Genomic DNA, 280735 nt, shown 5'->3' with positions numbered 1-280735 from the left:
TTTTTAAATGATGCCTAAGATAAAGTAAAGTTACCCAAGGAATTTTTTGTATTGATACAAGACTGGCGGTATAGCTACTGTACTACTTGGTAGTTAACAAAGATAAAGAATCTAGGCATTCATATTTATTCATTATTATGAAACAGCTGGCTTATAAACAGAAATAAATATGTTTAAATATATTAATGTCGATTAACTGGTCAGCTGTATAGTATAACGCACAACTCAACTTTGGAGGCAAATAAAGTAAATAAAATATCTGGCAGCTATTCTCTTAAGGGCTGATTTTTCAACCGTCGGATAACTTTTAACTGAAGAATAATTTTGGCACATTGACAGTTTTAATATGGGAAATATGTCAAAATGACAAGTTTATTCTTCCGTTAAAAGATATCTGACGATTGAAAAATTAGCCCTAAATCTTCCAGTATTTATAACAATGTTAATTTTACCATGCAGTCAGTAGGTAAGGATAAAGTAGCCTAATAAAAACATGGTCACATTTTACCTATAGTGAATACAATAATTTACTTAATGTCACAACCTGGTGTCAAATGCAATGTGTTCTTTTACAATTTATAGTAATTTAGTGGTCAATCTTTTACTCGTTTTATAGCTTATGTCTTTTGAAACGGATTTTTACTTCTAAATAGTGATCATTTGTGCTACTTAGAGAAGAATATTTCCGCCTACGAATCTAAATTATCCGTATTTTATCACATAATAATTAAATCCGTAGATACAGGTTAAGATCGTCAGTAGAAGTAGTGTTGTAAGAAACTCGAGTCTTGGAGTCCTATTTAACAAAACTTGAACTATTTTTGAAGACTCGAGTCGTATAAATAAAACTTAGCGCTCAAGTCCTTCAGAATTTTGAGTCTTTTAAAAAATACACATTTGAAAACAAAATCCCTGTTATGTGTCACTTAAAAAATAGGGATGGATGGTGAAAACGGGCACGAGACTTTAAAAGAACTCATGAATGAGTCCTCTAAATCCATGCTTGTAGTTTGAAGTAAATAAAAATAATTCCTAGAACTTAAAAGACTCGAAAGGGCTCAGAAGACTCAAAGGACTCTGACTCATGTGACTAACGAGTCCTAGTCTTAAAATAGGCTCAAGTCTCGAAATGAAGACTCGAGTTTCTTACAACTCTAGGTAGAAATGTAGATAATGCCATAACACTAATTAAATGAAACCTTGCCAGTTAGGATCTTGCCTTCCCTTGGACCACTTCGCCATATCCTATAAATAATATTTGAGTACCCTATCCTAAATAACTCCCTTGTTATACAATAGTCTTAACACCGTTTTACTAAGAAACTGCTTTGTCTCTTTTCATCTAATGCAATAAGGGCTATTTTATACTAAACATTGGTTCCCAAAGTGGGGAGCGCGCCCCCCAGGGGAGGTGCAAAGGCCTTTAAAGGGGGGTGCGGGCCCTCTGTGTATTTAAGTATAAAAAACCTGCGACCGCTGAGAGAATGCATTCCAGACTGCTCGATACTCGAGGAGGGGGGCACGGAATTTTTTGTATGGTCGAAATGGGGCGCGTCTCAAATAAGTTTGGGAACCAATGTACTAACAGTTGATACCACCATCCTGGTGAGTGCAAATGCAATAGTCCTCTTACCGGTTCAGTGATCAACAGTTGGCGCTACTGTCTTCGCCACTAGTAAGTGACAGTGACCTTATTTTACACTGGCGCCAACTGTTGAACGCTGAAACGATGGCCCTCACTACAACTGACGAAAAGTGACAAAGCATTTACTACATAAAAACGGTGTTCAAACTAACTTTTATGTAAAGATGTTTCTGCTATGCCTCTTAAGCAGAACATGTTTGTAAATCTTAAAATAACTAGGGATTGTTGCCCTATTATGTCGTAAATGATTGTTTGAAGTCGTTCCTATATATAAAACACTCACAATATCAATATTACAGCAGAGCTTCATAGATATAAGTTTCATATCACAACCCCATAAATTGGTCTGAATTGGTTTACAAAAAATATATTTATTGAGATTATTTTTAATACTATCCAGTGGTTGTAACGGATAAAGGTATCTATAAACCCTTTAAATATAGTATTTTTATAATATGTATTCGACAAATATTTTACATACTACTCCGTCAATATTATTTAAAACTAGCACTATTTTCGCATTAATTATGCTGTCTTTGACAGAGTAGTATCGCTGGATTGTGTTATTGTAAAATATTTAATATTTATAACTAAATTGTGCATTGAATTGAACCCAATGTGGTTATATTATTGTGATCTATTGTAGTTATTCAGAGGGGTTGTACCAGCTATCCCGTGAACCCTTAATCTCTGAGTAACATAGTGTAGAACTGTGGGCGTATGACGTCATTTGCACTGTGGAAGTGTCATTTTCACTTGACAAACGGCTTAAATTTGATAGAAATTTTAATAAAATAATAAGCTCACCTAAAACTCGGTAATCCTATTTATTGGGAAATATTGTTATTCAGACTTTATTTTGCTAAAGAGGTTACTATTTTCTATCTACTTTATTTATTAACTCCTAATAATTTATTAAGTATAAAAAACTGTGTTAAAATATGACACTGAACAGCTTTATGACGTCACAACCACAGGATATTGTATCTAAACCTGGTATTTGACACTACTGTCCGAGTCACATTGCTATGTTAGTACAATATACAATATTGTTAGTATTTACCAATGCAACGTGGGTACTTAACTATAAATAAAGTATTATTGCAAACGCAATGCAACAATGTTTATTACATATTAATTTAAGGTTGTTTTGTTATTTATTTCAATTATAATGTATATTTTCGTCGGTATTTAATACCTACGGCTATTGAACAGTAGTGTGAAAAACTGATATTTGATTGTAAAGAATAAATTCGTTTGTTTAAATCTATTTGGTGATTTTTATTTATTATTTCCTTTTAGGGCAATAAACTTGTGGTTATAGTGACCCATCGGGGTGTTCCTACTACAGGAACCTTCTCACGTTATGCGGCTCTTCTCACACACAAAAACTAATTTCAGTAAAATTTGTGCAGATTCGTAAGCGAATTTGAAACTACCAAAAGAAGTCCAGAGCAGACCAGGAACATAGCTAAAAGTAATATTACACCAAAAACATTTTCATTCTAAATGTTTCAAGACGAGACCGTGTGATCTTACACTGTAAAGAAGATATCAGATCTCATGTAGAGCCAAACATAACTACAATCCCACAAACTCGACACTATACCTTAGTCAAATTGTACTATAATTGACTTCATACATTTTCTATTAAAGTTAAACCAAAACATATTACCTACTTGTCTGTTTGGATAAGTATTTGTGCCATGATAAGAATAAATGTAGATAATCTTGTAGGTAAATAATAGATAAATAATAATACATAATATGACTTGCAAATTCACCCCTAAGCGCAGCTGTTAAACAATTAACTGGCTAAATGAAATTACTATAATCGCACCTACATAATTAAATTTTCAAAGACCTATTTTGTGTCATTGATTAGTTTCAAATGTAAATAATTAAAGTACTAATGTAGGTACGAGTAGATAACGGCTTTTGGGAAATTAACTTTTATAATAATTTAGAGCTTACTGCTGAATTAACTTTGAACTTAGGTACTGATCTTGCACGACTACCGTCACATGTTAAGTTACCCACATACTTAGTCAAAATATAGTAGAGTTTTGTTTAGTCTCTTAATTACATTTTCTAACTGAAACTTGTATACAAAATGGGGTAATATGGTACACAGGAACATTAAAAATAATATTCTGAATTTTTTAATAAAAAATACTCCAAATATTTCGCACAAAATTAAAAAAAATCGCATATTTTGAAGACCGCGCAATAAAACTTTACAATCTTCGAGCCTGTAGGCCAAAATGGGCCGTAGATTAAGGATTTGCTGTCAAAAAATTATTCAGGAATCGGGAAGTGATTGAAATCGGGTCCTTTTGGCCGATTATTTGTTATCTGAGAGACTCGTCACGAGCGTACGTCAAGTTATTAGTCGCCGCAGACGCGGCAAGGTTACGTCACGGAGCAACCACGCGCGTGCGTGTACGTCCCTCGCACACTAAACTGGATTGAGAATGAACACGTGCGCTGTGTGTGCGCGCTTTCCAACTATCAGACACTGTGATATCTGTAGAAGCATGCGGGTGGCTAAAAGTTATGTGAAGGCATTTGGTAGCCTATTATGACTTAAACCTATTAAGTACTTGACCTAGTTATTAAATTATATTTTATAAGTCCAAAAATCATCTAACTAATTTTGTTTGTCTTGTCAAAAATTATTCTAGTCCTGTTACTCCTAGTTTTTCCCTATTGAATGTAGAGCAGACATTTACTTAACTCTACAAGGGTAGGTGGTACCAACTTGTCCAACAAACTTAGCCGAGAAAGTAAAGACAGCATAGCTTCGTAAGAAAAAACCCTCAAATCAGACACAGTGCTTCGCGGTCCAACCGTCGAAAATCTGTGTTCGTAGCAGGAAAACGCTCTTTGGCACGCAGAGCTAAGTCAATGTCGCCGACAAACAAATACTGCGGTAGTGCTCGCCGGACCGCCACCAAAGTTCGACGTGTCGCGGCCCACTCTACACCTCGCGAGACGAAACACGCGGCCACCAAAACAAACCATACAACCACCAAGAAAAACCTGCATGATAAGATACGTCAGACAATTTTTCACCATGAAACCTCCAGTGAACGTGAGTAAATTTTTTTCATAAACTTTCTTGGAAATATTCTCGCTTTTACCTTACTGACGCAATTTGATCGTATGCTGGTATTAAATTAATTGGAACACCGAAATTATTATGCTGACAATGTTGGTATTTATGGAGTCTTGTTTTGTAAGTACCGGTAGAATTTATTTTTGCCACATATTTAAATTCAAGAGTAAATAATGTTTTAATTCAACGGTTGGAAAAGATATGACCTCGGTTTTCAAAGGATCTTTCCTGTAAGTCTAGCGTTAGTATTCAAAGTCAAATGTAAGTACCCAAGTGATTCATTATTTTTAAAGTATGTTTTTTACTTATTCTAAAATATTTACAGCAGGTTACAGTAAATTGCTGCTTGATAGAGTCCTCACGTCACTACAAATGACTGTACCTTACTGTTCATAATAGGTATGAAGGATATTTTTTTCTCTATACAGGATAATTTTCTTTCTTTACGTAAATCGATTAAGTTCTGAGGGATACTGATTGCAAAGTCACCCTGTATAATAATAGCATTTTAATACTTAGGTGTAATATTCCAAAAAACTTAACACTAACTATAAAAGTTTTTGGTTTTGTATATCATTACATTAGGTACTCGTATTGTCACCGAACGATGTTTGATACTTTTATGTCTTAACGGCATGCATCACAATGTAAGTAGGAACACCTGCTTGATTTTTTTGTTGCTAGGGTATCATGTTATTGGAAAAGGTAATTGAGGTCATAATGTACAGTTAACTGTGTGTCTAGGATGGAATTTTTTGCACGGTTCACTAACCTTTTTCTATAACCCAGAAAACCGCGTTTTATGACATACTGATCGACCTGATCTAAACCTTTATTTGTAGAAACTATTTATTAATAACTTTAATACATTTATTTGTTTAAAAAATATGTTTTAACTACGCCATGAGCCGGTGAATGAATTTTTATGAACTTTTAAAAATAGTAGAGTTAGTTGTTAGTTCTTTTGTTTTGCAAAAACACCAGCTCGTACATAAATACACTAAAGAATATGTAAATAAGATAATTTTGTCGTTTTTGTAATAAAAAGACCGCAAACGTCAATCATACATTCTTATAATTTTTGCACTACAATGAATAAAAGTGGAACGGTTTTCCACGGAAAATTCTATGTGTTTTCCTGCAACATAATATCCTTAAATTGTCTCTCTTACGCTACACATGCAATAATTTATGATTGTTGATCATTAGTGTCACGTTTTCAATGTAATTTAGCTAAGTCATATTGTAAATTACTAAATAAAAATACTGAGGTAAAGATACAGGTAGAGTTAGAGCTGCGAATTGACATTACCGTTTTCAATGTTTTCTACTCTACTGTACTGTATTTTTAAGATCGAATCTCTTTGCAGACCGAGCTCGACTAGATAATAAATAAAATTAAAGACTACTGACAACTAATGTAGAGCAGGAATTTTCTTTTGGAAATTGGGTATTAACTCTACCCTAAAACTCTACCACAAAATCATTGATTTGAGCACTACTTTTATTTAAAATCCCCATCATATTAATATTTTCAGTAGGAAAAAACACGTGTAACTTAGGAAAAAGTAGAAAAACAATTTCACAATGAATGCAAACAATAAATCTTAGACTTTTGTTGCTATAATACTATTAATAAATAAATAATTGCCTCAACGACCACAAGATTAAATGTCAACTCGCGTGGCCGTTTTCATTAGTATTTGATGAACGTTGATTGAACACACCTACTGGCTTTTTTGCTGCCGATTGTACAGTCAGTGACAAAATATACTTATGTATTTAGTTTTCAACTAAGAAAAATAGTAGGTATTATGGCCCTTATAAAACTGATAAAAGATCAGAGTATAAAATGTTTTGATTCTCTGGAGAGTCTTCAAAATATCATTACAATTTATAAATATTTCTCATGAAAATTGAAGACGCTTTTATTTATTTTTAGGTTTATTACGAGTAAAAAGGTGCTATTGTGTCCCATACCTAGTCGAGTGCAGCATTTATTGTCTAACTTTTACAATTGGCCATTTCAGGACACTATCTACTTTGTTATAACTTTTTACAATACGAGACACTTACATTTACTAATTTCTAGAGGTTTTTATGCTGTCTGTGTAGGACTTCGCACTGGAACTCAATAGGGATGCAGACAATTACGTCTTACTAAAGAATGTCTTTCAATGGAGGAGCAATTCACGTGCCGTTGCGGATGTTTATTTTATGTTAGCAATAAAACCTCTACAAATCACCGAGACAAAGTTATGTTAAGGTGTTTAACCTCCAACAGAAACAAATGAGGTATAATTCCGATAATGTAGAGTCAAATATATTTTATTTTATACGTTGGTATTATAAAATGTGCGTAGTAAAGTTTAAGTACGTCTACTGTAACGCAGTTTGACACGTGTTGAATCTCTTTGTTTATTTACGCTATGCACTTAATGTTTAGGTGTAGTTATGATTATTATTAATAGCGTAGCTATTATTAATTGGGCTATCATTATGTCATTAGGATTTATGAGCTATTTTAGTTATTGCTAAAGTTTGTTTTTGATTACAATGGGGATACCTCAAGGTATATTTCTGGCATGATCTTGATCACAATTTCACCCGAAGATTTTCGATTTCCAGTCGTATTCATTTAATTTTTGAATGATTCTCCCGAATGACTAGTCATTATTAAGCACTAAAATTTTTCTTTAGGTACCATTAGCTATTTGGCGAGTGGCAATTGTTGCCACCGAAGATCTATTTTAATAGTACCGCTAAAAATAGTCTGCTACTTAATTACTCGCGAAAATATTTAGAACGGCCTTTTTACTATAGGTCTCGCTTAACTCAGTCAGTGTTTGAGGTATGGGAGCGATACAGGAGGGGGGTAAGATTGACATCTATACTTATAATAAATCTGTAGAGAGGTCAATTCTGTACATGAAATATATTTTCAAAATAACTATCAANCGAGTGTATTTGAAAGAAAAGCATTAAAAGCAATCAATTTTTTTGACCCAACCTTCAATAATTTTTATTGGTATTTTAGTTTAAATCTAGCTTATATTGTTAAATATCTACTCGTTTAAATTCTTTATTTATTTACTCCCTAATAGGGATGTTTCCTGGGTAAAAAAGCAAGAGTTTTAATTAGTCCGTCAGTTAGCTAATCAAAAACTACTAGACACGTATTTTTCACTTTTTAAAAATAATGAAAATGTAAAGAGAAAAAGCGTGCCAAAGTTCTAAAGAAAAGGCCCGTGACGTCAGTGAGTGCGTAAAAGTGCAGCACTTTGTGACGTCGCGCGGAACTTCAACGCACTATAATTTTGTAATTATTTGTTTTATTGACAATAAAAAATATACGACGTGTCCAATATTTTTTATATTAAAATTGACGGACTAAAAATTTTTTTTAGGAAACTAGCCTATTCCTTATAAATCGTTGCATATGGAGAACTTAATGCCATTAGGCATTCTCTGCAAGAAATATCTCAAGAATATTTGAATCAGTAAAATTAGTCAATTTGAAGCTTTGAAAAAATCTTTGAATCTTCTAGTAAATATTTGAGTTTAGTTGAAGCTAATTCACTCAATTTTCAAACAAAATCTCAATCACCAAAACTAAAACAAATAAGTTTGCATAAAAAGTTATTGTTTAATCAATCTCACGAAACCGGCCGGCAACATCAAACAAAAGCCATTAAGTTACGATTATATTGACAGGCGTCCAAACAAAAAGTTTTTACCCATTAGCATCACAGACACCGGTGATTGGGGTAACGTTAACGTTACCTGACTGCAACCCGTTATTACGCAAACTTTTTGTCACAAATAACGTTATTTTTAACGGGAAATGCAACTGCTTTGTTGTTTTATTGCTGTCAATTGGTTTGTTAGTGATGTAACCGAACTGTTGAGTCAGATGGGATGTAGTTTTTTTTGTTTATTACGGTAAAATTAAATAGTGTAGAATCACAAAGGTGACCTTTGAGTCAACGTGTGAACATTTTTTTAGTTTTAATTAAAAGTTCATGTTTTATGATAAACATGAGTTTTCATTATTGGAAGTGATCATGTTTTTACTTTTTAATTAACATTGATACTCATTATTGACGCTATACACGTGACACGCGTGTGCTTGAATACTATAAAAACTTTATTATGTTAACTTTATTAAGTATAACAAAGTCAACAAGAACACAAGAAAAGGTTAGAAGTAGTTATGTTCAAAGTCAAACTGATTTAACTTAAAACCACGAAATTAAAAAAAAAAACATTTTAAAACTGATGAGAATGTGTGTTAAGATTATGTTTAAGCGGCTTTATTTTAAATTGCTTTCAGTAGAGTCGGTATTTTCCCCAATTCTTTGTAAAATCCAGGTGATTGTATTTTCTTTAAAATATTAGTATTTTTTATTACTTGTTACTTTTATGTAATATATTTTTTAATAACTGAAAAATATTTTTTTCCAATTTATTACTTACTTACACTTACCTAAGGAGTTAACGAGAAAAAAATACTAATTTGTACAAATTCTTTTTTTAAACAAAAAGGAATTCAAGAAAAGTGTTGTGCCCATTTATTGTCCTGAAGCAGTGGTAGGGTTAATACTGGGACGTGTAAAAGTGCTTTATAAAAGCCTACTTGCTTAACCGTAAAGTTCCTTAAAACTGGGATAAATCCAAAAGAATAACAGTCAAAACCGGTTCATCAAAGAGTATCCAATGTCATCCCAAATCCTGATAAGGGAGGAATGTTGAAAGGGTCCAGGACTAAGGACAGCTTAATATGATAGCGCCAGTTACGGCGTAGACGAAAGATAATGTCAGGATGGTTTGTCGGCTGTTGACATGAGAATAGGAGTTATACTTGAGTTGTGATTATCTGCAGTGGGTTAAATCCAAGATAAAGGACAAAAATGGATGTGTGTTTGGTATTGTGAGAATATTTTTACTAAGTAGTTACTACGGAAATTGACCCTGTACGAGTTTGCCCAGTGACAATATTGTAAATAATATTTCAATCGGGTTATATTGACTTTTATGGAGGCTGATTTTCTTTTCTTTGAATGTAATTTTCAGAATAACTTAGTAATATTATTAAAAATTTCGGCCGAATTATAAAATAGTCTTTTTTTTTTGTTTTTGAAGCGAGTCTTGCGATTTTAATTATTAGACCTTATTTATTTTATTACACGTTACAAGGTAGTCTGTTTTCCAATCCGTCTCTAGGTATGTAAAATTCACTTATATTGGTTCAGTAGAGTTACTAGTATTATGTTAACTGTAATTTCACCTTGAATTATTAGTGCGGACAAACTTCAAAAGGCAACTTTTAGCGAAAAGAGCAACGCGTCATTTACCAATTATTAAAAAAGGTCAATATTGACTTTCCCACGGACGCTGACTCTTTGCTTGACATGGACTGGTGACTATTCCTAATTAACTTAGAGCAGTTAGTAGACGCCAAGATGGCGGCGAAAAGACTGTGGTGACATAAGACATAACGCACGTCGTTGAGACCAGAATGTTGCTGTATGATGATACAAGTCGGTTAATACACATTTTTATCCCACTTCAAAAAAAGGAGGTGGTTATCAATGTGTATTTTTTTGGAGTCGGTTTTATTTTTTAGACGATAAATTTTTTTCTGCAATCGACAAAGTTTTATTTAAAAAGAATAAAAGAGAATCATTTATTTGGCACACGAAATATTTAAATAAAACGTTATCATTTGCTATGGATAATTAATATATTATGTTTGTATTGAATTGCTAGAGGGAAAGCCATTAAAAGTATGTTGTACCTATATTAATATAAGTTTATCAATATCTAGATTATCAAAATCAAAACAAATCAAATCAATTTAGTTTATTTGCGTGATCATATCGTATCAATTTTATTCATTTTATATTTATATCTATCTTATCACTAAAATTAAAATTAGTATCAAGTTTATTTGAAATCTCGCTTCATAACCACACTATGACTAGGACAAGTCAGTAAGATACCATCAAAGATAAAGAAGATATCGGAAGATTTCATAGATAAGATACAGTTATCGCTTGATTAAATATGCATTTTATCTATGGTTCAATTTAGTATTAGAGTTTACTTAGGCCCGATTCGACCACACTTTCGAGAATAACTCCTGTTATAACCGGCACATTGACAGTTTCAGTATGGGAAATATGTCAAAACTGACGATTTATTCTGAGATTAATATTTAATCTTGTTTGGCTGAATCCACCCTTAGATTTTTTTTTATAAAAATGTCAATCACACCTCAGTACAGCCTAATCATTTAACTAATTAATGTGTAATTTTGTGATTAGAAAGCTTAAGCTGTTTGAACGTTGGCCACAGACAAGTAAATATGTAACTAAAACAATTAACTCCCAACACTTTGACATGCATTCCAGGACATTAAATAATTTATTTAAAATGACAAACGTCAGCAAACTGATGTAAACATTTAATTAATAATAAATCATTAGTTAGCCTATATTCAACTGAACGGTTATAATAAACTCGAATTAACAACTTTTTTAATTATAAAATAACACGATTTGGTATTTGGATGAATTAAACAGAAGATATTATTGATTGGAACCAATTAGAATAAACCTTTCAAAAAATTTCGGACTGTTGTAAATTGTGACGTAACGTAACGTGATGTTTATAAATAGTAAAATAATAATGTTTCGATGAATCAAAAAGAAGACATATTGATTGGAACCAATTAGAATAAACCTTTCAAAAAATTTCGGACTTGTAAATTGTGACGTAGTTTCATAACGTAAATGTACACTTAACTACTTAAAAATAGTGATGAATTTACATATGACAGCACTCGAAGCTACACTATGATTAATCTATGTCATCATCATCATCATCTCAGCCATAGGACGTCCACTGCTGAACATAGGCCTCCCCCAATGTTTTCCATGTTGCCCGGTTGGTAGCGGCCTGCGTCCAGCGCCTTCCTGCTACTATTATGATGTCGTCGGTCCACCTTATGGGTGGACGTCACACGCTGCGTTTTCCGGCATTAATCTGGATGTATATCTGGGCTTTTTCCTACGAGACTAGGTACCCGTTTTTTGCAGGATCCCCTTTAGTAATAAGTATACCTACGTGTTTTAATACATATTAACGTTGACATGACCATTCCGTTTGCAGTGTCCCGCAATAAAACGATCCGTTCGAATTTGTAAGTATAATTTCAAATAGGTACATACATTATATTGTGTGTTCACACGACAGTCCAGTCCAGTAATGCAGGAACCCGCAAAACTGGATTGGTTGGATTGGTGAACTGGACTTAGGGTGGATTCGACCAAACAAGAGTAAAATATTAATCTCAGAATAAATCGACAGTTTTGACATTATTTCCCATACTGAACTGTCATTGTGCCAGTTATACCAGGAGTTATTTTCGGATAAAATTTTGTTCGAATCGGGCCTTAGTCGATCAAAGACTTACAGATAAAAAAGACATATAGCCGAAGTAACTTAAATGTATAACCTCCTCTTTTTTTTAAGTCGGTTAAAAAATTAACAATCCTGTTTGCTTTAGCCCACAATTTATTAAAACCAAATAAATAAGTTTTTTTATTTTAAAACACATTTTTCTGCACATAGTATTTACGTAATTCAAACATTAATTTAAATAAAGAAACAGCTCAAGCAGCTGTCAAAATAATCAACCATTTGACAGCAATATTTAACCGTTAGAGGATGTATAACTCCAGTTGCGTAGTGTTCAATGAAAAACAATTTTCCTGTACGAATATATTATTTAAATACGGGCATAATTTTGTATAATGAGTTAACTGAATAGTTAAGAATTTAACTAGCTTGTTGGGTAAGACTGAAGCAGCGCAATCACAACGATGTGACGATTTTTGACCGACTTAAAAAAAAGGGGAAGCTGGAACTCAAGTGATTTTTTGTATGTTTTCTTTTAAGGTGTAAGGTTTTGCAAAATCAGAACCGCGGATATTAGATTTATTTCGTTCGTTCGTTCGTTTCAGCCAAATGACGTCCACTGCTGGACAAAGGCCTCCTCCAAGGTTTTCCACAATGCACGGTCCTGCGCTGCCCGCATCCAGTCTCTTCCCGCGACCTTTACCAGATCGTCGGTCCACCTAGTAGGAGGCCTGCCCGATTTATGCCTGATTTATTTATTTAAGCTTTAATGGCATATAATTGGTACATAAGGCGAACTTAATGTTATTGGCCATTCTCTGCCAGATAATCTGTATTTTTGTAATTAAAAAAGTAAACTACTGAACCGATTTGGATACCATTTAAATGGCCCAGAATCATAATTAATTATTCTTCCATCATAAATGACGGAGTTATGAGGTAATAAATANATATTTTCAAAATAACTATCAAGGGGTGATTAGTGATCGATACTGATGCCAAAAATGCAATCAGTAAAATTTTTGTCTGTCTGTCCGTCTGTATGTTCCTTATAGAAACAAAAACTACTCGACGGATTTTAACGAAACTTGGTACAATTATTCTTCATACTCCTGGGCAGGTTATAGTATACTTAGGAATTCCCACGGGAACAGGAATTAGCGGGAAAATCCTTTTGTATGAAAAATCTAAACCGCTTAAGTTAGACGCTTGAAATTTGGCATGCAGGTACCTTAGTAAACTTAAAGCTTAGTTACAACAGGATATTGCAAAATTACCACAGGAAAGGGAGTTAGCGGAAAAAAACATTTGTATGAAAAAATCTAAACCGCGTAAGATAGATGAAGGGGGTAAAACGGGATCCACGCGTACGAAGTCGCGGGCGGCCGCTAGTTATGAATATTATGATGTGACAGAGCGTACAAATCTGAAGCACATCTGGGCCCCGATTACGCTAATTTTTAACGTCTCCAATACAGACGCGCTTCTTCGATTCTGCGATACGATACGAGCTGACGTCAGCTGTTTTGACCAATCCGTATCGCAGAATCGGAGAAATCGAAGAAGCGCGCCTGTATTGAAGACGTTAAAAATTAGCGTAATCGGGGCACTGGAAGTCTCACCGACGTTTGACGTTAAAAAACACTACCGTGCGGCTCCTATTCCTCAGGCATTGACTCAGTTAGACCTATAAATTACACAATGTTCCATAATTTATCTTGTCCCACGTGCATAGAGAATGTCCCCAGCGAACAATATGCGCCTTGTGGGTCCAGTTCCCTTAGATAACAAAAGCGGCGTAGAAGATTACAAAGCATCATTAATATTGACCTTTGGTCCTTGATAATGTTTTAATTAGAAGACATTCCTAAAGATCATGTTGCAGCTTATCGATCCATCGATATTTCGATTGTTCGGTGTCATTGTTCATTAAAACGTTATCGTGTATTGATATCGAGTAAAATACGTCTTAACTATTGCAGTTCCTGTTCAGATCTTCTTTGTTAGTTTTAGAAGTATAGTTTTTGTCTCCTCGGCAAATTAAATCAATTTCTTGAAGTCCAAACATGCTTCTCATTTGTTGGTGTCAGCTGTTTTATGACTCTACTATGTGTTTGAGCATACGTGCCGCGGCAATGCTAAAGAATTTCATAATAGGTACCTGTGCAGAAATTATGTGCGATAGAGATCAATATTGTAGAAAATCCTCGCAATAATATTATTGTAGGTAGAAACTAGGTAAAAAAAGGTAATAAAATCGCGTCAATTGCATTAAATGTTGCTTGAATGTGACATTGTCCTTGCTAAAGGGTATAAAAGACATAATAGGTGTAAAAAAAAAAATTTTATTGCTTTTAAGCTGGTGATCCTTTTATTAGGATTACCAGATAATCCTAAACTTATTGTTTTAGGTATTAGCGATGTCATTAAAATAAAATCCGCTCCATGTTGCATTAAGATTATTTACTTTGTACAACGACACTTGTAATGGAACGAGTCACTTAATAAGGTGCCAAGATTATGAAACATGTAAAGTTTGCCTGCACCGACTCCAAAAGTATCAATCATGGTATACCTACATAAATATTAATTCGTCCTAATAAATAAGTAGGTAATTAGTAATTATTTTTCTACTTTTTAGTGTAGGTTTTTTGGAGTCGGTTTTATTTTACTTATTTCTTACTTTTTAGTTAACTATAACTAATTATTACCTTGATGTTACCACTGAAGGTAGGCAGTACATTGAGACCATATTCTTCATGTCTAGTGTAAAATAATATTCCCTACAAAATACAGGTTACCATATAGGAAACCTAAAAAGACCTTAAACCGTCAGCCCTCCTTAAAAACATGAAAGAATACAACTGTTGGTCTATTTGTAAAACTGTTGGTCTAAATATAATATTTAAAGAATTATCCTCCAATTCCTAAGCATTAAGGAGTTGTACCTACCATGTCCAGTTCATCATGATGAGATGATGAATATCTGATTTAAACACTTGAATAACTTTAGAAACTATACTTATCTATAAAATTAAAAGAATTATCTTCCAACTCATAAGGNTCAAATATAAAGATGGATTGTTGGTGGATTATGCCATAAGGAAAGAAAAATTATTACTGGACATGAGAAACTCTATTGATACAGGTACCTTGATAGACCTCATTGCAGCGGGTTTACCAGAACACGTACTCAACAGGATTGATAGAGAGACATTGAAAGATACAGTTGATCTTTATAATGAAGTGAGAAAGTTGGAATATCTGATAAATAAGAGGAATAATTTAAACTACAGAAAGTATGGAAACCCAAGAGTAAGCAATGACAACAATAAAAATGATGATCAAAGAGCATGCAAGACTTGTGAAAGGTTAAATAAAGGAAGTCGCTACCACCCTGAATCTGCTTGCTGGTTTAAAACAAGAGCAGACGATAAATCAGTGGAGAAAAACATTAAACATGTAAATAATTCTGTAATTGAAGCTGAACTGAATGAAACTGAACAAAAAAACTGTTAGTGACACCATTAATATATGTTCCACTGCTTCTAAATGATACACTGAAAGTTAATGGAGTTTATGATTCCGGTTCAAATGTTTCTTTGATAAATTCAAAGCTGATAAAACTGAAAGGAAAAGGAAACAATTTGAATAAAGCAGATTTAGTGACAATTAATGGTGTCAAAAAGGCAAGTGGTTTAACACAACTAAAAATTAAAATCTTGGAAATTGAAACTAATGTTGAAGTTTACATCATCGATGAAGAAAATTTTAAGTATGATTTTCTGATCGGGCTAGACTTGATAAAGAAGTTCAGATTGATACAAGATGAGAATTTAAATATCACTCAGAAACAAGAAATCGTTGAAGAAAAAGAGGAGAAAGTTTCAACAAACTTAAAAGCTAATGCTGATGAAGAAATGAGAAATAATAATAATAAGGACAAATATACAATAAATTTCAACGAACATATTAAAGAAGAAGATTTTGAAGTAAAAATGGACTATTTAAATGAATATCAGAAATCAGAAATAAATAAACTCATAAATAAATATAATTCAATTTTTGCGAGAAATAAATATGACGTTGGAACTGTTAACGGATATGAAGCAAGAATAGACTTATTAGTAGACAAATACTGCAGTAAGAGACCTTACAGGTGCACTATGGAAGATAAGAAAGAAATAGAAGAACAGGTAGGAAAACTATTGGATAGTAAACTTATAGAAGAATCTTACAGTCCATTTGCTGCACCTGTCACACTGGCTTTTAAAAAAGAAGATAATAAAAAATCCAGATTATGTATAGACTTCAGAGATTTGAATAAAATAGTGGTACCAGAAGCACAACCATTCCCATTAATAGAAGACTTAGTGACCAAGGCCAAGAATTGCAAATATTATACAACTCTAGACATAAATTCTGCTTTTTGGTCTATTCCTTTAAGAATAGAAGATAGGAACAAGACAGGATTCGTAACACAGGATGGACATTTCCAATGGACTTGTCTTCCATTTGGACTGAAAACAGCATCAGCAATTTTTCAACGGATATTGAGTAACATAATAAGAAAATACAAACTCACAGATTTCGCCGTGAATTATATTGATGACATATTGATATTTTCAGAATCATTTGATCTTCATATTCATCACTTAACACAGCTGTTTGAAGCAATTAGTATAGAAGGATTTAGATTAAAATTTCAAAAGTGCACTTTTGCATCAAACTCAGTAAAATACCTGGGTCATATAATTGAAAACAATTCTATTAAACCTGTAAAAGATAATCTGATTTCAATCAGAAATTTTCCTACTCCAAAAACACAAAAGAATGTGAGACAGTTTTTAGGGAAAATTAATTTTTATAATAAATACATACAAAGCAGTGCGATAATATTAGATCCATTACATAACTTACTCAGGAAAAATCAACCGTTTATTTGGTCTGAAGAATGTCAAAAAGCATTTGAGAAAATAAAAAATCTTCTATGCTCTCAACCAGTTCTAGCTATTTTTGATAGAGATTTGCCAATTAATATTTACACAGATGCATCGATACATGGCATTGGAGCTATTTTGAAACAGACACAGCCCGATGGAAAGGAAAAACCAGTAGCTTACTTTTCAAAGAAGTTAAATGAGGCCCAGAAGAAAAAGAAAGCCATTTATTTGGAGTGTTTAGCCATCAAAGAAGCGGTGCAATACTGGCAGTATTGGCTAATGGGCAGATCATTTACAGTTTATTCAGATCATAAGCCTCTCGAAAGAATGAATGTGAAATCAAGAACCGATGAAGAATTGGGTGACTTGACTTACTACCTATCGCAATATAATTTCGAGATAAAATATGCACCAGGGAAACAAAATTTGGAAGCGGATTGTCTTAGTAGAAACCCTGTGTTGGATTCAAATGAAAATACAGATGAACAATTAAAGATAGTAAACTTTATTGACCTAGAAGATATTTTATTAGATCAGGATAAAAATGAAGAAATACGAAATAATAAAGAAAAAATGATTAATAAACAAAGCATATACTATAAAAAAATTAGAAATAAAGAAAAAATAATTTTGACAGAAGAATTCAGTATCGAATTTTTGAAAAATGTACACAAGAACCTATGTCACATTGGAATAAGGCAAATGCAGAAGACAATTGGTCCGCTATATACAGCAAGAAATTTGACAAGAAATATTAAAAGAATATGTGGGGAGTGTGAAATTTGCATTAGAAATAAATCAAGAGGACAGCACAAATTTGGATTTATGTCTCATTTGGGCCCAGCAACGAAACCGTTTGAAATAGTCTCCATAGACACAATTGGAGGTTTTGGAGGATCAAGATCTACAAAGAAATATTTGCATTTATTGGTAGATCACTTCACTAGGTATGCATTTATTTTAACTTCAAAAACTCAAAGTGCGAATGATTTTATCAAACTAGTGAGGAATGTATCCAGTACAGAGGACATCGGTATGCTGCTCACTGATCAATATCCAGGCATAAATTCGAAAGAATTCAAGAAGTTCTTAGAAGAAAAACAGATAACTATAATATTTACTGCAGTAAACGCACCTTTCTCGAATGGTTTAAATGAGAGGCTGAATCAGACTTTAGTAAACAAAATGAGGTGCAGGGTAAATGAAGATGAAAATAAGAAAGCCTGGACAACGATAGCTCATGAATGTGTGAACAAATATAATCAAACTGTACATTCAATAACTGGCTTCACACCAAGTTATCTTATGTATGGTACAGATGCTACGATTTTACCCAATGAATTAAAGCGAGACAAAACCTATAATGACTGGGTCAAAGATAAGATGGCGGCACTACAGAATACAATTAAGTCACATAACTACAACAAATCGCGGTTTGACAAAAATAGAAAATACTATGAACTTAACGTAGGAGATATGGTTTATGTAGAAAATGGTAACAGGCTAAATAGAAAAAAATTGGAAGAACTGAAAATTGGACCGTTTCAGATTGTTGAAAAGGTTTCAGAATCAATATATAGAATTGATACAAGACACAAGAAAACAGAGTCGAACCTTTTTCACATTACAAAACTTGTACCAGTATCCACAATACAAGGAGAAGAAGAGACAGAAAGTGAAGAGACAGAACATTAAAGAGAACTGATATTAAAGAAAATTTACTTCTGTAAATTTCTTTTTCAAAGGGGGGGAGATGTAAAGTAAATACTTTTTACTTTAAGGTCTATGATTTGTCTATGACTTAAAATGTCTGTCAAAAAATGTCATAGTGAAAAGTCATTGTGGAAAATATGAAGATATTTTAAGAGATATTAATAAACTTTAAATGTCGTTTCTTTTATTTTACAGGTTTGTGTTATAGCCAATGAATAAGGAATTTAGTTTATTTAAGTTTTACCTTCTATCATCAGCTCATCAATATGAGATGATGATTTCCAGGAGCAAATACTTGAATAACTTAAGAAAAAGTTTGAAAAACGATATACGTGCCTATAAAATTTGAGGGTTGCCCTCGATTTCCCTAGGATCCCATCATCAGATCCTAACTTGGTGACAATGGGACCACCTCAGAAGTGTACCCTACCGAACAAAAAAAGAATTTTGAAAATCGGTCCACAATTGACGGAGTAATCGATGAACATACATAGAAAAAAAAATACATACAGTCGAACATATAACCTCCTCCTTTTTTGAAGTCGGTTAAATACTTGCAAGCAGCATTTGCTTAGTCGACACTTAGGTAACTATCTAACGAATAATTTGAAGACAATCATCTATATTATAAAAGAAAGTCGTGTTAGTTACTCCACTTATAACTCAAGAACGGCTGAACCGATTTAGCTGAAAATTGTCAGGGTGGTAGTTTAGAGCCAGGAGAAGGACATAGGATAAGAAGGACTTTTTATCCCGTTATTTATTGCCATTAAGGCGGAACAAAGTTCGCCGGGTCAGCTAGTTCTTTATAAATATTTTATTTTAGACCTGAAAGACGCGTTAGTATTCAAATCAACAATTACTTAATTACTACGTTAGTCAGTATACAATACCATACTAAATCTTTAAAAGAATTGCGTTTTGATAGCTTTCATAAAATACCAGCATATTGATCTAAATCTACGGTATTCATCAGGAGAGGTCTGTCTATGGGCCGTAACATCCCAGACCTGACCATCAACAAAATAAGAAGAAAAAGAAGAAGATTCAAATCCAACAACTTTTCTAACATCTCCAGGCTGCCCTCCTCCATGATGTGGACATCCCTACCAAGAAGGCCACCTTCGGCATGGGCTGCTTCTGGTCCAACGATTCCCTTTTCGGCGCCACTCCTGGCGTCGTGAGGACACGCGTCGGGTACTCCGGAGGCACCACGAAGAGCCCTCATTATAGGAATATGTGAGTTGATTTATTTATTGTTTGAACAAGGATAATTTTGATCAAGGAGGTTAGGTACTTTTGGCATTAGGGCATAAGCTACTTCTGATCTCAACAAGGCTTACTTTGGGATGCTGCACCTAGAGTCGTGACATGTTTACTACAGTGGCAATTAAAAGAATCCGCTTTATAGAAACATGCGTGAATTGTCAACTGTAGAGAGCATGGGTACAGGTGATCCTCCGACTTCCTGCCAATAGTGACTGAATGAGGATTGGAATGAGGAGGTTTTAGTATGTAAACTTGGCCGTATGTGGCTGATTCCCACAGTTGCAAAGCATTTCCTCCCCGAAAAATAGGTTGTATTTTACTATACGTAAGAATGCTCAGAGGCACAATAGAGCTCGTTCTAATAACGATTTACAAGTAAAGTTCACAAAATACTATTTGCTTAGTAGTTGCATAGAATGCATTAGGAATTGTAGAGCAACCTTGTATTTCGTAGGTCAGATTGTTATCTATGTAGGTAATGTAGGCCTATCAGGCCATCAAGACCTCGAATTTAATTAACAAGATACGAATGTAATTAAGAAACTTATCAGAAAATTTGCGAACTCATTCTTGTACTATTGAAAAAGCCGTAAAAATTGTGATAATGATATTAATAAACATCGGATAAAAATTGCAAATAATAAAGAGCAAAGTTTGCTGGATTACACGTTTTTATCGTCATAGATATGATGATAGCAAATCATTTTGTTTTATTGTTAATCGTAAATAAACATATCGGAGTCTTTTGTTTTGTTGTTTCGTAGGTAAGTCATTACCGTAGGTAACCTTGGAAGGTACCTAATTATCATACAAGTTTGACTCTTGCAGCCACAAAAATCAACGACCTGTTTTTAGTTTTTGTGAAGTTTCGTCTGCGATGTTTTAATTTACTTTTTTCTCATGATAAACCTTTGCTTTGCAAAGCTGAGTAGAAGCGTTGCGTATGGGATTCTCAATTAATGCTATGCCAAAGATTTAAAACTTTCGCTTCTTCTACTAAAGTTTCTCAAGCTACTTTCAGATTGCCTTTCTATCAGATATCAATAACAATATTTTTATTAGATCCATTACCATTTCATCCAATCTTCGGCAAAGATTCGAAAAACAAACATAAGGTAAAACATTATGATCACCGTAACTTTGTAGCAATACTGAAGACCTTATTTTATAACCTCTTCACACGGCAAGCCTCTACCCTACTAGATATTCATTTTACAGGAGCTTTACCTCAACAATATTTTAGCTAACCAGCGTAGTCACGTCTATGCCATATTGTCAAGGAAAAAGCCCCGATCAATAAAGTGGTTAGTACACAGACGAACCATTGCAAGTTAGTGTGTGACTCTAAGCTGCTGAATTAAGTATTATTTAGGTTCTTTACTATATCAGTGGGTATTTTTGGGTTGCATGATGATATATTTTTTTTGTATGGTCATTCACACTGTTATCAATCATGTAGTCGTACTATCAATTTTCGATTGTAAATATTTAACTTATCTTGTCATTAGTGTTAAACGCACTCGCTGGGTGTCACGACTTCGATTTATCTTGCATGATTCTGCAAATCATTTATCGTCGGAAAACCGTCTTGCAAAAGTATTGTGCAACTATTCGCCGGTATAGGCACTTTAGCCTATATTATAGGCCCTATAAAACATTTTATGGCAAACACGATGATTTCAATACTCATGGGAATAAAAAAATATCTAATTCCTAATTATAATACCTACGTACTTAAAAGTTGTTTAACAATTTTGAATGGTAGAGTCAAGAACGGAATAAATATCACGCCTATTTACCTACCTAATGTAAGAACAAATCGTTTAAATTACTACAAGTACTCGTAGTGAATAAAGCAAAACAATATTTTGTAAGTTTCCTATTCTTATTAACCTCTTTGTAACAGTCTAACAGGTAAATCTAACATATAAAGTAAATAAATACGTAAGTTACCTACTTAACTAAATGAAGAAAACTACCTAATAAAAACCTACTAGCATAAAGTACTGAGACTTCAACTTTAGTTTACACAAAATATAATTTTGTAGTCGCAAAAAATAATTTTAGTCAATTAGTAGTGGTGGTGACACGTTCTACGAGTAACCTATTAATTATTTGGATTAGTGATGCTCTACGCAACGAAAGGCCAAGGCGATTAGATGCGTGCACGCATGTTATCGACTCATTGACTTCGCTAAAATTAGTGTCAGATGTGATCTGTAGTAATCTGGCATTGTACGTTACACGCGGAAGAATATAAAATCGCAATTTAGGACGCTAACACAGACGGCATTGAGTTAAAAAAGTTGTAAAATTATGAATTCGTGCCAAAATATTGATGTTCTACTGATTATGCCTATCCATTACAATTTAAGATTTTTAACTCTTGTCCGAATTGATTTTCAAAATGAGTAGAAATCCAAAATATTCGTTATCACTATTGCCTATCAGGCCATCAGTCTACTTATTATAATTACAATCCACTGATAAATACGAGTAGGTAATAGGCCTCCCCTTAGATATTTTTGGATTCATCCAGCTTTTTCATCAACTTTTCGCAAGTTGTCACTTTACTAGCTAACTGCCCGAAATATTTAGTTAATCCATAAGTTTTATTATAGCGTAAAAAACTCAAAGTCTGAGTAAGTAAGTAGGTAATACTTGCCTTTAACTGAAATTCAGATTCAAAATACCTATTCAAATAAACAAATCCAAACTGCTAAATCCGTTAAAATAAATACGTTGTTTTTGAAATATTAATGTGATGTGTTTCGTGTATTTCAGTGGCGACCACACAGAGGTGATCGAGCTGGACTTCGATCCCAAGACCGTGACGTTCGTGGAGCTCCTGGAGATGTTCTGGGCCAACCACGAGTACGGACTAACCACTAAGCTCAAGAGACAGGTAATACTAATAAAATGTATATTAACGCCCATATTCACAAACATTACTATGAGGTCTCACAGTGCGCGTGGACGCACAGGGTGACACATGACCCAATCGTAGAGCTCTATTCAACGCTGTGCTTTCGATTTGCTGTTTCACTTAAGCAAGCATCGTTTGTTAATACGGGCGTAAGATTTATCAATAAACCTGTAGCAAAACAGTAGTAGGTAAATGTAAACCGTCTCTTTGGTCTAACTCTAGACCACCTGCTTTAAACAAAGAGGTCACGGGGACAATTCTAACTGAAACTAAAGAAATGAAATGAAAGGATGCACGATTAATTAAAAATGTAAGTCTAGAAGAAAAAAAACCAATTAAAATTGAACTGAGAGGCAGTTCAGTTGTCATCTGGTTATTTGTGATGCCAATGACACCGATTTTCAGCAGTAAGCCTTTTGCATACCCTTTGGCATGGTCTCATTAAAAATAGAAGGATGGTATGGACACAAAACAAGTACCTATGGTGGAGCTGTTATGGTCCCCAATTTTTTTTCGCCTATTAAGTTGTAGTAAGTAACCTATAGTTACGTGGGTTAGGTACTCTGCGTTTGACCTCTGTGGGCAGCAAATTATAGATGCAACCTCAAAAAATTTCCTTCTCTCAATATACCCTATTGTTTCCCTCTCCACAGTACCAATCTATGATCCTGTACCACGACGAGGAGCAGCGAGCGGCGGCTGAAGCCTCGTACAAGGAGATGCTGGCTCGCGTGGGACAGTTGCGGACCGAGATCGCGCCTGCTGGGACCTTCTACCCTGCTGAGGAGTGAGTATCTTTGAACAAACGGTGTGATGGCAGAAATGACCAGCGCCGTGGCCTTCGTCACCGTAGGCCACGGCATATGCTGAGTGGGGTCCCATTGCAGTCGGCATCTTATTTGTGAATGGATGGCACTGCTCAGTTTACTCTTGTTGTTTATTTTTTCTTCCTTTATTATGTGCCACTGTCATGTCTATGTAATTGCTTGTATTTGTGTGATGTCCATTGTAATAAATGTATCTTGTAGGTTGACCCTCTCTAATTTATCAAAGGTACAATCAGTCAGAGCTGGACGTAAACCTATCCCAAAGAGCGCCACATATCACGATCCCCGCTTTTTTCATCAGAACATATTCGCTTTTCTCATTTTTTGAGAAAGTTATGAATAGTGTGCCATGTTGGGAGACCGTATGAATGAGACACGGGTTGTAGTTAGTCTCTGCTATTATGTCTGTTTATTAATGTGAACTGCGTGACTATTTATGCGATATAGATCAAAGGTAAATGACGTCACAGCATCAGCACTATACGTGATAAATGTGCTGACACTGTGAACGTGATCAAGATAAGATATGAAGAGATTAATTATTGTGCATACCGGCACAAATAGTAATCTCCATTGCAAATTATCAAATCATCAGCCTGAGTCCAATGCTGGACACAATATCCCTCCTCATAACCATGATGCATGCCACTGAGCTCTATCCTGATAATACACACCTAGTCCAGTCATTTAAGCTTAAATTAGGTAAGAATCTCGGAATTCGAGATACCCAGCTGTAAGTCTGTAAATACTTGTATATTGACACCCTAAAAGTGGTCTCAAAACCTACATATGGTAGGGTGTAAGCAACTATTAAATTTTAAGGTCAAAGGTCACAAAAATCGGTTTTTTGCGCTTTTTTTGGAAATATCTCATTTCCTATGGGTTTTTTGCTATTTGTATTTATTATCAATATTGTAGAATACTAAATTCTCTACAAATTTTGTTTAAAAAAAATTTTTATACGGTGAACCGTTTTCGAGATAGAGGGCGGAGAGCGCGCGGTCACTGCATCACTTCAGGTCAACTTAAGCGGTTTAGGTTTTTCATACAAAAGGATTTTCCCGCTAATTCCCGTGGGAATTTCGGTAATTACTTGTTGTAAATAAGCTTTAAGTTTACTAAGGTACCTACATGCCAAATTTCAAGCGTCTAACTTCCGTTAAGCGTTTAGATTTTTCATACAAAAGGATTTTCCCGCTAATTCCTGTTCCCGTGGGAATTCCTAAGTATACTATAACCTGCCCAGGTGTATGAAGAATAATTGTACCAAGTTTCGTTAAAATCCGTCGAGTAGTTTTTGTTTCTATAAGGAACATACAGACGGACAGACAGACACAAAAATTTTACTGATTGCATTTTTGGCATCAGTATCGATCACTAATCACCCCCTGATAGTTATTTTGAAAATATATTTCATGTATAGAATTCTGTCCGTCTGTATGTTCCTTATAGAAACAAAAACTACTCGACGGATTTTAACGAAACTTGGTACAATTATTCTTCATACACCTGGGCAGGTTATAGTATACTTAGGAATTCCCACGGGAACAGGAATTAGCGGGAAAATCCTTTTGTATGAAAAATCTAAACGCTTAACGGAAGTTAGACGCTTGAAATTTGGCATGTAGGTACCTTAGTAAACTCAAAGCTTAGTTACAACAAGGAATTCCCGAAATTCCCACAGGAATTAGCGGGAAAATCCTTTTGTGTGAAAAATCTAAACCGCTTAAGTAGACCTGAAGTGATGCAGTGACCGCGCGCTCTCCGCCCTCTATCTCGAAAACGGTTCACCGTATAAAAAAAGTTTTTAAACAAAATTTGTAAAGAATTTAGTATTCTACAATATTGATAATAAATACAAATAGCAAAAAACCCATAGGAAATGAGATATTTCTAAAAAAAGCGCAAAAAACCGATTTTTGTGACCGTTGACCTTGAAATTTAATACAGTGGAATCTCTATAACTCGAATCTCAAGGGAAATGCAAAAAAAATCGAGTTAACGAGTTTTCGACTTAACAAGAACTTCGAGATACAAGGACTTAACTGCTGAAATTTCGACTTGTAGAGGACGGACAAGCTTCGCTATAAGTAATCGTGTCCTGTGGCGACAAGGACAAACATCACGTTCACAGCTGTGTTACTTACAATGTTTCATTGATGTATTCTTTCATTGCACGTGTACAAGACAAAAACAATAGATTAGAAGCCCCGAACCCGAACATTCATTTTGGATTTTATTGCTATTATTTCGGGGAATTCCAAGTAAGACGTTATTATACATATTTTACTAACTACGACTTACGGAGTCCCCTTTTTTTTCGAGTTATAGAGTATAAATATGTATCATCAATACTTCGTAGGGAAATAACATTTTGTTCGAGTTACAAAGTCTAAATAATTCGAGATACCGCGTATTTAGGTGCTCAGCGGAAGGGAATGGCAATTTTTTTCGACTTACTGAGGATTTTGACTTAACGAGGTTCGAGTTATAGAGATTCCACTGTAGTTGCTTACACCCTACCATATGTAGGTTTTGAGACAACTTTTAGGGTGTCAATATACACGTATTTACAGACTTACAGCTGGGTATCTCCAATTCCGAGGTGAACTTACTATAATGACTGGACTAACCCTTGATACAGGGTGCAAACTAAAACCTATTCGGAATTCATCTTTATAAATTATTCCAACAAATAAAAATGTGACACACCTACTTGTACCATTATGAAATGCCTTATCATGACTCAAGTAAGCGTGATCCTGTCTCGAATGAAGTTGACCTCAAATCAATTATGCATTCATCAATTTTCCTATTACTTTAATGATAATGCATAAAATTCGACCTTAGTTTGCCATAAACGAAATGTTACAAGGTTTAAACGAACCCGCATTATGCACGGCGTTGCATCTTACTTTTGTGATTGTAATATGCGACTTTATAATAAGAATTTTAAGTCTGATGTGCTGGCGGTATCATGAATTACCTATGACAAAATTATAAACTGAATAGCTTCAGCACCGCCTGTAAACCTTATCTAATCCCACCCGGATGTTATAATTACGATTTTTCATTTTCATTTTTCATCCACTCCAACTTTACATTACTTAAATGTTGCATCCTTCCCCGAGCGAAAGGGCGTATTACTTATCCTTTTCTTACATACCTATACCAAACACCTACCTAATATTTATAGAGATAATTTTGCAACATATTGAGCATAAGGAATGTAAAACTGAATTGACTTACTGAGTTATTTTTAATCATCCACAGCTACCACCAGAAATATCGCCTGCAAGGCCACAAGGACCTCTGCCGCAGTCTCGGGCTGGACTCCACCAGGCTCCAGACTTCCCACCTGGCGGCCAGGCTTAATGGCTACCTGGTGGGGATGGGGGGAAAGGCCCAGTTTGAGGAGGAGGTGAAGAAGCTTGGTTTGGACGAGAAACAAGCTGACTACGTCAGGAAAGAGCTGGAGAGAAACGAGGGTGGCGGTCTGGCGTGCTAGGTTTAGATGCTGGAAGTTTGGGCAGTCGTCATGTTGATATTATTATATTATAGAAGATGTGTTGGAAGGTGGGTGCAAAGTTTCATGGCAATGATAAAAGAATACCTAGGGGTCGATCACTAAAACAGGCTGTTGTCATGTCAAATATTCGGTATGTGAAATAAAAATTGTTTCATACTAGCTCTAAAATTACCATGGCTGACTATGTTACTGAATCACCCTTGAAACTTTGTCCACCTCCAACCAAACACTCTATTTTTTCAGAGCATTGGTACCTTTAAATGTATAATTATAATTAAATATATTTTTTCAAGAAAATATTGAAGACGACTTACCAAAACGCAGCTAAGTAAGTAAGTAAGCATTTCAATTTAGTGAGAATTCCATCTCTAAGTTTGTCCTTTGAACTCCTTTGGTCAAACTTTTTGTTATATTTTAGCAAGTAAGTTTGTTTAATTGTTTATGACTTTTGTGTATGTTTATTAATACTTCAATTATCTGATTGAAATAGGTATTATTCTCATATTCAGATTTTGATTCGTTTATCATAGTTTTGATTATTATTTTTATTGTCGTAAGTAGAATACCCATAGCTTTATATTTTTGTTAGTATATAGAAAATATATGTATGTAACTATATACAGTATTATAACCACATGATTTAAAAGTTCCATTGTGTAAAACAAATCATGTAAAATAAAAATATTTTCCGAAATGTTATGTTTTTTGTATTTAGCGCCATCTATGATAGTCTGAGACAATGATTATTATGAGTAAGTAATAATAACTGTGTTCATACAAACTTCGATAGATGGCGGTATGAGGCTTTCAAAATGTGCATTACGCTATGCCTCCTGACTATTTTTACACTACATTATGCTGGGTTGCACCATTTTACATAAACTTTAACAAACGTCAAAAATTTGTCAAACTCCATACAAAAAACACGGGTTAACGTTATAGCTACGGTTAAAGTTAAGTGGTGCAACTTAGCCTTACAATAGGTAGGACTTACTTACTACTATTAGTGGTAGTACTTATTATTATTCTGTGCTATTAGGTAGGACAAAAAATCAAAATGGTAAATCTGAAAATGATATATTTTTTTGCTGAAATTCCTAAATATTTTAGGCCATTCTGATTTCTATGACAACGCAATAAGTCTTGTTTATCGAGTTTGTAGTATTTTGTTATTTACGCATTGTTTTTAAGCCTCATAACGATTTCATTAGCATACAGTCCACACTTGAATACAAAAGAATAATGGTCCGTTATTGTTTTACTAATCGAACTCCGCTGCGTAGTTTCTGGTGTTTGTTTGTTATACTTAAATAAATTAGAATTCAATAATATGCGCATACACAAAACCACCGGGTTTTTGAACAAACTCATTGATTTTTCGGGCATTGACCGTTAAATTTATTAGTTATTTTGAATAATAGCACTGAAAGTACTCGTAGACGACAGAAAATTTACATTTTCAGTTTTTTAACATTATTTTTAGAAGGTAAAAAGTAATCAATAGAGGCACCTACTTAGTAGGATAATGGCAAAATTATGCGTCTGATGATTATTTATCTAGTCTTATTTAAATTAATGATAACTTCGTATTAAATACTTTTGGCGATAGCACATTGCGAGAAATAATTTTATCGTAGGAAGTAGGTAGGTACTTTAGATATTATAATGATTGCGTAGATAAGTATTATGGTTGGCTAGTCTGCTTTTATACAGGGCTGAAACGATAAGTGATCTCACTCGATTATTTCTAAACTATACAAGATATCGAAAAACTGGTTACTGATCCTGAAAGTGATTCACGAGCTCTTTCAAACGGCACCAATAATAGGTTACGGAATAAACTGGAACTATCCGAAAATTAAATGTTTCCAGCTTCCATACATTTGGTAAAGTTACGTAATATTAAAAACTACACAAGATATCGCAGAACTAGTTACTGATCCTAAAAGTGCTTCACGAGCTCTATCCAACAGTTTCAACAATAGCTTACAGAATAAATTGGATCTATCCAAAAATTCAATGTTTCCATCTTCCATACATTTAGTACTATCTCAGTCATGGCACTCATATCTTGATAATATTATAGCAAGTAAAGCTTAAAACTAATGTTTTCCACAAATAATTTTAAATGAGATGCAAGTTACGAGTTCATTTAACTGACTTTTTAAGTTTATTATTTAACAAAAAATAAATTACACTTCTAATATTGTGTGGTTGGCATACATTTAGAACGGAAGCTGGAAACATTGAATTTTCGGATAGTTCCAGTTTATCCTGTAACCTATTATTGGTACCGTTCGAAAGAGCCTATGAAGCACTTTCAGGATCAGTAACCAGTTTTTCGATACCTTGTATAGTTTAGAAATAATCGAGTGAGATCACTTATCGTTTCCACCCTGTAGATGCTGTTTAGGCTTATCAAGATAAGCAGATATTCGACGGATTAGAGTCAGTGCATCTGTACTAAGTAGGTACAATGTATTGACGTGTTTTCTTTTCAGACCTTATAAAACTTTATTATAGGATTACTGCAATGCAGTTAGGTATGTAAGTACTTGAAATAATGACGTCTAAACTCAAATTGTTGATAAATCCTACGTGAGCAACATAAAAGAAATAGATATACATAGGTATTGTACTTAATATTATGTAGGTACTAAAAAAAAGGAATTTCGGAAATCTTTGCTTAGTGAAGCAGAGCTTGTTGGTAATATTTATGCGAGGATTTGGCTAAAATCTTGACACATCCTATAATTTTTTTTCAGTATGGTAATTTGTTACCAAAGCTAGTTAAAATTATAAGTGGATTTGACTTTCTTTTAGATAAGTCGGAAATTCATCTTAATCTGAAAAAAATTACCAGAACCGAAACTCTAACTTATACAGCACGTTGCCATTAAAATTTATGATATTCATTTATTCTCAATCTGTTGACTTTAAAATTATTTTACACGTCCCAAGCATCATATATTTTTTAAAACACGGGGAATTATACCCCAACCTTTAGGTACTTAGATACGGCATCAAACTGCCAGTTAGAGTGGTTGCTACCTACTTCGATTCCCGTCGTCCACTGGACTATTATCGTGAATCCACATTTACAACCTGGTCAAGTTAACTGCGCACCTGGCTGGAATGCTACTCTCCCTATCATTTACCTGCACACCTCCTATTTTCACCCCTTCCGTACTAGAGCGTCGATGTGACGTCAAGCCAGTCAGCCAAGTGCGCAATTAACTTGACCGGGTTGTAAGTGAGCCAGCCGATTATTTTGATGATAAAAAATCACTGTCACAACTATCTTTGTGTTATTAAGCACACTGTCGCATAAGACACACAATAGACATTCCTATGCGAGACTCATGTCACCCTGTTGACCTGAGGCTTAAAAGGCCTACGTTTATTTTAATTATAGGTAGAAAATCACTGTCTCAAACTCTTTTTGCGAGTTATTAAGCACCCAACCTCAGATCATTATGATCTGAGCACCCAATTCTGACCCAACCGTCTCTTATGACACACAATAGACGTTCCTAAGCGGGACTCATCTCCCGTTGACCTCAGGGTAACAGGCTGAGTGCACACACACTCGGTTCGCACCGGAAGGACTGCTTGCACTAACTGGATGATTGGTGCTGACTCATTCTTCGAGTCTCACGAAGCCTGTGGAGATATCAAAAATACTCCACTGTTAAAATTTTCACACGATTTTAATTAAAAACATTATCCATCATGTTAACTATTTATCTAATTCGATCAAGCTAGGTAATGCTAATTGTCTAGCGTTGAGACAAAATTTGCAAAAGTAATCTAGGTAAGTACCTAACAATATCGTCCGTATTCACAAACATTACTATGAGTCTCACAGTGCCCGTGGACGCACAGGATGACACATGAACCAATCACAGAGCTCTATTTCAACGCTGTGCGTTCGATTTGCTGCTTCACTTAAGCAAGCATCGTTTGTGAATACGGATGTCTTCCGGTCCGTCACTAGAGAACTTTTCTGCCCAACTGTGAACACTTCTAGCTATGTGAATGTTGCCACTTGAGTTGGGCAATTCATTAAAAAGGCATGTTTTTCATTACCGAACTTCTTTTAGGATCAATGGTACCACCGGGTAGGTACCAATAAACCTAACGTTGCTGAGGTCACTCGAGTGCGCGCACACCCGACTCGCACCGGAAAAGTAGCTGCACTCATAAATAACACTTTAACAATGGAATCAAATACAGTAGTCTCACTGGTGTCAGACTTCAGTGGAAGAAGCTTATTCTAAGGAAGGATTAGATTGGCGCCCAGTTTGATATAATTTCAGGAACTGCAATGTTGGTCGACCTGTCACTAAAATATATTGTTTTAAAAGTAATTTCTACAAATTATAAAAGAGGTTCATAATATTATCTGATTCCTGAATTCCTGATACGTTATCAGAGCTATCATCGCCTTATGTTACACAGAAACCTGAATTAAAATCATTTTTTTTCAAGTGGCAGTGTCAAGATGCACTCTACAGCTATTTGCTATAAGAAAGAACCAAACCGACGAATATCCACTGCCATTAGTGAGGCGAAACCACTCCCAAAGTTCCAAAGCCTGGAGTCTAATGAAAATTAATTCTTTTCATTAGGTAGTGTAGGTACTGAAAGAGAACCTTCCAGATCTTAGGGTAGATTCCTGGTTATGGAATTTCGATCTACCGCACATTCTTGTAATGTGATGCTAACGAGATAATTCGCGGTGGACACGCGATGCGTCGTCGCCAAGGGCACGGCTCGTGAAAGGTTAACTCTTTTATTGATTTACAAGGCATAGGCACGATTCATACTCAAAGTCAAATCGTCAAATATTTTGCTATTAAGTATCTATAGAAGTCTGAATGAGTGGAGTGGAATTCCGATTGACCAGCAGATCAAGCGCCGCAAATGGCACTGGATTGGCCACATTCTCCGAAGGGATCCCGATCACATCCCCAAGTAGGCTCTGGATTGGAACCCCCAAGGAAAACGCAAACGTGGTCGCCCCAAGCAAACTTGGCGGCGCACTGTGGCAGACGAGGCGAAGAAGATCGGCAAGACTTGGAGTGAGATCGAACGCCAAGTTCAAGACCGAACGCGATGGAGGACTGTTGTGGACGCCCTCTGCCCCATCTAGGGGACATAGGACCTTAAGTCAAGTAAGTCATAGGAGTCTCTACCTACATGCCTCATAATCATTTTACCCTACTAGCGCTTCGAGACCAACATTTGGCAAGTGGAAGAAGCGCCGCATTAAACTCAGTCACCAGTAAAATTAAATATAAATTACTATACTTTTCCTTGGTACACTGTCTTGTCATTTTTCCACGTTCTACGCCAACCTTCGTGGTATTGATTGAAAGCAATTTGCACGTACCAGTAAACACTCGCTCTGGTCGAGGTCTCGGCAAATTGATGATGATTTATTTAGAATCAGGATTATCACTAAGTAGAAGGATATTTTGCGTTAACACGAGAACATTGTTAACACTGTATTATCACATCAGCATTGGACATAACATACATTAAGAGCTAATGTGGTTTTCTTAATCTTAGTAACAGATCTGAATACTTAACTGAATTTCTAAATTAATATGAAACTAAAGACATTTAAATTCAATAACTTAACCACAGACTTTAGAATGAAACTAGTTTTCAGTCCTGAAATTTTGTAAAGCTCGTTTTCAGTAATTTCTTTTGGTTGTTTATGGAAGATACGCATATACAATTTTGGTTAAGTTTAAAGAAATATACCTAACTAAACACATTTCAATGTTTAATATGACTAATATCTTAGGCGGAAATATACATTAAACAAGGGAAATGTTGAGTCATAAATAAATCAAATTGTATGAACTTCCATGAGATGATGAAGGCATGAGTGACATCCTCCCACGACCGCAAAAACATTATTCTCTTGACGTTCGTGGGACGACCCTCTACCACGAGTGTACTGAAAATATATTTTTGAAAGAACAAGTATTTCAAGGGATTTCTATTTTGAAAACCTTTCAACATAAAAAAATAAAACGCTGGAATGTGTTACTAAGCTCAACACTGTTTTTCTCAATGAATAAAATAGATATATGAATCGTTCACATCCGAAGAAGTTTCATAAAGGTTATGAGCGTCCCTTTTTTATTCGAGCACTGCTCTAGCTAGACCTAGAGCAATGCAAATGTCGTGTGCCTACTATTGCTAGGTATAACTAGAGCGCTAACAGGTGTACCAATTATTATACGTGATTACATTATGGTTAAGTTTTATTTCTCATGAAAGTTAAGTTATATTTATCAATAATTAAAATAGAGCAACATTTTCCAATTTATTTCAGAAATTGGCGATCTAGTAATGGCTGCCCTAGACGTATCTAGGTTTGAGTGTGACCGCACGCGACATGGAGGCGCGACCTCTACGGGACATGCCAATTTATTTATAGTACACTAGCTTTCCGCCCGCGGCTTCGCCCGCGTGGAATTTTGTCTGTCACAGAAAAACTTTATCGCGCGCGTCCCTGTTTCAAAAACCGGGATAAAAACTATCCTATGTTCTTTCCCGGGACTCAAACTATCTCTATGCCAAATTTCATCAAAATCGGTTGCGAGGTTTAAGCGGGAAAGCGTAACAGACAGACAGACAGACAGACAGACAGACAGAGTTACTTTCGCATTTATAATATTAGTTGGGATTTTGTAGCTTTTCATTACGACAAGTGCTGCGGGCTGGAATGTGGGTAGATCTAATTAATGGGAACTCAGGTCAAGCTATAAACGAATGTTAGGTATTGAGCTATTTTTACCCGACTGCGCCAGAAGGAGGGTTATGTTTTTTACGCTTTATGTTTAGTCCACAAGTAATTAGGTACAATAAAAATAATTATTGTAGTTTAATCGCATTTATTGTTAAATCATTAATGCAATAACAAGCTAATTAGACAAAATCAAGAAACAAATAAGACGCCTCTTTGTTCAAGATCATAAAATACTAATAGGTAAACTTATAAGTACAAACACTTCTCCTTTTACCTACTATTTAAAATTACCTAGGTACTTAACAAAGATTGAGCACTACTTTAGTTTTTTAAGTCTAAGTGACTTGCTTAATTTTAAACTAGTGTTTAACTTTTTGTCAATGATAGTTGCTTTATCATTGAGAAACCTCTGCCTTAATGAAGTACCTAAAGATCTCAGTTACTTCGTATTCCATGTGACATTACGCAAATTTCCATGAATTTGATCGGCGATCAAGCGAACAAAAGGCAATTTNAAAGGCAAAAATTACAAACATGGCAAAATGATTAAAACTCTGTTCTCACGAGCGTTATGTAAATAAGCTGTGGGAGTATCGATTTCATTAATGGCGTTTTTCCGAATGAATGTACTCGTACATTGTCAATGAACCCATAGATAGTGTTTTAATGCGGGTGTGAAAAACGGTCAGACTTTATACAGGGTGTCTTAAAAATGACTGACACAGGATATAACCAGCTACTTACCGATCGTTTAGATAAAAAATACTCAAAATCTAAATATTTATTTTATTAGTTATAGTATGTAGTTGTAGGCCCTTTTCAGGATACTTAGGATTAGGATGTTTTTCATGATCTTCATGTAAAATTAAGAAGTAGATACCTATTAAAATACTTACACTTAAGTGTCAGTCTCGTAAGTTCGAGCTCCTTTATCACTCGTTAAAACATTAGTAAAAGTCACCGTTTAAAATCAAAATCAAAAATATTTATTCAGTTTAGACCACAAGTGGCACTTATGAACGTCAAAATATAGTAAGTTATAAAAAAAAGAAAAGAAATTCAATTAAAAAGTTTAATGTTATTTTTGATACAATGTCTTGGGATCAATTTTCATTTCAATGCATTTCTCTCGGAGTTCGAACCTCTTGATCAAGAGGTTCTGTATTCGATTCCCGGTGAAACAAAGTGAAAACTAAAACCGCATTCAATCAAGTGAACTTTTAGATTTACTTAAGTTGTATTGTAGCCTTTACTATTTCGATATACTTAACTAGTGAAAACTTCCTTTTATAATTCAAAACATGAAATTAGCTTCTATTGCCATCGATTGCACAATATTAAATATTAATTCGACTAATTAGGTACTAACCCTATCGTGCGTCACGACTTGCATGTATTCATAGGAACACGTTTCCCTTAATAATATTATTGATAGTTAATAAAACAATTTGCTTTATTGCCACTCTAATTATATTGGTGCAATATTGCGAATCCCATTATAATAATATTATGAGGAGGTTAAGATGTTTAACTTATACAAAATAATGTAAGAAGTTTATTGATGCGTATTTTTGGAATAAATATTTTGGGTTGAGTCTTAATGCTTTAAATCCCAAATAGGTACATACTTAAAAGAAACTTTTTCCTTAATAGACAAAAATAAATTCGCTCTACTTACCTACTTAATTTCTTTGATAAACTGTTTTCCACGGTAGCGTATCTGTATTAGTGATAAATGAACATTCGACCAATTCTTAGATATAAACTCAATCAACAAATATTAAAATACCCCAGCGGGTTATCGGAAATGAGCAGTTGCTGATATATTCCACGCAGTCTTTCCACATAACTTTTTAAGCCACGAGTAGGTACCAATTGCAATTTCTGTTTACCTTAATGGGACTTATCCCACCACACTTTCCCACTACTTAACTCCTACGCAACTCCTGTAGGATCTACAGCTTGGCCTCCAATGAAACCCAAACAGTGAAGTAGTCCCGGGAGATAGCTAACTATCTTGGAACCCGCAACGCATATAATCAGAAGAATACCTACCTACGTCTACTTTTGATCTATGTACCTAATCAGCATCTACAACTTTGACCACCTATATAGGTAACACTCAACCAATGAAGACCAAACTGGGCCCAGAAGGAGTCATTGAGTCACTCAGCCATTGTTCCCGCAGCAAAATTCAGAAGAGTCAGAATTTCGATCGACTCCGTTACAAAAAGGCGTCAACGGATGACCAATGTCATCAATACCTGTCAATACAGGTAATACAGGTATGTTAGAAGACGATATCTGCAAATAGCTTTTTCTAATAGGTCGACATAAGGGACAACCAGCATCTCTCTGCGCACATGCCTTAGGCCCGGTTTCCTTCAAAGCGGAGAAAAGAAGAGATGTGTATGAATAACCAGATTTCGTTATTTCCACATCTCCTTTCCTCTCAGCTACGGTCCGGAAAGCTGATTGTTAATGCAATCTCCGTTTTAGCGGTAACCGGGTGTTAAACTCGCGCTGTCTGAAAAATACTTTGATGGTCAAAAATTTTCCACTTGAGAAAATGTAACGTTGGATTGTAAACATAAAATTACCCGAACCCGACTCGTGTACAATAGCTAAGTGTTGTTGGAATGTGAACCGTACAGCTTAATACATTTACAAACAACGAATAGTTGGGATATGAGCACGTACGGCAAGGTTACTTGCGTCACTCGACTGACTCAATTTTGTATACCACAGACAGGGTACAATCGACAGTAAATAAAGCTATTAAACAGTACTGNATGAGGAGGTTAAGATGTTTAACTTATACAAAATAATGTTAGAACTATATTAACGATCCGTTATTTCAGGAATAAATATTTTGGATTGAGCTATACCTACCTATTGCTTCCAATCCCAAGTAAAAGAAGCTTTTTCCTTAAACAGAGAGAAATTCATTCTACTTTAATTTCTTTGATAAACTGTTTTCCACTGTAGCCTATCTCTATTAATGGTAGTTATGAACATTCGACCAATTCTTAGATAAGTATAAACTCAATCAAAACAAATATTAAAATACCCCAGCGGGTTATCGGAAATGAGTAGTTGCTCGTATATCGAGGTCTTTCCACGTATTTTTTTAAACCGAGAGAATAGATCAGTCGTATCTACCAATTGCAATTCCTGTGTACCTTAATGGGACTTATCCCACTGCAACTCAAAAAAACTCAAAACTAAAACATTTCATTTGCCATTAAGTAGGGTACAGGTACAGATGGAATACAGGAAAAAGCTCATTGTCCTACTCAGCCAATTACGTATTGCATGCAAATATCCTGAAGCAATTTCAATTTATACAATTAAGAACAGATTTTATATCGAGTGAAATATGTTATCTTGTAAGATCCACAGCTTGGCCTCCAACCAGTGAAGTAGTCCCGGGGGATAGCTACTTATCTTGGAACCCGCAACGAATATACCTAATCAGAAGAATACAGGAGTACGAAATACGTCTACTATTGATCTGTGTATCTAATCAGCATCTACAACTTTGACCATCTAACAATCTATAGGTACACTCAATCAATGAATACCAAACTGGGCCCAGAATTCCTTCTGCAACAATGACTCAATGACTCCTCATTGAGTCATTGTTCCCGCAGCAAAATTCAGAAGAGTCAGCCAGAATTCCGATCGATTCCGTTACAGAAAGGCGTCAACGGATGACATTTACAGGTAATACAGGTATGTGAGAAGACAATATCTGCAAATAGCTTTTTTCTTATAAGTCGGTATAAGGAGTGGTTCGGACAACCAGTATCTCTCTGCGCACATGTCTTAGGCCCGGTTTCCTTCAAAGCGGAGAAAAGAAGAGATGTCATGTGTATGAATAACCAGATTTCGTTATTTCCACATCACCTCTCCTCTCAGCTTCGGTCCGGAAAGCTGATTGTTTATGCAATCTCCGCTTTGGCGGTAACCGGGCGTTAAACTCGCGCTGTCTGAAAAATACTTTGATGGTCAAAAATTTTCCACTTGAGAAAATGTAGCGTTGGATTGTAAACATAAAATTACCCGAACCCGACTCGTGTACAATAGCTAAGTGTTGTTGGAATGTGAACCGTACAGCTTAATACATTTACAAACAACGAATAGTTGGGATATGAGCACGTACGGCAAGGTTACTTGCGTCACTCGACTGACTCAATTTTGTATACCACAGACATGGTACAATCGACAGTAAATAAAGCTATTTTTATTGGAAAATAGCAGGTATGATAACTACATAAGATGCCACAGTGTTAAACTTGATGTGATGTCGTCTGGCAATAAGTGTAGACCTGTAACCAAGCTTAATGGCCTTTTAAGTACCAACTTAAAAGTTCATTAAATTTTTGCTAAGTCCAATCCTCCAGATAGATTCTTTTTGAACCCTTGTAAAGATGCGATTTATTTTGATTCATCTACTGCAGAAGTTACACACCCAACTTTGAAGTGTGATTTCCAAGTGGATAGAGCTGTGGAGGTACTTACTCGTATTTATTTATTTATTAAAATTTAAAAACCATCTGCAATTCTCAATAAAAAAACACAGCATACAAATATTGTAGTTCAAATATGTTTGCAGCTCTACTTATTAAAATTGGCCTCTATGTCCCAGTAGCAGGAGTAAGACAACATGCTTTATACTATTAGAAAAAAATCCCCAGTTTAAGGCTGAGTTGCACCATCTTACTTTAACTCTGACATACATATGTCAAAAATCTGTTAAACTCCATACAAAAAGTACCGGGTATTGTTATTTCTACGGGTAAAATAATGTGGTCAACTCATCCTAAGTACCTAACATGTGTCATTATCCCAACTATAATATTATAAATGCGAAAGTAACTCTGTCTGTCTGTCTGTCTGTCTGTCTGTCTGTCTGTCTGTTACGCTTTCCCGCTTAAACCTCGCAACCGATTTTGATGAAATTTGGCATAGAGATAGTTTGAGTCCCGGGAAAGAACATAGGATAGTTTTTATCCCGGTTTTTGAAACAGGGACGCGCGCGATAAAGTTTTTCTGTGACAGACAAAATTCCACGCGGGCGAAGCCGCGGGCGGAAAGCTAGTATTTTATATATTTTAATGCGACATACTGATACCACTTTGGTAACGTTTAAAAATGGTTGCTTTGCAAATAGTTTACAAAACATTTTAAAAACATGATGTAATGTGAATCTTGCGATAAGTAATCATCTACTAAGTAATCCTAATAATATAAATGCAAAGGTTTGGATGTCTGAATGTTTGTTACTTCACGCAAAAACTACTGAACGGATTTTGATGAAACTTTACAGTATTATTGTTTATAACCCAAGTTTACAGGCTATAATTTATGACGATCTGTGACAAACTTAATTTCACGCGGGTGAAGCTGCGGGCAAAAGCTAGTAAGTAATAAGTGATAATGTCTCTCGTTGATTTCCATGCGCGTTACTCATTTGTTTTTATTATTTCTGCCATAGCTACTAGCTACCGGCCTTTTAGCAAATCGTTAATCATAGTTCGCACACCTCGATGACTGATGGAAAAATGGAAAGAACAATGTAATGGACTGAAAACATTTCAGGTTACAGTAAATAAAATGAAAATGTTTCTTTCAGAGTATAGGTAACTACAGTAATTACGGCCGTATTGATAGTAAACTATTGTTTTTTTTTTTTCAGTAATTGTACAGTGGCGATAGAAGTAAGTGGTTTAGGTATTGTTCTGTACAAACAATATTTTCTATTCGTTCACAATGATAGTACGCTGGGTAATTGCTATGACAGTTAAAACAATTTACTATTTACTAGTTTTGCCTGCGGAATCCACTGCCCTGTTACATAGACTAATACATAAAGATATTTCGTATTCCTTAACATAACATACAAATTTTGATCCGCATTTCATACTTTCAAGCTTATTTTGGGGAAAACTGTAGCTATTCCTCCCATTCGATCCAATCTTTGAATTACCAAAATTCATTCATGTTTGAAAGGAAACATGAAATTAGTTAACGTAAAAGACAGACTGATTTAATTAATTTTGCATTAAAATTTATATATTGTACCTACTCAATGGGAGAGTCCAATTTCTAAAGCTGGATTCTCTCCCGGACGCAAATCATACCTTACAATGTTAACACCATTCCCCAGCGCAGAGACCCATTTATTTCGGGATTCAAACTCTACCACGACACGTGCAAAAAGGTATCGTAGGCGTGTCGCAATAGTGACAATATGACCCATCACGACATCTAGCCACTGCCTTATCAGGAGCGACACGTACGGATCAAGGTAGCAGACATCACCTTTGTTTCAGCGCACATCGTCGCGTCAGTTATGTTTGTTCTCAAACAACCCTGTACTAGACAAGCGAGCTNAGCGAGCCACAACTAACTGACGTTCGTATCGAAGCATTGGGTTATGACGCGATACGCCAAGGTCCGTCAGTACAGGTGCACCGAAAACGAACTCGGGCTAGAGATCGCGGTGTTAATTCACACCGATTCATTTTAAATTAGCGTTGTAGATCAGAATTGGTGGTATCACTTCCGCGATTTAGAATTCAATGAGTTCAGCGGCTAGTGTGTTTGTTTGCTCATTCGTAAAGGTTTAGAGTTGATCTTTTTGGTAGGTTTTTGTTTTGTGTGGTAGGAAAATATAGTCGTTTCGATGCCTCTATGAGGAAAATACTATAGTTGTGTTTCGATACCTTCATGTCGTCAATATAAAATTTGTATTATAAACATTTTTAAATCCATAAAAGTTAAGCTATAATTGACCTATCTAGGAACACAAAATAAAGAGGATCTTTTACGCTCATAGTTCACGCCACTTAGAAAGTTAGAACTCTGGGAATAAATGAAAAAAAAATGAAATTCCAGGAAAATGAAGAGGCTTAGTCATAAAATAATGACTGTTTAAAAGGAATAAGAATGGTGTATAAGTAAACCATTAATGTGTTTACTTGTCTTGCAACATAATAAAGCAGGTATTCTTCGACTCTATCACCTACACGATCAAATTAAATTATAGGAGCTGCCTTATAAAGGAATGTCCAATGCGCAATATCTAGTACCTGCTAAAAGTAAATATTGTAATACATTCAAGCTACGCGAGTGTACGCATCATGCATTACAATACAACACAATGCACTTACTTGCTAGCATAAAAAATACTTTACGCTTTATTAACTTTCAGAGGTTGATAAAATCTTTACCTATAATAAACAATAAAATATGAAACTTTTAAAAATATGATGAACCCGTATTTCTTGAATTACATTATATGTAAATTAACATTATGTAGATACCTACTTTGCAATTTGCAACTGAAGTAGGTATTGGTGAGGACGAAGGGCGGGAAAAAGAACATGCGATTTTTTTTATTCCATTGTTTCTTTTTTCATTTGCCCTTTATAAATTACTAAATCATTATGTAGCTTTAACAATGGATTTTTTTTTCTTTAACTTAAAATTAGACCCAAACAAGGTCAAAAAAAGAGAAGAAAAAATATAAGTTGTGATAAGATAATAATATTAAAGCTACTTGACAGGCATTGTTTATATTCACCTACCAAACTGTGTTACTATAAATAAAGTAACTGCGACCTTGGTTTTAATTTTTGATCCTACTTATACTGGAGATCTTCACAACTTTTTCCTTGTTATTTTCAGGACTTTCAAAGACTTTTCGCACACTTAGAAGAGCTTCTATGAAAAACTATACTTTTATCTATTACGTTATTTTAACAACAACGAGGAAGATATAGGCCTGCAGCAAAGCTGATGGAAAGTGATGATCAGGTCGAAGGTGGAAGTGGATTTCACTCGGAACCCTCAACCACAGTAGAACTGGCTCTATATTTCCAAATGCTTTAACAATATCTAATGCTATTTGCTATAAACTGATAAGATAAAGACAGAGACCAGCTGAGCTAGAATGGGCGCTGCGATAAAATTTCTATGATTTCAGATGAAAAATGACTTATCGCGTAAAATAGGTGGACTTAGAAGTTTTTCAGCAGACAACAACGTCATACCACTAAAAAAAACTTGATTACTTCCAGATATTTTAAAAGTTTAAAAGTAATTCGCTCCAGGTGAACTGCATACTTGTATTATCACTTCCTACGTTCGTTTGCAGCCATGACGTCATTGAAGAAGAATGCCCCATCTGGCCACTGACTCGTGTCTGGCGCAGTTCTTAGATACTATAGCGATGTTTTTGTCCCCGTGGCCATTTATGGCGCAAATAATCGTAAATAACGCTCACCTTTTATTTCTTTAGGCACAATGACATAAATTAAATTACATTCGCAGTTTGCTGTTTTTAAATATAAATTATTATTTTTGTAGGCACAATAATGTTGTAAAGTTTTTGTAGCTTGTTGTTTAAATTAAAATGTAAGTATTGACTTTAAGGTGTAGGTTTTATCTTACTGAGGTGGGTATTGCCAGTTATTTTTACCTAATTAAGTAAATAATCTTTTCATGGTAATTTTATTTTCATTTCATAATCTGCAAACTAAGTATGCGTTATCTACTTATGTACGAATAATAAATCAATCAATGCGATAAATACGAAAGTCTGTCACGTTTTCACATTAATGGCTATTTTAATCCGTGTTTCGAAGAAAATTGCTCTACTGTTAACTAGAGCAATTTCTAATAAGGTTGTGGTACAAAATGTCATGTCTCTTCATAGAGATCGATTAAGTAGCACATTCTATGGCCAGACGACAGGCCAAACAAGGAAGCTTAACTATAACAACTTCAGGTAACCTCCTTACTTACTTTACTTCAGAGGGCAAAGGCCTCTCACCCCCTTTAAACTCCATGGACCGACTCTCGGTGATGTTTTTCAGACTTTTTCAGTTTTGAGGATTCCTATGTAGGTATACCAAGAGTAAAAATGCACTGACTAACGCAAGAAACATAGAGTAAAATGTAAAATAAAAAGTCAGTTACAAAAAAGTGATAGGTTTAAAACTAAACCACGGGGATTCCCTATTATTACCACAATTTACACTATTTGTTTCTGTTTTTCTAGAGTTCTAAGTATGTTATCTTAGCTCTATTTAATATCTATGTGTGATAAAGAAATTGCACTCGTGACTTCGCTTTACATACATAAATGCAATAATAATCGTTTGATTCGCCTTTGTCGAAGATATCAGATTAATCATAATTATTTTATTTATTAGCGTATTATTACCATACTTGTTTATAACGTAATATCATTATTGCTCATTTATTTCTAGTAATAGGGCATTTGGAGATAAGTTTGTTATGTCTATGATATATAGGATGATATAATCGTATGAAAAACAATTTCATGTTTACGTTATCGGACTTGCCATGTCATCAAAGAAACAATAAACACATGTGGATTATCTTATCTTATTTGTTAGCAGCATTAGAATAGAGAAAACAGATAAAATATCGGCTGACATCCAAAGTCCTTTGCGTTGAAAGTAAAAAGCTGAAATCGTTTAAAAGTAGGTAATAAGAAAGAGAATAATAAGAATCTTACATGCACACCAACTTAATTATTAATGTCCATTCGGTCCTATGATAGACGCCGAAAGAAAAAATACGAAACTTATGCTGGTTTATGACATTATTTCAATTAAAGAATGATTTAGTGCCGGCTGAAAAAATCAAAATTGCTAAATATCACTCCTATGTGTTATTGTACATAAGTTATACTTATAGAATGAAGTGCCATCTGCCGCTTATGACGCAAACGCATCACAACAAGTTTCACGACTTCGACCACTATTAAAATAATAATACCTTCTTTTATGTCCTTAAAACAAATAAAAACTTTAGAGGCGCCATTAAAATTGCATGCGCAAGAGACGAACTGATAACCGAAGAGTTTTATTTTTATTTTATTTTTGTGAGTTCATGGTCAAGTGATTCATTTCAAACAAACAAAATACCTGTGGTGACTTCACGTTGACCAATTTTGATAACGATAAGGTAGGATGTTACTTACTTACTTATTTAAAAGATCTTTTCAAGGAAGCACAGAACTGACTCAATACATACCTAGGTAATACCTATAAATTAATTTAAATATGACTAAGTCTGAAACTTTTAATGTGAAAATTGTGCATGAAAATTTAAAACGAATACAATTTACTTATTGGTTTGCTTGCTAATTTCAATTAGCATGCAATTTACAAAGTGCATGTTTTCGCCAACTACAATTTGACATTTGACATTCAATACTTATCAATAACATATTAACAATCACAAATATGACCAAAAATGCACACTATCAGTAAAAAATGTAGAGAATTTCGTGAAAGAGTTGTAAGAAACATTTTATACCTAACTCGTTTTAGTGAATCTTAATTCGTAGAGCAAGTCTGGATTCTTGTGCAAGTATAATTTTAGTTTACGACCACTTAGCGGTTTGGACGTGGATTGACGAAGATGCGTTGGAAATAGTTTATCGATGAATTTCTAAATAATATTCCACGCGGGTGAACTGTGTGTCCATAAATATTAATGGGAAAGTGACTGTGTCTGTCTGCCTTAACTTACGCATAAACCAGAGAAACAAAATTTCATGAGTTTTGTTTTGGAGATCGATGGGACCTAGAGTGCGTAGAAGTACCTTTTGTCGTCAAAGTAAAACTTTAAGGAGGTATTTTGTAAGGAAAACCCATTATTTGTCAAACTTGACATATGGCTAACTAGCCATATTAAAACATTTATGTTTATCAAAGTGTTGATCTGGGAAACGCATGCGAGAGATCGTTTGGACTTATAAGGGTGCCGGACACCTTTCGTTAAAAAATCTTCCTAGGTATTTCTGCGGAAAACCCGTTATTTCTCAAGTTAGCCATAAGAAAACTTTTTTATCGATGTTAGGTAATCTGGAAATCGCGTACGCGATAAGCCTGAAATCTTTCGGGGAAACCCGCAGGCAGAAGTTAGTTCTAAGATAAAATGACGTAAACAAAGTGTAGCCCGGCGGGCACCGCCTCGGCTTATAAATTTATTTTGGTACGAACAATGAGTGGAATAAAAATGTGTTTTGAACTCCTACGTTGTCGTACTTTGATGTTTTTAGTGTTTTTGCGATCTGAAATTATTTAGATTTAAAAGTGCCTCATTATATGTACCTAAATCCCTGTTTGATCCATGAAAACGTTGGAGACCTAATAGTAGTTCATTGACCTCTTCTTCTTACCATAAGTACACATCCAAGTCATACATAGGATAGGTAAATTCTTTTATAACCTAATTAATACCCAATGAAAACTTCCTCCTACATGGAAAAGTTTTAGGCAAACATCGCTTGATTCATCAACATCCTCAGAGCTTTCAACTGGTTCATTAGCACTGTATCGATATCGACTAAGCGAAGTATTATGTTCAGGCCGTCAATGGAATATTCTCTAACGAGTCTGTTGTCGTACAAAAACATGTGTTACTCAACAAAAATATTGATCCTGCATATTCTGTAGACTGGTATGCAAGAGTCAAGGCATAAAGAAATCAGACAGTTTTTATACTAATTTCAATATAAGACTTACCATTTAATTTCCTTCATGCTAAAAAAATCTAACATTTCTGGTAGATATGTCGCAGGCAAATTGTATGATTCCGCATTTTACAAACGGCGTCGTCAATTTACAAACGCTCGCTGTTCTATGAAATGCCGAAGGCAAATTGGCAACTCGTTCAATTGATAAAATTTCGACTATGATTGTTGCAATAGGGTGACCATCATAAAACACATGTTGGACCAATCAGACATAATTTCAGAAATCAGATAGGTATCCATTCAAGTAAGACAAACCTAAAATACTTCTACTCCTAAAGTAATTGAAATATTTTCGTAACAAAAACAACACTAGACTAATTTAAACTATTGACGTACCTATAGGTAGGTACATAAAAATATGACATTAAATAAGTTTCGATAGTCAGTCCTTTAGATAAGTCTTACATTTTAATTATACCAAGAAGTCTAGAAGACATAACACAATATTTTTTATACCAATATATTCCGCAGCAGTCCTCCGAGCACCAGATTCCATTGTCACCTTAGCGTGTTTTACGTGCCGGATAACCTCAAAAACTATTTTATTTTTCCATAGCTTTTTCACTGCTCCTATTTGTGAATCGTAAAATTTTCTTAACTCACTAAGTATAATAAATGTCTTTTTTTGTGAAAAGTCCTTTGAATACGTAGAATTTGCACTGTTTTCTGTATCACAACACCGCTATCCGACGCCATTTTTCTTGTTTTAATTAGCAGCACCTCGCGTGGTGAGAAAAAGAACTAAATACTTCAATTTGCCGCGGCATTTTGTAAACAGCGGTTGAATTGGCTATCAAGTGTTTTGGCATATTATAAAGTGCCAAGGCAATTTACATTTTGCCTTCGGCATTTCATAGAACAGCGAGCGTTTGTGAATTGACGACGCCGTTTGTAAAATGCGGAATCATACAATTTGCCTGCGACAGATACACGTCAAACTTGATGCGACCCTAGGTTACATTCATTGTTAATTTCGAAAAAACATAATCGTGTCTTTTACATGGATCACGTAAAACCTAGTTTAAAGTCTACTTTTGACGTTCATCAGGTTTACAAGAAACTATTAATAGTATTAGGTAAGAAATGAGAGATGTTACCCACCAACTAGTTTTTTTAACCAACAACTAGGAATCCCTTTGTCTGCATCTCACCTGATGGAAAGTGATGACCAGGCCGAAGGCGGAAGCGAACTTCAGCTAAAATCCTCAACCACTCAGGAACTGGTAATCTTATCTCTAACTACTGCACACTACAATGCTGTTAACATTGTTGTTAAGACGACAGACTTAGGTAAGATTGGTAGCTATCCAGGCGGATTTAGGATAAGCCCTACCACCAACCAAACCAAATAGATCTGCTCCCATTGGAAATCGAACCCGGGACCTCTGGCTCTGAAGCAGGTCGTCTTACAAGACCACAGAGGTGGTTAAATATAATGCCATAGTAACCATAGTAGCCACAGTAGGAATGAAAGATCCTTCAGACGAGTTATTCTTACATGAACTAATCCGCTTACACTAAAATTCACAAGCTGTCTGCTAAAATTATTTCATCGCTTACGTTACTGTCTGCTCATTCGTACTCGTAAGGTTTCATATTGTAGCCATGTTATGCAATGGGGTTTTTTTTGTTATAAGTAAGTTGTGTTGTGATTTTTAAATCAGTTTTTAAGCTAGTTTTGGCTGCTAGTTATTAAAATCTGAGTGGAAATTAACCGCACAGCAAGCTTCTTCCCAAAAAAAAACAAACCAACCTAAAATTACAATTAAAAAGTAATTGACTCTGGTAACAACAAATTACCAGATAAAAAAAAAAGAAAAACCCGCGAAAATGTATTACGTCAAAAAAGTCTCACGATCACAAAGTACCGTTGTCAAATCTGAAGCTGAAATCTATTAAACACTATCTTTTTAAGGTTGTTTTACGTCACTAATCTTTTAGATTCCTTTCAAAGTCCAATGTCCCATTTTCATTATTTCTTATTTATATTAAAGATTGGATAATTTTCCTGAAATTAAAAATTACTTACAATCTTGCCAGACATTAAAAAAAATAAATCAAAAATCTTACTTGATATTAAATACTGGTTTAGACTTTTCAATTAAGTATTTCAACTCTCGCACAAGCTCTATCCAATCAACGAGGCAGATTAAAAGGTCAAGTATGAAGCGATGTCTATTTATTATTTTAGCATTACGAAAATATTATGAATCATTATTACACAAAAACATGTTGCTCTAGTGATTTTGTTACATCATACGTACAATTTATTGGACGCTGCGGTACACCGATAGCCAGGAAGTAGTTAATAATTTCTTGAATATTCTAGTGTAACGCGACACATTTTGGTGACAGTTCTAGGCTAAAGACAAAACTGGCCTCAATTCTTACTTCTTCAAGTATTCTGTGTTACTGTGTTGATACAAAACGGGGTATTATCCAACTCTAATATTTAGTGGCTTTAATTATTACTGGAACTCTTTCTAGAACGTCTTAAAAGGGTAAGTAGGGCTTGATATCCAGAATTAATTTATCTCATCGATGGCAGGTCAGGGTCCAGGCCCCCTTGAAATTGATACACCCACTTTTATTATTAAAGGCTTCAGGCTTCAAATCGGTGTAGGTTTTTAATTTCACATAGTGATAAAATTGATTATAAATTACCTCAATGAAGAAAAACAAAAGAAAAACGTTTCACAATAAATACAGTCTTTGAAACAAATTACCTTAATGAGGAAAAACAAAAGAAAAACGTTTTCTTAGCGAAAAAAAAAACTTAAGTTTATAACAACTTACATTCGCATTTTTTTAGTTCATTATAAAGGTTCATTTCCACTCTATCTCGAAACCGAGTTTATAGATATGGAAGCGGAAGGGGCATTGACCGGCCCTTGAAAGCGACCTTCCCAGTATTCATACATCAGTCAGTATCATAGACTTTCATGAGGTGGCGATTGATATAACTCATACATATTGTAGTGTGCGCAATTTTAAAGTCAAAACAGATGTTTTTGATGCTAGAAAAATTGCGTGTCGACTTTTGTAACAAGTTGGGACGACTTCTGGCACATTAACGAAGGAATTCGCGTTAATAATGTTGTTAAATAAAATAACGACTGTTGTTTCAAAAATAACCTCATCATTACCTACTCGTAGTTATCATGATCTATCATCATTATCAAGTCTTTTGTTTTATTTTTGCTGTTCTAAAATTCTTTGCGAAAATGTTATCTTCTAAATCGGGCGCTATATTGAGGACACTGAGTAGGTATCAAGCTGAATTTCTGTTGAGTGCGGGTTTGATAGCTATTTTTAGAAAAATATGAACTCTTTTAGCTACAAAAGGCATATTGTATAAGAGAAGCAATGGTATTTTCAGGACTGAAGTCCTTAAAAGGGTCATTGATGACTTTTAGATCTCAAATACTAGTCGATGACTTTTAGATCTCAAATACTCGACGCACAGTTGAGCTACGGCTTTGGTGCCATAGTAACAAATGCTAAGGCAGACGTATTCTGTCAGAATACAGCACTTTTTTTTGTTGGCCGGCACTTTTGATTTTGGACCAAAAATATATGAAACGTGGATGATGTCCTTTATTTAAAAGTTATTTTTTGTTTGTAAATGTAGGTTTATTATCGTAATTTTTCAATTAATTTGGACTTGTGTTCTTTGGAAAGCAAGTGATTCAATTTGGAGCTCCAGATATTTATGGTTATTAATCCTTAAAGTACACGCGACTTTATGACTTTTGTTCCTTTAGTTAATTACTAAGTTATAATTATCCTACTAATATTATAAATGCGAAAGTTTGTGTGGATGTCTGGATGTTTGTTACTCTTTCACGCAAAAACTACTGAACGGATTTTGTTGAAACTTTACAGTATTATTGATTATAACCCAGACACATTATAACCCAGACACATTATAACATTAATAAAAACCCGTGTTTTTTATTAAATTTCAACCGATTTCAACAGTTTTAATTAAAAGACTCGAGACCCGAGAAAACTCGAGACTTTGGCCTCGAGAATTCCCGAAACTCGAGAAAAAAAATAAGTCGAGAAATCAGAAACCCTACCTAGGTACAAAGTGCATGTTTTCGCCAGCTACAATTGACATTCATTCAATACTTATCAATAACATTACTATTACTAAGAGACAAAATGTAGAGAATTTAGTTAAAGAGTTGTAAGGAATATTTTATACCTAACTCGTTTTAGTGAATCTAAATTCGTAGAGCAAGTCTGGATTCTTGTGCAAGTATAATTTTAGTTTACGACCACTTAGCGGTTTGGACGTGGATTGACGAAGATGCGTTGGAAATAGTTTATCGATGAATTTCTAAATAAGTATTCCACGCGGGTGAACTGTGTATCCATAAAATTAAATATTAATGGGAAAGTGACTGTGTCTGTCTGCCTTAACTTACGCATAAACCAGAGAAACAAAATTTCATGAGTTTTGTTTTAGAGATCGATGGGACCTAGAGTGCCTAGAAGTACCTTTTGTCGTCAAAGTAAATCTTTAAGGAGGTATTTTGTAAGGAAAACCCATTATTTGTCAAACTTGACATATGGCTAACTAGCCATATTAGAACACTTATTTATGTTTATCAAAGTGTTGACCTGGGAAACGCATGCGAGAGATCGTTTGGACTTATAAGGGTGCCGGACACCTTTCGTTAAAAAAATCTTCCTAGGTATTTCTGCGGAAAACCCGTTATTTCTCAAGTTAGCCATAAGAAAACTTTTTTATCGATGTTAGGTAATCTGGAAATCGCGTACGCGATAAGCCTGAAATCTTTCGGGAAAACCCGCAGGCAGAAGTTAGTTCTAAGATAAAATGACGTAAACAAAGTGTAGCCCGGCGGGCACCGCCTCGGCTTATAAATTTATTTTGGTACGAACAATGAGTGGAATAAAAATGTGTTTTGAAGTCCTACTCGTACGTTGTCGTACTTTGATGTTTTCAGTGTTTTTGCGATCTGAAATTATTTAGATTTAAAAGTGCCTCACTATAAATCCCTGTTTGATCAATGAAAACGTTGGAGACCTAATAGTTCACTGACCTCTTCTTATTTATAATAAAGTCGTTCTTTTTAACTGATTCATCCAAATCATAAATAGGATAGGTAAATTCTTTTATAACCTAATCAATACCCAATGAAAACTTCCTCCTACATGGAAAAGTTTTAGGCAAACATGGCTTGATTCGTCAACATCCTCAGAGCTTTCAACTGGTTCATTAGCACTGTATCGATATCGACTAAGCGAAGTATTATGTTCAGGCCGTCAATGGAATATTCTCTAACGAGACTGTTGTCGTACAAAAACATACATATGTTACTCAACAAAAATATTGATCCTACAAATTCTGTAGACTGCTATGCAAGAGCCAAGGCAGAAAGAAATCAGACAGTTTATACTAATTTCAATATAAGACTTATTTAATTTCCTTCATGCTAAAAAAAGTCGAACATTTCTGGTACACGTCAAACTTGATGTGACCCTAGGTTAAATTAATTGTTAATTTCGAAAAAACATCTCATTTCAATGAAAGATTAGATTATTTTCCTGAAATTAATAATAATAATCTTGCCAGACATAAAAAAAAATGAAAAATCTTACTTGATATTTTATGTATACTGGTTTAGACTTTTCAATTAAGTATTTCAACTCTCGCACAAGCTCTATCCAATCAACGAGGCAGATTAAAAGGTCAAGTATGAAGCGATGTCTATTTATTATTTTAAGCATTACGAAAATATTATGAATCATTATCACACAAAAACACGTTGCTCTAGTGATTTTGTTACATCATACGTACAATTTATTGGACGCTACGGTACACCGATAGCCAGGAAGTAATTAATAATTTCTTGAATATTCTAGTGTAACGCGACACATTTTGGTGACAGTTCTAGGCTAAAGACAAACCTGGCCTCAATTCTTACTTCTTCAAGTATTGTGTTACTGTGTTGATACAAAACGGGGTATTATCCAACTCTAATATTTAGTGACTTTAATTATTACTGGAACTCTTTCTAGAACGTCTGAAAAGTGTGTAAGTAGGGCTTGATATCCAGAATTAATTTATCTCATCGATGGCAGGTCAGGGTCCAGGCCCCCTTGAAATCGTTACACCCCTTTTATCATTAAATGCTTCAGGCTTCAAATCGGTGTAGGTTTTTAATTTCACATAGTGATAAATTGATTATAAATTACCTAAATGAAGAAAAACAAAAGAAAAACGTTTTACAATATTAAATAGATACGGTCTTTGAAACAAATTACCTTAATGAGGAAAAACAAAAGAAAAACGCTTTCTTAGCGAAAAAAAAACTTAAGTTTATAACAACTTACATTCGCATTTTTTTAGTTCATTATAAAGGTTCATTTCCACTCTATCTCGAAACCGAGTTTGTAGATATTATGGAAGCGGAAGGGGCATTGACCGGCCCTTGAAAGCGACCTTCCCAGTATTCATACATCAGTCAGTATCATAGACTTTCATGAGGTGGCGATTGATATAACTCATACATATTGTATTGTGCGCAATTTTAAAGTCAAAACAGATGTTTTTGATGCTAGAAAAATTGCGTGTCGACTTTTGTAACAAGTTGGGACGACTTCTGGCACATTAACGAAGGAATTCGCGTTAATAATGTTGTTAAATAAAATAACGACTGTTGTTTCAAAAATAACCTCATCATTACCTACTCGTAGTTTTCATGATCTATCATCATTATCAAGTCTTTTGTTTTATTTTTGCTGTTCTAAAATTCTTTGCGAAAATGTTATCTTCTAAATCGGGTGCTATATTGAGGACACTGAGTATCAAGCTGAATTTCTGTTGAGTGCGGGTTTGATAGCTATTTTTAGAAAAATATGAACTCTTTTAGCTACAAAAGGCATATTGTATAAGAGAAGCAAGGGTGTTTTCAGGACTGAAGTCCTTAAAAAGAGAATAAAAAACAAATTCCGCAATTATAAATGAATAAGAATATAGGTAGATCCCGACTGGCATTTATCTTCCACTATTGTTCCACTTTGTTAGAATCTAATTAACGTTCAAAATTATGCAGTCCATGACAATGATCGTATTTTAAAGATCTTTTATCCATTATAGTTTTAGGTTTTTTTTTATTTAATTAACGACTTACACTGCCAAATTACATTGTCATGATTCTTAATTGAGTACTATAATTAGCTGAACGTCTTTTTGTTTGTTTGCTACAATTCTTTTATTTACTTTACCTGGATTATCTTTTACAATGTTGGTACTTAGGTATTGTTAAGTGCTTTTGCCTCGTTTTTGTAAGTGGTTATTTCCACCACGTGATTTCTATTATCTACCACGAAATAGCAGTAATTTAATGGATTAATAGTTTCAAGTTTCCTATTAAAATACGTACTTAATCAAACAAGACACCTAAGTAGCACAGGAAACTGCTGATTCATAACTTGACTAGTCAAGTGTCAAGAATTTTATACTGCGTTGACCTTGTAAGGAAAATAATCCTTACTCACTAGTACCTAGGTAGCAGGTGTTCTTAACGACCACGATGGATCAATCAATGGTTGCTTGTGGAACTTAGCATTAATAAATTAATTGAAAAAGTTACCAACGTTTCGCCTTTTGATTATTGCATGTATACATATGGAGCGCTTGGTTATTTTCGTTCGAATCTGGTTAATGACCATAAAAGCTGATTGTAGGATTTGGAATTTGATTTGATTGTCCTGTGAAACATTTCAATAACAATGTTAGTTGCAAAGATATTATTAACAAAATCAAAATTCTGTGGAACTGAACTTTAAAATCGGTGTTGTTTAAGTACATAGACCGTGCATCTAGTTCATAAGTGATGTCATACATCGTTTAGTGACTAACTTAGTCTACATAACACCTACCTAACAATCATAAAATAAGAGGTTAATTAATTGTTATATTAAAATGTTCAACCAATTCTTACATTTTTGAATTCTGATCAATTTAAATAGCCTTATCTCACGGCGCAGTCCTCACATTCCGAGATACGGACAAAAAATATTCGATATCAACAACATCGTAAGCAAACTGAGTCATCTTTCGTCACTCGTCGGTACAAGCCGCGCNGCCCCCAGATTAGTTTTTTTAAAGGCCTTAATATAACTTTTTTGACTTAAAATAAAAGCCGTCATTATTATAAGCCATTTTATTGATGTTTACCTCAGAGATTAATATATTTCATTTTATTAATAGGAAATTGTCGTAGTTTTTTAATATCCGGTATCCGGCCGGATAGTGAGTTACTATCCGGTATCCGGCCGGATAGTAAATTTAGGCCGGATATCCGGCCTACCGGATAGTTACCGGATATCCGTTTCATCTCTATTTTTTGGAGTACCTGTCAGTGTTCAAGTAACATCTGGGAATCGAACCCATAGATTAACCCTGTTGCTGTTTGCTATACACTGTTTTAAAACGACATTTCCATACTAAACGTCACTTTAAAATATTGTTCAACGAGTGTTTAATTTTTATTTGTAAGGGGTGTAATAAGTAGTAAGTACTTATTCGTAATAACAAGCAAGATAATATGCGGAATGCAACATAAAAAACACCGTTTATTCAGGTACAGCGAAAACATGTTCAACGTTCCAGTGTAACCTACGGGTGAAAAAATCACCATAAATCATTTCAGGGAAAAAGACAAATGATTAGGTAAATAAATTTTAATATAAGTAAAATTTATTAACTCCATTACAGTATAAATCGAGACGATCACATTGTAAATGCAAGTTATTTTGTACAGACAAAAGATATATTGCCCGAACACCAATCTTGTACAAAATATGATGCTATTACGATCGAATCGTGCGCACCGAACGTTCATTCGAATTCGAATTTCGAATCTAGAATGCCATTCGTCTTTAAATTGTGTTCATTTGCGGGATGCGTTCGGAATCTATACAAATGTGTACTATAAAATAGGGATGTTTAGGATTACGGATGTAAGGTTTCGGATATTTTCCGGTTACTGATATGTGACATTTATACGTCATGTTGCATTTGAGATACATAATACAGAAAAAATCAGTGAAGCTAGCTACAACTTATTATGTTTGTTTTTTTTTCTCGTTCCCGCATCCATCTATACCAATTTCTTACCCAGACTAGTTTATTGGCTGAAAAAAATACTTTACTCTAGTTATTGTGCATCTAATAATATGACTAAGGCTCGGTTGCATCGTCATCTTACTTTATCTTTGAAAAACGTCAAAAATCTGTCAAACTCCATGCAAAAAACACCGGTTATCGTCAGTCACGGTCAAAGTTAGGTGGTGCAACTCAACCTAACTCTTAAACTAAATAATTATGACGTATCTATTCCCCTGATCTAAATTAATTCATTTTTTTAAAAGAAATAGTGTGGCTCCAGTCGTGGTTTAAAAAACTGGAGCGTCCCTGCTTTAAGATAGTATAAAACTAAATTAAGAAGCTTCCCACCCCATATCCCTGCAGAACAGGCAAGCAAAGGGAGAGGGCGGAGGCCTTTGTAAGTCAGACCTTTGACATATGCCCATGTTTAGGTCCTTTATGTGTATTCTTATACAGGTGATATGGAAATTTTTATAGCGTATAGAGCGGTTAAAACCCACCGCTTATAATCTCGAATGAGGAATAATTCATAAAGTAAGTAATATTTTTATTGCATTTTTAGAATATCCAATGTCTGTACAAAAATAAGAATGTAAAGTTGACTGGAGATAATATTTATTTTGCGACACATTTGATCCTCATAAGTTTTCTTTTCTCTTTCTGGGACACCCCGATATACCTTTTAGTTGAGATTATTTTCATGGAAAACGGTCGCGAAATTAAAAATGAGCCAAAAATATTTCCTTGATTTATCTTTATTCTTCCTACTAGCGGTCTTAGGCCCGGTTTTTTGATTCGTAGTTAAAATAACCAATAGTCAAATTTGACAGATGTCAAATGACAAGTGGTTAAATATCAGAAAAAAATGTTTTTTGAACAATGGTTAGCTTGACTTTTAGTACATTTTTTAACTATTAGTTAACATTTTGTTAATATTTAACCATTAGTAGCAAAATTTAACAATTTGTTATTTTAACTATGAATCAAAAAACTGGGCCAGGGACGTGTACGTGTTAATTCACCATTCCAGTGCAGCATTCCAAACAACAATATATTGTAGACTCGTTCGTTTTGAGTTTATTCTCATAGTTACCCATAACTTTTGAAGAGGTAAATACATCTCTACATAAATACCACCGTTTTTCCGCCAAATGAAGACGTCACAAAGAATAATAAGGCGTTTAAGATATAGATGGGTGCTCACAATGGGGGCTCTCACACGTCAAATTTCACGTTCTGAATGCCCCGGAATCTTTACAAATAGTTGGCTGAGCTTAATTCGATGGAAATCCATTCGGCTCCGCATACCGAGAACTCGGTGATTGTGAGAACTTAGTGAGTCGAAGACTGATTTAATTGAGCCCTCGATTATACGTAAGACGATTGATGGGGAGTTCTTTATTAGGTACAAATTTGAGGTAGCACGTGGAGTGCAAACGTATGATGTGGAGTGCATAGTGGGTGTTCCTGTACCTTAAAAAGGAAAGAAAAGATGTGATTATATTACTAACAAATTCGAATGTATCGTTTCTAGAAATAAGCATGTTTTCTTTTTGTCTTTATTTCTATTAGCAAACTCCTAATTATGTATTTTGCAATACCTACTCACATTATTATTCATAGGTACGTCATTTTTATCTGAAATCCAATGTATTGTGGTTGCAGGTAAACTGTTTACATTTTTTTTGTTTCAAAGTTCTATCATTCTCAGTAGTATCTATAGTATCTTTATTTACCTAATTAGATTTGGCTCATTGGGTAGGTCCATTTAAATAGACTACATTAGTACATTAATAGGTTCCTTTAAAATCCAACTGAAAAGATCGTTATGTAAATATGTTTTTAATATTTGTAGCTCTAAAATACTTTGTGCCACTCCAACGCTGGTAGCAAAATAGTAACTGAATATTTTTATTCAAATGTAAACAACATACTTAAGTTCTCTTCAAAGTAACAAGCACTTGAACGCTCGAACAGACACTAAGTACTACTAATTAAAACAAAGACTAGGGCTTTTGACGTGAGTGCTCCAATGATGGATACTCATGTAAGCGGGAAATGTTTTAAATATTTGGATTTTATATAGAGTTTCAACTTCGCTGCATCGCAACACGCTCTCTGTACGGTATTTCACCCTCGTTATGGTCTAACTAGTAAGAGAGTAGGAATATGCCTACTCAGAGGTCTTGGGTTCGATTCCCAGGTGAGCCATTTGTAAATGATGTAAAACACTGCATACGTATTTGTTGTTGATTCAAAATTAAGTGTGTATCTAATAAAAGTAACTTGCTTAGTTTATCTATTTGCCGTATATGCTGCTAGGTACATCCTTGGACATTTCACTTCTTTATTTCGTCCCAAATTAAATATATAGGTACCTACTATGGGTAAGACTTAAGTTATTCCTGATATCTTTTCAAGTATTTTCTTTATTTTAACCACGGCGCGGATGATCTTGATCCTTGACTTGATTTACAGCGGACCTTGTCATGAAAGTACCTTAAAATCAGGCCGAAGGTAAAGTAACTACTTAAGCATAGAAGTTACAGTATGACCAGCACTGGTGCTCGCACATTAGAAACGAGATATGTTCGCAGTAAATAAAGCTGAAAATTAGCTTGGGCTCTTTTGTGTCGGTTTTAGTGAACGAAACAGGATATTGTACGTACGGTGTACGCCGTCTGCCAACTTTATGAAATACGTCCGGTTTCGCTTTGTTATTGTGTTACATAGTTTCGTGTATTAAGCTGTATGTGTAGCTTTGGGTAGGGAGGAAATTAAAAATATGAAAACATTGTAGATGTAAAGATATTTGGTTTCAGATCGCCACAGACCTGACCCCCAGATACAAGTATCATTGTGATAGAAGTAAATTAAATTAAAACATTAGGTAAACTTAATGTAAAGATTTATTGATCGAATCGGACTTGTCTTAAGTCAAAAAGGCTATTACATAGATAAAATACTTTAATATAGCTGCAAAATACTTAACTCATTGTGACTTTTTGTTACATTTTCACGTCTAATCCACATAACCAATCTTAATGAACTTTGGTTTAAAGGGTGACTTTGTAACTAATACAAAATATCTTATAAGTAAATAGTTGACTTTTACCTGGACATATACTGACTAAATTGGTTGTAAATGACCTGTATAATATTTTTTACAAGAATATCACTAGTTACAAGTCACCCTGTATATGAATAAGTACTTAGAAAAAGATAAGAGCTGTGTTTAAAAAAATAGACATAAAATACGTTTTAGATAAAGCTAAAAGTTATCCCAGTCCTTTGTGGCGTTCTGCTAATGGAACAGGATATTGCGCCGTCTACCAACTTAACGAAGCGTTTTTAGTTTTGTTTTTAATTTATTTGTACCACAGGTAGTCCCGCCACCGCTCCTTGTTTTAAAGTTTCAATTTTCATAACGGGAAACAGCTCGTTACTTTCTATTTAGATTTTTCAGAACCTAGCCTGAATATTTTAATGCTTACACTTAGAGAAAGTAAAAGAAACAAGTACTACTAGGTAAAAACTTAAAAATACAATTTAGAGTATTTCTGTAGTTTTGTGCTTCGTTTAGACATGAATGTTATGAATAACTTTACTTTTCCATCAAAGATCAAATACAAAAATACCTAATCTATATTATAATAATATCTATGAAAGCGATAGGTTTATAGGACTGACTGACTGACTCACTTACTCATCACGAAATCTCAGAAACTACAAGTGTGCTAGGAGTCTCATATTTTGCATGGGGGTTCCTTTTAGAACGTAGGTGCTCACTAAGACGGGATTTTGCGAAATTCAACGGCCGCTATAGTACAAAAAAAAGTACTTATATTAATGTTAGACGTTAAACTTTATTTGTTAAAAATTGTCATGTTTTTATTTGTGCACAAAAAAACGTAGTACGCTACAATAAGGAATTAAAAAACTGAAGATTCTTGCCCCTGTTTTAGAACCCAAACTGTTAACAATTCATGATGCATTACAAATTAATCTACCACGAACGCCATCGCGTATAATTTACACGCACTAATCCGTACTTTACAGCGGACCTTATCAGGACAGTAATTTATAATGTGTGCTCGGCAAATAGTACACGATACAGTTTCATTACTTATTTTAATAGCCAATAAAGTTCGCCCAATTTATCGCTACTATTACGAGTAGGGCGTGTACTGAGACTGGGTAGAGAATGGAATATAGAGGAGAAGGCTCGCTGATTTTTCATCATCATCATCATCTCAGCCATAGGACGTCCACCACTGAACATAGGCCTCCCCCAATGCTTTCCATGTTACCCGGGTGGTAGCTGGTTTTTATCAGAACAATGAATCGTCCCGTCGTTATCAAATCAAATCAAATCATTTATTGCATTATGAGGTAAGATAGACAGGTAGAACTTTGCTCTTGGTCATATTTAACTGTATTGATAGGCCACGAGCAGCTTCTTGTTCCAATTCCTCACATCGAGAATGTGGATGTGTCTGAAGATGTCGCTCACCAATCTTGTCCAGCCTCCAGTAGCTGTCAGGGTTACTTAACTGTTTCTTATACAGCTGTAAATCAATGAAGTCTAAATCCTGCAATAGATATTTTTATTGTGGCTCGCTGTCACAAGTCGCTGTATCTTGCGACATCTGTCTGACTTTTTTAGGCATAGGCTAATCCTTGGACTTACCAGTGGAGTGAACCTACTGACTCTGGCCCTTAGTACAACCAAGCTCATGAATAATGGCCCCAGACCTCTAAACTTTAATAAGGTCCCAGCGTAACACGCTGTATGAGTAACGCGCCAATTTTATGATTTTCCCGTAGTTCTGCGGGCAGGGCCGGACTTTGGGGGAGATGTTACTGCAATTTTGTAAGTCCAGTGTCAAAATTTCTATAAAATTAAACAGTGCAGAAGGTTTACAAACATAGATAATTACTCTCTCTTTATTGTAGGTATTTACTTACCGCACAAATCAGCAAACACAATAAATTGAAACTAATTTGGGAGTTACAGACAGAGACACCATATTGTTTTTTTTAATTGGCTTACTTTAAAAAGGTAAAATCCTTTTAAAACCGCTGCTTAAACTTTTCCAATAAAAAGATTTCCCAGTCAAGATGGATGGACCCGGAAAATCATTCAGGGGTTTTCTTGAAACAAACCACTAAGAAAATTTTGATGACATTACCTAATTTTATCTTTATTTTTGTGTTTCAAGCCCGGAGCTGTGTCAAGATGTGTCAGCCGGACAAGTTGCAGTTTGAGCAGTTTTAAACTTGTTACGTATCGATGCAATTTATTAATCTAAAGTTGACTAAAACATTGGAAATACCTTATATCATTTTGGATTTTAGCGTGCTATATTTAATAATAGCTTGGTGTTTCTCTTAACAGCATTGATTAAGTATGTCTGATGTTCTTTATTAGGTAGTCCAATTCCATTATCCATTTGAGATAAGATGTTACTATTATGAGGACCAGAATACAAAAGTATGTAAATTATTATTTGTAAGTAGATTTACTATAGGTATGAACCTCTTTACTGTACTTATTGAACATTATTAAGTTCTCAATCTTCGTGAAAACAATTTTTTTTACAAATCCCACAAAATTGATGCGCTCTTGTTACTGGAACATAGTAAATTGATTATATCAATTTGCCGTATCTGACTGGTCGTTACATAAATGGCTGAAACACATCCGCGGGCAATAACAATAAACAAGCTAACAAAATCGTCACGAGGTTGTCTTGCCGTTATTTTTCCATCTTTAAGGGCGCTGATATGCGTAAGACTATAATCTGGTGTGGAAACATCTAACTTTGAACACATTTATTTTGATAAAAAAATTACGACTTCTAAGATTTGTTTGTCAACAAATTAAATTGTTATCGTGCAGAGTTTGAGTAGAAAACAAACTTTGATTTAAAGAACTAAATATTATATTCTCTCTAGCTTTTTTGGATCATACTTTTGATGATTAGAGTTTTATTTGTTTGTGTGATGATTTTAGTTACATGGTCTCTCTTACTCTTCTACTCTTTCCACTTTTATGAGTTTAGTTTTTCTACTTTTTTTAGTTATCAAATAGGACAAACATTTTTGTGAAAAAGATCTCGAATTGGGCAGTAGGTAAGCCTCCGTTCCATCATAAATTTTTATACAAAACGGTAGTCGTATGCGAATGAAATAAAAATCTGCTTACCAATATGTACCTACAACGAATGTTCCTAGAGTCACACCTACGTTAAAGATTATTCCCTAACATACGATACCCACTGTCCAACAGAGGGTCGTATGAAAATCGCATGTAACCACGTCAGATTAGTCGGGCGTGTGCGGTTTGCCTGAGTTATGTCGCTGCCGAGCGACAGATTGCCCACATTATAGTAACGAATTGCGCTAGACGCGGCCCTTAGGTGGATGAACCCTGAACAGTATGCACTTCCATCATTCATAGACTGGTCACAAGTTGGCCGTCTAGTCTTTCAGTTAAAGTTTGAGATGTTTGAGCAGTGTTCTTTGAGAACTTTGACATTAAAAATGTTGGTCAGTCTCTTCTAGAAATCGATAAGTTCATAGAAAGTCGAAGGAGGATCCAGATCTCAATGCGTCCATAATACATCGCGAATTACCTTACTGTTTTGTACGCGTAGTAGGTATATATTTAGTTTCTCATTAACAATCAATCACAATATAACGATGCCTTAGAGTAAATTGACCGAAATGCATAAAATGCATAAATGATAAAAAATGCATTTCATTTCGAATTATGCGATTTGTAATTGGAATATTTCAAAAATAAGACTTCTTTTTTTCTTTTTAATGTCAATCTATAAATAAAAATGAAATTCGCTTGTATCTAAACAAAAAAAAAGACTTCTTAACCAGCCAGTTACATCACGAACTTTGAAAACAACAAACTAAAACCTCGTCGCTTCTTGTCCCGATCAAAACCACAGATAAGCAATTAAACTAGCCAGCAATATTCTATGGAACTTCAATAAACATGCAATTTGCGAGGTTGACAGGCGATATTAAATTTAATTAATTGGAGTGCCGAGACGGTCAGCCTTACCGGAGATTATGCGAGTCCCCCTGAAGGGGCGATAGTGGGGGCAAATTGTGGCGAAGGAATAAGGACTCTTTAATTGTTTTGCTCGTTAATATAATAAAGAATAAATTTCTGGAAAAATAATGCGATATTATGACCTATATGAATAGTCAGTTGTTTAGACCAGCAGAGATGAAAAAATTCATTTGTAGAGTCCTTGTCTCTATGTATTTTTTTGTCAGTTTGTTAGAAAAATTACCTAAAAACCTAAAATATTTCAAATAATAAGTTGAACCTGAGGTGTAGACGACCTTTCACTGCACAAATGTTTAAATAACCTTCGAGTCCCTTTTCTACCAATTTTGTTTGGGTGAATTAAGTAAGTTATTGAAATCAGCAAAACTGAAAGTTAAAATAAGCTCAATTATAGTTCTAAATAAACATTTGCTATTCTAAAACCACTGGCGCAAACTGTCTAATTTGCGGTTTTACCGCCATCCACCAATTAAGTAGTTCGAAATATTGTTTGGAATACAACTTTATGTTCATGTAGGTACGTATTCGTTCTTCTCTTTGTAAAAACTAACATTTTTGTGTCACAAGGCACTAGGGATTTTAGGCTTTAGACAAACTAACATTTCATAAGTCAATAATTTCAATTACTCCTACAAACGGTCGAAACAAATAACTAAAATCAAGAAAATTTTACGACAAAGTCCACTATTTATTTATTTACTTAAACCACCAACATTGTACATTGGTCAGCATTCATAAAAAAATTGATCTACGACACATTGTTAAATGCAAACTTAATTAAAGGTGACGACTACATACATTATAGACTACAAAAGTATCAATTTAGGGCAAATAAAGGTATAGATATACATAATATCAATATTCACCATAATATAGCGCTTTTTACATACTAAGCTACCTGCGATATAGAATGAAAATACAAACAATACCGGTGGTCATCTGCGGGCGAAATTCAATAATTTCGGACTAGGGTGGCCCCCCCTGTCATGTGGAAACTTTTGAGTCGCCGTCCGCGTCCGAGGGGCATCCTTTTGTCCGACAAATTGCCTCATTTCGTGGACGTCGTCCATTATAAAGGCCACTATCAATTTGAAAATTGTAATTGAGTCTTTGTAGTCTTTGATGTTGAATATTGAAATGTTCTGCCAGTGTTGTGGTTTATTTTGCTATTGATATCGGTGACATTGTTCGCGTGTTTAGATAGTATCGGTAAACAAAACTATTGTGATACCAAAATATAAGATTGTTTTTTAAAGTTGGGGCTTTCTAGTTCAATTTCTTTGCTAAATTGGTTTACGTGGTTCAGCAGAGTAGAATAAATTTCATTAAAACACAATTTATCTAGAAAGAATTACGTCGTGGCGTTGAGTGCGCATAATAAATTAATGTTATAATTATACGCGTTCACTATTATGAAAGTATTAAGCAATAAATAGATACGAACTTTAGCTACATGGAAATATGGAATTATAAAAAATCACAATAATTAAAACTAAGAATCAGTACCTCAAGTACGAAAAACTTTCGAGTTCGTTTCGTTTGCGTATTCAAAGTGTCATAGAAAAATTTTGTATGAAAAATTAAACAGCGCCCCCTAGGGCGGCTATAATATAGGGGGCGCTGTTTAATTTTTCATACAAAATTTTTCGATGACACTTTGAATACGCAACGAAACGAACTCGAAAGTTTTTCCTACTAGAGGTACAGTAAATTTGAGTAGTAGCGACTACGAAGGAATAATGTACGCGGGCTCTCCTAGATGGCGCTACTAGTAACGCTTTTCACAGTGTTACATAAATGAAAAACTTTTTTCAGGATATTCAATTCCGTGATTGGATGTCACGAGTTGAAATTGTTATTTGATTTGAATTCCAAGGTAAAAAGATAATTCAGAATACTTGCAAGATCTTAAAACGATTGTATTTACAAGGAAGAATTTTATTGTCATTTTCTAAAACGATGCAGCTATATCAACTTAATAACGTGCCATTGTGTGATTGCCTCTCTCATCGTCTCCCGTGAGACTCCAAATGAGTGGCACTCTATCCTGAATCAAATATTTCGATTGTGGTCGGTATTATGCAAATCCGAGCCATTGGAATATTTATTGAGCGCATCGAATTTGTAATTAGATATCCGATGTCCTGAGGGAAATCGTTTGGCTGGATTGACGGCGACTCGGCATGAATTACCAAACGGGCCGCTCTTTGATATCTTGTTTTGATTAGGGTTGTGACATAGTCCATTAAGATATCGATAATTTTACGTGGTACCTTGTAAAAGTATTGGCAACACTACCTACATAGTTTTTAGATCGTGAAAAGTGTCTCTATTAGGTATAGCAGTGGCGGATTTACAAATTTGCCGCTAGTAGGCCATTCAATTTTTGCCGCCCCTACTGACNTACAAGCCGCGTTCGCGGTTAGCAGTTCGGTAATTCAGTTCGCGTGCACTGGCGTTGGTGAGCGGTCGGATCGTCGCGGGCATTACGCCAATAAACGAGTAATCGAGTACACATAAGTGAATAAGCCGGGAAACTGACGACACGCCACTCGATTGATTCCCGATTTGAATCGATTCGATTATCCCGATCCGCAACTGTTTTTTGTGACGAATGAGTGACTGTTCGCTATCCAAAACTTTCGTGGAACCACGCATCATGGAGAGCTGTTACAAGCTGTACACATGGATCAACCACACGGTGCTGATGCTCCTGTTCCAAATATTCTGGAAGATGAGCCAGATATCGGACTACTTCAGGGAAAAGTGAGTATCGAAGTTATTGGAAACGAAACATGGCCGGCGGTTATCAGTGATAACAGTGATAATGATTTTGTAACGCTATTCACTAATATTGATAACGGATTTGAATTTGAATAAAAGTAAAAGATTTTTGCTGTAAAGAAATACAAGTAATTTGATTTGATCAAACCTGTTTGTAGTAGCAATGATGATATTGCCCGATCAGTTCTAGTTTCAAATAATTTTACCTACTTTTATTTTCATAACATCCGTTAGAAATGGTATGGTTTCAAAACACTTCAAATAAACTTACTTCATATTATTTTGTACTGTGGCATTGATTTTAACTAGAATAGGGAAAAATCGTCCTTTAATTCGTAACCGTGCGATGTTTTGAATTGAATCAAACCTTCTGTTTCTATCTCATTCGTGGTGATATCACAGTGACTCTGTCCTTGTAAAGTGTCTCCTTTGTAATGAATATAAGTTAAGCTCAGAAACATTGTAGTATCTCCTGAATGGCACAATTCATTTGTCTGCCCGGCAACAACTTTGATTGGACTGATTCAATCAAAANGTACTGAATGTTCAGTGGCGGATTTACAAATTTGCCGCTAGTAGGCCATTCAATTTTTGCCGCCCCTACCTACTTACTGACTTTTGAAATTCAATACGTTAGTTTAATCCCGTTATTAGTATGATTGTGAACTTAATGATATTAAGCTTTTCTTGACTTAAAGTAGATCGTAGATAGTTTTTAACCCATTTTAAGCAAGAAAAGCTTCTCTCACCTGAACAATTTGTCACCGGTGTGCACAGAGCCATGCGAAGTGCTATATCCAGTATAATTAGCTAAGAACTACTTAAAGGTAAACAGAAATACCAAGGCTTGGTAATACAGGGTGGCCCAGAAGAAAATTCACTTTTGAAAATTCAAGGAAACGAAAACTGTACATTTTTATAGAACTTTAACTATTGCAATTTAAAGACAATTTAATGCAATTTATTTTTAAATTTACCTTTATTAAATTACATCGCCCAGGAGATTTCCTTGACGCTTACAGCATTCGATCAACCAACGTATACATCAAAATCTTGGAATGCGTTCGTCAGAATCACCTCGAAACCTATATTCAATTTTTTGCCGAATACTCAGCTTCTGTTGCTGCATGGTTGTTGGATTATAAAAGTATACTCTATTATTAATGCAACACCACAAAAAAAATTTCTGGAGTGAGATCAGGGCTCTCTGGTAGCCATTAGCCAGGAGATATCACCCCTGCCTGAAATTATTTTTTTGTGGGAACATGTCTCTTACCATCTAAATGCTCTCAGTTGAAGTGTGACACACAGCCCCATATTGATGAAATCAAGTGTTCCGGTCATAACCTTGCGAATCTTGCAGCTTTGAAATCAAAAAGCTTTATTCAGCTTACCAGTATAGCGCTCTGAAAAATTAATCATCCTTTCAATGCAATAAACCAATTAAGCAGGGGTGAAATCTCACTGCCTCTAAGAAGCGCTAATCTCATTCCAGCAGACTTCTTTTTGTGGGGTTACCTTATGAGCAGAGTATAGGTACTCTAATAATCCAAAAACTCTGCAGCATTCATCCATCCTGAATCCATTTTGAGGTAACTCTAAGGGCTCCTGCACACGACGCCGCCACCGCATAAGTCAAAGCATATTATCACGCGCGGCGCGGCGGCGGCGCGGCAGCGGTGTTCACGCGGCGCGTATAAACAATGCAAAGGCGCGGAGACGGCGCGGCGGCGGCGTGGTAGCGGCGTCGTGTGCAGGAGCGCTTACGAAAGTTTTCCAAAATTTTGATGAATGTTGACCGAATGTTGTAAACGTCAAGAGAATCACATGTACGATAAAATTTATAAAAGATAGTAAATTTTAAAATAAATTGCACTAAATTTCCTTTAAATTGCAATAGCTAAAGTTCTACAAAAATGTACAGTTTTCGTTTCCTTGAATTTCAAAAAGTGAATTTTCTTCTGGGCCACCCTGTAAGACAATATACACGAAGTTGTAGAGAGATGGTGCTCATGCTAGCGGTGCTAGGCTCCGAAGATCCTGTGTTACGAGTTTTTTATTTTATTTTTATTGAAACGCTATTGGAATATTTTAAAATTCATGATCACATAAGTACCTAAGTATATATTACAGTGCGTTTATTAATCGTTTATTTATGTATGGATTGTGTATACGTATAATTGTAATTTTTTTCCTGTAAAAAAAAATTGCTAAATTTGCCGCCCCTCTAAATCTGCCGCCCTAGGCACTGGCCTACTTGGCCTATTGGTAAATCCGCCACTGTGAATGTTACCAGCTGGCGATAAATACATATTTCGTGTTATTCATAATTCATTTGTTTTCTTTGCCAAATGAATGCGATACATAAAGATATTATTTTAAAAGATATGATTGATTGATAGTTTATATTTGCGTTCTTCGCAAAAATCAGATCTGCATTAATATTACTTACTAAACTATAAAATCTGACTGATAGACACCATTTATTATTAGCATCATTTTACCAAGCTCTTTAATCTCTTGTCTTACATTGGTGAACAATACAAAAAGCACGTGTTGACTATACGAATACAATCGTCACGATATGCCAAAGCATCGAAACATAAGATAGCCAATACCTAGGTCGTATTTTGAACTCTAAAATTAGCCTGTCAAAGTCGTGAAACGTCATTCGAATCGTTAACAAGGATCGGCACTGTGGCCTGTTTGTCGCGGTCGTGCGCAGGCGTCGCTTTCTTCAACTTTTCTGCCTTCGTCTTGGTCTGCGCTACGTTGTGTCGGTGCATCAGGTATAGCAGCAACATGAAACCCACCAGGAACCCGGCGAGGCCACCGGTCACTGTCAGCCAAGTCCTTCTGGAGGTTTTGATGCTCTGAAACTGGAAGGAAACGTTATTGCATTACAGTAATCTCAACAAAGGTTATAAGTACCTACCTATCTATAAAAGCGAAAGGTCACTGATTGACTGACTCACTCATCACTAAATCTCAGAAACTACTTACAAGTGCTAGGGGTCTCAAATTTTGCATGGGGGTTCCTTCCTTCTATAACTTAGGTGCTCACTAAGACGGGATTTTGCATAATTCTACTACGAAGGGTCACGACACGGGTAAAACGTGATCCACGCGTACGAAGTCACGGGCGGCCGCTAGTGTTTTTATATGAATAAGTATAACGACCTACCTATTTATCGAAGAGATCTATCTATTGAATGAATGCGGATTACAAATGTTTCACCATAGGATTTCAGTGATACAACAGTTTAGTAGCGATCGATCAATGTAAAATCCGATTATACCGAATTATGTATTCAATCATCATGTAAACACGCCTACTTATTAACTGGATGATAAATTTTACATCGTCGAAGCATGTTTATTAGGATTGATTATAGGGTTAACCTTGGAACCTGAAACTTCGTGGAATTTAAAAAGATATCACTACTTATTAAATTGGTGAAGGTACTAACCTCTAGGTATGCCGTTTTGCACACGTGATGTGTTATGTTGAGTGCGACGAAGTTCTGCGGCATATCATCGCATTTTTCAAACTCTGAAATTAAAAAATACAAAACTTTGTTACTCTATCTTTCATAGCTCCATTTTTCACGAACAGATTGTCAGGTACGGACCCGCCTCTTAAAAGTAAATAAGTATCATCAACAGCCCTTTACAGTCCACTGCTGGACTATGAGCCTCCTCCACTATAGTGGAGGGTTTTGCCATAATCTCCACGCTAGGCAGGCGGGTTGGAGATCGCAGTTTAAAAGATTGATGTTTTTCAGAGAGCGCTGCAAATAAGTATGTCAAATACATAATATTTATTACCTTTTGTGTTCAACTTTGAATAATCATCCAGCTGGAAATACACATTTTTATCTTGGAGCCAATTTATCGTCGGCTTTAAATCGCATAGCTTTATTTTGTCAAGGGACTTGGTCAAATCCACCTTTTCAAGTTTGCACATTGATGCAAAATGCTTCGCCTCAAGCGCAGTCAGGAGGTTGTAAGAGATATTGTAATGTGTCAAGTGAGGAAGAGTCCCCCAGTAAGGAAGTTTGTCTATTTTACAGTTTGATATGTCTAGGAGTTCTAAAGGCGCTTTTATTGGCGTATGAAGCTGGAGATTTGTAAAACTTAAATGCAACAAAGGATTGTCCTTTAGGTACAATTTCCGAAGTGAAGGTAGCTGAAATATCGACTCCGGAAGGTTTAGGATGACGTTATTAGAGAGGTCTAGAGTTTGTAGATAAGACAGTGGCGCGAATGCGTCTTTGTCTATGTTGTACATTTGATTCTCGGCTAAGTACAGGAACTTTATGCTTGTGTAACTAGAGAAGGTGTCCGCTTTCAGCTCTTGCAGACGGTTTTCGCTGAAGTCGAGAATCTGAAAGAAAAGCCTTAATTATTTGAACGTAGAAGGATTTGCATAATGAGGACTTCGAACGGTGGTCAAAACAATGTCATACTTATCAGAACTGTGACTGATCATAGAGATAGCTTAGAGATAAAATATCACAGAAAATTTACTGAAACTTAAATTTCACATTACTTACACTTGCGTACTTCGTTAATAATGCTATTACCTATTCGTGTAACGTGTAACTGTGGTGTAACGTCCGTTATCAAGTAAGTGTATAATTTGTTTAACTGGTATGAAAATAGACCCTGATTAAATGCCATTAAGAGTAGTTAATGAAATTTCATGATGGAGGTCATCATAATGATATCATTTGTGGTGGTTTGCAGTCCATGCGGTGAAAAAGGTACCTAATTAACGTTATTCAGAAAAGATGGCAATCAACTAGCTAATTAGGCAAAGAATTTAAAGGCAAATGAATTTTCAAAAATTAATTACTTTAATTCTGTTTCAGATAACAAACAAGATGCTGCTGTTGACGAAATTGCTCAATGGTAAGTTATTCTTTTACATTTTATCATTTGCTCTACATTTTAAACTAATAGTTTTTCTCAAACCTTTAATCATTTAATTCTCGCGAATATTAATTGGTGTTAGTAAAACTGCGTAATGGTGTTCACTTCAATTCACCACTTGCTCTACATTTCGGTCATTTCAGTCTATAACAAGCTTTCACAAACCTCTATCCCACTCTTTAGGCTGGGTATATGCTGAAGTCGAAGGCCGACGCAGTAGGCCCCGGACATGTCATACACGCGCTCGTGGCTACATCTCTTGGGTTTATTTTGGTCCGTCAGACCGTCCAGTTGCGTCATGCCCTCGGCCACTGCGCATGAAAAGCAGACGATGGCCAGGGCCAGGGATCCCCTAATTCTATAATAGAAACCAAAAAAATATACATATAAAAGTAATAAGTTAAAATTTCTTCTAACTGCCTAAGGCGGGAATCGAACCCACGACCTATCGCATGCGGGGCGACTGCTCTTCCATGTGAGCTACTTAGACACTGGATGAACCAGTCAGATCAAAGTAATATTTGTGATGTAAGTACCTAACCAGAACGTTCGTATCAAACATACTCGTAATATTAGGATTTAAATGATATAGACTTCAAAAACGACACACCGTCGATCTAAAATTTTCATATTAAAAGCTGAAAAAAAATATAGACAATAAGTAGTTAGTTAAAAATGTGGATTTAATTTTGTTCACATTTTTAATTTAAGTAGTACGTACCTGCTCGGTTTGCGTGTCTGACTCGTTACATATTAATTATATCTAGGTAAATATATTACTTCTACCTATTCTGTTTTGCCGATAAAATAAATTGCACATATCATGTATTTAAATAGATGGGTGTATTTATGTCCATTACTTTAATAAGCATCATGTGGTTGGTCCCGTGAATGCATGCGTTCATAGCCGGTACATAGGAACAGCGATCGCAGACGTTGTTAGGTCAAAGGTCGATCTGATAACTTTTTTCTTGGATGGGGTTATCTATAGGCAGCTCTGAGGAGACTATTGTACTTTACATTTACATACGAGCATTCTGCATTGTCATTGAAATCGTTCCCAATTCTTTATATCTGTTTTCCTAGCCCCGTGACATCAAAAATAAGATTTAGAGCTTATTGTTATTTTTATGATTATCTACAATGTTTTACCTATATTAAATACTGGAAATACGTACTTCTTGCACATTCACTTAACCGTGTAATTTATGGATGTTCCGTTATCGTGGTAAAGGTGAAAATTAGTCACAGACATGGAAAATAATAGAGATTTCACTGTCGTATATTTGACCGCAATTAAATCCTATTCTTTCTTAGGTATTTAGAACAATTTGCGTAATCTGCTGAAAATAAACCCGTTGAATAGTGAAATACTGAATAATCTACTTCTCATTATCTAAGATATCGCACGTTGACATCAACAATGTCGCATGCGTAAGTGATATGACCGTGTTTCAGTTTCGGTGTTACGAAAATTATTGTTCCACTCGTACCCTCATGATAAAGAATAGATACAGCCAATGAAGCAACTAAAAGATAACTTTGATCCTTATTGCTTACAAAATAAGAATATGGAAATATTTTATTCAGCTGTTGTTATGAACTAGCAACGTGTGAGTGTATGAACAGCTTGAAAACAATATCCACTTGTATGTTACGAAAGGAGGTAATCACCCGCTCCAGTGTTTTCTATCTAGGTTGAAGGATGATGAATGCTTTCTACCTACTTACGAGTAAATGGAATATATTTTGCTGTCATTGTTTTGATATTGTGATATTTTTTTAAATTAACAACTTGTAAAAATACTGAAAACGAATGGGCTAGCCTATATTAGTTTATACAGTTCTAGAAAATATCACTTCTTATCTTCAAAAACTTAGATAATTAAGCTATCAAATTGACACGATGTTGTAATATTGTGGCGACTCTACAATTTCAAAAGCTTTATGAGGCAATGAAGCTTCGTGATACAAGACGCTTCCAATAGCAGGGTCTTTGCCCTGCTGGATAGCAATAGTGTAGATTTGCACTACATACAGGGTGTCCCAAAATTTGCACGTCACCCTGACACTGGAGGTAGCTGAGTCTAAGACGCATCGAACAAGCTTATATGTCCATAGAAAAGTTTCATAAGTTTTAAGATTTATGACCAATTTTATTTATTCATTTCCATAGAAAAGTTTGATGAGTTTTGAAATCATCTCATCATCATCATCATCATCTCTCATCAAACTTTTCTTCTCTCTCTCTCTCTCTCTCTCTTTTCTATCTCATTAGTGATTTTTAAAAATGGACTTAGTATACTTGTTAGATAAGTCATAAGCTCATTTACCTCTGGTGTCAGTGTGACGTGCAAATTTTGGGACACCCTGTATGTATACTTAGGTTTTATTAGAGGGCACTTCAGGTGTTGTGTAGCTCGGAAAGAGTAAAGGTGNTGTTAATAGTAGAGTACCTAGAGCTAATCTGATAGTGTAGGTAGTTGTTTTGTCTTTCTTGATTTGTTCAACGGACGACAGGACATCAAGATAAGCACTAAGCACTATGGCATTTTTTATTGCCGTAATAAAAGTAATTTTGTAATGACAATGTATAGCTTTACTTATGTGCAGTCCATGTTCTGTCGAGTAGGCAGGTAACTTGAAAAACTATTGTGGAACAAAATGTAGGTATCTTTTGACTTGTACTAACTAGGAAAATTTATATATTTTCGTCTGTCGTCTATACATCTGAGTGTTCATTATGAATTCCAACAAATTATAGGCTTGAACTTAGATGAAAGAATGTAGGTAGATGACGAATTTGCGGAAATGTTCCCAGAAAAACATTATTACCTTCTACGCTCTGTCAACACCGCACCTATAATTTTCCTGCGTCATATTGTGGTCATATAGTGAGTGACATTGTAAAACAGCTTAGTTATTCTTGTGTCAGCAGAGATAATGAAAATAATGGACGCAAAATTAATATCAAATTAGAGGGTTTAAAGTAATGCAATAATAGTGTGGTGCAGTATAATGGGCCGTCCTCGCGTACTGACAATAATTTTAACTGTCTCTCTCACATGACATCAGCTTGAATGTGATGCAGTTAATTTGTAATCCTAGTGCGCTTTACTGAAAATGTTGATAATGTATTTATGATGTGGTGAATGCGAATTCACTCTGTAGGGTGATAACTAGTAAGAAATCTTCACTATCGTCAAGACCCAATTCCTACTAAGGGTTACGAGTATAGTAGGTGGTGCTCTAACCCCCTTAATAATAAAAGTTACACCCTAGTTGAACTCTGGCTTAAGTTGTCATTTAGTATGGAAATGTCATTTTAATCCAGTGTTCATCCTAGGTGTAACTTTTTATTAATAAGGGGGTATAAGTAGAGCAGAAGTTACTTGTAGGTAAAATAGCAATATTTTCAATAATAAACATTTTCAGGCCACCATCAATATTCAAAATAGGTACATAATTTTGAATATTGATAGTGGCCTGAAAATATTCGTTTATAAACTGCGGTACGACTACGCGACTGCTACGAGCATGCTACGGCTTATTTGGGCTACGGGTAATCGTATTTACGATTTTCTAGAAAATTGTGGCGTGGCAAAAATACTTAGGTATAATATCTTGAGATAATAGCGTGAATGGGTGTTTACTCAGATTAAAATGAGTTAAATATACTTGAAATACTTCAAGGTGAATATTTAACAACTGCACACCTTAACTGATAAGCATATCCCAATACGACCATGGCCCACATAACAATGTTAATATAATATAAATATTATATTTCTTTACATAAGCAAATACTTGTAGCCTTTAACAATATCATACGGCTGTTATTCCGAATGACGATTGCTCTGCGATAGCTATCGAGATTAAATATCGATGTGATTAGGAAGAGATAACATTTTCAAGGTAGATGATATTATAACATGTAATTATGGTATTGAATCAAGTGCGCATTGCGCATCGTTTTGAGATAAATTTTATACCGTTTTAATTCTAATCAAAGCAGGACCTTCTACTGAAAAGAAAATACAGCTCTTTTGTTAAAACTTTTGTTTTTGTTTTATCAGCTGCCAGAATTACGCGTTCTACGTCACGTTTAATAAAAATCATAGAAGCTGCATAAACTTATGTATTCATTTCTTATTGGTGTAGGTATTAATAACTTATTTAATACAAGTTACTGCATTTTAGATCTATTCCTCCTTTTTATTTTCAATTTAAAGCGAGAGACTGAAATATATTACGACGGTGTTTTTCCGCGAAAATTTTGTGTACCTACAGAGTATGATCAAATATGTTATAAATTGTTAGTTTAAAAATATCTTGAACTCGATGTGGTCACTTTGTCTTCTCAAGGGTCCGACTATCAACTGTCTTAATTGCTAAGGTCAAATTAATTCCCGTTAATTGTTGACTTACTTCACTCGGGTTCTTCGCAGAATACACTTCTCGAGCGAGTGAGTCATATTCGAAATGTATCATCTGATAGTGCGTAAGTAACTTTGAATGTTTTTTCATTTCTTATCGGGTAACAATGATAATTATCATGACAATACGCTGAAAGTATGATTTTGATGTTGAAGGAAGGAAATCACTGAAATCGATCGTGAATATTAGACGTGATAAACTGGGTTTTATTTGTTACTAGCTGACCCGGCGAACTTTGTTCCGCCTTAATGGCAATAAATAACGGGATAAAAAGTATCCTATGTCCTTCTCCTGGCTCTAAACTACCTCCCTGACAATTTTCAGCTAAATCAGTTCAGCCGTTCTTGAGTTATAAGTGGAGTAACTAACACGACTTTCTTTTATATAATAGATATATAGATTCTATTGTACAATTAGAGTAGGCGCACATCGTTGATTTTTAGTTGGCCGATAGTTGTGCCCGATTTTAATTTATATGAAGAATCGGCCAAATCGAATCGGCGTAGTGTGCGCCCATACTGATCAACTGCCCGACTAAACTATCGGCCGACAAAAAATCAACGGTGTGCGCCTACTTTTAAGCTGAACTGAGCACATCTCAAGAAACCTTATTGTGAAACTTATTTGTTGATCCAAATAAAGAAAAAAATCTCAATTAAAACAGTTGACGGACCTGATTTAGTAGGGTCGATTATTCTTGGGGTGTGCAATCACTGTATAAATTATATTTATCCAAGCTAAGCGTGTAAAAGATAATCCTACAAGTTAAAATTCCTAGTCGCACTGAAACTGGAGAAGCACACATTTAGGTTATCCTAATATCTATCCATCCGCCTATGCAGAGTCGATAGAATGCTGCGCGCGCGTCTTCTGTACTTTTGTTTATTAACTTACTAGCTTTCCGCCCGCGGCTTCGCCCGCGTGGAATTTTGTCTGTCACAGAAAAACTTTATCGCGCGCGTCCCTGTTTCAAAAACCCGGATAAAAACTATCCTATGTTCTTTCCCGGGACTCAAACTATCTCTATGCCAAATTTCATCAAAATCGGTTGCGAGGTTTAAGCGGGAAAGCGTAACAGACAGACAGACAGACAGACAGAGTTACTTTCGCATTTATAATATTAGTTGGGATTAAAAAATATAAACAGTAAGCGAATAATGATTGTTATTTTTCATTTTAGTGTTTTATTTGACTTTCAGTACGTTTACCGTTTTCAAAATCATTTGCGTTATGCGTATGCGTAGGTAGTACTATTCATTTGTAATGTTGCCATTCTGTAACTATCTGAAAAATTCCTTCTGTTCATATTGGAGAACAGACAACGGGTTCAACGGAAGCCGCACGCATTGTGAGGGACACTCCTACGCAGCGTGCGTGGCGGCCCCAATTGTCTGATTGATCTTTATGATCTGTCCACGCCCCAACAGATGCAGAACTAAACAAATGATACAGTTCATTATATTACTGGGTATTTTTGTAGGTATGTCAATTTTCTACAAAAAAGATTAAACATAAGACAAAATTAGCAAATCAACATGATGAAGATGTTTTAGATCCTGGTTAAGAACCAGATTCCAGACAAATCTTCGCTTTACAACATCCATTCGTCTCGATAGTTCATCTTTGGAACAGTAAGATAGAAGGGATATTTTGAAGCGACAAAATTTTAGCCGAATGGTTTAGGTGTCGGACTGGCTCATGATCCGAGGAACGCGGGTTCGATTCCTGCCACCGCTCGACTATTGTGGTGATGAACCTAGGCTAATCGTAATACAAGTATTTTAGCTTACCACAAGAGATCACTCTATAAGTTAGGTCATTTTTGAACGGACAAAAGTTAACATAGTTGGTATTTACAGACACTTTAAAACCACGTCTTCTCATTCAGTCAACAAACCTTACGATAGACGAACTGATTGGAACATAAGGATGTTTATTACTTACCTACTAAACAAAATTACAATCATTAGTGTTAATTGCATTATTATTTATCATTATAATCGGCTTTCTTACCGGAATTTATTTAGCTACGTCACAAAAGTGGACGAATTTTCTAATAATATCGTGATTGGTAATATTATTTATTGACTCATGAAAATTGATGTTTAGAATACCTATCACTCGGGTTATCCCTTTCTCTACATGTTTTTTATTATGCCTTGGTAGTTAATTGTTGTTGTGTTCTGGCACATACTATGATTATTTTGATTTCAGTCAAAGCAAAGCCAGTCTTCACTGGATCGTAGGTACCTAATTGGAAAAGTTATATTTTGTATGTTTCTTTTATTCACAACGAGGAAGCTCTTGACCTGTATCTCACCTGATGGTGAGTGATGATCAGGCCGAGGGTGGATGTTCGACCTTATAGTCATTCGAGATCGTCGCTCACATCTTTCTTTTTCTTTAATTAACCACCCATCTTCGAACGAAATCATGAAAATACTTTCTATTAGATCAATTCGGCACATCCCTTCATCTCCCTTCCTAATAATGCCACTTTAATTAGCGATAAAATTAGAAACTTGGAGATCTCCTTTGATAATACAGGATAATTTGTATGATAAACAAATGATATTGTATATTGTTTATTCTTCTCATTATTCCCTAATAGTGACATCGTTCTTATCAAATGAATACACTTCTATTGTTTATAATATCCCTTTCTTAGAGAAAGTAATTAAGAGGCAAACAAACGTTAATTGCTATGTGACATTCGTTAGATATCGAATAATTGGGTACATACGAGTATAACTAAATTAATAAGTAATTGTGAATAATGATGAATTTTAATTTCTGTGACGGGTCTGGGTGTAACTATGTATAATATTTATGTATTTAAAAAAAAAGTATATATACATATAAGTAGTATATCCGTTAAGCTAGCACCCATAACACAAGCATTAAGTTGCTTACTTTGGGGCTAGCTGGCGCTGTGTGAAATTGTCGAAAGATTTATTATTATCTCTTTATTCNCTGCCCCATGCATGAGCGTAAAAATTATTATTATTATTATTATATAAGTATACTCTGTCGAAAATATTTAAATTAGCCTTGTATCGAATTCTGTTTTAAGGACAGTTAAATCCCAGTAAGCCTAATCGAATAAAAACGGTTTTGAGTAGCAGACACAGGGTAGAGTATCTACCGCAATATTTGACTCTACATTATTTTTAGTCAGATTTTTTTGTAGTTGACCTAAATGTAGGTGATATGATTTCATTGTTCCTATTTCATCAAGCTATATTTCAGCGGCGTTATTAAATCTGGGATTATCACGTTACCAATTTAGACCTAGGTTCTACTAAGTTCGCTAATCCTAAGTCATTCGTTTTCTGGTCTTTGTCGACCAGTTTAAAATAATATGATTTTAAATGTCTATCTGTAAAATGAATCGTTTTTCTATGTTTAGGAACCCGAGGCAGTCGACTATGGAAGTCGAGATTTTTAGATATTAACCTATCTGTAATTACATCTCTATCTTTAGTAGTGGAGTATTTGCCCGAGAAACAACTCATAATAAGTAAGAGGCTATTCTTCAATGAGGGCTATCGTTTTAGCGCTCACCAGTTTGCGCCACTGTAGAGTAAGGTCCTGTCACTTGCTAGTAGCGAAGACAGTGGCACCAACTGGTGGGTGCTAAAGTGGTAAGGAGGAGGACTATCGCATTTGCACTCATCAAGATGGCGCCACTGTAGAGTAAGGTCCTGTCAATCGCCAGGGGTGCCAACTGTTAAGTATAAAAACGATAGCCCTCATTGAAAACTAGTGTTATTGACGACACCAATTTGGTCCTCATAAACGAGAGGTAATAATTTCAATAATTATCAATACGTTTGAAAATATTTGATGGTCATAATTATGAACGTTTAACTTTATAATGCAACAATTCACGAACGTAGAGCATCAGAAAAAAACCATCAAATACCCATTAATTAATACCTACTAATTTGTCTCTACACAAATTTTGTGGTCTCTACGTGTAGGAGGTTACCTACTAAAAGTAGTTAAGTATTATTTTATTGATAAGAAATAGGGTAATTAACTATTTTTCTTACGATAATTAATTAAACACAATTATCCCTAGAAATATTGTTTCGAATTAAGTTTAGTGTCATGTTATTTACATGTAGGCAGTTAGGGATTTTAATATAAGTGGTAGGTATCTGCTACCTACTTATGTAATTTAGCCTTAGCCATTTAATTTAGGGTGTTTTACTTTTTCGAAAATGTGTAAATAATTAGTTACCTAGTTAGATAATTGGCTATATTTAACAAAAGTAATCCAAATGATGTTAGTTATTAGGTAAATAATCTTTGTTGCTAATGCTTACCCTAAATTCTTCATTTAGTTCAAGCAAGTAGTAGCGATACTGACCTATACATGGTGAATCTGAAGAAAACTATACACTATAGCATCGCTGAAGCGATGTTGATCACAAGTCAAGGTGGGTCCACATCACAATCACAGAACACAATCGATTCCCCCGATCATCGGGTCCGTGCACGCGGGAGATTCACTCGCTGCAATCAGCGACGGAAGGCATTCGTTGATCCAATTAGCTGGTCGCCCACTGATTCGTGGCGAGATGGCTCCTTCCCCACTGGAGGATCAACTGAGACTGATGCGACCGTAATCTTTTATCACGTCCTTCCACGGAGCACCCCGTATCTGCTCACCGCTAGCGACTCCGAGACAATAACGACTCGATACGCTCATTTGGGCCAGATACGACTAATACTTATAATAGACGGTCATATCTAAACGCCCCGATTGGTGGTTCGACTGTTCATTATTATGTTTATTCTACGGTTCCTGTGTGTGACGAGCAAATTAACGCTATTGTTTGTATCAACAATGTGATAAGGAAAGGTACTGATTAATGAGTATTGACAAATTAATTTGGAAAAATAATTTATTATGCAAATCCAAGCACTGTTTTGATGTAATGTCTTCGTATATTCATATAGGTATATAGCATGGCACACAGACAGCTACTTAAGTGTCTTCAATTGGTTAAATGGGTGGGAATGGAGGTCCGTTGCTCTTCGAATGAAATGAGACTAAATTCGAATAAGAATTCGCGATCGCGATGCGCTAAACAAACTCTTATAGAAGCTTGTTTCTGGGTTCAATCAGTGTAGAGTATCAAGTCTTGCTGTTTTACAGAAGATGATGTCCAAAGAAGCCATCATTTTAACAAAAGCGTTGTCAAATTAAGTATAAACACTCCTAATTATCAGAAAATAGACCTAAACTTAAATTAAATATTTATCTTTTATCTTCCTGTTAACCCCACGAGGTTGCTGCGAAACATCCCTAGAGTAGATTATAAAAAATATTTGTAATAATTGTTGTGTAAGAACGTAAATGTTAATATGTAAAGGAATGAGGGGAGGAGATGTTGTGTATGTGGGTAGTTATATATTAACAAATGTATGTGACCACCACCCATGTTGTAGAAATAAACCAGTGTGTCTTTAGCAAGCAGTTGTTTCACTCGCGTCCCACGTCTCATATTTAACACTTCCCTAATCCCTCCCCACATAAAGGTTCTAATGCCCGTTTTCACCACCAATCCCTAATTTTTAAGTGACCCTATGAAAACAAAATTCCTGTTGTGTTACCATAGGGGTCATTTAAAAATTAGGGATTGATGGTGAAAGCGGGCATAATTCTACAAAATACGAAAGTTGAGAAGTCACAGTCTTATAGCTAGGAAGCGATCTCAGCCAGTCAACTCGGAAAGAGGACCAAACCTACTCTAAATTGAACTAAAATGGTACTCGTAAGTTGCTAAAAAAAGTAATAATAGTATTCCATTCATCCAGCATGATTATTACTGCATAATCAACATCAGATAACCAAAGGGTTGGATCCTGTGGCTCAGTTATAAGTTCGATCTAGGGTAGGTATGCCTATTAAACGATGTAAGGTCGGCAAGATACTTAGAGAATCTAATTCCTCTATGGCTAGATATAATGTCCTCTAAACCAAGTTGTGACTAGATTAAGTTACGATTGTATGAAAAGAAATGTATTATTGGCGCCATAACTTTAATGTTTCACACTCTGGTTTCACACCAAACGGTTGTGGCTCAAAACAACTACCTACCCGACAAAAGAAGATTATCATCAGCCAATATCAAGTCTACTGATGTACTGAGTTCATTAGCGATTTTAATATGATTTAATGTTTTGAATTCGTTTATTTTTACACATTAACATTAGAATACAGTTTGTTAACGTACTTACAGAAGTAAATCAATGCAGTGTCCCTTTATACCTATATGCTCGAAGAACTTTTTTTTAACTAGTTATTTTCTGTTTGATACCGTTAAATAACGTTATTTTGACTGTAATATCACAGGCTCGATGCCAGTACTTTAGTAAAAACACCAAATGTCATTGGGAAGCTTGACATTCGTTTTTTTGACACTTTCTTGACAGCTTTTGATTGACGTTTTGAAGAAACGTTTGCGGCTTTTTGGCTGTGTAATATTTTGGTGTAAACAATTTATTTACTCGTAAATGCCTGAGATAAAATTCCAAATATACTCATGAAGATGAATGCAACCAGTTTATATGTATCAACATGTCGTTTGATTATACTGGCCGACGCAGCAGATAAGTCTTCTTGGACAGATCTTTTTCGCTTGGTTCCTTACTTGCGCCAGTCTTTATCCTGTACAGTCTGCGGTAATTTATTGAAGGCACCCTACACTCCCACGGGCTCAGGATGCCAGCATCACGTGTGTAAAAAATGTAAAGGTGGTAGAAAAAAACTCAAGCCTTCTTGTAATTGGTGCAAAGACTACGAGAATTACGCTGAAAATTTGCAGTTACGAATACTTCTCCAGTGTTACAAGAAGCTATGTGAATATTTTATGGGTACTAATGTGTACAAAACGTTACTAGAGGAAGATGAAGTCGCGGCAGGAGTGAACGGCGGCACAGTGGCCAGCTCGGGCTTGATCGACTTGATTCAAGAGGGTGCTGGCTTCTCTGATGACTACAAAAGCACAGCAGGACTCTCCAAGTCTGCTTACAGTATATTGCCATGTGTGTATACAAATTCTGCATCGACACAGACACAAGGAGCTTCCTCGAGCACTACAGAAACAAGATCTTCTAGCAAGGACTCTCCAAATTCTAGAGCTGTATCAAATGGCTCACCACTTTATTCTGTAATGTATGCAGGCTCTGGCAATAAAATTACAATAAAAAGAAAAGCAGTAGATGATACTGAACCACCTCCTCAGGTTGAACCGCCACCAAGAGAAAGCAAGGTAACTTTGACCTTTGTGTTAATTATGTAAATCGGTAAAATTTACAATACCTTTCGTACTGCAATATACCCAAGTGTTAGTAGTTTTACACTGAAATGTAATTTTTTGATGCAAAGTAAATATCTGAATTACTTAATATGTGTTTGTTTTAATTCCCATAAACCTCCTTTTCATTCCAGTCCAGTTCAAGTTTTAAGAAACCGTCAAATAGATCTCGTAATTCGGCAAGCAGTAAACGCAAAGGTTGTCGGTGTGGCAACGCGACAGCTACACCTGGGAAATTAACTTGCTGTGGTCAAAGATGCCCATGCTACGTTGATAGCAAACCATGTACTGAATGTAAATGTAAAGGATGCAGAAATCCACATAGGCCAGACGGCATGAAGGTGAGTGTCTAAATAAAAGAGGCCATAATTTTTTTATAAATAAGAAATGCTGAGCTAATTAATGATTCAAAATTATATATCTATATTATATCATCTATCTTTTAGAAAATAAGTTAATTCTATAGCTAAAATGAGTTTGCATTTCACAATTTAATTTGCTAGTAAATAGATGACACAATAAATGATTAATTTATGTTAATCGTTCAGGCAGTTAGATCTATGTAACTCAATATTGATTTTTCAACTTCTAAATTGTTAAGTATATGCCACTTAATGTGTTTCTACCTAACTAAATGTGACAATAAAATACCTTTTCAGGTGAGACCACACATACCTCAGCTGGACACGCTGCAGCTGTCCCTCAACAGTGCTGACAGTTCACCATCGTGCTCCGGCTCCATGGACAGTCTTGACGATACACTAACCATAGAAGCTATGGAGGAATCTCTTAATTTTAGTGCAGATCTCAAATCATCTAATATTAAAGGTAAGATTTATGTAGTTATGTATTAACAAAATGTTTGCATTGCTCATCATAAGGCAATGAGTTGTCCTATTTTTGATACTGCATGACATGATGACGTTAAATTTGTCAGGAATAAATACAATTTAAAGGACATTGTCAGAAACCGCCTTAGATTCCTGGGCACAGCAGTAAAGTATCAAAATTAATCTCTTACTTTTTGAATACTTACATATTAANCATTGTCCTTTATTACTAATTAGAAAAACATGATTATTTATTTAAATCACTATTTTTACCATGTTTATTGTAAAATAAAAAGTTTGTATTCTAAACTTAGTTACCATTGCCGTTTCAGTATATTCAAGTCAATTACAAGAAGTATCCCCGTCGCTACCAGCTACGATAATGATGGATGAAGATTTAGCGGGCTCGCCAGACGACGAGCTAAGTTCGCCGCACGAACACGAATACGGCCCGTGTTCGCCGCAAGGATCGCACGACGACGGCGGCTCGTCGCACTCTACAGGACACGACCAAGACCAAGACAACGACGATCACGACGGCACTAGCGACATTGAGGTTGACGTATGACATCCACTCTCGAGCGCCAGTGACTAGTGGCCGAAGCCCGTTGAACACTTAACATGTCCGCTGCACTTCTCTCCGTCGAGTGTCCACTCCGCTAGTCACTTGTGTATTGAACTTGTGTTAGCCATAAGTTTTATTGTTTATTGTGCGGATATTGTTTCATTATTAAGTTTTGTTAATATACTGACTGCGGAATGTCTATCTGAATACTGTAATGTACTATAATTTGAAACCCCAATGTTACACTTTTGTATAAATTTATAACCTCTACTTAGGATTATGATTTTTATGTACTTATTAGCAATGCATTCTGTCTTACAATGTAAGACTATTATTTTCTGACAAAGGTTATAAATAAATAAATCATTTAATTGTAATACAATTTTATTCACTCAAGAATTAATGAAATTGTTATAGTCTTTGTAATTTTTTACTTACGTCTGTATTCCTAATTATTTTTAATTCAAACGAAAACTAGTTTTTATACCTCGTGTTGCGTAGCTGCTATGCAGTAGGTTTTAAGGTGTAACTTGGATATCTTAAATGAATTGTCTAAACCAATTGCATATTTTTTAATAGAACTTGTTTTTTATGTTCTCAAAACTAACGAATATTTTAAATGTTGCAGTTTATTTATTTCTTAGTTTTGTTACTTTGTAGATCAATGTAGTTTACAGAAAAAATATTAGACTCCGTTATATTTTTTAAGTTATGGGATGAACTTGGCGATCATCAAATGGACATGGTTTAGTGAGAAAGGCTGCACTTGTGGGTATGCGATATTGTGTAAGATGTTAAATGATGCCTCATGTAATGTATAATAATTTTATTATTAGTTTAATTTAGGCGCCCAGTTTTGTAAAATAGTTTCTACTATCATGATCAGGTCTTATAATGATATTTTTATAACAAGATTATTATTGAAAAATACGCTAGTTTACCACAGAAATGTACATGTAGATTTGATCATATTAATTTTAAAATCAATTTATTATTTTAAGGAATATTTTATCCTCAAAATACATGTTGCTTTAACAATCTAAAAAATTAAACAATTAATTTATTGAATACTTAGTGGATATTCTAAGCTGAATTTAGGGCAAAGCCCGAATACTTAAAATGCACACTTAATTTTTTCAATCATCAAATATGATTTGAGAATATAATTGATATTTAAAATGTTTTGATTCTTGATATTGAAATAATTTTCTATAAACTCGATATGCGTAAAGTGTCTAATGTGTTTATTAATCCTAAATGTGACTGCTAAAAGTGCATTCCTATTTCTGGTTCGAATACTGTCCTGCATAAAACTTTCCTCTTATGTATGTGACTGTCGATCTGTTGTAGTATGTAGTGAAGTCAAATCGTTAAATTATTATGATTTTGAAACACTCGACATTTTGTTTACTATTGTCGTTAAAACTGGCGATAATTATTTTNAAATTTTTCATAATAAGAAACGGTTCTTAATGTAACGGATTTTAACTTCATACTGGGCTAAGTTAAATTGACTGTATATTTTAATAGATTAATATTTAAAAATTTGTATGATAGCCAAATTTGTGTATTCGAGTGTTTCAGTATTCCCATCTTATTTATCAAGTGTGTTGTAGAAATCGTGATCCATGCCAGTAAAAATGTTTTATAGTAACCTATTGAAATAAATCATCAGTTTTATTGTTACAAAGAAATTCAAAAGAACTGTGATAAAGCATCACCAATGAAGTTGCATAGTTCTATACTGGCATGTTTGTTGTGAGTGTATTAGGCTAGAGCTCTCGAGTACAAATAAATTTAATGAGAATAAAATACAATTGATGTAATTTTTGCTTTAAATCACTAGACGAATGAAATAAAATCAAAATATTTTTGTTACAGACACACTTTTATTTAAAACCATTATTGTTAGTTAAATGATAAAAGAAAGCGGGTGAATCTAGCGGGTATCGTTGAGCATTAAGTCGGGCTTGCCTTCCTTGGCCCCGAAAACGTCCGGCGTGGAATTCCAGATTCTGTTGAATTCTCTTTGGAGGTTCGTCACCACTTCGGGTTGCGAGGTGAGCATCGTCATGTCCTTATTGCAGTTCACCCTCGCCGTCTCATAGTCCAGCGAGCCCATCACCGCCAGCCCATCAGAAGTCGCTTCACACGCATCGATCAACGCGAACTCATGTTCAATCCTCTCGGACTTGATCACCTTCACTTCGATGCCGTGCTGTGCCAACGACTTCAAGTTCCCAAACTGATCACTGTTGTGTATAGCAATTCTAACCTTCGCTTTGTTCTTTAGATGCACGTTTATCAGACATTTTGTGATGGTCTCGCTCTCAAGACTCGGCACGCACACGTCCACCGATCGGCAAGCGTTAGACAACACAAAGTTAATGCAGTAAAGATTGTTCAAGCCTGTTTTCTTGACTTTTTCCTCGTCGGCTGAATCCCCGTAGAATAACACTTCGTTGAATGAATAATCATATTTTCTATCAATTCTTTTCTTAATTAATTTGAACGCAAGGCCACACAACATTGGCCCGCTTATAAATAAACCGTTTTTCCAATTAATGTATTCCATTTTCTATTTATAAACTATAAATTATATTTACTGTTATTTACGGTGGTTATTCTACTTTTCGCTTGTTGAATGTATCGTATTTACTTTGGTACCGTGCCTTTAGATCTTGGCGTATAGTAGGGTAGTTGAAGAATTATTATTTTTTTTTTTCACCAAACAAATAGGAACTCTATACAAACACTTGTCACGATGATTAATTATGTTTGACACTTAAAAAAATAATTGTCAGAACAGTTGAAAGTGCGTATTTTGATGTTCCCTTTTGTATACCACATACATTTTTAATGATTTTTCCAGGGAGTTGGTGTTAATGCGACGCATCGCTGGTGTTGTGCTTGTGTTTACATGTTCGGGACGTTTTAATTTAGGCCAATGATGTCTCAGCAGCGGTCGAGAAAGGCCGCCGGGGCTGCCTTAGAGGCCCCCCGAGGCCGACAGTCGGTCGTCAAGGCCTCAGGCGACTCGGTTTCCTCGAACCTCCAGGCAAAGCAACCCACCGTCAGAAGTACGAGCAAAAGCAAAATACCGAAGAGCCTGCGATACGACTTGGAAAACGCACTCGTTGGTGTAAGTGCCTGTGACAATGTTTGAGCAAATATTTTCAGAGCGAAGTCAATAAAAGGTACCTCTTTTGTCTTCGATCCCTTGGATTGTTATGAAATTAAAGTCTAAAGTTTTCGGAAACCGAAGTCAAAGCACGTTGCTGTAACATGACGCCAACGCCACCTGGTGGCGTTGGACCTAGGACCAAGTGTCATGCCTACTCGACTATCTAACGACAGAGCTGCGCTAAGCCACTTAGCTAGGTGGCTTCATGAGAACTTGTAATAAAATTAATCCGATTTTTGATAAGTTACATGATTTCTGGAAGGCATACTAAGTCATCGGTCGGTTCACAATGCCCACCAGGGTAGTGATCTCAGCTGGCAACCCACTCGATAAAAGAAAAAAGTAATGCTGTTATTTTTTCTTTTCAGCTATGCGACGTGTGGTTCGAAGAGATCAAGCCGCACCTAGTCCGCAACAACATAAAGGTGCACGTGCACGGAGGCGGCCCGGCGAGCGGCGACCACCGGCGGCTGCCGCCCGGCGCGCCCGGCTGCTCTCACCTCGACCCAGGTGCTGCCCCCGATGTACGAGCCACACCGCTCTGACATCTCCCTAACGTCCACACAACGACATTGTCTTACAACTGAGGTCCTTGTTAAAACGACATTAAAGTGCACATTCACGGCGCTGGCCCGGCGAGCGGCGACCACCGGCGACTGCCGCCCGGCGCGCCCGGCTGCTCTCACCTCGACCCAGGTGCTGCCCCCGATGTACGAGCCACACCGCTCTGACATCTCCCTAACGTCCACACAACGACATTGTCTTACAACTGAGGTCCTTGTTAAAACGACATTAAAGTGCACATTCACGGCGCTGGCCCGGCGAGCGGCGACCACCGGCGACTGCCGCCCGGCGCGCCCGGCTGCTCTCACCTCGACCCAGGTGCTGCCCCCGATGTACGAGCCACACCGCTCTGACATTTCCTTAACGACCACAAACGACATTGTCTTACAACTGAGGTCCTTATTACAACGATATTAAGGTGCACATTCACGGCCCCGGCCCAGCGAACGGTGGCCATTGGTGGCTGCCGCCATAGAAAAAACATTTACTCTGCTGCCGCACGCTCGGACTGCTCACACCTTGAACTAACCACACGCATTATAAAGATTAAAACTTACTAAGATACTTAGTCGTACTATTGTTGATTGACTAGAGTACCTAAGTACCTACACAAGATTTCAGCATTTTGAACAATGAACAAGCCCTGGCCGAAATACACTGCAATGGTAGTTCTTAGTAACTTTAAAAAAGTGTCTACAATAATGAGTGTTGTCTTTTTGTATCCAGCCTTATCAGCGGGCGTGTGTGAGCTGTGCCGACTGCTCTTCAACGCGGCCAACAGCATCGAGAGCGCGGTGTCGCAGGCCGCCGCCGTCGGGCCGCCCGCCGGTCTCGTCGCCGGCGCAACTGCGGGCCTCCCTTCTGGTAAACTTTTAACTTTCGTTTCACCACCTTAATGTCCAAAGCTGGACAATGGCCTTAAAATATCTAACATCGTTTATCTAACTGATAGCGGCACATAGGTACAACTCATCAGCGATATATTAATTGCGGTTTTTTGTTCTTTTATATAAATTTATTTAATTCTACACGAGAGAATTGCCGACTTTTCCCATGAATTTCCCAAACATTTTCTTTTAAATAAAGCTTTTCCTGTAGTAATAATTACGAAAAATCGAGCCGTTCTATGAGACGATATGATTTATCTACCCCATCAACAAAAGCTGACTTGCTTTTTTTCTTTTTGTAGAATATTGCAAATACATAATGTAACTCATGAATTGGGCTATTTCTTCTGGGATAATAATAGGACAACAATAATAATATTTTATTTCCAGAATCCGTATCAAACCTATGAAGCGAAGTTGCCGAAGTCAAAAACGCGGCGTACGCCCCGGCCGCAACCACCACCGCCCACCTGGCGAACGCCCCGCTTGTGTCGCACCTACAGCATCATAACGCCCCGCTCCAAGCCGCCGGAACGTCGCTCGCACACTGCCGACCCTCGGAAGCACCGCGTAAGTGCATAATTATCGTATCGCTGTTCTTTCTTTTCTTTGAGACTGTCTTTGCGTGAATTGATGATTAACACATCTAAGAACAATGTTCAATCCAGAGTGTCTATACCTAATGTATTTTTTAACTAACTTATACATACGGATCACTACAAGGAAAAAAAAATCGTGCTGGATTTTAACATAAAACGCTGAGTTTAGCAAACTAGCACCACCTATGGATTTTCATACACGAGCATTATCTTTTAGATGGTCAATTCATAAAGAAAGAAAACAAAAAGTTTGAATGCGAATTTATTTATTTATTTATCTTTTTATTACCTTTACAGCACAACCAACCAAAACGTCGACCAAAGAAGATTTTCGTAGACAAGTCAACTCAAACGCCAGCATTACGGAGGCCGGAGATTCTGCCTACGTGGCAAGAGGAGCCTCCTAGTGTGGCACCAGTGTGTGATCTGTTCGGGCAGGAGCCGAGGCACAAAGCCACGACGCCGTCGTGTCTGCGATGCCCGGCCACAACTACCTTGCATACGCAGCGAGCTCGGAAGCATCTGGCGCCCGCTTCTCCTTTGTTCCAGGATGTAAGTACCTATGATATGTGATCCTGTATTGTTTATTTGCTAGAATGTGTACCTAATCTTGCGCATTTTAAACACACTCTCGAACTAGTCCATTCTGTTGTACTCTTTGGTACGTTCTATAGGGTATAATTACAAAACTATAAGGATCTGGAGCCCAAATATAATGTGACATTGATTTAAGGCATCAGTAAAATTACGACTTTAATCATTGCCGTAATATTTGTCAAGACTTGTAATATTTACAAGAGCCTGCTTTGATTATATTATAGTTCTGCTAGCCTATTCTTCGATATTATAAAAATGTTGACAGTCACTTTCTTTCCAGGACTTAATAAACATAATCGCCGAGAAGAACGACAAGCAACTGCGGGTCTTATTCAGGAGTCCCACTCGCTCAGACCACACGTCGACTCTCAACCTGGTGCAAACTCAGCCGGCTCGGCCCATGGGTGTCTCGAAGAAAGTGCCCTGGAGGTAAAACGCGAACTCATCCGTATACAGTATAAAGCCAGGCTAAAATTTAACTCATTACACTATGTAAAATTCATTTTACTGTGTATGTGCGAACTCACTTTTTTTGAGTCATGATATTTTTCGAATATTCCTTTGGCTATTTTTTAAAAGTCATGTAACTCAAGCATTGTATTTCAATATTCAGGCCTGTATTACGATACAGGGCTCGAAACTCGATGCAATCTCTATCATACTCTGGTGATATTGATATCAAAGGTTTCAGGTTCAACTGATTTGAATACTTGAGTTCAAAAAAATAATTTTTTTCTTCAGATATCTTTTCAGAATAGGACCCACCCAACTTGAGCAGGGTAATAAGCTAGCATGAATGGATCAAACAATTTTAGTCGAATAAATGAAAATTGGAACTCGGAAACATTTTATTCAAATGAGTCAGATTATTTAGATAAAGCCTCTTTTATGGAAGCTCTATCTATATTACGACCATAAGTTTGTTCGACATTTTTGATCCATAAATGCTATCAATCCATAAATGGGTCGTTATTTTGTCTTGCATTTTAAGAGCCCTATTCGTTAGTTGTATAAAAATGAGGAAATCAGTTGATTTCTAAACCAATTAATAATACAACCAAAGCAAACGTTGCTCTTAAAATGGACGAACTCGATACACAATTATAGCACAGTTTTACCTAGTTAGTCAATGCTTTTTCATTTTAACGAAATGTTGCTGTGATGAATCAAAATGAAAAATGATCTCGAACATTCTTCCCTACTCTAATAGGTAATTGTACTAAATCTTGGCCCATTTCTGCATAGGACCACTATTGTATTTATAAAAATTTACTTTATTTATTTCATACGCTTAAGTATTAGAATATTAGTAAGTAACTTTATTTAGTTCTAGGCTATGTATGTGGCAAGAGGAGCCTTCCAGTCTGGCACCAGTGTGGGATCTATTCGGCTAGGAAAGGCACTAAAGCCACGCGACGCCGTCGTGTCTGCGATGCCCGGCCACGACTACCTTGCACACGCAGCGAGCTCGGAAGCAGCCGGCGCCCGTTTCTCCTTTGTTCCAGGATGTAAGTAACTTTATTTAGTTCTAGGCTATGTATGTGGCAAGAGGAGCCTTCCAGTCTGGCACCAGTGTGGGATCTATTCGGCTAGGAAAGGCACTAAAGCCACGCGACGCCGTCGTGTCTGCGATGCCCGGCCACGACTACCTTGCACATGCAGCGAGCTCGGAAGCAGCCGTCGCCCGCTTCTCCTTTGTTCCAGGATGTAAGTAACTTTAACTGGTTCTAGGATATGTGATCCTATACGTGGCAAGAGGAGCCTCCTAGCTTAGGGACGGTTTGGGATCTATTTGGGCAGGAGCCGAGGCACAAAGCCACGACGCCGTCGTGTCTGCGATGCCCGGCCACGACTACCTTGCACACGCAGCGAGCTCGGAAGCAGCCGGCACCCGCTTCTCCTTTGTTCCAGGATGTAACGATGTAAGTAACTATATCTAATTCTAGAATAGATATGTGGCAGGAGGAACCTACCAGCGTGGCACCAGTGTGGAATCTATTCGGGCAGGAGCCGAGGCACAAAGCCACGACTCTTTTGTTTTAGGATGTAGGTGGTACCTATGTTATGTGTCCTGTATTTTTATTTACTAAAATGTATACTTACGTAGATTAGATAGTTCTAGATTACACTCTCGAACTATTTTACTCTTGCTACGAATTTTGCAGTTTTGTTACAAAACGAAAAAATATAAGGCATCAGTCAAATTATCTAAAGTACAATATTTACACCTCCATATTTAAAGAAATATTATCATTTCAATCGTTGCAATAATATTTGCCAAGACTTGTAATAAATATTTGATATTATAAGTCCCTACTTTGTTAGCCTATGCTTTGATAAACTTATTTATCTTGACAGTAACTTTGTTTACAGGACCTAATAAACATAATCGCCGAGAAGAACGACAAGCAACTACGGGTTCTATTCAGGAGTCCCACTCGCTCTGACCACACGTCGACTCTCAACCTGGTGCAAACTCAGCCGGCTCGGCCCATGGGTGCCTCGAAGAAAGTGCCCTGGAGGTAAAACGCGAACTCATCCGTATACAGTATAAAGCCAGGCTAAAATTCAACTCATTACACTATGTAAAATTCATTTTACTGTGCATGTGGGAAACTTACTCTTTATTGGTCATGATGATATTTTTCGAAAATTCTGTTGGCTATTTTTCTAAAAGAATGTCATGTAGCTCAAGCATTGCATTTCAATATTTAGGCCCGTATTTACGATACAATACTCGAAACTCGATGCAATCTCTATCATACTCTGGTGATATTGATATCAAAGGTTTCAGGTTCAACTGAGTTTTGAGCATCGTTGCGGAATATTAGCCTATTGAAATGAATCAATAGTCGAGTTCGCAAAAATCAATTTTATCTTCAGATATCTTTTCAGAATACGACCCAACTTGAGTAGGTAATAAGCTAGCATGAATGGATCAAACAATTTTAATCGAATAGATGAAAATTGGAACTCGGAAACATTTTATTCAAATAACTCAGATTATTTAGATAAATCCTCTTTTATGGAAGCTCTATCTATATTACGACCATAAGTTTGTTCGACATTTTTGATCCATAAATGCTGTCAATCCATAAATGGGTCGTTATTTTGTCTTGCATTTTAAGAGCCCTATTCGTTACTTGTATAAAAATGAGGAAATCAGTTGATTTCTAAACCAATTAATAATACAACCAAAGCAAACGTTGCTCTTAAAATGGACGAACTCGATACACAATTATAGCACAGTTTTAGTTAGTCAATGCTTTTTCATTTTTTACGAAATGTTGCTGTGATGAATCAAAATGAAATGATCTCGAACATTCTTCCCTACTCTAATAATTGTACTAAATCTTGGCCCATTTCTGCACAGGACCACTATTGTATTTATAAAAATTTACTTTATTTATTTCATACGCTTAAGTATTAGAATATTCTCTCTATAAATAAATTTAATTATACTAGTAATGAACTTGTTTCTTTCATTGACGCGTAGATTACATTTGTGTAATTAGCAACGATTAGCTACAAAGAGTGGCGCTAAGTCTCATGAACCATATTTCAACTAAAACGTGGGAGAATGCTCAGTGTTCTCTTGTTTGTTATAAATACATTTAGATCACGTCATTTAGAACAATGTCTTACGTTTCTCACACTTTTGCTTACCATACGCTGTTTCTTGTTTCCAAGATCTGATTGAAACTAAAGATGATTTACTTACGTCTCGGTTTGAGACGCTCGATGAAAGCGTTGAAATCTCTCGCTGCTTAATTGGGAAGAATTTATTATTATTGTGTTCAGGAAAAATAAACGAGACTTCACTCACGCGACACTTTTTAATTGGTATACAACTTCCTTACTTCTATTTCCTTACTTACGACTCTTTACAAAATTACAACAGACGTATCGACTATAAAGGCAGTACAGGGAGTGCTTTCCACACGAATAAAATAATTTACAAAACAACAGTCGAACATATACATCACGCTCACTAGAACTAAATAAATAACTCACATGTCACCGGGCTTCGATCGCGACCGCGACAGCGCCGCGCCGTCCGGCCGGGGCCGAAGCGCGCTCTTTGGATCCGAGAAGAGTTTATGGAACGTCCTGGCGTCACACTGCACGGCACTAGTTGGTGTGCTTCACGTAGTCGGTCTCGTAGTAGGCGGCGGCGCCGTGGCCCTTGCGGTCCAGCGCGCGCACGCGGACGAACAGGAAGGCCGCCACCAGCGACGCCACCACCAGCACCAGCAGCAGCATCACCAGCCCCGCCACGAACGACGGCACCGACATGCAGATCGTCTCCGGGTCCGACGCCGGCGACTGGATCACCACGGTCTCGTTGCCCGCGGCGTTGTTCAGCGCGAAGTTCACGTCGCCCGGCGCCACCACCTGGATGGTGCGACTCGTGTTCACGTCCGTCATCTCCTGCGCGTCGCGCTTGTAAATCCTCGTCGGCGTCGACGTTTCTCGTCGTCTCCTCACGCCCACCAATCTCTCTGGCAAGTCCTCCACTGACCGCGGGCGGCCGCCCAGCGTCGCTAGGTTCCCGTGGCCCTCGTCTTTCCTCTTGACGGTGTTGTAGACTCCGCGGCGGCCGGGCGGCGGTGGCGGCGGTAGGTTCACTTCGTCGTCCTCGCGCGCGGGCGCGGGCGATGAGGGACTAGGTGCGTTTGGCGTTGAGGACACTTGCGCTTGGGGTGGCGGCACGGCGTCGTCTCGCTTTTCCGAGAAAGCTCCCGTGGCGTCCGCGGGATGTCTCGGGTCTGGGAACGCAGGGGGCACGCCGTACTCTGAGTGTGGCGATTGTGGTGGCGGTCCATACTCAGCGTGAGGCGAGTTAGGTACGCCGTATTCTCCAGCGCTCAGTGAGTTGCCACCGAGCAGCGGCACTCCATAATCTGCTCCGAGGCCGCCGCATTTTGGCTCAGGACAATTATATCTGCAAACCTGGATGACACACTGGAAGTGCACATTCATTGAGTCGGGGAATTTGAAGGCTTGGAAGTAAGCAAATGATACAACAGAAGCAGAAGGACCGAAGTTCTTTATCTTCTGGAATTTGCTCATAATCTTTGGCCTGACCACACATCCGTATTGGTCGACCAATTGAATAGGTGCCCTTTTGCCGTCATGTGCTACGCAGTTTCGCACGAGCATGTCGAATTTGTTCTCGTCGTCCTTAATTGCGAGCACCATTGTCATAGTCTGTCCAATTTTGACAATACCAGACACTTCTGAGGCCCAGGGTCCTTTTCCGACTTGAATTTGCATCCAGCACTGCAGGTTGTCGCCAAGAAAGTTAGCCGTGACGGCATGCAGCATGTCCACCTGGAAGGGTCTGAATGTGACTGCCTTTTCGTAAAAGTCGTACCACGTGCATCGTAATTTTCGTGCCTGATCCCATACTTCTTGAACGTAAGGGTCGTATTGTACAATAATCGTGTTTTCCACGTAGGAGCCACTGGGCGTTGGGCTTCCGTAACTGGCTACGTTGTGGTTCGCAGAGCTCGACATACCACAGCTGTTGAGGAAGATTTCAAACGTCGCGCTCAGATGACCGGTACCAGGTTTTAAATGCATGCAGTGAGGGTCGCTGTAGAACCCTTTGGAGAATATCATGCCGTAGAATGGTCTGTCGAACTCTATATTGACCCGCATGTGGGTCTTCTCGCACTGAACTTGAAGGTGTTTTATCTTCGGACTGTCGGGCGTGGCGAGGGGCCAGGGGTCGTCTGTGTGGGCGGGAGGCAGCGGCGGGCCGTAGCCGCCGCCCGCTCGGTGTTCTAGGGGCAACGAAGCCGAATCCACAGGTGGCTCGCAAACTGCATCCTGTAATGAGACAAACGTAATTTTAGTTAGATTATTATAAGTCACCGCAATTGGCATCAATGAAACCTAAGCTGTGGAAAATTGTTATCGTTGGTGTTAATTCGAGGTTGGATAAATAGCGGATTGGACGTGTTTTGCTTTAATGATGAGTTATGTGTCCGTTTAGTGGTTTGTGTACAGAGCCGCGCATTCCTGCGTCTCAGTCTACTTCCCGCGCAGGCGCGTGCGCCGCGGGCCGCGATCTCGTAGCAGTGCGTTCTTTCCTACTTTCTACACTGATGGATAGCTCGCGCAAGCAATTATAATATTAATCAGCGCAATCATACAGCCGAGATGAGTTCCGCGGCTGCTTTCACGATAGTTTGTTACATTCTTACTAGAATTATTCAGCGGACAATTTAACAATTGAAATTATAACGATAATAACTTTATAATAGATGAAATTGTGTTAACGTGTCTTGAGTAAAATCAAGTTATTTTCACAAAAAAATCTACACAAATGCATTTCAAGAAATACATTTAAAATGAATATAGAGTCGCTTAGTAGGATGTACGTAATCACGTCTTGTTTTTGAGATAATTTAGATGCGATAATTTAATTTTGTTCAAACACGAAAGTAGGGAAAGCAGTATGTCCCTGTAAAACTTGAAACTCTGTATTTGGGTATTAATTGAATGAAGGTACGAGTATATGGGGCGAGAGCGACGACAGGTGGTCCATATATGTGGCCAAGAATAGGTGCAAGTGGTGGGTTGCATGTCTGTACATCATGTACAATACTCAAAGATCCCCTACTCTAAGCAAATCTAGCTTTTATCTCTGTAGCTTACGGGCTAAACTGCTACAGTGTTGCCTGGAGCTAACGTTTTCTAAACCGGTTAGAAATTACCCACTGATCGAGATTGTCAATTGCGGAAGAAAACACTGGACCTATAAACATGCACGCTTTGACAAATAGAGCTTTCTTTGACAACTCTCGCGAAGGTCGTTTAGCTCGATATTCTGGTAATCGATAAATATATTTAGATTTTCTTGAATGTTCTTGAAGTTCCATTTTCCTTCTGTCCGCCGATAGGTACTACTCCAAGAGGGAGTGTCTCCCGCGTCTTTATCATCCCCCTTGTGAGCATACCTACTCATGGTAAATGCTGAGCGTGGGAGAACTCCATTGTACTTAGTTGTCATATGGTAAATGTAAAGCATACTTTGTCAATAAAGTTTTTTCTATTTCTATTTTCTATTCCATAACAAAGCTCTACGTAATTTGGGGCTGGGTTATAATTTGATAGTCGGTACGAGTCATTATTACATAAATATTAAAAAGTATCATAAATTCACAATACCCGTGAGTGTATCATATTTTTTTTTTAGATTTAAATTGGATTACACTAACTAGGCTCTCACTGTAATTACGTACTATGACAGGATATTCCCATTTATCAGCTAAGATTGCATAGAATCTGCACCGTAATTGATAATGCTTGGAAGATGCGCGCGCGCCGCTATAATGTATCGGCAGGTGCGGCGCAGGTGAAAGTATCGCTTCACCGCATCCGTTTCCCCCCATACGCAAGGGATATTCCAAAAACCCCAAAATGTGCGTTTTTTATTCCCTTTTCCAACGTTTCTTTGCTAAAAATTTTTTTCAAATAAAATGAATTCAACGGTCACAGACAATCCAATTGAAAATGAAAATGAAATATTTTATTCAGCGACACAAAACAGCATCAAAAATATTTAACAAAAATAAAGAGAGTAGGTAATGTGCGTGTCACCGAAACGGTATCCACTCAGCATCATGTCGAGGTGTCGTAAGGGACACCACGACGCTGGTCTTCCGTGGATACTCGGAGGGCAAGAGGCACTGCTATAACACAGCAATACTACTCCGGTTGTAGTACAAGCAGGCCTCCGTCACTCGCCTATGGCGGCCGAGATAATTACCTACAGCGCGCGACAACTTCAAGTTGCAAATCAGTCAGGGCCGCCACGCGCCTGTGTACACACGCGTACCTATACTCGCTCGGTCGATCATCGTCGCAATCAAGGTTTATTGTTCCAACAGCACTGTTATCCTTCTTTAATGGAAAATCGTAATATTTAGGAATAATAATCAACTGTAGTAATTGAAATAATTAAAAAAAAAAACACACTTTTTAAATAATTTTGAAATACTTATGACAAAAGACTGTAGTAAAAAAAATATTTTAGTTAATAAAAACATTAACTTTATCATCAATAATAAAGACACTAAATCTTTTAAAACTGTTTGTACAATTTCGAATTATCGCAACACTTAAGTTTATTAATAGGTACTTTAGAATGGTACGATTATACAAACACCACAAGATTAAAGTTTACTAATCGTAAATACAATAAATGCTTCTTAAAATTAAGTTTTTATTTATTTTACTTTGCTTATACCTACAACCCTGACGCTTGAGCTGCGAGGTACATCAATTCTGAACACAAAAAAATTGCGCTCTTGTGAGCGTAGTAGTAAGGTGCGATTTCGAATGCAACATGTGCGTTGGATATTTTGCATTATTATTATTACCGTTAAAATGTCGGCATCTGATCCTACACAAAGGAGTGCAATTTCTGTTGCTACTATTATGTATTCTGTGGTACAAGTAACACAGTTATCACTAAAAAAACACACATTGCGCACTTTTATGTCTTTCACTAACTCGTAGCCCTATCCAAATCGATTCGATGCGATATGCACAATCGATCGTCACGTATTAGAAAAAATCTTAAGTCGTTATTTTGTTCTAAGACTACGACATCTAAGAAGGGAACGAAATAATTTAGTTAAGATTTAACTTAAGCGTAAAAAGGTGAACTGTTTAACTAGCTTTAGCTTTGTGGGTGTTTTATTCTTTTTGTCATACTGGGTGGGACATACATGGGAGGCTGGAGGTGTCATTTTACATTGTCTCAATCAACAGATCATTGCGCTAAATATGATTTCGCATTGAGTGGTACAATAATAAAGATTATCAAAAAGTTCATAATTATGTTTAAGCACACACACATCAATTTAAAACACACCAATTTAAAAAAAAACTACATAATAATTATCTTACGCGTTTGTTTAATTACCTCAAATTAAATAATATTTATCGCAATATGGTGTTGTGTCATCATCACTAAGTGCTCACTTTCCTTAGAGTTTATTGAAACAAATTATGTGAATAATTGTGGTATTTTATGTTAATAATTGTAGTATTGTTCTAGTTAACATTCCATTAAATGAACAATATTTATACACGTAGGTACTTAATCACGCACGGGACATTATATTATAAGACAGCGCAAAATCCTATTCCTAGAATTACCTACTAATAAATACTAATTATGTGTAGAAATCATGTGATGCAATAAATAAATGAATATGAATTTGAAATTCTGCATATACTATAGGTACATACTATCCTCAGGGATAGATTGTTATGTAAAGTAAGAAAAAATATATTTTCTCAAATTAAGCACTGGTTATGTCGGCCACATAAGAAGTTCAGCTAACATAAAAGTAATTCCTTTTTACCGGGCCTATCTGTAGAATTAATAGTCTAACCTTCAGTCATGTGAATAACAAGCGTAGCAAGACATTCTCACGGTTGATTCATAAAACAAGATTCAAACGAATTCGGTCCACATCATATTATAAGTAAAAGTGCGTGGTTACATAACCCATGAAATAAATGGCTTCTTTAAAGAAACCTGTCCACTTACACCTTATACCTACACTACGAAAATTGGTACAACGCAGATGAAAGTTGTTCATATGAACGTGAAATTGGTGGAACCGGATTTTTGTTTGCGTTCCAAGGTGTTTGCGAATCCTAACAAGGTCGAGGTTATTTATGTTTTTGATAATCTGCTGATTCAAAGGTCCTTTAGAAAATGGCTTGCCCGTTAGGAATTTTCGTTTCACTTCTATACACACAAATATTTATTAACTTCTTTGTACACTCAAGCTATTAATCTTGATAGCTCATCTAACAAGGCGCATGTAATCTTACTGTGCCGGATATACATAAAAAATCAAGATCCTACAAAAGATGTCACTGTCAAAATATTGAAAAAAAAGTTATTTGTAGGAAATTCTTGATATGACATCTTAATATCTCATAGCTTGAGGACTTCTACATAACAATCTTGATAGAAAAGACTTCAACGACTCAGTAAAAACTATTTATAAAATAGTTAGTCATTTTTACAATTTAAAAACTTGTGTCAGTAGTAAGATATGGTTATGACATTTTATTCGGATATCCAGATCATTTGCGGCTTTCCGCTTGACATCTGAGATGGTAATATTGCTACAAAATGGCGCCATCAATGTCATCGTCTCAGCATTCATAACAATAACTTCCGGGATGTGATCGGTGCACTTGGTTGCAGTATTCGAAACATGTCCCACAAGATGCGCACTATTGTTGCTGGCGGGACGTGGGAAGTGTGCCCGAGTGCGTGCATCGCGACCTGCATGCCTGCATCTGCTCTGATGCTCTTAATTGTGCTAAGAGCTTTCCTACGCAGTAACTAACCTGCCCCACATGCACTAATGACTGCTTTATGAAACGTGACAGTCATTTCAGATTTACAATCACGTTTCGAGATTTGCGATCATTGTTTGTAGTCATACAGACTCTAACTGCTAGCGAATTAGATAAAAAGTCTCGTTTACACGGTAGATTCTATCTTACATTGTTTATGTTTTTAGATTTTCTCATGTGCGATTTAAACTGGCCCTTATTCTAAAAATAGAGGGAATAGAGCAACTTAATTTGTGTTTTGAGTATACTTAACGTTTAAACGATTGTCTTACGTGGGAAAGCAAGTATTTAATGGTTAATGATGGTGATGCTGGTTAAAGTTATGGGCACGCTTTTGACAAATGGTCGAGACAAGTGAAAATCGGCATTAAAAATAATTACATGCGTTGAGCACGGGTCAGAATGCGCGGTAATCGGAACGTAATCGATCACTGGTTGGTACGGTACGTCGCGCGTTTATCTCGCGATCGGCGCATAGTCTTGAACTTGAACTGCGCGCGAAGGGCACGGTCGAACACTTTCCCTTGGGATGGGAAAGCATTGCATGACGTATGGGAGCTAGTTCAACTTTTGACCATTTGTGAGCACATGTTTATGAAGCCCTTACATAGTAACTATGTATATTTCCGTGTAAATCTAGAATAGCAATCGATCAAAGAGGATGTTTTTTCTCTGATTAATTATAATCTTTAATTCTATTATTTCGATTCGATTTAAAGTTTAGATTTTTTATGTTTTACTCTCTTTAACTATGTAAATTATTACTTAAACAATGATGAGAAGTTAATGAAACTTTTACTTGTATAAATTAACTATAACTGCTCATTCAGCGCCCATAGCTTGCAGAACAGATCGATTCTTCCGATTATCCGAGTAATTACAATAGAGTATCGACAACTCAAATGAAAGTGTCCGTTTACACTTTCTTTGACAATACAAGCACTTTCTAACACGAATTAGTGAAGTTGTGTCTTACTGATGAGTTAGTACAACTTCGACATTGCACCAGTTGATTTTGAACTGGAATTTGATAAATATTTGAATGCATAACGCAATGTTGTCACTGTTCGTTGAAAGTTTTGTTTGGTTTATGGACTCTATGCAGTGGTATAACTTTGTAAAGGTTTTGCAACGTAGGCTTCTCCATCTATCTTTCTTTGAACGGTTTATTTAGCTTGCCCTTTTTACTAACTACGGCTCTATCTTGCAGTGCACTGTGCAGTCTGCTGTACAATAAGTTCAATTAAAATCAGAGGTGGAATTGTGTAAAGCAATCTTAATCATTTGACAGTTCATAACGTACGATAAAGTCGGTTAAACAAAGCGTTTGACAGAATAATCGTACCTTATGAACTGTCAAATGATAACGATTGCTTTACACAATTCCACATCAGATGTTTCACTAACGCAAGTAATAAAATATTTCATTTTCATTTTTTTTTCAACCCGATACGTTTACCTTTATGTCTAAAAACGGCTTTAGTCATAATCGTGTTATCTTTCCGTCGATCATTTTTGAAACCCTTTTCTTGTTATTTATTTCTGGTAGAGTGACTTCTGCCCATGGCTGGCTGCGCTAATTGTGTGTAGAACAGAGAGCCTATTCACGCAGTCGCTCAAAAAACCAGTAAAATAAATCATCTCGATCCCGTAGTTACAGTAATAATCCTGTAAACTTATTATTAATACATACAGCTCACAATATTACATAGAAAGTGTCATCTCGTACGGTTCTTCTAATTATTAATTATGTTCGTTAGCAATCAGTCTAAATATAGGCAAGATAACTTATAAGTAGATATAACGAGTGCGAATAATCGCTAACGAGTCAGTCAGACGCTGACACTGATTGATTAAATTAACCGATGGTGATCTAATCGTGATGAATATCGACACGACTCTAACGTAATAGTGGTAAGAATCGAATGCCTTTATCGATAGCGAGCACAATGACGCGAATTCAATGGAAAGAGTTGGGCAGTACCAAAGTTACGACACTATTACGCTTTGTGTCTTCAATGAAAGTGTGCATTGTTGTTTATTGTAAAGATTTTTGTAAATAGATTCGCAGTTTTTTTGAAAATTATTGTAGAGTAATTTTACGCATCAACGTTTTACGCGTTTTATTGTGAACTATTTTTATTGCATGTTTCAGTCTGTCGATTACAATTTCATTTTATGTGACGCTTTTCTGAAGTTCACTTGTTTTTGATTTAATTATTTATCATGCTATAAGACTAGAGCCGTTTTAGGTCTCCTAATGATGCCTAACTTTGACATTTTGTTAAGTTGATATAGAATCTATGTTAGAACGTTTTTCAAATAATAAATTAATGATTAAATTAAAAGTTATTTCTAACAGTAATATTAAATATTATTGGAGAATTTCTAAGTGATGTCACTCAAGAAATTGGGCATGGCAATTGCGTCAGAGCGTGGAAAGATGCGAAACCATAGTGAAAGTGTTCTTGAAGGGTATTTCGACGGTCGACGACTCCGCGCCGCGAAACGAAACGTTTGGCTTATGCAAATTGTGTGTATCTCAGTTTCGTATCTTCGACCAAAAGATAACAAGGAAAGTTGACATTTTACATTTTCCATACAGTTTTGAAGATTATTAAAACCCAAAATTAGAATAAATGACATTTTTTTTTCATTTTTCATTTCGGGAGTTAAGAAAAGATAAGACGATTGAAACATAGGTTGTCATTTTAAACGATAGTAATGTATTTTACCACGATAAATAAAACTACAGTAAGCTCGGACGCTTTCGGTTACTTTTTTCAAAAGTTAAAACTTCTCCCATCGCGTTACGGCCAGCGTTCAGTACTTGCTCTATTTCCATTTAAAGAATTGATGTCTCTAGAAATTGGATAAATAAGCATACGCAGTTAGCCGCCGATAGTCCGGTGTTTTGTGGATGTGCTAACGGAATCATTAGCCTAGTTGCCGCGAACATGAGCGGAAAAAGCTGAATTATTCAAGAGCGAGCGGTGGGCTGCAGCGCACGCCACTGCATCTCCACACACCGATCTAATAACACCTCTATCACAAACACTGTGGGTTCTAATTTGTGTACAATAACAAGCTTACTCGGCCGTACAAATTACTCTCTGCATCATAAAACATCACTTATTTTCTGGAGGAACATACGCAGCCTTGTTTCAAAAGTTTAAGATACTGTTGTGTGTTGACGCTGAAATATGACTTGTTAATTCTTACACGGTATAATCACGTCTATGTTATTATTGGCTATGTAATATATGATTCTAAACTGATAAAACTAAATTGGACGCAGAGGAAATAGATGATACTTTTCACTTGATTAATTTTAATTCTGTAATTAAAACCAATTAAAATGAATTCCTATTTTATAAAATTCATTTATAAATGATCAATTCCGTTTCCGAATTTACAAGCAGTCGTGAAATTGGTCATGCGTGACAGTTAATTGTTAATATAATTACTGGTGATATGTTTTTAAATATTGTCTTTATGATTGTGGTTAATTTATCGAAAAGTGTTGTGTCATTCCGCTGGTCAGTTAGGGGCGCTATTACCCGTGGCCGCTGCGTCCGACTCGGAACGGTATCCCAACGCACGCAGCCCCACAAACCCGCGTTATGCCTATTATCATCATCATTGCTATGATTCAATCACTGCACGGAATACTGTTAAGTCACCACTTTACTATCGGAATTAAAGAAAAAAATTGTCCACATGCAAGCTGCAAAAAATGCTTTATTTGCTCTATTAGCAAAAAAAAATCTTGAGTCATCACTCGTCGTAATTAGAAAAAAATATTTGCACTACTCATTCAGTTTTAATTCAATAAGAATTTGATTGATCATTTTAAAAATAAAAAATAATTTAAAACCGAACCAACCTGTAACAGGAGCGTCGCGATCGCCAGCAGTATCCTGGTCCTCTTCATAGTCACAGTCCAATGTCAGTCAGCGGCCTGCAACCAAAACACGTATGTGAGCACTAGCATGGGCCCGGCGCGGGCGGTGGGTCATGGGCGCTAGAAGCGCGCGGGCGCGGACCCGACCATCTCAGCGGCTACCACGGGGGGCACTGCACACCGGCCCCCCCGCTCTGGGGGCCCCACCTGCGCGAGTGGGGCTGACCCACTGACCGAGTGCAGCGCCGGAACTGCACCGGCCGCATCTTTCACTGCACGCGCCGCTCCCGTTGCGTCGAGAGGAAACCGCGCGCGGCCTTCACCTTATTATGTGCAAGGTCGCCTTTATAAGTGCATTGCAAATTGAATACCATTATTGCAGTTGCGATTGAGGATATGTATTGTATTTAAATTATTTGGGTTAAACGGCTTTTTCGGAACGATTTGGGCCTTTAATAAAAATAATAGTCGATACCGTAAGATCTGCGGATTGTTTTTAATGGATCGAGGGTCTATTTTTAATGATTACTTAATTACATTATCAATACCGCGTCTACGGCTATAACACAGATAGCTTCTGATGCACAAGTTCATCGACGTTCTAGAAGTCTACGAACGAGTTATTTTTTTTACTTTCTTTACTTAGAAAAAGATTCGATTCATATTATGCGCGACGTGTGCACGCTATCGGCGCGGGCGCGGCGCTGGCGGCGAGGCTTCTGGCGATTTCACTCCAGACACTCGATCGCTCGCTGGTTAGAAAGCACGAACTCTCGTCTGTCGATGCAAGAATATGCTCGACTGTCTCAACACCGTTAGATATGATTCCACGTCTCATTCCGTAACAAAAATAATCGGCCGTGCGCTGCGTCCGCATCTCATTGAGACGATGTTCTAGTTTAATAACAATATTCATTCAATGGAACCATACTGTTACGAATAAATAAACCGTACCTTCATACGTTGAAATTAGAAATAGCTCGTATCAAGTCCAGATTGATTTTTTGTGAGCGGTCGCGGCCACCTGCCTGTAACTAGCCTGGTTGCCCGCAAGAAAGCGGGCCCTCGGGCATTTTCTATTTTCTGTAATCTGCGGCGATATTATAATAATAGACTGTAGTAGGTGCCGGCCGCGTTCAATTAAGCGCTCGCGAAGAAACGCGACGAATGTGGGACAACAGAGTGGCTCGATAAAATATATCCATAACCATAAACATTGTAACAGCTCAATGGGTGTTCCGCTAGCCCTTACAGCCTACAGCCTTCAGCCAAGTCGCGCCGCGCCCATAAAAAATCACTTTCGTTCGTCTTTGCTCATTAACTTATCAATATACATGTGCAACTGTTATTTAATGTATGTTTATTTAATCAATTGTACAGTTGCATTTGAATAACGCGGTGATTGCATTACCTATCCAATAACTGTAAATAAATGGCAGCGCGGGTTCTTACAGTTTAATCAAAATAAATCTATCTCTCATTTTCCTGGAATTTGCATATCTCTGACTCTGTATACTTTTCTATATTACTTTGGTAGGATAAAATTCATGAAGTCTTCAGATAGCATATCCTTTGTCTCGGAGGACTTAACATTCGTGGGTTTGACTTAACCTGGTTTATTTCCTAGTAAGTTTTAATTACTGTGACTAAGACTTACTTTCTTTTGGGAGGGCCTAGCTGTAATTAATATTTGTTAAAATCATTTGTTCTCGAGTTTTTAATTGTCCGTTAGGAAATAATTAAAATTGTTAGCCTCCATGATCGACGGGCTAGTACCAAGTTTGACGTCTCAATAACAAGTTTCGTCCTACACACTAACCAGCCCATTATTTGCGAGCTCTCGTTTAGTTTGTTAATTGCTCTGTCAAAATGCTCATCACTCGTTCCTCAGCTGAAGAATAGACGACATCATCAAATTAAGAGCTCATTGATCAACGTCCAGTGAAAGCAGCTCCAATTACTGATAATATAATAAATTTTTGCTCAGAAGTTTATTTAATCACTTTGCTGAAACAGCGAAAACATTTGTTATTGACCATCTAGAAAATCTACTAAAAATAATTTGACTGGCTTTCTCTCTTGAGTTTTTGACGTAGAAGTTAATCGGTAAACTCAGTTTCATTTTGTAGAAAGCTGTAGGGAGATACAAATTTTCCAATAATAAAATTATTGGTGAGATACTGCCTAATGCATTTACATGTAAAGAAAAACGTTGCGTCGATGTTGTAAAGAAATGTTTATTTACAACAGTTGAAGTATATTAAATTATTGTAAAAGTTGTGTTGAAAGCATTTTCGCATAATTCTGAAACTAAACAATGAACGAGAAATCTCTATTTAATTAACCGATGAGACATTCGCTGAGGGGCATTTACACCTAACGTGAATCCAATGCACCGATCGTGGGACTCTTTAAATCATTTAAAATTCATAAAAAGCCATGCACAGATTTCACACGAGATGATCGACAAAAACCAACGTGAGTTGTAACTTTGTTGAAAACTTTCGTTTTCTGTCTATCGCTAAACTACAATTTGCAAGTCAATGTGATCAATATTTAGAGGCTGACAGCGTTTTTGCAAGAATTATCTTGGGTGCATTTTTTGCAATTATTATCTGAGCCAAGATAGAAATTAGATCAGCTGTATAATGACATCTACTTAACTGTAACAAGCACAAGTAGCTATTATCTTCTCGGATACTTAATTAAGTTTAGGAATTCTTCCACGCAGACAGAGGAAAGTTGTGACTTAAACACTATGTATAACTATTGCAGTTTTTAGTGGGTATTTTTGATCCATTGGCAACTTCGCTCGTGATGGCATGTGTTTGAGTAATTATTTTATAATTTTCACTTTTGACTGAAATATTATAAACCTCTTATTGGTCCCGACAAGTCCATTACAGTTAAAATTAAGCAGTCGTTGACTTTACTAGGTATGATATTATCTGCATTACGTGGCTTTATGACTCTAGATAACTTTTATGCCAAAATAGTGACATTTCCGTATTTATATGTTTTCCACATCCCATTTTTCAGTATTTCGTTAGTCGAATCGTTTTCGTTTTTGTAAGTTGTTTTCCAGTTTTATCGTTACGTTCATTTAAGTTAGTAGGTACGTATTATTTTTAGCCGAGATTTTTTAACAACGTTATGATTTTAATTCTAACTTCTTCAAACTGAAATGATAATAGCAGAGACAATGTACACACATTTTATAATAAACGTGAGCCAACCTTGCATTTGGAGTGGAACGAGTATTAGTATGAAAATGAGATAACCATCAACGATCGTAGATGTAACCTAGATATAGTTTAATCAAGCCAGCCGCAAACGGCATTGCTTTGTGTACAGAAAACAACGAGCAAGAAAAAGTATCACGCAGATGATGCCCACAAGTCTTTCATTCTGAATATTACACGTGGTGAAGTGATGGGAATGGATGGCCACCTGCCCGGTGGTTTGCACACGACTACGATGCAAGATTTGATTTCGGCTTGAGTTTTGAAGAGGATCTTTTTCAACTATGGTAAGTACGTGTTTTTTTTTATATCAGAAGTCTTTTAAACAAGTATTTATTTAGGTACATATTTAAGGTAATATTTATCCGTTTCCTAGACTTTGCTATGTAGTTTCCTGTATAAGTATTTTGCATACCAGGTAAAAACTTTAAGTAAAGTTGCATGTAATGTACCTCCTCACCAATGTTCAATTATGAGCCGATGTTAATTTGAATTTACATGTATTTATGTAACATCCATACTTCCACATTTGCTCTTCTTTGAAAATTATTCCTGTTCCTTGAATATTAAACTGATATCGCCTTGATTAATAAAAAACAATCGTCACCCTTAATGGTGGTTTCATGAAAGGATCACATGCGCGCGTTCTATTACAAGTTATTGCAGAAGCGTATACAGGGTGGAAACGTTAAGTGATCTCACTCGATTATTTCTAAACTATACAAGATATCGAAAAACTGATTACTGATTCTGAAAGTGCTTTACGAGCTCTATCCAACGATATCAATAATAGGTTACAAAATAAACTGGATCCATTCGAAAATTCAATGTTTCCAGCTTCCATACATTTAGTACAGCCACAGTCATGGCACTCATGTCTTGTTAATATTATAGCAAGGAAAGCCTAAAACCAATGTTTTCCACGAATAGTTTTAAATAAGAATGCAATTTACGAGTTCATTTTAAGTGTTTATTATTTAATAAAAAAAATTAATACTTCTATTGTTTGGCTGGCATACATTTAGTATGGGAGCAATAAACATTAAATTTTCGGATAGATCCAGTTAATTCTGTAACCTAGTATTGGTACCGTTGGATAGAGCTTGTGAAGCACTTTCAGGATTAGTAACGAGTTTTTCGATATCTTGTATAGTTTAGAAATAATCGAATGAGATCACTTATCGTTTTAAGATTGCCTTAATAAGTCAAAATCCATTAAAGGCGTGGCAATCCAACAGAGTAACAAGACTTTCGGGGGGCGGGAACAGTGTCAGCGGAAGTGAGCTTTGCCTTCTAATGATCCTAAACCAAATGAGCGGATGGGTTTTTCTAGATAATTTGACTTCTTGCATAATGTTCAGTCCGGAAATAATAATGAGTTAAGTGAGGGTTGTCTTTTGTTAGTTCCTTTATTTTCAAGATTAATTGAAAACTAACTTCCAATGGAAGACAAAGACAAATGCAACTAGCTGTATCTTTCATCAGATGTGAATGGGTTATTAAAGTAATCTGGCTATTGTGCAATTCCTAAAGAAGACAATAATTTATCGTACAATAATTCAGCAATGCGAGCTTTAAATTAATCGGAGACGACGCGAAATGAGCCATTGAATACGTCTTAATAGCTTTCGTTCAGTAAATGAACAACGAATTTTATTGTTGTGCACGCGTTTTCACTTGTTGAATCAATAGAGCTGCCCCTCTCAGATTAGCAGAATTCCCATGCAATTATATCGCAAGTTAGCTATTAATAAACAATGTAATGGCTTCTTAAATTGATTTAATGTTAGTTTTGTTAAAGTGAAACTATATTCTTTAGCACATTTTCTTTTCGATCAACGATTGCCAGCAGTGTTTTGGCTTGGCAAATATTTTAGAAAACGAAGAATGCGAATGGAGGTGAATGGCCGATTGATCTGCTAACACCAACCAAATTCTTGATTCTACTTAAAATGTGCCGAATTTTCACCATTGTTTTTCACATCACGTACCGCACAAAGCTATCACATGTCGATAAAAGGATGCAGCTACTTTTGGCTGTTACATAGTGAGTTAGGCTATATCTTTTTATCTTAATGGTCACTAATTCTCACATTTATTTTGTAATTTCTTTTTTGTTCACATAATAATTATGTTAATAATTAAAACTGTCACTGTTAAACCACTCATCACTCCAATTCAAACAAGAGCCTCTATTAATAAGAAGTGATATAATAAGTGTAATATGAGGTCGCTGGCCATTAGCTTCCATATACAGAAGCACGTATATAAATTGTGCATACGTAATTATTAGGCGACTACCCGCTAATGTAATTGATTACGAGCGTACTCCTACACTTGCGTACTACATTGTGCAGTGACGTATCGATTAGGTGATTCGATGAAGAGCGACACAGGCTCAAGGTTACGCCACAACACTTTCTCTGCGCCCACAGTTCGTTGCTCTCCGAATTCTGCATCTCCGCATCAATGGCTACCCGCCCAAGTTCGCAGTACGAATCCATCATCAACACGCCGCAGCCAAATTGCGCCTAAATAACAAGACAATAACATCGAAATCCCATCGTCGTGGAACCAAAGATGCTATCCGTTGACGTTTACGTTCAATGCCCGTGTTAATGGTACCGAGAAACGTAACGTGGCCCACTTTCTCTTTTAAGCACACGTGGTCCCTCTTTTACATGTCCACTCCTAAGCCGCGAGAGCGAGATGACAGTATTAAAGATGCTTCGCTTGGAAGCTGGGCAGCTCGCTTTCTTCGCCGCACTTGGCATTGGAAGTGCACAAAATCCGGTAACTTTCGTTAGCGGCGTGCGATTGTCGCGCGGCCTGCGCGGCGCGGGCGCAGCCTTCGCGGTATAATTAGCCGATCGATCTTTCATTTTATTACATAACCGTTTTTTATCAGTTCGGTAACAGAAAGTTTTTTCGCTGATCAAACATTCGTTTAATTCTATTAATAGAGGTGTCGCAAATCAGTAAAGTTGCCGAAATAATAATTTATAGAAGTAGCTGTAACGCTATGTTCTCAAAAAATTTAAACTTACATAAGCTCTATTTAATTTTGTACTCAGCATAATATTATCTTACCCAGAAATCAAACTTTTCAAAAACTTATCAATGAAAGCTATCTCAATAATTCGCCGGCGCCGTATGACATCTGCACACATAATTCGAATAATTTCCATACAATTACCCTTTAATATTTTACAAATGCACGAGTCATCCGATGACAATCAATCGTCATTAATCAATAATTATATGTAATATTTCATTACTCGACCTTTGGAATTGGGTTCCGTTGCTTAAGAATTACCTATTCATTCATAAAACACACTAGGTAATTACGAGTGATTTGGTCAATGTATGATATTCTACAGCTTTTTTATTATTATTTTTAAAGCTTTTGCTCGTTTGATGCAGTAAAAGTCGTGAACTCTACTTACTCAACACTTTCATACTAAAGACATNAAAGACTTAAACGCGTCAGCTTAAAATAACAATAAAAACGAAACTCACACAATAAATAATATTCCTTAGCTCCATTATGGTCACAGATAGAAAGTGGAACTAATAAAACAGAGAGATAAGAGAACCCTTAGAGGTATAGATAGATATTTGATTTAAGCGTGAAGAAATTTCACAGGCGCCAGCTAATCAGTAAAACTAATCGAAATTAAATCTTAACACTAGTTTCTTAACATAGTAACTTGGTAACAGTTAACAGGAAGGTATATTTTCCGCGTCCACTTAATTCGCACTTATGGTGTGACATATCGCGTATCGACTCGTCACGGGCCAGGCTTTCCACACAGACGGGTTTACGGTCTCACGTCGCATCAACTTTTCCCCCTAATGATTGGTGCTACTGTGTCCTAAACCACTTGTCACAATAAGGCCCAGAACAGACGGTGAAATGCAACTGCAACGAAACTGCAACTGCTAGTTACTTTTGAGTTACATCTAAGTTTCTGCCATAGCGTCCGTTGATAGACCACACATGACGCGACCAGTTTGAAACCGGGTTGAAACGCGCGTCATGTGTGGTTTCTCAACGGACGCTATGGCAGAAACTTAGATGCAACTGAAAAGTAACTAGCAGTTGCAGTTTCGTTGCAGTTGCATTTCACCGTCTGTTCTGGGCCTTAGTCTACCCAACCGGTCCATATGTCCCATGTTCCGCTTTTTAATGGTAATCTTGGATGCCGAATAAGGCGCATAACAGCTTGTAATTGACTGAGGAAACGGAAATAAATACGTTCAGTGTTTATTTGATTGTAAAACAACATTTAATCATTCTAAATGTGCGTTTCAGTGAAAATGTAAAAGGAGCGTTAATTACTCACAGGAAACATAAAGATATTTATGATTAAACATAATCGGGCAGTTAAATCTTATCTTGTTAATGCGTCAAGCCTTAACGCTACCATGGTGTAAGTTTTAATGCTCTAATTTAGATAACTTTAACTTATGAAGTAATGTTATTACTCTGAAATATTAGTACACTGATGTAACTTAACATGTAATACAGGAATACTTGAATACTTTCTCCATAGTGGATAACTTTATTCCACGAAATATTTCCAAAACTACACATAGCACTTTTATTGAGATATCTTGACCTAATAAAAGTAGCGATCTTTCAATGTTATAGTTTACTTTGAAAGGTAATAACGTAGCCCGCGATTATCTTGTTTCATGGTATATTGCACGTAATTGCTTTTTTGTTGCGTTGTAATTTGAACTTGACGGAGGCGCAGTTCAGAGATAGTGTTGACCACGGCGCCGCCAGCGCTCCAGATACGTCACCCAGGCTAGTAGGCTTGACGTCAAGATGACAACCGAAAGTGGCCCAATGCTTCAAGTATTGCTTGCTATTAATATTAACCTTGTTAGGACGACCTATATTACAGACTACTTGTAAAAATTAACCGTCGTAATGGCATACAACTTTCTAAGAAACATTTAAAATTCCACGCTCTTTCAGCAAAAATATAAAACTGTCTACATTCATCGATAAACAAAAAATAACTTTGTACCAAAGTAATAATTAAGTTCGGATGAAAATACTTTACTGACGGATTGCAATTCATTAAAAGTAATTATTTCAAAAACATTAATTGTACATCACTATAAAATATGTTATTGCTAAAAATGTAACAAAATATCTTAACGCCAATTGCTTATTAATTTTTCTTCGCTAATCAAAATTCCTTGCCGAAAAAAGATGACAAATTTAGTCTGGGAGGTGCAAATGAAAGTAAATGTGATTTGTGAAGGCGCACATTTCATTCCACTACTATGAAAGCTCATAAATATCTGGTAATATTATGGTAAAGTGCGATAGGCTTGAAAGGAAAGTTAAAGATATACATTTTCGCCTTAAAGGTTTAAAATGCACAGTTAATTATACACTGCCATGGCTCGTTAGTTATGAAGCAAAAGGATATAGAAAAAGCTCGGGACTTTTGGAAAAGCTATTGTTAGTGTAAATTAAAGCGTAATAAAGGAAACACGCAGCATAGGGATTTTCTTTAAAACATGCTTTTGCTTGTAATCAGAAAAGTTTTTGAGAATAGTTTCAAAACACGATTCTCAATGCTTTAAAAGAAATGCGCTAATTTCTAGACCTCCACTCATGCCACATCGCCGTGCGTGAATGAATACTTATACAGTAAAATAATCCCATATGGGTTTATATTATTACTGCTTTCTATGTTCCAATAAAGCAAGCGTAAATAAACAGCAACTGAGCGTGACAAACCGACAGACATTTTCACTAGCTTAGTAATCCGATAGGACTGATAAATTATTCGGCCCAATAAACTTATCCAGCCACAATAGGAGTAGCGCAAACGTGCGTTTGCGGTCGCCATATTAGAATATCAAAAACAAAAATAACAAGTACGTTTGTATTTGAGATATAATCTGTAGGTCAATATTAGTCGCACCAATAAACAGAAAGTGTGAGCGATATAAGTTCAAATGTTTTATGGGTACGAAAGTTATTACCTACTTTGATATTCAAAATAGATACTGTGGTAGGTAAGGGGGCTTCACATTAGTCCGAAGTTCATAACGCATAAATATCAAAGTACCTAATAAAAGTAAAACCACAATATAAATATAAATGTCACCCTAACTTACGCTGGCGTTTCCGCGTGCCGTAGAAACCGGCCTAGTTTACTACGAAAATTGCCTTATTTGCATTCGCTGGGAAAATCACCCCATTGATTAGAACATAAAAGTTTATTAACTTAAATAATGAAATATTAATCTTTAGTCCACAGAGCTTAACAAATAACAATAAAGCTTCATTAAGGTGCAATATCGCTTGACTGAAAGTATCATTTTGAAATACATAAATAAATTAACTATCCGGAAGCTCCGCAAGATAAAAGACCCGATGAGCAAAAATAACTTAGTAGCCGGGCAACACCCACGCGTTTCCCGACATTTCCAACCCGTCGAGCCGGCAGCAGAGAGAGCCCGCACTTTTCACAGATATTGAAACTGGTATCTCGCAGCAGGCTATCGAATTACGACGCCGTTAACGCGAAGACTGCATTCACGATAATGAAAACATCCAATAGATGATGCGATTTGAATAAATTATCAATATAGTCTGAATGAAGATAGAGGTGACCTCAAATCAGCGACTTAGTTGATTGTTTGCCATTTAATTAAGCGTTTTGAGGTTGATTGATAATGTAGGTATTAAAAATTCATATGTCACGAGACATATTTTTGCGTGAGAAAGTTTTTTAAAAGAAAATTCTGCATATTCCTGAATGAGATTGTTATATCATATCGCGCTGAGCGGATGTGTGTCTCTGTGTCGCTTGCACTAATGTATGCGGTGACCTATCGCTGGCATGCGCGGCAGCATAAAATTACGTGTTTAGGTGAGCAGCATGTAAACTCGGCCTATCTACGCGGGGCGCATGCAGTTAAAGGCATGCCCGGCGACAATTTGCCGATCATTGCGATTATACAAGCAGTTAACTCTGTACCACTTATTGACGCATACTTGGTCAATGAGCTTTGATGGTAAAACCGTCGTCCTTATCGGCTTGTTGCTAGTCCACTTCTGGGGTGCATTTGTTATTAAGATCACGTGCTATTAGACCATAATTTGCATGTTAGTCTAGATTTTAAGAATTCACCAGCGATGCTCATTAGTTTCTGATTAAGTTATAAAGTTGTCGAAAGTTTAGATTTAAATCACAAAAGTGTAATAACTACGTAAAGCCATGCTTTATTTCTTTTGATGTTATCACGGCAACAAGAAATACAGAAACTAATTATCTCACGCTTTTTAGGCTACTCGGACTATTTCAAAGAAGTGTAACCGAAATTATGTCAATAGCTCTGCTACTAAAAAAACTCAATGGCGGCGTGATGGGTTTATCATTGCATGAAATCTTCACGGGCGTGGAGCGTAAAATGTGAGATACGCGAGGACGGCGCGGACGCACGGAAGAGAAAGTTACGGCTCAAGGACGAGGGCGTCGCTCCCGATATTGCGCAAGCGCGGGATAATTGATGGGGTCTGACCTCACATTGTGACCTTACTTTTTGCTTTACGGGGACAACGTTGTTCATAATGAATCTTGGGAACTAAAACTAACATTTGAAATGGCCCTAAGACAAATTATTGAGTATCCAATACGACGGTACTCGTATATCGAGTATATGAATTGGTACCTAAGTATTTATCTGGGAAAAAAAGTATTACCATATCATCGGATGTTGGATATTGGATTCAAGTCTAAGTATTATTCTACAAGACGGATCATAATTTAATTACTAATGCTCGATAAAAAGTTGTGCTTTTTAGATCGAACCTCAATCATTAATAATTTAATTTATACATGCATGCATGCTAAATAGTATTGTTTTGGATTGTATCTTGATATGCTATTTGTGAAAACTATGTAAGGCATTTTTGATCTTAACCGCCTCATCTATTAATAATACATATATGCTGTTTGTTTTCCATAAAATAAATAAATAAATATTTTGACTTCAAAACTGTCACAAGTCATGGTGACTCTACTCGCAATTGTTTCGAAACCAAAGCGCTTGGTCCGGGTTCACAAAGCGGATGCCGACTCAAGGACGATGACTCGACTCTACCATCATCACCAGCCTGCGGCAATCATGGCTTTCACTCCGATGAGGGCCAGCAAAGTTCAATGGCAACTGTCGGGCCTTTTTTGGAAACATCCCATGATTACGTTACGGGCATGAGCACGGTGCATTCAGTTTGACGAAAGCTCCAAAACATTGTTCGTATTACATTACAATCCATTTCAATCTTATAAGCCAGCATTTATTAGCACATTACAGTTTCGACAATGCGCTAAAACGGTATCAAAGTAGGTATAGTAGCATCCTTGAATAAAGGGGTACGATGAATTCTCACGTGTTACAGTTAGAAAGACTGCAGTCCCAACTTTAAGACATCAAAAATTACCACCAAATTCTGCGTTTTGGATCGTAATTTCGTCACGTTCTTATATTTTTGTTAGATACTCAAAAACAAAACAGCGAGGCCGGTCAAACGTGACCCTTCAGTACTTTCACTCGCAAGCTGCGCCCGCGCCACATACTCCAAATGCTCTTGTTACAGGAGTTACGTAACACAAGTTTCGGCAGCGTCTGCGAGTAATTACCGCAGAGAAAGCCGATACATTTCGCCGAGAATGATCGAGTGAGCACAAACTATAGCTCGTTTCCGTCTTTTAACGAGCTCACATTGCACAATTTGATACATGAGAATTGAAATTGCATAATGATAAGTGAAAATCTTAGAGCAGCCCAAAATTAATTGGTAGGCGATAAATTATAACGTGCAAGCCTTTCTAAATTAATGACGGAAAGTCTATCATTTGGGCTCGTTAAATTGCGTTTATGTTTATTTTTTTAAATTATTCGTCAATTTATTATTATTAAATTAAGGTCAGTATTTTGACTACATCTTGATTGGCATAAAAGACATGCAGCAGCGATAGATCTACTTCAATTATGATTTTCATTTTGTATTTGTACAAAGATTCAGTTTTCATCTGTCGCTGTTACATGTTCCACACATACAGTCTTTAATCTATACGTTACTTTGGATCGTTTTAGAAATGAACTTCCTATAGTGTACTTACCAAAACGTTATCTTGGTGACATATATTTGCAAGTTACTCGGATTTTGAAAACCTGCAACAAAAAGATAAACTTTATTACACAGTCCTTATCACTTAACTGCTAACATAGTTACATTACTAAAACACCCGCACAAATAGATATTACGACATGTTGAAAAGTGACTTCTACGGAAAATGTATCCTTAACTCAACCCTTCCTAAGGGGCGTCTCCCTTTTACGAAGTTCAATGTTATCTTTGACATTTTCACAAGATAAAAACATAAAGAAATAAAAGCAAAAGTTAGTAAAATCGAGGTTACAGAGACACGCCTCACCCAAATACCTGTATTAGTATGCTGGAAAACAATACGGCTCATTGGCACTAAGAAAACCAGCGTCCGCTGTTTTGGACATTTTTCACGAATGAGTCACGCGTACTACTTTGATCGGAACCGAGATTCAACAAAACATTTGATCAATGTCACGTCGACAACTATCACGATATTTTTCAATTTAAACGGTAAAAAATTACGCATAACTCAACTCAAATTAATTAACTTCACATGTTTTTCATCTAACATCATTTTAAATACTTACTCTGCTGGAATAATAACATATAACTTTCGTTAACTAACGTTAAAACCATATTTAAACATAAAAATGTTAATAATCATGACAGCCAGAACTAAAATTTTGGTTTTCTCTCAGCTACTCTAACTTTAAGATCAGCATAAATAAATCTCAATGTATTTTGATTATTTTGTTAACTACTTGATTATTTAAAGAATAAAATGACAAATTCAACAACTAGAATATACAAATCATAAAAGTTGTCTAAGTGTCTGGAAGCATCTTAATTGGCTTTTATGTGTATCTAATACGGATTCGTAGCACTACTTCGTAGTCGTTTGCTACGAAGTGACGTTTCGTAGTAACGTTCCTAACTACTATTACTTCAGTTATAGCGATTACCTATTAATCTTATTGAGGTTAATCACTTCATAAGTAAAGCCTAATCAGCCAAAAATTTGGCAACCACCAACCGTCCGGTCGTTACACCTGCATTTTGTTACGCGGTAAGGACTTCCGTATAAGGAGTGAGACATTACTATTGTGCCATTGTTTCCTTTTATGATGTCATAAACATAATAATTCTATTACCGAGTAAGCTATCTATGTCGTATACATACATTGTCGTGGTGAAATCGTCCTTGGAACAATGAGGTGGCGTACAATGGTCTATTTTCGCGATAAGTCATTCCCGTAGCGCGACTGGCGGAAACAGTAGAAAGTGAAAGCTATTTTGCTTTACCGCAGCTAATTTTAGTTTCTGTTACTATAATAGGGCGGTGTTAGGAGATCTGTTTAACGATAAGTATAATTAAACATCACTTACAACCGATGTAAAGACTAGAGCTCATTAAAGCGAAAAATTGGTGAAGATAATCACAGGCTCGTTATCTCTCATCTGGCTATACATATTTACATACATTAAAAACTATTAAAGCGCTATGAAAACTCAATTTACAATTCAAATGTCAATTAAGTTTTTATGGGAAAATATTATATGCCTTTTATAAACTCCCATCAGTTTTGTAAACGCAAACTATCACCATATCAAAATTTCTTCAGTAAAGGAGACAGACGACTGTAACGGATAACTTAATAATTATATAAATAATTCCAATTGCTTAGAAATACCTACCTCCTGGCCAATCTACTCAGGCAAACAGTAGGAACAAGTATTTCTAAGCACTTGTTCAAACACAAAAAATGACAAACGTTCCAAGGATGGAAGACCTGGCGTGTACAGTACATACTTGTAAATACGAGATGAAAGTGGTGAAATCTCAAGACCGCCCGCGAGAAATCGACGGCGTAATAAATAATGCACTACATCGATGCGAGCGAGCCCTTTAATCGTCTAACTGGTTCCATACACATATTTTGACAACATGTTAGATAGAACATCGGCGTCTTTTAAAACTAACAAGAGCAACTGAGCTGCGGTCTTGCCATACAATGTAATTACCATCCGCGAGATTTAAGCGATATTAATCTAAGCTATCCGACAATTAATCAGACAAATTAGTGGCTACGCAGATACGTTTTATCAAGCGGTAGCAAGCATCTAATTAGAGATTTCTATGCGTGACAGATTATGCATCACATATCATTATTGTGTCTCGTTTGAATTCGATCTATATGCTGCTAGTGTCTCTACATTATTACAACAATGGTCTGAAAATGAGTAAAGCTTAAAAGCTTGCCAGTAAATTTAAACCACGAATCCGGGTGCTAGTAAGCTATCAAGAGTCGAGGCGTTCTTATCTCATAACTTAAATTAAACTTGTCGTTTATCTCTGAACCACATCCGCCTCACCTCGGAGCGTGGAAGACATTTGCCTTAACTTCTAAACATCGCAACATAATTGGGGCACAATAATTTGAGTTACTTTCTCCAATTTAACGTTAAATATAATTCATAAAATGCATATAGGAATGCCCACAATATTCACTGTCCAATTAGCACTTTCCGTTTCTTTTGTGATATAAAACAATAGCGAGCTGCAAGCGAATATAATGATATTATGTAAACTACATGCACAGTTTCTGTCAGTCATTGCTTTCACATGAATAATAATGAGATTAACATTTCACAATTTGCAGTCTGTCGAGACTCGAGGTACGTTGCGAGGGTGAAAGATGAAATATAAGTTTATGTTCCATTTGCGGCATGCCATTAGATTGCGAGCAAATCTGCCAGCTGTCAAGGGAGAAACTTTCAAGTTAGTGTCTCCGATAGGAGTGCAGCAAAAGTGAAATCTAGCGAGTTTCCCCGCGGCCGCCCGGGAGTATGGGGGCTCTACCGCATGCGGGCTACTCATATGGAAATGCACTTGTTATCTATCACGATTTGTAATTACTTGTTGCTATGCAAGTAGATAAAAATACATATCAAATCAGTTACACAATGATACATGCTTGAACTGTCGCTAATAGGATGTTCTGACTTCGATTACTTGTGGAAAAAAAGTGTAATTTTAACAATCTAGTTAGGACATTGCTGGCTTGAACAATATATTTATTTCATACTGTTATAATTTTATGTTTCGCAAAATGGGCCCCGTTATGTTAGGGTCACCTCAGTTTTACAGCACACACGACGATATAAAAAGAACTCGCAAAGCTTAGCTTTTTATGTCAAAGAAGATGCTCTACAAATCTCAATGCGAACGTTTATGATCAGTATTTTCGAAAAGTTATTGCCATTNGAGTTTCCTCGCCGCCGCCCGGGAGCATGGGGGCTCTATCGCATGCGGGCTACTCATATGGAAATGAACTTGTTATCTATCACGATTTGTAATAACTTGTTTCTATGCAAGTAGATAAAAATACACATCAAATCAGTTACAGTGATAGGTACATGCATGAATTGTCGCTAATAGGAAGTTCTGACTTCGATTTCTAGTTGAGAAAAGTGTAATTTTAACAATCTAGTTAGGACAGCAGGCTTGAATCAATATAGGTGTTTCAAACTGTTATAATTTTATGTTTCCCAAAATGGGCCCCGTTATAGGGTCACCTCAGTTTTTACAGCACACACGATATAAAAAGAACTCGCAAAGCTTAGTTTTTTATGTCAAAGAAGATGCTCTACAAATCTCAATGCGAACGTTTATGATCAGTATTTTCGAAAAGTTATTGCCATCGAATTTTTTACTAACTACGCGCATTTACAATTTGCCAAATGTTACTTGCGGTGAAATTGATAACTGTTCGCAGCAATTTGAAAGTGAATGGATGTTATTTGTCGAAACTTAATTATTATTTTGCTCGCAATTAAAATAAGATGGGCGCTTCCAAAAATTAGGAGGCGTGAAAATGTTGTGGGATATAATGTGCATATCCATTAATTTGCCCGTAATAGCCTGAGCTTGAATCGCTTGAAGCGAGCGTTAAATCGTCGCCGCGAGCCATCGAATCGATCAAAACAATCGTTGGAAAGCTGTAGCTGACCACTGTTCGCATAACCGCATTCCTCGTCAGTTTCATCTGACGGTAAAAATAAAACACGTTACGTCAGCACATACATAAAAAAACTTTCAATAAGACCCACTTTGACACTCCCCATGACGAAGTATCCCCCTTTTATTTTAAGCAAATGCGATCCAACTCTTGCTAACAATGTGTGTGTGTAAAAAATGCACTTTTACACGGGTAATTAAATGAAGTTGTGTAATTCAGGGTGATTGTGTCAATTCTGACATCACAGCAATATCGAGTAGGTACCTACGGACGGGATGACACCTTATTTCCTTGCAATGACCCGAACATGACGACATGCCGTCATTGCCAAAACCTCCTCAAATAAGAGCATCTTTACCAAAAGTGTAACTCGACCGACAATGTCAAAACAATCTGCCACTTCCCGAAAATTATTATTTCTGGATTCAGAGTAGCATGCTACTTAATCGGCACTTTCTCGAGATAATACTAAAATTATTACCCTCAGATGTCCATAAAAGTGTTGCGGGGATAAAATCTGGTGCATTTAGTGCAAGTGCAATATTTTTCGCCGTGCCCATTGCATGCTCGGCGCGCAAATGCAATTAAGGCAGCGATGTTTATGCGACAGAACCGGCCGCGCTAACAACCGCTCCACCCAGCATAGATCCCGCCCTTCCTTCGAAGATCTAGTTTTTTGACCCGCAACTTTTACAACAGGTTGATCGGCCACATCACTGTCCCAGTTTTATTTATAACACTATCTCGATCTAATAGATGTCACTGCTGATTAATTTGTGCGCGGCGCCTGATTCAAATTAATTCCGAACGTAGCCAATAAATTAGATTTAGATGCAATATGTTTCAATGTTTAACACGGTTCGTTGTGGGGAAATCATATGATTCTTAATGAATCGAGACCCGAAAAAACACGTCAACGTGTGATGAACTGTATCTGCTATGCACGTTTTTCAATCTTATCTTCTTTTAAATGTGACCTTTAAACAGCATTTAGTAAACATACATTTGTCTTAAATGGTAACTTTACACAAGTTGCAACGTTGCAAACAAAAATGTGCCTAAAATTATATTAGGCTTTAGTTATGGAGAAAATTGCAGCGCATCCTAAAAGGAATTCCAATAATGTCCACCTTTTCTGTGTTTACATAATGAGTCATCATTTTCCGCGCATAGCTTTCGACACGCACAATACAATCTATTCGGGTCAGACAATCGGACATCGAATAATACCGCTTCAGTACTCGCAACAATATAATCGGTAGATGCGATAAAAACGTTTAACATCTTTCAAACAAACGAGCAGTGATAGTTCGCAGATAATTTATTGTGGCCTCAAAAGTGTGCCCGCTGACAAGTTAGATTGGATGAAACAGGCATGTAAGATTAAATGTTCATTAACTTTTTATAAACAGTGCTTTGTCAAAATAAATCATGGGGAATTGTGTGTTTGTTCTTTCAGTATTGAGACGACTATTTATGGGATTTTGATGCATCAAAGTACACGTGAATTGAAATGTAGTTAGTAAACTTTAGGTGCGGCAGCTTTCTTACAGTTTTGATTTGACGGGCTATTTGTATGTACCTTACTTCTTTGCATGCACTTTAACCTTTTTAACAATTAAGTACTTTCTCAAGTACATTGAGATAGAGTGTGGGGTGAGGAGCGCCTGGGACTGAGAACTGACACACTGACTCGCTTTCCAACCTGCGACTCGAGCCGTTGAGCTCGCTTACATCTCATCTGATACTCGCTCCACGCAATCGATTAAGGGAAAACGATCTAGCTTCACAAGTCATGCGAATAACTTTATACCTTGCTACTAAGTATGACATTTGATTAATTTACACGAGAAAATTGGCCACCAATAACTACATTGATGAATTTCAATTTTCAATGCAAAATGTCTCTAAAATGAGACCTAAAATCCAATTACTTTTTAATTAACTGCGTGATGTAAACTATCAAAAAAATATGTTAATTACAGACGAATAACAAGAAATGTGATTGACTCTACTATACGAGCCTTTCATGTAAACCTGAATAAACTTGTTCAGTGTTAACTAACTTAATAATTAAATTAACTCTATCGCTCATTTTCAGCACATAACCAATTAAGTTATATCAACTTGCGATTCGCGCAAATTTTATGAGATGTTTGTTTTCTTTTGAGCGTTCTCCAGTTTTTAGCCATCTTGACGGAAATTAAAAACTGGTAGCCCATTAACGCTTTCTCCAGTGTGTTTCCGTTACATTCAAGAATTAACCGGTAAACATGGGACTTACACACTGAGAGAGAAAGTGACAATTATTGATAAGTTGTAAGAAGCATTCATTTCCTACCGCGTTAACGAAAGTGTTCTAAGTGTTTATGATAATATCAACGTGTTTACGAGCGCTCACATCTTTTATATTAGATCTATAATATTATTTAAATATGCAAAATTTATTACGCGAATATTTTATACGCCGATTACCTAGATGACACTTTAAATTAAATTAAATAGCGATATTTTTTATCAATTTTTTATTATCATCGTACTGAAAAAGTAGGGGAATTCAACTTATATTTTTTAAACGTTCTAAAGCCTTTATTGAAGTTTATTTTAAGTATACGTAGTTAAAATATTTCATTAGTTAAAAAAGCTCGCATCAGTATTTTAGAGCTGGTTCACCCTAAGTAAATGTCCTTTTGCAACGCGTATTACCCAAGTCTGAAGACAATCTCTGGCGATGACCGAGCACCGTAACACACGTTACAAAACCCACATCTGAACAATACAATGGGAAGTCCTACTGTGTGTGGACGGATTTTGCAACAGTTTACCTACTTCGGTGCAGAACGCAAGTTCGCAATTACCATATCCGCAGAGATAAACGCAAAGAGTAACAAAAACAGCTAAAAAATAAACATGGCATTCTTACGGTTTTGCAATCGCGGGTTACCCACTGTCCTGAATTTTTTGCAATGTTTTAAATACAAGGACGTAACACTTCTGACCGTAATTGTTACCCATTACCTAATAACTTTTCTTTTCTAGACTTTTAGAGAAGCTCTCCTTTTGCCGTCTGTTTCTAATAATGTTTCTTATTTCTATCTCTAGAAATATTACTTCACGGTCTCATCGAGCGTATCCTTTACAAGGGTCTTTGTTCAAATCCAGAAAGGTTTCAGTCAATGTTCACCTGATATACCGGGAGATCTTAGTCCCATCTCAAACTCATTTTAACACGTCATTATTCTTGCAATCAAAGTGTAAGGTTACGTTTCAGATGGTAAAGGTAAAAAATAATTTAATTGCGTTCAGGCATTGCAGGCGTTAAGTATAAATATTCGTTTAATTTCGAGGTAAGGAGTACATGAGCAAAGATGCCAATACAATTATTTTCGTCAGTGAAACCGTTAACTACTTATACCCGAGTATCAACATTACAATCGTTAAATTGTTTAAAAAAGAATTTTGCAATTCACCTTATCGTGTAAGCTCTTAAAACCCTGGTGTGAAATGGTGATAAGCCACTGTATGCTTTTAAGCCAATTTGCACATTGCAGTTATCCAAAGGCCTATGTTTTTGTAACTGGGACTAAAATCATCCAACGCATGAAACAAGGTTTAACATTAATAATTGATGAAGTAAGGAATCCAACTTTAGGACACCGTGTTAGAAGTTCTAAAAACTAGATCTTGAAGTTGAATAATAATAATAATAATAATAATAAAATTTTTTATTCACCGAATGAAATTAAGGCTACCAATGTAAACTTTCAGTCAACATTTATACTCGAATGAACATAAGTGGCTCTCTCTCATCTTAATCTTAAACTCATATTGAGTCGATTTGTGACAAGAATCGAGCGACATTTGTCACGAATCAGTGACGATAAATGATGGATTACTGAGTACATTGTCGATCAACTAACTTATATCGACTATTTTTCTCGCAATAAAACACTTTCTTGCGATAACACTGAACAAACTAGTAGTTTTTATTCGAATTACAAATATCGATTTCTTTATTTTTTGTCTAATAACATCTATACAATGTACATAGCAGCAATTAACTTACTGAACGTTTGTTTTTATTAAAAAAATACATTTTTGGACAGAAAATTTGCTTTGAAAAGCGATCATAATGAATGTTGGATTGTTTTTAGTTAAAGTTACCAGATAGGTAACATACATATCTTATTTTAAAAGAAATGTATTAATATAAGGGTTTTTTATGACAATAGAAACTTGTGATAAGTTTGATAGGAACAGTAAGTTTTCACTGTACTTGAGAACTTTGAAGCAGTTAGAAGTTCTTCTAACCATTTTCTGAGTGCTGGTACTTTAAGCGCGCATAAGACCTAAAGAAGGAGACGCTAAGATATTTATCCGACCGGTTGACTTTATTACAACCTATTTACTACCATTTCACATATTAGCGTAAACGAGAAACCCCTCATACACCTATAAAATGCGAGCTCTGTGACGCGTGGCCCACTTTCCACACCGGCTACACCACATGTCGTTTGTAGAGATGTTCTAACTCTTATTACCATCTCAATAAAGTGCAGATTTCTAGGCAACATTAATTACTTTGTATTAAAAATCGTCAGCCGCGTGTAATAAAAAAATACGTGCATGTAAATGAGTATTTCAAATGTACGCGATATGCGAAAGATTAATTCGGCGGATGTACGCCAGTGAAAGTAAAATTATGCAACTTTCTACAGCTGGACAGTAATCATGATTGAGGTATATTTATAAGTACATTACATTTCGTTACTATAATTGATGGTTATATTATGCATATTATAATTATCTAGTTGCCGGGAAATAGGTGATTTTTTTACGACGTTACAGTTCTGAACTAAGCAAAGCCTATAGATAGGGTATCAAAAGTAATATAAACATCTTTACTTAAAATATTTTTTGGAAAATAAGAAACATATTTAATTATACATACAAAAGACCCATTTAAAATACTTTGGGTAGTTGTTATTTATGTTGTATTTCACATCCGTTATCATAATAAAATTAATGTCAAATAGTGTCATTAATTATGTATGTGATACATCATTATTATCTACAATCTATCAGTAGCATAGCATCCTGCTCAAGCGTTCATATTTAAAAATCATAAGCTATACATTGCATATTAATTTCATAGAAGTTTTAATGTAGTGTAGCTATGCTCATGCTAATACTCTCATGTTTAGCTCTAGTTTAGTAGATTGATAAGTAGACCTATTAAAATGAAACTTTTGATTACTACTCTGAATAAAATATCCGACTGTGTAATTTCCCTTACAAATACGAGTTTAAGGGTCGCTGGGACCTCGTAGCAGGTGTCACAGCACAACAGCGTCCAGTAATCCAACCACAAGCACACAAGCCTTGTACCTTCACAGGCGTTTTCAGGTCCAGCAACAGTCACGGGATATCACAGCTTCGAGCACTGCTCCAGAGTTCACAATCACAAGTCACAGTCTGGTTCGATCACCTGTCACTTTCGTTTTCACGTGGTCCGCGCGCATGCCCGTGCGCCGTGGTTCGTATACGTCGAGCGCACTGGCCGCGCCCGCGGCGCCCGCACCGTTTTATACGCGTGAAAGTTCTGCCGGCACCGCCGCCGCCTCTATCCCGGATCGACAAGAGGATTCGGATTTTGAAATCCTTTGATGACGTTATGATGAGCTAAGAATGCGCGTGGGCTGTCACCTTTTTTGTTACCCAATGTTTTTCTCGGGTGAGCCTGTGTACCTCATATGGATTTATGAATGACGCGCACGCCAAGTTCACCTGCCAGTTTGCTCGTAAAGTTGGTAACCATTCGGTTAATTGAAAATTATATTTAAAAGGTAATTTTATTACGATCTAGAGCCATAATGGTCACGATTTAGGTTGTCTATTTTGTAGGTACATTTAGGCCATCATTATTACTAATTTTCATATTTTCAGGACTCATCCCTTTCAAGGTTATTTGATATAGGTACGAGTAATGTTGGTGAAATTACTCCTAAAGGTACTAAATATTAAAAATAACTCAGGATTGTGTTGTCATTATTCATTATAGGTTGATCCTTTCCTCAGTTTCCGCTACGAGCGCTACGACTACGAGATCTCGTAGCAGCGTTCTATATACTCCATGAACACGTGTTATTTTCCGCCCAATATTTTTGTACGATTTCAGGTTTCAGTGTCAATAGAGACTATAGTAATATACTTCAAAAACTCTTCAAAAAGTTTTTTTGGTTCTTCTTTATGTGTCAATATTTCGTGTTTCCTAGCGTAATCCGACTTCAATTTCATTTGATATGTTAAATTATTATTCATACATTCTAAGTTCCGATCAATAAGTAGTTTAATCGTTATTAAATCTAAATATATAACTCAAAGGTGACTAACTGACTGACTGGCTGACATAGTGATCTATCAACGCACAGCCCAAACCACTGGACGGATCGGGCTGAAATTTCGTAGGCATCCGCTAAGAAAGGATTTTATGAAACTCCACCCCTAAGGGGGTAAAACGGGATCCACGCGTATGAAGTCGCGGGCGGTCTCTATCTAAATATATACTCGTAACTCAAAAGTGACTGACTGACTGACTGACTCCGCTTCTAGGCATCCGCTAAGAAAGGATTTTACAAAACCCATTAGAGGTGGTATGGGGGTAAAACGGGATCAACGCGTACGAAGTCGCAGGTGGCCGCTAGTTGTAAGTATGTATAAAACGTGAACATTATTATATTTATTAGTTCCGATTAATTAGCTTTAATCGTATTTTTAATTGCTGCGTTGAAGTTAACCTCACCAGTTATAGATAAAAGCATCGAACACGTAAACTAAATAAAATAGCCTTTCCAAGTCTAACAATGTAATAAATTATAGTCACCTGCAGTAAAAGTACTAGAGCCTAGAATCTAGACTCTACATTATAGGTATTATCTCAGAAGCCAATGCAAAGCACAAAGCGTGAAATTTCAATCTCAGATTCAACCGAAAGCGAAAAAAACTCAAAGTAAATTCTTTATAATAAGGGAGAGCTCATAAAATAGATTGAAATTATGATAAAACTAGCTTTCCGCCCGCGGCTTCGCCCGCGTGGAATTTTGTCTGTCACAGAAAAACTTTATCGCGCGCGTCCCTGTTTCAAAAACCGGGATAAAAACTATCCTATGTTCTTTCCCGGGACTCAAACTATCTCTATGCCAAATTTCATCAAAATCGGTTGCGAGGTTTAAGCGGGATAAGCGTAACAGACAGACAGACAGAGTTACTTTCGCATTTATAATATTAGTTGGGATGTTCTTTTATCTGTTCCAAAATAGTAACTAAATCATCCGTCTGCTTAATCTTTGTTCGTAGCTTCATGCCTCTTTACGACATTTGAATTAATTAAATATAGTGATAGTTTAAACTTTGGGCGCATTATGTTCCGACAGACTTTCAGATACGTAATGGACTTTCATTGTTTGTGGTTACAATTTAATAGAAATTGGATCTTTGTAATTTATGGTTTTGGAATTATGCCTTATTATAAATTAACATCTTTGTGACTGTTTAAATCCTATTTAGAACTTTATTAAGTTCTTAGATATTAATTGCTTCAGCTATTATCTAATGTGTTTTATGATGTTTATAAATTAAGCAGAATTTATTTTCGTTAATGTTGGTACTGAAATATTACACAAACGTTCGAAAATTGAGAATTTTCCTTCAAAATTTTCCTCGTTTTCATCTTATACTCGTAGAAGCATGGTTTAAACGTACTGTTAGGCTGAGTTGCACCACCAAACTTTGACCGTAACCATAACCGGTGGTTTTTGTATGGAGTTTGACAGATTTTTGACGTTTGTTACAGTCAAAGTAAGATGGTGCAACCCAGCCTTAAAATTTTTAATAAATTAGCCAACTCCTTGTTTATTATAAATACCGTTTAGACCGATCCAAATTATTTGTGCATTTGTCATGCAATACATTTGTTTTTTAATGTTATTTGTAATGACGTATTGCCAATTAGGCGTTTATAAGTAGCATAAACTCGGCTCTACGCCAGTCCGCGGCAAGGTGGGCACCCAAATAAATATGAAATTGTGAAAAGAGTGAAATCGAATAAATTGCCCATTGTGTTCGCAAGGTGCACGAATTTGGTAAGTAATACTTTCATCTGACGTGTGCGGCGCGAGCGCATGACTGATCCGAGTTAAGTGTGATGCGCTGTTAGCGGCGACACTGCCATCATTTTGTGGTTGGGTTATGCAATGCTTCATTCATCATTTGCTGTTTCTTTTGTTATTTTTAACAAACATCTCTTATGTAGGTAAGGTTAAAGTGACTGCACTCTAAATATTTCAGCAAATATTTAAATGTCGATGTTGCATAACATGTTTATGTACCTACGTTAGCGGGGAAACTGCATTATGCATACTAATGCTGTAGAGAAGAGAAGGGGCAATTTATGTGGGACTCCTTTATAGAGAAACAGGGATTATCAGGGATATTCGCTGCATAGTCATAGTATTGGTTATAAGTACTCACCACCTAAAAAGATCCGCATATTCACTAAACATTCACAAAAAAAAGCATGAGATGGCTTTTGGCTTGTTCTCTGATATGCAAAACATGTTGTGTCGAACCCAGTGACCCCTCATCATGACTTAGGAATGAGACATCGTTGCATTCGCCTTCAAACAATACAATAATTTTATTTAAAGAAAGTTACACAACGTTACTTATTAACGAATACTCAGTATCAAGAGAAAACCGTGTTCCTAACTAGTTACATATAATTGTGTCAAACGGGTCTCAGCGCGGATCAATATGTGGTTTGTCAAATGTAACATAATCGATGTTACAGTCAAGAAAGAAATTATTGCATACCAACTTACAACTTTCTTAAAGACAGAAGTGAATAAGCACTTTCTGAGCCGGTAGTTTCTCCATCTTTCTCTGCAGAAACTGAATTTATAGTTTGTATTATTTACAAACTGGTTGATTTTGATATTGCCTTATAGAAATCAAATAGGGATACTTACCTAAGTATTGCATGGTGCCTACATATTATTAATATAATTAAATTGAATAATTTTAGTTAATTTAACCATCGGTTCAGTAATCATAATTCATGCATCTTTTAACGAGGTATAAGCTATAAATATTTATTTTATTTAGATTTGTGTTTACATTTCATTATCATAACTGAATTAAAATATTTATAGGAGAATCCTTAATTTATAGATTTTATGATGTTACTATAAGACTTGAAACACCCGAATTCGGGACTACACTCCTTAATTTCAAGGCGAGAGTGAATAGGCACTTACAGGGCAGATATTTTATGTACCATCCTAGACTGCATCTCACTTAACACCAGGTGCGATTTCGGTCAAATACCTGCCTTGTTACGCATAAAAAAGTACATGCATCATACATCAAAAAAGGTAACACCAATTCAGTGTATTCGTATTATTACAAAAGCCTTTGTTTTACCAATTAGCATTATTAGCAAATAAATTCAATTAACATTTTCTAAAATTTCACTAAACCCGCATTGTTTATCGCACGCCCAATTTATTATTGTCGTAATAATACGACAGACATGTAACTTGTTACATATGTCTACTACACTGTAATATGTATAATGTCTGCCATGTTTTGTAATTAGACACATTAATGTTGAATCATATCGGTGGCCTAATTGTACGGACCTATTTACTTCCATTAGATATTAGTAAACGAATAATTAAATTGAAAAAATATTAGTAGGCAAGTTTCTTTTCAATTTTACAAAACTAAAAGGACACATAAATTCTTAAACCTTCGCGTTCCATTTCAATTAAAATAGATCATTTTAACTAAAAGTACACTTCGGTATTTTCAACCTTTAACCTAAACTATCTGAACCCGCGACTAGATTTTCTAGTCAAGAAAGATGTTTGTTTATCTTCCAGTTATTGTTAATATTCTATTAATAAATGAACTCTAGAAATTCATTAAAGCTTTTCTCCTAATAGGTACTTTGTGCCCGAAATTTCCAGTAGCATTGTAAGTGTAGGTAAGCCAATCAATCGACATGTGGCTCGCCACAGCGTATATGCTACATACAATACTTACAATGCAGGACAAACAAAGAATTTTGTACTGCCAATAGTATCCGTTTTGCATAACAAAGGCGTGTCACTTTCTTAAACGGAACACAGAATTTGTGTCAGTTAGTCACCGTAGTCACTACGAATTTACATAATACCCGTAGCATTATGGAGTATTATAATTATTATTGCAAATGTGACGATGTATTGGATGCAAGTGAAAGTACTTTATTGTATTCGTACTTATAATTTAGATTCAACACTAAGCTGGTTGTAATACCTACTCGTCGGTTCTGTTAGGTTTATGATAATGTATTATAGTATTTATTAGTACTCTAACTTAAGTATTTTTATCAGTGTGTCAATTTCTTTACCATTTTACACGAAAGATTTGCCAACTACTGTCATAATACCTAATTATTTACTGTAACTTAGTTATTGTTAAAGATTCTGAAAATACCTAGTTAATTTTATTTTATTAGGGATAACAAACAATGGTATAAACAAATTTAACAAAATGTTAAGCTATATTTACTTTATCTTCAGTATTATCTGGAGCCGGATATGCCCAGGAGATCCATCCTTATTCATAAAGCTCATTTACATTTTCACTCATCCTTAAGCTTAATTCTTACGACACCAATAACGTAATAGGCTTAAAGGATAATATGCGCAGTGCCATTTCTTTTCCATTGACGTCACCGCCGCGGCGTGCAAGACGCCGTCTGTCGGGCTTGCTTAACAGCTGCATGACAAATGCCACCCTCCCGGAACTGCGAATCAGCAGTTCTGTCCACTCTAGGGCTGACAAAAATCTTGCAAAATATGTATTACCATTGAAAAGGATTTCTGCTTTTGCAGTGCATTTATTTTTTAACGTGGGAAAAAGTGGACGCGTGTCTTCATTAATGCAATAAAGTTTTTCTTCCTTCCTTGGACATGTCTGTGACAGAAACACACTTATGGGTCTGGGTGTGACTATGTATAATATTTATGTATTTAAAAAAAAAAGTATATAAGTAGTATATCCGTTAAGCTAGCACCCATAACACAAGCATTAAGTTGCTTACTTTGGGGCTAGCTGGCGCTGTGTGAAATTGTCCAAAGATTATTTATTTATTTATTCATTTATTTATTTATTTATTTATTTATAACAGTGCTTATTCATTCATTTACAACTTCATATCTCCTACTGAACTGATCACATTTCTTGCATATTTAATAAAGTAAAACTGTTTTTTAGATTTATGTTCACCTCAAAACATTCAAGAGGCAGCCCTTTCACTCAGGTTCAGTTCACTTACGATCCGAATTGCGGCTGGCATTGACCCCCGTCCAAAATATTGTCTTATGCAAGCGCGCGGGGCTAGAATGGGCCGGTGATTCAACGCGGACGCGCGAGGAATGGGGCAGTACGCATTTCATAACCGAAACCTGGTCAGCATGAATGACGAACTCAATAGGAAACACCCTAGTTAAATACTAGGTAAGTAGGTAGATGAGTTATTTTTACGCGAAACGTCATCACTAAAGTCTGAAAGACCAGGGCTGAATGAAACTGAAATTCTAAACCAGGTTATCTCAGGGACGGACATTACTTATGGCTTAAATTGCAGACTAGAGAACACCATTTTCAATGCCCTAATAGACCGATAACTTCCATGGGCGGTCTCTTATTATACTTGAACTTAATTTGATCGTCAATTGATAACCTTTCTTTCCCAGCAATATAGTTTGTTCTCCTTGTGACGTGCCTTGCCTCTCTTCGTTGTCAGATTACTTTATTTATTTAATTAAAATGCAAGTGAGCTTACACATAGACCCAAAGCGCTCACATTGCCAATTTCAAATTTCATTTAATGTTAGTAAGTATCTACTTAAACTACTTATTTATGGTTAGTAGAGAAAAACATTCTTAATTTAATTACAAAATCACATGTATCAACTCATGCTGTTTATTTTCTTAATAAAGAAAAAGAAAAATAAAATAAAATACTCCAAGGAGTTGGCAAAGATGTCGACGTCTTGGACGGTTTGCGTAAACATTTTTCTTCTAATTAAACACCGAAAGTTACTACTAATCTTCTGCCATCCATTTTATCTTGTTCTTACAAACAAATCGTTTCTATTTCTGACTAATTGGCTGTCATTGTCTAATTAATTTTAATTTCACTGCTTATTTCAGTTTTTGGCTTGAACTACTATTTTAAACCTTAATAAATATTCGATTTATAATTCAACTAAAGCACTATTGCCTCGATAATTGAAAACTACATTTACTGTTTGTTACGAGAACCCCAACAGCAGTAAGAGCTAAAGAAAGTTAGAGCTTTTGAGGAACGATAGGAAATCCTGAACTATCTATCTGCATTTGTGTCTATTTAACGATTGTACAAACTCTCCTTAAATTAAACCACATAAAACGAAACTATAAACTGTCATCTAGTACCTAATGATTAAGTCCTAATAAACGTTAAATAAGATATTCTCAATTTAAAGTGCAAAACATTTCAAGTTATTGCGTAAGACCGCTATACTTTTTACCATTGCGACACCGGGCACTTCACGACACTTTTTATTATGCCTAACATTCATTCATACTCAAAGAAACTTTCATTTTCACCATTTACAACCATAATAAGTTATGGTAATAGTATCATTTATCAACCGTAAGATATTATTATGTACTGAGAATNACCGTGAGATATTATTATGTACTGAGAATGTTTTTTTATATTTAATATGATTTTATTGTGCAAATATTTTAATAGTTATTCTCAAGCATTGTCAAAGTTAGGTAAAGCTTGCCTCATCTTGAATTTCACTTGGATAATCGGTGATTCTATTCCATGAAATGCATTTTCACATACGAAATGTATTGCTTTCGCCCGCCCAAGAATGCATGTATGGAGTGGCAAAATGATCTCTGCGATTGTGTGTAGATGAGTCGCTGCTATGGCGGAGTGATCCATTGTTTGTACGTAATGCACGCGAATGTGAAGTTGTGTGAACTGCTCTGCATTGTTGCTTGGATGAATACAACTAATTTGTGGAAACAGTGCTTGTCAAACCGTAGATTCAGCTTTGGAAGAGCTCTAAAACCATACACTTGCCTTTTGATTGTCAAAAATATAACCTTCATTTAGAAATTGAGTTACTTATGGAAAGGCATTTTTCTATTGCTTCGAGTTACTTGTGGAAAGGCATTTTTCTTTTTATATTGCTTCTAGGTAAGCGTATATTTCTGTTTAGTATGTTAATCAATAAAGTATATCGATTAATGTTGCAGTTGTAGAAGGAAACTAGAATAGCTTACCTATTGCATTCTATTCTTCCCTTGCGGTCATATCAGTAATGTCCACAACAGTTTTAGTTAGTACCTACTATTGTAGAGACTTATGTACGAAAGATTGAGAACCGCTACAGTTCTCGTCGAGCCACCAACGAGAGTTCGTTCGGGTGGCGCTAATTGTTACGAAAGTGATGTTTTGGCAGCGCCACCTGAGAAAGCTGATCTAAATACAAATATTACGTACTCTGCTGGCCGGTGAGAATCTGCTAATAAGCGACTCTCTTGAAATAATACTTTTGTTCTTGTAAATCACTAGGTACATTGATTTAAATAACTACCTTCGTAGTAATAGGCTTTGATTAATTACTGATGAACATTAATTGGCTTGCATTTTTCGCTTTTAACAACCTAATAAATACTGGCAAAAAGTATACCGCATGTTAAGGGCTCTTACACACTTGTATTTCAAATGTCCATGTAAATGTTCTTTAATTGATTGACGAATAATTCTAAATAGTGGATACTTAGGCTAATATTTTAATCTGCTTGTAATGCCTGAAGTGTTTAGAAAACTGTGAAAGTAATGCAAATGATTTGCTAGGAAAACGAACAGTAGAGGACCAATACTAATCATTTATCTTCATACAATCTGCATACCAAATAAGGGGATACCTTTGATGTTTACTTTCGTCTATGATCTCAGATAGTCATGCATTTTCATTCTTCTAGCATGAATCTCACATTTTTTAAATATTTCTCTCTGTATTACATCGAGCGCAGTAATATGATGGCAGGCCATGTTTTCGATTATAACTACCATGTTACTGCTTAACGATAATAACAGTCATATCAACATATTTATCTCGATAATGGTCGAAATTGCTATGCTATAAAGAAAGGCTGAACCAACAGTCCCGCCTACATTGCATCACCGATGCGGTATAAATACCGAAGTCCGCTAATAAATCTAGCTATGCCGGCGCCTCCTCTGTATTTAACTGCATTTCTGAGCGCTTTCTTTTTCAATAACGACGGCGAAACTTTTATTAGATTCCTAATATGTCTAATATTTGGGCCTGGTGGATGAGTCATTAGCCTTATGCTTGTTAGCGAGGAACGTCTGTTACGCAATGTGTCGCCACTTCGCCAGCCATAACAATAAAGTCCTGCGCACGTAACTGGCATGATTCAGACCGAAAGTGAAAGTAGCACATTTCGAGCGAAGCCCTATCTGTGGTACCTACTTATGCTTGTAATAACTAACGCTGTAATAGGTACCTATACTTCATACTTTGGTTATAAGTATGTATTCCTACAAGATTGTTTTTGAAGATTGTGAGATCAGAGATGTCTTTCATTTAATGAAATTAAAGTTGAACATATTTATTGTCTCTTTAGAATAAAAAAGCAACTGGATTTTTAACTCCTTTGAATTAATTTTCACGTAAGATTTTACCTTTCAGAACGCGTGCGTAAGTTAAAGGACGACGTTTTATTACGCAAAGATTAAATACTACCGGAGTAAACTTTATGCATGTATGAGCTTAGTACAAAAATCTGCCTGCAAATTAACAAGACAATTACATCGATCAACAATAGGTCATCACATAAACTCTTGTTAACTCCTATTTTCTACTCGCCATATCAAAAACCTGACACCATACAATTTATTTTTAGTAATTCTGCAACTAACAGTTAACAATACGTATATAAATTGCAGACAAACGAATTGATTGCAATTATTCAGTTAATTAGCCTTGTCATGCTAGCTCGAATCAATAATGTTGAAGCTTAAAAGTTATGACAAGTTGACATGTAAATATGACTGTAATTTATGCTAATATTAATATGTAAAGTTAACAACACTGTCAATTTCTGGAATTATAATAATTAAGTTACCTAATGCAATAAATATTTCTACATAAGACGCCTTAAATCAGAACTGAGCAATAATTGTATTACTACCTTTGGCTACACTATAACGATGTCGAGTTCAAAGGAGTCTGCTCTGAACTGACAAATCGTCACGGAACGCCTATTGGAAAATATGTAGCAATGTAAATGTATTTTAGTAAACTAAGGATGTATTTTAGTAAAATTATGGTATATTTTGTTCTCAAACATATGGTATATTTGTTAGGTACTATTATATAAAAAGGATCTGTGGGTTTGGTTAGATCATAACTTGATGATCATGATCAGTATTTAATTCCAGAAAAGTTACAATTTTACATCATTTAAAGTATTTTATTTTCTATTTTTGTACTTAGTTCATGATGATAGCATAAACAGTACATAAATGGAATATTGCAGAGTGAAAAGAGTGAAAACTATTAATAATTTTCATTTTCCAGAATAAATTAATCTCGAGCTCGCACACAACTTCGCTCATTGTCAAAAATCTAACCTGATAATCCAATTTCATGAGTCATATTGTTAATTCATTCAAATAATCCGCATTATGCTAATTGGTAATATGTAAAGTTAACAACACTGTCAGTTTCTGGAATTATGATAATTACGTTACCTAATGCAATAAATATTTCTACATAAGTAAGACGCCTTAAATCAGAACTGAGCAATAATTGTGTTACTACCTTTGGCTACACTATAACGATGTCGAGTTCAAAGGAGTCTGCTCTGAACTGACAAATCGTCACTGAACGCCTATTGGAAAACATGTAGCAATACAATTGTATTTTAGTAAACTTATGGATGTATTTTAGTAAAATTATGGTAGGTATATTTTGCTCTCAAACATATGGTATATTTGTTAGGTATTATGTCTGTGGGTTTAGTTAGATCTTGACTTGATGATCATTATCAGTATTTGTTCCCAGAAAAGTTTTAATTTTACATCATTTCATTTTTTTATATTTTTGTACTTATTTGATAGCATAAAGTTTACGCCATGTGTATGCCATAAACAGTACATATTAAATGGAATATTACAGACTGAAAATAGATGAAAAACTATTAAGTGTAATTTAAATTTTCATTTTCCAGAATAAATCAATCTCGAGCTCGCACATAACTTTGCTCATTGTCAATAATCTAACCTGATAATCCAATTTCATGAGTCATATTGTTAATTCATTCAAATAATCCGCATGCAGCCCTACAAGAAACGCGACCACATCCGCAGCGGTGCGCCCGCGCCGATCCAATGTGCTCGGCTTGTACGTACTACACTTTCACTGGCTGGAAATAGGCTTCGCTGCAATTGTTTACGTCTTAATGCGCCTTTTAAGCCGTTTCTAGATGTATCCGGCTGATGTGGCGGTCGTTGACTCCTTTTCTAATACAACTTATGTCAACTCATTATTCTGATTATCTTTACGTAATTAGCCGTGTAAGGGTAAGCTATTAAACACAACATGAATGTTGACACTTTAGTTAAAGCAGGGATTTGGAGAAATGAAAAACAAACTTCATTGATTTATCACAACTTTACTTTTAGCAAAATATTGTCAAGGAAAAGAGCTTTCTAATTTCATAACACCACTTTAGTCCTGTCGGTCAGTAATCACCATAGTCAGGGATACCTTAAATAAATCAGCCTTGTTTCACAGCTTGGCTGTAGCTGTATGGCCTGATGGGGCTGCCCTTGCCCTGACTGTCGTAGAAGTTGACCAGCTGCTTCACGCTGCCAGGTCCAGGGGTCGAGACGGGGTTGGAAACGGGGGCAGGGTTGACTGGCACGGGTTTGATTTGGTTGGGGGTCTGAGGGACCACTTTTGGTGATGACGGCGCAGCGGGCTTGGGTACCGCTGGTGTGGGTGATACTGGCTTCGGAGTTGGAACGACTGCTGGCTTAGCCGTCACTGGGAGGTTGACTGGCGCAACAGGCGCCTTGGCTGGTGGAGAAGCAGGTGGCGAAGGTGCCCTGGCAGGCAAAGTTTGAGGTTGGCTCCCGGGTCTGGTACCACCACCGCCTTCCATGTTGATGAAGGCCAAATTCGCATTTTTGTCGATAGGTGGATATGTTTTTCGACCTGTAATAAAGAGTATTAATTTTACGCAAGATAGAAAATAATAACTTTAAAGTAGTTGAGATAATAATATTTATACAACAATATTACTTCTGTATGTCCTAAGTATCCATTAAATTTTCACGTGGTGGAAATCATGGCTAATGACATCGTTCAAACAAATTTTGTGACGGTCATTACCGGTCATCATTCTATCAACATAATAGGCATTCCACTGCCATTACTCCTCTGACATAAGTGCAGTTAGATGTGCGGTTTAGTAGATGTTAAGTAACAGTTAAATACTACGATTTCCCCGCTTCAAATAAAAAAACAGAGTTGCCATAAATATCTCGCGTAAACACATGCTTCTAAACGGTTATAATTTTTACGACCGATTGCGATTCTGTAGCATCGTCAACCGGCAAGAATTGTAAACAAGTTTTCTTATTGCAAGTAATAATAACAAAATAATTGCTTTTAAATACTCACAATGCACGTAGCAGAATGCGAAGAGTAATATCACAAGGGTCTTCATATTAACAGGAAAATATTGCGCTACACAAGCTTCCTCTACACGAGTAGTTTCAAGTTTAAGAAGGATTTTTGGTTGAGGTAAGAAACTCGGTATCGCGAGAGTATAGCCGGGGTCAAGCGAAGCACTGGCAAGCGGGCGGCCGCCAACTCGACCTCCGATAGCCGACTGCTGACCTCATCGATAACAAACTTCGCTAGAATTCATATTAGCAGATTTATTTTTTCTAGATATCTTTCATTTCTTGTTTTGTTATGTACCTACAGGTCGAACTTCTTGAGGAAAAAGAATAACTATTTACAGATTTTAGCTTTGAACACGCACATTCGGTGAAACAAAGTAGCCAAAAAATATGTATAAACCAGATATTGTTGAAATACATTATTTCTATTTTAAGAGACTATTGCCATGCCCAGAGCAACATCATTAACAACAACATAACTTAAGGTAAATAAGTACTAAAAATTAAATCCTTGATAACTTCATGCAAATATTTTAATCACAACAGTGTTTTTCCTCAGAGCAAGCTCGTTGTTGTGTTTAGTCACAGTGTGTGTAGGAACATGTGGGTTTGATCTAAAACTGCAGCATCCGCATGCAAAACGAAGATAATGTAGACCATTCGTCTCGTATGTCGTACTCGCGCGCTCGATTATCTTCAATAATCACGTTTGCTTTAATGTGGTATTGCAAATACTCGGTAGTTTCATCAAAGTATTCAGTCTCCTATAAATAACAAGGAATGCATTAGCATTAGTATCTGTTTTTGTTTAGCAAGCAACTCATAATTAGAGGAGATAATTATGAAATTTTTAAAATTTGTATATTTTAGTTCAAAAGACATCAACGAACGCAAAATGATTTAAATATTTTGTATTGAAAGAAATGGCGTATTTAGTTCAGAAGTAAGTAGTATTCGTAATTGCAAAATAGGAATCAAGTCATAATAACCTTTAGTATTAAATACCTATGTTATGTTAGGTAATACTATGTATAGTATTACCGTGACGTTGTTGACGAGTAGAGAGTTTAATATGACATGAGTACCTGTTTAATACACAATTTATTAGGTAAATAGCTAAACAATAACAATTGTTACAATTAGGTAGTAGTTAACCACAAAACATAAGCAGAACTTTGAGAGCAGAAGTTATAGTGCTAATGGAGATTCAAACAAAGCTCAGTAAGAAAATTTAATTACAGCATATAATATTCCTAAAAGTAGGTACAGTAAATATATTAATATATGTTGAATAAGAAATGGAACTGGAATCTGAATTGTTTGTAAGATTAGCAAAAAATCACTTATTTCCAATAACGCAATCGCATCTCCCATAACTATTGAGTGTTCTTTGAACGGATCTGATGTTTAATACATGAAGTAAAACACGATTTTCCCGCAGTGCGCACGCGACTGTTGCATTGCAGGGGCTCGCTCGCCTGCGACCGCTCGTGGTAATGTCTCTTTTCAGTGACTTTCTTTTATTCATCCCGAAGATTGTACTTATCTTAGGTATACTTACAATATCTTCCTATTTGACCATACTACTATTATAATGCTGCTGCACCCGGCTGCGGGTGTCTATGGGCGGCGGTAATCACTTACCAACAGGTGATTCGTATGCCTCATGTCCCATAAAATAATTCAGAAGGATTCAAATTAACATAAATAATTTATAACTTACCACAGTATGTATACCTTCCTATTTGAACATCCTGCTATTCAATATTAAACTTTTTGTCACATTTGTGTAAACACGAATGCGTGTGATCAAATTATTAGTTCGTTAATTACAAAACAAATATTATCGGACAATATGTGAATATTTTATAAGAATCATCATAATATTGCTGTATTATGCAAATAATGCACAATGAAATTTTATTGCTGTACAGACAACTGAGACAACATTTTGTGACATTACTCTCGAGGCAATTTATGTGTTTTAAAAGGTGCGATTTTGCGACAAAAATATAGTCAAAGTCAAAATTTCTTTATTTGTTTAGACTAATAAATAGTTCAATCACAAATCGTCATTTTGCTCTTAAGGAGCCTCTACATGTCTCATAATCTTTTTACCCTACCAGCGCTTCGAGACCAACATTTGGCAAGTGCTGAGAAGAAGCGCCGCAACAAACTCAGTCACCACTGTCTGCCGGTTAATATAAATAAATAGAAATAGTAGTAGTAGGTACATTCGATTCAGGAGCAGTTCACTGAATTTACCATGCATTCTATAGATCCTGATGTGCTGTGCACTGCTGACAACTTACACATTGTAGAGCAAGTAAATAATTTAGTAAAATTATAACAAAGAATGCATGTCCGTACACATTCGTGCATATCTAATCGCTTTAATGAAAATTTATTGGCCGCCTGGAAACCAATAACCTGGATATTTGAGTTTTACAAATATTTTTCCGATTTTTCGAAAATAAAATTAATTATTCCGATTTATTGATGATAAAACACTAATTGCAAAACCAACTTGTTAGGTAAACACAAAAGGTAATTTAAGTATAATGCGTTTACGTAGGTAGTACTACGTTTGCTGTTTTTAATAAGAAAATATGTCATGTTAAACTTTATTCAATTAAAAACTCAATAAAAAACAAGTTTTCCACATGATTAGAATTTTTTAATCTTCAAACTCGACTGACGAGAAATATCTCCATTGTCCATTGACCTCTCCCTAACTTCATCATAGGTGCTTTTTAATTGAGTGCCTGTCCAAGTTAAACGTGTAAATTAAAATTGGAAGATTAATGGCCGCTATACATAACAAAAAATTTACACTACGAACATCACGATCGAATTGTTTTCATGAAATTACTCGTTACTTATAAACTACTAGCTGACCCGGCGAACTTCGTACCGCCTTAGCGTAGAGATTTTCTTAATATTTTTTTCCGTAAGAACCATCCTTGGACTTCCACAAACATTAAAAAAAAAGAATTATCGAAATCGGTTCAGCCGTTCACACGTGATGCCGTGACAACGCGAAACGGGTTTCATTTTTATATATATAGACGAGCATTTTATACAGGCAAAACACAACTCCATTATCGCCTCGCTACTTGACTAGGCCCGGATACGCAGATGTTGTCAAAGGCCACTGAAGGTCGTTTTTGTTTACTTCCAAGGTGTGTCGTGTAATATTACCTATTCGGGGCAATCACCGCGCGGCGCAAAAACTGGAAGACCGCGCGGGTTCAATCCGAGCATGCCATACCTATAGTTGTGTATCTACACACGAGTAGATGGACATGACGTCATCCAGAGGTCGTGCAGTATCGCTGTCGACACGGCCCGGAGATCACTACTGCGCCGCAATCGCGATACAGTAAACGTCTAGCGTCTCCCAACATGAGGGTCCTTACAGTTCTTATGCTGTGCCTCGCAGCTTCCCGGGGTGACGATATAGCGCATGCAGCAGGACAAATTTTCAACAGCATCCTTCCCAACCTGATCAGCAACTCGGTGACTGGACAACAGGGAAACACTGCCACCAACACCCTCTCACAAATCGGCACCGTCGTCGGCGGAGTGGTAGACTATGCCAAGAAGAAGAGCTACGAGGACCTGCTTCGCCAAATCCAGGACAGCACCACCGACGAAGACCTGCTCCGCGTCGGGGAAGAGATGATCAACGCGGATATCAACAACGCTTTCAACTACATTCAGGTCAATTTGCAAGGCAAAACCAGTTCCATGTCGAAGAACGACGAAGCGCAATCTAAGTAAGTCTGTCACTTGGAATTTTCATTAACTCTAATCCACCCGTTTGACTAACGTTAACGATCCATTCCCCATTAATGCTCCCTAGAATCTAGATAGATGGCGAGTTTCACTGCTCTCATAGCAGTAAATAAACATTTATCTACTGGGTACCTATACAGGCCTGATTTTAGACAGGCTTTATTTATATTACTTGTGAAGTTAAATGATGATGCATACGCTTACGTCATGCGCAAGTAACAAAGTTAATTAAAACCTTGAATTAAACTTGCTTGTTTTTCAGCCTCCTCAATGTGCCTGAGAACGTATGGAATGGACCCACAATCAGACCCTTCGTGGCCTTATTCGATAACTACCACAAAAACATAATCAGGCCCGAATTCGTAACTCCTAACGTAAGTTTCATATTTTCCTTCTCGCCTATTACCTCCATAGAGTATGTTGTTTAGTTTGGTACTTTGGGAAACATAGTAGACGTATATTCGAAACTAGGTATGCCCTCGACTTCGTAAGCGTGAAAATTGTTTAAATATTATTTCCTGTTTTTGCAACAAACATTTTCCTCTACTGCTCCGCCCCTATTGACTGTAAGGTGATGTTATACAGGGTGGAAACGATAAGTGATCTCACTCGATTATTTCTAAACTACACAAGATATCGAAAAACTGGTTACTGATCCTGAAAGTGCTTCACGAGCTCTTTCTAACGGTATCAGTAATAGATTACAGAACTATCTGGATCTATCCGATAATTCAATGTCTTCAGCCTCCATACTAAATGTATGCCAGCCACACAATATTAAGTGTTAATTTTTTTACTAAATAATAAACACTTAAAATTAACTCATAAATTGCATTCTTATTTAAAATTATTCATGGAAAACATTGGTTCTACGCTTTACTTGCTATAATATTATCAAGACATGAGTGCCATGACTGTGGCAGTACCTACTAAGTAAATGTATGGAAGCTGGAAACATTGAATTTTCGGTTAGATCAAGTTTATTTTGTAACTTATTATTGGTACTATTGGATAGAGCTCGTGAATCACTTTCAGGATCAGTAATCAGTTTTTGGATATCTTGTATAGTTTTTAATATTAAGAGGTTTTACTAAATGTATGGAAGCTGGAAATATTGAATTTTCGGATAGATCCAGTTTATTTTGTAACATATTATTGGTACCGTTGGATAGATCTTGTGAAGCACTTTCAGGATCAGTAACCAGTTTTTCGAGTGAGATCACTTATCGTTTCCACCCTGTATAGCCTTAATGAACTATCCAAAACAAAAAGTTTTTTCAAATTGGACCAGTAGTTCCTGAGATCAGTGCAAGTGCAAACAAACAAACTCTTCAGCTTTATAGTGTTAGTAGGTAATGTTTCTGCACACCACCTGGCCGCATTTGGCCACTAACGTGCGGTGATGTCATTGCAGGAGGAGACCGAACAAACAACTTATATCAACACGATCCTTGCCACGGGCCCTATCAGGAGCCTTGTGTCGTTCCTCGTGAACAAAGGTATGCCATACAAACGCTTTTATCAAAATTCTTCTCACGGCTGAGCTGAGTCACAATCGAATTAACTAAACATATTTTATCTTGACTACGACATTACGTGTTCCATTATTCACATATCTAAGCAGGCAGGTATGAAAATATTTTCTGATCGTTTATTACAAGTAATAAGTGTAGATTGGCATAGTTCTAATGCTTTGAGCAGAGCAATGCAACTGTTATGTCAGTCTCAATAGTCAGACTTTTTTTTAACATCTACACTCGACATCAAATAAATCGCACGTCCCGCGACAAGCATTTTCAAACGTATGCTTCCCCACTTCCCACCAATATTGGCACCATTTGAAAGCCTAGTTCTAACCTTAATTTCATTAAAGGAAAGGAAACCCAAAAATGTGTCTTTAGAAGGATCCAGAGTCACTTCTTCAAAAAATAGGTAGTTACGCTAGAGCCAACTTTTATGGCTATAAAACTGTTAAGTTAGGATTAATCGCTATCCATCTGTTAAAGAGGACACGTGAGATCATTATTTGGTTTTATAACCATAAAAAATGGTCTAATTGATCCCATAGGTGGGCCCAAACTGAGGTATTTTTTCAAGTCACATTTATGGTATATGTTAATCATTTATTAAGAAATTAAATGCGTTTTTCGTTAAGGATATTTATTGGGCTTTCAAATAACACCAATATTGTTGGGGCACCATGATTGTGTCAGAAGAAAATCGTTAAAGTTCGCGTCGCGGAAGGTGCGGTTTATTTGATGTTGAGTATATTAGCTAGGTACTTGTTTTTGGATATTCTAAGAGCGAAATAAATTAATATTAGAAAAATTAAACTTATTGGCTAACTACATTACCAACATACCTCCGATCGTCTCGTAGTTCTCTACAATCAATTAAAATGAAGCTGCAGGGAAATATAATATCTAAAAAATATTAAAATAAAAGTTATGTAAAAAATCAAACTGCTTTCGAGTTTGGACCAGTATTTATGTTTTCAATCACAATTGAAGTCCTGTAAATCCCATAATGAGAGGAACTTTCAACTTTGTGCAAAAGAACGTAGCTTTTAGGCTGAACGTAAATCTACGCATCTTTCACTTAATAAACTTGGCAGGTCTGACCCAACTGAACGAGTACAACGAGCAGGTGGACCTGCTAAGGAAGATCTGGTTCACAAAGTACGCGCGCCACTGGTCCGGCCTTTGCAAGTGCAGCTGCGCCTTCGAAAACGTCTTCATGGCTGAACTCAAGTCCGACGAGGTGCTTGGTAAGTCGAAGAAATAAGGTATCTACTTAGTTACTTCATACATTTCAGCCGACGTCCACTGCTAGACAAAGGCTTCTTCCAAGGATTTCCACGACCGTTACTTACTTACAAATTAAATAATGAGAAATATTACTGCCCCAGAGTTCCTATGAATATTGGCACCTTTGCCTTTAAGATTCTAAGACGTTCCACAGCTTTGGTTACCATTGTAATCATTTGAGAAAAGATAAGTTTGAGTGAAGTGAAGCCTATCTTACTGGTTCATTAAAAGTTTCATTTGTATTTTAGATAGGTAGGTAATATTTTTTAAACTGACGTCTTAAATATTTGTGTCTAGGTCTCCACAGCTGGCTGTTCTTCGCCAAGCGCGAGCTGGACCACAAGGCCAACTACCTGGGATACATCGACAAACTAGACCTTCCTGGAGTAAGATCTATTTCATTTCATAACTAACCTATTGGAGTTTCAGGAGTCACAAAAATTTCTATTCTATTCCCGAGCCGAGATAATATGTACTGAAAATTCGTTCCTAACAAACAGCAACAACTCTACTGCAAAGTTTTCGTATAAAAAGATTAATAACTAAGTAAATATCTCTAAAACATGATTAGTATCTAAAAAATATAGATAGGACGCGAACTCACGACTTTTCATTTCGATTTCCGTCGATACCTTACCTATCTGAAAAATCATTCTATAACTTACGAGCAAAAGTATGGAATCACCCCTTTGTGTTCCGAGCGGTCTTAAGAACTGAATGACTATGTATTGTATGTATCTATGGTATCAATTTAAAGTTTATAATATCACCTTTAAAATGGTGCCATTTTTATTGATCTTCTATTAGTCATTTAGTTCTTATGATCGCTCGGAATAAATAGGGTGATTCCATATTTTTGCTCGCGAGTGTACATCAAATTTTCTCATTACCAACTTGTCCCATTACAGAAAGGCATGATCCTCAAGCAGCATTCAGTCCTCAGCAACACCAAAGACGCGCCCGAGGTGACCATGTTCGTCGGGACTTCCCCCGAGCTAGAGACCGCGCTATATACGCTCTGCTTCATGGCGCGCCCCGACCGGCCCTGCAAGCTGCGATTCAACAACATCCCCTTCACTATCCAAACCAAAACCATTAGGGCTGACAACTTACCGGTTATCGATACCGCGTACCCCACTTATTAAATCGATTAAGTCTTAATCGTTACAATATTCACCATCTTTTTTACATTTTAATCAGTCAGTTGTGTATAGTTACTTACAATAAGTTTGCAGAGTTTATACAGACAATAAGAAGCTAACGGATGTGTAAGTAACTATTATTGCCAGACTAATCAAGATTGCGCGCTCAGTGTAACTGACGACGTGTTATCAAAATTTAAAAGAGCGTAGCTAGTTAAGAAATCTGATAACATAGTTAAATTAGCAAGAAATGGATTAATAAGTTTGGAAGTCAGAAATTTCATTATCGTCTCACAATGTAAGTTAGGTTTAAACAAATGTCAATAACTTGTCAGGATCGTAAATAATATCAGACTGTCCAGTGTCCTCCCATTTACTAACATATTTAATTGCCATGTATTTAAATGATATATTTATTTACCATAAAATTGCTCTCTGCTTTACTTTCTAAGTTGCGAGTACAAATTATAATATGCAATAATAAATTATCAAATTAACTTGTTTGTTTAACTCAAATTAAGGAATATAGTGATAACAACAAAACGGATTTATCACAAGCTACTATTTCAGGTCGCGGCCCCGAAGATAACAATATTATTGCACATCACAAATTAAACAGGATTTATTGCCAAACAACGATAAAAACAACTGNAGTCTCAACACATGAGCCAAATTTCAAGTGTTAATGCACAGTAGTTTTTGAGTGATGAGGATTCAAAAGTGGCTCAAAGTGATTCATCTAAATATACCCACGGTGCAGTCCCCTCGCTGGAACTAGGCTTAACATGCTCCCGCATGTCTAGAATGATTGCTCAATGTTGATTTAGTCGATTTTCTCCTAATGGGAACATGTAAGACAAAAATAAAATTTCCAATATTACAGACCTTCTAGAGCAGATGCCGCGAAAACTATACAATTTATAGAAAAACTTGTCTATCTCATCTGTAGCAAATTGAATATGCTTTTTTTGGTTCAAAGTAGTCATGTCACTAGGATGCATAGCTTCCGAGGATTAAGCGAAAAACCGAAAAGTGGCACCCTTAAACCCCCCTCTCCCCGCCGGCTCAAGGGCTAAGGGCGGGGACTTTTGCTATGTTCACCTCCTAACTAGTCTAAATAAAGTCCTGAAGTCAGAAATTGTGTTCTACAGTTTTCCATCTATAATGCTTTATTGACTGGACTAGTAAACGAACAAATACACGATATCTTAATGTATATTAAAATGAAAACTTTATAAACTGTAGGTACGACGATGATACTTGATTTGGGTCGAGTTATTGTCTTTTTGGATAGGCAGTACATTGCAATGTCATTTAATTCACTAATCGTATTTATCGGGTAAATATTAAATCGTGTTGCTTGAAAATTCATTAATGCAGTACGAATACTTTATTACTATACAACTATTGTAAAATATTAAAATACTTCGTTAAATTCGTAAACTAATGCTGTAATGTCATAAAAAATGTATACAACAATCCTTATCAAAAGTTGTTGTGAAACCACACGATTTAAAATTTACCCGTTATGTATAATTATTACATCCAATTAGATACTCCTATGTACCTACTCTTATATACATAGAAGACAAAATAATGTCGAATATTTTTCTAAAATCTATGACTACTTCAAAATATGGCTAAAGGATCTTTCGCTTTACAAAGACTGACTTTCAAAATGACTACTTTAAGGCCTGTGTTATGAAACGACATTTATCTTGACTCGAGGTAATATTCAAGCATAAAATTGGTGTTAATAAATATTGAAATTCAACCAAGGCCAGGTTAATTCGTTTTATAATACAGACCTAATGCCCGTTTTCACTATCAATCCCTAATTTTTAAGTGACCCCAATGTAAACAAAATTCCTGTTTTGTGTTACTATAGGGGTCACTTAAAAATTAGGGATTGATGATGAAAACGGGCATAAGTCTCCAATTCTCTAAACTACTACTAAGGATAGCTTATTAACGGTGATAAAAAACAACTGAGCAAATAATAAATCTTATCAAAAATGAAATGCTTCAGAATATCAACATCAACAAAGCACAAGATGATTTCATATTAATAATTTTATAAAACTAAGATCGTAATCAAGTGATTGCTTCTAGCTTTTACTTTATAAAAATATATCTGTCTTCGTAATTACTTATCGTATTAATTAGCAAACAAGATTGATGTTATGTGCCACTCATATGTAACTATATCAATCAATCAAAAATTATGAAGCGTATTATATAGCCTTGTCACAAATAGATCAAGTTATTGGAGTTACATACATTTTAATCACAAAATCAACGTTAAAAACGTGTATCAGTAGTGGAAATTCAATTAGAAACACATATTTGAAGAAATAAATGAAGATTAGCGGCAAGATCACTTTTTAAAGCAAATTCCAAAGAGTTTCATTACGTTCGTATAGATGCAACGTATAATTATTAAATCTACAACAAAGAAATTATAATAAAACTTGGGAAAGTATTGCAATAACATCAAATTACAAACGAAGAGGAGACACATAAAAAAGCCTATTTAGGATATTAATATAGCAAACATATTGACGATAAAATTAAATAATTAATAAGTTGTTTCACTTGCTGCATTCATCTCGAGTTAAATTACAAAAAATAACAGATTATTTCAAATTAACTAACCACCACTGGTCTGTATTATCTAGCAATTGGTAATGAAATTGACCATCTCATCTTACAATAATGTTGATCAAAACTTAAAAATAACATTATTAAAGATACTTAAATACTTTTAAGATAATAGAAAAGTTAATTATATTAAAATTCATGCATTTTAAATTGACTACGTCTTCGTAAATAATAAATAAATAGTAAAGGTATATTAGTATACTTTTTCAATCGAAAATATTGCACAAATAAACTGCTAATAATAAAAATAATGATTTTATCAACAATATGCACCTTATAACATTTTTAAAATACCAAGGTGGTAACGTTAATAATTAATATACTATGGTACTATTTACAGATATTAACAATATAATAACTGATTGTTATTTGAAATGAAAATATGGTTTTCGAACTTCACTAATTGAGTGTGTAGGTAAATTAAGTATTTGTCTTAAATCATAATTATTTTATTGCAAACCAATCTAGATGTTTACTTAGACATGGAAGTTTGAATTATATGAAGATATTATAAGATATTTCATTCATCAGATCCACGGAACGTAAGCAGTTTTCGTCAGATGCTAAGTAAACAGTTTTCTTGCAAGAATCTGACTAAAGGCTCTCATCAATCGGGAGGATGACCGTCCGATGTAACAGTGTTGCACGCTCAAAATACAATTTGGCATTGGTTACATTACACGAGTATACTCTCGATGAATGAGCACCTTAATATCGTATGATATAAATAATATTACATTGCAACTCTACATAGTATTTCATAACTTAAAGACATAATATACTGACTTTAAAAAATTAACAATGATTTATGTATTTAAAAGCTTTAATTAAATCGATTTATGAGACAGTATTAAATACTTTTGACTAGAAAACAGTTGGCTGAATACTTATCTATATCTACTTTTTCGCTTTTCCATTAAATATAATAAACTAAATACTATCCAAATATGATATGTATAAATAAAGAAAATACGCAGTTATACATCCTAGATCATATCAAAGGAACATGTTACAGAATATTCAAAATATTCATAATACCATTTTTGTGAGTAACTTATCATAAAAGGGATGTATAAATATGTATAACAGACCTAAAAGGATTCTAAACGAGTTATATATCTGATTGCTTAATACTGTTCTTAAAATAACATTATTCAATTGAACTTAAATAGCAACAAAATCAGTGAAAGTTTATCTTTCTTACATTAAAATAAACATAATTGCCACGATACTTTCAGCTTAAAACTAGACGAAATAGGAGCCGTATTCGTGTGGCATCACTCCCCGCCGTGGGTAGAAAGTGTGAGTGAGGGAGTAGTTGAGAAGATTCGTGATATTTGAGGTGTAAATGTCGGCGAATCTGAACAACCTCCTAGAGAAGTATGTGGGGTTGTGGTAGGTCCGGAACACGCTACCGAACTGGGGGTTAAACACCGCCTTTATTTCGTTCCTGGAAGCGAGATAAGAACTCCTACAATGCGTCGGCATGAAAAGCAAACACAGGCGATTATTTATTTACAGCCAATCAGTCAATTTGTACGAAGAGCTTGCAATCAATCACAGCCATAAAAGGCAATGTATTTCAAATTATTTAATTCACATTTACGTGCGGGAATAGTCCCTAGTAGCATTCCCTAATGTTTCCAACATCCAGTGCTATCAAAAATAGTAAAAACAATATCTTTTTCTAACTTACTTAAAAATGGATATCAACTGTTCTGAAAATACCTTTTGGCAGTGATTCATTGCATTCCACACTCGTACTTGTATATAATTTTGTTCATCAAATGCGCAATAGCATACGACACAAGTTTACGAAAAACAATTCCAATAATAGCATGTTTACCGTTTACACACACGCGAGTAAATACGAGTGAGCCATATCTATAAACACTAGCAATCCCTTGTCAATTGTTTTATAAATAAAAATAATTCCTGATGTGTTCAATTAAATAGGCATTGTTTGAAATTAGTTTTTAAATTAACATCCTGAATTATAATTATTGAACCACGGACAAAAAATGTTTGTTCATATTTCATAATTGCAAATTAGCATCGCTTTCGCCTTTCGATTTATTAAAAACAAGAGTTCGACGAACTAATATCAACACATAATCCATATTATGTAATTAAAGTTAAAAAAAACTGATAAATTAAGAAAACTGACACAAAACTCTACACCTCTGTAACACAATCTGTAGTGTTAATGGTTAAAAATAAAACTCTCTCGATGAGGTACCGGATTCGATTCCCCGTTGGGTTACACGTGTCAAATCTCTGTGTTTCCAGTTTTTTAAGGAAAGGACATTGCACACGCGATTGTCTGAAAATAATTCGCGCGATCTGATTGAACAACCGAACGCGATGGAGGACTGTTGTGGACGCCCTTTACCCCATCTAGGAGACATAAGATCTTATGTCAAAGTAAGTCAAGTGATTGAACAACCTAATATAACAGACTGTAAATACACCAGTCTGATAAAGTTATGACCTCCGTTTTTACAACATAGACAAAGAAGAATAATTTTGTCTATACTCGACGCAAAAACTCGCAGCAGGTGGGGGCCATAAGTAATTTTTGATGATGATGCACACTGGCTAATATTTTTTATTAATTATTACGTATTTTAAACAACACTATGCCTGCCTCTGTATTACGTCACCCAAAACCATTGTGAGTGCGAGAGAAAACGTGATATGCACTGTTTTAATATTACACTGCCTGCCACAAGTCTTTGCTCCGAGTAAGCGCTCTTTTAGCGAAAATCATTCTGTTATTGAATGCTCATTTATCATAAAACTCGTCTCAAGTACCGAATAGCGGTTTAATATGAAACTTTACTGACCTAAGATAGTCCCGCTCAGCCATCCACTGGCCGATGACCTCGACGGCCTCCGGTTCCTTATAGTCTTGGTGGTCCTCGATAAGCTGGGTCAGCATCTGAAGCCAGTTCGCATTCTCCTTGAAAGACTGCGTGTTGAGGGTCTTGATCTCGTGCTGAGAACAAATTAATACATAGGTACATTCGTTTGAGAGGATATTTTTTTATTTGTTTGTTTTAATTTTAAATAGTTAAAGTTAATTAAAATTATTGGTTAACAGTTGACTCATTATAATACCAGCTTTAAAAATAATAAAGTCCATACGAGTACACCGACAATAAGTATGAAAAAGAGTCCAGCCTATGATTGGTCCTAGTAATCAATCAATCAATCACGAAGTGTGAATTCAGTTATATTGTCTGAAAATCTAGTGATAATGTCGACCGTAGACGGTTAGTTGATTGATCACAATAGATTAACCAATAGATTAGTTTGTTTGCTTCATAGATAATAGAATTTCTTCACCTGTTAAATTAATGTGTCTGATTATTATAACCGATTGCAAAAACATCTATTGCATTTATTATATCAAATGAAATGGATTAAGAGTATTAAAATCGAGATGCCCGACATTGTGGGCGTGGCCAAAGGTGGGTCGCTGAACTGTATGACGTCACAGGTCGCTGCAGAGTGGTCCCAATATTAAGCGAGATGGCTGACAATATGGAGGTTGCCTAATGAAGGTGTGTTACTGAACTGTAATCTCGTTGATGATGGCGCCGGTCCGCCAGCCGTGCTCGAGCGTGACGTCAGCCAGGTCACTGTAGGGGTGGTCTCCGAAGTACAACACCTGGTGCCCGCTCCAGCCCGTCAGGTCTTGCAGCTGCTTCACTGTGCCCTGGAGACAATTGAGAACATTTGAGGTGACAATAGACCAACGGTTACCCAGTACGAACTCCTTCGATTGATGAATTAATAATAAATAATAATAATGAATATCCTTGGACATTTTACTCTGTGCCTCTAGTCCCAAACTAAGCAAAGCTTGTACTATATGTACTAGACAACGGATGTAAACATACTGAAATACTTTTTTTGTAAATACATACATATTATACCTACACAGAAAAGACAGCGAATTATTGTGGTGAATCCTAACACGAGCATCTTACTTGGAGTGGTTAGCGGGAAAATTAGTCATAAAATCTTCGCTTAAATAGGTTAGTATGTAAGTACTATGTAATGTTTTTAAAAAGATATTGTGTAAAAGAGATACATGAGGCACCGTTTATTATCTGTTGTTCGCTTTGCACTGGAAGAATCTTCAAATTGTTTTGTTTGGTCAATATCATATCCAAATAATACGCACAGCTTCCATAGCGTCCACGATCCATAGCGTCATAATACGCACAGCATGTCCTCACCTCATAATAAATGATCCCCTTCTCCAAAGACGTGACCTTCTCCCAGATGTGCGTATTGGCGTTCTTATCAAACACCCTGATTGGGCGAGACACTTCAGTGAAGAACTTGGGCTTGTTCGCGTTTACGATCACCACGTCGAAGAAGTCCCGCCAGTCGTGACCAACTAGCATCTCCATGCCCGCATTGCTGGAATTAAATGAAATATACAGGGTGTAAAAATGCATGATAAAGCTTTTTTTTATCTGTTTTTATTTAAAACATGGTCCGTCCCATCGAATCTTAATACATTAAGATTTATTAATTAGAAAGAGGTTTCCTCTTGCGAAACCATATCCACTACAAATCTTGCAGCTTTGTTGGATCAGCTAAAAAACATTTTTTTCTAAATTGTAGTACACATTCTTGTGAAACTTTCACAAAATTAAATGACGAAGCTTAAAACTATGCATTCTAAACATACAACCATGTTACCTAAATGATTATTAGAGGACAATACAAACTGTTATTTTTATTTTTGAGCTGAGACAAATTTTTAGCGTTTTCCTTAAAATTTGTGGTCTGGCCGGTCTGAAAACCGGCCGGTCGGTGTCGGTAGTAATAAAGGAAAAAAAAAGAGTGGAAGGCCTTCGTACGTCACGTCTACCGATGCGTGGCCGCCACTCGATGCAGTAGGTATTATTACTATATTATGTATGACTATCAGACTATTTGGACCAATATTTTGGTCCACTTCTAATCAGTACGAAGAATCGGCCGATACCAAATCAGTGTAATACATGTTCGTTCATACTCATTAATATCCCAATTAAAACTATCGGCCGACAAAAAATCTGCAGTCTACAGGCACTTTTTCACTTACACAAAATGATAAGGGCTGTTGGTCACCAGAAACAAGTTCTTTTCAGATTCTTGTAACATTTGGAAATATTTTCTTAGGTCTGGATTGGGCCTGATGTACTCTTCGACATTCTGAGCAACAATCTTGTGCATTATCGGATGGCAGCTTTGTACAGAGTTCTGGAATATAGTAAAAAATAAAACTGGATGAAATCTATCACCTCACATCTCATAATTAAGGTATTACTATTGCCCATTTTCATTATCAATCCCTAATTTTTAAGTGACCCCTATGAAAACAAAATGCCTGTTTTGTGCTACCATAGGGGTCACTTGAAAAGTTAAAAATTAGGGATTGATGGTGAAAATGAGCATAGGTCTACTTTTTTAACTGAAGTAAACTCTACCCAGATTTTAAGTTTGTTCATCTGCTATCAAACAGTGTAAATAAAGTAAAAAAAGACCTTGACACAATAATTTATTTTCTCTAGTATATGGACAGAACTACATTTTATCAGAGAAACTGAATTCTTGGCTTAAGCCTCAAATCTCTAATTAAAAGTAATATAAATATTTCTTACCTTAACATCCAAAAACAAGATTTCTGGATGATAATCAATATGGTTCTTTATGAAATACTCTGCTACATTACACAGCAGGCCCATCTCAGGTACTGAGAACAANACTGAAGAGTATTTCAAATAATTATTATGACTGGATAAAAAGGCTGGTACCCAGAGCCATAAAACATCACAGATTAATAAGAACTAGGCCACGCCCACTAGGTTTATTCCACTTGCACCTGTAGAAAGTGCGAGACAAAATTGGTTTATTCCAATTTGTACTGCAAAACCAAATTTACTAAAAACTCAGTGTACTTTCTTTATGGGAGACTCTTGTTTATCTTAAATAACAGGTATTGGTCCCTACTTTTATCTCTGTGAATATGGCAAGAATGCAAAGTAACACGGTGTATATAGGGTGTAAAAATGCATTATAAAGCTTTTTTTTTTATCTGTTTTTATTTAAAACATGGTCCGTCCCATCGAATCTTAATACATTAAGATTTATTAATTAGAAAGAGGCTTCCTCTTGCGAAACCATATCCACTACAAATCTTGCAGCTTTGTTGGATCAGCTAAAAAACATTTTTTTCTAAATTGTAGTACAGATTCTTGTGAAACTTTCACAAAATTAAATGACGAAGCTTAAAACTATGCATTCTGAACATACAACCATGTTACCTAAATATGACTATTAGAGAACAATACAAACTGTTATTTTTATTTTTGAGCTGAGACAAATTTTTGGCGTTTTCCTTAACATTAGTGGTCTGGTCGGTCCAAAAACCGGTTGGTCGGTGTCGGTAGTAATAGAATAAAGGAAAAAAAAGAGTGGAAGACCTTCCTACGTCACGTCTAGCGGTGCGTGGCCGGCACTCGATGCAGTAGGTATTATTACTATGTGAATGAGTCTCGCAGACTAGACTATTTAGACCGGTAGTTTGGTCAGCTTCTAATCAGTACGAAGAATCGGCCGATACCAAATCGTATAATACATGTTCATACTTATTAATGTCCCAATTAAAACTATCGTCCGAAAAAAATCTGCAGTCTACACGCACTTTTTCACTTACACAAAATGATAAGGGCTGTTGGTCACCAGAAACAAGTTCTTTTCAGATTCTTGCAACATTTGGAAATATTTTCTTAGGTCTGGATTGGGCCTGATGTACTCTTCGACATTCTGAGCAACTATCTTGTGCATTATCGGATGGCAGCTTTGTACAGAGTTCTGGAATATAGTAAAAATTAAACTGGAAGAAATGAAGAAATCTATCACCTCACATCTCATAATTAATGTCTACTTTTTTAACTGAAGTAAACTCTACCCAGATTTTAAGTTTGTTCATCTGCTATCAAACAGTGTAGGTAAATAAAATAAAGAAGAGATGACCTTGACACAATTATTTATTTTCTCTGGTATTTACACAGAACTATATTTTATCAAAGAAATTGAATTTTTAGCTTAAGCCTCAAATCTCTAATTAAAAAGTACCAAATATAAATATTTCTTACCTTAACATCCAAAAACAAGATCTCTGGGTGATAATCAATATGGTTCTTTATGAAATACTCTGCTACATTACACAGCAGTCCCATCTCAGGTACTGAGAACAGATCCGCCAAATGCACCATCTTTGCGCGATTTGCCTGAAATGTTAACCAGAAGTACATTTGAAACAAACTGGTCTTAAATATTTTAAGTTTTAATTTTTAAAGATAGATAAGAGCATTACATCTAATTCTTGTTTCAATTTACATAAGATATTCTTACATACATAGTTAACTATCATAACATGCAGGAAATAATTTTAAGTACCAATATTTCAGTAACTGATCTGTGACATTGTTTATTTCCATATTACCATAACATGCGCTGCAGAACTGCTAGTAAATAATAACATCATGTCATAAAACATACAATATAATTTGCTAACCTACATCTGTATAAATAATATAGCTCTAGTACAGTCAGTACATTATTTACAATTGCACATCAGTGTCATGTCACATGGGCCTTGTATCAACACAAGACGTAGGGGAGTGGACAAATGAATGATTGCTTACAAGTGCTGTTGATTACTAACACATGTCGCTATAACTGGCCGTAATACATTGAATAGTCGTAAATCGCATGCAGTTACTAGACTGATCTTTTGCATATGCTCTGACGAGATGCTGGATAAAAGATTATGAGAACAAGTTTCAGGTAAACAGATGTATTTGGTTATTTTCTTAGTAAGTCTATGTTATTATGTTGTTTGACTTACCTTACCTTTCCGCTGTGCAAAAAATTGCATGCAAGTTTATTTACAAAGAATTAAAAACACCACTAAATTAATGAACTTCTAGTGCCTACAATTAAATTGATTTCAGTGTTTCTTTCAAATTGTAAAGAGATCAGTTGAAATAGTTCAACAATATTACCTTATGGGCTCTAGTGTCACCTTCCACGTAGGCAATAGGAATTATTCTGTTCTTGTAGATTTTTAGCACTTCCTCTGTAGAGACAGGTGTGAGGCCTCTATAGACGGCACCAAACTGGATTTGTAGGAACGAGTCCAGTTTCAGCAGCAACCCTTTTTCAATGTCATAGTGAAGACCTCTTACAGCAAAGTTTGGCTTGTACTCCAAATTTAAAATTTCCGGTGGATACTAAAAATGTAGAAGAAAGGGACGTTAAAATTATAAGTCTATAATAATGTTGTTAGTATAATAAAAAATTCTAAATGTATCGTCAACTTACATTGTATTTTTCCAACAAGACTTCTCTGCCAAGATTATACAACAGGTGCTCCAGAGAGGGTTTGTAGTGGGCCAGAGTGTAATCATAGTCGAACCCATAAACTTTAACTTCAGATAAGTCCAACTCATTGCAGGCAAACACACCTCGAGGGTTCACATCTTGCGGTAGCTTTTTTGCTAGAAAAAGTATATAAAAAAGGAATGATATACAAACTTGATATTATATTATTATTTATGTATTATGTAGTCTTAAAAAATTTAAGAGAATTTGAAGCTATATTTACCTACATCAATAGACAATAAAGCAGGTGAATAACAGGTTCAGGAAGGTTTAAGGAAGGGGGCGAATAAGCGATAACTATTCTTGATTATAACATATTAAATACATTGTATGTACTTACAACGACATTTTAATTTAGTGCGACAGTATGCTTCTTTCAGCAATTCGCGTGTCGAATACTTCTTAGCAAGTAAAACATGGCACGTATCGATTTTCTTCGTTAGATTACGGTTCAGATATTTGATTCCACCAACTAAAGTGTTGCACAGGCTCATATTTGGAGAGATATTGGAAATTATGCAGAAGTAAAAATACACTTACAAAAGTGAAGAAACAGGTGCGTTATCGACAATCAAATAGGAGGAAGTTTATGAACATTTACGTTCAATTTATTTAAAAAAGGTGTTAATTAACATTCTCTTAATACAAACATTCGAACATCGTTGCATAATTCAAAACCTAATCGAAGACACAACCACGATACTCGACTCTTTTCAGCAACTTAAAAAAAATCACTGATGATGATTGACAAGACAAATCCTGTCAGTTGTCTCATGTGTCACTGTCAGTAGTGTCAGTCATCACACATGACATACAGTGTTGTATGTGTGAATTTAATCATAATCAATATTAACGAATCTTAGCTTCGAGCTATAAAATTGCAAAAGGGAGAAGTGACATCACTGACATCCGAGCCTTTAACCTATAAGTGTCAGGTAGGTACAAACTTTTGTTTGGTGTGCTATTTGATACACGATATACATGTACTACAAAAATATTATGTTGTCCCGAAAAGATAATAATTATTTAAGATGTATGTAAATGGTGTCTTAACTAAATATATTTTTAACGACGGCTTGGCCTAATAGTTCGCCTGTCGGGCTAACTTGCCAAAAGTCGTAAGTTCTATTGTTGTCTAGTAAGAAACTAATAGTACAAGCTTTACTAAGTTTAAGACTAGATAGCGGCGAAGTGTTCAAATCTTCAAGGTTACATTATACCTTTAGGTGCCTTTATTATTTTATAGGTTCTAGATGGCTGGAAAATCAAAAAGTAGGTACCTAGATTACTTGTCTTGTTTAAGTACCTCCATTTTGAAACTGTCCCGTTGAAAACTAGGAGTTTCGATAGTTTTAGTCCAGCTGAAAAGCTTTTAATATTTAATATCATTTTTGTGCTAGCTCTTAATGTGATAATATATTATGGAAATACAAAATAAAACTAATGTTAAAATTATAAAAATATATTTATAAATATTTTTAAACAATAAAAACACAATAATATAATAGATAGTAGTATTAGTAAGCAGGATTCCGCGCAAAAACTAAACGTGATCTATCGAAATTGACACGAGGAAGCTGCAAGCGGAAGTTATACAAAAACTTATATTTGGGGATAGGCACTTCCGATATAATTTTTACTGCGATAACGGAAGTTATGAGTCATCACTTTCACGTCTTTGCCAGCAAGTTTTACATTGCAGTCATCATCAACACGAGTTAGAAAACAAACTGTGTAAAGCGCCATTTCCAATTCAGGTGATGTTCCAATAAATAAACTGTCGACAGGTTTATCCACTCCTTGTTGATTAAAATGCAATTTTATGATCGCTCCTTTCTGTAAAGCAACAAAATTCATAGTAACATAATGTGTTTTGAAATTAATAGAAGGATTTAATTAATCAGGATATTTTTAGCGCATTATTTTGAATTTATTGTAGGTTAAAAGATGTAGTTTTAATAGTTTTCTTACTTACATCATTTAATTGCGTATATTTTAAATATCCCAGGTAATTAAGACGATTTGCTTGTTCTTCTTTTGAAAAGTAAATCCAGTTATGCAATCCTAAAACAGAAAATAATAGTTTTAAATAACTCAATAGATAGATAACGTGACCGGTCAATTCAATAGATAGTTTTTGTAGAATGAGGATAATCGACGTACTCACTAGTAGGTACTTAATCAATATCATCTGTAAGACACACATCAGATTTTTATTTTACCCTAAATGGCTCTTATTATAGCTACTTATGGTTGCTGTTTAGCTTAACATGCCAAAAAAATTTTTTACAAAATAATGATGTGCAATTTCCCATAAAATATTACTTAATATATAAAATTTCAAATGAACAGGTACTTAGTCATCTACTAACCTGACACTTGGCCATTTTTAAGTTCTGACACAAAGCTATGTTCGAAACCAGAACTGCTTAATTTTCCTTTGCCTCTGGAGTATAAACCAAACCATAATTGTTTCAGAAAATCTCGCTGTTGTCGAGGATCAGGGGAAACATAGCCTGTAAATAAAATAATAATAAAATTTCATAATGCTTACTTAGTAAAGAATACGCTTAACTTTTATAAAGCAACACGACTAAACAATGTCTAGGTATTTTTATCTGATATTTATTATTAGGTATCTTTACCTTTGTCTTTTAAGAAATTCATCAAATGGCGAATAACAGATGTAGCCATTATTGCATCCATAAAGGCATTTTCTTCGTTTCTTTCCTGTAATTATTAATGTTTAATAATATTGTTTACCTTTGTTAATGAGTAATAATATTTTTGTAATTGCCAGCTTCCTGATAAATTATACATGAAGTATCTTTGACTATGGTGAAGTTAACTGTAGGTGCTCGTATGTGCTAATGTGATACTAAATGTACAAATTGCTTATGGTGTTACATTAATTGGCCGATACCTGAGGGGTGACATGCTCGTTGACTAGCGTGTCCCTTTCATAATTGTCTAATAATGGTACGAATTTTTGTATTGTCGGAATATTCCATGCTTCAGGTGCCACCGTGAGTAATCTGAAAGGAAAGACGGTATCATGTAAGCTAATATTTTGATACTAATCAATCAAGGTTAAATAAACATATTTGATAAATTTATCTTATTAGTCATAATAATTATCTTGATTAAGACCATTCCCTACAATGAAAAAAAAACTTTTACTTGACTTTTACTTGCGAAGTCAATGTACGAAGTAAAACTATTTTTATTAACAACTTAAAAAATAATACTCACGGAAGAGGCGCCTTATCATCTGTCGACTGCGAAGTTGTTTTTTCTTGATAATTAACAGTTACATATTTAGCTGCATTATTAACATCGCGTTTTAGAAGCTCCTCAGTAAGAGTTTGAAGCTCGGTGTCTGTAGGTTTACTTCCACTACTTCCTTGATTGTTATTATTTGCTAGAGTGCTAGGTAATACAGCTGGGCGATTTGAAGCTTGATTATTACCAGGCTTTGATTGGGTATTTATTATACCCATCGTTGAAGGTCTATTTGTTGTACTAGATGAAACTGCAGCAGGGCGATTAGACCCAGCAACAACACTGCTAAAACTTAATGGTTTAGGAGTTTGAGTTGGTATCATTTTCGGGGTAGACTGGGTAACAGGAAGAACTTTAGCTGTGCTACCAGAATTTGGATTATTTCCTTGTTGTAAAATTGAACTGTAACTTGGCACTTTTTGAGGACCATTTTGAGGAGTACTTTTACTGTCATAAAAATTTACTAGGTCCTTAACTTTACCAGTTCCTGATTGTGCATTTGTTGAGGAAGAAAGAGGTGGAAAGTTGGGAGCTACATAGTCTCGCCTGTTGTTTGACTGTGTCACTCTATTAGGAATCGGGCTGGTCAGAGTGCGCATAGTAGTTTGTGTGAATGATGTAGTTCCCAAAGATGGAAAATCATCCCGTTTTTTAGTAGTAGTTGATAAAGATGGATTGTTGGGAGCTACATAATCTCGTTTGCCTGACGACTGTGTTACCCTGGTAGATAATGTACTAGGCAAACTACGCGCAGTCGTTACTGTCGTTTGAGTATGAGTAGTAGATCCCAAAGGTGGAAAATCTTCTTTTTTTGTCGAAGGATTACGCACGGGTGCTACATAGTCTCTTTTAGGAACTGTCGGACTTCCTTGAACTGTTCCTGCTTCATGTAATAGGAAATCCGTATTTGTGTTGTATCGTTGCTTATTATATTCCAGGGCTGAAACATAATTATAATGATAAGCATCAGGACCTATGTTTTTGAAAGTAATTTTCTAATCCACATTGATCCGTTTGGCAATAAAATTTAACGTATATACTCGTAACAATTTATGAATGTCTTGGATTTATTAGTAATATTTTATAGCATTTATTTTGTACTAGGTACTTATGGCTTAACTATTAGTATTAAAACTTTCTTTATTTTAATTTATTTATTTATTGCTGTTTACATCATGTATAACATTCAAAGTGTAAGTATTAAGCATCAGACTGATATTAAGTAGTATAAAACAAAATATCCATTTGAATTTGCCGCGTTCGTTCCAAAAGAAATCTGACTTAAGTTTCAAAAACAGAACATTTATTATTTAAACTCAAACACAGTATAATAATAGGATTTGTTTTAATATATTAATAATTTAATCAAAAAATAACAAAGATATCGAGAAGTTAATGCGCAAATAAAAAAAGAAATCAGGCCATGATGTCTACTTCTACTTACCATTTTGTTGTTGAATCAATAAAAGTATCACAATATAATATCCACGTCTACACATAATTTTAAATCTATCATAACACAAAACTAGAGTATTAAACTAATAATCACAAGATTGTTGACTGAATTTTCGACTAGATATAACTTGACCTTTATGTTAGGGTCAAATAAGCATAGTACTTATTATTATTACTACAACCTTCGGAGCGAATCACTCCGAGCGCACGTAAGTAGTAGACTGATATAAGATGAATAAAGTCAAGGAACGTACCTACTCGCTGTTTTAAAAACTTGCGTACACTAAGAGTTCGTTCATCACAGATTATTTCCCGCTTATTGCTGGGCAGTGCAGTTGTCAGTCTTGTTTTGGACCATAATAATAATTATGTAGCTTAGTTACTACATATTATAATAACACAATCATTTTAAGTACGTAGGTCACTTGGGAATATGTAGTATGTTTATGTACCTACACCAATATATTGTTTACTGTAAAAGAAAGCTCCTAATTTAAACGCGTTATAAAATTATTTTAAAATTTTATTAATAAGTATTTTTTCTTTAATTAAGACCGTAACCACTGAAGTTTATCACACAGAAGATCATTTGACTAGATCGTCAGTTGCAGGTTCACTTGGGGCACAACTTGGGGTAACTGACAAAATCCGGTTTTTGAGTTAAATATACAGTCTTTCTTAGTTTTTACTGCTCTTTCGAATGGTATACCATACGTATACGTAAAAATTTATCTTTAAAATTACGATTACATGGACATTTTTGGGGTGTGAACTTTTCAGATTTCCTTCACAATGGAGAAGTTTCGTGATGTTGAAAACATTAGATTTCACTGAATGGGATTAAAATATACAGGGTGTTAGGTAAATGGGTATATTATCATGAGCTGACTCTGGCCCATGTTAAAATGGGCATATAAATGGTATGGTGAAGTCAGAAAATTGATATCTTTATTTTAATTATTTTAATTTTCATACAAATCGGATTTTATAAAATTTATTATGTAAAAAAAAATGTAAAGATTACATTATTATTACACCAGCAGTATCAGTTAAAGAAGTTAAATTTAGCTCAAACCAAAAAATATTGAAATTGAGCAAATTATCTTCCAGCCAACTTAAAGTAAATAGGCGTCACTATGTTACTATTACTAACATTACCCTGTTGAATTACTCATGACGTTAATTCGACATTGCTATGAAGAGGTGGGAAATTATATTCATTTTGTTTTGTTTCAAGTTTTGGTTAAAGTTGCCCCGTAGAGCTAAATATGGTAAATTATTGGTAAGTCAAAGTTTAAAAAAATATTCGAATTACTAAGTTTCACAGTATTACTTAATAGATATTATTTCAATATTTCTTTCTTTAAAAAAATACATTTCGAACGATACGAACTGCAACTGATGTTCATGATTAGGGCAATTAATGTCATAGCTCAGAGTGAGAGAGTACTATCATCATCGGTTATTTTTATGACGTTATAGCAGTACTTATTATTTTTTCTGATAACCAATTAATTTCTAATTACCACACAGTCAGAATCGATTATCGATTCACGCACACACTGCCACTCACTAGCACAAAGCTGAAGGCACTGAGCTGACATTCATTGTGCTGTCATAGTGACATTTTAGAAGATGTTTTTGTAAACATTGCGACGAAATTTTAAATTTTAATTAACATGAAAATTTAAATCATATCATGTAGATTTGTTTTATATATAAAATGTGTGTAATTTGTATTGAAAAAAATATTTTGTCTAAATTCTAATCATATAAATCTTTAACATGAAGAGCAAATTATCGTATCTTGAACTTTTATTATACTTTTTTGTTTGGATTTCTGCAAACTGTTATTGTTTGTACAAATTATTTATTGCACAAAGTGGTAAGTATTAAATTCCTTCACTTTTTAATTCATAGCGAGTGTAATATATTTTATATCACAGTTCATGACAAAGACAAGTTTTAACTCATTTATTTCTTCGACTTTCAGACTTATACAATAATAACTATGATTTCCTACATTCTTTGGGAGAACTGAAGCCAGGATGGAGGCTTTTAAACAGACTTCAAGATATTTCTGATATTGAATGGAGCAGTTGGAAGTATTTTATAAGAATATCTTGGTCCTACTTATTGATACAATTCATTGTGTCTGAAATCATACGCAAAACACAATTGCGGCTTTTGAAATATTGGTACATTTTATCAAGTATGATTTTTATAGTGTCATACATGGGCTACAGACAGTTGATAATTATTATGGCTCAGCCCATTCTTTATGCTTCAGTAATTCTTTTTGGTGGAAAGAAAATGAGTCTGTGGATCATGAGTTTATCACTCCTCATCAGCTATAATTCTCTAAAATACAAATACTTTTTCTGGTATTATTTAGATAGAGAAGACTTGAATGATGAGGAGGTTTATTTAATCTTATTTACAATAGCATGGATCAAGTTGAGGTGCATTAGTTATTCCATTGACCACATTGACATGAAAGAGAAGAGTGCAAAAAGTAAAGAAAAGATTCCATCGACAGTTGAAACATTGGTGAACATGTTCAGTTATGTGTTGTACACTCCATTGCTTTACATTGGACCGATTATTCCATATGAAGATTTTGAGAAAAGCTTTCTAGCTCAGAGTGAGAAGTTGGCCAGTCGCCTTAGAAGATTTATCTGTGATATGTTTTTGTTTACTTCATACACTTTCTTGCTGGACTGTGCATTCCATTACATATATTTCCTTGCAATGCAAAGTGATGTAGAGGTGTGTATCAAGTGAGTTCTTCAGTAATTTAGTAATAATATGATTTTCTAACTTAATGTTTTAATTTGTTCTAGACTATCAGAAAGCTGCCTACTATTGCCTTGTGTGGTGGAGGCCTGTGGATGGGACTGGAGTTCCATCTGAAGTATGTGATATCTTATGGCACCACCACAGCATTTGCTAGATTAGACAACATGGATCCACCACCAACACCTCGATGCATAGCTAGAGTCCATGTGTATTCTCAAATGTGGAGATACTTTGATGTTGGCTTGTACAAATTTTTAGTCAAGTAAGTTTACGAAAGAAGTAATATGTCTTTGAAGCCCAGTTATTTCTGTATTATAATTCATTTTTCAAGTGTATCCTAAAATTACTTATCTGTACTAATCTTGCTTTTTGTTTTCAGGTACATTTACAAACCATTTCTAAGACTGATTACCAAGAACTTCAATATACCCAAGATAATAAGCAAGCTAACAGCATCTTTTGCTACATTTGTCTTCATATTCATGTGGCATGGAACTGTATGGAATATATTTGTGTGGTCCATATTGAACTATTTAGGAATTACTTTAGAACACTTTGGCAAAGTAATTTCAGAAAGTAATAATTATAAGCTATTCAAAGAAAAGGTGTTGAAGACAGATGCAATGGAGACTCGTTTCATTGCTGCCCTTTGCACACCATTGCTGGCTTTGTCAGCAATATCTAATTTCTACCTTTTTGCTGGCAGTAAGGTTGGCAATGTTTATTTCGAATGTTTTATTAATCCATCTTTCTTCAACTCAATGCTAGTGTGCCTTTCCTTATATGGTTGCTGCCATGTATCCATAGCTTTACAAGATGTATCCTCAAGAAGGGATTCCAAACCATCAAAAATAAAGAGCAATTAGCACAATGCAGCAGTTTATTTTACTATGATATTTAAAATGCTATGTCAATAAGCTAGTTCAATTTCGAAAATCATCCCCATCATTATTTTACTTTGCCAAATTAATGTAAATGTTACATTTAACAAATACTTCAGCCAAGGTTTTTATCATCCATATCCATTTAGTAATTATTATTATTGCTGCACAAAACTGTGATATAAATATACGCTTAAATTGTTGGTATGAATCAATCAACATAGTTATGTGCTATGTAGTGTGCTTTACGATCAAACTATGATGAGTGCAAATAAAGTGCCTTATTTGTTACTTATGGTATTTATTATATTTCATTTTCCTTGTGCATCATATGTATGATAAGGTGAGAAATGAGAACCACATGTTTGTAACTAAAATATTATTATATTCAACAAGTAAATAATCACATTAAATCTTATAAGCCTATAAGTTGGTATGTATTAGAACTCTTGAGGAGTAGATAGCAATGTGTGTGCATTGCCTCAATCAGCTCTCCTGCATCACCCGGTACACCGGCCGCCTTGTGGATTTGTATTAACTCTTGCCTTGTAAAAACATCTTTTCCTAGTTGATGAGCTCTTCTTGTGAGGACGTCCAAAAATTTCTTTAGCTGTGAAGAGAAAAACAACATTAGCTTCTCTCTTAAAAATAGGATGATTTGTGAGTTTTCAAAACTTTAAAATACTTGCTTAGATTTTCAATAGTAAAAAATTGCGTAGGTATTATGGTAGAAGAGGGATTAGTGAACTTACTTTACTTCTAGAGCTGACTCCTGAACCGTTGATGGATCTTGACAACTGAATATTCCCAAATTCGTCGCTAAATGTGTCCATCAAACTGTGTTTCATGAGACTTATGACGTCGTTCGCGTCTTTTACAGTAGCTTCTTCTCTTAGGTCTACTCTTGCACGCGCCTAAAAAGTGGTAAAAAAGTACTAAATATTTTGCCATTTTAAGTTGTGGTTTTAAATCATGAAGCAGTTTTCGAGTAAAATAAGTATGGAGACGTGCAATAGCGCTTTTAGGAGTAATCACAAAACGGGATTAAATTATTTTATAAATTTTTTCACTAGAGCCAAAAGCTTCAGTTGACGTTGTTTCTATAAAAGCAGTTTTAAAGATATTTTTTTTGTAAAGATTTAAGTTACCTGTGTAAGCCTAATGCAAGCTTCTAATTGCCTTGTAGTGATGGGCGTCCCATCTTGAGAACCACCTTGATGGTTGTGACGGAGTTCCAAGTAGAATTCTTGCAACGCATTTGCTGCTTCGGTACTCAGCTTCGGATGGACATACCTCCTGGCATAAGCTATGTACTTTCGAAGCAGAACTAATGGTAAAGTATCGATAACTTCACCAGGTTTCAGCCGTAATCGTGTGCTGCAAATTGAAATGGTAAGTGTTAAAATCGATTAGGAATTGTTAATTGGCGAACATTTGTTTGTAATTAAAAAATTGAAAATTGACTGCTTTTATTTAGTGACCTTCTAATTGGTAAAGCTTTCTGCATTATAAGCGAAGCGAAGTTGCGTTTAAACATTTTAGTTTTTATTAATTTATCAAATATTGTACATTTATTTTACCTTAGCGACGCATCACTGTCGTATTGGCTAGTATTTATGCTAACGTTTAGAGCCTTTGAAGAACTTTTTCTCTTTTGACCACTATGCAATGCTAAGACGTGTTCCGATAACATCGCGTCGATTTTCTGAAATCAAACACTTTATTGGTATTTAAATAATGTACAGGTTGAATGTATAAGAGCAGTTTTGTACACAATAAGATTGATATTATAGGCTTAATTTTTTTCATGGTCAAATTGCAAAATATGTTACGTTTATTCTTCCATACAAACCTCATCTGGTTGATCCAACAGGATGAAAACCAAGTCGAATCGGGACAGCAAAGCTGAGTTTATTTTCAAATTTTCTACCACAGTCTTTGCCCTGAAAATCATCAAAATATCATTGAATTCAATATTATACTTATTATGTAGTAATCATGAATTATTTATTACACACATAACAAACGTTTAAATGAATTCAGTAGGTACAGATTGAATAATTTATGGTTCTCTGTTATTTTTTTATCTCGAGGAAAAATATAACTATTATGGAAACCAATTAAACAAACAGACCATCATAACAACTGATTAAGCTTTCCTGTTCATTATTTACACTAAGGATGCAATTATTAATTAACTAGCTTTCCGCCCGCGGCTTCGCCCGTGTGGAATTTTGTCTGTCACAGAAAAACTTTATCGCGTGCGTCCCTGTTTCAAAAACCGGGATAAAAATTATCCTATGTCCTTTCCCGAGACTCTATGCCAAATTTCATCAAAATCGGTTCAGTGGTTTAGGCGTGAAAGAGAGACAGACAGACAGTTACTTTCGCATTTATAATATTAGTATAGATAATTCAGTATGTAAATATCATAGTGTTTTTGTGCATGCTTGCTTAACGCATTTATGCGTGAGTCTATGTGCGGTAAGAATTTGTACGCTCACTAAACCACACTTGCACAAGCCCATGCATGACTGTATCCATAATCATTATCCGGCTGCAGACCACACACCCTTGGTAATACTCCCGTACGTGTGGGTCACGGTGACTTGAAGCACGTGTGGGTCATGGGCGCGTTTGGGTCACGGTGACACTGGCCTATTTCACGTATTTTAACAGTCAAGATCTCGCTGTTCAAAAGTTGTCCCATTGAAAAACAGTTCTAAATCCGTATTCATAAGGGTCATTTTGATAGAAAGATTACTCGATTCCTATAGAGTATGCAATCCTTCGCAACTCAGCGATTTGTTGTCATTGAAGTTTTGTTACATCGCCCCATTGAAAAACAGTTCTAAGTCCGTATTCACAAGGGTCATTTTGATAAAACGATTACTTGATAGGATCGCAACTCAGTGTTTTATTGTCGTTGAAGTTTTGTTATGCTTGCTTAAGTGAAGCAGAAAATTGAATGCACAGGGTTAAATAGAGCTCTGTGATTGTTTTTTTTTTTTGAAGAGACGCGTGCTGGTAGCTTGAGGAGCTTTTCCAGCTTCACCGGGCAGAGTGGCGAGTACAGAAGGTACTCTAGCCGTTTGGCGATCGTCGGTCGTCGTCGACCGACGTTCGCGATCGGGCCGTATCGAGCGCATAAGGCGCCCGATCAGTGGCGAACCCAACTAGAGGGTTGCCCACCGCGGTGTTGGACCGAAGTCCAGCCTACGGCGGGCTCACTCTAGTGGGCCCGATCGAGGGGACTACGGACGCGGCCTGAGGACGCCACGGTAGGCTCGGACCTCGGCTCAGGCCGTCGCCGATTGGTTCGTGTGTCACCCTGTGTGTCCACGCGCACTGTGAGACCTCATAGTAATATTTGTGAATACGGGCGTAAGGCTAGGTGTCACGCACCTATTATAGCTGCCGTGGTGCGGGTTGGCGGCGGCGAGCACGGTGGCTCGCGCGGCGAGACTGCACACTACTCCGCCTTTGGCCACGCTCACGCGACGCTGCTCCATCGCTTCTAGTAGACTGCTGTGGTGGGCTGACATCTGTTGAGTACCACCAGAATAAATACAAATGAGTAGGTCATCTTCATAGAAACGCACCGAGCGCGGTTTGTATGTAAGCGCGCCAATACGTATGCGGCGCGCACGCACACACTGAAAAAATTTAACGTGGATCAGCGGGGAGTTGCGCCGAATTACAAACCGCGCTCGGTGCGTTTCTATGAAGGTGACCTACTCATTTGTATTTACTCTGGTACCACTACTTATTAGAAACTACTCTTAGTCTTAAAGTGACACATCTTTTTAGGAGTCACGAGATAACACTAAAAACAAAATACTGGAAAACACAAAATAAACAATAAAAACTGTGAACATCTGGATATGACCCGGAGGGAGATCAAAGAAAGTAACCTCACATGAAATCTGGACATAAGACTTAATAACTATCAGGAAATGACCATAGAATCAAATCTAGTTAGTCACAGTAAAAGAGGGCTTTCGGCATTTGAAAATAGTAAAAAAAAATTTCTCCAGCTGATTCATGACTAACGCCCGTATTCACAAACGATAGGTACTTGCTTAAGTGAAGCAGCAAATCGAACGCACAGCGTTGAATAGAGCTCTGTGATTGGTTCGTGTCACCCTGTGCGTCCACGCGCACTGTGAGACCTCATGGTAATTTTTGTGAATACGGGCGTAAATCTGAAGCAATCTAAAGACTGGTCCGTGAGCACGTAGAATCCCGTCCAATGAACCCAAGCTGCCCATCCTTGTCGCTCGCACGTAATTATGTTGCTGTCGCGCTCGTACACTCACTGCGGGCGCGCATCACACAGTCGCGACAGCAATATAATTACGCGCGAGCGATAAGGATGGGTAGCTTAGGGTCATTGGACGGGATTCTACGTGCTCACGGGTCCGTGCCGTGTTACTAAAGCCTGGTCAGGCTTTAGTACATTCCTCACCTTATCAAGCTCGTCCACGCAGCACACTCCCTGATCAGCTAGTACCAAGGCTCCCGCTTCAAGGGCGAAGTCTCCGCCCGCCTCGCGGCCTAAGGCCACTGTGAGCCCGCCAGCCGATGCTGACGCGCCGCAAACGTACACCCCTTGAAGAAATATTTTGTTTAGGGTCATCAGGTTTGATATCGCCAGCCCTTGATGAGTGTAATGTAGAGGACTTCAGCGTCCCATTTTCATATGAGTTAAGTACTACATCGTGCTAAGTTCTGATGCCACTTGTCATATGGAACCTAAAGCGACCGCTATTCACACTCTACTAGGAGTCTGGAGTAGCACTGATTTATCAATATAATCTTAGCTGATTACAGTCTAATGCTGGATGTAACCTACCCCAAAGTAATCTTTATTTCAGCCTAGATTGCTGTCCCTTGCTGGACTAAAGCCTTCAATAGAACAATCTTCCCCTTTTTTTATCGATCCTATACCACTTGAAGTTGTCGGCCTATCAACTGGAGTGCGACAACAGTGATTTGTAACAATGACGTCAGCACAGTTGTCACTTTAAAAAAATCAAGGTACCTCTAGGTGCCGCATGGGCCGCTGCCTGCAGCAACTGAGACTTTCCCAAACCCGGGTCTCCAACCACTAACACATGGGGGTTAGACCTCGTCCCGTTGTCAATTTCCGTGCCCCCTATCAGGCCCAGGATCAGACCAGCCTTCACTGCTTCGTGCCCGAATATAGTGGGGCATAAGGAGTGCACTAGCAATCTGAATACATCTTCTGACGCGTGGATTTCCTGAAAACAGAAGTATTTTGAGCTGACAAATGAAATTAGCTGTGCCCTTATAGTGCTACAGTTACGCCACTGTGCGCTTGCCACGCCTTTATTAGTTTTCATATAATTTATAGATGCGCAGTCGCAGCGTCACTAATACCGTGACAAACGAGACGTGCGTTGCACTTCTAGATATTGTATGAAAACTAGTAGTATAGCGCTTCCTCAAGCATCTAATTTGAAGGCGCCCCACCAATTTGAAAACAAAATGAATAAAGCCTCAACTTTCAATATGGAAAATAAAGAAGTCCTGTACATATTGTGCTTATTACCTGTATTGCATAGTAATCCTTCAGCGTGAAAGACAGTGTAGGGTTGCTGAGATTTCTCTGGCTGTGTATCGATACCGCCTCTATGTACAGCTGTAGAAGTCTCGCGGCTCTTTTGCCGTCTTCGCCGCCTTTACTCTCTCCGCGAACCTGGTGAATTATATCGAATTGAGACCTTATTGCATCAAATTAAAGTAGGTTTTTTAAAAGACCTAAAGGCAAGTATTGCCAGATTGTGGTCAAGTATTGCAAAGAAAAAATAATAACTTTTTTTTTATACTTTGTCTTGATTTTTAACTAGAATTTACCTGAACAATACCAGTGACTGACAAAACATCTCCAGGACACGCAGTGCCGACCAAATCGCCTTGCAATTCAATTTCAACACTTCTAGGAATGGTCCCAGAAATACCCTGAAATAATAATTATCTAATTCATTACTTTAACAAAGATAGTGCTACTGAATAGGTCTATTTGATCACCTAGGTGATCAAAGTGAACTTCTTATCCGCGGGTGATCAAAGGACACCAAAGTGTCGCCTGAAGTCCACCTTGATCACCTGGGTGATCAAATCCAGGTGATCAAAGTGGAATAGACCAGAATAATGTGGTCGAAACTGGATTGAAACTCAAACATAGATTTAAGAGAGCCATAGGCTTAAATTTTGGATGAATATTTTAAGCCTTACTTGTGATTGAATTTCTTGGATCTTAGCCACCTGCCAGTCAGTGGTATTTGTGAAGGGTGACGATTGTATGGGATCAAACCTAGATCCTCCACGGCAGCTTTGGCATACAGTAGGTGCTGGAAATAATAAAAATATTCAATACTTTAAGTGCTGTTTTATTCCTTATTTATTTTAGAAATTAAATACTTGTTTAGCCACAAATCACTATCCTTTCTTTCAATATTACAATAGGTACCCCCAAATTGGAAAATAAATAGCAATTTCTTTTCTTGTATAGAATTTTAAAGCACTGCCAAGTTATTTCTTTCTATTCAGCACAAAGATTACCTGACAGAAAATAGGTACCTTATGGCATTAAGTTCGCCTTATCTAAAGTTTTATCTGGCATTAAAGAATAAATAAATAAAATCTTTTACCTGTAAATACACCTTGTGGTTGAACCACAGCTTGGATGTTATGGCAACTGGAGCATTCAAAGGCCATGGAAGTGCATATTAGACCGACGCTGCCCACACGGATGACCGTACCTTTGATCGTTACTAATTTACCTATAACACGAAGAAAAAATAATTGGAACAAGACAAAACATTAATACAACTGGTGAATATTGAATGGATTTTCTCTTAGGTACACAATATCGGTTTTAGTATTATTTTTTAAGCATAATATCTAGAATAAGAAAAAAATTACGCCGAAATAACTGCATTCAAAACTTACCAAAATAATTAACTTTTAAGTTAGACAATGGAATAACCGGCTGGTGATTTAACACTCTAACTTTAATCTTGGATTCACATTTCAAACTCTGCAACAATGTGGAAATAAGTTAATAATATAACATAGAGCTTATTTGTTAAGTTTGAATTATTGTAAAACCAACACACCTGATGCAAACAATACTCTAACAATCTTAGTGTAACTTCTGGTTTTTCAAATAAATCCGTGCTAAATGTAGGCCAGTTGGAATTGAAATCAGCATCGTTAACAAGACTTTGTACATCTAATGGTACGCTCCGTGTTTGATCTATCTTCTCCAGATCAAATAAACTTCGGTTCTTTTCAATGAAAGTTTTAAAACAATTTATGTGTTCTGATAACTCTGGGTTCGGTGGATACTCTGAAAATAATCAACTAGGAGTAAGGATCAAGGTAACAGTAATCAGGTAAATTATGATATGTTATTTAAGTCGTAGTTAAGCAGTTAGAAATATCAACAAACAGCTATGTTGTTATTGATTACCTTCTGAAGGGAAATATAATCGCCACAAACTATTCTCATTGTTAGGTGATATGAAAATGGGCAGTTGGTTTGCAGGAGCACGCGAGGAGCTAGCAGCACTGGATATTTGAGCTGAAGATGACGAATTGTTCAGGCTTCTATTGTCAGCGCCGGCAGAACTGTTTGGCCTGTTCTGTCTGTACCAGTTGTTTCTATAACGACCTCTCCAGTTACGGCGCATTGTTAGGAGGCAATTATTCCAGCAGTTATGTATTTAATGGTAAAAAAGTAAATAAAACGTTTATTTTTTTCGCGGCAGAATTTTTGTTTTGACAGCATCAGTGCTTGTGTCAAAGTGACAGATAATCAGGAATACCAGCACAAATACATAATTTTCCCTACCATGTTTATAATAATTAAGTTTTGGACTGATTTTTTGTATTATAAAGAAAGGCAAGAAGAAATGATAATCATAAATTGAGTATTAAAGAAAGAAATGAACAAGTAACCACATTCACATTTTACACCTAGCCCTTATTATTAGACAGTAAATTAATTTTGTGACGAAAATTATTATAAATTATTTTAAAATATTTAAAAAATTAAAGCCAAAGTAAACATATTAAATCATGAAAACATTAAAATAACAAAAAACAAATAAGAGTTTTGACCAAAAACCAATCCTAGTTTGTTTTACCCTAGTAAGTGGCAAAAACTCATTAACTGGCAACCCTACAATTGTCTTTTTTTTTCTTAAATAATTTTACCGCTCGGAACTCAGGAAGTTTGCCACCTAGTGCTGTACCAATTCGATTAAGTATTGTTAAATCGATTTTATAAATCATTGCTGTCTATTTAATTACTGGAAGTTTTTTTATAGGAATAATACATTGAGATAGGTATAATACTATAATTAAAAGCGTAGTTTATATTGGTTGAGTGAGAGTTGATAAGTTCAACCTTATTCGTAATTCCAAATATTTTGGCGAAATATCCCAGTCCCGATTCTGAAAAAAGTTTGAAGTAATAAGTTTTACTCATTGGTTTGAAGTTTTTTTCGCGGGAAACAGTTTGCAATGCAGTTTGTTTGTTGTTAGCCAAGTTTGTATGTAAATAATAATCTATACATAGCTGGTGGTATAATAACTATTACTAAAACTAGTTGGTCGTTTTAACCATTTACTGTTTTGTAGTAAAACAACATGAAATAATCACAACAAAAAGTTTTTGAGTGGTTTGTTCTAAAATTAAAATCATTTAAATTTCATTGATTTTGTTTTGCTTCGGAGTGTCAAATCTTGACAATCGATCAATGACCTCCGTGAAAGCTGTTGCGTGTGGTTTGTTGAATTGAAAAAATTNTTAAAGATGTTTTTTTTGTATTTAAGTTACCTGTGTCAGCCTAATGCAAGCTTCTAGCTGCCTTGTAGTGATGGGCGTCCCATCTTGAGAACCACCTTGATGGTTATGACGGAGTTCCAAGTAGAATTCTTGCAACGCATTTGCTGCTTCGGTACTGAGCTTCGGATGGACATACCTCCTAGCATACGCTATGTACTTTCGAAGCAGAACTAATGGCAAGGTATCGATAACTTCACCAGGTTTCAGCCGTAATCGTGTACTGCAAATTGAAATGGTAAGTGTTAAAATCGATTAGGAATTGTTAATTGGCTGATTTGTGAACATTTGTTTGTTATAAGAAAATTGTGACTTAGGTATAGATTGGTTGCTTTTACTGGCCTTCAAATTAGTAAAGCTTGATCTGAAAATTGAAGGCTCTGAAGTTTTTATAAATATCACAGTGTGGCAAATAAAACTAGAATTTTACCTTAGCGACGCATCACTGTCGTATTGGCTTGTGTTTATGCTAACGTTTAGAGCCTTTGAAGAACTTTTTCTCTTTTGACCACTATGCAATGCTAAGACGTGTTCCGATAACATCGCGTCGATTTTCTGAAATCAAACACTTTATTGGTATTGAAATAATGTACAGGTTGAACGTATAAGAGCAGTTTTGTATACAATAAGATTGATATTATAGGCTTAATTTTTTTCATGGTCAAATTGCAAAATATGTTATGTATGACGTTTATTCTTCCATACAAACCTCATCTGGTTGATCCAACAGGATGAAAACCAAGTCGAATCGGGACAGCAAAGCAGAGTTTATTTTCAAATTTTCTACCACGGTCTTTGCCCTGAAAATCATCAAAACATCATTGAATTCCATATTATACTTATTATGTAGTATCATGAATTATACACCCAACAGAAGTATACATTAATTCAGTAGGTACCTACAGATTAAATAATTTATAGTTCCCTGTTATTTTTTATCTTAAGGAAAAATATAACTATTAATATGGAAAACAAACAGACCTTCATAACAACTGATAAAGCGTAATGATTTACATTATGGATGCAATAAATTAATAAATTATTGAGTATGTCAATATGCCTCGTAGTGTTTTTGTGCATGCATGCTTAACGCATCGCATTTATGCGTGAGTCTATGTGCGGTAAGAATTTGTATAGATGACCCACGCTGAACCACGGTGCTGAGCTGTTCCAACAAACTCAATGACAGGGGGGCGCTACCATCGTTCAATTATATGGTTTCCAACATGGCAAAAATCGAAACCAGCGATTCGGTATTGACGGTGGCGCCCCACTGTCAATGTCATGGATTCATTTTTTGGAACAGTTCAGTATTTTGGAACTATACGCTCGCTAAACCACACTTGCATAAGAACATGCATGACTGTATCCATCATCATTATCCGGCTGCAGACCACACACCCTTGGTAAAAAATAAGGGTCACGGTGACTTGAAGCACGTGTGGGTCATGGGCGCGTTTGGGTCACGGTGACCCTGTGGCTTAATTCATGTATTTTGACAGTCAAGATCTCGCTGTTCAAAAGTCGTCCCATTGAAAAACAGTTCTAATTCCGTATTCATAAGGGTCATTTTGATAGAAAGATTACTCGATTCCTATAGAGTATAGAGTATACAATCCTTCGCAACTCAGCGATTTGTTGTCATTGAAGTTTTGTTACATCGCCCCATTGAAAAACAGTTCTACATCCGTATTCACAAGGGTCATTTTGATAAAACGATTACTTGATAGGATCGCAACTCAGTGTTTTATTGTCGTTGAAGTTTTGTTACGTGAATAACGCTCATATTCCAAAACGATGCTTGCTTAAGTGAAGCAGAAAATTGAACGCACAGCGTTAAATAGAGCTCTGTGATTGGTTCGTGTGTCACCCTGTGCGTCCACGCGCACTGTGAGACCTCATAGTATTATTTGTGAATACGGGCTTAAGGCTACTGGTGTCACCATAGAATAATAATAAGTACTACGTACAGAAGTTTTACTTCGCGAAGGTATTTAAAAAAATGTATGCTCAATGTCATTAACAATATGGTGTAATTTAGCTTGTCTCAAGAGTCAAGCACCATTTTGTTGACAAACGTCAGTGATCGGTACTGCGCCGAAGCTATAGGGCCGACTTCGGTAAAATGATGTGACGTGAGGTGCCAAACTGCGGAAAATGGCGGAGGAAATACATGATTTAGCATGAATTATCAAGAATACGCGTTCGTGAGTCAATGCTCCCTCGTATGTGAGGCCTTGTCGAATAGTAATCCTGTAGGGGGCCATCGTGCGTGTTTTGTTTTCGGTGTAAACTCGCGGAGATGAACAGGCCTGGTAATATTTGTGAATACGGGCGTAAGGCTACTGGTGTCACGCACCTATTATAGCTGCCGTGGTGCGGGTTGGCGGCGGCGAGCACGGTGGCTCGCGCGGCGAGACTGCACACTACTCCGCCTTTGGCCACGCTCACGCGACGCTGCTCCATCGCTTCTAGTAGACTGCTGTGGTGGGCTGACATCTGTTGAGTACCACCAGAATAAATACAAATGAGTAGGTCATCTTCATAGAAACGCACCGAGCGCGGTTTGTATGTAAGCGCGCCAATACGTATGCGGCGCGCACGCACACACTGAAAAAATTTAACGTGGATCAGCGGGGAGTTGCGCCGAATTACAAACCGCGCTCGGTGCATTTCTATGAAGATAACTTACTCATTTGTATTTTCTCTGGTACCACTACTTATTAGAAACTACTCTTAGTCTTAAAGTGACACATCTTTTTAGGAGTCACGAGATAACACTAAAAACAAAATACTGGAAAACACAAAATAAACAATAAAAGCTGTGAACACCTGGATATGTCCCGGAGGGAGACCAAAGAAAGTAACCTCACATGAAATCTGGACATAAGAAAAAAAATTTTCTCTAGCTGATTCATGACTAACGCCCGTATTCACAAACGATACTTGCTTAAGTGAAGCAGCAAATCGAACGCACAGCGTTGAATAGAGCTCTGTGATTGGTTCGTGTGACACACTGTACATCCACGCGCACTGTGAGACCTCATAGTAATGTTTGTGAATACGGGCGTAAATCTGAAGCAATCTAAAGCCTGGTCCGTGAGCACGTAGAATCCCGTCCAATGAACCCAAGCTGCCCATCCTTGTCGCTCGCACGTAATTATGTTGCTGTCGCGCTCGTACACTCACTGCGGGCGCGCATCACACAGTCGCGACAGCAATATAATTACGCGCGAGCGATAAGGATGGGTAGCTAGGGGTCATTGGACGGGATTCTACGTGCTCACGGACCAGGCTTTAGTAAATTCCCCACCTTATCAAGCTCGTCCACGCAGCACACTCCCTGATCGGCTAGTACCAAGGCGCCTGCTTCGAGCGCGAAGTCTCCGCCCGCCTCGCGGCCTAAGGCCACTGTGAGCCCGCCGGCCGATGCTGAAGCGCCGCATACGTACACCCCTGAAGAAATATAAATGGCAATGCCAGATTTTGTATGGAAGGTGGCGTCTTTTCTTTTTCGCGCGGCCAATCTTTGTTTTTTTATTACAAAATAGTGTAATAAACCAAACTTACTATGACATGTATACCTCTAAACTCAGTCTGAACTGAGTTACGAGCGTTAGAAGTTTGATGATTTTACATACTAGATTTGCTTTTTGCGCGCAAGTTTTGTAAGAAATTGCAACAAAATATTGCGCTATTTTTTTATTGCGCTGATTCTACTCCACACTGATGTCTGGATCCTTTAATGGATGGTATTGTTTGTTTACACATACAATGTCACAATTTTGTTACAATTTCTTACAAAACTTGCGCGCAAAAAGCAAATCTATATGTAAATCATCAAACTTCTAATGCTCGTAACTCAGTTCAGACTGAGTTTAGAGGTATACATGTCATAGTATGTTTGGTTTATTACACTATTTTGTATCTAAAAAACATGGTTTGGTCGATGGCCGCGCGAAAAAAAAAGACGCCAATTTCCGGCAGTCTTTTGTTTAGGGTCATTAGGTATCTGCTAATAGCAGCGCCGCGCCAGCCTTTAATCAATATAGGGTTGACTTATTTGTAGAGGTCTTTCAGTGTCCCATTTTCATACAAGTTATTACATAGTGCGAAATTCTAATGCAACTTTCATCTATACTGACATAGTGATCTATCAACGCACAGCCCAAACCACTGGACGGATCGGGCTGAAATTTGGCATGCACTTAGATGTTATGACGTAGGCATCCGCTAAGAAAGGACTTTACGAAACTTTACCCCTAAGGGGGTAAAACGGGATCCACGCGTACGAAGTCGCGGGCGGCCGCTAGTCTATACTATTATAATATGTGTCATCACTATTCTCACTCTGCTAGAAGTCTGGACTAACACTGATTTATCATCAACACCATTTCAGCCCACAGCTGGGTGTAACCCCCAAAGTAGTTTGCTGTCCCATGCTGGACTAAAGCCTCCAAGAGAACAATTTCCCGCTTTTTCATCGAGCCTATACCACTTGCAGTTGTCAGCCTATCGACTGTGCATAGTGACGTCAGCACAATTGTCACTATAAAAAAATCAAAGTACCTCTAGGTGCCGCATGGGCCGCTGCTTGCAGCAACTGAGACTTCCCCAAACCCGGGTCTCCAACCACTAACACATGGGGGTTAGACCTCGTCCCGTTGTCAATTTCCGTGCCGCCTATCAGGCCCAGGATCAGACCAGCCTTCACTGCTTCGTGCCCGAATATAGTGGGGCATAGGGAATGCACTAGCAATCTGAATACATCTTCTGACGCGTGGATTTCCTGAAAACAGAAGTATTTTGAGCTGACAAATGAAATTATAGCTGTGCCCTTATAGCGCTACAGTTATGCCACTGTGGCGCGCTTGCCACGCCTTTATTAGTTTTTATATAATTTCTAGATGCGCAGTCGCAGCGCCACTACCGTTACAAACGACACGTGCGTTCACTTCTAGAAATTGTATGGAAACTAAAGCCTGGTCCGTGAGCACGTAGAATCCCGTCCAATGACCCCAAGCTACCCATCCTTATCGCTCGCGCGTAATTATATTGCTGTCGCGACTGTTCGACGCGCGCCCGCAGTGAGTGTGCGAGCGCGACAGCAACATAATTACGTGCGAGCGACAAGGATGGGCAGCTTGGGGTCATTGGACGGGATTCTACGTGCTCATGGACCAGGCTTTAGTAGTACTATAGTGTGTGTGCCACAGTGGCGCCACTGCAGCGCTTCCTCAAGCTTCTAATTTGAAGGGCCCTACCAATTTGAAAACTAAAACCTCAACTTTCAATATGGAAAATAGAGAAGTCCTGTGGTACATATTGAGCTTATTACCTGTATTGCATAGTAATCCTTCAGCGTGAAAGACAGTGTAGGATTGCTGAGATTCCTCTGGCTGTGTATCGATACTGCCTCTATGTACAGCTGTAGAAGTCTCGCGGCTCTTTTGCCGTCTTCGCCGCCTTTACTCTCTCCGCGAACCTGGTGAATTATTTCGAATTGAGACCTTATTGCATCAAATTAAAGTAGGTTTTTTAAAAGACCTAAAGGCAAGTATTGCCAGATTGTGGTCAAGTATTGCAAAGAAAAAATAATAACTTTTTTTTTATACTTTGTCTTGATTTTTAACTAGAATTTACCTGAACAATACCAGTGACTGACAAAACATCTCCAGGACACGCAGTGCCGACCAAATCGCCTTGCAATTCAATTTCGACACTTCTAGGAATGGTTCCAGAAATACCCTGAAAGAATAATTACCTAATTAATTATTTTAACAAAAATTGTGCTACAGAATAGGTCTATATATGATCACCTAGGTGGACTTCTTAACCGCGGGTGATCAAAGGACACCAAAGTGCCTGGAGTCCACCTTAATCACCTGGGTGATAAAATCCAGGTGATCAAAGTGGAATAGACCACAGCCACAGAATAATGTGATAGGCTCTCATCACCCTAATATGGAATTCAGCTAAACTGATTCAAGTCGAAACTGTATTGAAACTCAAGCATAGATTTAAGAGCCATAGGCTTCAATTTGTTTTAGAATTTGGATGAATATTTTAATCCTTACTTGTGATTGAATTTCTTGGATTTTAGCCACCTGCCAGTCAGTGGTGTTTGTGAAGGGTGAAGATTGTATGGGATCAAACCTAGATCCTCCACGGCAGCTTTGGCATACAGTAGGTGCTGGAAATAATAAAAATATTGAATACTTTAAGTACTGTTTTATTCTTTATTTATTTCAGAAATTAAATACTTATTTTAGCCACAAATCACTATCCTTTCTTTCAATATTACAATAGGTACCCCCAAATTGGAAAATAAATAGCATTTTTGTTTCTTGTATAGAATTTTAAAGCACTGCCAAGTTATTTCTTCTATTCAGCACAAAGGTTAGCTGACAGAGAATACTTTATGGCATTAAGTTTTGTGGCATTAGACTAAGTAAATAAATAAAATACTATCTTGTACCTGTAAAAACACCTTGTGGTTGCACCACAGCTTGGATGTTATGGCAATTGGAGCATTCAAAGGCCATGGAAGTGCATATTAGACCGACGCTGCCCACACGGATGACCGTACCTTTGATTGTTACTAATTTACCTATAACACGAAGAAAAAAATATTGGAAAAAGTCAAAACAATAATACAACTGGTACAATATTGAATGGATTTTCTCTTAGGTATACAATATTGCTAATTAGTAATCAGTGTAACTTTTTGGAGCAAAATAAAAATGGACAACAAAGTAACTGCTTTCAAAACTTACCAAAATAATTCACTTTTAAGTTATTCAGTGGAATAACCGGCTGGTGATTTAACACTCTAACTTTAATCTTGGATTCACATTTTAAGCTCTGTAACAATGTGAAAATAAGTTATTATTAAAATACAAAACTTAATTATTAAGTATGAATTGTAAAACCAACACACCTGATGCAAACAATACTCTAACAACCTTAGTGTAACTTCCGGTTTTTCAAATAAATCCGTGCTAAATGTAGGCCAGTTGGAATTGAAATCAGCATCGTTAACAAGACTTTGTACATCTAAAGGTACGCTCCGTGTTTGATCTATCTTCTCCAGATCAAATAAACTTCGGTTCTTTTCAATGAAAGTTTTAAAACATTTTATGTGTTCTGATAACTCTGGGTTCGGTGGATACTCTGAAAATAATCAACTAGGAGTAAGGATCAAAGCAACAGTAGTCAGTTAAATGAAGATATGCAATTTTAGTCGTAGTTATGCAGTTAGAAATATCAACAAACAGCTATGTTGTTATTGATTACCTTCTGAAGGGAAATATAATCGCCACAAACTATTCTCATTGTTAGGTGATATGAAAATGGGCAGCTGATTTGCAGGAGCACGCGAGGAGCTAGCAGCACTGGATATTTGAGCTGAAGATGACGAATTGTTCAGGCTTCTATTGTCAGCGCCGGCAGAACTGTTTGGCCTGTTCTGTCTGTACCAGTTGTTTCTATAACGACCTCTCCAGTTACGGCGCATAGTTAGGAGGCAATTATTCCAGCAGTTAAGTTTTTAATGGTAAAAGTAAATAAAAAGTTTATTTTTTTCGCGGCAGAATTTTTTGTTTTGACAGCATCTTGCATGTGTCAAATTGACAGATAATCAGGAATACCAGCACAAATATTATAATTTTCCCTAGCATGTTTATAATAATTAAGTTTTAGACTGATTTTTTTATAATATAAAGAAAGTCAGGAAGAAATGATAATCATAAATTGAGTATTAACAAGAAACCACATTCACATTTTACAAATAGCCCTTATTATTAGACAGTAAATTAATATTGTACCAAAAATTATTGTAAATTATTTGAAAAAAAAAAAAGAAAAAGTAAAGCCAAAGTAAACATTATCAAATCATGAAAACATTATAACAAAGAAAAATAAACAAGACTTTTCAAAAATCCATCCTAGTTTCTTTTACCCTAGTAAGTGGGAAAAACTCATTAACTGGCAACCTTACAACTGTCTTTTTTTTTCTTAAATAATTTTACAGCTCGTAACTCAGGAAGTTTGCCACCTAGTGATGTACTAGTTCGATTAGGTATTGTTAAATCGATTTATAAATTATTGCAGTCTATTTAATTACTGGAAGTTTTTTTATACGAATAATACATTGAGATAGGTATAAAACTATAATTAAAAGCGTAGTTTATATTGGTTGAGTGAGAGTTGAGAAGTTCAACCTTATTCGTGATTCCAAATATTTTGGCGAAATATCCCAGTCCCGATTCTGAAAAAAGTTTGAAGTAATAAGTTTTACTCTTTGGTTTGAAGTTTTCTTCGCGGGAAACAGTTTGCAATGCAGTTTGTTTGTTGTTAGCCAAGTTTGTATGTAAATAATAATCTATACATAGCTGCTGCTATAATAACTATTACTAAAACTAGTTGGTCGTTTTAACCATTTACTGTTTTGTAGTACAACAACATGAAATAATCACTACAAAAAGTTTTTGAGTGGTTTGTTCTAAAATTAAAATCATTTAAATTTCATTGATTTTGTTTTGCTTCGGAGTGTCAAATCTTGACAATCGATCAATGACCTCCGTGAAAGCTGTTGCGTGTGGTTTGTTGAATTGAAAAAAATAATTGAAAGTTTGCTGTGATGTCTACTGAAGGTGGCGAGGCGCCGCCTGAGCCGCCGCCCGAGGCTGCAGGTGAAGCGGCAGAAGTGGCAGAAGGCGATGAGGAGCATGGAGAGGATACTGGAAAGAGCACCGTGAAGATGGATCTGTCCAGGAGAATGTCAAGGAAAAGCACTATGCATAGACCTGCTGCTTCCTTGAGTCAAGTTCGGGTCGACGTGGATCGGACTGCGCTAGAGGCCATTTTGGACGTCGGATCCCGCTTGCAAGACATCCAGAAGAAGAGCAAAGTCTCCATGAGCGCGCTGGCCTTTGCTCACGACTCGTACAAAGATAAGCAAGTAAATAAAGTTGACAACTAAATATTTTAATCGTTTTACTGTAGCTACAGTTCCCTTCTTAATTCTTTACCGTTTTCTAGGCAAAAGCCAAAGAAGCGCGTAACAACCGAATGGGCGGATTGAAGACGCAAACTAGGTTTTTGCTAGAGAATGCGGCTTCAATATTGAATAAGACGATCGAATATGTACTGGTGAGAGCTAGTTTATTAATGTACACTAATGTTATGTGGAGGTATGCATGCATGCATGAGTATATTTAATAATATCTAGGCGTTTTACAAATTAATTTCATTGTAGGAAGGAGTTTATGACGCAGATATTCACATAGACTTACTAGACAGCGCTGTAGCTGAAGGTGGTAGGAACTGCATTGTTCTTTGCGATGCAAAGTTACCACCAGTCAAAATGGGTAAACCTCCTTCTTTCTATTCAGTCGCTTAAAGATCCTGGGATAAGCGCAAAAGGCTGAATTCGTAAAACTATTTTACAGAGACCGGCCGTTTTGTGCCAAATCAGAAAGCGTGGATGGACAGAACTTATATTTCGGATGGTTCATCGATATGTACAGAAGGCAGATGTGTCGCTATGTACAGAATAAAGAACAAACTTATTGACTCCAAGAATGTTGCCGAAGTAAGTTTATAATTTAAAATAACGTGAACCTATTTTAAATATCTGGTGCATGTATGGTAGTTTGTGTTGTACATGAGAAAGTGCTTGGCTGGTTTCTTCTTCTATGCTATTTTTGCTTCTTCATTCTTACAATAAATAAGGGTCTCTAATCTCTGGATGTACCTACTAGACTGTAGAAAAAAAATTGACAGAAGTTAATAAAGCACGTTATACATTTTTCAGGATTATTATTTGGTTTACTTCGACATGAGCCAAGATACAGAGAATGTGGTATCTGGAATCTACAACACGATGAGTCGCGTTTACATTCCTGCACTCCAATGCTGCAAGGCGTGGGGTGACATCAACCCCCCAAATCCTAGGAGTGAAGATATCATCAAGTCTTATATTTCCAAGATAATGCTGTTCATTGATTATCTTGCAAGTGAGACTTTTTCCCCAATTTTATATTTAGATCCTATTTTGTGTTAAAGATTACGCCTACATTATGCGAAGCTAAATAGGTAGAGGCAACATGACAATTTTTACTCTCTTTTTATACTTACTTGTTACAATATTTTCTCTCCTAGAAACCAAGGTCGATTTAGACTGCTGTACAAAGTTCAAAATAAACTTGGCGCTCTATGAAGAAGAGCTGTCGGATCAAGAGAAAATGAAAGCAGCTATAACTAAGACCCACGTTTTGGAAGAAATCTGTACGTACGTGAAGCAGTGGATGAAGCAAATAACTATGGTAAAGCCTTTTGAGCTTTTTGTGTTGTGTATTTGATCCGTTTTACATCAAATGTACAGACGACAGCATACACATTTTTATTGGAAAATTGCCGCTATTACATAAGAAGAAAAGCCATTATGTTTAGCTTGACGCGCTGTCGTCTTTAGCTACCATCCAAATAAGTAATACGCAATTGTACGTATGTACACCACAATTATGTTTTGTCTTCTTTACCATTAGAGTTGTAACTGAAGTCATAAACCCTGATTCTTTACCAGCTGACGTGCTCTTTGTATTTTGTCTTTGAGTTTGAAACTACGGACTTTTTTTGGACAGTCAGTTTGATGAAAGCTGCACAGGGATAATGCAATGTTTTTTCAATTTGTGTGCCTCCAATTTTGTTTTCACCTTCTTCTCGATCAGGTATTAGTGCAAAGTCAGCAACTGAGACGCGAGCCGTCCAACATTGGTCCTCTGGCTGAACTGGATCACTGGCGACGACAGCTCACGACTTTTACTTCTATAATCGAACACATCAAGAGCGACGCTTGTCAGATGTATATTCACACGCTCATTCGAGCCAAGTCTAGACTTATTAAAGTGAGTAGTATTCCTTTTGTAGATTAGAGCCCTTGGTCTTTCCCTACAAATGATTGTTCTTATATTTCAGAAATGGAGAATGCTTGATAACCAAGTTACAGATTATTTCAATGAGGCCTATGATAACGTGAAGTATTTGTATGCTCTGGAAAAATACTGTGAGCCCCTTTACAGGTACATCATCTACTGTCTTATTGTCTTCATCAAGTTCTTATATGACGTCTACTGCTGGACAAATGCCTCCCCCGAGGATTTCCATAACGTCCTTACTTTTTATTATTTTGTCATTGCTTGCATTGGTGCAATAGCTTATCGATTGTTGTTTTTTCAAAGATGTGATCCACTCACTATGCAGCAGTATATACCAGGCCTACTTTACACGGTGCGCATGATATTTGCTACGTCTCGATATTATAACACGACCAAACAGATATCAACGCTTCTAGTCAAAGTGACCAACCAAATCCTCAACATGTGCATGGACTTTTTGACAAACCAAGGAAGAAAAACCATTTGGAATCAGGACAAATGGAACTTTATCAAGAAAACTAAGGTGAGGATTTCTTGGAGAGATAGGTATCTAAGTAAAAAGTTTTCATAAATATGATACGTTCTCATACGTCTATGAGAAAAATTGTATCTTTACAGCAATGCCTAAGTCTCTACAGCTTCTACCGCGAATGCTATAGCGAAACTCAAAAAGAAATGATGGAAGCAGCTGACGAAAGGCCATTTGATTGCTCTGAAATGTATATCTTTGGTAAATTCGAAACTTTCAGAAAGAGAGTGACAAAGGTAACTGATAGAAACATAAGTATGATTATTAAAACAACAATAAGAAGACAGGCACTAGTATAAACCTGAAAACATTTCAGATAATGGATCTATTCGAAACCTACATCACATATTACGTGCTCAATAAAACTACCTTGGAAGGCATAGAAGAATATGCGGCCAACTTCAATAAGTTGTTCAAACAGATATCATCCAAGACGTATGATGCAATGGATCACCGCAGGCCCGATTTTGACAAAGATTACAAAATTTACAAGGACGGTGTAGCAACTCAAGAGTTGCTTCTAGAAAACTTTATGATTACTGTTAATATTGAGTTGTAGTTACATATTTTATGCAGTAATATTTAGATTTCTTTTAGGCTCTATAATAACACAATACATGTTGTATTTTTTGTAGAGTGTCAACAAGTGCCCTACTACTGAGATAGCCTTGCATCTTCTACTTCGTTTTGAGAAACTCAAGTTGGATTGCCTTTACCTGGAAGATCAGTATTATGATTTGATAAGCAATTACACTGCTGAAATTGAGTCTATTAGGGACAGGTAAGATGGAAATTCTGTGATTTTTATATTGCGACTTGATTACGAGCGAATATGGATTAAAAATTTCTCTGGCACACCATAACACCATATAGTAAAAAATTCTCTTTAAAGACTCAATTGGCGCCCAACGTGTTGTTATTTTTCAGGTACAATGAAGAGCGTGAGAATCCAGAACTTCCTAGGAACATGCCACCAGTTGCTGGTAGAGTAATGTGGATAAGGTTTTACGACAAGAACATCAAAGGACCTATGGAAGAATTTAAGAAGCACCACGAAGTTATTACTCACATGGTATGGTAATCATATTTTTCTAGTGACATCATTATTAGTAGTATTCGGAGTTTATAATGAGATTTTATTCATTGCAGAACACGCAAAGGTGTATAAAACTGTACAACGTAATGAGTATAGTTTTTACAGAGTTTGAGTTGATTTATCACGACGCTTGGGCCGAAAATGTCGGTCAGGTATGGTAATCAGCTCTTATACTATCTCTATAAACTTGTAAATTTTCAGGTGTGCTCAATATTGTATTATAATTATTTTAGGTACGCCTCGGTCTTATAGCACCGCTTCTTATAAGACATCCAGCGACTAACATGTACATAGTTAATTTCAACCTTTACATACCTGAATGCATTAGAGAAGTCGAATACATGTGGCAGTTGGGTTTGAGTAAGTTGTAGAGCATTGGCACATGTAATGGGATATAACATGTAAGAAGCTATGATTTATTACATTACTTACGTTACTAGGTGTTCCTGATGGCGCCCAAATTGTGGCTTTTTGCAAAGACAAAATATTGGGAAATTTTGAGAGGATGAAATCATTAGTTGATCGAAATAATCAAATACGAAGGTATATTGACTTTTAAGTAATAATAGTAAATACTAGTAAAAGTTTCAGCTCTGAATACTAATAAAAATTTCAGGAGCATGCCTAAACTATATCTGCCATTACTAAGGGCACAACTAATAAAACTTGAGAAAGCCTTCCAGCCTGGATTGTCGACTATTACATGGACATCTCTAGAAATACCCGCTTACACTGATAACATCGAAAGGATATTGGATGAAGTGGATCTTTTTGTAAAGGAGGTATAAAATTATCTTACAATCTTATTCTGCAGAATAAATGACTAAAGCCTGGTCCGTAAGCACGTATAATTTTGTCCAATGACCCCAAGTTACCCATCCTTATCACTCGCGTGTAATTATGGATGGGTAGCTTGGGGTCATTGGACAAAATTCTACGTGCTCACGGACCAGGCTTTAGTACTCAATGCTATTGTGGTAAATAATTCTTGCATTTGTATCGTATACGAGTTATTTTTCAGGTGGTTGACATGAAGGAGGCTCGGATTGATACTATACTGGGATCAATAACCAAAACTTTACTCGTTTATTTGCCTGAGCAAGCAGTAGATCCCGCTATTTTCTATGAAGAAAATTTAGTCAGGCGTGATGAAATTGGTACGTTCAATAAATTAAGTAGGTNATTAAGTCGGTAAATCATTTCAAATTATGACGTCTATAATATGCAATTTTTCCACTAGCTGCGGATTTGCAACAGAAGTCTTGGAACGCCGAAGTAGCTGTAATAGAGTTGATCAACAAGTTCTTGGGAAGTGTACCAGCTAAACACATTCAAGATCTCAGAGATAACTGGTTCAGTACATTTTTTTCAATTTTAAGTATTGATGAATGGAATAAAAATTCTAACGATATTTTATTTCGTTTTCAGGCTTGATATTGAAAAAGCTCTAAAACAAGTCACTTCAGCTACACGAGTGTTTCCTGAAGACGCTGGTAATCAAAATATTCTACGTATTAAAATTAATTTGCTTTGCATATTAGGTACTTATTTTTGCACTTTTTAGCCTTTATGGAGATTGAAAATCCAGAGCGTTTCGATGTATTGCCCACATTGAACGAATGCAATGAACTCTTTGCATATTTTGCTACAAAGTGTTTAGAATCCCTTATAAAGTGTACCAGACAGAGCTTAGACCTTTTGAGGAGACGAGCTTCCGTTTCAAGGTATTTTATTTATTGTGATTTGCTGTCATTGACTCTAACTGGCTATTAATTATTGTTTTTAAATCTTTATTACAGTTTCCTAACTATGACAATTGATCCCGAGGAACAAAAGAAATTGAAGCCTCTAATGTTGACAAATATGTATTTACAAATACCTAGAATATTAATAAAGCCCACTTTGGAAGAAATTCAAACATCATTCTCACAGGTATTGCCCAATTTCCAACAGATTACACAATAAAGAAGTAATAAATTAGTCAATAAAGAACTAATACCGATCGTGTATTTTGCCAGGTGGTGCTGAATTGCATCATGGATATTCATCGAAATGTCTTCATGTGGGGACAACAAGAGGCAATGAAGAATCAAAAAATGACAGGAGCATCATTAACTGCTACTAGAAGCGTTAGTGGTATGTTGGTTTATGGGGTTTATGCAGTTAAAAACTTTTTATTCTGAGTTGTAGTGATTTTTGAAGATAAAATAAAACCTTTTTTGTTCAATAGCTGGATCAAGATCAGGTTCAAACATAGTTGGGATTAGAAACTACTTTAGGATGGTATCAGAGCATAAGGATATTGTAAGATCTGTTATGGCCTTGCAAGGAATGATGTACATGTACAAACCTGACATTGAAAAGTTATTGAAGGTAACTGTTTTCTAATAAATAAATAAAAATCGCAATACTATTATAACGATTCTGCAATGAAACATATTCTCAGGGTTATGGAAGATTCGCTCATCTATGGGCTGAAGACAGAGTGCAACAAGTACAAGATTTTGTGGATTCGAATCCTTTGAACGTCATTATTAGAGACATGCTTAAAAAGTATGAAAATCAGACTGAAGAGGTACTCAATTTACCAGAAAGACACATTATAGGATCAATAGAAATCAATATGGGTAAGAAAACTAAATAAAGATGAAGTAAATGATACCTACTGGTAAACTATTTAGGATGTGTCTCATGGTGATAATTGTATTGTAGATAACGTAAAATTGGGTCTACATGTAGAGTCGATAGAATGGAAAAGAATCCTAGGTAAGCTGCTCAGTCAAGCGTACAAAGAGCGTGTGATCAAAATGATGCAGTTCATCAATGATCGAATGAAGACTATGAGTAAGAAGATAAAGGATTTGGATGACGTCAAGTTTGCTATGCTATGTCTGGAAATGATTCGAGAGGAATTCATTGGGTATGGTACCATTTTAGTCATTTTGATAAGATCGGAGAGAATGATAATACGAATCACGTTGATTAATGTTTGCATTGTAGAATGGACATGGAATTAGATCTCATTGAAGAGAGCTATGCAACGTTTTATCAATTCAATATTGAAATTCCCAAAGACGACGCGGATATGGTGTACGGACTGCGATATGCATTCCAAAATATGCTTTTGACGGTGTGTGTCTCTTCTCTATATCACATGTTTTAACATAATATCAGCTTTAAGTAGATACTCTTAATAAAATTTATTGTTGGTGCAGTCACAACAAGTGCAGCAGAAGATTGTCGATATGCAAGGCCCGCTTCAGAAAGAGTTGACCGAGGGTGTGTCGACGTTCAATGCCGATGTATTGAAGTTCGATGCGGATTACGATGCGTTCGGTCCACTAACTCCTGGACTAAGCGCCAGAGAAGCTTCAGACAGGTTAGAAATTATATACCAGGAATAATCCTTTTTTTTTTTGAAAATTATAAATAACTTGAAAAAATCGAACTGCCTAAGGCGGGAATTGAACCCACGATTTGCGGGATTCGTGGGTTCAATTCCCGCCTTAGGCAGTTCGATTTTTTCAAGTTATTTATAATTTTCAAATTAGTTTGAGATGCGACTCTTAACGCTAAAAATTTAATAATCCATTTTTGTTTGTATATTTTTTACATTTTTTTTGTTTACATCTTTAAAAAAATAGGGTCTAACTAAAGTGGTAGAGTTTTTATTTCGACAACTAGCATGTTTCACTGTAACTGATTATCTAAATACAGGGTGATAATGTTCCAAGCAAGATTCGATGAGCTATGGCGAAGATTTGAAATGTATTCTAATGGTGAGAAATTGTTTGGTATGGAAGTAAAAGACTATCCCATCTTACATCAGAAGAAGAAGGAGTTCAACTTACTCAGCAAACTGTAAGCCCTGAAAATATAAACTTATTAAAATAATCTGAAATTAACACGATCATTGATGATTGAAATATTGCATTTTTTTTACAGATATTCCTTATATCTGTCGGTAATGAATACAATCGACGGTTACTTTGAAACGCCGTGGGTTGAAATTGACATCGAGACGATTGTGGCACAGTTGGCTGATTTCGATCTCAGGTAAATTGCTTTTTTTTAAATTAAATTAAGAAATGTCACTAAACAAAAATTAAAAAGTGTTTACCTAGCAAATAACAAGTATAACAATTTCCTTATTTTGTAATTTAGGTGCCGAAAGTTGCCAAGAGGAATGAAGGATTGGCCTGCATTTATTGAATTGAAAACTAAGATCGACGACTTTAATCAGACTTGTCCGCTGTTAGAGTTGATGGCTGATAAGTCCATGAAGGACAGGCACTGGAGAAGGCTGGAAAAATGCATGAGTGAGTATTTTTGTTATAGAATAAGATTAATTATGGTTTAATAAAAATAATTTTATTTTGGGAAATGTTATTAATATGTACCTAACTACCCCTTTTGCTTTTCAGATTGCGTGCTTGATGTGGAGTCAGAATCATTCACGTTAGCCAATGTTATGGAGGCACCACTGTTGAAATTCAAGGAAGAAGTAGAGGTATTTTCTTAGATATTGATTGTTTCTAAATAAGTTTTAATTTGTGTGCTTTATCTTCTGATTTGTGATTATTACTTGCTTAGGATATTTGCATTAGTGCCGTGAAAGAAAAGGACATTGAGGCTAAGCTGAAGCAAGTTATCGCAGACTGGGCGGTAGTAGACCTGACTTTTGCACCATTTAAGAATCGCGGAGAATTGCTCATCAAACCTCAGGAGACGCTGGATATTATCACTATGTTAGAAGACTCGTTGATGATACTCAACTCTTTGGCTTCAAACAGGTAACTAAAGTCATATTGGTTGATAGCAAAACATCTAAAGCCTGGTCCGTGAGCACGTAGAATTTTGTCCAATGACCCCAAGCTACCCATCCTTATCGCTCGCGCGTAATTATGTTGCTCTCTGGCTCGCACACTCACTGCGGGCGCCCGTCGTACAGTCGCGACAGCAATATAATTACGCGCGAGCGATAAGGATGGGTAGCTTGGGGTCATTGGACAAAATTCTACGTGTTCACGGACCAGGCTTTAACTTATAATGAGACTTTAAAAAAATACCCATTTTCTATCAAAACAGATACAATGCACCATTTAAGAAGGATATTATACTGTGGATCAATAAGCTAGTCGGTACGAGCGAGATCTTGGAAAAGTGGTTGCAAGTGCAGAACTTGTGGATGTATCTAGAAGCTGTGTTTGTTGGGGGTGACATCGCCAAACAGCTGCCGGCTGAAGCTAAGAGATTTGGAGTACGTTATTTTTTAGATTAGGTTGATATCAAATTTCGTACTCCATTAGGTGTTATTATTTCATCTAATATATATTTTTCACATGACAGACAATCGATAAGACCTACGTAAAGATTATGTATCGCGCTCGAGACATCATCAACTGCGTTGAGACGTGTACTTCTGATGATACATTAAAACAACTACTACCTCATCTATTTGAACAACTAGAAGCGTGTCAGAAGTCACTCACTGGGTATTTGGAGACGAAGCGCTTGATTTTCCCAAGATTCTTCTTCGTATCAGATCCAGTGTTGCTGGAAATTTTGGGACAAGCGTCCGATCCACATTCGATTCAGGTAAGATTCAGAAAAGTTATATTACACCTTTTATAGCGCATATTAATGACTATCGAAAGAAACACAGGCAGATCTCATTCACCCACGGATTAAAAACTCATATTTTTTTCACAGCCACATCTGCCAAGTATTTTCGATGCGATGTATACGGTCGACTTCGATGATAAGGAGAGGATCATAAACATGAACTCTGATAACGGGGAAACTATTCCATTGGATCGTCCAGTGACTTGCATTGGAGGTGTAGAGGTATCTGATCTTTCGGATGTCTTGTAAGCAGGTTTACATTAGTTCAAGATTCTAAATCTCTGGTGTTTTTAGATTTGGCTGAATGTTTTATTGGACACAATGAAGGATACAGTCAGAAATATGATCGCTAGTATTTCTCAGACAATGGCTGGAGACCCTGAGTTTGAATTTTTATCCGGTTTTTGGCACTTCCCAGGACAGGTAAAGATTTCAATAAAATTTGAGAGTAACTGGGTGTATCTTCATATAAATTTATGACATTTACATAAGAATCTTTGTTTAGGCTGGTTTATTAGGAATGCAAATCTTGTGGACGAGCGATGCTGAGTACGCTCTGAAGAAAGCGAGGGTAGATAAGTTTATCATGAGGTTGACTAACCAGAAGAATCTAGACTTACTGAACGGACTTATTGATCAGACCGTAACAGATTTGGCTCCATTGGATAGAACAAGAGTGGAGACTATGATTACTATTCACGTACATCAAAGGTTAGTAAGTCATTATAGTAGTTTATTTAGGGATATTTTTTCAATATGTTATCCTAAAGGTTATTGTTATTATACGCAGAGATATCTTCGATGACCTAGTAAGAATGAGAATCAAGTCTCCAATAGACTTCGAATGGCAGAAACAAGCTCGCTTCTATTACTTTGAAGACAGTGATGACTGTATAGTATCAATTACTGATGTCGATTTCTTATATCAAGTAAGTAGTTATATCTTAATGCTCCGTGTGTTTAGTTATTTGTTACCTCATTATGAAAATTGCTTTTCTTCAACAGAATGAGTACTTGGGTATCACAGAGCGTCTTGTAATCACGCCGTTGACTGATCGCTGCTACATCACGCTGTCCCAAGCCATCGGCATGAGTATGGGCGGTGCACCCGCCGGGCCTGCGGGTACTGGCAAGACTGAGACTACGAAGGACATGGCACGAACCTTAGGGAAGCTTGTTATTGTATTCAACTGCTCGGATCAGATGGACTTCAGAGGTTGTTATAATACCAAATAAAAGAATATCTTTCGTCTACATTCTTGGTCTCTTCCTATACTTTGATGACGCTTTTAGGTTTGGGCCGTATCTACAAAGGCTTGGCTCAATCCGGAACATGGGGCTGTTTCGATGAGTTCAATAGAATTGAACTACCCGTATTATCTGTGGCTGCTCAGCAAATTTACATTTGCTTGACAGCTAGGAGGGAGAAGAAAGACTTCTTTATATTCAGGTATGAGTATGTTTAATACATTTTAATGGCCGTATAGGATATCTTATAACATAATTTATTCTTTCATTCTTTTTTCAGCGATGGCGATGTAGTGAGCTTAAATCCAGAGTTCGCTTTCATCATCACCATGAATCCGGGTTATGCCGGACGTCAGGAGTTGCCAGAAAATCTGAAGATCCAGTTCCGTTCTGTAGCCATGATGGTACCAGACAGACAGATCATCATCCGAGTAAAACTGGCTAGCTGCGGTTTCAAAGAGAACATTTTGCTAGGTATTATTGTTAGCTCTTCCGTTATAACTTACTATGTACTCAAAAAATATGTATAACCATTTTAAATGTTATGTTTCAGCCCGTAAATTCTTCACACTATACAAGTTGTGCGAGGAGCAACTGTCCAAACAGGTGCATTACGATTTCGGTCTTCGTAATATCTTGTCAGTGTTGAGAACCATGGGGGCACAGAAACGAGCCAACCCTGAAAGTACTGAGGAGAACATTATGATGAGAGTATTGAAGTAAGACATTTCTTAAGACATTCTTAAAATTAATTCTATTTATAAAACGTTACTTATTAACAATTCTTATTCGTACGATATCTTCCAGAGAAATGAATGTATCGAAACTAGTCGATGAAGATGAACCCTTATTCGTGTCCCTGATAGAAGATTTGTTCCCTGGTATTAAACTTACTCAAACTGTCCAAAGGTAAAGCATAACTTGAATAGGTATACGGTTAATATTTGCTATGAATTTGGATATCAAGTTGAAAAAAACAAAATAATTTAAAATCTTAGGGAGATGCAGCGAGCGATCACTGTGGTGACAGATCGAACGGGTCTCGTAAACCATCCTAACTGGAATCTGAAGATTATTCAGCTATTCGAGACGTCTCTAGTACGACACGGCTTGATGACCATGGGCCCCACAGGTTCTGGCAAAACAACCTGTATTCACACGCTGATGGCAGCGCTCACTGAAGTTGGTAGGCCGCATAAGGAAATGAGAATGAATCCTAAGGTAACATGGTTTTGTTATGCAATTATTTACATTATTGTTTTTTTATTTTTAATGACCAAATTGTTTAGGCCATAACAGCCCCACAAATGTTCGGACGTTTGGACGTAGCGACCAACGACTGGACTGATGGAATATTCTCTACTCTCTGGAGAAGAGCACTAAAAGTCAAGAAAAGTGACACTACGTGGATTGTGTTAGGTTTGAAAATTGTTTGCACACTTTGAGCCACCTAAATTACTTTTGAAGTGACCAAATTGTAAAGTGTAACTATTGTTTCTATAGATGGCCCAGTAGATGCTGTGTGGATCGAGAATTTAAATTCTGTACTGGATGATAACAAGACGCTAACATTGGCCAATGGAGATCGTATCACAATGGCTCAGAATAGCAAGCTGGTGTTTGAACCAGACAACGTGGACAATGCTTCTCCAGCCACCGTTAGTCGGATGGGCATGGTGTTCTTATCTTCTTCAGTGCTCAGTTGGCCACCTATTTTAGAGGCAAGTCTAGTTTGGATGGAAGAATTTAGAACGACCAAAAATTTATTTTACTCAACTTTTTAATAATTGCAGGGATGGTTGAAGAAACGATCACAGAAAGAATCGGATTCATTGCGTAATGCTTTCAATAAAGTGTATGATGATGTTCACTCATTCGTGCAGCAAAAGTTGCCTGCTAAAATGAAGTTGCTGGAAGCCATTTATGTTCGGTAAGTATAATAATACTTTTTATAAATATTAGTACAATCCCACGAATTTTTAAATGAATTGTTTATGAATAAAGTTTTCAGTGAGTGTAGTCATCACAATAACTTATTGGGTTTTCAGGCAGGCCATAGATGTGTTGATTGGACTTCTACAAATTGAAATACCAGGTGGAAGTAAGTAATAAGTTTGACTCCATAAGACATGAGTCTCATTTTTAAGATCCCATAAGTTCTAATTCTTGGGTTATTTTCTAGAAATGCATACAGACCGACACCTGGAACGTCTTTTCATATTCGCTATGATGTGGTCTTTGGGCGCTGTTCTCGAGTTAGACGCTCGTACGCGAATGGCTGAGTATATGACCAAGTTGCCAGTTAAAATGGACTGGCCAGGAGCCAAGTCTAAGGAGTGGATTATGCCTTTTGAGTTTATGGTCACTGAAACTGGCGTTTGGCAGCATTGGTCTGTTTAATATCTCTATTTTTTTACCTAAATCTATGTTGTCATTCATTTGACATTAAGTAGTTAGATTACAAAAAAAATCAAATCAAATATTTCATGCATACCGAAATGCATAATATTATGTGAGAATTTCGTCTTTGGTCTCAGGTCTGAAAGCGTAGAAGCCTACTTATACCCAACTGACAGCGTACCAGAATATGCGTCTATACTGGTCCCAAATATCGACAACGTGTGCATATCGTTCCTGATCGATACGATCGCGAAGCAGAATAAGGCGGTACTGCTGATCGGTGAGCAAGGGACAGCAAAGACTGTGATGTTGAAGAGCTACATGGCAAAGTACGACAACGAGGTCAAGTTGTTCAAGATGATTAACTTCTCGTCTGCTACTACGCCTAACATGTTCCAGGTACTTTTGATTAATGAATGAATACTTTTGATTGAATTTGAAATGTAGAGAATAAATTCAAAATAATCATATCCGAAGTTCTACATTTCAATCTCGAGTATTTGAAATAACTGATATCTTTCCTGTAGAGAATTTTAGAATCGTATGTGGAGAAGCGAGTGGGTATGACATACGGTCCGCCTGGTGGACGATCGATGACTGTGTTCGTAGATGACATTAACATGCCCGTAGTAAATGAATGGGGTGATCAGGTAATTTAATTAAAATTTTAAATGAATTGAAAAACAAAGCATTTTGCTCGAATATTAATAATTTAATTGATGATTTAAGGTCACCAATGAAATTGTAAGACAAATGATGGAGTGCCGTGGTTTCTATTCTTTGGAGAAGCCTGGAGAGTTTATCATTGTTGCTGACATTCAAATGTTTGGTGCAATGATTCATCCGGGTAACTTTCCACATGATCCAAATTCACATAATTTGTCATTCAGGCAATGTTAATGCTTGCTATTCGCTGTACCTACTTGCGGATTGCATGAAGTGAAGAAATTGAAGTCATAATCAAATACATTAATTAATTATCTTTCTGTGCAGGTGGTGGTAGAAACGACATTCCTCCTCGTTTGAAGAGGCAGTTTAATATTTTCAATTGCACATTGCCTAGCACAATTTCAATGGACAAAATCTTTGGTTGGTAATCGTGTGATTTATTAAGTACATCAATTTTTTATGCATGCACAACACACAAAACAACATTAAACTGATATATTTCAGAAACTATAAGCGCTGGTTATTTCTGTAAAACTCGCTTTGATAAGAAAATTGTAGACTTCATGCCAAGACTTGTGCCTGTCACTCGTATCATTTGGCAGCAAACAAAGGTACGCAGTAGAACAAAATAGTTTATTTTGGAGTGAGTACATCATTATCTAATCTAAACGCTTAATTTTCACCAGGTTAAAATGTTGCCTACGCCTGCAAAGTTCCACTATGTGTTCAATCTTCGAGATCTTTCTCGGATTTGGGAAGGTATCCTATTCATTAAGAGGGATGAGCTGCAGTCCGTCACCACTGCATTAAAACTATGGTTCCACGAATGTTTGAGAGTAATATCTGACAGGTATATGGTTTTTTAAAAGTCTATGTTCTTGCATGTATTGGGCTTGACCTCAGATCATGGGCTTCACTGTATTGTATGCATTACCATTATTTAGATTCACAACATTTGACGACAAAGATTGGTTTGTGGCCAACTTTTGGAGCACAGCTGCCCAGGAACTGCCGGACTTAGTTAATGACTTCCCCAAGGAAGAAACCTTCTTTGTGAACTTCTTGAGAGAACCGGTCGATCCGACTGGGGACGAAGAAGAAGACTTCAGCACTGAGGCACCCAAAATTTATGAAGAGTTGCCTTCGTAAGTTAATTAACAACACAACTCCTTCAGTTAGAACGTAACTTATGATAATAGATTACGAGATGATCTGTTATCAGTCTGATAGGTATGAAACAATTAGTTTTATCTGTTCTCCAGATGGGACTTCGTATTGATGAAGTTAGGTCAGTTCCAAGAACAATTCAATGAGCAAATCAGAGGAGCACACTTGGACTTGGTATTCTTCCACGATGCCATGGTGCATCTTTTTATTATATCCAGGATCATCAATACTCCACGGTCAGTGATTTGACATGATGAACATTTTTCTTAATAGGATTTTGTAGAATATTTATTTGGAAGCATGGTTCTTCATTACAGTGGTAACGCTCTATTAGTGGGTGTCGGTGGTTCCGGTAAACAGAGTTTGACGAAATTGGCTTCTTACATCGCCAACTTTTCGTTTTATCAGATAACTTTAACCAGGTAAGTTATGCTTACTTTCAATTATATGTCGGTCTAATTGACGGTTTTCCGCTGTACTAAAATATAAATTTTATTGTAGAACCTATAACGTGAATAATTTCATGGATGACATCAAACTGTTGTATCGAGTGGCAGGATTGCAAGGGCGTGGTATAACATTTATTTTTACTGACAATGACATAAAAGATGAACAGTTCCTGGAGTTCCTGAACAACATTCTCAGCTCGGGTGAAATCGCCAATCTCTTTGCGAAGGATGAAATGGGTAAATTATTACATAACACTTTGTTACGGCAAAATCCACGCTTTGTTGTAATTACAAATCATTCATAGATTTTATTAATATTTCTAGACGAAATCTTGAATGAGTTAACGCCAATAATGAAGAAATATGCGCCTCGCAGAATTCCAGTGCCTGACGTATTGTACGAGTACTTTATCATGCGATCTAGAGCTAACTTACACGTGGTATTATGTTTCTCGCCGGTAAGTCTTTGATTCGGTTTATAAATAAATTGCTAAGGAAAAAATTACGGTATTACCAGATTATTAATTTATGATTTCTTATAAATACAGGTGGGTGAGAAATTCAGAAGCAGAGCGTTGAAATTCCCTGGTCTCATATCTGGATCAACGATGGACTGGTTCCAGAAGTGGCCAAGGATGGCGCTGATTGAAGTAGCGTTCCATTTCTTGAATGAATTCCAAGTAAGGCATTGCAGACTTCTTTTTCTGAAAAACCATGATAAGTAGCTTTCGAATTTTCAATATAACTTTACACCTAAAATTAATATAACTCGTTTTAGGTGGTGTGTTCTGCAGAAACAAAGACCCAGCTGATTGAGATTATGGGCATGGTACAGGACAATGTGGCTGACACCTGCTCTACCTATTATGACAGATTTAGGAGACAGACACACGTCACTCCTAAATCTTACTTATCCTTTTTGGAGGGATACAAAGTATTGTACAAAGAAAAGCACGTGAACATCGCGGAAATGGCTAGAAGGTAAAGTAGAAAAGACTAAAATGAGAGTGCAATAAGGGCACCCGCTTGACTCGGCTCAATATACAGGCTGTTAGGTAAATGGGTATATGGACCGACACTAGCCCATGTTAACATGTATGGTGAAGTCAGAAAATTGATATCTTCATTTTAATTACTTTAATTTTCATACAAATCGGATTGAATAAAATTTATTTTGTATGAAAATTTAAAAAATTAAAATGATGATATCACTGACTTCACCATAGCATTTATATGACCATGTTAACATGGGCTAGTGTCGGCTCATATACCCATTTACCTAACACCCTGTATAGTATAGACTACTTAAGTAGATAGTTTTTCGGCAGAGGAGAGGCGTTGTTTAGAAATAATTACTACACTCTGTTAATTTAATTTGCAGAATGACAACTGGTTTAGACAAACTGGTAGAAGCAGCAGCAAGTGTGGATATATTGAAGAAAGAGTTGGAGCTAAAGGACATTGAAATTAAAGAGGCTACAGCGAAGGCTGAAGAGGTTTGATAGACTTCATGTCATGCTCAAGTTCTCAATATTTCTATCGATATTACGATGATCGATTGTTTCTTCATAGGTATTAGCAGCTGTAGCAGAATCTCAAGCTGCTGCCGAAGTGGTGAAAACCGAGGTGTTGGAAGTGAAGGACCGCGCTGTGAAGCTTGTGAGCGTCATCGCCGCGGAGACTGCGATCGCTGAGGAGAAACTGGCAGCAGCCAAGCCGGCGCTTGACGCCGCTGAAGCCGCTTTACAGGTAAAATGGAACTTAAAGTACGGCCAATGAGAAGCGATACCAAATGTAAACAAACAAAATGTCACGGTCATTAGGAATAGCAGGGGTGCATAACTTTTTAATAGTTAGTTTACATATTTTTGTAGATAACTAGTTTAAAAAAATCTTAAGTATACTAAAACGGATGCCCGAATGTTGACGAGCCCGTCCCGAATTTGACAATTATTTTGGCGGGAGAACGACATTACGACAATAATACACAAGATGGGAAGAGATAGAATAGATTTTCAACTCGACGGTAAAAGATCTTTCGTATCGCTGCTAGTTGGCCGTACTTTATATTTTATGCTTTATTTTATTGTGTGCCAAATTGTGAAAAAAAAAGATATCTAGTTAAGGTAACTTATTATTAGATCTCAAATACTCAAGGTTATTGATACACAGTGCCAGAAGATTATAATTATGTTTTGTTAAAAAATATTCATACGACAATTTAATTAACGTAACAACAGGCACATGAGTAATATCAATAATGCCATAGTTAATATTCCGGGTGATAAAATTAAATTATCGCGATATAATTAACATTAATGAATATTGATAAATTCCACAGTTTTACATTAATCTAACTAACTAATACAATGTAAGAACTCCGTTTCGCAGAAGTTTTAACAGGATCAGTAGGTACAGACCTTAAGCTTATTAATTTCGCAACTCTCCGCACAGCCCGGATAGCTCAGTCGGTAGAGCATTGGACTTTTAATCCAAGGGTCCAGGGTTCAAGTCCCTGTTCGGGCGGCATCATTTTTAATTTTTAAAGAGCATTTTGTTTTTATTTACTTTAGTTTGCTAGGTATTACATTTAAAACAGTAGAGTTAAATATTTTTTTTTTGTAAATTAAGACTATAATTATTACTTTGTGTGACTTTTTGCATTACGATAGTAATCAAATAGCTAGGTATTAGTTAATACGAGTATCAATTTATTTATAGATTTGAAAAATCTTAAACGAGGTGCAAACTCCAATCAACTGTAGCTATATTATTTAACAAATTAGTTACTTCTACCAGACTATCAACGCCGCTGATATTGCGACAGTGAGGAAGCTGGGCAAACCGCCGTACCTTATCACCCTCATCATGGACGCTGTGATCCTGCTCTTCAGGAAAAAGATCGACCCTATCAAACCTGACCTTGAGAGGAATTTCCTTACTGCCTCGTGGGCCGAGTCCTTAAAGGTATTCAAACTATTCAACGTCCGAAATGATTACTTATTCAAAGTACAGACCAATTTGGTATTTAACCAACATACTCGTAGGTAAATAAAAAAGAAAGTAGTTAAAAATGTGTTCAGGTTTTTACCTGCTCTTGTTTAGTTAGGTCTGAAGTTTTATACTAGTTTTTTCAGACACATTATGTAAAACTTGCGTAACATAATGAATCACGGTAATCGAATTGGTAAATAGCTTATAAATAAACATTTACATGTTCAGAAATAGAAAACCGTTACATTGCGTGAGTATCAAGTTATTTCTAAAAATATTTTGTTACACACAAGGTTATGGCGGACTCAAGGTTCCTGAATAACTTAAAATTCTATCCTAAAGATGAAATCAATGCGGAGATGCTGGATCTACTGGCACCTTATTTTAACTTTCCGTAAGTAAAGAAGACTTTCTTAATCCCTATTTGACAATGACATCAATTATGTAGTAACTAGTAAGTAAATGGTTGTAATTTTTTTTGCCGTTTCTAGACAATACACATTCGAAGCGGCTAAGGTTGCTTGCGGCAATGTTGCCGGTCTGATCTCATGGACCATTGCCATGGCGCAATTCTATTCTGTAAACAAAGACGTGTTGCCTTTGAAGGCAAACTTGGCTGTCATGCAGGGCAAGTACCAAGCCGCCAAAAGGGAGTTGGATGCGGCTGAGGCACTTTTGGCGGCGAAAGAAGTGAGTTGAATCATTTTTATAATGTACAGTACAAGTGTACAGAAATACTTCTTCATCAATTAATGAGAGCGTTTTTGTCTTAACAGCGTGAGTTGGCAGGAGTGCAAAGGCAGTTTGACGAGGCCATGTCTCTGAAGCAAGCCGTGTTAGATGATGCTGCAAAGTGTCAACAGAAGATGGACGCAGCCACTGCGCTGATCAATGGACTCAGTGGTGAAAGAGTCCGATGGACAGAACAGTCTGCGTTGTTCAAGTCAGAGATTGAACGACTGGTGGGGGATATATTACTACTTACAGGGTAAGATCCTAGCAGTGGAAAATGTATAAGGACTATTTAGCACTGTCCGGTATCACTCGCATCTTCTTACTGCATTTTCAATTTCTTTGAAGGTTCTTGTCATACTCTGGTCCGTTCAATCAAGAGTTCCGTAACCATCTCATCAGCTGTTGGCTTGCCGAGCTTTTGAGAAGAAAAATACCAGTTTCGATGAATTTGAATATTACGGAACAGCTTACTGACACAGCTACGGTATGTATATCCTTTTTTCACTAAAATGGGGGATAGGTACAGACTACAGTATTGTAATAATGGAATTAATATTACCTATTTCGTGCAAACAGATCGGCGACTGGAATTTATGCGGTTTGCCGACGGATGATTTGTCTATCCAGAACGGAATCATCGTCACGAAGGCATCTCGCTTTCCCTTGTTGATTGATCCACAGACACAAGGCAAGATATGGATAAAAAATATGGAGAAATTCAATGAACTTATAGTTACCACGCTAAACCATAAGTACTTCAGGTAAGTTGATTGATGATACAGGTATACGTTGACGATACTATGACAGATTTGCAGAGCATAATATTCTTGTACGGTCTTCAATGTTTTTACAGAAATCATATAGAAGATTGTGTGTCACTGGGTAGACCGTTGCTAATTGAGGATGTGGCTGAAGAATTAGATCCTGCTTTAGATAATATTTTAGAGAGAAATTACATCAAGATTGGTTCGTCTTACAAAGTATGCTTTTTATGTTGTGTGTATTATAAAGTCAAGAGTATTTTATACAAATACACCTACTTATTTAGTACTTTTCCTACCCTCTTTGTAGGTGAAACTGGGAGACAAAGAAATTGATGTTACTGCCGGACATAAAATATACATAACCACGAAACTACCAAATCCCGCTTACACTCCCGAGATTTCAGCTAGAACTTCTATTATTGACTTCACTGTCACCATGCAAGGTAATACAGAGGACCACTTATCAAATATCTTATATCTTATGTCTGGCAAACTTTTAAATATAAACATTATAATGCAGGTTTGGAAGATCAGCTGCTAGGTCGAGTGATCTTGACGGAAAAGGCAGAGATGGAAGCCGAAAGAACCCAACTCATTATGGATGTTACGGCTAACAGACGTAAGATGCAAGAACTAGAGGCCAATTTGTTGCATAAATTGACCACCATTCAAGGATCACTAGTCGAAGACGTATCGCTTATCCAAGTGCTGAATATTACGAAAGCTACTGCTACAGAGGTAAACATTGATTTTTACGTAATTTTCGTTCTGATTCCGATTCATTACCGTATTGGATTGTACATTGGATTTCTACTAGGTGAGAGAAAAACTGGACATAGCTAAGGAAACAGAAATCAAGATCAACTTGGCTCGAGAGGAGTTCCGTCCAGTAGCCACGCGTGGCTCCGTCCTGTACTTCTTAATTTGCAATATGTCCCTTGTGTGTAATATGTACCAGACCTCATTGGCGCAATTCCTGGAACGTTTCGATATTTCCATGGAGAGGTCTCCACAGAGTCCTATTACATCAAGGAGGATTGGCTTCATCATTGATTATTTGGTAAGTGCTTCTTTGAAATCATCTTTGCTTTGTAACTTGGTGAAAAGCAGATGGCAGTTATTTAGTTTAATATTTCCAGACCTTTGACGTCTTCAAATACATAAGCAGAGGCTTCTATGAAAAACACAAGTATTTGTTCACGTTACTGTTGACGTTGAAAATTGATATGCAGAAGGAATTTGTAACATACGAAGAGTTCCAGACACTAATCAAAGGTAAATTTTGTCGTTTAGATACAATAATAAAGAAGTTTAGACATACCCATGGAATTACTTATTATCACTATGGTGTGTTATAACAAATTATTTTTGTCTTAGGTGGTGCTGCGTTGGATCTAAATGCATGCCCGCCAAAACCATTCAAATGGGTTACGGATATGTCCTGGTTGAATTTGGTCAATTTGTCTGGTCTGCGGCAATTCACTAACATCCTCAACCAGGTTTCAAATAACGAGAAGGGTTGGAAGTCATGGTTGGAATGTTTTCCCAATATTATGTGGATGACATGAGAAAATATAAATACTACATAAATAAATTCATTCTTGATTCAGGTTTGACAAAGAAGCCCCGGAAGATGAACCTCTACCAGATGGCTACAACAGCTTGGATGTCTTTAGGAAACTGCTTATTGTAAGGTCTTGGTGTCCAGATAGGACTATTGCGCAAAGTTTGTAAGTACCTCTTTTTGGAATGAACCAGGGAATAAAATAATAACAGTGTATAATTTTACATGTACTTTTTCAGAAAATACGTAATGTATTCCATGGGCTCGAGATTTTCTGAAGCAGTTATTGTAAACTATGAGGTAATTTTCTTTATTACAACAGTATGCACTTGCTTTAAGGCTGCGTTTAAAGGATTTCACTTATTTATACATTTATTGTTTTTTTAGCAAATGGTGCTTGAATCTCGACCGTTAGTGCCGTTGATCGGCTTTTTAGCCATGGGATCAGATCCGACACCGTCCATAGAAGTAACTGCTAAGCGATTGGAATGTCTCTGTTCTTCCATTTCTATGGGACAGGGTCAAGAAATTCACGCGAGAAAACTTATTGATCGTGCTCTTAAAGAGGTGAATAAATAGCTAAGGCCTAGTTGGTAATTTGATTGTTCATTTCAACAAATAATTTTATTTCTGTGATAATTATACAGGGTATGTGGGTTCTACTTCAAAACTGTCACTTGGGTTTAGAGTATATGGTGGAGATTATTGAACAATTTGCAGAGTTGGAAAAGGAACCAGAAAAGGTTCATGATATCTTCAGGTTAGTGAAACTTATTCTTAAAATTGGCACATTGCGAATGGTTTTAATATTGTATTTTATTACAGGTTATGGATAACTACGGAACCACATCCCAAGTTCCCGATTACTTTATTACAAATGTCTATCAAGTACACTTGTGAGCCTCCATCGGGTAAGTAACGAGTAATAGACATTTAAAGAGGCAACTCATGGTTACTGATTTATAGATTTTTCATTAATCCACTTCAATTTCATTTTCAGGTATTAAAGCCGGCCTCATGAGAACTTACGACTCAATGAGTCAGGACTTCCTAGATTATAGTGACAGTCCGTTTTATCTGCCAATGATATATACGCTCTCTTTCTTGCACACGGTCGTGCAAGAGAGAAGGAAGTTTGGCCCTCTTGGATGGAACATTCCATACGAGTTCAACTCTGCCGATTGGCTGGCTTCATGCATGTTTGTTCAGAATCACTTGGACGGTTTAGAACCTGGGCAGGGAATTAGTTGGACTACTGTGAGGTAAGAAGAATGATAAAAAAGAAAGATGATAGAAAATTGTGAATGTTCACGATATTTAAGACCTCTTTACTTCCCAGGTATATGGTATCTGCCGTACAGTATGGAGGTCGCGTGACGGATGACTATGACAATCGACTGTTAGTTACATTCACCAGAGTATGGTTTTCTGATCAGCTATTCACAGAGGATTTCCAGTTCTACAAGGGATACGGGATTATGAAGTTTAAGAATATCCCCGAGTATTTAGAAGAGATTGATAAGATGAAAACTGTAGATCCGCCGCAGGCTTATGGATTGCATACCAATGCTGATATCACGTAAGTTTACCTATATTTTTGTTAATAGTTGTTTTGTTAATAGGCTAAGGATCTGGATCCCGGAGAATCCCGAAGAATACTTATTACACGAATGCTCAAACGCTATAGCTACCTTCTTCCTTTTTAATCTAATAGATACCAGCGTAGTATTACACAAGATTTACTGGATACTATTCTGTCAATTCAACCAAAAGAGTCAAGTTCGGGAGGTGGTGAAACCCGAGAGGCGTCTGTGTACAGACAGTCAAAGGAGATGTTGGATAAAGTGCCACCTAACTTTGATCCTCATGAAGTTAAAGAAAGGTATGATTTAACATAATATCAAATTGGTGCAATAACAGTGAGCATGATCTAATATTATTATTTAACGTTGTTTTTTGATTGTAGATTACGATACTACGGAATGTTGAATTCTATGGTCATTTTCTTGCGACAAGAAATAGATCGTATGCAAAAAGTCATTTCACTAGTGAGGGTAACACTCAAAGATTTACTCCTTGCTATTGATGGTACCATTATTATGAATGAGGTGAGCTTTTCTTGTAATACGCTCATCAATACCTACCTAGTAAATTTATAGTATAAAAACAAAGTGAATAATAAACAATTTTACAGGCACTTCGTGATTCCCTTGACAACATCTACGATGCGAAAGTGCCAAAGATCTGGTTGAAAAGCTCGTGGTCGTCTTCAACTCTCGGCTTTTGGTTCACCGAGTTTTTGGAGAGGAATATCCAGTTTTCGAGTTGGTGCTTCCAAGCTAGGCCTCTCTCGTTCTGGATGACGGGATTCTTCAATCCACAAGGTGCGATCAGAATTAGACTTTCACGTGGTTGTCTTGATACTTGCGTTGTCGATTAATTAAATTTCTTAATAAAAAAATAGGTTTTCTGACGGCGATGCGACAAGAAGTGACTCGAGCTCACAAGGGCTGGGCATTGGACATGGTGTCACTTCATAACGAAGTTACAAAATATTTTTACGAAGAAATTAAAGCACCACCGCCGGTAACCAACTTTGATTCTAGTCATTTACTTAAAGTATAATATAAAACAAGATCTTCATAGTAAATTATGATTTGCCAATTTATCATATCATAATTATCTAAAGCTTTAGTTATAATTTGTCATATCTAAAATTGCTTTCTTCTCTTTTGTTCATAATTACGGACAGCATTATTTATGCGTGTAGTTATTGTATTCTATAATAATCTCTCTTTAGGAAGGAGTATACGTCCATGGAGTGTTCTTGGATGGTGCAGGGTGGGACAGGCGTAACATTCGCCTCTGCGAGTCTACCCTCAAAGTGCTGTATACGGCGCTGCCAGTCATTCACGTCTACGCTATCAACTCCACTGCACCGAAGGACCCAAAGCTTTATCAGGTATTTGTTATGCTACTTAAGTAAGACTATTAATTTTATTGCAATACTTATCGCTATTAGCAGAGTAAATACAAATGAGTAGGTCATCTTCATGAAGATGACCTACTCATTTGTATTTACTCTGCTATTAGTCTAGGCGCAGACCACCGATTTTTTGTCGGCCGAACGTTTAGTTGGGCACTTAATCAGTATGGGCATGTATGGAAATGCGCACATTACACCGATTTGATTTTCATACAAATTAAAATCGGGTCCAACTATCGTAAAAATACAAGTTGGTCTTCTGCGCCTAGGTTGTGGCCTAGGCTTATGGAACAGTGTCTAGCTTGGTTTTGGTCTTTGTTTGTCATATTTAAAGCTATGTGATAGGCTATAAATCTATTTATTATGTAGTAGAGATATAAATTACCGTATAGTACTGCTTATGCTATGCACTAATATTTGCTTGTATTGAATTTAAAAACAGCTATAATGGTTTGGTGATTTGTTGTTTGTATATTGTAGTGTCCCGTATACAAGAAGCCAGTCCGTACCGGGTTGACTTTCATCACCCCGCTTTGGCTGCCCACGATCAAGAACCCCGATCACTGGATCTTGAGAGGCGTCGCCATCTTGTGTGACATCAAGTAAACTAATTGACCAACACGCAGTTTTCACTCGGTCATTGATTTTATAGATTAATTTTAAAGGTAATATATTTAATCAGAGCTTAATCATAATATACAATACGCTCATGCCTTGTGCTATCCAAAGGTACTCTATCTTACCTACTAGTCATAGTTTGTTATTTATTTTTTGTAGTTTATTTTGTTATCTTTTTCGTGAAATAAATCAGATTTCAGGTTTAAATAAGTTTATTATTTGCGAAATGATACGAACATGTCGAGGTATTCACTCGTAAATGGATTTACGTTCAATAATTATTTACAAAACATGTCAAACGTAACTTACGATATATTGTGGATGGGTAATATATACATTTTTAAGAGACAGTGGCAATACACAATATGGATGGTGTCGAGTATATTTCATATTTATTTAATGATTATAATGAGTATTGGGAGCTCGTTATAATCATTAAAAATTGAATATACTATCAAACAACGGCTGTAACAATCTTACTGGACGGAGCGGATTCGCTGTTGCAAAAGTAGTCATCACAATACTTGGAAGCGTTATTTGATATTCATTCACGATTATTTTAAACATATTTTAAAAACGAAGCAGTGTTTATAATACATAACTATATTCATTACATGCAGATAAATACTGTACGAGTAATATAAATACATATTTAGTTATATCAAAAATTTCAATGGACAAATTTATTGTGACGATATGTGATAGTAAATATGGCATACATTTCTATTTTTATTATTTCATTGAAGTCATTTTTAAATTTTAAAATTTATACTTCTAAAGCTTTGGCAGTGTTAGGTATTCCAGTGTGTAATGGAAATACTTCAGTCTATAACGATTCAGTTTCCATTGGATTAATAATATTTATATTCGTTAGAATAGCTGATCATGTTATTTACATTAACGAGATCTATAGTTTGTAGTGAAATATCGTAACAATATCATTGAGTAACAGGCTAAAACAATATTTTAAATCATAGCTTAGTAATTATAGTACACAATACAGTCTTATCGTAATAACAATATACAATGCTAACAAATATTTTAGCATAACATGACTAATACATAGCATTTATGCTGTACCATATAACATTCACCATGCAAAATAATGGATAACGTTAATAATACCCAATAATCCGTCTTCAAAAAACCATATGCATAATACATTAAGCATTTTATAATAATACAAGACACTACGCTGTAACAACGTGGTGTCGTATAAAATTTAACATTTATAATAATTGATGTACATAATAATTAAGGTCTACCAGAATTCGCCTTTGGCTACAAATGATTAAGTAGAATGAAAGTTATTGCACTCAAATAATGTTTGTCTCTTTGGAGTTAGAGTTTGCAAAAGTTACTCTCTTTTGCCGTCGCCGCGGAAGTTGCCAAGAGGCTCCACCGATCTGGACCTAGGTGCTCTGAAATTTAAAAAAATAGAACGTTATTATTTTTCACGTGTAAATGAATGGATAAGTAGGATTGACATTAAAACTATAATTATAGTGAAAACTATCAAAAATATGTTTAAACACTTTACACAACACATGGTTCGTTCGTTCGTTTCAGCCAAATGACGTTGACTGCTGGACAAAAGCCTCCCCCAAGGTTTTCCGCAATGGTTCACATTATGTAAAAATATTATTGTTAAAATTACCTTCTTCTTGAAAGCGTCAATTCAATCTTTCCTTCTTTAACTTGTTTGAAAAGAGAAATTGCCCCAGCATGGCTCAGACCACGTGTTGGCATATTGTTCACTGACAATATCTCATCACCTGTAATGAAAAAAATCAATTAATGAAGACCTTATTTTATAAAATAATATTGATTAGCACAGCACATATTTTCATTTTAATATTATATTTACCTTCAAAAATAGTACCCTTATCAGCAGCTTGGCCGTTTGGAAAAACGGTCTTCACAAATATACCCATTTGTCCTTTCGGCGAGTCTGTTCCTCCAACAATACTAAATCCGAGACTCTTATGGCCTGGCCCTTTCCAAAATTCCACTCTGTGTATGGAATTATGTGAGTAATGACCCCCATGCTGACCTTCTTGGTGAATATAAGCATTATATTCCTGTTGTCTTGATACGTGGGAGCTGTGATTTGGAGAACATCGTTGTGATCCAACTCTGCTGAAAAATCTACTGCGGCTACTATTTCTTAGCTGTTCTGGTATACTCTCAAACGATCTGTTTTGATACAATCGTGGAACATGTTTTATGTAATGGGAAGAGTTCTCTTTTACATCATTAGACGCGTTATCATTGCTAACTGGATATCCAATAATTGGTTGTGGCCTAGGATGGTGCAACGATATTGGCCTATAGTTGGCATTTGGGTTTCTAGGCGCTGGTGACGATCGCATAGAAATTTCAATGTTGGTTATGTTTTGCAAAGATGTTGTAGATTGTGTGTAGCAATTTCTCTCCTGTAATTTTTCATCGTCACTTTTTTGACTTGGCTGTCTTAGCCCATTGTTAACTTGCACACCCATTTCGTATTTTCTGTGCAATTGTTGTTGCTTCTGTTGGTTATTTTCATGAAAACTTTGTCCAATATTTTTCGTGGAATAATACTGACTATCACTTGGGAAATGAGTTTCAATTGTTATCTGATTTGATGAAGAAGGCTTATGAACTGTTTGTGAAATTATATCAGGAGGCACGTTTGATGGAGAGGGTGCTACAGTTTTTTGTTCACATGTTTGGCTATTTATAATTCGACTTAACGTAATAGGTGTTATTTCATCATGCGCCATTACAAGATCAACTTGATATCTTTGAAATAACGCGCCATCTTCAACAGCAGCTTCAGTTGAACATGAATTGACAATGTGTTGAACTTCTTTCAGAGATGATAAGCCACGCAAAACTCTGCCATTAACATTTACTATTTCATCACCAATGCGTAGTCTACCATCTCTGTGTGCTATTCCATCAAAATCTAGTTTTACCACTATGTACCGAATTTCATAATTTGATCCAGTACTATCAAAATCAACTCTGTGCTGTGCTAAATAAACCCCTAAACTTTCATCCAATCGAGATTTCAGAAGTCTAATTTTTCTAAACCGTTTGGTGCATGGACCTCTACCCAAAATATCAATTTCAGAGGTTTGTTGTGCAATTGGCGGATTTTCATTCACTATTGAGTTTGTAGAAGACGTATTTTCGACTGGTATTAACTGCGAGTTCAAAAATTTAATTTTTCTTGTTTGCACCCGTTCATCCAATGTGATGGTTTTGTAAATATATGGTGCTTTTTTATTTATTGTTTTCTTTGGTAGTGGAGGAGGTTTGCCATCGCTATGATCTAGTATGTTATGAGAGTTTAAATTATGAATTGTGTATTTATTTATATTTTCTCTGTTTTCAGTTTCATATTCGTTCGTTGAAGATTTTTCAATGGGAAATAATGCGCAAGGCGTTGAACTTCGACGCATTGGTATTTGAACTCTGCTAACATTAATTTTGTGGTTTAAACTAAATTGTCTTGAAAAAGTACCATGATTAGCTTCAGGGTTTTGATCGTTATCTACTCTGATAGAACCAGATGACAAGTGACAGGAGTAACCTGGTGGTGAATGGTTACTATGTTCATCAGTCGGTCGTCCATCACTATCATATCCAGATTCATTTGAGCTAACATAGTTACTGAGACGATGTGCTTGAAGTACTTCGGAAGTTTCTGGCCCATGATGGTGTATACTCTGTGTTGAGGATGCTAATTCGGTTTTTAAATCTCGCACAGACCCAAACATCGAATTATATTCATACACCGGTAGACTATTTCTATTCCTTGGAATAAGCATGGGATCATAGTCTATTGGACCTCTCTGTGAAATCATAGATGATCTCCTAGGTACATCATCATTGCGCCGCATTGAATACATGGTACCATCAATTTCATTAATGCTCCTCATAGAACTCCTTGAAAAGTCATAATCGTTTCTTAGTGCTGAATTTAGTAGCATGTTATCTTCGTGGATAGATATACTATCACTACTTTGGTATCTTTCTTCTGACCTGGAATTATTTAGGTACAATCTTTCTCGGCGGAATTTAGGTGATTTTCTATCTATTCGTTCTGAAAAGCTTTGCCTCACCACATTGACTCTTTGTTGTGAATTAATACTATTTTCTTCAGGTAGCACAGACAACTTCGATCTTAAAAAAGCATACGGAAAGTTAGGTTTCTTACAAGTTCCATTATTTCCTTGACCTTCTAGATTTGGAATGTTATCGCAACTGATAGCTTTAGTTGATGCTGTTACTAATGTATCTTCAGAGAGTACATTATTTTGTTTTGTGGGAGAACTTTTATTCTCATTATCAGCGTTTTGTAAATCAATGTCGTCCGAAGGATCGTCGGCTTTTACATAGGTCGATAGATGTGAAGTAGAACAACTTCGATAAAGTGAGGGTCCGTTAGCGACTGGATAATTTTCATTAGTCTTATGTGCATTTAGTGATTGTGACTTTGATGAATTCAACATTCCTGTTGAGCCCATTCTATGAAAAAATGTTTTAAATGGACTAGGTGACCTGTCTCTAGAGTTGCTTTTAATAGAATCAGTGTCGTTGTCTTTTTTTAAAGACGTGGAGTCAGAGCTGCTCCTGCCCATTTTCCAGTGTTGTTTCTTCTTAAATTGGCTCGCTAAATTCGTGGGAGAGTCTTCATTGAATCCTCCGTTAGAGGATGTTTCAGGGTCAGTAGTTTCTTTTGCATCAGTTTTTTTCAGCATGTCTAACTTTTTTCCCATTCGACGACCCCACGTAGCGAACACTGAAAAAAGGAAAATCAAGTATATAATTTAAATTTATCACTGTAAGTAAGCAAACGTTTTATTTTGAGTGTTCTTGGCCATAAATGTACCTTTCTTCATCTCCTTCACGTCGTCCTCCATGACCATGGCTGGAAGAGCGGTGACGATAGCGAAATCGTGTGCAGCATTCGCGTGCGAGGTGTGCGTGGCGTTAGCTGCGTGCGCAGCGGCGCTGGCGGCGGCGTCTCGGCGCGGAGACGGCGTCGCGACGGCCCGCGGCGCGGTCACTTCCCTGCGCTTCGGCCCGCGGAAGAGGCGCATGATGACCACTCACGCAACCATCGCGCCACACCGCACGCACCGGCTCTGGAACGAGACGTGTTTATGTTAATCGTAAATTACAGTCACTTTGAGGGGCTTGGTATTGGGTAATTTTTACACGATATGAAGCAAAACGAAAGGTATCTGATTAGAACTTGACGACACTTCATCTCGTTAGACATTGTTTATGTACCATTTCACCATGAAGTACCTAACAAACACCTTCCATTATTCAGTAGCTAGAAATGCCAACAAAAACTTATGGAACAAGATAATAACACCACTCATGTGTAAACAAGGTAATGTATAAAAATGATACGTCGCAAAACAAGTTCATTATCCCTTCTCAAGCGGAGAGATGTTTGACGTGGAGCAAGCAAACCGCAGGACAGTTTAGAGTCGCGGACCGTCCGTGGCTATCATTACATCTGCATGATTGACGCGCGCACCGCCATAAAATAAGATGCGTCTTAGCGTGCACGCTAATACGTTCAAGTGACTCATCATGGAGCACAGCCAAGGTAGTCGTTAGACTAAACCGCCGGAAATCCAAGCGGCTCCGCGACGCCAGCGTTGTCTAATAACTGGCTATCCCAACCTGTTCTGGATCACATGCTCACATCTACAGGTTTATTTTTCACTTAAACGAACGCGACATCAAGTAATAGCTTTACCTTTAGGAAACGCTCAATCTAATTTTAATGGACAGTCCGTTACAGGAAATGTTAATGGATTAAACACGACTCGTCTCGATCGAAGTAGCGGCTGGGATGGATTTTATTTATTATAACTCCAGTGCGTCCGTATCCACGCGGTATAATTTCAGGGCGGGTGTGTTTTCAGATGGTTTTGAAGATTACATGGATTATCTCTACGCAATTTCATTTCGCTATCAGAAAGGAGGGTGGTTATTACCACTATTACTGTGTATCTTGGTTTGCAGCATTTACTTACATTTACTGGGAGCTGGTATGACTTCTAAGTAGCGTTTGTGCAAGACATGAGAAGGTGTAATGATGGGCATTCATATGAGAGTGATAGCAATGATGATGATAACGTAGGCTAGTTTTCATGATTGTTCCGCGCTTGCAGAAAATGTGTGCTTTATTTATTTTCAGGTTAACAATTTAATGTGATGTAGGGTAAACCGTATAGCTATTGCCCACTTAAAGATTTCAAACACATGAAGATGAAAAATTAAAGAAAGTATTTTAATTATTGACCATTTATGACTTTTTTCTTATAACTCAATAAACTGTTAAACAGAATATTAACAGTTTTTAGTTAAAACTTACGTAACTTAGAAAATATTGAAATAAATTTAAAATCCTCCAAAAAGTACAGTCATTGCCCATTACTTACACTAATTGCCCACATCAAAGCACAGTAATTGCCCAGTTTCTTAAAACAAAATAATCAATTTTAAAATGACAAAATAGGCTTTAAATAAACAAAACAAAACATTAAACTTAAATTCTAGTAGTACAGTCTTCAAAATTTCAAAATAAATTGCGTTTGGCCTTATATTATCAAATATTTCTTGAGCTGATGTTGATGACTCAGAATCGGTAGAGATAGAATCATCTACTTCAAAATATAGACGACGCAAAAATTTGAATTTTATATGTATTTATTTTTTATCTTCTTTGATATCAGTTCAAGTGGTTGCTCAGAATGTTCAATTAGCTGTTGGTTATTCTTCCCTAAAGTTGTATCTATTTCCTTACAATTAACATTTTCACTAGTAGATTTAACGTAGGATTTTCATTTTTTGTATTTGCGTTTGAATTTTTATCAATTTTTTCAAGCCAAACCATATTTTTCAGCAATTTATCTTGTAGATAAATTGTTGGATACATCTTGTACAGCTTCGATCGCTTTTTGCAAATTTTCTATGCTATATTGAACTTTTGGAGTCTTTGGCATACTGAAAATGAAACATTAAAAGCCATTTCAATATTTATGCCTGTAAATTGCAAAACAAGTCTAGCAATGAGCAACTTAAACACTGCTACTGCATGGTGGCAACACTCTAATAATAATTGCCCTGGGCAATAACTATACATTAACATATGGCAATAACTGAAATGATGGTGGGCAATAACTAAAAATATACAGATTTACGTGCAGTGATTACCCACCGTTAAAATGACCGTTAGAAATCAAATTTTATCAGTTATTTTCATTGACTATAGAGGAAACACTTATAATTTCATCATGACTATACACCATTACTTGAATATTAAATAACTTGCAAAAAAAATTTAACCTCAAAGCAAGTAATTCCTTAGTAAAATTGTTAAAGTCTTTACCTGTTTGAGTAACATTTTCACCCGTCTTGACAAAATCCGTCATAACTGTTTTTTTTTAGTGTTTTCCTATTGTAAATTTTAAATCTACTGTACATTGATCTCGGAGCCATCTACTTAGTAAATTCAAATCTAACTAGAGTGATTCAAAGTCAGCTCCTGACAATATTATTCTTAAAGCGGGCAATCACTACCAGTGGGCAATCACTCTCTGGTTTACCCTATAAATACTTGTTCTAATATTTAGTTTCATTAATTAAAAACAAATGATTTCATCAATTTCTCTGTGGATAATCCGCACTTTAAAAGCAAAAATAAAATAAGACTAATCGTTTTCTCTTGCGTTTTTAATAATAACTCTACCGTTGCGTTTAAAAACTTGCACGCACTTTTTTCTTTCTTGCGATTATTACAAAACGTGTACGTAACTTTGTGCAATAGACATTTTGGAGCGGTTCCACGGTGGTGTGTGTAACGCATCATTACGCTGGCAATTATCTAGTAAGTGCATAATTCGCCACATTCCTAGCAAACCACGCCTTGACGAGCGCAACGAATCTTACCTGCGCCAGGATAATGGCTTAAATATCCTCTGATTGCCACCCAGTTAAGATTCCTAGCGGGCACAGAAATGCCTCGCAGGCCATTCTTGGTTCTGATTTGTTTAGTATAGCCTGACCAGGAACATAAAAACCCTGGCACAGAGGCGCGTCAATTGCANCGCTGCTTAAAATTCCATAGCAATAAACTAGCTAACACATTGAAAGTGTTGTGAGAACTATAACATTAAGTTATTTAATTTATTGCGCCCCGCGCGCCGACATATATATTTTTAACGCGCTCACTAGTGAGAACGTTTGATGTAAACTTACACCAAGCCCTTAGGTTATAAGTAACTTCTATTTAGGCAGGAAGTCAGCGTCTCTAACAGCTTAGGTATAACGTGACTTACTTATTCCCTTTTACTGTGGCTTTGCATTCACACGACATCGACATTGTAGAATTCTAGAATGTTCAGGGTCTCTGTGGTGTCGAATGACTAACTTTGACATTTCCTTTTATCACAAAGTGCTTTGAGCTTCCCAATACGATTGAAAACAAAGCCGTAGCTCTTTATTGAAAGAATATCATTTTATATTTAACAATCTATAGCAAAGAACTAAAAGGGATCAATATAATAGATTTTGTGCCCTTTTAAAGATAGAGTCTTGCAATTAAATGTTCCGTCACGAACGAAGTTTTAGGACAATATCTTTATAGAAATATTTCATCCCTAGTTCAGTCCCTAGTCGGGTCCGCTTAGAAAACAATATTAGTTTCGCATAATAGTGACTGAGTTTCTTGCGCTGCTTCTTCTCAGCACTGGCCCATTTATTGTCCCCAAGCAGTGGTAAGGTTAAAATAATACTGGGACGTGTAAAAGTGCTTTTAAAAGTCTTTTTGCACAAAACAAATAACTATTATAATACTCAGCTGTGGAAATAGCTTTCCCCTATTAAGTCCCAGGTAGAATCAATTTAGAAAACTATGTTTTTATTATTAGTCTAGCACAATACAGGAAACGCTCAGGGCAAAAATGTTGATGTCTGCTATTTACGTAATTCCTTATTTTGAGTTAGCTCTAAAGATGGAGGAAATAATTCACAGTTAGACCGTAAACAATAGCAAAAGGTAGCGTTTGCGTTCAAAGGCTGGTATTTGGCAAACGGGGAATGTGTTCAGAGCGAAATAATGATGAAATCCCAAGTTCCTGTTCATTTCCAGTGTGGGGCATACAAATGAAAATTCATTTCCAGATGGTCCAAAAGGGATATTTCCGAGTTTCGTAGTAACACAATGAGCCATCGCGGCATCGCTCTGAATGAGCTAATATTTCAGACTCAAATGGCGACAAAAGAAAGAATGACAAACACCACTGTAATCACTAGTATAATAACTAATCCAATCCTCTCCTACTAATATTATAAAATGTGAAAGTTTGTCCAGATGGATGGATGGATGGATGTTTATTACTCTTTGACGCAAAAATTGACAATATGACTAAAATCCCACTTAGCTACAATAACCCTAGGTTAAAAAACTATTAAAACCAAAACGTCACTCAGCCTTTTACCACAATAGAGGAAGGGGACTATTCCCACCTCTCGTTCCCACCGCTGCAACTCCTGTGTAGCCAGGATCTACAGCTTGACCACCAATAAAAACCCAACCAGTAAAGGTCGAGTTTGTCCCGGCGGAAAGTTAACTGTCATTGGACCCGCAAAGATAGAACATAGAGAAAGTCGGGTTAATTCTGTCATCATCATCATCAACAGCCCTTTACAGTCCACAGCTGGACTATGAGCCTTCTCCACTATAGTGGGGGGTTTTGCCATAATCCCCACGTTTGGCAGACGAGTTGGAGATCGCAGTTTAAAACATTGATGTTTATTTATTTATTTATTTGTTTTTCAGAGAGTGCTGCTGTCCGATCTCTGTTTGATGTGTAGTACCTAAGTCGCCTCTTACGACACCCGTGGAAGGAGTAGGGGTTGGTGACAAATGTATTCTACTCTACCTTCACCACAATATAGAGAAAGGGGAAACTAATCCTAATTATTACTTGATGCGTTTGCGCAGCTCATTGCATTGTTTTAAAAGGATTAACTACGTCGTTAGAGGCTGCCATTGTTCCGACAATAGACAACTTATAGGCTAGAGTGGGAGGATATTGTTTTTGTTTGTGCAATGGGCGATCACGCCGGGTCTATGGTTTGGCCAGAGACAAGCGGTAGCGGGAGCGGGCTAGGTAATAAAAGTTGCGCTTTGATAACTATGCCAGAAGCGTTAAATAATTTTAAAACACTATAGGATTACTGCAGTGCTCTCACAAAAGCACCAAAGAGACTTCAAATGTTTATTCAGCCTCTGCCAATTTTCATCTTAAAATTGTCGGTAACGGTTCATCGATCAGGGGAAATATATGACATGAGCCTAAAGGTAAGCTAGGTACACTTTGTTATATCTTATCAAAGTAATGAATAGACATAGAACAGCCAGTAAAATAGAAATGGGCTGCGATATGTGTCAGAAAACAGGAAGATCAAAGGAGTTCAGAAGGGAAAATTTAGTTCCTGGAGTCTGTCATTGGCTAAAATGTTAATACATTATGAAACAAAAATGCATAAGAAGTAATAAGAACTATTTAAAAAATTAAAGTATTTCCCCATACACGCGCCGCGTAGTTGCGTATACTATGTGTTGTAAAATCGCCTATAAGCTGAGATTTCGCTCGTGTTCGGCCAAGCCTCAACCGATTGCAGGATCAATTAATGGCGATTAAGCCTGTCCCACGCTTTCGGGTCATCAGGCATCAGGCAGTTTATTGTTAATTAGAATAAGAAAACTAACTACAAACCGTTACGTAGGCGGAATGATAGTTACACTTCACTTCCCTGTTATCCGTTAAAGTTGATGTTATGTAACTAAATAATATATGACTGTGTTTTATAAAAGCCACAGGTTCTCTCGTAAGCTTGAACACTAGAAAATATGTATTACCCAAAGATTTTTTATAATAAATAAAAGCGTGGGGACTATGGCAAAACCCTCCACTATAGTGGAGGAGGCTCATAGTCCAGCAGTGGGCTGTAAGGGGCTGTTGATTATGACGATGAAATAAAAGGTAAACTTCATCAAGATGGAGCTTAAGGAAAAAGTTGCATTTTAGTAAAGAACTTACAAACTACATTCAGTTCATAAATAATTTGGCGCAGTGGTTAAAACTTGGCTATGTGCCAAAGCTCGCAAGTTCGATTGCTACATCATACACAAAAATATTATACATGTACTGGTTAAAAACAACTATTTTATTCGTGGTCTAGTACCTTCATTAAGTTTAGATTCGTAAACAATTACATGGGAAAGCAAAGCGAAAGTAAGCAAGCTTGGGCTTACTTGGCCATAAATACATCCCACTGCAGAGCCCAACTGTGGGGTGGCTCAGGCGATACTCTTACAAGCTTCGTCAACACGCGGGCCCAGGAGAGATTGGATGACAAATGAATGGCTAAGAGTAAAATGTATTAAGTACTTTAACTTGATATTTCGACTTTTTTTGGTAGCAAAATATTACATAACAACACTTCTCCCCATACTAATATTAGCATCGGAACAAAATGCGTCAATATTTTCCGTTTAATTGTTTTCCCATAAGGTCTACATTCCCGTAGCAAGCCACGAGCGATCCAATGGCCAAACCGCACGACCGCAGAACTGCAGTACAACCGAAACCCACATCCGATGGGGTCGGATACTGATACTCGATAGCTTTGAACCCTGGACCCTGGTTATGTACGGACGCCTGCACTTGAAAGTAGGTACTTTTGTTGGAAATCGTACCTATTATAATCACAGAAGATGCCACAGTTTCAATGTCAATGTTACCTATTTTTAACCGACTTCAAAAAAGGCGGAGGTTCTATTATGTTCGGTAGTGTTTTTTTTTCATTTTACACACGAGTACCAACTATCCGTTCCTAAAACAATGAAATATCCAATTATCCATACCACCAGGCCTGTTCATCTCCGCGAGTTTACATCGAAAACAAAACACGCACGATGGCCCATCTACAGGATACTATTCGAGAAGGNGCACGCGTATTCTTGTGTATGATGGAAGAAAATAAAGAAAATGGTGTACTAAATACTGTGCAGTATTTAACTGCCTAAATAATAATAAAAACACAGAATGTACTTTTTTAAGTTGCCTCAAGACACTGAGAGGTAAATAAGTAGTTAATATTATTCATGATAATTCATGCTAAATCATGTATTTCCTCCGCCATTTTCCGCAGTTTGGCACCTCACGTCACATCATTTTACCGAAGTCGGCCCTATAGCTTCGGCGCAGTGCCAATCACTGACGTTTGTCAACAAAATGGTGCTTGACTCTTGAGACAGGCTAAATTACACCATATTGTTAATGACATTGAGCATACATTTTTTTAAATACCTTCGCGAAGTAAAACTTCTGTACGTAGTTTTTATTATTATTCTGTGATACCACTTACTCGTAGCATAACGTTCCTTTGCCTTTTTGCATGCCATAAATATTTAAAAAAAGAACCCTAAAAACTGGCCATAAACAAATGATGTATTTATAAAGAAAATTTAAAGAATAAAATGTTTTAAATGCAGACTTATAACATTTTATTTTTTTAATACTAGAGTCAAATAAGACGGATTTACCATCGTCGAATAACTTTTAACTGAAGAAAAAACTTTCCCATACTGAAACTGTCAATGTGCCAAACTTATTCTTCAGTTATCTGACGATGGTAAAATCAGCCCTTAGACATTTTTAGGTACCTACTCAAATAAAATAAAACTCTTTTCATACTGCTATGCTGTACCATAAAGGTGCTCAACCATCTCTGAGCAAACAACACTGACCGACGACCGTCTCATTAGTAATTTAGCGAGGGTAGGACCTTCAACTATGCAGAACTGTAAACGAGTGCGGTTCGTAAGTGGGTCGTATGCTCGTGAAGGGCAGTTTTTATTTCCCGCGGTTCCTGATAAAGTTTCAGTTTGCTATCTGACAGATAAAGGTATCATTGAAGACTTAACCAGATTATACTTAAGACATGTGAAATTAAAAGTTTTAGCACAGAATACATAATAGTAGCAACAGAAATTGCACTCCTTTGTGTAGGATCAGATGCCGACATTTTAACGGTAATAATAATAATGCGAAATATCCAACGCACATGGTGCATTCGAAATCGCACCTTACTACTACGCTCACAAGAGCGCATTTTTTTGTGTTTAGANTCAATAAACAGTGGTAATAATTGATAGGTTTAACACCTTTTTAGTGTTTGCCGACATAGCAAAGACTTGAAAGAGATGTACGGTAAAATATTGCTCAATTGTAGAGTCAGGCACATGATATAAACTCTACGATAAGTATTGTCTTTTACATCGTCTAGCATTTTGAAAGATGGTGTTTTCGGCTAGTTTGCTCAGAATATCAAAACAAAAAATGACTACAGCCCAGCCTCGCAACAAACCTTAGTGCAAACATTACAGTTTGTTTGAGAATAGTACCGAGGTAATTAAGCATAGCTCGTGGAACACTGTTTGCTGTTTAATAAGTTGCGTACGGTCGGCTTTGCGCATACCTCAATGGTGAGGCCTTATGAGGTTGTTTTAAGGGCTAGATTTGAATGGGAATGTGTTTCTGTCTGTGGCCCAGTGTTATGCTAGGCCCGCGTTTGACGGGCATTGACATCAAGTCGCGAGGCAGGTGTGCGACTAACTAATAGCACGCTCACGAGTGCCTTCGCGATAATATGGCGTGTCGCACGTTTTAAAGACGTACGCTCCTGTCTTGTATCGAGGAAGATATAAAAATAACCCTTTATAGCTTAGATGCCGGTCATTTTATACATTCTACGAAAGAAGATTTGCTATGTCTAGTTAAGTGTCTAGTCTATATTTAACTGAAGATGATGAAGTTTCCTAAGCTGAAAGTGCTGTGATTTTGTAAAGCATGTGATCTTATGAGTAATATTGTGATTATTGGCTCCCATACATCAAAGCGTGTGCTTTATAAAATTAAATTTTCCTTCGCCCCAGTTATCTCCGCACCGTTCAACGCCCGCTTCATCTGAATGGGATAAGTTGAATCGTTTGTTGAACTTAGCTTAACCGAAAGCTCTAAAAGTATCTGTGAATGCAATGCGGGTGTAAACAGTTTATATGCGTGGCATGACTCACCTCTGGGCAGCGCACATGGTGCTAACTGCGCGGATCGGCCGCGCGCGTGCCACTCTGAAATAACATACCGGCTAGATGAACAAATTTGGAAAAAATGCCAATAATAACAGTCGGGATTGTACGGTTTTATTCGTCATTATTAGATTGGTAAAAAAACGATTTCAAATTGTATAACTTTTTCATGTTTTCGTTAGAAGAAGAATTCAATCTTATGTTCTAGCTTAGGCGGCTTCATCACGTTAAGAAATCTCAATTATATAATTTAGAAATGAATCAATTTCAATACTTTTGTTCAATGTAATCTAATCGCGTTTTATTTTCAGGATTTCCAGCAAGTGGAATCTTTTCTTTCGCCACTTTTCCGTTTCTTATCAATCAATCCATCGATGTAAAGTGTTTTTGCATAAACACACTTTCATGATAGGTATTATGTAAACTGTCTGTTACAAAATTACAATAATACATTAATATGCAAAAATGCTTCGTAGTTGCTTCAGCTTTTCCGCGTTATTTTTTAAGATACGTTTAGTTATTATGGCTCTCTTTCAATAGAAAACAATTTGAAAAACGCAGATAAAATTATCATTTGTCATAGTAACGTATGGGTTTTGGCCTTAAGGTTACCTGGAGAAGAATGCTGAATGGCATTAAGTTTGCCTTATGTACTATGATTTAATTGCATATAAGTTTTATAAAAATAAATAACGATAGTAAAATGTAGTTAACTCAATATTGATTGGCACATGATTGCTTATTGGTTCGGGCATGTCGATAACCCTAAGTAAGGAATGCGCGACCTTGTGGTAAGCCAATCTCAAACCACGGGATAGCTACACTATCCACTCAGATATTAGGTTTCTGATGCGCTTTTTTACTTGTAGCTATCGTAATAGCGAACAGGATTATCAATCTTCTTATAATTAATCATAACAATACCTAAAGACATTATTTGTGATTATCTTGTGTTCCTAGAAAACTGCGTAAGCCTCAGTTCCATCCATTCTATTTAGACTTCATTATCTATCAACCAAAATTCTGAACGCAGCATTACAAGATTAATTCAGTTTCACTTAGGGAGCTTGGTTAAGACGCAATTTGAAGATTGAATTATTTCGGATCTACATTTAGGTATGCGTCTAGTTCAAAACCTCAATTTCATTTATTATTATCAAAATCCATTTATCTATCCTCACAAACGTTCACGTTTATAATAAATTGAATTTTAATTAATGTAAAGATAAGCCAACCACTCAGTAAAAGTATTTAGTTGGTAAAAGTTTATTCACTTTGAAAGCTCAGCATAAGTATTATTTAATTTATAATTCTAAAGACGTGTATGAATCGGAAATATAAAAATTCCTTCACGCAGAATGTTTTATCGCCATCTATTGCAGGACAATAGGGCCGCGTTGGAAAAGTGTGTGTCCCAAAGTGGCCAAAACGTTGACGACACAACCTTATGCCAATTTTAATTGTCTACTTTAGGAGTTACGAACTATTTGATGCTGACTGTATACCTACCCACATTACATCTCTCTTTCATACCATGTAAATAGAGGTTAAGACCGTCAAAACTCAAAAACTTCAGTTACAGGTAAATACGTTTAGCAGCAGAAGCTACTGACAACGATTTTGATTTACCAGTTTATTCCTACCTATCTGCAAAGCCACATTTATCTCCTCCGTACCTTCGTAAAGGGATAACGAATTCTAATTACGTTTTTCTACCACATTTAATCCAGTTAGCGACCAAGGGCGGGGGTTGCTGGCAGCGACACCGGGACAAAAGACGTTATTGAGGCCATTCCACACCGGCTCCATTACACACGTCGTCTGCACGCGCCTTGAACAATAGCTGTGGTGCTATTAGAAGCCACGTAACGCTTACCAAGAATGTTGGGCTTGGGTGTCTTTTTCAAAATTGGCTACGAAGCCTATTAACAAAAGAAATCATGAAAATATTGTCGTTTTCAGTTGTAAGTATCGACTGATCTGAATCAGTAAATTATTTCGCGGATTGCCTAAAATTCTCGATTAATTTTATCTTTGTATTCGTTGAGATAACATGTATAGGGAATTACTTGTTTCCTACAATGATGAACTGGAGCTTACGCCAGCGAAACTGCAAAATAACCAATGAAGTAAACTCTAAACATTGACTATATAGTACAATATTTTTATTGTTTACTAATTTAGCAGGAAATAAGGAAACTCAATGAAATGGAAAATTGTTTGTGGAAACGTGCAAGACAAACATGCCTTTTAGCGGTTAAAAGCACGAATTCGTCGTCGGAAAGGGTGGGGCACGTGGAGCCTCTAAATCATTGGACTGATACTAATGGAACGTGATATTTTGCAAATTACCTGCACACGCAGTTTAGCACAGATTCTGGTTACATTGTAATTTATTAACCTCCCGTGGTACGCATAATAAAATAATACCATATTTGCAACACTCGTTTTAACTTTTGCTGCCATCAAATTGCGCTTAATATTCAGGGTGTCCCATAAATGCCACGTGCAAGTGGATCGGAGGATGCGACAAAATATTCAATTAATTTATTATAGAGAGAGAGCTCTACTACTAAATCTTTGAACCTTACGATTTCCAAGATTAGGTATAATATAAATAGCTTTTGCTTTACGTTTAACACTAACAATTAAATTACCATCCAAAATGTAAAAAAAAAGTACAAATAAACCCAAATGTGTTGCCAATATTTTTACATTGTTTACGAACAGCTATAAAAAATAAAAAAAACTTTTGAGCTTACCGGCGCTATTGACATTCAACACACAAAAGTGTTTGTATTGTGTTTTTCTTTTGCACCTCAAAGGCAATGTTTTCCATTGTCACACGTTTTACCTGGCTTATCCTTTAAGAAATAAAGTCTAAAACTGAGGATTTACTGATTAGGTTAACACATTCTACATAGCAAACAAAGGATTTATAATAATATTGATTTATGTCATCATACATGCATGCATCATATAGTAGGCTCTCACTTGCCATTGTCTTTGATGTTTGAACAACAGTGTCCGAAAGCGTGTTATTTTTCTATCAGATTTTTGGCGTTGAGAGATAACATTAGTATTTGCTTTACTCGTAGTTAGCTTATTTGCACAAATGGCACATTGATTTACCCAAAACTTTTTCTTAGCCTTGTTTGCTGATCGTTTCCAACAAAAAACCTACCTAACGCAATATTTTTTCACAAGAATCACGAGACTTTTGTTTGGAATAGGTATAAAATACTTATGTTAATTGAATCGATTGATATAAATAAATGACCAGGATTTTTTTATATAACTGCAGTGTACTTCAGAGCATCGCCTATCCCTTACCAAGTTTGCTCATTTCCTCTTTTGCCGGCTATAACTTTAGAAAGCCTGTTGAATCTAAGAAACTTAAGTAAAGCATTAATTAACAACTTATTTCTAGTCCACCATTCACATTGTATCCGTTTGAGTTAATTTAATTTACTCTGTTACGTCAATGTTTAGCGCTACCTAATTTATTTGTGCCTTTTAAGATCCTTCGGGGAATTCTTTTGATATAAAATTAAGGAGCTATCATGTTTGCTCTTCTGTCTTACTTCAAATAATACTGAAAGCTGTTTGTGTAACGTGAGACGTAATTTTGATTTATCTTTTACTTACTGTCTATTTATTTAATTAATAATGAGGTAGTTATATAACATTTCCTTTTACATATATGCCTTATTTGATTTGCCGACGAATCATACAATCGAACTATGTATAAAGTTAAATCGGAAATATGTTTTAGACTGTAGATGTTCCTAGATTATAGCTAATTGGTACCTTAACATCGTGCGTGCTGTTTTTACACGCTTAAGACAATACTCGGTAGTTATTCCATAAAAAATATTCAATGGTTTAACCACTAATTAATAAATATGTGAGAAAATGAGATCATTATTTATAGAGCAACGTTTACACGTTGCTCTATAAATACCGACTCTGAATCGCAAACTACGGAATTACTTCCGTAGTTTGCGATTCAGAGTCGGTATTCTTATAGTGTAGGCTATTACGGTAATTATTTCAGTCTATATGAGGCTGCCTGCCTGTCATAACTCAATCAGACCGAATCATTTTTTGTATTATCGACTAATCAAGTTAATGGAATTTCCTACAAACCAAACTGCGAAACTATTTCGCCTTCTGCTACCTAATCGAATCGAGGATCAAAGGAACACAGCAATAATAATATGTAAGGCAAAATATTCGATCATATTCGGCAGAGAAAGTAACATAATGTTTGATGTTATATTCTGCAGCAGAGTAACGTCTAACGTATCGATTTTATGCGTACCAAGATCATTAGTATAAGGTTTCTCTGTAATGAACACAGTCATCGACTGTACGCACTTATATCAGTCCTCNCGTACTTATATCAGTCATAAATATCGCGTTTCTAACTGACGTGCTCATCATAACGTAGGTTATAATAAATACCAATATGGCAAGGTATAGAACCTATGGTTACAAGGAATTAATTAATAATTACTTCTGTTTAACGAAGAACTGCCGTTTTGAACAGCCTAGTACGTGTAAAGTATTGTCATGGAAATTAGGGTACACGCATACATACATTACCTCAAATAAGATGATCTGGACCATGAGATGCTCTATGTAGAGCTAGACCTAAATCTTCTAAGTTCAAAAGTGCCGAAATTCCTGGTTAAATATCGAAGTGATACATTGCTACTGCAAGCCTACACTCTACTTAAAGTATTATGAAAAAAGCTCTTTACCTTTATTACTTCTCAGATCGCACAATCGCTCGCTATATAATGTTTTTGTAGAATAACTTGTAAACATGCAATTTATATTTTATACATCGGATCGTATTGAGCAAGATTTCTTGTTCAAACGTGGGGAAAGGCAATCGAAAGTAATTTGATGCCCAATAAAACTTACATCTAACTACTCCTACATTGTAAGCTAATGCTTAGCTTTTCGCATTATTTCAGTGGAGTACAAATGTACCGTTTGGCTTGCAGATCATTAGCTGTGTTATGCCGTTAATCGGCAGCTTGCAATATGCATATACGCAACTGTGAAGGGTTTAATATAAGATTTATTGACATCATTAATGTTTTGTGTCGTTATGCATTCCCTATTAGATATAAATACCCACTACTGTCCGCTCTAATGACTTCGGATATCATATTTTATCATAGCAGTTATCATAATGGACAGGCTAACTTGTTTCATCCAGAGTTGATTGAAATTAATTCTTAGCGTGGTGCCACAATGTTTTGCGGCCTAGATATGGAATGATGTATGTGTTCTTAGAAGGGTTACAGACATTGCTTAAAGAAAAAATCATAAGATCTACGAGTATGAACAGCATCATTATCTAAATAGAAAATTACTCTCTGTCCGCCTTACAAATTGCTAGGCTAATCGGTTCTTAGTAGCACAACTCCACAATAAATGTAAGTTATTGTTCAAAGGGCATGATTAAAACTAAGCGCATTCAATTACGTATGTAACATGGGCAATTTGTTGCCGGTACAGTTAGGGGACAATTTACAAGTGAGTGGGCGGGCGGCGCACTGGCCGTGGGCGGACGCGGCCATTCACGAGGAAATGCTCCTCGCGACTACGCGCCACCTACACCCAGATGCGGCTTTTACGACAACCAACAAAACGTGCCTCAATAAAATTTTAACACCTTCACAATACCACGGTTTCGAAAGTAAACAATGAAAACAATGCAACAACAATTTGTAAATGCCTCTTTTGTTAAGAGCGGATCTGGTTCGTAACAAAAACTGTTCCTGTTTTAAAAGGATAATACCATTAGTTTATTTTCAGTTTTATTACGTAAGAGATAAGCGAGGGTCAATGTTCTTAATGGTTTAATAGATAACGATGCAGTAATATGGGCGACGCGTCGGAAGCGAGTCTCCTTACGATGTCCAGCGAGGTAAATCAAACGCGTTAGACTAAGCGACATTAATAGCAGGTAATAAAACAAACTTGACTGTTTCCTGTCTCGAAATTGTCTCCGAGTGAGAGGCGATAGTATTAACGATTACAAATTAGCATAAAAGTAATTTGTGCAAGAGAAATCTTTCTCTATTGCTTTGTCATATGTACTCAATACACATGCTTAAGGATGATAAGGTCAGAAATAAGATTACTCTCTGTTTCTGAATTATGTGACAAAAATTAACAGCTTAAAACATTGCCCACTCTCTGCCTGTGATTGTTCGATAAGTACTAACAATCGTTCATTAATATTCTATTATAGTAGACCCGGGGGTAAATCTCGTTTACGTTAACATGTTTGAGGTAAATTAAAGCTAAATATCGATTAATTGAACGTAATTATGTTTTTTACTGTAAATAGGCATTGTTTGTTATTTGTACAAAAAGCGCTTGTTTGTTACGAAACTCATATCACTTTCTCAAACTAATGTGTACTCAAACCTTTAACGACTCTACGATAATACTTCCACCCAAACATCATTGGGCTCCGAGCTGGCAATTTGCATTTAAGATTTGAAAGTTTCTTGATATTTTAGTTGTTGTAGTGAGCATGCAATACACAAAACAAGTAGATCGCATCACGAAACCCAGTTACGGTCCGGAAAAAACTTTTGATTAGTTCCACGTTATCCGGAGAGTTCGCTAATGAGAGCTATCACATTTGTTTATGCCCCATGGTCACGAACATTCATAAAAGGTATGAATCAGATTATTCCGTAAAAGAAAAACACCAAGCTATGAATGGAATGCCATTTAAATAGAAATATTCGAAAAATTTTAGATCAGTGTACCTACCATGAGTTTACGTTAGGTTAGGTTAGGTTAGGTTAGAGAAGGCTTTGTCCGGAAACCCACAGTCTCCTCCCACTTATGGCGAGTGACGGAGCACCGGGGTCTTTTTAGTGGGTATGCCTCGTCCTTCTGACGTGGTGAGCCCCACATAACCTACCCTGTCCCCGCAGGGTAGGTATGCGATTCAACGCATTTTTTCCCCGTAAAAAAAAAAAAAGGTTAGCTCGCTAGCGAGTACGTCAAAAATCTCTATGAAGATTTTGTTTCTTGAAAGTAGTCGCTAGAGGCGCTGCACAATATGTCATACAATTAATGTCATTTTTTTACGCAGTCGCTAGCGAGCACACCTTACGTAAACTCATGGTAGGTACACAGTTGCTCTATCAATAATCATCAGCGATTAGCATAGGAAACAGTTATTGCCACGGTCAAAGTTATATCGTAAAATATCAATTACATTTGGAAATCGATACAGGAAACAATGTTTTTTTTTAACGCCAAATAGTTTTTAAATATTTCTAGTCATTTTGTTTTAGTGCAGCGCGTTTGGCCTCGGAAGTTTATAAAAACAATACAGATACGTTTTTCATTCATTCATTTCCAACGATGCGATCATCTTTGTCTTGTGTTAGATGTTTTTCTTCTTTTTTCTGTAATCAGTGGATGGCTCAACTAAGCATCTCTGCCATCTTCATAGTTTCTTTTAAGGCATTCACCGTAACACAATCAGAAACGATCGGCAAATTGTGTTGGATTACCTAAAAAGCGTTGCGTGTGTCGATTGTAATAACTACCTTGTACTACACAGTGAAAGTCGTTATTGTTACTCAATCCACGGTAACAGTTAACCGATTCACGACCAAAGAGACAATTACCAGAATCTTTAGTAAAAATTTAAATTCCAATTAATAGTTATCTCACCAGAGGAACCTGTTCGCTTCCGGAGTTACGCCGGACCGGTCCGGCGCCTAATATTCTCTTTAACGGTCCGTCCACGGTTCTTATTACATAATTGTATAGAATTAGGCACCCGAACCGAGCAAATGTAACATCGTAAATCTGATTCGGAATAGGACATAAAATACCCAATGTGAAAATACTTTTGACAGATTTACAATTGGAGAATAAAATTGATAGCCCATTTCGAGGATGTCTAATGGATATATTTTATAACTTGCCATTGATGATATAATTTTAATTGACTTTTTAAAATCTCGAAGGATATTAAATAATGTTTTTTCAAACATCAATTAACAATCACACAATATTTTCAAACTAAACTTGATTTTTTATGACCATACAAATGTACTCGTACTTGATTCTAATGAGTTGCAAAGAATTTGCAACAAAGTGTCTCACCGGTTTTGAGAACTAATGGATTGATAAGATTTTTCCAATGATCGTAATATACTTGGAAGCGAGATATTTACCCTTTCGATAACTTAGCTATTTACGATAAGACCGAAGGAATGCACCATATTGGAAGTACGTGAATGATAAAACGGTTTATCATGATTTATCCAAACAGTCCTATTTTGGATCTATTTTTCTTTTCTGTACTCGATCTTTCCTTTGGTTTCCAATCTCTTGGATTCTCTTTTGTATTAAATCTCAGACAAGTATCTTGATTAAAGTATTTGTCTTTACATTTTATACAGTAATTTGGTTCTTGTTCAGAAATGAGCAGCAATAGCACTATTATAGTTTATGTTTAGTCAAATGCATCAACCTTGATCGTGTATTCATTATTCAACATAGTATTAATAACGACAATTAAGAGAGACAAGTGACATTTAAGAACAACAAATTATTATGATCAGAGTTCGATCCAACTACAAAAATGCGTTCACTTTTTGCATCTGAACGCTCGTTTATTTGTAAATATTTTCTTAAAATCCCCTGATACCGAGGTGTTCTGCAAGACATTTGTATTGATATGTGGTTCATTTGCTAACTGGTCCGATAAGTTTTTCACTTTGACGTCCAATACAATGTTGCACCGTCAGGGTGGTATTCAAAGTGGTCAATATTTCGGAGCGTTGTCTCGACAAGATGTTTAATTACTGAGCTCGGCGTTGATGAATTGACCAGATTAAGACGCGAGACGGTCTGGTGGCATCCAGGTCGCAGATGCGTGCGCCATACGTTTAAACGGGCCATGGCGGACGGTCTCAATGAGCTCTGTTCTGTCTCATCTCGTATAAAAACATGAATGTTTGCAGATTAACAGATACACTCATACTGTGGATAGGTAAGTAGCACGCGTTTTAATGCAGCAACACGCTAACGTCCCACTTCAGTCTTAGAATTGCTTAGTGGATCGCGGGTGACTGTTATTGATGTTTTAATTATGAACGTTTCCCAATGCACATATTCATGTAATATATTGCGATTTTGTAAACGTGAATGCGTTTGCAACTAAAATATATTTCTGGTTCTTTGCGCAATTATTATTAAATCCGTGGATTTGTGGTTAGCAACAAGTCACCTTGAAATTGACAGTCTAAAATTTTCTAGCGAACACTTTGTTCGCGTTCTTTATTGGGTGCAAAAGTAAACAATTGCTTGTGTTAGTAAGTTACGAGTATAATGTTTTAAAACTAAAAAGGTAGCGTATTCATAGGTCTTGTAATTATGATTTCAGTGAGGAAGTGGCTCATAATTTTCTTAAATAAGTACTTCGTTGAAAATTAACGTAATACCATTTTCCCATAACCTTATGTTGTTTAAGAAGTTCATTTTTGGTCTCATTTAACTGTTTTTGGTAAAAAGTTTCTCATTATTGAGGATTTTTGGGATTTGATTTTCGCGAACTCGATCTATGAGCATCGAGAGAAAATATTGTAACTGCCCTTAAGGGTTCTCTTGCTGTACACGAATAATTTCCAACCATATGTCATCAAACATGGCAATAGCTAATGAGTGAGTAACATTACTTCCCTATCCAAGCACTCTGGCTTTGAACATAATAATAATTATGGTCATCAAGGGGTATTTATTATAAACTAATAGTAGGCAGGAGTCGTTAAGCCATCGAACTAAAAAGCGCCAGTCACTGATGGATCTCATGGGAATCGGGGAGTCGCCGACAGAGGTTCACTTAGTGTGTCATTTGGTCGAGTAATGGAATAAGAAATAACAGTGATCTGTAAAGACATTATAAGAACTAAAATAGGTATTACTGTAGCACACATTCACTTTATACTTATAAAAATAATTAACACGCGGGATGTGCACGCAGACGCGGTAAAAGCTTTTACTGCAATAAACTGCAGTTTGTTTCATTTAGAGCAGCTGTTCTGAGCATTTCATTTGGTAACTCTTTTAAGTTTCAGTTGGGGTATAAAAATATACATAACGTGTGTTGACGCTAGCATCTGGGAATACGTTTCTACTTATACCACTTCAGTCCTGCTCCCACCGATGCTGATGAGTTTCGGGCATGTTTAAATGTAAATGCGGGTGCGTTCAGAATTCCCTCTTTTAGAGGATTGTCGCATTGTTTCATTGTGGTGATTATTTTGAATTTCAAATTACGTGGCTGGCATGTCGGGAGTTGAGACTCAACTTCGTACGAAAATTTAATCAAGGGATGTTTGATCCATTTCTCTAAGCAGATTACTGAGCAACAATGCTTCTTACTGCTGCTTCATTATTTGTGTTTACAGTTTGACTGTAGGCATTACTTAGGTGTTTACAATATTGTTATCATTGTAAGCTTCATTCTTTTGCTGTTCACTTTATAAGTCATTTTTGACTTCTTCACCATTCAAATTGATTTTGGCAGCGCTAATACTCTTTTAGATGTATGTTTATCAATTGTTTTTGTTATTATTTAACCTGATCATGTCAGTCGCGTACTTACGTATGAGAGTTCGGTATCGGATCACACAATCGTTCCTGTACAGTCAACACGAGAGCACATGTCATTCACAACACTGAAGGGCACTGGAGTCACAAGTCACGGTGGTTCGAGCAATCGATCGTCCGGGAGCGAGAGACGGTGCGAGCGGGCAGGCGGCTCGGTGCGCGCAGCGCTACTGAGCGGGGAAGGGCCAAGATAAGCCCGCGACAAGTGCATCCATTCATATCTGCATTCGGTTTGCCAAACCGCACGTTCGAGTGGTCACGGTTTTTGTTACGCTAACTTTTTCGGGTGCAGACAGAGGAACACCAGATTCGTTTGGTTTTGGTCGTTTTGGAGGCGTGGTTTTTTTAAACGTTCGTTTAAGACTACTGGCGTTAAAATTGGCTTTCTTACTACATTGATTCCTGTTTCACGGAAATGTATGAGTAATGAAAATTTTACTTTATTAATGTAGAGGCTGATGCTTGAAAATAACAAGTAAATTCATAAAGCTTCGGAGTCGTTTCAATTCTGTATAATAAATCTGAATTCCCTATAAGGAAAATTTTGGTAAAAAGGGTTCCCTGATGAATTTTATTGATAAGTCATTTTATATTTTAGAATATTTATTAAATACTAGCTGACCCGGCGAACTTTGTTCCGCCTTAATGGCAATAAATAAGCAGACTTTTTTTAATTTCGAACGGGATAAAAAGTATCCTATGTCCTTCTCCTGGCTCTAAACTACCTCCCTGACAATTTTCAGCTAAATCGGTTCAGCCGTTCTTGAGTTATAAGCGAAGTAACTAACACGACTTTCTTTTATATATATAGATTCTCAAAAATGTATCCAGGCATTAATGGTTTTTGGGTCGGTGACTAATTCTCACTCCCTCCAAAATAAAAGGGACATGCAAATCTTCGGAATAAAATATGAATAATAAAAACATTTTCGAAGCGCCCGTGGAGGTCGTCGATAAAAGGTTAAGGCTGTTTAAGGACAGCAGCAATGACAAATGGTGTGGTGTTATGAGGATTTAGAGTTTTGGATTCCACCGCCTCAGAATCTGCCCACTCGCAGTCACTGCGTGGTTTAATAATATACAGTGTGAGTCACGTTAAAGTGTACATATGTATGAAAATAGATGAAACTAGACCTATTTTTATCGACAAAAAAGAGGTCAATTTTTTTTTTGAGATTTTTTTTAAATTTTTTATAGAATTTTTTTCTTCCAATTACTTATTGTAAAGAAAACGTAATAACTTTTAAACTAAGCGGTATATCCTGATAAAATAAAAACAGTAATAATGTTGAATAACAGGAAATACTAAAAAAATACATAAAGTACACAAAAAAGGCCAACAAANTGTACGAGTGTATTATGACTGTATCGTAAGGACTTGGCAAGCGTAGTGTAGGACGCTCTCTAGCTAGGTAGAGTGGCGCCTAATAAGTCGCTGGCAGAAGCTGAATGCGACCAGCCGCAGAATTCTAAAATGGCCCATATTGCGAGAGGCCTATCTCTAGTTGTGGACTGCTATAGGCTGATGATGATGATGACGACTCTATTCTATATGATTGGTTATTGCCAAAGCATGGTAATATTATGAACTGATTTGTGCTGATTAAGGCAACAAAGATATTACCAATTACAGACTATTAATAGAAGATTTAAATTGAAGCATAAATTAGTTAACGATAACTACAAGTAATTGAAACGAAATGATTAATTTTGTGTTTGTTAGCTGACTTAAATAAAATTGCGAACCACCTATTACTGGTTAATTAATCGAAGTAGAACAACAAACACGCTAATGTAATTGTTACAATTAGTATTAGATTCGGTGTCACGACGTCCATCACCAACTGTGACCACACAAGTCGTGATTATAATGTTCCTGTTATTAAATAATGTCCTTATTCGTCATTAATACGCAAAACAATGATTCAATAATGTTTAAAGTACAAAATATTGCGTCAATCTTTTTGCACTGTCTAGGTACTTTAATTTGCTGCTTGGACCAAAGGTTTCCAGGAAGAGAATGTCATATGGCATTAACTTCGTCTTTTGTAGTTACTTACTCTAAATAAGTGTATGCATTTTTTTCAATAATAATTTATACATATATTTTAATTTTAACCCAAAAATCGTACTTAGTATACTTACGAACAATAGTATGGAATCATTTTAGAATAGTAGTATGGAACCGTTGTGTCCGAGCGATTTTAGATATCTACTAATTAGTAAAATAGCGTCGATTCCACACTTTTGGTTGCGAGTGTAGTTCCCATCTTTTTTCATTCGAGGCATTTTGTTTAGTTCTTGTCTGAAATCAATTATGAATTTATTGTGGACTGGTCGGACGAGCTTGATCGCGGTTTTTACGTTCGTGCCTTATTCGTTTAATTAAAAGTTGTCCTTCGAAATTAGCGAGCATGTTTAATATTTGTTTTGTCATCGGCAATTTGTGCGCCGACGGACAGTTATACGAGTAATTTGCACGCAATTACCTAACCGCGTTTAGTTGCTAAAATCATGCGCGTTCATAGCTACTGTAATGTGTCTACGTTTAAGCTTCGTATTACTATAGCTGTCTTCAATTTGGGAACGGTCTTGAAATACTACATTCAATAGTAGGTAAAATATACATATAATCCACCATTTTGATTTCGATGGGAGATTTAGAAAGAAAACCTTTACTTGCATGTAATTTACGCTAACTACAATAAATGGAACTCCTGGTGAATTAGCTACTTTTATTACAACCAACAGATTTTAAAAACTTATTATTATTTCATCTTCTTGCAACAAAAGTTAATTTGTAGGCATGGGTCCCCCTCAAAAAACGCCATTGGGTGGAAAATATGGTTTTCCTGTGAAAAGTAATTTCTTTGTAGTTTTATTACAATTTCCTAATAATCATTATAAAAACATTTTTCCGTTTTTATTAAATCCGTGCTTTGTTTATTCGTACGGGCCAAACTGTCGGTTGCGAGACTATGTAGTAAGTACGCACCTGTGTGTGAAGGCAAAATGAAATTGTTTTGCATTGACAAATTTTCGTATTTTTACCAACGGATGTAAGTCATTTGGGTTTTTGTCGGTATTCTTCACATCCAGTTAAGTAACAAAAATATGACTTCATCCTAACATTATGTAGAAAAACATCTTGATAACATAGGCATTTTTTCCTCGAACATTTTAAGATTTGAGAGGAATCGATAAAAATTTTTCATGAAGTCACCACAAAATCAAACCTAGAAGTGGACCTTATCAAAAGTAAACACCGAACTTGGCCTATTTCATCGTATCTATCAGTTACAAATAATTCATAACATCGGCATGTGTCAACGCTAGCAGACCGCACGTTCGTTACACCACGTCACGTGCCATGCACTCCTTATCTGCTAACTTAGTATATGTTACAATGGATAGTCTACTTCTAAGCAAAATTCCAGCGGACATATTGGCGTGGAACTGACTATTGTAAGTGTGTGTCTCGGAATAGATCAGCAACCGGTGATTAGTGGTTACTCTGGCGTCGCAAAATGGTATCGTTTAGAAAAACAGAAAGTTAGTCATAGCTACTTTATTACTGTGCTATAGTGCTAATGAGGGGGTAAAATTCACCAATTTGGCCGCTAAGATAGAAATACAAGAAGACGTAGTGTGGGTAGGCATCTCACTAGAGTCACTAGGTAAACCGACGATCTGGTGAAGGTCGCGATTATCACCTAGATGTTCCCCGCATCTAGGTGATACTCACGAACTCGGTGCAGAACCAGTCGTGGTGAAAATATTGGTGGAGGCGTTTGTCCAGCAGTGACGTCCTCATTTTGCTGAAATAAAATTTTTTGAAAGATGTTTTACCTTTACTCATCTCATTCATTACCATTTACCTTCATGGCGCTAAGTAGGTAGAGTTCTATAAACTTTTTGATTTTCTCCTTACATTTTGCTATATTATTTTGAGCTTTTATTTATTGACGGATCACCCGTTTGTTGATAACTCTATTGATATAGGAATTCGTTTTGTTTGCGAAGCACTCGAGATTCGCTGTGTTTGCACAAACTCTAATATAGCCGTGGCTTGAGTTTGTTCACCTTATCGTGATGTTATTTTTACAAAGCATTCTGGGGAATGTTATGATGGCATCGTCAATGGAATTGTTTTCTTGACTGGAACGATAGTAGAAGTGATAGTTACATTGTCATCAGTATCAATTATTTCCAGAATTTTCTTTTCAAATTGAAAGTTTTATAGGAGATTTTCGTGATGGGGATCCATTCGAATTGGTTGTTAGAAATATTGTCAAGAAGAATTTTGTATCGATAACAATTAATTTGTGTTTGTACTAATTTGTAGGATCTACCTAATGAAAGTATTTTTTATGTAGGTTAGTAGGAAATTGATTAATTCAATTAGCTGACCATTAGTTTATTTAAGTTTCTTATGAGAAACAATGAGTTTTCCACCAATAACTAGAATTATTTACCGCTATGAATCACTATAATGGTGTAGGTTTCGAATTCTAAGAATTTCATTTATTTACTGTATTTAGAAATGAAACAGTTCATAAAAATTATCTAACGTTACTTACACTTATTATTCTGTGGCGTATTAAGTAGCGTGATTGTTGCGAAATTATGCGGTTTTTAGTGTGAAATAATTGGAGTGGTACAGACAATTTAACAACAAATCGAACTGGACATTTTTGTGGCAAAATGGACCCTAATACAAGCACATAAGATTCATCAGTGTATAGCTTGAAGTGCTCGTCTACGTATGGGGAAGATAACGGCGCGTGCGCCGCGCTCTACCAGAGGCGCTGAAAAGACGAACATGCGAATTTTAATTAATGGATATGTGTAACGGAATTAGGACAATGTACCGACCGTTGATTCGGCTTACTTTGTTTCATGATTCAGTAGTACGAGTACGAATGAGAGACAATTTAGTTTAATAATCAAAAGTTTTGTAAAGTGGAAGTAACGCCCACTCTTGAAAACCCTTGCCTAGAGTACGATTCTATTATGATAGTGAATCAAATTTACATTTTTAAAACCACGGTGTTAAAGGAAACCGCTAGTGTAATTGATTTTAGATTGTTAGCCATTATTATCCTCAGATTGTCATATTTTTTATTTAACGTTGTTTAATTTCTAAAATAATTATAAATTACTTTTCATGAAAATAATGTCTGATACAAAATGACACTTACGCCCGTATTCACAAACAATACTATGAGGTCTCACAGTGCGCGTGGACGCACAGGGTGACACGCGAACCAATCACAAAGCTCTATTCAACGCTGTGCGTTCGATTTGCTGCTTCACCTAAGCAAGTATCGTTTGTGAATACGGGAGTTAGTTCTTTTAACCAGAATTCAGTAGTATCTTGTGAAATCACTAGCCCTGTACGTTGTTGAGTCATGCTAAAAGTTCATTATTTGAAAAAAAAAACAACAACCATGAAGTATATTGTTGTTGCTATTAATAAGAATATAGCAGAATTGATTTCATAAGCCTCGTACCAAATAGGCACAGTTCCAAAGGCTGCTCTTTATTACCTACCAGTAATAGACATATTTCATCAGACTGGAGCAACATCGGAGACAATACGAACAATATGTGCCCAATTCTGTAATTCAATACGTTGACAATACGCGTCTTCCCGAGGGTTATTCCGGCAATAAGTTGCAGAAGTTTACCAATCGCGGATCACAATATGGCCGACATCGCTCTGGTATGTGGATGTGACTGGCGCAGACAAACGGTGGAATAGATGCCGCTTTTCGTGTTTTCTGGTCAAAAGATAATTTTAGTGACTCTTTTTTCAAATTTGGAAATCACGAAAAGTGGGAAATGCGGCGGTCTATTAAAAAAAAAAAATATTTTTTTATTGCTTGAGTTACATTTTTAATAAGACATTGGCAAGAAGTATATTTTATATTCTTAATGTTGTAGATATTCATGAACCACATATACCTTAAACCTTGGTATAAGTAGGAGTATTAGCTCGACCCTACCTATTCTTTGTAAAAGTGAGAAATATGATGACATTAGGGTACTTTCATATGCGCATAATTAGATGGATAGGTACAGCATACAGTCAAATAGAAAATCTGTAAAAGAAGAGTAAGTAATGAAAGTCAGCTTTTCTTTTGTGTCTCTACCAATACATTTTTTGTTTTTTAATTTGTTTTGTAGTTGGATATTGAATTATAATGCGGTGTCTATGTGACTAAGTTATCTTCAAGTTGTAAAGATGGGCAATATCATAGTCACAGAGCTCAATCCACCAAAATATTGTTCATAAAATGTTTGGTATAATTTAGGTATAAGGCAAGCAAATTACTAATAATGAGAAACAAGAAATAGGATAAACTAAGTAATTCAAAGTAAGTATTTCTGATTCATGAAAATGTGGTTTTACTAGGTATCTAAATATATCAATCATCAAATCCCTCAACTTCTGCTGAATTTTAATTATTTACTTGTACTGTCATTCAATTCAGTAGGGATCAGCAACCATTCCAACATTTCTTATTGATATTAAGTTAGTAGAGTTACGTACGTCATAATTTTTACTTAATTTTGTGATTTCAATGTTCAATTCATAATTTATTTAAGGTGCTTACATTACTTACCTAACGTTATTGCACTACAAATATGAAGATCATTTCAATGTATAAATATGAATTTAACTAGCGGCCGCCCGCGACTTCGAACGCGTGGATCCCGCTTTACCCCCTTAGGGGTAGAGTTTCGTGAAATCCTTTCTTAGCGGATGCCTACGTCATAACATCTACCTGCATGTCAAAATTCAGCCCGATCCGTCCAATGGTTAGGGCTGTGCGTTGATAGATCACTATGTCAGTCAGTCAGTCAACCTTTGAGTTTTATATATTTAGATGAAGGTACTACTAGCACCATGAACTTTATATGGTTTTAATTCTGTGAATTTACTTTATGAACAAGAAGAAATGTTTAAAATTTTAAACAGGAATGCAATGCAGAGCAGTTAGTAGGGTGCCAAGCCAACAGCCAAGTGGTTTAAACAAATTTACACAGTTGCTTTGCTAGTGAGTTCGGTGCCAGGAAGGTACAGTCAGTATCAATATTAACTTTTCACTGAAAATGCTCACATAAAAAATCATACAGCAGTACCTATGGGTAGAATATGAATGAAGAGTTAACCTTCATGGATGATGGTTCAGTTTTGTTTAATATCTTGTTAAATTAATCATTGATTTTATCAGACATTTATTATCCCTTTAAACTCTATTTTACTTGATGAAAACCATCAATTTCACAATAACAATATTTTGGTCACTAATAAATAAATGTTATCCATGTGGACTGTACCTAGNCATCATCCTTTACACAGTTGCTTTACTAGTGAGTTCGGTGCCAGGAAGGTACAATCCGCATCAGTTTTGTCTTTTCACTGAAAATACTTACACAAAACACCGCCAAGCTTTGACCTTGACTATGGCAATGACCGTGTTTTTGTATGGAGTTTGAGAGATTTTTGGCGTCTGTCAGGGTTTGGGGTGAGATGGTGCAACCCGGCCCAAGTTATCATACAGAAGAGCAGTCTCATTCTAACACAAGTTTTATAAACTTAAAAGGATGAGACTCACAACATCATTGTTAAGACTTTTATCGATAAATAAATAATTTTGAATTTTTTTAAAATTTTTGAACAAAAAAGCATACCTAGTACTACTGCAGTATCTATGGGTAGAATATGAATGAAAAGTTAACCTTCATGGATAATGTTTCAGTTTTGTTACTAATTTATCATTGATTTTATCAGACATTATTATCATTTTAAACACTCCATTTTGCTTATTGAAAATCATCAATTTCACAGTAACAACATTTTGGTCACTCATAAATCTAATCATAAATGTTATCCACGTGGACTGTACCTACNGTACCTAGATGCATTTACATACTAAACTTGCAAGCACAATGGAAATGGGCCAGGCACACTGTTTCTTTTAGGCACTCAGTGATGTCATATGAACTATTTTTATTAAGTAAGTAGTACCTTATCGAAAAAGCTGGTCTATTAAGTTGATATTGACTGGAACTTATAGCTCGATTTAAATTCAAGCAAAGAATGAAGTTAGCGATAAGCTGAACTAAAAATTTAGATCAATCACTGTCTTGAGTATGAAACGAGTTTTCTGCGTCGTTTCAGAATAATTTGAACCAAATAGAAAAACATGAGAAATATTTTTCTTGTGATCAGTTAGCCTGCCAGTTATTTAATGATTTAATATACAATGTAAACGATAATGTCTACATTGTTGTTTCATTGGGAAATTCCGTAGTATGTAGAGTTCTTCCGCTCGTGCTCCTTTAGCATACCGATGGTGATTTGAAATCAAGATAAGGCGCTAATAAAATACAGGCTTAATTACTTACCAATAAAACTGAGCAAATAAAAACAAATTGAGGAACTATAAATCTATGTAAACTGCGTATACCTACCTAATTAGTCGATCGGAATGCAGAACGCAGCAAAACGTTTCAAATAAAGGGAATTGAAAATGAAAACTGTAAAAAAATATTATAAATAATATATCTAAAGTATTTTATTTAATTATTTATTGAAATATACCAATATTTACCAACAACACACTTTCACGCACACAAATAATGCATGCAATGATGACAATATTATGACAAAAATGGTGACGTGTACACGATTGCACAAAACACGTTTTAAATTAAATAATATTGTTAAATATAAGTTAATTGATACATCATTGTGTATTGTTTGCTATATCTAGTTACAGGTGATTTATATCTGTTTTTGTTAATTACACTTTAATTGGCGGATTAATTGAAATATCTTAGGACAATTATTTTGTCACTCGTACGTATGTATGTAATTAATTGACATTTTCCCACGTAAATAGACCAAAACTTCATAATATACAAAATGTTAAAATACCCAACCTATAATAACAACTTTAAACACATTACGTACTTATTGAAGGTTGAATTCTATTAATTTTAAATTATTTTGTTTGTATTGCGTTTCAATTATTTCAAATGTTTGTGTAATCAGATACACCTTTATTCGAAAATACCTTTGTTCGCCAGAATTTCCCAGTACATCTTTCTATCTAGTTCTGTATTCCTTCAACGAAACAGAATCATGAATAACCCATAATAAGTCCGCAAAAAATATATCCCACAATGCGGCGAGAGCTGGGAATCTAAACTTATAATTTTCCTAGNTATTATTATTATTATTATTATTATTACTTTTGACAATTTCCTTGATAAATCATCACATTGTCTAATAGTAAAAAATAAGTAGTACCTACGCCCATGAACCAGTAAAACCTGTGTTTTCATATAAGTCATATTGTCGTATCTATCATGCATATCATTATTGATGTACACTAATTTACAATTTAAATTGGTTGCAATTGTGGTTTTTTAGTTTCCTGTAACATAAAAGGAACTAATTTATAGCGACATGTCATGTAACGTTTGAAACTATATAAAATATAGTTAGCTGTTGCAGTTAATCATCAGATATTACACATTTGAATAAGTGTATAAACTGTGTTATATTTGTCAAGTTTTTCATGTTACAATATTAATGTAACAGAAATGATACAATAAAATATAAATGTTACTGGCGGTTACGAAAATAGTACGGTATGCATGCATAATGTACGTTTGTATCGGCCTAAATTATCATTATCAGGGGTTGCCACACGCGGGCTTCCTACCGCATGAGGCAATGCGGAGGCGCCTCGCTTGCAACACGGTTGATATCCTCTGCCCTGCAACTTTTAATGGCGTAGTATTACTATGCATTACTTTTTCAAGGTTCATAATGAGTTGCATTCAAATGCAACATAGCAGGTTAATCGCTTGTAAGAATATAAAAGTAAAAAAGTTAAAGTAAAAAGTAAAAAAGTATTTATTACTAAAAGATGTCACATTGTATACAAATTATTCTGGCGGTCTCTGCACTAAGCAGGAAAGCTTATATTTTATTCTACTCTTTTGGAGTTTCATTGAAAAAAGTTTTTATTTTTTATTTTATCCGCAACGAGGAAGCTCTTTGTCTGAATCTCACCTGATGGTAAGTGATGATCAGGCTGAATGTGGCTTATTGTTCTTTTTGATGAGTAAAAAATATTTGGCTGTTAGCCATAAAATTGAAACTAACGACGAATGTGTGAAGCACTACAAATTGTGCCAACTTTTTTGAATAAAATGTTCGATAGTTCGATCATTAATGAAATCGAATGTATGTTTGCGTTAAAACCCATTAGCGATGGTTCGTTAAGTCGAATATTTTATTTGTGTAATAATAGCTTGGTCGATTTTTACTTACATGCTTAATAGTCTAAATATTACGATAACATAAGATACTATCCATTTCATTCATTAGTGAATGATTCATTGAATAATATATTTTTACAAAATATACTACAAAAATAACTATTTAAGTTTTACATTTATTTATTTATGAATAGAACGGTAGTACCAATTACACTATTCAAATAAGACGTAACAAAGTTCAGAATAACATAAGTATTTTTAATATGAAGTAATAAGTATACCTATGTTTGACATAGGTACATCTGTAAGTTTATTAAACAAGTAATATGCGTAATTATTTACACCGTTCACATTTTTGCTACATGTAAGCGTTGTAACAATAGGTTACGAACAATTAGGAATTTTATTTATTGGTAACCTTTTAACGCAATGAAGCGTTCAGTCCGTCTGAGCTAGAAATGTGTTTAGACAATGAAAAACATCTAGGCAGACAGTTTGATTAACAACGTGAAAGCGGGCATTAGGTTGTTCAATCGAATTTCCTAAAATGAGCTTAGTGAAAAAATTTCAGACTAATAAGTCGTGCGCTGGATACTTGAAAATAGCCTTAATCCACCGAATTTGAACAGTAGTATTTTTTGCAATAAGTATACAAGTTACAATTTTGTAATAACAAGTTTCAATTAGAAGCAAAGTCATAAGAAATTGATAACCGGTGTTCTCGCGACTGTTATGCATTTTAATGTTTAGTGTAATGATTTTTTCAGTGTTCTGACGACTAAAAAATCATAGCAGAGTACTGTAACGTGTAACGAATAATACCTAATCAATAATCAATTGCGTTTTGTACAATAGTATTTTTATTATTATTTCATTAATTGGAAGCCTGATTTACACACTACAGTTAAAATATATTTACGAGTACTGTCTGCTTGTATGCAATTGCGATGAGTAAGGCGCTTATAATATTATTGAGAAAAGGTTTGCGCCCATACAAAACACTATGCGACAGTCAAGCTACATCGCATGGGCCCGCTGTAACGTTTGGTTACATTGCATTACGCTGTATCTTACGCGTATTACGCAAGCGTTGCATCAAGCGAATGAAGCGTAAACGCTGATTTACGTGTTCCATACACGCGTGCGTTTGTAATCCAATTTGCATATAGGTGTACCTATTGACCTAGGTTGAGCCGCTTAAGTGAATTACAAAAGTTCTAGGTCATGTATTTCTCCGGACATACGGCGTAAATGTAGATACGACACTAAGGCTGGGTTGCACCATTTTACTTTAACCACTTTAACTTTGACAAACGTCAAAAAAGTGTCAAATTCCATACAAAAACCACCGGTTATCGTCAAAGTTACGGTCAAAATAAGGTGGTGCAACTCAGCCTAACTGATAGAGTCTATTAATTGGATCATTGCAAAAAGTTAAATAAAGTAAGTAGGTTCATGATATTCTTTTATATTCTTGTATGCAAATGTTAATTTGAATCTAAATTTTGTGTAAATATCGAACCCTTGCAAAAACAGGGGATAACTATAAGTATACCTAAGTTAGACAAGTTTTAATTAAAGTCCAAAATATAAAACATCAGTGTAGAAGGAAACAAACATTTACAATTGTTACTAGTATGGTCTCATGTCTCATTTTCTTATTAGTCCGTGTCTAAGCATAGAAGTTTTTACTTTTTGTGATAAGTACGGTTGTTATTCTAGCCAAGTAGCAAACTTCAGCATATCAGTTTTTCAGCCGCCGGCGTCATGCACTGGTTTTTATTAGATGAAAGATCTACAAAAACAGAGACAACATGATTAATACCTAGTTTTTGTTTTTCTCATATCGTTAACAGCAATCATATCGATTGTGTTTATCGAATCGACACTTCAATGGATATTCGACTGAGTTTTCAATTAAGATTTTCTAAAAGGAAATCTCGTTTATAGGACTTTCACACTCATAAATACGTGTACTATTTTTTCAAATGAGCCAATATGTAGTTTCATTCTGATTTCTTTGCACTTTTCTTTTTCTGCAGCAGACATTTTATGACCGACATTAACACAAAGTGTTATCGTAAACTAGTGATGTAGAGCTCCGGATATAATTATCAATTCTATCTACATAGTTAAACTTAACAACTACATAGATATACTTAAATTTATACCTACATGGTATGAATTTTGCAAAATATTGACTTTCACATTTTTGGAGGATGTTTCTCTGTTATTATTTATCTTTTGGTAGGTAAGGTACTTTTACTTGACTTGAGCTTAAATTAATCAATTTTTGCTATCGATGCAAATTCCATTGCATGTTGGCGCACATAATTAAATTGATAACTAGGAGTTAAACATGTTTATCTATGTATTTCTAACACCATCACACGTGCCATCACTACAGAAGTAATAGCCGTAATAGAAACTAGTCAATATCAGTCTTTGTCATTAGACATTGCGGATTTCATTCATAAATGTGGTTCGAGTAGTTTACATAGTGAGTTGTGGATTTTGTGCGATAAATAAAATAATATACCATTTTAATGACGGTCTTTATGTATGGGGGGNTTTTATCGGACAAACTATGCAATATCGTGTTTTGGAAAAGTTGTCGCCCTAGTTAAAGACATTAACTTACTCCTACAATTTTTTGTTTGCTAAAATATCTTTTTTTTTAGAAACTATCTGCAAACAAAATCGGTCAAATATCGACAATTTGGGAAATCATGGCCTTAAGTGAATTACAAAAGTTCTAGGTCATGCATTTCTCGCGACATAGGGCCGTAAATGTAGATACGACACTAAGGCTGGGTTGCACCATCTTACTTTAACCACTTTAACTTTGACAAACGTCAAAAAAGTGTCAAATTCCATACATAAACCACCGGTTATCGTCAAAGTTACGGTCAAAATAAGGTGGTGCAACTCAGCCTAACTGATAGAGTCTATTAATTGGATCATTGCAAAAAGTTAAATAAAGTAGGTAGGTTCATGATATTCTTTTATATTCTTCTATACAAATGTTAATTTTAAACTAAATATGAAAAATAACGAACTCTTGCAATAACAGGTGATCACTATAAGTAACTAACCTACCTAAGTTAGACAAGTTTTAATTTATGTCGAAAATACAAAAATAAAACATCAGTGTAGAAGGAAAGAAACATACAATTGTTACTAGTATGGTCTCATGTTTCATTTTCTTATTAGTCCGTGTCTAAGCATAGAAGTTTTTACTCTTTGTGATATGTAGGTACCGTTGTTATTCTAGCCAAGTAGCAAACTTCAGCAGATCAGTTTTTCAGCCAGCCGGCGTCATGCACTGATTTTTATGAGATGAAAGATCTACAAAAACAAAGACAACATGATTAATACCTAGTTTTTGTTTTTCTCATCGTTAACAGCAATCATATCGATTGTGTTTATCAAATCGACACTTCAATGGATATTCGACTGAAATATAGTTTTCAATTAAGATTTTCTAAAAGGAAATCTCGTTTTTAGGACTTTCACACTCATGATATACGTGAACTATTTTTTCAAATGAGCAAATGGTTTCATTCTGATTTTTTGCACTTTTCTTTTTCTGCAGTAGACATTTTATGACCGACATTAACACAAAGTGTTATCGTAAACTAGTGATGTCTCTACATCGACATCCGGAGCTCTCTCCGGATATAATTATCAATTCTATCTACATAGTTAAACTTAACAACTACATAGAGATACTTAAATTTATACCTACATGGTATGAATTTTGCAAAATATTGACTTTCATATTTTTGGAGGATGTTTCTCTGTTATTATTTATCTTTTGGTAGGTAAGGTACTTTTACTTGACTTGAGCTTAAATTAATCAATTATTGCTATCGATGCAAATTCTATTGCATGTTGGCGCACATAATTAATTTGATAACTAGGAGTTAAACATGTTTAGTTTATCTATGTATAAAGAGACGGAATTTTCTAACACCATCACACGTGCCATCACTACAGAAGTAATAGCCGTAATAGAAACTAGTCAATATCAGTCTTTGTCATTAGACATTGCGGATTTCATTCATAAATGTGGTTCGAGTAGTTTACATAGTGAGTTGTGGATTTTGTGCGATAAATAAAATAATATACCATTTTAGTGACGGTCTTTATGTCTCATATCTATTACAATCTTTTAACGGTTTGCACTATTTCTTCCCACTGAATTGTATTACAGATTAATATTAGAGTAATAGTCAGTATTACTAGTGAAGTGCAAACAAAACTTATTAGCCATATCTTTTACGCCTATTATCATTATAAATCCGGTTATGTATCTCTTAAATTTTACTTCGCAGTTGGTCAACATCTGATTTAATTACTTACTAATTAGCAACAATTTTATAACATTGTTCACGTACATTCACCCGCTTTATATCTTCTAATGTCCTTCAACACTAAATATTATTAGGCAACACCTTCTTTGCATTTTAATGTGGAATTCATAATCACATTCTCTCTTCATGATAATTAAACACGTATTTTAAATTTTTAATTATTTCTGCAACTAGGAAGGATTTTATCTGATCTTGCTATGTAACATGTCAAATAATATAAAAGTACAATGTAAATATTGGTCAATACATTAAAGTTACGTTATCTTAATGCATTAGCAATAGTATAGGTTTTAGTAACTGGAAAGATGGTCTGAGATGGCACACAAAGATTAGTTATGAACATAACAATTAAACAGATATTGTGTGTAATGTACAGTCGCGGAATGAAAAGGTTCGTCACCTTAGTGTCGGTTTTCGCTTGCACTAGATATTGTAAGAGTCAAACTTGCCAACATAACCGTGCAAGAAACAGTGCTGCTAACATTTAAATAAATATGACGTTTGCTAACGAATAAGGTTTTGCTCGTTTATTTTTCCATCCCATCAGTACAATGTTACAAAATGTAGTTTTTTTTAATAGAAATAATAATGGCAGTTTCAACCAACAAGAAGGTTTAAGTTTATCAATCATAATAATCTCCTTGACAAGATAAATCGTCAAACAACTTTGATCTGAATAATTTTGAACTTTACTGTCGAACAGCTAAAGATTATTTTCTCTAACTCGAGATTATTCAGTAACATAGTTTCAAAAGGTAATATGTGCTCGCGATTCGTTGAAGGAATCAATTTGAAAACTGACGAACCTTTTCATTCCGCGACTGTACCTACGCGGTGTATACTTATATCTTGCATCTTTGTATTAAAAATGCATTTATAATACAATCTTGCACATAACATTCTTGAGACGGAGTTTATTGAGACTTGAGTCGTAGTTTTAATGAAATTGCATGAGTTCAATTTGATCCCCCCACCCCAGTGAGTTGGATTGGAATGTTAATATGAGCTTGAACGCTTTCAAGAGAGTACATAATGTTTTGTCAAAATCCAGTAATATTCATAGTGTAACATCTCATTCTTGTCTGTTTTACTTAAATACGGATTTGACATAGGTAGGTATTTGATTATATTCAGTAGGTGTACAGTGTGAGCTTTCATAAAGTGCACATATGAAAGTGGGGAAACTAGACCCATTTTTATGGAAGGAAAAAATGTCAAAAATAACCTCAGATTTTCACCCATTTTCATGTGTGCACTTTAAGAAGAAACACTGTATAATAAATAAATACCAAACAGTTCAATTAAAAAGAAGTACGCGTACCCGAAGAATGCAATAAATAAGTAACCATCGTTTATTCTTAGACCGATCCGCCCTATTTCAAGATCCTCGACATTCATCATCTCATTGTTCCCATCATACCTTGGCGATGTGAATACTCAGAATTCAGTACAATTAGTGTTTGCAGAACAGGTGCGGTTATGCCGACGGGATTCCTTGTGCCGTCAAAAAAGCTCGGTTTGGTCGTCAACAATTAACCGGCTGAAAAATGTCGCCCGACATCCTCGGCAAATACGCGGGCTAGACATCTGCTCCGGGATAAAATAGTTAGGCGAGGGGTACACGGGCGGGGATAACAGAGAATGTGTTAAATTGAGGTAGTAATGAGTTCATTCGCATTTACTGAAACGAGGCTGCTGAATAAAGAGCGCAAACGAGTCTATTAGGTACAACTACTTTCCAGGATCGAAGGAAAATCAACATTACATGTAAACTGCTCTACATGTATTTTACATTTAGCTAACAACTTTTTGAAGAATTCCTATCCTAGAACTTTCATATTTTTGTGTAGGACATTAATTCAGCAATGAACTCAGAAGAATCTATAGTGTCTGCTCTCAACTGCACTCCATGTTGTTATAATTTACTTAATTACCCTTCCCTTCATTAATCAAGTTATGTCTTATCATTCAGAAGATCTCGGATTCTTTAGATTTCTGCTCCAATATACTCATTCTAATAAAAGCCAGTTAGTTATCCAATCTTAGTGCCTATACTAAAGGTGTTTTGTAGTCTCTGTTTTAAGTGAAATTAGTGTGACCAAAGCCTTACTATCCTGACAACGCGCACTTCAACTTGATTTATTTAATACCTGTTAAAATAAGGCCAGCTAAATATATACGTTACTCGGTGATATCGATCAAATTGTCCACCACTGCCTTCGACTCTATGAGATAAGGGGGCGTCCATAAATTACGTGAGACTTTTAGGGGGGGGAGGGGGTCAACGAAAACCTCACTAAATCTCACGTGGGGGAGAGGGGGGGTCTCGGAAAATATCACGTAATTTTTCCCGCAAGAGATAGAGTAAAATTGCCAGAAAACTGGGTTATTGAAGTAAAAAAAAAATGATTTTTTTTATGATGATAATGACAATTTATTCTAAACCGTCTAATCAAATTAAACTAAAAATGCCTCCATCTGCATTTGTGAACACTAAAGATGCAGAATAAATGTTGAAATTAAGAAAATTCGAAATTAAAAAAAAAACGTCATCGGCATCGCTATTGCGTAAAAAATTGGCCAAGTGCCTGATGCCAAGAACCCTGCACTGCGCGTGGCACGACACTGGGTTACTGATTTTTTCATATAAATCTAATAGACTCTAAGCATAGACATTGAAAATAGGCATTTTATTAAATATCACGTGAGATTAGGGGGGTGGGGGAGGGGGTCAGGCAAAATCTCACCAAATCTCACCAAGGGGGGCGGGGGGGTTGAAAAATGGCCAAAATTGTCTCACGTAATTTATGGACGCCCCCTAACTATCATCCTATCTCTTGATTAGATCGTGGCGATCAATATTTATAATTATATAATTTTCTTGCTCGTAATAACTCATTTTAAATTAAGATTATTAAGTTAAACCGATCATTTGTGTAAAAAATGGCATTAGTTAAGATGTAGTAGAGCTTAAAGAAATGACCAACCTAACTACCATTTTCACGCCCAGTTTGCTGTTTTAGTAAAGATCAATTCACCAAGAGTTAAGTTAATTTCAAATATAAAATGAAACGTGGCATTACAACAATACGAAGTTACCTAATTGAATGGTATGACTGAACACACTCAGAAGATGACGTAATGGAAGAGATATTATCATGCCATATTCATATTTGACAGGAAACGACTTCGAATACCGTTACAAAACTCGCAACTAAATAAAGAGGAATCTTAAGTCAAATGTGTTTCTCTTTTCATCTATTATTTCATATTTTCTTTATTATTGTGCAGCCGACGTTCCCTGATGCGGTATGACGTTGACAAATCGAGAGGCGAACGCATTGCGACATTCTTCGACGTATTCCATACTATACATCCATACATATACACATACATCATAGGCAGGATAAAAATAGGACTGCGTGCGGGTATGTAATGCCACTGACACAAATATTCGACGCATTGTGTAATCAATAGGCACAATGAAACCAACTTTTGGAACTCTGAAACTTTATTTGGGTGAGGAAGAGCTATTTGAAAGAGGCCTGATATTGCATAAAAAAAGAAAATCTTTGTACTCGTAGGAGTACAAATCCAATTCTATTGCAAATCTACATGTAAAATTCGATTCTAACTTTAAGAGTAGATTTATCCTATCATAATATTGGCCTAAATACTTAATGTAATTACTCGTTAATAAATTAATAACTTGATCTCATACTTGATATTAAATCGAGATTTTAGCACCGTATTGTAATATGGCCCTTAAATTCTTAGGTTATTTTTCCACTTATTTTTCCAATAGGTATGTATTTTTACTTAGCTCATTGGTATTGGAGACACAACCAATAGGTATATAAATTAGGAAAACAAAACAAAATTGCTATTTCTGAATGGTTAGCATGTGTTAGTTAAAATGTTTTACGTTCTTGCGTTATAGTAGGTTGTTGATTTTAAACTATCTATTGAATCGTAGTACACATTCATTGACTGACAATAATTATTGTTCGGCTTTATTGGATAAACAAACAGTAAACAAAGGACAGTTCGTGCTCTATTAAATGAGTAATAAATGAATGCACATGAGTATGCGCTTTGCATAGATACTATGCTGGATATGGTAATTGAAACCATAGTAATCTTACAACAAGGAAGTTTTAGTGAATCACACCAAGACTAGCTTTTCCTCGCAGCCTCGCCCACGTGAATTTCAGCCTAAGCTGTCACAGAAAGTCTTCGCGCATGTGTCCCCTTATTACAAAAAGGGATAAAGTCATACTCATTTATTTTCTGCAAGTATGCTGTTAAAAAGCGCTTTTACACGTCCCAGAACTCTTTAACCCTACCACTGCTCCGGCACAATGCAGTAAATGGGCCAGTTGCTGAGAAGGGCAGGATAGAAATTACACTGTTTTTCCCTGGGGTTCAAACTGTTTAAATTAAAGGATGGGCCAAAATTTTTTTGCAAATAGTAACGCTTGATTTCTCGAAAACCGTACGAGGTAGAGACGCGAGAGTGATGCGAAACTGCATAATTTCATGAATTTTAGTCACAGTTAATGGAGCATTTCCCGGGACAATAGCGTGTTTTTTGTTTCTTTTTTTAAGCGTGAAAATTAAGTAACTTTTTCCCATCCTATCCTACTTAATAATAAATGCGAATGTTTGGATGTCATGATGTCTGGATGTTTGTTACTCTTTCACGCAAAAACTACTGAACGGATTTTGCTGAAACTTTACACTATTATTGTTTATAACACAGATTAACATATAGGATATAATTTATGACGATCTGTGACAGACTAAATTTCACGCGGGTGAAGCCGCGGGCAAAAGCTAGTTTATTATATTAATATGGATAACATAAAGTTATTTTCTATTTGAATTGACTATACTTGAAATCCATAAGTTATTTCCTCGTTTCGTCCTCCGCAGTTTGTAGATACTTGTAGTTGGCCGTTAATTTATCATGCCTTGGAGTTGCGAACAATATCAATAAAGGATTCATTTGGGAATCAATAGCGATAGCTTTCAAACTCTCGTTTCAAGTTGGAATTGGGGCTATTACGAGTATTGCTCTTTTCTTGAAGTTAGCTTTATTAATCTTGCCTTACTTTTATAAACTTATCCTGACGCAATAGTGTATTTTTCATCTTTGTGTCATAACTATTATTATGATGATTGAATAATTCATAAATGAATCCGATTCGTGACATAAAGGTGATTCGTATAACGAGTCAATTACAAATAGTTTTTAATTGAAAACAAAAGTTATGATCCGCGGGCTTAGGCTGCTTGATACGAAAAAGCAATCTTTTTTAGGTTAGGTTAGGTTAGGTTAGAATCTTCCACCACTTCTCAGTACGATTCCTAAGTAATGGTAAAGTAAGCTATATTTGGGCCATGAACTTACTACATAATCTGAAATGGCTCTATGTGTTATCATCTTTAAGTAACATACCTTAATACCGCCCAAGTGGCTCTGGCAGACGATCCGGCATAGCTTGGTCTGCAGCCCACGTCCTCCACGTAACATTCCCCAAAAGGCGACGGAAGGGCCCTGACTCAGCGGGCCCTATTCACTNTATTCACCGCCCTGAACATACTAATAAAGAGTTTGCAATTTATTTAATTTATTAACAGAGCAGACGACAGCACACTGAAATCTCTTTTGAAGTTCTAATAGTCTGTTTTGCGCTATCATCTGAACGAAACTATACCTTAATACCGCTCAAGTGGCTCTGGCAGACGAACCGGCACAGCATTGGTCTGCAACGCGCGTCCTCCACGTAACATTCCCCAAAAGGCGACGGAAGGGCCCTGACTCAGCGGGGCCTATTCAGCGCCATACACGGCCCACGCGCCTTTCATCAATACATCTTTAGACTGAATATCAGTGCTGTGGCCACACGTGTGGCTTTTGATGGGATTTTTTCATCTGAGGAAGGTTGACTCAACCTGGAATCGTTACTTTATTTTAATTTATAATTTAGCCTCAAAAACAAGTCACAGCAGCTTTCAAGTGTATCGAAATGAAAAAAAAAATCAACCTCTTTGATTAAAAAGTTAAACTTTTTCATAATTTGAATTTGGAATGTGAAAATTTCTTTGAAATAACGAATTTATTTGAAAATAAAAATAACGATCGCAAACATATTGCAAAAATAGACGCGCGAATGTTTTTTGAAAATTATCAAGTTTAGTTAGTATCAGTCTTGCTTTTTCTATGCAATGAAACATGGTTACCTTAAACATGACGTAATTATTGATTGATTTGCATTTCTATAGACACCGTGCCTTATTAGGAAGCAAAAGAGACAGGTGTATTTGATGTTCATAGCCAAGGTTGATAACTAGATACGTGTACGAGTTTATTATGTTTTAGAATGTGTTTATGAGGTGCAATAGTACGGCGTAACAGCAGGGGTCCTCTTTACGTAATATGACAAATTAATACAAATGCGATGTACTTTGCATAAGTAACCACTTATAAGTACATATTATGACTAAAACATAAGTGATCACGTGTTCACTCTCACTTTTAACTATTAAATCAATCATCGTAACATGCACCAATAAATATTTATCTATAAAATGTCGGTTATTTATAAGAGTATATTTTACTAAATTCCGCTTCCGATTTAATTAAAAAATATGCGTAAGTTATTATAGATAATTTTTGTTTATGTTCTCCACCCTTGACCGCACATCAGACAATATTATTTCGTTACGAACGAATTCGTAGTCCGTACCTACCTACTTTCGTAGCAGACGAGACGAAGCAAATCGGCAAGACTTGGAGCGAGATCAAACGCGAAGCTCAAGACCGAACGCGATGGAGGACTGTCTGCCCCATACTTTCGGATGATACCTACTTATTTGAGTAGTATCAGTTACAATAAGATGTTCTCACAAAAATATTAGCAGTTTCACTTCCGTTCTCTGAAAAATCAATTTTTCCGTTTACGGCAAAATATTTTCAGCGCGAAAATCTACAAAAGGGCCATTTCTTTATACTTTTAATATAAATAAGAGCTAGTTAACTTTTACTGTTAAGATGGTATTTATTAGACTACTTATTTAAAAGGTCTGTTAAGTGAAAGGTTTTACGATCGCGGTTATGGCTTCTAATCCTAAGTTACGGTGTACTTAAGAACCATATTAAATGATTTCATTAACTGTGGCCGAGCGAAACGTGCTATTTAACACGCTATTAAATAATTATACTGAAATGTGTTATTAATGTACTATAATTATTGCTATGAAAATATTGACATGCCACCTAATGGATTCCATTTATGCGTATGTCGACTTAATTTTCTCTAATTATATGTCAATGGCGATTATCAAGCTTTTATTGCATTAATTAATGTTTAAGTGCTTATATTTTAACTGTTTCTTTTGAGAAATTTTCTATATTTTTATAGGTAACTTAAGATGTATTGGAAAATTGCCTCACAACTTCACAAGGTTGCATTATTATAGACAACGCTGATCGTAAATAATATATTAAAAATAGCCAGCAGCGTCAGCATTAGACTCTACATTCTTGTTGCAAAGTCACACTTATTGCAATTAATTTAGATGCCACAGTGTTTGACTTGATGTGCTATTTGTACAAACGCATGCCACACAATGGAATATTTCCCTTCATCTCGCACGTGCTATAATAAATTATTATCCATTATCCACATATTACCATCAGTAAGTAAACAGAATATAATCGTGATTCCTGCTGCATTAATATGCAGGGAAATAACAGCCATACGTGTCACTATACTAACGCCCGTATTCACAAACGATGCTTGCATAAGTGAAGCAGCAAATCGAACACACAGCGTTTAATAGAGCGTCCACGCGCACTGTGAGTACGGATAATAAGTATAAAGCTGAAAAGTTTTTGTTTACTCGAACATGCTAAACTCAGAAACTACTGGTCAGATTTGAAAAAAAAAAAATGATTTGCACAGCACATTCATCGAGGAAGGCTTTAGGCTATTTACATCACCCTACAGCCAATGGAGACGGCGCAGTAAAGAAAAATGTTGCAAAAACGGAAATATTATTCAAACAATTTTCACGCGTACGAAGTAGCGGGCATAAGATAGTAACACATAGAGCGTGATAGGTAAATCTACTTTCGGTGACTATGGTGTGGACATGAGCGGACGTGGTGTGGCATCAGTGCACAAATTAATACCCACGACAATGACCCGGCCGCAGTTTGTTGCACCCGCGTTGCGAGTTGACATTGCATAGCTGACTGACGGACGGCTACTGGCTCTAGCTTCCATCAAAACATCTAGACATTCTGATCTTGCTTTCAGAAGTTAAAGAACTTATAGACCGCTGTGTTTATTTAAGGTCGCGATCAATGTAATCTTCAAGTTGAGTTGTTGTTATATCTTGATATTGTGTCTATTCTAAAGTTATTTAAACTTCCAGATTAAAAAAAATCTGCAAAAAAAAAGCTAAATTTGGCGATTCCGCGAAATTGCTAGAATGGCGTTGGAAATGCCTAGGTATTTCCACAAAAAATCACCTTACATCGCAACCTAACCTCTTTAAAGTAATTTACTAGTAAATTATTAATGTGTCTATGATCGGATATGAAAATCTAGGCGATAATCAACAAAGTATACCTGACAATTGAACTTAATAAATATTACTTATACAATGTAACTCTAGTAAACTCTAGCTAAAATTAGTAAATGATTAACAGTTTCCTTGGCCTATTATCGCTTTTTGCCTTATCGCTTATTAATAACTATAATTAAGTTACGACAATTGAGATAATCTCTTACATAATTCCAAGCAATTACCAAAGCTGAGTTTTCACTTAAACCCAGCAGCTAAATGCTGACAATATCCGCACAAAGGCCTGATGGTGCTGTCGTCAGTTTTGCGGACTTTCTACAATGATCCTCTCCAATTAACGGAATGATTGGTGCGCAGACTGCGCACGCGACACACTTCTCGTTACGGCGCGCATTGTCTGTGGGCGTAGTTCCGATTTGGTTGGTAATTTGACAGATGCCACTGATATACACCGGTTGGGAATTGTGGCAAATTGCCAGTTTCCAACAATGTTGGTTACGTAAGCAAATATTGTTGCAAACATTTGAAGATCTTTGATGAACAATAACTTAATAGAATCTACGTCACTTTACTGTTTTACTAAGAGTTTAGGAGCGGATTTTATAAAGAGGTAGAGTTTGTAATTTTGTGAGTTTAAAAGTATTGTTGTTGTTATACTTAACTGATTTGAAAATTATTTCACTAGAATCTACATTGTTGCATACCTCTACATAGGTACCTAATTTATAAAATCTACGCGAGCAAATCCACGGTCAAAAGCTGCTACGATTATTATCTGCAAGGATTATTATATTGAGTTACTGAACGGTTAAAGGACCGGTCAATCACCTTACAAGGGAAAAATGCATAAATAAATTGTAATGTAACACATTCTCAAGCAAAACTACTAGCAATGTATCCAGTGCAGTGTTCCTTGGTGTAATGACGGACAAGTGAGTGGCTGGCGTTCAAGGTAAATATTGTAATTTGTAAGTAAGCTGTTAAAGTAATGATTAAATCGCTGAAGGTGTTCGCTAACAAACTACCCAGTGTTATCTTCACGTGTATGGTCACTAGCATTAGCAGTTTCTTTACTAGAAATTATTTTTACGGTTTCTTTCTTGATCATAATTTCGCTTGAAACTCGTTAGGTTAATCTTAATGTTTAATCGTCGTGTACAAGTTACTGTGACGTAATTATCCTTTAGAATCACAAGCCGCCGACCGTCTCGGTAATAAAGAACAAATACCGTTAAACTTCTATTAAATAAGATGTTAAAAAGACGTACCTACCTACCTACATAATATCAGTTGTTTTGCTTTAAGAGCAGGAAAATAAATGAACATACCTAGATACTAGATAATTTACAAAGCTTTCTCGCTAAAGTCATGGTTCGATTCCGAGAATCGATTTCGTTACAATATCGATGTGTTTTTTATTTGGAAGACAATCGGAAGTGTCGGTATGAAGCCATTGCGGATCCGAGCGAGTCAGCAGGCTAGAGGAATGCTTGAACATCCGGACGATTTCGTTCGTGGTCGACTCATTATCCGTAGTTTCAACAATATTGATTACTTGTTACGAATGACCGCACGTTAAGCTTAACGTCGCATCTTATGTAGGTTGCAATAAGTGCTATTTTCCAATAATTATAGTCTTAATTGTTGGGGCGACTGTACATGGTTATTTCAGGTTTTTGCCTATGACTTTGGACCTTGACTGATGATTGGCGTGATTCGCAATTGAATTTATCACAGATAAATTGATATGCGAAGTAACATCGGTATTTCTGCGTGATCAGTTACCTACTTGAGTTTTATTAAGTTTGTTAAAGCCATAAAAGTCATGTATAGGTAAAGTGCTTTTACAATGCTAGCTAAGCCAGTTAGCAATGGTAGCTGTTTTGGCATTAAATTTGGTCCAGTGCTGAGAATAAGAAGCGTCAGTCACGTCTTTGGGTACCTTTTGCATTTCAGCATTTATTACTGAAAAAACTTAACTGGGTAAAGCTACGTTACGCTTAATTTCATCTTAATAAGCTTATGCTAGGTAGGTATGTCCCTAAATACATTCTACTTATTCTATTCTAATATGTGATTACTGTTCCTACATGTCACATTTCAATTAGCAAGTCGGGATTTCAATTAAACAGCTAAACGACATTTTTATGCAAAACTGATACTTTTTGCGGCTTCAAAATAACATCAATCTTTTGTCGCACGAATTTGAAGTGTTCCTCGTCAATTTGAATTAATGTATAATAACTAGGATATTAATTGAAATATGAGTGTACACAAGTTATCGCGATCGCCGGCATTACTACACGTTGGTTAATGAAGTGAAAAAACTCTAATTACCGGTAAATAGGTCCATAATTCTGTATACAAAATAACAGCGCGTAGAAGTGCATTGTTGTATAATTGCTGTGGTACGGTTAGGGTGACCAGATATTTGAAATAACTAGCTCTGTTGGAATTTAAATGCGCAATCATATTCATAATAACGGTATTCAAACTTGACAACATTGTGGCGGAGGTTTTAGGGTGTCTGTCTCCGAAATAGGATTTGTCATCTCACTTTGAATATGACTTGATTGGACTGCATGCCATCGTGGTGATTTATAAACGCTTAGGGATATATATCCTAAACTCGTTTGTGGTGATGGAAGTAATACTTACATTGCTTTTTTAAGCTGTTGTAAGTTCTGCATTCTGAAATTAAAAGTTTACCGCTTTATGAGTTCTTAGCAATAAGAAACTGAGATTATCGCTGACCACGTGACCGTGAGGACTTACTTAAGCACAATTAGTCTGGATTAATCCGCACGTATGGTCACCCTGGTGCGGCGGCGAGCTATGCGGATACCGCGCAACTCGTAGTACGGATCGCGCGACCTTCGAGGTCGCTCTACTTACAGGGTGCTATGTAGTAAGTCATTCGAAATTTTACACTCTGAATACTGAATCTTTATTGACGCAATAATAAGCTGAATCAAGTATGCATGCAAATACTATTATACCCTAATTGGGTGTTAAATTTGCGAGCGGCGTAGACATTTTATAAAGATTTACTTAAGTTAGTAAAAAGTTAAGTAAATGGTTAATGCCCATTTTCACCAACAATCCCTAATTTTTAAGTGACCCATATGGACTTATCAGGAATTTTGTTTTCATAGGGTCACTTAAAAATTAGGGATATATGGTGAAAACAGGCATAAGTCACATATTTTGACTAAAATGTAGAACTGTAAAATTAGGGCTTATAGAGTTAAGGCGCGTAGAGTAAGAAGCTTGGCTCTACATGAGATTTGATAAGTTACTTTTTGATATGGTAGCCAGTTATTATGGTACACGAAAATGTTTCGTTTGGGATTTATGATCTATTTAGAACTTTTCATATCTTATCTTTAGGTAAAGTTACTGATATGTATGATAATTAAACTTATTATATATTATTTGCACTCACCTTCAAAGTCATAATCATAGCCCCAAGTTCTTTTGAATGTAAGAGTATTTTGTCCCTCGTTTGTAAGGCTGAGGTCAATATAATAAAAACAAACATAATAACAAAAGGAAAGGTTTTCTTATAAACATTACGCTAGAACGAGGGTCGAAGCACTGCGCAATAGGGGCTAATACAATAACATAAAACATCTAAGTCGAAAACCTCGCCAAACAACGTAAGACATGAAGGCACAGTAGAACCACTTTGTCAGTTTTTATGTAAACGATCTGTCTTTACTAAAATACGTTCGTTCGTTCGTTTCAGCCAAATTTAATGACGTCCACTGCTGGATAAAGGCCTCCCCCAAGGATTTCCACAAAGACCGGTATTGCGCCGCCCGCATCCAGGCACCTCTTTCTTTTTAAAAATAAAGGAATGTTTTCATTGAGTAAATCTTTCTATCTACATTACAAAATTCCACCCTGTGTATAAAATGCCCTCGAGATCATTGTAATGTAATTTTTAAATTTAATAAATACTCGTAAAACCAATATTACAAGACTTTGACAATAGACTTACTTTTTTCTATTTACTTTGTCATCGGCTCCATTTTCTTATTCAGCTCGCAGGGTAGTGGGAATAAAAACGCGGGCATTTCATAAGACTGAATATTTGTATGTCACGTATATACAATATGCCCCTACTTTTACTGCTAAACGACAAAGTTTCGAATCAAGTGGAGCTTGAATGTATTTTCGTGGCTTTACAAGGCACCCAATTCCATAGACAACAGAATCTCTACCAGCAGGCTGGTAAAGATTTTGGAACAGGAACCCTGAACACGAATACTCTAATTGTGAACCTGACTCTCTACTCTTCTCTAATGTCCGTTTTTACCTTGAATCCCAAATTTTTAAGTGACCCCTATGTTAACACATAACAGGAATATTGATTTCATAGGGGTCACTTAAAAATTAGGGATTGTTGGTGAAAACGAGCTTAACTCTACCAGAGCATGAATACCTACTCACTCTTAATCGTATCCTTTTTGTTTTTCATACAAAAAATTAAACGATTACCATACCATAACGAGAACGATATTTATTCGTGCTCTGGGTACTGAACTCGATTCCAAAGTAGCGAAGGGATGCCTAAAGCTCTATCTAATTCCACTTGAGACATTGGTAAGTCATTGGAATTATAGCAAACAAGCGACTTAATTATCGTCTTGACCCTGCTCAAAATGTTTCAAGACAGATCCCGGAGAGAACTGGAGAATAAATATCAAGTATTGCTAAAGTATCAAGTGAAAATAAGTCACTTGATATTTTTTTCAGTCAAGTTGTTTTGTGCTTTCGTTCATTTGTTTTAATAATCATCATATAAATTGTTTTTGACTGACAAGAACATTCAATAATCGTGTTTTTTTTTTAATCTGACCGCAATAATTTCTGATGTTGTTTTGTTTATTTTTATTAATTTTCATATTATGTATATTAAAGAGGAAACGTTTAACTGCTTCTAAGTATTCTATAAATCATCCTGTTGCAAGTTAAACAATGTAACTTAGACTCGTATTAGTATTCGATTTCATATTTCGATACAGTGCGTGTAGAAAGTGCGTACATACGTGTCGATACTTATTACCAAACGCGGTATGCATTGCGAACGCAATCTGAATAACTAAGTATTATAATATTCATGTTTAATGGAAGCTTGCAAGTTTGAATTTTTTTTTTAGTTTTTACAGTCAGTCTCATATAGTTCGTGACACTGAAAGTGGCCAAAAAGTTGATAACACAGCCTTATTTCAATTTTAACAAAGACGAGTTATAAACTTATCGGCTACTTTGTGAGTTATGAACTATTTGAGGCTGACTGTACAATTATTTTTTTTTTTTTTTTAAAAAGAATATTAGCAATTTGTATTGCACAAATTACTAATAGTCCCGTTAACCCGATAGTAGAGACTAAATAAAGAAAATGACTATTATCAACAAAATATTTAGAGCGATAAAATACGATAGAAAAATGATGCAAAGCATGCTATTTAAAGTATACATTGAACTTGTTATAGTGATAAAGATATTAAAAATAGAGGAAAAATGTAGTTCAAGTTTTTATTTCAGTCCCTGCATTGTATAATTATTCGGCTATTTTTATCACACGTTACCTGACTAACCCAGTAGCTTATGTACTGTCACAAGACTCGATAACTCTGCAAGTCTCTATCGTTTTTGCATACAAAACCTGTATAAAAACTGGAGGCCAGTAATTGTCAGCCCACTCGGACACACACCTGCAGCTACTGTGACCCATTAATATTCAATAGTTCACTTTAGATACAAACACAATCAGCAATATAAATGATATTACCATAAGCGTATGCTAAATGCACCATAACAGCGGTTTAATTAGAGATTAAATTGAGATCTCTTAGCAACAATACACTTTTATATTTTAGGTTATTTTTATAACCGATGAAACTTGTCATTTTGCAGTGAAAGTAAATAAAANTAAATACTCGTAAAACCAATATTACAAGACTTTGACAATAGACTTACTTTTTTCTATTTACTTTGTCATCGGCTCCATTTTCTTATTCAGCTCGCAGGGCAGTGGGAATAAAAACGCGGGCATTTCTTATGACTGAATATTTGTATGTCACGTACTTTTACTGCTAAACGACAAAGTTTCGAATCAAGTGGAGCTTGAATGTATTTTCGTGGCTTTACAAGGCACCCAATTCCATAGACAACAGAATCTCTACCAGCAGGCTGGTAAAGATTTTGGAACAGGAACCCTGAACACGAATACTCCAATTGTGAACCTGACTCTCTACTCTTCTCTAATGTCCGTTTTCACCATGAATCCCTAATTTTTAAGTGACCGCTATGGTAACACATACAGGAATTTTATGTTCATAGGGGTCACTTATAAATTAGGGATTGCTAGTGAAAACGGGAATAACTCTACCAGAGCAAGAATACCTACCTACTCACTTTCAATCGTATCCTTGTTTTTCACACAAAAAATTAAACGATTACTATACCATAACGAGAACGATATTTAATTTTATTCGTACTCTGGGTACTGAACTCGATTCCAAAGTAGCGAAGGGATGCCTAAAGCTCCATCTAATTCCACTTGAGACATTGGTAAGTCATTGGAATTATAGCAAACAAGCGACTTAATTATCGTCTTGACCCAGCTCAAAATGTCTCAAGACAGATCCCGGAGAGAACTGGAGAATAAAATAAATATCGAATAATGCGAAAGTATCAAGTGAAAATAAGATACTTGATATTTTTTTCAGTCAGTTGTTTTGAGTTTTCGTTCATTTGTTTTAATAATCATGCATATTGTTTTTGACTGACAAGAACATTTAATAATCGTGCTTTTTTAATCTGACCGCAATAATTTCTGATATAGTTTTGTTTATTTTTTTAATTATGTGTTTTATTATTTATATTATGTATATTTAAGAGGAAACGTTGAACTGCTTCCAAGTATTTTATAAATCATCCTGTTTAAAGTTAAACAATGTAACTTATACTCGTATTACTATTCGATTTCATATTTCGATACGGTGCGTGTAGAAAGTGCGTACATACGCATCGATATTACCAAACGTGGTGCGCATTGCGAAGGCAATCTGAATAAGTAAGTTTTATAATATTCATGTTTAATGGAAACTTGCAAGTTTGACTTTTTTTTGTTTTTACAGTCAGCCTCAAATAGTTTTTAACTTCCAAAGTAGCTATTAAGTTTGCAACTTGTCTTTGCTAAAATTGGAATAAGGTGGTGTTATCAACTTTTTGGCCACTTCCCAAAGTGGCTATAATTCTTCAAATAGTTCGTGACACCCATGTCACGAACTATTTGAAGCTTACTATACAGGTAAATAGTAGAGACAAGGAAGATGATGATTACCAACAAAACATTAAGTAGTATATCCGTTAAGCTAGCACCCATAACACAAGCATTAAGTTGCTTACTTTGGGGCTAGCTGGTGATGTGTGAAATTGTCCAAAGATTATTTATTATTATTATTTAGAACGATAAGATACGATGCAAAGAATGCTATTTAAAAATAGAGGAAAAATGTAGTCAAATTTTTATGTCAGTCCCTGCATTGTATAATTATTTGGCTATTTTTATCACACGTTACCTGACTAACCCAGTAGCTTATGTACTGTCACAAGACTCGATAACTCTGCAAGTCTCTATCGTTTTTGCATACAAAACCTGTATAAAAACTGGAGGCCAGTAATTGTTAGCCCACTCGGACACACACCTGCAGCTACTGTGACCCATTAATATTCAATAGTTCACTTTAGATACAAACACAATCAGCAATATAAATGATATTACCATAAGCGTATGCTAAATGCACCATAACAGCGGTTTAATTAGAGATTAAATTGAGATCTCTTAGCAACAATACACTTTTATATTTTAGGTTATTTTTATAACCGATGAAACTTGTCATTTTGCAGTGAAAGTAAATAAAGACCTCTAATTATTTTTATATAGTGGTATATTTACATTTTAACTTGATTTTTTCTACTATTAGATCTGATGCCGTGTAAAAATACTGCTTTTAACTACACATATTTACCAAACATCAATGAACGGAATGAACCCTACCGTACACGCAACTCAAAATTTTGCAGAGAGAAGACGTAATGAAAAAGCTCTAAAATATGATTTTGGCTTATGTGCCAAGATGCTTTCTAATACAAATAGCTTATAAACGAGATCGCTTCGTCTTCGTAGATGACGATCATCGCGAAGGTAATGGTCCAGGAAGATTACTTTCGGAGTGGTGCCGGCCCATCCGCCCTTCGGTGTAATTGCTTCATTACTTACTTCCCATGAAGCATGGGAATATTTTTCATATTTTGTAACGATTGTCAATTTTTTCCGACTGTTTAGACGTTCAAGTGAACCTTTTTTGTTTGTTTACCGCTATTTATAACGCCCAATAAACTTAGAAAAAAATATTTACATACCACATCTTGTGTTTGTACGAAAGTTAATAATAACTTCAAGGTGTTGTATCTTCAATACAATAGGCGTTAAGCTTATTATCATAAAGGGATCGTTTACTTAGGGCTATTGCTTTTGTTGAAAGTTTTACCTTTCTGGGGACCTATACCGCTGCTTAAATACTAAAATAAACTGACAAAAGTAACACCTTTTTCTTTGGATGAATTTTGTAAGTATTTTTTTCAGTGAAAATATATTTTAGTAAATATCATCATCTTTATAAATATGCCTTTTAAGTGAACCAAATATTCTGAGACTTTCAATTTGTCATGTTAATGTCAAATTAGTTTGGTTAAGATGGCTTCTTTCAAGTTAATATCACTTTTGATGTAGGTAACTGAATATTTTTCTGTGAAGGCTGGCATAAAGAATGAGATAAATAAAGAGGTATCAGTAGTAAACTATTATTACTAGCAAAATGAGCCATAACGTCACTTAAACACGTTTCAAATTAATATTATTGTACAGTAACAATACATTGTAATTAAAACATAGAACCGGCCGGTCGGCAGCTATTCATCGCAAATGAGCTCTGGACACAGCGCTGTTTCACTACCTAATGGACTCTGTCTTTGGGTTGCCACTCGATAAAAGGCGTTCTCCAATGAATCGATTAGAATTTTTCATTCATTACTATCGAGAAACAATGGGGAAGCCTTATTGGATTGGAAACGGCACGTACATACCTATTATACTTACACCCGTATTCACAAACGATGCTTGCTTAAGTGAAGCAGCAAATCGAACGCACAGTGTTGAATAAAGCTCTGTGATTGGTTCGTGTGTGCGTCCAAGCGCACTGTGAGATCTCATAGTAATGTTTGTGAAGACGGGCGTTAGCTACTTGTTTTTAATTAAGGAACAGCAATAAAAAAAGGACAAATACGCGAACATCAATAAATTTATACAGACATTTATTTGGTCCTTCAATGCATAAAACTCAAAACGATATAATATAGAGTATCTGTTAAATCCATTTCAGTGGATATTTCAGCAAATAAATATTTGTATTAGCTCCGGATAACATCGATCTAAATTAAAATCGGCCGTGTGATCTCGAAAACGTTGAAATGAGAACCATCTCGCTTTCATTTTACGGGATATCATTTTCCCGAGGGATCAACGATTGTTTGACATCGATCCTATTCGTAAAAGAGAAACACCCGTGAGAGGTTATTAAAAATACGTAAATAAAAAAGAAATTAAATTTGAAATTGGAAGCATAACTTTGTCAAAACAAAAAACAAATGAAGGGCTATCAACTGTCAACGGGGTAACACAGTAGAGCTAGCAACACACGTGAAGCTTGATCCAGAGCGCATTCCCGATTCGTTCCCTGTTGTTTTTGCGGCTAGGAACTCATTAATGAGTACAAGTTTAGCTCTGAAGCCTGCTACGTACTGAGCCCTTGTCATCCCAAACGACATAGCTAGGCGTTAGAAACGCGACGGGACGCGTGCAAAACGCTTTTGACCGCAAAAAATGTCCGTAAATACCTGTGTAGAGTCGCTATTGATCGTGATTCTTCGGTGGAAGTCGGTAAGTTTTTTGTTAGGTTTACGTTAACGTAAATGCTCTAATTACGTTTTGATTCGTTTAACGACATGTATAGGGTAATCTACATACAATCTAATGGTAGGGCAAGTCACCAACGTGAGACGTGTTATTTAAATGCCCTGAAAAGGACTTACATACTAAAAGAATATCAATTACTTTGAGTTATATTGAATTTAACTGATGTACAATCCTGTACATTGTATGTAGGTAACTTAACGTCTTGAATATTTATGTTTTATCTTTCGCGCGAAAAACACTCTATGGTGGTATTTTTCCTTATGTACATTTTTGTTAGTTCTTTTCGATACTATTTTTAAGAGTAAGGATTTTTATCCAACTTCACGCACTAATGCCGATCGGGGGTTTTGGAACAAATGTAAGAATGAGGGTGAAGAAACGACCCGCGAGAGAACATTACGTTGACAAATTGAGAACTGATGACATAAGTGAGTACGTGTGGTTACATTTATAGCATTTTATTTCAACCTTTGTTACTAAGGAGACTAATAGGTAATGATGTGTTTATCGCATTATATTTATGTTTCTTTTCAATACTTACGTTATTTTATTAATGTTCTAGTTAGTGCCATTCTTTCTGTCTATTACTATGGAAATAGTGACAGGGTTTTATTTAGGACTTTACTACCGAATACAAAGTTAAATACTTTGTACTCGTATTTAAGTAAGTAGCCTGATTTACTTATGATGTACCTACATAAATTAAGCTTTATTTAACACTAACTTTTGCCCGCGGCTTCACCCGCGTGAAATTTGGTTTGTCACAGATCGTCATAAATTTATAGCCTATATGTTATTCTGTGTTATAAAGAATAATACTGTAAAGTTTCATCAAAATCCGTTCAGTAGTTTTTGCGTAAAAGAGTAACAAACATCCATCCAGACATCCAGACATACAGTCATCAAAACTTTCGCATTTATAATATTAGTAGGATTTTAGTACAATATTAACCATTTATAACGTAGATCCTGAGACGTACGAGTAGCTAGACCATAGACTCTATTATAACTCTACCCTCGATTCTGCACTGTTAAAATAGCCGTTACTTATCACGACCATGGTGCCGACGCGTTCACTAATTGCATGACGTGATTGTACCATAAGCAAGCCATTTAATTTCATTGGAAATAAACTGTAGTCATACAAAAACGATGCGCCGCGCCGCGAAAGCTCCAGGTTCTTATAAATCGCTGCCATAATGGCTGAGTAATCTAGTTGGCAGGTGGTATATGCTCCCCAGCCGGTTAATTGCTGATTAAGTGGCCCGGGGAGAACGAATAGTCCATTCAGATAATCTATTTAGCGTTAATCCGGGATTAACCTGATTCTACATTCGAATCAGTTGTAGCTGATGTTAGTGGAAATGAAAATTGGCCTGTGTCTGCTCTCTGCCTTATGATTGCGCTTGATGCTGTCAATGCATTGACAGCATCATTTCAATGGTCTAAGTACATAGCGCCTTTACGTAAAAAGTATGTGATGTATTCAATAACTAATTTTTCATAACTAACTAATTGATACCGGCTTTAGGTTGTTCTGAGATTCGTAAAAGGTACAAGACATTTGAAATGGGCTACATCAATATAAAAAGGCTTGACATTAACAATATAATATTTTAAGTATGAATTTTGTAGTCTAAAGGAGAATTAGAGGTTGAAAGAATGAGCTGGCTTCTCTTTATGAGCTGTATACAGTGAGTAAAAACTTGACCGTCCGTACCAAGTTCCTAGTACATACTTAAGTTTATTAAGGTAATCAGTGTTGGGGCACTGTTTTAAATCCGTATTATTCTTGAATATTTTATTCTTTGACGGTTATTACCGCATTATTATTTTATTTTATTTCAAAATGAGCTGTAGGCAATGGCAGCACATAAAGTTTATTTATATTTTAAAACCTTCTATAACAGCTTGATTGCTGACTGAAGGTGATACACAAAAGTTGTAATTTCTCCAGTAAGTTAATATATTTTTCACCATAGACGACTCAGTGGTTACATAACAGCTGCCAATCACGTCTAGTCGTTAAAAAGAGATTGGACGATCATCGATTTGCCCAACGATGACTTCAGCAATTTTATGATGAACCCACTATACTGGTGAGGAAAGTCCTTTACAAAAAAGTGAAAGTACTTAGCTACAGCATACACACTAACTTCGGATTAAACGTGCTTTTATAATAAAGTTCGATACCGAGAAATTATAACTCGAACATAACTTTTACATTTGCAACAAAGTAATTAATGTAAAAATATAACACAACGTAAAGTTTACAGCCGATTTTATGGGATATTTAATTTACGATGTCACCGCAACCAGAGTTATGTCCTTACACTATATCGTCTGACAATAATAAAAATGCTATAGAATTTTAAGATTACTTCGCATAATTTACGATATACGTAACTGTAGATATTAATTGATGGTACAGTAAAAAGTTATGTTTAACAGTTTATGAAACGATTTGAAAGTTCATAAATGGGAATTAAAAGCAAAAGTTCTAAAGCAGGGATTTTATTGGATCGGACACCCGCAAACCCCTGTAAGCCTAGTGATAATAAGCTTAAGTACTACGAATAGTGCTACTGGTAAGTAATTATGAATACAAAATTGTTTCCTTCTGCTTCATTAATATAAGTAGCCATGACTGTATAGATAAAAATAATCACTACACTACTTGGGCAACTTTTACATTATCTTACCCCGACTTGTTTATCGCGTTGTTTAATAATATGAAGGCATTTATGATCATTAACTCCGAGTTTCGTTATCGTAATAGTATTAACTATGTTACTTTATAGTTTTGAGTAAAAAGTTGTTAATTTAATTCTTAATGTAAATGTGTGGTCGCGTGGAATTAATCTTGTGACAGAACGTGTTTTTTGCTTGAAACGAGTATTACTGTTTATTTATAATGCATTGTACATATAATTTTATTATTAACACATGTATCTTTAGATTAAGATATGAGAGTTAATTGAATATGTATCATGTTTTGTCTCGTGAACAAGTTATTGACGGCCATTCTTATGATAAACGTTTTGCTATAATGTTCGTAGTCTTTTATTGCTAATGCCACAACATTTCTATTGTAGAGAAAGTACGTTCGTCGGAATAGAGTTGTACTACTCGCATGCTCCCATTTCTTCAAACCTCAGAGTAAAATAGATGGAAATGTTTAGGTACCTACATACTCGTACATTCTCAGTCATTGACGTAAATTACCATGAAAATACGGTTAATAAAGACAAGGTCTATCCACAAACTTTCTTTCATCTGAATATTTTACTTTCATTTTCGTGTGTGGTTGAATTTACCACATGCTAATTTGACTCAGAAATGCGCTTCTAAAATTCATGATTTGTTGGGCCAGATGAAAAGGATGTCTCAAAACACCGATTTTTAGTAGAGCGATTCAAAAAAAGGTTTCCTTGCATTATTTCATTGACAATTTTTAGTGCTCACCTTGATTGTTTAAGTGCATTTTGATAAATAATTTTAAAATCTTTTTAATAAATAGAAAGATTTTATTATTAGGTCTACTTAAAGCTAAAGCATAAAGTTTCTAAGTTGCTATTTTGTGTTGATAGGTAAATTGTCCATTATTAAATATCTATTGTTTCTTAAAACTATTGACATAATTGTATATTCATAATATTTATAATTACATAAATCTTAAGTATATTTAAGCATGTTTATCCGTTGTTTATATACCGGTAATTGACTTGTTTGTTAAAAATATTTTAATCGTTATTTAAACATTTACTCAGGGTCTTTACCGTGATGTGTCCAATCTTTTGTACACAACGACCGCTCGGATTTAAGTGCCTTTGTTTATACAGGGAGTAAAAACTAAAGCTTGAAGATCAACGAACCTTACTCCGTGACTTCCTTTTTAACGCGAGAAAGTAAGGAGTTAAGGGACCGTAGCTTCACCACCTTTTGTTCTATCTTTGTGACACAACGACTGCAAACGAGGGCCGTCTCTATAATAGTGAGCTATATTTTAAAATGTTATGCTTTGGCGGTGGGCTTGCTCGTCTAGATAAAACATTCGTTAAAGACATTATTAAACGAAAAATGTAACAAATATCAAAAAAATGACATTTAAGTACTTCTAAACGTTGCTGTATTTACGATGGAGATGATAGCGATCAGTTGAATCGTGAACCTTTGAAGTAGTTTACGGACGATGATCAAGAGGTGTTATGTCTAATAACTCGTATAAATAAGTAATCCAAACATCCAAGACAGTTATGTATGCGAATTTGGTAATGTAGCAAAGTGATTGCAATTTCAAATCAAAGTCGAATGTTAGGTACTTTATCAATGGACACTGATGATTGACATACCTACTATGACATGTGGTTTAAGGTTTGCATCCTATCGGGGGAAAATATTGTGACGATGTTTGTTGCTTATGAATCCTTCAGTGGTTACAGACCTTAAGTATTATGTACGAAGATCTTGTAAATATTTAAATTTAATTTACATATGAAGGATTTTTATTTTATCAGTGCCATCCCTAAAACACATCGAGTCCAAATAACAAGTCGTTAAGGAGATCATTACGCCTGTTGTATTAATTTGTTTATATTATACATTGAATAATGCTCTTGACTTATATAAAATGAAAGGTCAAGGTTCTCGTTGGATGCGCGATAATGACTAAAATCAATAAGATGTTAAGTGAAAGCGTTAAATTAACATTATTGGTTATTAATATTAACCTAACGATTATTTTATACGTTTTCATTATTACCTAAGGTTTTGTCCACTTTTTTATAATTACCGAATTTAATTGGAAATTATTTTCAAGCACTTTTAAATGTTTAAGTATATTGTATCCATAGCTTCAGGACAATGCTGAGAAAAACTGATTACGTAATGTATTATGTATGTAAGTATTCCTTATTTTGTTACGTTCTGTTATTTAAGACAGTTTCAGTCAAAATACATTTACCACGCTATGATTGTTTTTTTAACTTTCTGTTTCTTGTGATTTTTAAAGGTAAATTACTTAAGTGTGGTTACGTTTGCTTTCATAAAGTAGATATTAATAAGTTTAAATACTTTTGGCATTTACTGTACGATTTTAATCTTTGCTCTACAAAAATCGATGCAAATAACGGTTTTTTTTAAACTCTACCAGCCTTTCTTTTGATGAAACTTAATTTAAGGGCATTAACATGCACTTTCCGTGGGGTCGGTCACGTTGAGCCTATTATGCACGCCCGACGGAGAGTCAATAAAGCAGCAAGTCATGTGCGCTAATCAGTGGAGAGTCCTGTTATGTCGGTGCTCAGTGTCGTTACGGTGCACGAAAAAATCGCCTTTATTGACATCGTACAGGGTTCAAGGATTATCATTGTGGGATTAACGTGTCCTTGCGCATATTCAGTCTGTTGCTTTTAACATGTGCATTATTTAGAGGCTAATGTGCTCATCAAATGTTTTAAAATATTTACAATATGTAATTTATAAGGAAGAGTTTATTCGTTTGGCTGAACAACTCTACATAAATACTCACATAGTCATTTATTTGCCTACCTGGCAAAAAGTGTTTTTGATGAAAATCAATGATTTGATAAGCCGACCAGACATAAAAACATCATTATAACTGTTATTCCAGTGCAGCTGAGGCTAAATCTGCCTTCATGACAACCACAATTTCTGGTCCGCTAAAAGTACAATTAGGATGAGTTGTACCATCTTACTTTAACAAGAACCGGTGCTTTTTGTATGGAGTTTGACAGACTTTTGACGTTTGTTAAAGTTAAAATAAGATGGTGCAACCCAGCCTTAGTATTATTTTGTTGCAAAATAGCATTTAATAAAACTACTAAACTCTAAATATAACACCTCTGTACCAACGACCACTGTTTTTTTCATATGCTTAATAGTAAAAGTAGTCCGTATTACCTTGTTCTCGCTCGCTGTAAATGCCCGTAATGTGTTGCGTACACTTTGCAGGTATAATTAAGGTAACAATAGAAGCGAACAGAGTTATGCGAAGACCCATTAATAAATAGCAATGTATTTTCATGAAGCTCTACGTAATCGTCTGTAATTGGTAGAGCATCAGGGACTTATCATATTAGGACTTAGGTATACATTTTTGTATTTGGTCTCGATGTGCCGCCGACCCGACCGTATGAGAAAATCTCCTAAAAGCCATTTTACTTTCTGCAATTTAAGAAGCTTTTAAAAAGCCCTTTACACGTCCTACTACATATGATATTATCCTTACCTACTAAAAGTTACTTCAGAAAAAAGTCACACAATAGGTAGTTTACTACGCAAAAAACTACTTTCTATCTATGCTATCCTAATATGGATTACCTAATTCTAGACGGCTTGAGAACTTAATACGTTTTTACACATTGGCTATTTACCCAAAGGAAATAAACTTCTATAACAGCTGATACAGCAGACGATAGTGACCAGTCAGTAGGTAATTACAGTTTAGTGACGTGTCACAGCAATAGATACGATAACGTCTGCAAGCTTATTTATTTTAATTGAACAAAGATAAACTCGAATTACATTGTGATAACGCATTTTCACAATATGCGTTTCTTAGCAGACGCTGCGTTTCGTCGCATTGAATACGCGTGTCTTAGCAGTGCTCATACAAAATGACGATGTGGTTCATCCCTGAAACGTACTTACAAGTTACAATTCATATAATTCGCTGTATTAATAATAGACGACAGAGACGAACGTAAATATTGATTTAAAACCTTCGATCAACAACCAACTAGATATTGGGTCAGTGTAAAAAATTAAATTACGTTTCGAGAAATAAGAGCGCACTTGAGAAGTGAGTTGTTATTTAATTAACGCCAACTCACATTTAGCGGGGTGTAGATGGGAATTTTAAAGACTATGAAATATTAAATTAAATTGATGCCAGACCAAATAATACATTAACTCACTTCTCAAGTGCGCTCTTATTTCCCGAGGCGTAAATTTTGAGATTCACACCAATTGCTGCACTTTTTAAAGCTTGATGTAGAACCACAACAACTACAAGAACTCTTTTAAATAGAGACCTTAAAGCTACTTAATTTTAAAAGCTTAATGCTGATTAAACGCTACTCAGATGCTATTGCGCTCGTAGCTTTAACTCGTATCAATGAAATAACGATACAAACATATATTTAGATGCAAAACCTCGCAGGAAACTTGTCTGACAATTATGGACTAAATCTGATTGCTTATGACTACTTTACTAGGCTGTTTACGTAACTACGCAGTTCTAGATTAATCTTAGGTACTCGCTTTTAAGTTCTTTTAAGTGATTTATCTAAATTGCGAATTGTAAGACTGGTATGATGTGTTTATTATTTCCCTAACGAGGGGTTTCGATTACTGATAATCTTAAATATTGGTGATATAGAGCAGTATAGAGTATTGTATTGTAGTAACAAGCAGGTAATATAAAATTTAAAGTCTCGGAGTATTGTTTGGAAAAGTTCACATTTTTGTAAATGGTAGTATGGTAGCTTTCAAAAACGTTACCGCTTTCACAGTAATGAGCATGCAGAATTACGCAACGTTTGGCTACCAGGAAGCATATTTCGATCTCATAATTGTTAAAAACAACACTAAAAGTAATTTGAATTGGCAGCAGCATGGGATGTACGGTCAGATACTGAAGCTGCTGAAATTTACTTTCTATATTAGGCTTTGTTGCGTTGGTATAAGGATAGAATTAGGGATGTGTTTTTCGCGATGCCTGTACAGCGGCGTTAAGTGCAAATTGTTCAAATAGAGAAGTTGAGGCAGGCTGGCGTGGTGCCAGACGCGAGCGTCGACCCCGCCACCACCCCCTCCAAAATTTGTTCGGTATTCTTCAGTCCGTTAATGAGAATGTGGCCAGTAATGTGCGTAAAAGATAACTGGCTTCTAAGGCATAGGCCAAAAGTATCCAAATTCAAGATAATGCTGACGAAACTGGTAAAATAGTGTGTGATATGGACGATAATAGTTCGAGCTATATTGACGAGTTTAAAAGTGAAAAAACATAGCAGATAGAAACTGCCATGAATTGCAGTCGTAAAAAGCCAGTGACGGATGAACAAAGGCACAAAATAGAAAAGTACGAACCAATTCTTTTTACTCCCAAATCAACGTGCAGTCTATTTTTGGTCTATTTTTCTAAACGTTAGTGTATTTTAGAACGGCTGGGTCACACAAGTTTTAACTTTCTACATTTATTTTGTATTATAACTAACTGATCATGATCATATTATTATTATAAACAAGGGCAAAGGTCACGGTTAAGGTTCAAAATAAACTATTTACGCACAAGATTACAATTGTATCAAAACCTGTAATCAACGTAAAAACACTAGGAATATTGTAGAGTCTGAAGTTCTTGACCTGACCGCCGTATAATTCTGATTCATTAGTTCAATAATCGATTAGACAAATGATATAATCGAGTAAATAGAACAAGGCTTTTGTTGATCGAAAGTTTTGTAATTATGCCACGTCGATGTCACCTGCTTTAATAGGCAGATAAAAACGCACTGTTTTAGTAAATGTTACTGCATGATTTTTTTAGATAACTAAATAAGTTTTTAAGCATTTCAATAACCTCAGTACTGAAAGTCCTGTTATGATTTGAAAAACTTTTTGAAACTTTGACTATTGTAGAAACTATAATTAGATAATATTTGGGGACAAAAAAGTATAATTTTGCACCTTATAAAGTACAAGATAAAAGTACAAAAAGAAATACCTATAACTTTTATAGTTTTACAAACCATCACCTTAGTAGCAGCAGTAATAGGTAAGTCTAAATTTTACATCGACATAATATGCATTGAATAAAACAGTGTTAAACAACACCCGATTATCGATCCACAAACCGATCGACATCGGTCTTAACATGGGTAATCTTGTTCGTTTTCGTTTTTATAAACCGGTATCACGATCACTGTTTTAAAATGTATCTTATTTTAGTGTCATAGTAACCGGCGCCAGTGTCAACCACACAGGCTGTATTGTCACTACAATCTCATTATGAGTTTGTGTGCGTTAGATTTTTATCAATTATGTACTCAAGCTATGTTGCACCTTAGATTTACGACGTCGGCATTTAAAAGTTTGGGTACCAGATAGACAGAAGAGTTCCGTAGTTGGTACGGTTATTGAAATGAGAGGTCTATTGTAAAGATTATGCTAAGCTTCGTAATCGCTAGAAGTATAAATCAAGAAAGAAAACAATAAAGTATTGTATATTTTACAGATACGATTAATACTTTAACATTTTAACATAAAACTTTGACGGACTGTTACAAATCACTAAAAGTGATTACCAATAACCATAAAATAATGATTACCATAAATTAAAGAAACATCACTAAAGCTTATCAACTCAAGTGCTTTCATGCGACATGACAAAAACCAAAAGAAAATTACAGGTTTGAGTCTTCCTTATCAATCAAATCACTTTGATCGAATCAGAAGGTGATATTTAGTTTGTTCGGAGCCGTTCAGTCTAGAACAACTTTTCCACAAAAGTTAGTACAGCTGCAAATCGTAAGTTCCGTATTCGTGTGCGGAACACCAAAAACTAAAAAGCGTCAAGCAAACAGCGCGCGCGCACCTCGTGTCACCGCGGGAACTGTTTCCTTTTGCGCCGGCGACTATTTTTAGTACGCTAAAATTACACCGGCTTCAGTGCGATGTTTTTAGGTCAGGTTGTTATGTTTATCTTGTGAACAACTTGGGGGTTTTAACTTTGTAATGGTTGGGTTTTAAAGGATTTCTTTATTTCGGTGTTTTGATGGGTTGGCAAAAGTAGTCAAAAAGGGTTGGCAAAAAAAGGATTGTAAATTCTGAAACAACGTTAAACTCTTCCAACCCAAACATGGAGTAGGCTTGTGTCAATTTAAACGGATCACAGGCTTGAACGTCTTAATGATACGGTACTAAGATACACATCAATAAATGACTGAAACGTAAATAGTAAAAAATCACAAAGAAGTTCGAAGCTAATGCGGTCTACGGTGTTGATTGAAGAAATTCTTAAAAAAAAGGGTACAAACAACTTCCTACAAACTGCAGGAAATGCATCGACAAGTCTTCTGATGTTGCGGAAACGGGTGATAGAGATGATACCAAGTTACCTGATACATTATTTTGCTGAAAATTACCTTAGCTACGTGAAATTGGACCTTTATGCATAAATATAGAGATGGTGGGCGGATAAAAGGAAGTGTTATGTTGATTAATTAATGTTCATGTCACTGTTTTGGTAAATTATATGATTATAAAAGGACATAACAGCCAGACTATAGGTAATAGCTCGAGGACTAGACAAGAAAAATAGTATGTAAGTTCCAACAAAAGCAAAAAGATTTTACTAGGTACATACATCGTGTGTATTAAATTGAACTTTACACAAAGCAAAGGACCAGACATTGTAAGACCTTCTATGCTGAAATAGTGTGGGCTGAAGATGATTCAAATGAATAATCCTTAACATTTAAAACCCACAGCATACATTCATAACCGTTTGATCAAACAATAACTTGATAAAATGTTTGTAATGTTTAAAGCTGACTTGCACCACCTTATTTTAACCGTGACTACGAGTATAACCATAATTGGTTTTTGTTCATCAATCAGTTTTTGTATGGAGTTTGATGGACTTTTGACGTTTGTTAAGATGGTGCAACCCAGCCTTAAAGTTAGTATCGTAAATAAAACATTTTATTATGAACTCTTGTCATCCAGACCCTAACAGAAGCACTTAAAAGCTGCAGGTTTATACAAATTAAGTGTATTAAAATTTTGGAGGGTCAAAACGACTTGAGTGCCGTATAAAGATAATGGAAACCAACCAACTCGTCTCATTACCTTAAAAACACCACGTGTTCATACAAGTATTAGGTCGAGAACTTGTCTTGTGTAAACTCCTGCGCCTTCCAACCATGTCGCGCTAATATTTACCCAGCGGGGTTTACGTAATATTTACAAAACTTATTAATTTGAGGAACCTTTGGAAAAACAATTAAACCACTATAACTTTAAATTATTTTATGGTGGAGACAATTAAGAAATAAAACAGAAGAAACTTAATGTATTATATTGGTTTATTGCCCGTAAAATTGCGAAGAGATTCCAGAGAGCCATTCTAGAAATTGTTTTTCGAAAAGATTAAAATCTAAACTGCCATTGATAGTCAAATAAAAATTATAGTTTTGGAACTGGAATTTTCCAAAAAACCCTCATAAAACTTTAAATAAAAACATGAATAATTATAATTCAAATAAAGTTATCAGCCGTGGATTCGGAGGTTGTATTCAGATTCGAAAGGAAAAAAGAAGCGCCATCGACCGTGGGATTGCGATTACAAGGGATCGCGATATGAGCCTTCAAAGAAATCTGGGCCAAGGGAAGTCGACAGCATAAATTTTCGTGCACCATTTATTTGACCGAATGAACGGGAGTCGAAAATGGGCCAATGGGGGCGCCTATCGTGCCGAACCCCATGGTCTCTTTCATTTAATCCATTGCCATCACGTTGCAACCCCAATTTTTTGTGTTCGTAATTTGAACTTTTTCCTGGAACGGTTAAATTAAATCGTTAGTCGTTTATTTTGACAAGTCCTGAAAAGTGATGAGGCGGGTTTTTAGGATAAAAAAGTAAATGCGGTCATAAAATAAGCATTCTTATTAGAAAAATGTGTTTAAGTTTTTCTTTTTGAAAATCAAATGACTGAAAAGGCTGACTTCAGTCATAGGGTTACTTTATTTAAACTGAATAAACCTACGAACCTTCTACGTACTCGTATACTGTCTAGAGGCATTTACTATAGTATTGTTTGCAGTAACATTAATATTATTTTTCTAAACAGAATCAATTAAAAATACATACAAGTATCTCAGCCATTCTCTTAAAAGCCACGTTCTTGCACATAAGCTTTTCGTATCTCAAAGTAGCTCATAAATCTGGTTTCCACGCACGTTTTTTGTTCATACAAAGAAGCAAAAGCCTGCGGGAATACTCTACCATTTCCGTATTTTTTTGGGATCTTATCGCTTACGCTAAGCTAGCAACTGTGTGAGTAAAAGTGTAAGTGGAGATACGGAAATACGACAACGTTGAAGGAATAAGTTGTAGCATGAAGGAATGCCTAAGTAATTGACATAATAGTAAAAATAGTAAGCTAAAGAAATTACTAATACCACTCTTTACAAAAAATGACAGTTACCAAACTGATGAAAGGTGTAGCCTTTAGCTCTATTTGACGAAGAAAATAGCTGCTATAGTCTATCCAATATAGCTTGATTAGAATGACAGCTGTCATCAAAAGTAACGACATAACTTTGTAGTAGCGATCAATGAGAGCTAAATATTGGCGGACAAGAAATAATTCACGTCTGACCTACAAACAATATTTTCGACGACAGTGCTTCCAATAAAAATGATAATTTCGTGTAAATGCAGCGTTAAATTACACCAATAAGTAGTAATTCGAAATTATAAAAATCAAGCTAGAGTATTAACGACGTCTCTACAAGGTTATCTCGAGTTACAAAAATGTTAGTGTTGGGACATATCGACAAATGTCATATTAAATTAAAACCATGGGGTCCAAGCGCTCGTTCCTTTTATAAGGAACTGGCAAAGAGGCTCACCGAGGTGACCGGTGATCAAAAGGCTGGCAGCTATTTCGGCCAGAGAATTAGCCTGGCCATTCAACGTGGCAATGCTGCCAGCCTTTTGGGCACCATTCCTGACTGCGGCGCTGGGGGTGAAGTATTTTTTATTTTGTAAATAGTTTTTATCATTAGTAATTTTAAAATTTTAGTTTTTAAGTCATTTTAAATTAAAACTATTTTTTTAACATATTTAACAAAATTTTTTTCTAACTAATTTTTTAACATATTTAAGTCAAGTTATACGTTTTTCTAAATGTTCACTATTAAAAACCAAAAAACATTTCATTCTTAAATAATCAAACATCGGAAATCAATCACCGGTAATTTTTTGGGTATTCATAGCACCGTTGCTCTAGAAGAGATGCCCACCGCCCTCTAGCGAGAGGAAAAAACCACTGAAGAACACTGATGATAATGACTACAACTTAGGTTGTACACCCTTGACATGAATTTTAAATTTTACTGTCTTTAAATTTAAATCATAATTGTCATTTTTATGAATAAAGATATATGAAGAAAAATTGGGTGCATTTTTTCATATCATTTTTTCGAAAACTTATCGATACATCTATGTGAACCGTACGAAACATACCCATCACTAGTCACATTCGTTTGACAGCCGTCATTCTAATCAAGCTATATTGGATAGACTATAGTACCTGAAAGATAGAAGTTGATCTATGATGAAAGTGCATGTTACGCTACGGATTTAGGTTTTTAGGAGTACGAGTATACTCGTAAAGATCTGCACGGAACATATAAACATTTAAGCCTAATGATTTTTCACTGGGTAGGTACTTATTACATGTTCATACGTTTGCTATGCCCTTCAGCTTCATACTCCGCACAGCTCTATTAGCGTTAATTCAGCAAATAAAATATTTTCTCGTCTAATTTAGCAATCAATGGCGTTTACGTAAATTTTTGTGCCGTGACGCTAATGGCGGTTAAGCCAAGCAGGCCAACAGCTGCGCTTGATCTGGACGCGTACAGTGTGACTAAACGCCACGACCAAGGCCGAGGGCAACGCCTCCTGCGGTCGGATTCAACCTTGACTCGTAATACGTAGGTAGGAAGAGATTTAATTACCTTTTCAATTTTATCATAGACATTTTTATGTGCGGACGATTCATCAAGGCTAAGGTAGGTTTTATTTAGCTTCGCCGACCATACAGAGGTGGCTTGAGCGCCCGCACGGGTACCTCTCCTTCCGTTTGGTGCAGGTTTTGACCGGGCACGGATGTTTCGGCTCATACCTGCACCGCATCGGAAGGGAGGACACGTCGTCCTGCCACGAGTGTCGCAGCGGTGCGGAGGACACGGCGCACCATACCCTTGCGGTGTGTACGGCGTGGGCATCGCAGCGCAGTACACTAATCGCGGTGGTGGGCCAGGACCTGGTGTTGCCCAGTATAGTTGAAGCTATGCTGGGCAGCAGCGAGGCCTGGGCGGCAATGGCCTCCTTCTGCGAAGATGTGATATCACAGAAAGAGGCCGCGGAGCGAGAGCGCGAAGATGATCCAAACGCGCCCTCGCTCCGGCGACGGCGGAGGGGTCAGAGGAGGCGACAGTACGATCGCCTCCAGTATCCTCTCCTCGGTGATGGCCAGCGGGCCGGGGGCGTGGGGACGCCCTCGCCTGCATTGCATAGGCCACCACCACCGTCGGACGGGAACAGCTGTGTGCTCCTAGCTGCTCCCGTCGCCCCCCGTCCTGGGGGGCCTGTAGGGCCCGCCGTGTAGGCGGGCAATCGCCGGGAGGGACTGTGGTAGTGAAGGCTTTGTCCGGAATTCCACAGTTCCTTCCCACTTAAGGCGAATGATGGAGCACCGGGGTCTTTTAGTGGGTATGCCTTGTTCTTCTGACTTGGTGAGCCCCACATAACCTACCCTGTCCCCTAAGGGTAGGTATGCAATTCAATGCATTTTTCCCCGAAAAAACAAAAAAAAAAAAGGTTTTATTTAGCTGTATATGTTACGGTCAAAGTGATAAATGTGAAAATTATGAATAATCGCCGGTTATTATGAATGATTTGGTAAATGTGATTAATATGAGGTTATTTATGTGTGTATAAAACTAAATAGGCGGCTTAGGGGTGGCCCAAGGGCCACCCCCGCCGCACCTTAACCTATTTTTCACTTTAAATCAAAACATTATGTTATAGGCATCATGGAAAAGTAATATTATGCAAGAAACATTCCAAACTCATTATGCCAAATTATATTAATATATGATATCAAAACATTCAAAAGTTTGGCTGTACACGAGCACGTACACAAGATGTTGTTCTCTTTTATGAAATTTGTTAGTACTAAGGTTGAATTATTAAATAATCACTGTTAAATGTAATTAATTTATCACTTTTACCGCGACTGTCGGTAATTATTCATAATAACCGGTTATTATTAATAATTTTCAATTTATCACATTAACCGTAACATGAGGCGATTTTGTCGACTGTAAATTTTGTCTAGAAAATTGTCATACAAAACCTGACCAAAAAGGCAATACAAGTATTAAATAAATTGTAGCTAATACTATACCTATTAGAAGTCGGTCAAAAATACCTTACTTACGATAACCTCGTCTACCCAAACTATTAAACTTTCAGGAGAGACCAAAATCTAAACTGAAACCACGTTTACTCACAGCTTTTAGTACTGTAGAGTCACAAA

At 36.0% G+C, this 280735-nt stretch overlaps 14 protein-coding genes and 2 non-coding genes across 23 annotated transcripts; 7 read left to right on the top strand and 9 right to left on the bottom strand.

Moving 5' to 3' along the window:
* Positions 1–4545: 4545 nt before the first annotated feature.
* MsrA (methionine sulfoxide reductase A) lies at positions 4546–27720 on the top strand. The gene is made up of 5 exons (XM_028300348.1): positions 4546–4739; positions 19920–20080; positions 22895–23015; positions 23690–23823; positions 27137–27720. Exons 1-5 carry the CDS (start codon positions 4692–4694, stop codon positions 27369–27371), a joined length of 699 nt encoding a protein of 232 aa, XP_028156149.1. The 5' UTR covers positions 4546–4691; the 3' UTR covers positions 27372–27720.
* A 39337-nt stretch (positions 27721–67057) lies between these two features.
* LOC114349805 (Leucine-rich repeat activity-regulated protein at synapses) lies at positions 67058–78882 on the bottom strand. Of its 2 annotated transcripts, none has more exons than XM_028300345.1 (5): positions 78518–78882; positions 69871–70063; positions 68599–69157; positions 68241–68323; positions 67058–67649 (listed from the first exon to the last, which is right to left on the bottom strand). In XM_028300345.1, exons 1-5 carry the CDS (start codon positions 78523–78525, stop codon positions 67422–67424), a joined length of 1071 nt encoding a protein of 356 aa, XP_028156146.1. In that variant the 5' UTR covers positions 78526–78882; the 3' UTR covers positions 67058–67421. The 2 variants fall into 2 exon arrangements, with proteins under 2 accessions (XP_028156146.1, XP_028156145.1); XM_028300344.1 differs by having other exon boundaries at positions 78474–78864.
* On the bottom strand, positions 70123–70195 carry TRNAA-CGC (transfer RNA alanine (anticodon CGC)). The gene has a single exon. It is a non-coding gene; the product is annotated as a tRNA-Ala (tRNA).
* Positions 78883–80474: 1592 nt separating the features above from the next.
* msl-2 (male-specific lethal 2) lies at positions 80475–84562 on the top strand. Its single transcript, XM_028300363.1, has 4 exons — positions 80475–81428; positions 81608–81814; positions 82133–82301; positions 82636–84562. Exons 1-4 carry the CDS (start codon positions 80700–80702, stop codon positions 82869–82871), a joined length of 1341 nt encoding a protein of 446 aa, XP_028156164.1. The 5' UTR covers positions 80475–80699; the 3' UTR covers positions 82872–84562.
* On the bottom strand, positions 84558–85467 carry LOC114349817 (mitochondrial cardiolipin hydrolase-like). Its single transcript, XM_028300366.1, has one exon. The coding sequence runs from the start codon at positions 85441–85443 to the stop codon at positions 84808–84810; it is 636 nt and encodes a 211-aa protein (XP_028156167.1). The 5' UTR covers positions 85444–85467; the 3' UTR covers positions 84558–84807.
* A 329-nt stretch (positions 85468–85796) lies between these two features.
* LOC114349816 (extensin) lies at positions 85797–92616 on the top strand. Of its 2 annotated transcripts, XM_028300364.1 has the most exons (7): positions 85797–86010; positions 86421–86576; positions 87343–87480; positions 87894–88073; positions 88400–88548; positions 90508–90613; positions 91073–92616. In XM_028300364.1, exons 1-7 carry the CDS (start codon positions 85816–85818, stop codon positions 91223–91225), a joined length of 1077 nt encoding a protein of 358 aa, XP_028156165.1. In that variant the 5' UTR covers positions 85797–85815; the 3' UTR covers positions 91226–92616. The 2 variants fall into 2 exon arrangements, with proteins under 2 accessions (XP_028156165.1, XP_028156166.1); XM_028300365.1 differs by lacking the exon at positions 90508–90613 and having other exon boundaries at positions 88400–88654.
* Positions 92521–124969, bottom strand: dyl (transmembrane protein dusky-like). 3 transcript variants are annotated; one of them, XM_028300360.1, is made up of 4 exons: positions 124805–124969; positions 115408–115459; positions 102987–103061; positions 92521–94534 (listed from the first exon to the last, which is right to left on the bottom strand). In XM_028300360.1, the coding sequence occupies exons 3-4, from the start codon at positions 103032–103034 to the stop codon at positions 92831–92833; spliced, it is 1752 nt and encodes a 583-aa protein (XP_028156161.1). In that variant the 5' UTR covers positions 103035–103061; positions 115408–115459; positions 124805–124969; the 3' UTR covers positions 92521–92830. The 3 variants fall into 3 exon arrangements, with proteins under 3 accessions (XP_028156161.1, XP_028156162.1, XP_028156163.1); XM_028300361.1 differs by lacking the exon at positions 124805–124969 and adding an exon at positions 124713–124759; XM_028300362.1 differs by lacking the exon at positions 124805–124969 and adding an exon at positions 124740–124757.
* An 11282-nt stretch (positions 124970–136251) lies between these two features.
* Positions 136252–137492, bottom strand: LOC114349878 (vegetative cell wall protein gp1). The gene is made up of 2 exons (XM_028300470.1): positions 137251–137492; positions 136252–136782 (listed from the first exon to the last, which is right to left on the bottom strand). The coding sequence occupies exons 1-2, from the start codon at positions 137294–137296 to the stop codon at positions 136343–136345; spliced, it is 486 nt and encodes a 161-aa protein (XP_028156271.1). The 5' UTR covers positions 137297–137492; the 3' UTR covers positions 136252–136342.
* A 3069-nt stretch (positions 137493–140561) lies between these two features.
* Positions 140562–145499, top strand: LOC114349842 (poly(U)-specific endoribonuclease homolog). The gene is made up of 6 exons (XM_028300419.1): positions 140562–141034; positions 141316–141427; positions 142468–142552; positions 143668–143820; positions 144158–144246; positions 144769–145499. Exons 1-6 carry the CDS (start codon positions 140661–140663, stop codon positions 145003–145005), a joined length of 1050 nt encoding a protein of 349 aa, XP_028156220.1. The 5' UTR covers positions 140562–140660; the 3' UTR covers positions 145006–145499.
* Positions 145500–146621: 1122 nt separating this feature from the next.
* On the bottom strand, positions 146622–156854 carry Nt5c (5' nucleotidase C). The gene is made up of 9 exons (XM_028300418.1): positions 156458–156854; positions 156058–156233; positions 155739–155966; positions 154827–154961; positions 154385–154542; positions 151911–152097; positions 151244–151384; positions 150510–150661; positions 146622–149113 (listed from the first exon to the last, which is right to left on the bottom strand). The coding sequence occupies exons 1-9, from the start codon at positions 156609–156611 to the stop codon at positions 148909–148911; spliced, it is 1536 nt and encodes a 511-aa protein (XP_028156219.1). The 5' UTR covers positions 156612–156854; the 3' UTR covers positions 146622–148908.
* Positions 156855–157563: 709 nt separating this feature from the next.
* Positions 157564–161097, bottom strand: LOC114349847 (poly(U)-specific endoribonuclease homolog). The gene is made up of 7 exons (XM_028300425.1): positions 160844–161097; positions 159370–160339; positions 159041–159152; positions 158763–158847; positions 158490–158633; positions 158093–158181; positions 157564–157953 (listed from the first exon to the last, which is right to left on the bottom strand). Exons 1-7 carry the CDS (start codon positions 160896–160898, stop codon positions 157720–157722), a joined length of 1689 nt encoding a protein of 562 aa, XP_028156226.1. The 5' UTR covers positions 160899–161097; the 3' UTR covers positions 157564–157719.
* A 1103-nt stretch (positions 161098–162200) lies between these two features.
* rasp (protein-cysteine N-palmitoyltransferase Rasp) lies at positions 162201–164524 on the top strand. The gene is made up of 4 exons (XM_028300406.1): positions 162201–162739; positions 162848–163623; positions 163698–163915; positions 164033–164524. Exons 1-4 carry the CDS (start codon positions 162640–162642, stop codon positions 164517–164519), a joined length of 1581 nt encoding a protein of 526 aa, XP_028156207.1. The 5' UTR covers positions 162201–162639; the 3' UTR covers positions 164520–164524.
* A 175-nt stretch (positions 164525–164699) lies between these two features.
* On the bottom strand, positions 164700–181023 carry LOC114349834 (minichromosome maintenance 8 factor recombination-defective). 3 transcript variants are annotated; one of them, XM_028300402.1, is made up of 15 exons: positions 180709–181023; positions 180353–180585; positions 180189–180276; positions 179891–180022; positions 179490–179605; positions 179056–179160; positions 178751–178897; positions 177982–178201; positions 176726–176868; positions 175772–175911; positions 174122–174212; positions 173843–173967; positions 173407–173635; positions 165287–165448; positions 164700–165144 (listed from the first exon to the last, which is right to left on the bottom strand). In XM_028300402.1, the coding sequence occupies exons 1-15, from the start codon at positions 180926–180928 to the stop codon at positions 164950–164952; spliced, it is 2346 nt and encodes a 781-aa protein (XP_028156203.1). In that variant the 5' UTR covers positions 180929–181023; the 3' UTR covers positions 164700–164949. The 3 variants fall into 3 exon arrangements, with proteins under 3 accessions (XP_028156203.1, XP_028156204.1, XP_028156206.1); XM_028300403.1 differs by lacking the exon at positions 173407–173635 and adding an exon at positions 165683–165911; XM_028300405.1 differs by lacking the exons at positions 173407–173635; positions 173843–173967; positions 174122–174212; ... (8 more) ...; positions 180353–180585; positions 180709–181023 and adding exons at positions 165683–165911; positions 166115–166239; positions 166387–166477; ... (8 more) ...; positions 171680–171912; positions 172036–172352.
* Positions 181024–181992: 969 nt separating this feature from the next.
* On the top strand, positions 181993–207489 carry kl-3 (dynein heavy chain 8, axonemal kl-3). Its single transcript, XM_028300315.1, has 90 exons — positions 181993–182374; positions 182455–182565; positions 182672–182783; positions 182865–183007; positions 183230–183431; positions 183577–183740; positions 184146–184322; positions 184393–184496; positions 184656–184875; positions 184971–185117; positions 185198–185422; positions 185517–185662; positions 185809–185953; positions 186031–186129; positions 186211–186337; positions 186418–186520; positions 186594–186759; positions 186999–187134; positions 187218–187329; positions 187406–187470; positions 187542–187701; positions 187777–187909; positions 187996–188113; positions 188208–188350; positions 188424–188604; positions 188690–188897; positions 188978–189107; positions 189193–189356; positions 189695–189838; positions 189923–190033; positions 190142–190296; positions 190402–190487; positions 190571–190770; positions 191066–191237; positions 191327–191575; positions 191690–191824; positions 191897–192025; positions 192108–192313; positions 192393–192531; positions 192608–192818; positions 192896–193052; positions 193131–193324; positions 193404–193569; positions 193658–193759; positions 193849–194071; positions 194140–194269; positions 194354–194571; positions 194644–194780; positions 194899–194951; positions 195033–195240; positions 195388–195649; positions 195778–195900; positions 195980–196097; positions 196244–196339; positions 196424–196530; positions 196606–196769; positions 196864–197064; positions 197182–197322; positions 197404–197508; positions 197588–197772; positions 197860–197993; positions 198084–198215; positions 198314–198516; positions 198917–199031; positions 199108–199284; positions 200335–200502; positions 200823–200923; positions 201021–201219; positions 201306–201517; positions 201610–201748; positions 201841–202025; positions 202118–202244; positions 202336–202471; positions 202549–202766; positions 202846–203088; positions 203168–203303; positions 203406–203559; positions 203639–203758; positions 203832–203892; positions 203980–204159; positions 204240–204352; positions 204418–204503; positions 204593–204854; positions 204932–205171; positions 205307–205474; positions 205559–205700; positions 205787–205976; positions 206057–206178; positions 206393–206554; positions 207059–207489. Exons 1-90 carry the CDS (start codon positions 182054–182056, stop codon positions 207182–207184), a joined length of 14040 nt encoding a protein of 4679 aa, XP_028156116.1. The 5' UTR covers positions 181993–182053; the 3' UTR covers positions 207185–207489.
* Positions 199989–200061, top strand: TRNAK-UUU (transfer RNA lysine (anticodon UUU)). Its single transcript has one exon. It is a non-coding gene; the product is annotated as a tRNA-Lys (tRNA).
* Positions 207490–207516: 27 nt separating the features above from the next.
* On the bottom strand, positions 207517–232235 carry LOC114349798 (uncharacterized). 2 transcript variants are annotated; one of them, XM_028300318.1, is made up of 6 exons: positions 232042–232235; positions 221361–221414; positions 212079–212334; positions 209064–211988; positions 208854–208971; positions 207517–208617 (listed from the first exon to the last, which is right to left on the bottom strand). In XM_028300318.1, the coding sequence occupies exons 3-6, from the start codon at positions 212287–212289 to the stop codon at positions 208554–208556; spliced, it is 3318 nt and encodes a 1105-aa protein (XP_028156119.1). In that variant the 5' UTR covers positions 212290–212334; positions 221361–221414; positions 232042–232235; the 3' UTR covers positions 207517–208553. The 2 variants fall into 2 exon arrangements, with proteins under 2 accessions (XP_028156119.1, XP_028156118.1); XM_028300317.1 differs by lacking the exon at positions 221361–221414.
* Positions 232236–280735: the final 48500 nt, after the last annotated feature.

The sequence above is a fragment of the Ostrinia furnacalis genome, unplaced genomic scaffold (assembly GCF_004193835.3).
Source record: "Ostrinia furnacalis isolate ACB-3 unplaced genomic scaffold, ASM419383v2 OfSCF0710, whole genome shotgun sequence".
NCBI classification, from domain to species: domain Eukaryota; kingdom Metazoa; phylum Arthropoda; class Insecta; order Lepidoptera; family Crambidae; genus Ostrinia; species Ostrinia furnacalis.
The sequence above is the reverse complement of the archived record's forward strand: the minus strand, read 5'-3'. Positions and strand labels throughout refer to the sequence as shown.

Excerpts from the sequence above, each read along its gene's own strand:
- MsrA (XM_028300348.1), top strand. The coding sequence starts at position 4,692 with ATGATAAGATACGTCAGACAATTTTTCACCATGAAACCTCCAGTGAAC. Across the intron at positions 20,081-22,894 it reads AGCCCTCATTATAGGAATAT|TGGCGACCACACAGAGGTGA; the intron begins GTGAGTTGATTT and ends CGTGTATTTCAG. Across the intron at positions 23,824-27,136 it reads ACCTTCTACCCTGCTGAGGA|CTACCACCAGAAATATCGCC; the intron begins GTGAGTATCTTT and ends AATCATCCACAG.
- LOC114349805 (XM_028300344.1), bottom strand. Across the intron at positions 69,158-69,870 it reads GCCTAAAGAGTGGGATAGAG|ATTCTCGACTTCAGCGAAAA; the intron begins GTTTGTGAAAGC and ends CTTTTCTTTCAG. Across the intron at positions 67,650-68,240 it reads GCAAAACGGCATACCTAGAG|TTTCAGAGCATCAAAACCTC; the intron begins GTTAGTACCTTC and ends GTTTCCTTCCAG.
- msl-2 (XM_028300363.1), top strand. The coding sequence starts at position 80,700 with ATGAAGATGAATGCAACCAGTTTATATGTATCAACATGTCGTTTGATT. Across the intron at positions 81,429-81,607 it reads CGCCACCAAGAGAAAGCAAG|TCCAGTTCAAGTTTTAAGAA; the intron begins GTAACTTTGACC and ends TTTTCATTCCAG. Across the intron at positions 81,815-82,132 it reads ATAGGCCAGACGGCATGAAG|GTGAGACCACACATACCTCA; the intron begins GTGAGTGTCTAA and ends ATACCTTTTCAG.
- LOC114349817 (XM_028300366.1), bottom strand. The coding sequence starts at position 85,443 with ATGGAATACATTAATTGGAAAAACGGTTTATTTATAAGCGGGCCAATG.
- LOC114349816 (XM_028300364.1), top strand. The coding sequence starts at position 85,816 with ATGATGTCTCAGCAGCGGTCGAGAAAGGCCGCCGGGGCTGCCTTAGAG. Across the intron at positions 87,481-87,893 it reads AACTGCGGGCCTCCCTTCTG|AATCCGTATCAAACCTATGA; the intron begins GTAAACTTTTAA and ends TTTTATTTCCAG. Across the intron at positions 90,614-91,072 it reads CTTCTCCTTTGTTCCAGGAT|GACCTAATAAACATAATCGC; the intron begins GTAACGATGTAA and ends CTTTGTTTACAG.
- dyl (XM_028300360.1), bottom strand. The coding sequence starts at position 103,034 with ATGAAGAGGACCAGGATACTGCTGGCGATCGCGACGCTCCTGTTACAG. Across the intron at positions 94,535-102,986 it reads TCGCGACGCTCCTGTTACAG|GATGCAGTTTGCGAGCCACC; the intron begins GTTGGTTCGGTT and ends GTCTCATTACAG.
- LOC114349878 (XM_028300470.1), bottom strand. The coding sequence starts at position 137,296 with ATGAAGACCCTTGTGATATTACTCTTCGCATTCTGCTACGTGCATT. Across the intron at positions 136,783-137,250 it reads CGCATTCTGCTACGTGCATT|GTCGAAAAACATATCCACCT; the intron begins GTGAGTATTTAA and ends TCTTTATTACAG.
- LOC114349842 (XM_028300419.1), top strand. The coding sequence starts at position 140,661 with ATGAGGGTCCTTACAGTTCTTATGCTGTGCCTCGCAGCTTCCCGGGGT. Across the intron at positions 141,035-141,315 it reads AACGACGAAGCGCAATCTAA|CCTCCTCAATGTGCCTGAGA; the intron begins GTAAGTCTGTCA and ends CTTGTTTTTCAG. Across the intron at positions 141,428-142,467 it reads CCGAATTCGTAACTCCTAAC|GAGGAGACCGAACAAACAAC; the intron begins GTAAGTTTCATA and ends ATGTCATTGCAG.
- Nt5c (XM_028300418.1), bottom strand. The coding sequence starts at position 156,611 with ATGAGCCTGTGCAACACTTTAGTTGGTGGAATCAAATATCTGAACCGT. Across the intron at positions 151,385-151,910 it reads AGGGGATCATTTATTATGAG|GGCACAGTGAAGCAGCTGCA; the intron begins GTGAGGACATGC and ends AATTGTCTCCAG. Across the intron at positions 149,114-150,509 it reads GCTGAGCGGGACTATCTTAG|GAACGAAATAAAGGCGGTGT; the intron begins GTCAGTAAAGTT and ends TCTCGCTTCCAG.
- LOC114349847 (XM_028300425.1), bottom strand. The coding sequence starts at position 160,898 with ATGTGTAGACGTGGATATTATATTGTGATACTTTTATTGATTCAACAA. Across the intron at positions 158,634-158,762 it reads GAATTTCTTAAAAGACAAAG|GCTATGTTTCCCCTGATCCT; the intron begins GTAAAGATACCT and ends TTTTATTTACAG. Across the intron at positions 158,182-158,489 it reads TAAAAATGGCCAAGTGTCAG|GATTGCATAACTGGATTTAC; the intron begins GTTAGTAGATGA and ends TTTCTGTTTTAG.
- rasp (XM_028300406.1), top strand. The coding sequence starts at position 162,640 with ATGAAGAGCAAATTATCGTATCTTGAACTTTTATTATACTTTTTTGTT. Across the intron at positions 162,740-162,847 it reads ATTATTTATTGCACAAAGTG|ACTTATACAATAATAACTAT; the intron begins GTAAGTATTAAA and ends TTCGACTTTCAG. Across the intron at positions 163,624-163,697 it reads CAATGCAAAGTGATGTAGAG|ACTATCAGAAAGCTGCCTAC; the intron begins GTGTGTATCAAG and ends AATTTGTTCTAG.
- LOC114349834 (XM_028300402.1), bottom strand. The coding sequence starts at position 180,928 with ATGCGCCGTAACTGGAGAGGTCGTTATAGAAACAACTGGTACAGACAG. Across the intron at positions 180,277-180,352 it reads TAGAGTATTGTTTGCATCAG|AGCTTAAAATGTGAATCCAA; the intron begins GTGTGTTGGTTT and ends ACATTGTTACAG. Across the intron at positions 179,161-179,489 it reads TCCAAGAAATTCAATCACAA|GGTATTTCTGGAACCATTCC; the intron begins GTAAGGATTAAA and ends TTATTCTTTCAG.
- kl-3 (XM_028300315.1), top strand. The coding sequence starts at position 182,054 with ATGTCTACTGAAGGTGGCGAGGCGCCGCCTGAGCCGCCGCCCGAGGCT. Across the intron at positions 188,351-188,423 it reads ACATTGAAAAGTTATTGAAG|GGTTATGGAAGATTCGCTCA; the intron begins GTAACTGTTTTC and ends ACATATTCTCAG. Across the intron at positions 190,034-190,141 it reads TTGGCTGATTTCGATCTCAG|GTGCCGAAAGTTGCCAAGAG; the intron begins GTAAATTGCTTT and ends TTTGTAATTTAG.
- LOC114349798 (XM_028300318.1), bottom strand. The coding sequence starts at position 212,289 with ATGCGCCTCTTCCGCGGGCCGAAGCGCAGGGAAGTGACCGCGCCGCGG. Across the intron at positions 208,972-209,063 it reads TAAGGGTACTATTTTTGAAG|GTGATGAGATATTGTCAGTG; the intron begins GTAAATATAATA and ends TTTTCATTACAG. Across the intron at positions 208,618-208,853 it reads TTGACGCTTTCAAGAAGAAG|AGCACCTAGGTCCAGATCGG; the intron begins GTAATTTTAACA and ends TTTAAATTTCAG.